This window comes from Cyprinus carpio, chromosome A22 (genome assembly GCF_018340385.1).
Source record: "Cyprinus carpio isolate SPL01 chromosome A22, ASM1834038v1, whole genome shotgun sequence".
In the NCBI taxonomy this organism is placed as follows: domain Eukaryota; kingdom Metazoa; phylum Chordata; class Actinopteri; order Cypriniformes; family Cyprinidae; genus Cyprinus; species Cyprinus carpio.
Window position 1 is genome coordinate 16,377,730 of NC_056593.1, and position 288,358 is coordinate 16,666,087.

General features: G+C 35.4%; 3 protein-coding genes and 1 pseudogene across 7 annotated transcripts; 1 reads left to right on the forward strand and 3 right to left on the reverse strand.

The window, feature by feature from the left end:
- Positions 1 to 46,529: 46,529 nt before the first annotated feature.
- Positions 46,530 to 166,491, forward strand: LOC109060020 (glutamate receptor-interacting protein 2-like). Its single transcript, XM_042712477.1, has 24 exons — positions 46,530 to 46,963; positions 127,348 to 127,428; positions 128,887 to 129,019; positions 130,253 to 130,398; positions 132,079 to 132,165; positions 132,300 to 132,375; positions 133,771 to 133,916; positions 135,332 to 135,479; positions 136,577 to 136,746; positions 143,757 to 143,897; positions 144,795 to 144,947; positions 145,885 to 146,074; positions 148,110 to 148,255; positions 148,420 to 148,500; positions 154,174 to 154,199; positions 155,665 to 155,854; positions 156,919 to 157,063; positions 157,290 to 157,429; positions 157,616 to 157,798; positions 157,877 to 158,030; positions 159,738 to 159,855; positions 162,011 to 162,238; positions 163,773 to 163,919; positions 164,896 to 166,491. Exons 1-24 carry the CDS (start codon positions 46,828 to 46,830, stop codon positions 165,091 to 165,093), a joined length of 3,363 nt encoding a protein of 1,120 aa, XP_042568411.1. The 5' UTR covers positions 46,530 to 46,827; the 3' UTR covers positions 165,094 to 166,491.
- A 5,923-nt stretch (positions 166,492 to 172,414) lies between these two features.
- On the reverse strand, positions 172,415 to 194,257 carry LOC109060022 (sodium- and chloride-dependent taurine transporter-like). Of its 2 annotated transcripts, XM_042712103.1 has the most exons (15): positions 193,923 to 194,257; positions 190,097 to 190,224; positions 188,064 to 188,293; positions 187,047 to 187,181; positions 185,412 to 185,646; positions 184,101 to 184,233; positions 183,229 to 183,363; positions 182,447 to 182,550; positions 182,207 to 182,331; positions 180,178 to 180,290; positions 178,979 to 179,116; positions 178,137 to 178,239; positions 175,386 to 175,486; positions 173,864 to 174,034; positions 172,415 to 173,785 (listed from the first exon to the last, which is right to left on the reverse strand). In XM_042712103.1, exons 2-15 carry the CDS (start codon positions 190,105 to 190,107, stop codon positions 173,630 to 173,632), a joined length of 1,890 nt encoding a protein of 629 aa, XP_042568037.1. In that variant the 5' UTR covers positions 190,108 to 190,224; positions 193,923 to 194,257; the 3' UTR covers positions 172,415 to 173,629. The 2 variants fall into 2 exon arrangements, with proteins under 2 accessions (XP_042568037.1, XP_042568038.1); XM_042712104.1 differs by lacking the exon at positions 190,097 to 190,224 and having other exon boundaries at positions 193,923 to 194,254.
- Positions 194,258 to 236,281: 42,024 nt separating this feature from the next.
- Positions 236,282 to 238,937, reverse strand: LOC109092074 (annotated as a pseudogene).
- Positions 238,938 to 245,843: 6,906 nt separating this feature from the next.
- Positions 245,844 to 268,803, reverse strand: LOC109092420 (CD276 antigen homolog). Of its 4 annotated transcripts, none has more exons than XM_019106226.2 (8): positions 268,732 to 268,803; positions 249,868 to 249,908; positions 249,441 to 249,767; positions 247,494 to 249,303; positions 247,089 to 247,421; positions 246,853 to 246,957; positions 246,577 to 246,671; positions 245,844 to 246,000 (listed from the first exon to the last, which is right to left on the reverse strand). In XM_019106226.2, exons 4-8 carry the CDS (start codon positions 247,516 to 247,518, stop codon positions 245,902 to 245,904), a joined length of 657 nt encoding a protein of 218 aa, XP_018961771.1. In that variant the 5' UTR covers positions 247,519 to 249,303; positions 249,441 to 249,767; positions 249,868 to 249,908; positions 268,732 to 268,803; the 3' UTR covers positions 245,844 to 245,901. The 4 variants fall into 4 exon arrangements, with proteins under 4 accessions (XP_018961771.1, XP_018961772.1, XP_018961770.1 ...); XM_019106227.2 differs by lacking the exon at positions 268,732 to 268,803 and adding an exon at positions 265,877 to 266,016; XM_019106225.2 differs by lacking the exon at positions 268,732 to 268,803 and adding an exon at positions 258,764 to 258,917.
- Positions 268,804 to 288,358: the final 19,555 nt, after the last annotated feature.

The following is a 288,358-nucleotide window of genomic DNA, read 5'->3' on the forward strand; positions in this document are numbered from 1 at the left end:
ACCACAGTTTCTTGTACTGGCTGGTTGTGATTATGAGGGCAGTCATATAATGTTGTATTTATAATAATGAAATAAATAATAATGATAAATACAATAATATATAATAATAAATATAATAATAATAATATGTATTTATCAGAGAATGCAATAATATGTTTTTGCAAGCCACGTGGATGAAACAGAACAATATTTATGTTAAGCATTCATGAATCCAATGCATTAAACTGCATTATATAAAAATCCAACAATTTACATAAGGATAAATTAATTTACTCTCCAATGCATTAAACTGCATTATATAAAAATCAAAAATTTTAATAAGGATAAATTAATTTACTCTCGGTCCACACCGTACAAATCGATATTTTTACTTGGAGTTGTGTGAATTCAAATACTATCCATGTAACATTTTCTTTTGTATGTTTTATTTATGAATTTGTTATTGAGAAATTAGTTTTGCCCAATGACCACAAATGAAAGAATCTTAATTATCTTAACAAATAAGAGTATCCATGTTAAAGAATCCTTTAAAAATCTAGTCTACAACAGGTGTCAAGTTCTTAGAAATGTTCTCTTATTCATGTTGGTTTAGGTTTTCAAAACTTTTATACAATTTTAAAGAAAAGTTTAAATTTAATGTAAAATGTTATAAATTTTTAAAGAAAAGTTTAAATTTAATGTAAAATGTTGTGTTGTAACATTATTATTATTATTATACTTGTTTATTCTATTCATTTAATCTTTTCATTGTTTGCATGATGATTTGGTTCATTTTTTTTTTTTTTTTTTTTTTTTTTTTTATTATTACACTTGCTTATCATTTTACAGTGGCCTATGTGGACCATCATAGTCATATCACTAAACCCCTATACAGTATATCTGCAAAACTGTTGAGTCGTGTCTAAATCTGGCTCCAGGTAAATCACAAGACCATCTGAGGTCATTTGAGGTCAAATACACATTAACTTATTTGTTAAAGTATGAAAAAGACTGAAGCCTTCAACCCACTACATACCCCAAACTCCACTCAAGTTAATTTTTTCAGTTTCCCATCTATTTTCAGAACCGATCAAGATAACGTCCAATTTGCATAATCTATTTTGATGAAACATTTTACAAATCCCTCTGTCTAACATTCTATCAATTCACCAGTTTTACAAACGACACTAGCAGCTGAAGGTCTTCATCACATTACTGTCCACACTCAACCCAAAAATGCACGGGTCTTTAGCAGCATAAATCTGCCCTTGCGACCCAGCACGGCAAACCCACGACACCTCTTCAACTCCCATCCTCAGAAGCGCTTGATATTTCATCATAAACATATTGAGAGCTTCGGGAACGTTAAGGACTCTTTTAACTGAAAATGACTTAATGCAATATGCTTATAAAACATTCTCCAAAAACGTTTAAATCACGTTCTGAATAGTTTTTGACACATCTTCTACAATATCTATAATGAAGTGGTTAGTACAAGCAGAAAGAACTCTGCAACCCTATCTTAACCCTGATTCTTGATCTTGTTTGTCTTGTATTAAATCTAAGGATGCTGGTTATTCTCATTAGACATGCTCATCTCTCAAATCTATTATGCAGTTCACATAATCAGTTTGGCTGAACTAATAAACTGTAATGAGGATGTTTATGGTTCATTTTCTTTCCACGGGTGAAATATCTTATATTCATTTGGATGGAATGTAATCACATCATGCATGTAATCAATGGAAACAAAACATATTTTTATGACTTTTACCCCGACTAGGATGCCAATTTTTTCTAGAGTTTGATGTGGTGTCACATATGTACAGTATTCCTCGCATTAAGTCACTAATATTAATATGTTTATTAGTTTAGAACAATGTGTCTTCACCTTTTTGGGGCAGGTGCAGCTTTATCATTCAAAATGTAATTTTTAAAGAATATTCATGTGATATGTATGACTCCAGCCTCCAAACAGAATTGTTGTGTTGAATGCGGTTATTGCCGTGTCAAGTGACGTGTGCAAGGAGCATTAGCTAATATTTATCTAGGTCACTCATTGGAATTGTGTGTAATGTGATTTGATGATTCACCCAAGCAGGAAAAAAAACAGTTTTGTTTTCAATTCGTTCTGAAGCATAACATACAATGTTGTGAATGTGTATTTCCTGTCCTGTTTCCCATGAGTGGTTTGGCGCAGTACTGACAGTGAATGTGGCTCACCGTGACTCACACCGCTCAGACTTGACATTGTGATGAGCGACACCGATGGCTGATCTACAGTGCCTTCATACGCACACTATCGGACTTGCTCCATTTTGCGCAGTAAAGCCTACTGAGGCCTGATTGCTCTGAGAGGCAGTGGCCTGTAAACGCAGACGACCACGAGGAGGGCAGCTCCCATGAAAGACAGTCTGCCGTTCATCACTTAGTCAGAGATGTGGGGTTCATCTAGTTCACAAACTGTGACATCTGCAGCCGTTTATGATGAGTTGCAGCATTTAACCTTTAAAACGTTCTCACTGACAATTTGTTGCTTGTATACTCTTCAGAAACATATTGGTCCTTGATTTACAGTTAAACTTTTTTTTTTTTTTATAAAAAAAAAAATAAAAAACTCCATGGGACCTCACTGCCATAAAAACACCATTTTATAACCAGAGCTGATATTAGCATAGCCATGTTAGCAGCTGCTGGTTAGATGCAGGCATAGATATATACCCATTGATGCTTCATTAGCGGCTGTTTCTATGGGCCACTATATGTACATTGTCCATCAAATTGTGATATTCAAAGGTGGCCAAATCCATATCTGCAGAAGACTTGAGAAGATGATTTTTCTTAACTAACACAATAAAACAAGACAAAACCGTTTTTATTAAATTTTTTAATTAATTGTAAAAATGTCCTGATAATTTAATCCCCCATCCAAGATGTTCATGTCTTTCTTTCTTCAGTCTTTCTTCATGATTTTTCTCCATGTGATGGACTTCAATGGTGACCAACAGGTTGAAGGTCCAAATTGCATTTTCAATGCAACTTCAAAGAGCTCTACACAATCCCAGCTGAGGAATAAGTGTCTTATCTATCGAAATAAATCTTATTCCTTGGCTTGGATCGTGTAGAGCCCTTTGAAGCTGCACTGAAACTGCAATTTGGACCTTCAGCCCATTGGCCACCACTGAAGTCCATCTTACGGAGAATAATCCTGGAATGTTTTCCTCAAAAACCTTAATTTCTTTGCGACTGAAGACAGATTTTATTCTGGAAGTGAACTAATCCTTTAAGCATTAAGTTAATTTTCTATGACTTAAAAACACCACAACCAATTTCAGTGATATCCATCAGGTAAGCTATATTAGTACATAACAGTACTTTATACTGGACCACTTATTTTTTTAGTCATATTTCTGTGGACTTATGTTATAGATGCTTTAGATGCTTTCTTAAAATCTCAGTGGATACAAGACATCCTGAAATATAATTAGTTTGACTTTTATTGCATTAGTTTAAGTTTCATCTCATCCCCATTTCCTTGAAAACAAAAGTAAAAGAAGCAAAGTTCACAACACTCTTTCTCTCTTCCAAAAACCCCACTCTCACAAAAAAACAAACAACAAAAAAAAAAAAATCACTTTCACAATCTTTAATTACTAGAAGCTGTCTTATAGATTATACACAAGATACTAAAGCTTGACACTTCCTACAGCTCAATACATTTGCCTCGGTTAATTTATCTGGGGAGATCAATAAAATAACTGGGCGAGTTTCTGCAATGACCAAAACCAATGTCAGGCTCAGACAATACATGTCTACAAAACTAAATTTATGGACAGGCTATCTCCTCTAACTACCACTGGCTGTATCTCCCTCTTTATCTTTCCTGCATTGATCTGAGTCTATACTTACAACGGTAAGTTATTACCAACAAACTACATTTTTGGAAAACTTAAGCTTTAGTGTAACTATTTGATTTAAAGTTTTGCTGTGCAAAAAAAAAAATATTTCTTGTGTCTTGTGATGAGTTAACTTTTTTTTAGAGGTTACATCTTTATGCTAGTAGGTGGTGACAAATGACTGTCTAATAAATCATTGAATCGTTCTCTAACTGATTTGTTCAGAAAGCACTGATTCATTCAGGTGACTGATTGGAGAGAATCATTCACATAACTAATTGATTCGTTCAAAAAGGCAGAAGACTTCATGTCTGCCAACATTGCGCTCATCTTACAATCTCGATCCAAGCTTTACAGTGCTATTTTTATTTTGTTCAAGTTATTAATGAATTAAGTTGAAAGCTATTGTTCACAGAGGGGTTGCCATGGCATTTATGAGGGTTTAAGTAAAGGATGAAGATAAAGAGGATGCTATAAATGTACACACTCTATCAGGAAGCAAAGTGTGTTATTAGTGTTAACTACAGCAGATGCAAATAGGACAGACTGGACTGAAGGTTTCCAGTGCTATACTGCATTGTTAATGGCAGAGAATATTTTGGTCCTTTATATTGTCATTTCATAGAACATAGCATATGTAAAAAGGCATAATAAATGACATTTTGAATGTGCTGGTCTTTATTAGTGGTTTAGTGAATTAATGCTAAAAATTGTTTTCTATCTTTATCAACATTATATTGACTATCAGCTCTATGCAATATGTTATGGAAAGTGGACTTGTCCAAAACTCTTTAAAAAGAGTGCATGAAATTTAACTGTGTCAGCACACACTGTTTGTCCATGTTAAGCATGCTGCAATTTTAAATTTTGTTCTCTTGTATGTGTAGACAAGAACATTCTGGCCATGTTAAAGGGGTAATTCACCCAAAAATGAAAATTACCCCATGGATTACTCACCCTCAAGCCATCCTAGGTGTATATGACTTTCTTCTTTCAGATGAATGCAATCGCATTTATATTAAATAATGTCCTGGCTCTTCCAAGCTTTATAATGGCAGTGAATGGAGGTTAATATTTTAAAGCCCCCCCAAAAAGTGCATCCATCATAAAAAGTGGTCCACATGACTCCAGGGGGTTATTAAAGGCCTTCAGAAGTGAAGTGATGCGTTTGTGTAAGAAAAAATATATACGTATTTAAATCTTTATAAACAGTAATTTCTAGCTAACGGTCATATGCATGTTCACAAGAGAGTGGCGTTCCAGTGGATGATGTAGGACGTAGGTGTAGCATAAGCTCCGGTGAGAAGTTACAAACGCATAAGCGCAGAGGAGGGAGCATAGTAAAACACATGTCATGAATTAGAAGTACTAAATGAGGATCTGTAAAGAAAAATGTTGGAGGATTTCAATAAAAGCCAAATGGAGAAAAACAAAAAAACTAAACTTAGTTCTCGCGAGACTAGCATATAGCCACGCTTTCCCTTTAAAAACTTTTGGCCCCATCCACCTTCCATAATATGTAAGCATATATTTCCCTTTAAAAACTTTTGGCCCCATCCACCTTTTTTATATTTCTGGTTTATATGCAGTTTTTATAGACTGAAAAATTTCCAGATTTTGGTAATTTTGAGATTCTAACGCACTGCTGCTTGGTCACTTGACAAAAATGTTTTAGCTCTGCCTAGTGTTCATGTACCAACAGCCTAATTATACATTTTATTTTTCATGTATGCTAGTGAATTTCTAGTGAATATTGTATTTAAAAAAATCTTGAAATAAAAACTTTTCATTTGTAATTTTACAAAAGCCTATATATGCGTCTCACTTTCTTTTGTTTTTTTAAATATTGATATATATGCTTTTCATTTTTAATTTTAGTGTATTCTATATATGCGTCTCACATCTTCTTTGGAAAAATATGATAGTCTACTTTTGTTATTAGCATTTTGTTGGGTAACACATTCTGTCCACAATATTAGCCCTTTTGAAATTTTGTGCCCTCATCAGGTTTGTTTTCACCTGTGAAATGTTTTGCGGTTTTTGAATGAAAATGCATGAAACCATGTGTAGTGTATTCTGCAAAAATGAGGCAGATGGCCAGTAAGCAGTACAGAATTGCAATGAGCGTCAGCAGTTCTTATCATTTTTATTGGTCTTGTTTTCAGTGGTTGTGTATTAGGTGTTTTAGTATTTGTTAAGTTTTAGTTTTTGTAAAGATTGTGGGTAATTTGTGATTTTTTTTGTCATCATATTTATTTCAATGATTTTTTTTTTTGTGAGATTTGTCTGTTAGCTTAAACAGCCTTTTTAATAAACTGATTTGCAATTCTGTTTACGTGAATCAAATTTGAAACGGTAAGTGGTTTCAATAATTAAAAAAAACAAAACAAAAACAACAACAACAACAACAACAAAAACCAACAACAACAACAACTTTAGGATTACACTAGTATACAGCCTAAATTCTAACAGAAATGGACTAAAACCCACAAAACTTTGATTTAATTGGGTCTTCAGGAGGCATATTTCAGTGAATCTGATTTAAATAGCTTTTATTGAGATGTTAACCTCGGCTCTCAGCGCAGTAATTTGCGTTCAGCAGTCTCTAGTTCTCATTTTTGTGCCTTTGTGCTGTTTACTTCCTGGATAATGGCCATTATTCAGCGTAATTCTGCCTTTCTAGATGACTTGCTTTGTGGCTCCAAGATAAAAGATCAGGAAGGGGAACGATGTGTTCTGTCATTCTGGCTGCAGGGGCCTGTCGCTTTGAGTTTGAGGTCTGCATATCATTTAAAAGAACATCCAACCTATTCTCATCTCTTCAGCATAAACCTTCGGTTTTTATACAGTCATAGTCTTACACCTGACCCTCAAAGACTTTTCTGTGTGCAACGTCATATTTTATTTTATATTGTTTAAAATTACCATCCAAAAACCTCCACAGTATTACCATGTGTCACATGTATGGTCTGTTTTGGTTTAGTTTGTGTCTGTTATCCTGCCTAGTTAGTTTCCATGGTTTTTAATTAATTAGCTTCACACCTGTTTCTGTTCTTCTTGATTTATGTTCTCAGTATTTAAAGCCTGTGTACTCCATTATTCCTTTGTCTGCTATCGTTTGCATTTGTGTTTGGTTGTGCCCATTCTCTCCTGTGGAATATTAAAAGTACTTTTTTGTTATACTCCTTCGTCGTGAGCTTTGTTTTACACACCCTCCACACGTAATAGAATAGCAGACCCTCAAAGTGAGGATGATTAGCTGCGTTTTTTTTTCTTTCTTGTTTTGTTTTTACCCTCTCCCGGAATGGCAATCCCAGCAGTCCTACTCCTGTGCCTGGAGCAACAGGACCGTTCACTGGAGGACCATACCAGGGACTTTTTCGATCTGGCGTGCCTTATGGACTTCCCGGACCGCTTGCTCTGTGCATTCTCCGCCTCCAACCTTCGAGACCCAGACTCCACCTCGGCCCTCCGACCCATCAACTCCACCTTGGCTCCTGGCTCCCTCGTCTCAATCATGGCTCGTCATCCAACCAGCTCCACCGGGCTCCCTCTTCCCTCCAGCTCCGCTTTGGTCAGTCGTCGACCATCCGCAGCCTCGGTACTCCACTCCTCTGGCTTCACCTAGTCACTCCATCCCTCTGGCTCTGTCATGCTCCTCCTTTCCTCCGGCTCTGCCTCCATCCTCAGTCGCTCCGGCTCTGCCACGGTCCTCTGGAGCCCCGCCTCCGCCTCAGTTGCCTGAGCCTTCAGCTCCCCCTTGGCCCTCCGGATCCTCAGTGTCACCCTGGCTCTCCGTCTGCTCGGCTCCATCCTGGGCTCCTCATCCATCGGCTCAGTCTCCATCAGTCAGCCCCCTGGTGTTGTCGGCCCCTTCTCCACCATGGCTCCTACCGCCATTGACTCCACCATGGGCCGCTATCCTGGCTGGCCTCTGGCTCCTCCTGGCTGGCCTTCCATCTGGCTCCTCCTGCTCCGGGCTCCTCCCTTTCTCCTCCCTCTATCCACTCCGCCCTGGCCCTATGAACTATGCCCCTTTCTGATTGCCTGCCCTTCACCTGCCCCACGACCACCACCTGAACCCCCACCCTCCCTCCGAGGTTGGACTGTTCCGGGAGGGGGAGAACTGTCACATGTATGATCTGTTTTTGTTTAGTTTGTATCTGTTATCCTGCCTAGTTAGTTTTCATGGTTTTTGATTAATTAGCTCCAAACCTGTTTCTGTTCTTCTTGATTTACATTCTCAGTATTTAAAGCCTGTGTTCTCCATTATTCCCTTGTCTTCTATTGTTTGGATTTATGTTTGGTTTTTGCGTTTTTCTCATTTTGTATTTTGGAATTTTATATTTTGTTTTTTTTTTTAATCCTTCATGCGCTTTGTTTTGCACACCCTACACGTAACACCATGGTACATGTATGAAAATCAGTGCTAATACCATGGCAGATGTGCAAAAAAGCCATCCTTTATTGTAAAAAATAAATAAAGTACCATAGATGGTAATACTAGGCTGCTTTAAAGGGAAACACCAGACCAAAATGAAAATTTTGTCATTAATCACTTACCCCCATGTCGTTCCAAACCCTTAAAAGCTTTGTTCGTCTTCGGAACACAATTTAAGATATTTTGGATGAAAACCGGGAGGCTTGTGACTGTCCCATAGACTGCCAAGTAAATTACACTGTCAAGGTCCAGAACAGTATGAAAGACATCATCAGAATAGTCCAACTAATTCAACCATAACGTTATGAAGCAATGACAATACTTTTTGTATGCGAAGAAAACAAAAATAACAACTTTATTCAACAATTCGTCTCCTCTGTGTCACTCCACATCACCGTAGCGCCTTTTTGGAGAATATCCGCTGAACACAAGCAGCATACGCTCTTCTGTGTCAGAACGCAAAATCCATCCAAAATATCTTAAATTGTGTTCCAAAGATGAACAAAGCTTTTACGAGTTGGAAACAACATAGGGGTCAGTAATTAATGACTAAATTTTCATTGTGGGGTGGAGTATCACTTTAAAATATACTGAAATTGTACTGAAATGAATGTACCATGGTTTGCATGTGATACTTCCAAATATACCATGATGGCACATATTCAAAATAATGTGGTAGTAGTAGTAGTACAATGGTGCAATGTCCAAAAAGTTAATTGTTGTACAATGGTGCTTTATTGTGATGTGAAGTAATGATATTGTCCAAAAAACACCATGGTATTAACATAGTAACCATGGTATTATCATGGTACATTTTGTGATTGTCTGAATTGGCAAGATGTAGTAGATTTTGGATCTAACACAAATATCTATATTCGGCATGATTCCACTATGACTGAATGATTACTGTATCCATATACAGTAACCAATGGTATTTATATGATATTTCAAGATACTTTAAGGAAACAATCAAATTACTATGCTACTACCATGGTAGATAGATATATATAAAAAACAAGAAACAACAACAACAACACAGTATTAGCATGGTACATGTCCAAAAATCATTGTAATACCATGGTATGAGGAAACAATCAAATTACTATGCCATGGTACATTTACAAAACATTAATGTGCACAAAAAAAAAAAAAAAAAAGGAAAATAAAATAAAAAATACAGTGGTATTGAAATTCACATACCATGGTTTTCATATGCTACAATAATATTAGTTGCAAAATGAGGTTGTGTGGTGATTTCTGATGAGATTCTGAGGCAGAGCAGGTGTGTTTCCAGAGGACTACAGTAATACATCGCAGCACTCGTGATTTTAAGCATTGGTGATGGGTGCAAAGCTTCCCAGTGGAGTGCAAAAGAATCTTTTCCCTCTCAATCTTTGACTCGAACTGGCAGATCTGTCTCATGTGAGCACTCACGCTTTCCTGATCTGCCCCTACACCACATAAGTGGAACATGAATCTGAATTATCGGTGTAATGATGTTCAAGAGAGATGTCTTTGGGAAGCTTTTCTCTATTTTTTTTTTTTTTGTGCGATGGTGGGCGGACACTAAAGAGAGCTCTAGGGCAGGAGTAGCAGACTCTCCACTCGCCCAGATGAAGAATATAATCCAAGATGAAAGATTGTGTTGAGATGGCAAGCATCTAACCCCATTCACTGTGCTAGAAAGATTGTGTTGAGATGGCAAGCATCTAACCCCATTCACTGTGCTATGTAGCTTTGTTAGCTTAGCTGAAATACACTGGTAGGTTTTAGCATACTTTTGTGAAAGATGCAAGAGCATTTAGGGACTGAAAAACCTGAGTTTTTAGCCTGATTAAATGGATTTTTGTTTGCCAGAGGCTGAAATGAACACTCACAATGAGCAGATGCTAGTAAATTAGCTTTCAGCAAGTACAAAACAGTTAGCATACTCGTTGCAAGTACATACATTGCTACATTGCTACACGAGCTAATTTTCATACATCGTTGCTCTCGGAAATGTCAAACTGCATTTCATAACAATGCAAGTATGCGCTGCTTTCTCAATGTTGTATCATTATCATTAGCATGTTTAGTTTTTCTTTCTTTCATCTTCCAGCATTTTCTTTAAAGTAAATTATTCTAATGGCTAATAGCATTCATTCCAGTTAAGAAGTTGCTTACCTGCACAAGATTTAGATTGCAAGTATTCATACACCAATTAGCAAAATATAAAATAGTTTTTGTATTTGATTATTTTCTGTTGGGTTTTTATTCCAATTAAGAATTTTTTAATTATTTTTGAGTTTTCATTAATTTCTGTTGGGAGTTTATGTTATTATAGGATTTTTTGTTTGTATTTGTTAAGACTCGTCCACGCCCTCCTAAAACGGCTCATTTAAACACGCCCCAACATGTCTATGTCACGATGTGGGAAGATTTGCATAACGCCACGCAAATGTTCACGCAAAGAAAGGAGACGTAACTTTTATTCTCGCTGTTGCTACCTTCGCCATGTTGTGGAAACCCTGTCTCATTGTGAAAGCAAAACTACTTTGTTTGGCCTTCCAAAAGAGGACACAACTAGAAATCAGTGGTTAAGCTGTATTTACAACACTGTTGTAGTCAACCCAAATATTCAGATGTGTGCAGCACATTTTATGGAGGATAAGGACTGTTTGCTGTGAGAGTAGCCTACAATGCTGATTGTGGGGCAGTTCCAACTTTGCAAGGACAGTCTGGGTTTCTGACTCACAGTCTGTAAGTACTTTTTCATATTTAAAGTATTTGCCACTGTTGATTCAAATGTGAGTTTTGAGCAGTGTAGAGTAGCGCTTGTTGTCGTTTCTCTGATCACAAATGCAGACATGGTTTTATGTTTACACAGCGCGATATGCAATGCAACGCATAAAAAGACAGTATAAGTCATTATAATCAGTAATTATGTCCCCATTGGATGCAACAAATGCCTTGTTTATGATGGGTTTTATTGTTTTTGTCTTGTCGCTTCGGGACTCGGCATCACAGTATGGTGAGTGGCGTAACATTTGAGCCAGCTTGAGGTATTCAGCCAATCACAACACACTGGATAGCTGGCGAATCAGAGCACACCTCGCTTTTCAGATCGATGAGCTTTGTAAAAATTGACATAGTTTAGAAAGGTGGGGCATAGAGGAGAAACAATAATGTACAGTATTTGGAAAATAAAATGTTTTTTTGAACCTCAAACCGCATAAACACATTGCATTACGTCAAATACACAAAATAATGTTATTTTTTAGCAACGTCATATGACCCCTTTAAATAAAAACATTTGAAGGGAACTTCATCAGCCCCTTGAGGCTGTTTGCTGCCACAACAGTACAAAAAAAGTGTTGTTTTAAAATTATTTATATACTATTATAGTATTTATTTAAATTTTGAATGAGCTTTTTAGCATTTTTACATACTATTTATATGTGGCTTTTAAAGGGGTCATATGATGTGATTTCAATTTTTCCTTTCTCTTTGGAGTGTTACAAGCTCTTGGTGCATAAAGAAGATCAGTAAAGTTGCAAAGACTAAAGTCTCAAATCCAAAGAAATATTCTTTATAAAAGTTAAGACTCTGCCACACCCCCAGTAAACAGCTCATTCAAACATGCCCCCACATCGCTGTGTGTGAGAGAGATAGAGAGAGAGAGAGAGAGATAGAGAGAGAGAGAGAGAGAGAGAGAGAGAGAGAGAGAGAGACAGGGTCATACAGTGGAGTCAGCTGTCTTAACCATCCGTGGCTTGTGTACTGTAAACACATACAAGCTTCATCACTGTGTCTCTCACGCGACTCTGTTCCCCTTTCAGGCTTGAACTGATGGTAAAACTAAGGACATTATTAACTGTCTTTTCATTTATTTTGAAAGATTAAGCTCGCGATTATGGAAAGGGTCATTACATTTCCGATGAGTGCTTGCGGTGTTCGGCCAATCACAATGCACTGGGTCAGTTGGCCAATCAGAGCAGACTGCACTTGTCAGAAGGAGGGATTTTGTAGAAAATGAGCATTTGAGAGAGGCGGGGCATAGAGGACTTACAATAATGTATAGTATTTCAATAATATTGTGTTTTTTGAACATTATAGCATGTCGACATATTCTGTTACTCCAAATACACAAAATAATGATCTTTAAAAAAAAGCATCATATGACCCCTTTAATATATCTTTCAGTATTCGTTTTAGAAATGTTAGTATTTCAACCTAAATTCATTTTGCTTATTTCTATTTTTATTTCTAAATATTTTATCAAATATTTTTTTATTTCATAAAATTTCAGTTAAAAGCCATTATAGTTCATATTTTTCTTTTGATTTAAATATATATTTTATTTCAGATTTAGTAATTTCAATACTTTATTTCAGTTTTAGTAATTTCAGTACTTACTTTATTTCAGTTTAATTCAATTTTTTATTTTTTAACCTAGTATGTATTTAGTTTCAGCTTTATTTCAGTTTTAGTTAACAGTACTTACACTAGTAATAATTCAAACTGAAACTGTTCGTCGTATCTGAGAAGTAAAAAAGGCTTGTGGATGGTTTCATGTTGACTTTCAGCTTCCAGAATGAAAATATATAATACTTGACACAGTAATGTAATGTAATGACACAGTATTTTCATTGATTACAGAGCCATCTCTCACCACGCCATATTAGACCTACAGAAAATGACAGATGATTGCTGTGAAGCATTCAGCTCTTTATGTGATCAATAGTGCTTGACTGAAGAATATCTTTACCGTTACATCGATCACACTCAATTTATGCTCTCATTGGTTTCCTCACTCGTGGAAGTTTTTCCCAGAAGCAGTTTTCACCCTGGACTGAGACTAACTGCAAGACAGAAAGAACTGGATTTTACTTGAGCCTTTCATGAATGATATTCTTTTCACCTTTTTTTATACACTTTCTTTTTTTTTTTCAACCAACGAAAGCTGCTTGACTGTCTCCTCAGGGTTAGCTGTGAGGGATTTGCCCTTCATGTCTTTTGTTGCTTTTGTCTCCCATCATATATATATATATATATATATTGTAAATACAAAAGTTCTAAGAGTATAATGTAACAACATATTTTAGTATATTTTCTCAGCTTATAAATTACAGATATAAAATATGTATCAATATTGTAAATCATTATAAATTTATTATAAATTGCTATAAATAGTAAATATATTTTTCATAATTATTATAGACTATAACTATTGTAAATATAATATTATAAATCATATAAATGCAATTATGATATAATATAATATACATTATAGTATAATGTTACAATATTTTATTATATATTTTTATCAATATAACATATTTCATTTTTTATTTAAATATTAAAAATGAAAATTTAAATTAATCATTTAATACATTTAAATAAAAATATATCATCTATAAAATGTATTTTAAAACGTAATCTAAGTATAATTATAAGTATAATTAACATTTTCAAAAGAAAAGACAGCTTTTGGGTGCTCATGGCTGGTTTCTAAGGTGTTGCTATGCAGCAAACATACCATAGACCAGAGAGCTCATATTTGCTCCGTCAGTAAACTGAGGTTGTAAGTGCAGTGGTTCCCAGCCTCCTGCGTTTGGGTTCTGACCTGATTGGCATTATTGTCAGTCGTCCCTGTGGTACCTTCAGCTCCAGTGGTGCCCGTGTGAACCCCGCTGGCGAGCAGCTGCGCAAACACGCATGACTGACACTCACAGATCTTCAGAGATCCGCTTTCCAGCCACTGCTTCATGTGGAAACCAGGAGGCTGCAGAAGAAATAATGACGGATCTGTCAGCTTAAATATTGAAAGTGCATGAGTGTGTTTAACAAGTGCACTGACGTTATTTTTACACAGTGATGATGAGTTTTCCATATTAGTACTAGATTTACTAGATTAGTACTAGAGCATTTCTAGGCTGTTATTTAAATGTGTATTAAATGGGGTCTCCACTAAATGAGGTTCCTGATGTACTTGTGGATGAGCTGAATCTGGACTGGACTTGTTCCAGCACAAATGAAGGCCTGCCTGCAGCTCTGATGGGCAGCTTGATGTGTTTCTTTTTTAGTGGCTTTTTCGGTTGCTTAGACACACAAGCTTCGTGTTTGAAACTAGCAGCATGTTTCAGATGTTTCGCATTGTTTTCTTGTCAAGAAATTATTCTGTCAACACTTCTGACTGGTGTTTAACTGACTGCGTAGAGTATTCATGTGATATCAGTCAGTGATATTATTTCATTATTTATTTACAGTATCTGTCAGTTTATATATGGCTTTATCCGTGTGCTAACAGTAGGATGTGTCTGGGTTTAAACCGTGTTCAAAGCATGTTTGACCTTTTAAAAGGCAGCGTTCAGACTCAATTACAGACTTTCTCTCTGCTATGGTTTCTGTGTAAAACTGAAGCTTCAGGCAAGTCTGTCTTGCCTGGCTGATTTTCTCTCATCGTTTTTTACGGTTGCTAAAACAAGCTGATTATTCGCCGGCTCATTGTGAGATCAGATGAATCCTATCATTCGCCAAGTGTGAAATTTACCTTCCACCTTTATACATCTAATTTTCTCAGTCAGTGCTGGTTTTCTTGCACACCCTGTGGCATTTCAATTCATATTGTTAGACTCCATTAACATGTCTGTATAGTTTTAGTTTTTTGTTTTAGTTTATTTAGTTAAGTATCTCAAGTTAAAATAAACAGAGTTTAGAAATGTTACAATAAGCTGAAATAAAATGAGTTTACGTTTTTTTTATATTTAATTTTATTTCAGTTGATGTTTATTTTTATTTTTATTGCAAGTTATGCTTGGTAACGTAATATACATGAATATGAAATGTAGTTAGTTTTTGTAAATATTTTGAATTTGTTATTTTACATTTAGGTTATTTTTATATTTTATATTTTGAATTTAATTAAAGTTTTTTTTGTCATTTTGTTTTTTTTTTGTTTTTTTTTTTTTTTTATTTTTTTTTTTTTTATTTTTTATATTTTGAGTTTTGTTTTTGATTTGGCAACTAGCTAAAAAGAAAATGTTTGTTATTTTTAACTTATTTCATGTAATTTATTTCAAAGTAATGATTTTTTCTATGGTTTAAGTTTTAGTTAATTATAATTACTCTTTCATTTTAATAATATTTATGATAACAACCACTGTATTATATACATAATTGTATGTATGAATATAAAATATAATTAGTTTTTGTAATTATTTTGAATTTGTTATTTTATCTTGTTATTTTTTTATATTTTTCTGTTTTCATTTTAAATTTAAATAACGTTTTTGCCATTTTGTTGTTATTTTTTTAAAAATATATCTATATAGTTTTTTTGTTTGTTTTAGTTTGAGTTTGCTTTGGCAACAAGCTGAAATACATTTATTTTATTTTATTTTATTTTATTTTATTTTATTTTATTTTATTTTATTTTATTTTATTTTATTTTATTTTATTTTTAACTTTAAAAGGTCATGAACTGCCTTCTTTTTTATTCTGTACTGTTCTCTGAGGTTCACTAACAGTATAATGTTATCAAGATGTTTACATAAAAAAAAAAACAATCATTTAGGCTATTTTCTGTCCTGATATAAATCTATTTAATAATTTTATGTAAAAATGTAAAGAATTATTTTTTATATATAAAATGCATACTTTAAGCATCTTTCCTGTTTTATCTATATTAGTCAGTTGAAATCATGTGATCAGATCATCATATTTTGGTCTTTTTTTCTCACAGTCAGCTTTATATTCTAGTATTATTTCACCTCGCGTTTACCTCCTGATGTTATTTCCTCAGCTGAGCGACAGCCAACTATCTGTTTGCCAGTTCGCTGGGCCTCACAATTATTTTATTCAACTAATCGTTTGCATAATTTGGAAAGGCAATAAAAGCAATTTTCTCTCTCCCACTCCAGCTGTGATTTACAGACTGCAGTCAGGATCAGCGCTATCTGCCTTTGGCCTCAGCTGAGACATGAACATATCTAAAGGAGCATGGTTTAGTTTGTATGAAATTTATTTATTATATTTTATATATAAAATATATAATTTCACTCACACTCACACACACTTAATGAAAAATATACTTAAGCATAATACTAATATGTTTCTTTTACACTTGTTAAAATATGTCGTTAAAAATGTTTAATATTTTTGTCGTGCATCCAGCGAAAATGTCAGGAAAAGTAAAGCTTGTAGAAAAATAAATAGATTAAGCATACATTATTATGTGTTATAATCACAGTTTCTGAATGGCTGGTTCTCATTTAAATGCAGTGTCTCATTTCTCAGGTTTTGCATTCGTAAAATCAGTTAATTAGCATAAACATTAGCCATGTTCTCAGATCAAGCAGAAGGAAACAGCTGTGGAAGATCTACTGTATGCTTTGGGCAGGCTGTATTCATGCCCTGTGAGTGCTGCTCAGGATCACTGTCCTGTTGCTCAACTTTCCTTGTTCACTGTCCTGCCAGCAGCAGAGCTTACAGTCAGAGCGTCACTGACCCTGCGGTGAAGCAGCGCAGGACGACTGTGTGGACTTAACATTAACATACATGTAGCATGTTCCGCAGCTTAAAAGATTTTTTTCCCTCATATTTTTTCAGTTTCCAAATTCTTATGAGTTGATCAAGGTTTAAATGATTACTTTTATTTTATTTATGATTACATTATTATCATTATACAATTTATATTATTTATTTAGTAAAAATTGTCTAAAAACTTATAAAAAAAGAAATTTAAATGGGACCTTTTTTATTTTTCTTCATTATGATATTAGGACAGTTGTATCACATTTCTGACATTATGCCCAATGAAAATCAAACAATTTTTATTCATTCATTCATTCATTCATTCATTCATTTAGTGATTTGAGTAAACATAGTGCAAACTATTATGTTATATGTTATATATTATTATTATATAAAAAAGAAAGAAATAAAATAAAGAAGACCATTCATGCATTATGGGAATTGAGTAAACGTGTAAAATAAAAAAAAGTTAATTTTTTATTATTATTATTATTTTTATTTTTCAAAAAGAAATGCGGAATGACCATTTAATTATTGATTGACTAATTGATTGATCCAAAAAAAAAAAAATGGAATAGCCTTGTATTTATTTATTTATTTTATTTTCATTTATTTACTTGAGTTATCATTGTGTAAAATACTAAGCTCATCAAAATAAAATAAAATAAAACTTGATACCTTAAAAATGCTATCTAGGTAGGCGACTAACTATGTTTTGGAAGATTTTGTGTTCCAAATATAAGACATTGATTGATTTGCACGCTTAATAAATAATTTGAAGCAGTGAGGCCTAAAATGTGTGATTAGAAATGAAGGCGTGTTTGATGAATTGAAAGATTCAATTTACTGCTAATGAACTGCTGATGGTCTTTTTCCCAGCAGGCACTGCAGAATTAAATCAATTTCCGTTCCACTTTCACACATGTTATGGAGTGTAATGAAACTTTTATATATACACTTTTATATTTGAGACGTTCTTTCTCAAATTGTCAGATGGACTTGGTTCTTTCACACAGATGAGCTCGGGTGTCTCTGATTGTGGACACTGATGTCCTCTAGTAGATTTCTGTCCCCTTGAGGATGCTATGAGTATAGATTGAATTTCCCATCAGCCTTAAATCTGTCAGACCAGTCTTAAAACCCTTTACACTCTTGTTCTCCTGTCTCTTGTTTCATGAATGGTTTAATCAATAAAGCTGCCCAACACAATGCCACATGGACTGTGTTATATTGTAGTAGTTAGTTCAGTCTGCATTTGTCCTGAATAAGGTGAAGTGTTGAAATTATAGGGTCAGGAATGTCCCATTTACCATTTTTGGAGAAATGCAGGACCTAGCAAGTCTGGACTCTAGCAATTAAAATATTGTAGTGTAACCATCAAATAAAAAGTTTTTTAAAAATAAAACATAATAGGAAAAATATGATTTTAAATCTAAATCTAAGCTATTTATATACAAGATATTTTAGAAATATTTGACATATTGTAGATATATATATATGTAAAGTATTATATAAATATCATAAAGTACTACTTGCTAAATATTTACAAGCTATTTGTATTCAAAAATATTTTTAAAATATATATTTTCATATATCCACAATATGTAGTTTTTTATATAAAAAAATCCTGAACTATTATTTACAAAAAATACAAGCTATTTATAGAGAAATATATTTTCAAATGTTAAACATATATTTTACCAAATAATTACAAGTTATTTATATACAAATATGCATAGTATTATACTGTATATATATACATACTATATCTATATCTATATATATATATATATATATATATATATATATAAATAAACAAATTCTGAACTTTCTACAAAAATGTTTTATTTTGAAATATAAAGCTATTTATATACAAATATGTTATATATCTACAATATGTGAAGTATTTTATTAAAAATATAATTAACTATTATTTACAAAATAATTACAAGCTATTTATAAAGAAATATATTTTCAAATATTTCATATATATATATATTTAAATCAACAATATGTAAAGTATTTTATAAAACATTCCATGAACTATTAATTGATAAGTATCATTGGTTTTTGGGACCACATACTATTTTACAACCTGAAACAATCTTGGCTTGTTATAAAAAGGTAAAATTGATATGATATTATGATTTAATTTCTTATTTTAGTTCTTTTTTCCCTCCATGTTTCTTCACAGTGGCTGCATCACCTCAATTAACAAAACTTTACTGCTTTTTTCTAAGAAATATTAATAATAATAAAGATTGTGCCATCCTATTTAATCCTTTTATTCTTTTTACAATTTCTTTAACTGATTTTTTTTTTCATTCTAATATCAGCTGTAGCACCCTGACACATTACTTTTATTTATTACCCAATACATTTTAATTCACATAATATGCATCTTCAAGTGACTGTTTGAACTGCATTTTGAATGTATTTTCAAATGAATAGATACGGACAAATCGTCATTGACCCAGTCACTTTTATCTACATCAACCAACTGTATAGTCCATTACACATACCTTTATCAATATCTGCCCCCTAGGAATTGAACCCATGACTTTGGTGTTGCGAGCTTGGTGTGGCCATCATCCGGTTTAGCCCAGCTCTTCACATTTTGCTGGACTCTCCTCAATCTTTGGCTGCTTGCAGATTTAGACTGCTATTTCTGCCCGCTGAGAGGATGTCTGGGTAATCCCTGTGTGCAAATACACACTTTGCGCTTACAGTTTGTGAAATTAAATGCTGCTATTTGTAGAATTGTTCAGTAGGGGACAAACACACTCGGTCTGCCGTATATTGAATGTTATTGTACAACAGAGCCTGTCATTTAACTTAAAATGACATTTGCCCTCCAGAAGAATTCACAACAAACACAGGAAAAAGGGACCAGAATGAATACTACAAGACTGCACTGAGTTCAAGGTGTTGTTTCATTTTATATGCATCTACTGCAATTTATTTTCCCAAACATTAGTGTTCCCTGAGGTTTGCTTACCGCTGCTTGTCAGGATCCAGCTCGTCGCAGCAGATATGAAAGCGTTTGGACAGCAGCCGTGTCAGATCTGCTGAGGAAGGAAGACATCAGCCTGGGTTTCCACACTCTCCTCAGCAGAGTCACTGGAGCGTTTCTGTGCCATATCGATCAACATGACAGATTCGCCCTCCAGCTATTGTTTCATGCAGTGTTGGTTTAGTATTGTGTGTGTGTGTGTATATATATATACACACACACACACACACACACACTGCAAATACATGAGTATAATTTTCTTGATGTTAATTGTGACATAACACTGCTGGAGTAAATCAGTTCTATTTTATCGTAGCTGTTTTTTGGTTGTTTTGTTTGATTATTATTTGTTAATTTTATTTTTTTTAGTAGATGTTGTTTGTGTGTTGTGTTTTATTTTCGTTTTTTTTTGTTTTTTTTTTTTAGAAACTATATTTTTTAGGTTGTTGTGTAAGTTTAGTTGTTATGATTTTTTGTAAAGCTTTCTACAGTTGGAAACTAAGTTGGAAGTGGAATACTTTTCTACATTTTATTTCTGTTATTTCAATTCTTCTGTCTCTTTTTTTGACAGAAATCTGACATACGCTTTTTCTTTTTTGTTTCTATAGCAACCGGGACTTCTAACGGCAGCTGCAGTGATGCGCTGACTTTACAGATTAGCGATTGGCTCTTTAACTCAGAAGGCGGGGCTTCCTTCGATAGCGCGGCCATATTGAGCGTAGCATTTTTCCTCCAATCAAAACGATATGAGTGACACATCTTGGGTATTCTGTTGTCTTTGGAAAGTAAACAGTTGAGAGGAAAACAGATACGTGTATTTTAGGGCCTGTTTACTCCTGGTCACATGTGTTTTCTCTAATCGGATATCTATCTGATTTGTTAAAACGGTTCCATTTACTCTTGGCCACATAAATGTGTCTCCGCAAAGCAGATATTTAAATCCGATCTTCAATTCCCACGCTATATGAACATTTAATGGAGTTCACGTCAATGAAAGCAACAGACAGTAGGTAACAGAGACAGTCTTACTACTTTTAATTATGTGTTGAGCATCTGCAACTTAATTTCAGTTTCATTTGCGGCAGTTGCTGTGCCGTGCCTCTTTCTCTGGGTGCGTCTCAATCAGCTCCCTAGTTTAGTAGTCAGGGCTCTGATTAGACAATCGGCCATTTTAAGGGCTGTCTGAATTGTGAAATCCTTCCAGTGCATTGAAATTTGCACAATCACCGCAAAAACTAGGTAGCATCGGCGCTCACTACTTGACATCATTGAATTTCAGACAGAGTTGTGCGACAGTCATTAGCCATTTACGGATACCATAGGAATGAATGAGAAATGCCGTAAGCTGAATCCCACCCGTCACAAAAAGTCAGTGACTTTTTCAGTGTAAACTCTTAAAATAGTTCAATCCAAAACTATTGTTTAGTTTAAAACATGTTGGAGATTAGCCTATACAGTAGGTTGTTGATTCATTAAATGATAAGCTGTTTCCTCTAAAAAAGCTGTTTATTCAGCGTAGTGAAGCCTGTCCTCTGTTGACATCCATTAAAAAAAAGGCCTCTGGTCTCCTTTCCCATGTACTGCCAAACCGGAAGTGTTAGCATTTTTACACTTTTTTTGGCTAAAGGTTGCAGGTTTGCCTTTTAGTGGCTTTGGATAACTATGCAAGCTTACTGGAAATTACGTCACATTTCTGAAGCGCAAAACATAAACCACACGAGCCAACTCGATAAATATAATCACACACGATAGAAGATTTTAAAAGACAAACCGTTAGCATATTTTGGCATAAACACACATCGCTAGACAGGTATTGAACACATTTAGTTAAAATTTATTATTAATGTTCAGCTGAAATGTTGTAAGAACATGTAACAGAACGATGTGTTTAAAGAGAATAAATAATAGAGATTGGTCCTGCCCTGTTGTTGGTTAATACCAGCAGTGAGAATGCTAGCCACGCCGCTTTCTCCTACTTTCCAAAACGCTTAGGAGCTTGTGATCCCATGGCGTCTGCGCTCTTAATGATGACGCGGGAGTTTCAGCAAAGGATGAATGGATTTCCAGAACTGAAAATCACTTGCAGTAGCTCTGCTACTAAATTTACACTAAATTTATTTAAAAATCAGCTGTTCCTCCATCTTGGCTGAGCTTTCAGTGTTGTTATGGAAAGGGTCGAGCTGATTGGTTGGTTCTTGTACCATGACCTGTGTTGTGCTTGCGGCATTCTGAATGTGGAGATGTCTTTTATGTACAAAAGAAGAAAGGACCCCATTCAGGTTTAAAACAACTTGAGAGTGAGTAAACGTTGACAAAATTTTAATTTTTTTGGTGAACTATCGCTTTAATGTTAATAAAACAACAAAACACAGAGAAAAATCCCTCACTGCTCTTGACTGAACAACTTTAATATGATTGCTTTAATAATAATCACTGTATAATATTATATGTTTATTTAATGTATTATATATAATGTACATATTTTTGTAGAGTGCGTGACAGCAGAGCACTTGCAGAGAGAGCAGCAAGCTTATGATTGATTGATTTTGTCATGTCTGACATGGACCGACAAATTATCACTGAAATCTTGTTTAGTTACGACATGTTTTTACGCATTTGAGTGTAAGAAGCCATTCGCAATGAGTTTTTTGGATTTCGTATGCTCTGATTTTCAGTCGTTTTTCTATGTAAACATGCTAGGCCTATTTTCTTTTTAGTCTGCTATCCTGCATCTTGCGTTTTATACACAAAAAAATGCATTGTGTGTCAATGGCCCATAAATCTGTTTAAAAGGTGATCTTAGATGACTTCTCCTTTCTTTCTCTCCGCAGGAATCCACCTAGCTGCTGGATTCCTCTCTTCAGACCGAAATAACCAAAATTGCATGTATTTCTAATGTGAAATGTCACTTTTGTAGGTCTGCTAATACCCTTAACCGTGCAGCCAGGCTTCTATTGCTATATTTTAGCTTGTGTCTTTGAGGTGGCGAGCGCTTATCACACACACTCGCTGCTTCCCACCAAGCGTAATGGATTCTGCCTTCAGGATTAGACACGGAAATATCTCAACAATACCTCGTAGGAGGCTGGCGCTCTTTTTTTTTTTTTTTTTTTTGTTGGACTCATTTAGCATGATGCGGAAGTGTAAGAGAGTGGGATATTTTCAGTAGTGATTATAGTGTGGATTTAGCACGTATGGTTTTGCAGGGTGGTTATTTGCGAGAGTGTCAGTGTCGCATTGCTCAGGTCACCAGCACTATTTACTGTTGTCAGTTTTTGCAGTCTGGTTTGCTGCCACTAATGGTGCAAAATTACAGCTTTAAGCTGACCTGTTTGAACCGTTCTAGCAATTTGGAACATTTTAAAATGATTACAGTGGTTCACATACAATCAAATATATTGTATTGCTCATATTCTTGAGCTCTGGTCCATTGTGAGTTCAGGTCAACCCTGGAGGCTGTATGTGTTGTGAGAAAACCTGTCAGTCAACAGAAGCACCTCCCCTACTGACCAACAGAGGGAGCTCTTAAGTTACGTATGACATTGATGTTTGTGATTTTAAATCATATGCATAAGCTATTGTTAAGGTTACAGAGAAGGTTAGATTAATCTGTTTAGAGGCACAGAGGGAAAAAGCAATTCAGAAATGGCAGCATTCACCCTCTGTGAGCGAATCAATGAGACTCAATATAATGAGATGTGCATCTGAGCGCCGAGATTAATGCCACCTTTGAACAGTAACTTTACAGCACCCGAAATAATCAAGGCTGCATGGCTAATCTCCATAGCGGGAGAGAGAGAGAGAAACACAGATTACTGCACACTTCACTACTCAGACACTCACTGAGGAGTGTACCAGCTGCTCAGCATCTTTGTTTTGCTTTCTTTTTTGTTTTTTTTTTTTTTTGTTGTTTTATTTTTTTTTGGTTTTGCTTTGTGTTTTTTTTTTTGTTGCTATTTATAACCTAATCACTTTACAGCTTCAAATGAGTGGACTTTTATCGCATGCTTTGGATCTCCATTTGAGCTTTTTAAGTTAAAGTCTGTGGTTGGATTCTTGGAAAGCACACAATAAGGTGCCAAGAAGCTTCTGCATTAGATCAAATCATTTACCAATTTGTTTGCACAGTGTCCTTGGCAGTTTAATGAATCATCGAGCATGTCTGTGTGCGGGACACATGTTTTTCTCGTTTAAAGAGCCCGGAATTTTTTTGTTTTTTTTTGATGTTATAATATGAGAAAAAGATATTTGATTTCATACAGCTGATGGGTTCCATGGCCTTTTGGGCCTCTGTGACAGCTATACATGTTTAAATGCTTGTTTTGCTGTACATTGTGTTTCCATTTTTGTACAAATGAAATGATTAAAAGTTCTGGAAAATAGAAATTAAATAAAAAATATTCATGTCATGTGAGGATAAAGTTAGAGGATGAAGTTAGGTTCATATTTATATCACGTACACATGGTTGTCAGTCATCTTTGTTCTGTACACACAGTTTTAATATGCAAAACCTGTGTTTATCATATTCAGTCCTGAAAAAAATTAAGTGATACCACTCGAATTTCGAGTAAGTTCTAGATACATTTACTAGTAAATATAGATTCTATAAAAGCAGGGAACAATAATTAAAGGGAATTCACATTTGCATTTTGCAGGGAACAATAATTAAAGGGAATTCACATTTGCATTTTCAAATCTGTCGTCATTCCAAAACGTTGCTGTTTTGTACTTGGCTGTATATAAAGTGTGGATTCCTAGTCACATGCCCAAGTGGTTTGTGTGTGGTGTGTGTGTATGTTGCGAATGTTCCAGTGTCAGTGTCAGTGCATTGAGTCAGGTCACCAGCTGGGGCGCATATAAAAAGTACTGTTGTTGTTTTGCATTTTTTCTGACATTTGCTGCCATTACTGTATGTGTGTGCTGTAAAAATGCTTCACTGGCTTCTGGGACTGACCTGCGCATATAAAAAGTAGCGTCTAGCAATTGGATGTATGCATTTTAACGTATGTTGATTACATGAAGGTTCCATACATTTGTATGCACACATTGTACGTTATATTGATATAAGTCTTATGAGCTTTGGTCATTTTGTAGATGTTCAGTTTTCAACGTTCTTTGGAGGTGATTTGTGTTGTAAGAATTGCCTGTCAGTCAGAAAAGAAATCACTGACCACGTCATTTTTAGATGTTTATTTTAAGCTTGTTTTTTATGAGTTTGTTTAATTTTTAATTTTTTTTTGCGATGTCTACAGAAAATGAAATCACTTGACGCCAAGTAATGCAAGACAAGTCTCAAATAAGGTTACAGAAGAAGGCTTCCCTCACGATTACGTCGAAGTCCTGGCTTCCCTCACGTACAGGGAACGTCAATGTCCTTCAATATATTGTTTTATGTTTGTATCTTTGCTGTCTGTTGTACAGCTTTCTTTGCCATTATTTGAATAATCTACCGCTTTGCTACATGCTAGTCTGTTATCACATGTCTGTGAGTGCTTGGCTATAGAATATTATAGTAAATGCACCAGACTTTATGTAGATAATCATAAATCTGTCGACTTACAGCACACCCTGGGAAATCACTATCAAATGCTGCATGGCTAATCTCCACTTTGTCGTCTGTTCCTTCCTTAGCGGTCAGGAAAAGCTCTTAGAGAGAGCACGGATCTATACAAAGGACAGCTGACTGGAATCACATTTTCAGACACTCACTGGATAGAGTGTTCCAGCTGCTCAGGATCTTTGTTTTCCTGTTCTCTTTATTATTTGATTTTTTTATGCTTGGTTGCAGATTGGCTGCTCCTGTTGGCTCTTTTTATTTTATTTTTTTCTTGGTTGCGCTTGGAATGGATTTCTGATTATTAATGAAGCAGTGTATGCATTTACATTTACATTATGTTTAATACAAGTGATTCATCATAAAAAGGCAATAAAACGAGCATGCTAGCAATACATTTTTTTAAACATTGTTCAGAATAGTACAGATAGAACAGGGATGAAAAACTGAAACCATAGAATATATGATTTTTATATATAATATATATATATATATATATATTATTTTTTTTATATTACGAGATATATGTAAAAGGTTGTCATGTGACCTTGCCATAGAAATACAATTATTTTATTTTACTATTTTTTTTCCACATTATTTTATTATAGAAAATAATTCCTATTAAAAATATGTTTGATATACTGTTGTAGAAATGGCAGCGAAAGTTAATTTAATTTAGTTATTTTCTTTTAAGAATAAAATGGCTCATTTTAATTTCATAACTAGAGAATTTGATATATCCAAAAAGTCTAAATTATGACAAAGAGTCAAACTTTATGAAATACAAAATGTCTAATAATGATTTTTAAAGTCAAAATTATGAAATAAAAGTTCATTATGAGATAAAAAAAGATGCTATTATGAGATACAAAGTCATAGTTATGACATAAGTCGAAAAAATGAGATAAAAAAAGATGAATTTTGTGAACGTTTCTTGATTATTAAAAAAAAAAAAAAATGAACTTTTTATATATTGGCCCAAAATTGTTGATTGTCTGAAATACGCCCACAACTGAGGAGCAGCTGCAATTTTGATGTTGCAAATTTTCATTCCTTGAATAAAAATGTCAATTTAGATCATGAAATGTCATTAATTTGGTATTTTTGTTTGAATGTCTGGGATGAAGGTAAAACAACAATCTAGACGTGAAAAGTATTAAAAATAAATGAAGGCATATCAAAAAAATTTAAATATGACCTTCCTATAACAAATAAAAAGATTTAATCGGTTTGAAATAATCAGCCACTGTACATAAACATAACTGTTATTAAAAAGCATACATGTTTGTCATCAATCAGGTTAGAGTTTGTCAGTATTTTCCACAATAGCCTGAGCGATGATATCACTGAAGATGTCGTTTCAGCCGTGTCTCCTCATCGCAGTGACTCTGTAGGGAATAGAGTGTGGTTGAAGTCTTTTTGATTTAATGACAGTGCAACACTTGTGCAGTTCATAAACAGCTTTTTTTTTTCTCTCCATATGTCTGTTTATGAGTGTGTTGTCTGAGAGGTTAATTAAAATTTACTCAGCCTACAGTTTCATCTCCAGGGTTTTACTCTTTAGCACAAAAACAAGACCCCTCTCAATAATTATGAGCACCATCAAACCAGGATCTAACACGGAAGAGGTTTGCTAGGGTTTCTGAGCTCTCCATTAAAATTTGTATTTTTAGTTTGTTTTTTAAAAACCCTTTCATATTCATACGCTCCATAATTGCTGCTGAGGAAATTGAGATCAGTAGCTTGTCTTAAAATTTCTGATATCTTTATTTTCTTTTATTTATGGGTCAGTAAGTCTAAATGTATTACTTTATTCACTCATACATTATTCATACATTAAAAATAGAAGACATAAACTTTAACATGTCTCTTGAAGGATGAACATGTTTTTAATTTCTGATGAAGAGCAAATTTTGATATTATTTATATATATATATATATATATATATATATATATTAGATTATTTAATATAAATATACATTAGATTAAATATTTTATTGAAAATTGCAGGCTATAATGGTTTAAAAATAATTATGAGGCCATTTCAAATTTCCCAAAATTAATAAATTAATAAAATAAATAAATACAATATTAATTAATAGTTACAACACTTTGTTTCAAAATATTTTGCTGTTTATTCCAAAACAGAAAAAAAATACATTTTAAGCAAATATTACAAATAAAAAGCCAATATTACGTTTCCAAGATCTTTGCAAATGCACTTATGAATGACATTATTATATTTATTATTATTACTGTGTATCTTTGGCCTCTATATTACAGTTCAAGCTGAATATCTGTGGTTCTGATCTAAGTGTTGTGCTTCCTGACAGATTGTTCAGCTGTGTGTGGCTTACAGAAGATTAACTCTCCTCACTGGCTCAAATCAATGTGTTTGCACCCAAGTGGGTAATCTGTTAAACGCTATCATTCATATGGTGTGTGACAGTGTTTTTTGTCAGGTCGATTTAACTCTCTGCAGGGTTCAGGATCTGACACGATAGTTCCTCACATGGCACGTATCACAAAAAGCCAAATGACTTAAATTAACATGACGTGAAATCGATTTTGTCATCTATTTATGAAATGCTAGATGTTCTGCACTGTTTGTTTGAGATATGACTTGGGTTTGTGAGGGTATGGGAAGAATATATGGATTAAACTGCTGCAGTAGCAGTTGTCTGGAGTAATAGGTGTTTTTTTTCTTCTTCTTCTTCAAGACATTTTAAAGCACAGAAACACTGGGCCTGTTTCCCAGAACAGATTAAAATGTTTCCACTGGAGGTTTGCTTTAGTTCAGTCTAGGTCTAGGCTTAATCTCTGTCATGGAAAATAGTGTTAATTAAATCTGTTTCCTGGCTGAATAATTTTAGACAAATAAATCATATAAAACCTCATCCGATTTTCAGGAGGGTTTTTTTTGTGTGTGTGTTTTCAGCCTTATCTTGGCAGCAGCATTCCTTGCGTGGTATTTGGGACTCGGAAATTAAATCTTTATCATCATTTACTCATTTTTATGTTGTTATAAATCTGCATGACTCAGTTATTCTGTTGAAGACAAAACTAGATATTTAGCAGATTGTCAAAGCTGCTCTTTTCCATACAATAAAAGTGTCTGTCAAGTTCCAAAAAGGACAAAAGCTCATCAAAATTTGGCATGATAGGTTGAGTTACATTTATTTGATATTTCTCCTTGTTTTCCACACAGGAATGATTGGGTAACTATAGCAACCAGAATTTGTTTCCCCTCACAAGTGGGCAGGGACTCCTTGCCATTTTTCAAAAACTCTCTTTTTGTGTTACACATAAGAAAGAAAGTCATAAAGGTTTGGAAAGACACAAGGGTATGAAAAGCCCCTTAAAAAAAAAAAATCATAATTATAACATAAACCCATCAAATTTTGAGATCATGAGATAAAACCCATAAATTATGAGATAAGCCCCCAAAATTATGATAAAAAACTTGAAATTATGAGATAAAACCCAGAAATTATTAGATACAGTAAAACCCCGAAATTATGAGATACAAATTTGAAATTATAAAAGAAAAAAACCTTGAATTTATGAGATATCTTGAAATTGAAAATAATTCATAGCTGTGAGTCAAAACACAAATGTTGATTATGTAATTGACTTTTAAATAAAAAAATCCTTCTTTTTATGATATAAACAAAATTCATAAGATATAAAGTATTAATTATGACAGTTGAAATTGACACATTTTGACTTTTTATGTAATAATTATGGCTTTTGATCTCAAAAATTAGACTTTTTATTGCATACAAAGACAAAATTCTGAGATAAAAAGTCTGTTATTACAAAGTTGAAACTGTAACAAAATTGTGACAAAATATATTGTATTTTATACAATATTTTAACCCAAAATTAAAACTTGGTATCTCATAATTTCTCAACTTTTAATGTCGTAATTTCGACTTTTTATCTCATAATACTGACTTGTGAGATAGATAAAACTTTTTATTTTCCACTTTATATGATCACATATGCTGGGGCGAATTTGTCAAAATGTTCAGTTTCGATAGTATTGATACAAGATTTGAACAATATATGTTTTACAATAAACATGATTTTACTGTGAAACAAATGCTCCTGTACAAATTCATATCCAATTTTACAACTTTGTCATCATGAAAACAGAACACCTCAAACTCTAAAACGAATAAAAATGATCATTTTGCAGCATTACAGCTCAAATAATACACCAGTTTAACAGAAGAATTAATCTGAAAGCTTTTATAAATAAATTTATACGTTTTACATTTCTACTTTTAAATACTCAAAAAATTAGCCCCATTTACTTCCAGTATAAGCCTCTCACTTTAAATTTTTGCTTATGGAAAATAAAGAATAAGTTAAATTGTTTTTAGTATTTCTATAATTAACATTATAAAACAATTGCTGCAAATTGAACTTAACTTTTACTGAACCTGGGATATTCCTTAAAGCCCATCACGGACATTTGTATTTCTACATATTTTCCCCCACAATGTCCGTCATCTATCTCTGATCACAGAAACTTCCCGCTTCACTGATTACAGCTTCACTTTTAACTCTACCCATGTCCCGTGCCAGCACAAGTGGCCCGTGTCTCCGCAGTGAAACTGTTTAAAGTGACGCCCAGCTCCACAGCGAGGACACGGGCAAAGATGAGCGGCCCTTTCTGCAATTACCAAAGGAGGCTAACAGGAGCCAGCTGGAGGAACATCAAAGAGCGCTGGATCAGAGAAACCGAGCCGCATCGAGGTACAGAGGCCCTCAGCAGCCTTCACACTGTGCTAACATGACTGGAGCAAGTACTCATGGCCTCAAATATCTAGTCCCCTCCCTCCCCCCCACCAAGTGCACTAAATCAAAGTATACACTCGTTCGTTCACTGTAGGATATGAGAGATTCAAGAGAACAGGAAAGTGAGTGCTGAGGGTGCGATGGTTTTAAACAGGAATATTTTAGTCTCGAAGTCAGTGGAGTCATTGTAGCCTCTGGCTTAGCTTAAGTTAGCATAGTGGAAACATGATGCTAATGATCGTTTTTTCTTGTTGGTGCTGAATTTTTTTTGGATGTTAAAACACTTTCTCCTAGGCTAGCTTAATCTACAGAGGTAACTATAAATAAGACTTGTGTAATACGAATGATACGAGGCATCAGTATCAGTACTGGAATCTATGATACTTGTCTTCATTCATAGTACTTAGTAAAAGCATGCCATTAAACAAATATGAAAAATGCACAATTGTTGTTCCTACATAAATCTGGAGGTTCAATCTAACAATATGTTTATTATTCCAAATTGTGATGTTAGGTCGTGATTAATTACAGAAAAATATGTGATTAAATGTGTTATTTTTTATCAATTGACAGCACTAAAATATCAAGGATTATAAAAAAAAAAAATTAAATTGGGCAGGGCATCTTAGTCAGCTGTTATTATAGAAAATAGCATCTTGAACATTTTTCAAAAATTCTGCTTTTGTGTTCCACAGAAGAAGATAAGGTTTGGAAAGACAGAAGGGTATTTTTGCTACATAAGGGGATGAGATAAAGTCAAAATTATGACATAAAAACACAAAATAATGAGATAAAAACAAATCATGAAATTATGAGATTATTGATAGTTTATGCTTAATTAATAGTTAATAAACTTAATAGATTTGACTTAGTTCAGTCAAAATTGTGACAAAATTATTAGGTAAAAACTGACTTTTAAACTCATCATTTTGTTTTATGATGACATTAAACAATCAAAATTATGACAGTCTTTTTGACTTTTTATGTAATAATTATGCCTTTTATTGTCATAAGACGTTTTATGACATACAAAAATGAAAAAATTGAAAATGAAAAAAAATGAAAAAATTTCAGTTATGACAAAGTCGAAATTGTGACGAAGTATGTCATACGACTTACGACTAAGTATAATTATGTAGTATGTCATAATCTCAACTTTCTACCTCATAATGACTTAGTTTCTCAGTTTAGATAGGTGTGATTAATCCTGATCAATTACACAAAAATTTAATTAATTACTTTTTTTTTACATTTCTATGATAATTTTTAATATATACAGTATAGCTCATAAATAATCTGATATGTCTTTTTATTTATTTATTTACTTTTGCATGTTTATGGTTAACATGCGTTCACATCATGTCAGAATTTCAAAATTATGAGTTACCAACTAAAAACCGTACAGCTTGTAATTACCACTTGTAAACTCAGAATTTGATTATTCTGATTACACAGATTTGTTTTCCCATTAATAGTGTTTAGAAGTTATTGGAAACGCATAATTCTGAGTAGACATCTGCGTTGTCATATAGTAATACTGTTACATGGTGTGAACATATTAGACCACAAGACTTGATTCACAGACAAAATTTTTTTTAATAAGCAGTAAAGGAGTTTTGTTAAAATATATTTTATTTTCTAATAAATAATGTTATAAAAAAACATTAGGCCAAACTACTTGTTTTTTATTTACTACAATTTCTTTTTCTTTTTTCTTCATTGTGATAGCAGGACATACCACCCTGTAATCTTTCCCCAAAAAATATCAAAATTGATTTATTATATAATACTATAATTTTGAAATGAATATATCTGGATAAAAACAGTGTTACTGTATATAATGGAAACTTTCTACTGTAAAAAGCTGTTGAAATTTACTGCCACCATTTGCAGACCATACTCGCCCAGCATGGTCGTTAATTGTTGCATTCGTAATTATGTCAGTGCCTTAGAGGTATTACTGACCTTTAATCATTTTCATAATCAAATGTTTGCTATAATTACCTCATTATCTCCTTCACACCTTCATATGTATTTGGATACATAAGCACTTATGCATGTGAGTAACATAATGTCGACACAAAAGTCATCAATAATCCTAACACAAAATGCAACACGGTCTTAATTCTTTGACATCCTACACAAGAGGCACAGCAAATTAAAGCTTCCTCGTCTACGTGGATTAATTATTAATCCACCGGCATTATACTTGTAGCTGTACAAGAGGAAAATTGGGAGAGATTCTTAGCCAATACTGTGTGCATGTAGAAAAGTTGCTTTTGACTTTTTTGAGTTTTTCTCCCTGACCTTAAAAAGAGTGTTTTTTTTTTTTTTTTTTTTTTTTTGGTTCTGACGTGGGAAGAGAGAGTTTATACATACTAAGTGTACTAAACCATATGAATCATTCACAACAGACTTCAAACAACATCTCCTCTCGCACAAAATTCAACAAACTTTCAAGTGTACGTTGACAGACCGAGCTGAATTTTCTACAGCTCCTAAAAACCATGATTCTGATTTCACAACCCAGTGCTTCATTTATTTATTTTGGTTTAAAACTTGGAGAGACAGCATTGCTAAAATATTGTGCCACATTTACAGAAGTGTGACTCCTATAGTGATTATGAGTTGTGTGTACTTGTGGTTTTCCTTCTTCCTTCTAGTGTGGGTTTTCCCATTAGCTAAGTACTTTAGCATTACCCTGTTCTTGACTGATATATCAGTCAATCAGAAGACAATGTTTCACCTCAGCACACAACAAACTGTTGCCAGAAAATCAATTAGACAAACACAATGGTAATACATGGGACCTTGAATGTGCGCTAAGTAGTTATTTATAAAGTTTCCCATCTAAAGTAATAAATAGTAATTTATAGTAGTTTAATAAATTCTTTAAAAACTTTTTATGAACATTTTAGAAATAACATTTTACATTATTTTGTAGTGCATTGCTATGTTGTTGCTTGTGTAACCCCTTCCGGTTCTACTGTTCTCACTTGCTCTGAGCAGGATCAAACCAACTCTTTCTGCATGGGAGTTAGGTGTGCTAACAGGGATGCTAAAAAGACCGCAGCCTCTAGCGTCAGTCGCTAGTGCCCCTTTTGAGATCAGGGGAGTGAGGTTTACCTGCACAGCTCTTACCAGCTGGCCTCTGTTACACAAGGGATTCTGGTTGGTTGCTAACCAATTAACAGGAACCATTCTCAGTACTTTGACATTCTGGCAAAGTTACAAACAAATGTTCTTCCAATAACGTTAATACAATGTTCATTATATTGTACATTGTTCATGGAAAGTTGTATTTTTTTAAATGTTAGTTTTACGTTCGTCTATTTTTTTATTGTAACCACTTGTTTCAGAATGTTTAGAGAACACTGAAAAGTAACGGTCCCATAATGTTCACAAAATTATTTGCATTAACATTTAAATAGTCAAAAAAAAGAAAAAAAAGAAAAAAGGTTTTAAAACTGGACGTTTTGAACATTTAGAGATCTTGCAGTAATAATGTTTTCATACCTTAATGGGAGCATTATCAAAATGTTCTTAGAACATATTTTTGTTAGCCAGGTTGGTGGTTTTATCGTCCACCAGGTGCACTGTATAGTAGTAGTGCATGAATTAAAGGGGTCATATGATGTTGCTAAAAATAATATTATTTTGTGTATTTGGCATAATGAAATGTGTTTATGTGGTTTAAGGTTAAAAAACACATTATTTTCCACATACTGTACATTGTTGTTTCTCCTCTATGCCCTGCCTTTCTGAAAAGAGTCGATTTTTACAAAGCTCATTGGTCTGAAAAGCAAGGTGTGCTCTGATTGGCCAGTTATCCAGTGCTTTACTGAATGCCTCAAGCGTGTGATGCAAATGGTACACCCCTTAACATACTGTCATGCCATGTCCCGGTCAGAAGACCGGCGCTATAAGACAAAAACATTAAAACCTATTACAAACAAGCCATTGCTCAAAACTCGTGTTTGAATCGTCAGTGGCAAATCCTTTATATATCAAAACGTACTTACAGACTGTGAGTCAGAACAGCCAGCATTGTAGTCTTCTCTTTAGGAGGGCGTGGACGAGTCTTAACTTCTATGAAGAATATCTCTTTGGGTTTGAGACTTTAGTCTTTGCAACTTTAGGGATCGTATCTATTCACGAACAGCTTGTAACACTCCAAAGAGATAGGAAAACTTGAAATCGCATAATATGACCCCTTTAATGCATCAAACATTAATATAATTGTGAAAAGAACAAAATAGTGTCAATAAAAACAAAATGCAAGGGGATCGTAATATTTGAGGGTCCATGACATCAAAAATGGTAACCCACTAGAATAAGATGAGATGAGTTACATCCCAAAGTTTAATGCAATTCGTCTTCCTATAAGTAAAAGCATCAGTTATGTTTGCCCCACAGTGGGCGCCACATTGAGACTCATGACCAGCCATCCGACAGGTGACCTTACATGTTTTCATAAATGCATAAACAGCTTTATAGTCATATTTACTGTAATTGGAGCTCTTTCTTGGTTGCTCAACAGGCATATTTTGGTGTACCAGGACAGGAGTACCTGTAAAGTAGTGCATTATTTTTAATCAGCATTGTGAAGATCTGTATGGAAATGTAACTTGCCTGGCTTAATCAGAGGTTAGTATTTACATATAAATGGAATATGTAAAAGTAAATGTGGCTTGACATCATGCAGAGGCGCAGATTTAATAGCATAATAAACAACTCGCACAATGGAGGAACAAAAACAGGCCTCAAGCACTGGAGTGCTACTGGACTGCAGATTAAAGGCTATTTGTCCTTGCAAAACCTTGTTTCCAGAGTGTTTGATACCATCTTTATCTCATAGATTGAACTGTCTGTGACCGATAATGTAGCTACATCAACTGGTAAAATAAGTTTGTTTGCCCTGTGAAGTGTCTCTGCGTAAATATCATAATTTTCATTCAAGCTACTGTGTTGTGTGCAAATGAAGCAAACTTTTCTAGCTACGCAGGCTTGATTTCATGTGTTGTTCATTCCAAAATTTCAGACCACATGCAGATTTTGCATTGGGTCACACAATGTCACCCAAATATGCCGCATTGACCAACAGAAAGCTGGTTTGAAAGTGACTTCTGTGTGAGTGGAGTTTCATGCATTGCTACAGTTGACAATGGACAATTGTACTTTTTGCCACAGAAATTTGCTAACTACACCTTAACACAACACGAGCAATTCCACTTTTGACTCTTATTTGCCATTTTTGTGTGTAATATGCATCAAACGGTCAGTAAACTGACTGTGGGTGGGACCACTGTTTGTATATTCTTCTCTATTTATTTAATAGCCTGTTTAACGGTTTATTATGTACAGTTCTTGCATTCTTGCTACCCAGCAGCCTCATTAAATCTGTCCTTCTGTGAAATTATCTGCAACACGTATCATAGAGCGGTCAAAGCAGGACATGACGCTTATGTTAAAAGGGGTTCATTTGCAACCCTTGATGATTAATTTGGATTTAGTACACTAGCTAGTCACGTAAAAGGCCTTTAACATCAGGTTATAAAGGAAGAAGACACTACATGAGATCCTCATGGGAACTTCGCCCTAATTCCTGCTGTGCAGTGAGAAAGAAATGAAGCATAGGGGAAAACGCTCTTTGCCATGGTGAATGACTTCTAGTGGATTAGTGCAACTTCAGCACTGAATAAGTCAGCAAGTTTATAGAGCTGGTGGCAACAAGAAACACATTTGATATTAAAAATTAACTTTCATTTGAATTGCATAGAAGCACTGTGGCAATTTTATGTAGCATTTATTTCCATGAATTTATCTACACAGATAAAACCCTATGAGCATTTTTGTCCGATTAATTATGTTAACTTCATCCAAAAACAGAGACTGGAAACATCTCCACTGGAACAATGACTCCACATTTCAAAACACAGAGCGGCGGTTAAATTATCTGGAAATTGATTTGATTTTTAAGCTATTGCTTGTTATTTTAATTCAGCGTAATTTTAGAAATTAACTTGATCTGATCTTGGAACCTACTGCTCTTTTCCAGTTGATTGATTCCAGTAGACTCTGACATTAGCATGTTAGCTAATAAAGTAAATTTAATTTGACAGAGCCAATATTAAGACCAGGGCTGCTGCTGGCCAAATGGGTGCCCTGAGCAGAATTGTATTGTTGTGCTCCCTCCCCCAAATATTATGGGAGTTAAAAAAAAGAAAAAAAAAAAAGAAAAACACCTATAAGGGTCTAAATAGAATGTTAATAAAATATAAAAGTACATAAATAAATAAATTGTAATTAAACTTTATTATTTACAAAGTACAATTGTAGTTCTATAGCAAAAAAAATAAAAAAATAATAATAAATACAAACTAAAATTACACATTAAATAAAACATTTTAAAAGATTAAATATTATCAAAATAAACAATAATAAATTAAATCAAAAATCAAAAACTTCATTCTCTTTTGTAACAAATTTCAGTATTAACCTCGATTTCTCTGAAGAATTACTGAGTGCACTTCTAAACAAACAATTATTAGTTTGCAGGCATTTGTAAATTGTTTATTTATTTTGTATTATACTATGCATTTTAACAGTGTTATTCAATGAAACCATATGATTATTATTAATTAACCAATCATTATTGGCTCATTGTTTTTATATAATGCATTTTAAGTAATTTTAAAGGCTGTTGTTAGCTTAGGTCTGTTTTTATTACCACAAGAAAAGACAAAAAAAGGAATACAAATAGACTATCCAAATAATTCTTTGTTAATTATTATTTGAATTAACAAAACCATGGTTAATTTGTGGTTACCATGGCTAAAAGAACCATGATTTCATTTTTGGTTTTATAAGTAAAATCACGGTTAGTTTTCGTAAGGGAACATGGAAAAACTTTTTATTTTCTCAGCGCCGGACTGCTGGTGTCTTTTTTTCTGGGCATGGTGGTCCAACAATTATGGTAATTTGCAATCAGCCACAAACATGAGGTGAGGGTGGGCGCGTGCGTGCGTGGATGCAGGAATGTTTTTTTTTTTTAATTGAATGTATATGTTCATGTTTATATTTTTATTCATGTAGCTATATTTATATGTATATGTTACAGTTATATGTATATGTTCTTGTACTGAAGCGAAGCTAAAGATATAGTCAAAATTAGATCTATCTGTCTGATCTTTAAACCATATGAAACAGAAATCCTGATTTGAACAATAACATTACCTATCCTTTGGAAAAGCCTTTGAGCCTTAAGCACACCTTTCATGCATTGAAAATGGTTGGGAACGGAGCCTATCAGTGTTGATTCTGTGCCAAAATCAATGTTAGGTTAACACAAAGATGATGTATTATAAAGATTAAGAATCTCTGAGAAAGACAAATATACCACAAGTTGTACTTTTTATTACAAGTTTCAAGTTTTTCATGACTGAAAAGATCTCTCTCTCTCTCTCTCAACTCCAGTGAATTGCCCACCTAGGCAACATTTTAGGCACCATGGGCGTAGTGTTCTCCATCACAAAGGCTGTTCCAAACAACAAAGAGCCCAATTATATTGCCACATTTTACACAAAATCAAAGACATAATTGCATGTTTTCTTTGTGGAAAAGACAATCCCAGAATGCATTGGAGCAAGTTTACTGAAAAGTCCAAGATGATGGATGGATTGAAGCGTATGAATAAAATGAATTTGATGTAATTAAAAGTGAATTATTTCACACAATATGTATGTTTTTTTGTGCTTTTTTGCAAATTCAGCTATTAGCATAGCAATATGCTAACATTAGATTCTACTGTAAATGTGAGTTAATTGTGTGGTTGGTTGAAAAGCACAATTTATGTATGCACATTACTGCATGAAGCTGTAATAGGGTGACCATACGGGCCATTTTTATGGGTCGCACCCTTGCCAGGATTTCTATATTGCCTACAATATCCAGGTTTTGGCTGTTTGCACTGTGCAGATCGATCGTTGTATGAAATTCACGAGAGCTATAGAGAGCATAGCAGATGACCCCTTATTATTTCGAATCGATCTCGCTGTACTTAGGTGTCATTGATCGGTGCGCAGCTACGCTTCAAGCTGAACGAACAAACAAACACGTGCGCATATTTGCATCGCTTTGATCGTTCTCTGTAGATCTCACCTTCTCACATGCCACGATTGGTCGATTATATACAATACCTGCATGTTATTGGTCAAACTACTTCAGATGTTTTAGGCAATATAAAAATCCTGGCCAGGATGTTTCCCGTATGAACGGCACATATGGCCAACCTAAACTGTAAACATTAGTACTGAGTACTGAGCTGCATGGTAGCTTAGTGATTGCAAACATTATTCGATCATGTGGTTGCATAAGGAGTGCCACTTATGGATGCATGACAGTGACTGTTAACATTGCTTAATGGTGCAGTATTGGGATGTTAGCTTAGCAACATGCTAACTTCAAATTTTGTTGGAAACAATTATCAACGCTTTCTATTGCATGGCTGGGTTTTGAGTGAGTGTTGTTTGTTTATGAATAAGAATGATCGTTAAGTTTGCTTGATGTTTTAATGTTACACGTTTTTAATGCTAATAGTGTTGCATGAGAAGCGCCGCTTATATGTGTGTGTGAGAATGATACTCAAGATTACTTAACATTAGCTTAGTTCAGCAATATGCTAACATGCAATTCTATTGGAATCCACTTCGTCTGTTAGTCAATTGTGAGAACACCATTTATGTGCGGATGCCAGTGACTGTTTATTTTGTTAGATGCTAGAGTATTGAATCGTAAGCTTAGCAAAATGCTAATATCAGATCTACCAGAAACAGCTGTGAACTTTATCTGGTCACACTCACTGTTACATTGCTTAACTTTGAAGTGTTGAGCTAATAGCTTAGCATCATGCTAAAATCAGGTTCTGTTGGAATCACTTCTGAATGTGAGTCGATTGTGTGCTTGTGTGAAGAGTGTCATGTATGTGTGAAAATGACTGTCAGCATTGCCTAATATTTAAGTACTGAGCTGTTAGCTTAGCAACATGCTAAAATCAGACTATTGAAGTCAATTGTGAATGTTAGTCAATGTGCGAGAGAATAGCTGTTAAAATTGTTTCCTATAGAGAGCTTTTTAAATCAGTTGCTTATTAGGTTGCATTAGTCTTCCAATGCAGACAGTAGACCAATGCAGTTTACTAGGGTTTGGAACAGACATGTTGTGTGTTTTGCATTTTAGAGAAGCTTGTGCGTAGACGCACACACACACACACACACACACACACACACACACACACACAAACACACACACACTTCCACAACTCGACATCATACTCTTCTAATATGCTACAGGGAATCATTTTGACTGGTCTTCTTTAGTTTATGTGTGTGTGTGTGTGTGTGTGTGTGTGTGTGTGTGTGTGTGTGTGTGTGTGTGTGTGTGTGTGCGAGCTGACTGAGTGAACCCATTTTTACCCAGCTCAGATGCTCCCTCTCTCTTTCTCTCTTCCACTTTTTTTTCCATCTCTCTCTGTCAGGGATGAAAAGGAACCACATTATCTTTCCTCAGCACACAGTTGACCCAGTTAAAACTCTGAAAGTATAACAATTTAAGAAAACTGGCTAACTTCATTCCTCTCCTCACTTTAGCAAGCATATGGGAACTCCACAGGAACATAGCAACTATTTAAAGATGGTTTGTGACTGACATGACACATATCAGAAGATATTTTCAAGGACTGGTTGACTGTGTTGTACCTGGGTGTACTGTTTGCATTGAGCAACTCTTTAGAGAAAAGTTTACCCAGAAATACATTCGGTCAAAAATACCAAAAATATGTGGTCTTCATTTATTCACATTCATGTCGTTCCAAACCCATATGATTTACTTATTTCTGAATAGCATAATAGGAGGTTGTAACAAACGTTGTAATCACGGGAAGGAGGAGGCTGGAACCAGCGAATATTCAAATTAAACTTTAATAATAAAATAAACACAAAAGAGCGTGACAGCCCCTCGCGGATGTCGTGCACAAACAGAAACAAAACAGAAAAAAAAAAAAAATCCAGACCTGGTCCTATCTCGTCTTGCACTCCTGTAACTTCTCCTTTTATCCTTTTGGAGCTTCTCCGTGGGACTCGAGACCGGTGAGTGGTGCAGGCGTCGCTCATTATCACTCTCACTCCTCCGGCCTCACTCCGTTCCCACGGCTCTCAGCCCCGCCCCACTCGTCACAGAGGTGTTTAGGAGAATGTCCATGCTGTTCTTTTTTTTACATTCTGTATAATGAAAGTGAATAGGGATGGGTGTTGTAAAAGTCTGAAACCATTAAAATTGTAAAGGGAGCATTTAAAATTTAGTTGAAAACATCCCAAGTTCTTAGAAACATAGTTCCCCTTCAGGAACTCGAGCTGTGTCCGAAAACACTATGGGAATGCCCCCAGCGTGACCACACTCTGAATCACATGTGTAATCAGTCCAATGGAAGGGCAAGACATCATGGGCAGGCGGACCGACTGCTTGTGTGCTATGGTCCCCCCAAGAGAGGTCTTCTTGCTACAAAGCATTACCATTACCTACAAGTCCTTTGATCTCCCCTTGTTGATGGGAGTCAAGGCTCATTCTACGAGAAGTATGGCAGCCTCAAAGGCCTTTCTGGCAAGTGTGTCTATGCAGGACATCTGCAACGCTGCGGGATGGTCCACGTCACTAACATCGTGAGGTTCTATGGCCTTGATATGCGAGCCACTCTGGGCTCTTCTGTTCTCTCTTCCTAGTACACACTAGGCAGGGATTTGTCAGTCTGGCGACATGGGCATCTCATTTCCATAGCGTTTTCAGATGCAGCTCGAGTTCCTGAAGGGGAATGTCCCAGGTTATGTATGTAACCATGGTTCCCCGAAGGGAACGAGACATTGCATCTCAAAGCCACACTTCCGGCATCCCTGCCAGCGCTTGCTTCATTCCTAGAAGCTAACACCGGCTCCACCACACATGCTTTTAAGCTTCCTGGTCGATGACGTCACCCGCCCGTGATGTCTCACCCTTCCATTGGACTGATTACATGTGATTTAGAGTGTGGTCACGCTTGGGGCATTCTGGGGGACGCAGCATACGCTGGGGATGCAACATCTCATTCCCTTCGGGGAACCATGCTTACATTCATAACCTGGGATGTTTTTGTATTCATTTTTTTGTACCCCGCATGTCTGTAAAACGGTGTGGGAAAAAATAATAATAGAGTAATGACTCTAAAATTGTCATGTTGTTTTAGCCATAAAGTAAAAGTAATTTTCCCTACATTTTGAATATATGTGGGTTTTCAAATTTTATTACCTACATATACTTTTTTAAAAGTATGTTTTTCAGGGATTTTTTGGGAATTATTTATTTGTCATATATCATTTGTAAATACAATTTTGTGGAGTTGCACCAGATGACATTTTACAGCCAGAGCTAAGCTCACCTTAAAAATAATAAAAATATCAAATCATATCACATTTTAAGAGATTTTCTATTATGTATGTCCTATTTTATATATTTTTTCCCCTGCACATTTGTTGGACCACATGACTTGATTATGAGTACAAACAAACAAACAAACAAACAAACAATAAATAAGTAAATAAATAAATATAAAGTGGTGAAGCAGTTTTGTTAAGAATTTCCATTTCAGGAATTACATTTTTATCTTGTAATGTGGCTTTTGTCTTCATTATGATATTATTACACTTTTATCATCCTGACATTTTTGACGATCCCACTTTATATTGTGGCCCTAATACCTGTGTACTTACATAGTAACTACATGTGTACGTAGTATGTAACCACACTGTAAGTACACATTGGTACATAGTATCTACAGCTGTAATATTTCTGTAACTATACACATGCAACAACCATGGTTTAGTTTGTGTAAGTACAAATGTGTAACAGGACATTGGTAACAAAACATTTTTTTCACTTCATTAAGCACATGTGTAATAGGAATTATATAACTACATTTTTTACCTACATGTATAAGAGTAACTGGAACCATTTGATCCAGAGGGTGGAGATGGGTAGGTTTAGAAGTGGAAATGGTATCCAGGGGGTGGAGATGGGTAGGTTTAGAAGTGGAAATGGTATCCAGGGGGTGGAGATGGGTAGGTTTAGAAGTGGAAATGGTATCCAGGGGGTGGAGATGGGTAGGTTTAGGGAGTTGGCTCTTGAGTTGGAGTTGGTGCACCACTGTAATACCAGTGTACTTACATGGTAACTCCTCAGGAACTGTCCCCTTAATATAAAGTGTAACATTCTGGACACCAACCACTATTTATATGTAAAGCCTAACTTACTGGCCGCTGCTGTGTAACATCAGAGTAATTACATGATGAATCTAATATAAAGTGTAACAGTTTCTTTACCAAAAAGTGCTGTTAGTCCTTTTACACATTTGTACTTTCATTACCAAAAAGTGTTGCTACCAATGTCCTGTTAAACATTTGTACTTACACATATCATTCAGTGGGTTGTTACATATGTGTAGTTACACAAACATTAGAGCTGTAGATACTATGTACTAATGTGTACTTACACTGTGGTTACATACTATGTACACATCTAGTTACTATGTAAGTACACTACATGAGTACATAAGTACGTAAGTACAGGTATTAGGGACACTCAATATACAGTGGGACCCTTTTGACTTTATGCAAAATGTCTTAAAATTATTAAAAACTTGGGTGCTTGTATCTCTCCTTAATATATATATATATATATATATATATATATATATATATATATATATATATATCCCTTTCAAATGTCAGTAAACCCAATGAACTCCCATTTTCCATGCATACAACCCGATGAACACGGCTGCTCATGTCCTAGATTTCCAGATCAGTCCTTCTTGCCGAGGAAGAACTTTATGAGACAGGTAAAGTCAAAGGAAACAGTTGCTCAGCAAAATGGAGTTTTGAAAGTGATTTTCAAGCATTTAATCCATGTTCCACTTTTTAAACCGATTTCAGCTGCCACACTTAGCAGTCATGTTAAAATGTTCACAGTTTCCGGTGTCTGAGCCGAAGTCTGGGTTAGCGCTGCAGTAATTAGCCTAAGGACACTAAGGCACTTCAAGGACAAAAATAATGATAATGTCATCATCTTTTCAGCCTCTTGTCACTTTGAGCGATACTTTTTTCCCTTTTCTGTGGAACACAACGGAGAAGGCAGCATATGAAAGAAACTATTACAATAAAAATGGATGGAAATTCTGGCAGTCAAGCTCAAACAGGAACAAAAAAAGTACCAGAAAAGTTGTCCGTATATGACTCATGCACACTATAATTTGTAAGGGTGTATAGCAGTGCTGAGGAAGATAAGTTTGACAAGCTACTCATTTAAAGCAGCTAAACTGTGTCATGCAGCTAAAATGGTTTGCTAGAAGCTAACAAAAAGTAGATAAATGAGATATTTAATGGGACAATGTCTCTTTAAATGTCATGTTTTATTATTCATATCATAGCAGTATTTCTGGTTCAAAAAGGTTTTTGAATGAATCTTGATTATGGTGACAAGTAATCTAAAATGAACAAGAATGTAACTGATTCTAAAAAATAGTGGTGAACAGTAGCATTTAGCTAAATATTTTGCTAAAAAAAAAGCCACAAAATGCCCTGTTGAAAAAAACAGCATATGCTAGTTAGGTATGTTTTGACACTGGGATGCTGGTTTATGCTGGTCCTTTGCTGGTTTGAGCTGGTCCTTTGCTGGTTTATGCTGGTCCTTTGCTGGTCTATGCTGGTCTTTTGCTGGCATAAACCATGCTGGTCAGTGTGCTTGCAAAAGGACAGGATAAACCAGCAAAGGACCAGCTCAAACCAGTGGTTTATGCTGGTCCTTTGCTGGTTTATGCTGGTCATGTGCTTGCAAAGGACAGCAGCAGAGTGGCAACAAAAGCTCAAATTGATGAATGTTTTTTTTTTTTTTTTCTCAAACTGAATTAAATGAACCGATTCACTAAAAAGAAGAAGAATGTCAGATAGAACATTTTAGGAAGATAAACTTAATTATTGTGTCTTGTAAAGATGTGTTTATAATACAATGTAGTACTGATGTAGCACTGCATTGCTAGGCACAAGCTACTGTTAGTAGACTGTTCTGTCACGCTACCAAAAAAAGTATACTTTGCGTTGCTACCTTCTGTTGGTTACTTTCCAACACCACTCTCTATGCATTAGGGTACGTGAGACTTCATAATCGAGCTTGTTGATCTTTCGCCTCATGCTAGCAGTTTGAAATGCTGTTTGCTAGCTGTGTCATCCCTTCATTAAGTGCAGAGGGAAATGTTATTCTCTATGAAGTTATAATTCCTCAACAAAAATTCGTCTTTGTGAATAATTTATCAAAAACTTGAGTCTAAGCTAACAGTTCTAAAAAAAGATTTAACTATTTTATGTAAGGCAGAGAAGGTAACAAAATGTATGATAGAAACCTCTACAATATATAATTTGGTGTGTTTTTTCTTTCAGGTAATCATGTGATAGGACACCTACAGAGTACACTTTGGATGTGCTTGTTAGGGTGGTCTAATGGAAGTAATAATCCTTATTAATGTAGTACTTTATATCTTCAGAAAGTTCAAGTGTCTTCCCAAGGTCATTCAAACTCTCACACTGATAAACTGTATGAACAGACATCAACAAGTTTTAGTAAGATTCCTTTTTCTATGTATAAACTGTTACCAAACAGTTGCTGGTAGCCATTAACTTATATAGTATTTTTCCATACTACAGAAGTCAGTGGCAACTGTTAGTTTACCAGCATTCTTCAACATATCTTCTTCTGTGTTCAACAGAAGAAAGAAACTTATACAGGTTTGAAACAACTTGAGGGTGAGTAAATGGTGACAAAATTTTACATTTCTTTACATTTTAAATGGTACGTTTCCATACGGATTACATCATACAAATTCATAAGCAATTAGCACTTTAGAAAATAGTTAAGTTTTCTCACGAAATTGGGTTGGAAGACCAGGTGTAAGGCTAAGTATTCCTTACACATTTCGATAGCTTTTGTAGCCCGAATGGGTCTCAGAAGATATTTTTTGATTACCTTTGATAATCATAATTCCGAATCAAGTGGATAACGACATATCAACCTCGAGTTAATCCATTTTATAAGCATCTATTTGGTTTTCAGCTACTCAACAGGATGGAAATTTCCTGACTGATTTGATTTCAGTTCCCCGCTATGTTTTATCTTTGAAGGAGAGTAGGTAATAAACTCTTCACGTACATGTGCAGCCACTTTGTCGGATTAGCGCAATGTCCTGTGGGTGTTTCCATGGCCTCTGGAGAACATAATGATGTTAATACTTATTTAAAGAGCTTTCTTCTCTCTGCTACTCTCCTCAGCATTCCCCTTCCCTTCTTCTACAGTGTGGGAGGGATGCAAAGCAAACAGCTGTGTAGAGACTCGTGATGTGGCATTTTCTTGAGAGAAGATTTTCCCATAATGCCTTAAAGGGAATTACGAGGAGATTAACGCCTTCTCGGGCAACATCAACATACATTTCTTTGTTAGGGCAGCTGCCAAAATCATTGCATTTGTAGGTGATTAGCAACGTAATTTTGTGGGCAGTTATTTCACACCCAATGGCATGAGTTTGAAGAAGGGACTTCCTATTTGGCCAAACAATAGGAGACATGGATGTCATTAATCCAGAAAGTTTTTGTCTGTTTGATAAACCTTAATGGAATTCCTTGATTGAGTTTCCTGATAAAACAAGAAGTTTGGGGTGGAGTTTAGGTGCATCTGACATCGTATAAATCACTGTAGGCATTACTACATTTGATGACCACAACTTTGCAAAAATGTAAAAATGCATTCTGTATAGTATGAATGACATCTAGACATAATACATTTGCAATATTAGCTTTTTCATGTGACCTATGGTGTGAGTTGCTTTAGTTGCAGCACTGCTATTCACATCTTCCCTCTCATGGCCTCATGGGAAAGTGCTCTTTCAATGCGCACTTTGAAATAGTAACTCATCTGTGTATTTTTCATCTACTCTTAACACAGATAGCATAAAAGCTAACAGACAGTCTAAAATATACCAAAAGTCCAATTAGATCTCTTCAAATCATCAAGGTGGTTCTTCTTTTCTGTGTGGTCACTTCACAGCTGTCAGTCCGTCCTCTATCCTAAGGTTAACCCTCCCCAATTTCTCCCAGTTCTAACGAGGTATTATTAGCTGATTATAGAGGACCCTCGTGAAAAAGATGAAAGCTAGAGTGAGCGAGTCAGAGAGAGCAAGCTGGATAGAGGGAGGGAGGTAAAAAAAGATCAACTCACTGCTAGTTGTGCTGTGGATGCAGTGGGATAAAGCTTCACAGTGTGAGAGAGAGGCAAACTGGGATATATTTCTATTTATTTCCCCCTCTGTTCCAGTTACTTGGATTGTTGCAAAGAAGCAAGAAAAAAAAAAAAAATCTAACGAAAACAGACGTAAATTTAGCATTCTAGCTGCCAGAGTGTCTCCTCAACGCGCTCGTTCAGAAGACTCTCCGTGTCTAATGTGACAGATTGGGGTGGAATCGTGGGACATTCGGTCACGCAGAGCTAAGGGAAGGATGGATAGAGTGAACCGGGTTTTAAACATCGTAAGACAGATGTCCCCCAGGAAAAGGGAAAGAGGGTCTCATTGGGAGGCAGAGAGCCCGGAGACCTGCGAGGAGAGTCTGTGCTCTCTCAGCCTTTGCATCAGCGGTAAGACCACCCCTGGCAAACTTTCTCTCTCGCTCTGTCTCTCGCTCCGTCTCCCCCTCCTCCCACTCTAATCCTTTTTTCATTACTGCTTTGTGGGTTTGATATTAACTTTGACCTGTGGTGTTCGCCACATACACTGAGGAGAAGAAGAAGAAGAAAAAAAACACTATCTCTTCTTTCAGTCTGGCTTCAATTATTATCTTGTTTCCTCTGAAGGGAAGAGTGATTGAATTAATGGTGAAACTCTTGAACTTAATGTGGAGGACGTGGTTTCTCGTTCCTTATATTTTTCTTGAAGAATTGATTTTGAATTAGGCTTTTAAATATTTGATGAAATGGATGTTGCCATGAGGCGTGTTCATAATTCTCAACTTGATTTTTTTGTTTTGGTTTGTTGTGTTTTTATTGTTGTATTGTTTTTTCAGATATCAGTGAAGCTTCACCGAATGAGGCGTGTTCATAATTCTCAACTTGATTTTTTTGGTGACTCGCTTGAATAATGGCTGTTTTAACAAGAGGGCTCACTCTTTATTATCTACAGGAAGTTTGTAGATACTTAAGATTGTATGGTTTATTTTGTGTTAGGAATGGATCGGACAAGTGATTGTTTCCTTGAATCTTTTTTCATGAGGGTTTCGGTTTCAGTTCCTAGACATGATTGTACCAACTCTCCAGTTGCTGTTGTGTTTTTTACATAAAATTTTTAACATCTGGTTAAAAGTATATTCCACCAAAAAATGAAAATTCCATCATATACTCATGTTGTTCCAAAACCTGTATGACTTACTTTTCTTTTTCTGTAGAACATAAGCATATATATTTTGAAAAGTATTTTTTTCTTTGTGCATACAATGAAACTTAATGGGGTCCAATCACTGTTGACTTTTATTACACAGACAAAAACAGCAAAAACATTATTTGTGCTACACAGAAGAAAGAAAGTCAGAAAGGTTTAGAACGACATGAGAGTGGTCAAATGATGGTGGAAATTTCATTTTTAGGTAAACAATCCCTTTAACTTGCACTGCCGAAGCTTTGCAAATAAATCTATGCGGAATTCACTAACAGTGAGTTAATTTGCATAATCTGTCTGTGTAGTATTAGCACCCTATTAATTTAAACTATTTCAAAATTATACAAAAGTTATATATTAGGGTTATTGAATCAAAATAAGGTAACAGCAAATAATTCACCCACAAAAAATTGAGATATGAACAGAGTTGTGTGATGTAAACTCAGAAAACTCAGAATTGAAAAAAAGTCAGAATTGAGATATAAAATCAGAATTACGAGATATAAACTTCTAATTATGAAATGTCAACTCACAACTGTGATAAAGTAGAATTATAAGGTGTAAAATTACATGAAAAAAGTCAGAATTGCAAGAATTACAGGATGTAAACTCGGAATTACTAGATATAAACAGATGTAAACTCAGAATTGATCAGATGTAAAATAAGATATCAATTTAGAATTGTGAGAAAAAAGTCAGAATTGCGAGATAGAATTGCGAGATGTAAACTTAATTACAAGAAAAAAGTCAGAATTGCGAGATAGAATTGTGAGATGTAAACTTAAATACAAGAAAAAAGTCAGAATTGCGAGATAGAATTGTGAGATGTAAACTTAAATACAAGAAAAAAGTCAGAATTGTGAGAGATAAACTCAGAATTACGAGATATAAACTCAGAATAGCGAGAAAGTAGAATTATGAGATGTAAACTCAAAATTCCATGAAAATAAAATAAAATTGTGAGATATACTGTAAACTCAGAATTGCAAAATATAAAGTGAGAATGGGAAGAAAGTAGAATTGCAAGATGTAATCTCAGAATTGCATGAAAAAGTAAGAATTGCAAGATTTAAACTGAATTGCGAGAAAAAGAGTCAGAATTGCTATAAACTCAGAATTGTGAGAAATAAACTTTTTATCTTGCAATTCTGATTTTTTTTCAAAGCCTGAATTGTGAAATAAAAAGTTGCAGCTACCTTTGTATTTTGTTATTCTGTGGTAGAAATAGGCTTCTGTGCTTTTGTGTATAAGGCGCAGTCTATTATAGGCCTAACTGCCATTAAAAATAAGTTGTTTGTATAGTTTTTGTTTTTAACTCTCGTTACATATTCCAACTCAATTCCAAGAACTACAAGTGCTTCAGATGATGCAATCTCTCTTGCGTTCCTTCAGACAACATCAGATATGTTACATCTCAAGCAGTTTTTAAATATTTCATCTTCCATTCACCCCAGGAAGATTACATTGCTTTACATGTGATATATTATTTAAAACCTGGCAGAATATACTCTTAGATGCATTCGCGAGATGCCCTGCGTCTTTAATGAGGCATCTCACTTTTACACACAGCGGAGGCTGTCTCGTGCCCTGTGACACTCTGTAATTACAAGCAGAACTGTATTATTTGGTATCACTATTATATTGTTGCTGAATGTGACACTGTGTCTGTTCCAGAGTTCACAGTGTCCTGAAATAGCAGTGAATTATTCCGATGGGAATTACGCCTCAAACTGGAACACATTTTAATGCCTTGTATACAAGTTTCCAGTCAGGCCTGCTTTGATTCAATGGCGATTATGTTGTTGGCATTCTGCGCTATAGCTGTAAAGTTTCCTCCAACGTGCCAGTCAATGTGCCGATCGGCTCAGACTGTTAAAATAGATTGTGTTACAGCAAAGTGAAGTCTAAATATGGCAGCTGAAGTGACTCAGTTTCTTGTAACTTGGATGAAGTCAGTGTGACAAGAAAGAAAGAACGATCGGCTCCAGCTCGATTGCTGGGTGCTAAATATACTCCATCTCTCTGAACACACACCGAGTGCACCTGTGAACTGTTCTCTAACCTTACAGAAGGAAAGCCGTAAGAGGGAGAGAGAGACTCACAAAAAAAGCCTTCATTCTGCTTTGTGTTCTGTGATTTTTGGATTTACATTTATTTTATTTTTTTATGCTTGCTGATACCTTAAGCCGCTTGTTGATCCATTAAGCCCGACTGTAAGTTAATGTTACTAACTTGACATTTATATTGATTCAAGTTATTATACTGTTGACTGTAACTAAAACGTTCACAGCACCATGATGGCGCTTCTCTTTTCAGTTGACTTTGAGGAGCGTCTGGTTCAAATTTTTTAGCCTGCACAGTTTTTACTCGTTACTTTAATATTTCATATAGAGAAAACTGGAGATAAAAACGCTTTGGCAGTATCACACATTTTTTTTCCTCAAGATGGCGGCGCGTCCACACACAGCGGCTTCTCTCACTCCCGTCAGAACGGTGTTTTCATGTTTTTTGTCTTGTGAGTCGCAGTGTTTTTGTACATCTTCATCGCGTCTACCTTCTTTCAGCGTGCATACAGTCGTGAGTTTCTGCTCGATGTCGGCAGAACCACTTTTTTAGAGTTAAACTCCACGCACGCTGAAGAGCTGTTTGCTCCGGAGGCCTTCAACCTCACCGACCCCCACTGCTGCGTCTCGCCCGCGGCGGAGGCGCCACAAGCGGCGTGAGAGGAAGCAGAAGAGGGGTAAGCATGGCGGTATCTGGGCTAGGCTAATGGCTAACCCACACAAGCCAGCTATCCCCACCATCGTACTGGCTAACGTACGCTCTTTGGACAATAAACTGGACTACATCTGATTACTACACTGTAAGAGACTGTTGTGTTTTTATGTTCACGGAAACATGGCTAAGCAACAGCGTTCCAGACTGTATGGCTGTATATTCCCTCAATAGATAGAACGGCCGGCACTTAATAATCATAAACTCCACCATCTCTGCACCACACATCATTGATGTAAACACAAAGCCTGCCAACGATATTGCATTATACATTTAATTATAGTCATTGTCACATGACCAGCATTTACGCTGCGTCTCGTCTCGTTTTCGTCACATGATAGAGGTTCGTTGACGACGATATTTAGTCATAATTTTCATTGACGAAAGCAACACTACTTGACACTTCATTCCAGCCAATGACTATGGCTATCATTTTATTAACATTTTATTAGTTTATCTTAATAGAAAATATGTTCTCAGAAATCTCCAGTTCAATGATCTGTAAAGACACACACACACACACACACACACACACAGTATTTTATGCTTGATGATGTATGGTACTTACATAATGTATTTTCATGTTACAACAAAGCATTCAAACATTTTATATTAGTTAACTATTATTATTACAAATATTATTATTAAAAGATTATTCCAGTGTTCTAAAGGCAAACAATGTTTTCTTGCACTGCAGAGGATTTGTGTTCCTTTTGTTCACTGTCTCAGTTGTACATTTTACTACAGTAGTTCTTCAGGTCAATGATCTTGTGAATTCATGCAGCAAAGAAAACAATATGAGACCAGGGACTCTTGAGAAGCCAGAGGCTCATATGACACGAATCCAGTGTTGTCTTCTGACCTTTGAAGTTTTCAAATTTGTGTCAGTGTGGCTTTGTTCCCTAGTAGTGGATGACCATATGCACCCCCCCTGCCCCCCAGAAGCCTCAAAAACTCAATATATATTAATATAATCCACCCAACACTGTATCCTAACTATTTTGTGAGTCTACGCATTGAGAAAAGACAACATTCTTTCTGTCGCCTCACCTTCTCAGACATATCACCATTTCCATATCACAGAACATCCACATTCTGCAAAGAAGAAAATCAACCAAACAAAAAACCTGCAGGATTCTGATGCATCATGGGAACGGCGAAGGCGTCTGAAAGACTTGTGGGAAGAAATCAGAACAATATTTTGATTTCACAGAAAATATAGAATATGATGAATGCTAGCTGCAATTTGGAGCTGCAGGAAATAAGTAATCCTGTTTTATACAGCTGTGTATTATAATATTATATTATATTATATTTGATTTATTTCACAGGTAGGAAGGTTTTGATCAGGTTTAAGATGAGGCAAGATGTTTTTTTATTGTTCGGAGGTTGCTCTTTCATACCTCTGGAGACTTTGAACTCCCAGTTACTGAAATATCATCTTCAACTCAGGACTTTCTCCTGAAATGCATGTCTTGGAGAAGCTACAATAGAACATGAATAAGAAATATTTGTGTTTATATGGAAATCTGAGGTGTTTAATTCCAGACTTAGGAATTTTAGCACAGTTTGAGAGGTTAGTGAGATCTCTTGGTGAAAAAAGCCTCATGAATTGTGCCACCTCAGATGCCGTTGTGCCAAAAATGGAGCCAAAAATGGTAGATAAATGTTAAGAATGTGTCATCTCTTACCAAACGTGAATACAGCTTCATTTGCAAATACTTGACTTCATTCAGTCCTAACCAGTCATATCCAGCTTGTCGAGTGAAATTAGGTCACAGTACTTTTTTTTCACTCTTCTTTTCTCTGTAGCTTTGATTAACTTATTTTAACCATTATTTTGTATATTTGTGGCCTTGAGTTCCTTATTTTAGAAAGTGAACGCATCAGCTGCTAGATGAAACCCGCAGAATTGTGATAATGGAATGCTCGTTGTATTTAATTGTCACTTTTGAATATTCATAGCATTCAGAATTATTCTTCTATTCCCCTGCACTTTTCATGTTGCCTGTCCATGAAACTTAAAGAACTTAAAATCAATTAACTTTTTTCTTTTAGACTTTTTTCTTTTTGGTTTGTAGGGCATCTATAAATCACAAATATATAAAAATGTAGAGTTAGTCATTGATTATTAATATAAACACAACACATCATTTCACGCACAACCATCTCTAGGGTTTAGAGAGAATGGTCCGAAAAAGAGAAAATATCCAGTGAGCGGCAGTTGTGTGGACGAAAATGCCTTGTTGATGTCAGAGGTCAGAGGAGAATGGGGAGACTGGGTTAGAGATGATAGAAAGGCAACAGTAACTCAACTAACCACTCGTTACAACCAAGGTATGCAGAATACCATCTCTGAACACACAACAAGGTCGAACCCTGAAGCAGATGGGCTAGAGCATCAGAAGAGTACACTGGGTGCCGCTCCTGTCAGCTAAGAACAGGAAACAAAGGCTACAGTTCACACAGGCTCACCAAAATTGGACAATAGAAGATTGGAAAAACGTTGCCTGGTCTGATGAGTCTCGATTTCTGCTGCGACATTCAGATGGTAGAGTCAGAATTTGGCGTAAAGAGCATGAAAGCAGTTCAGGCTAGTGGTGGTGGTGTAATGGTGTGGGGGATAATTTCTTGGCACACTTTGGGCCCCTTAGTACCAACTGAGCATTGTTTAAATGCCACAGCCTACCATATATATATATATATATATATGAATATATATATATATATACATATATATATATATATATATATTGCCACAAAAAGAAAATAGTGTATGAACAAATGTCACTCAGAAATTGCTTGTAAAATTCACAATTATTTACAAATAAATGGCTATTAGGCTGTAACATGTTGAATTAAATGTAAAATTTTGAAGTAGGCTATAACTTCTTCATGTTTAGATGTCACTGTTTCTGCAAGGTAACCTACAGGTGGCCAATAGGTGGTGCCAAGCACTTCATGTTTAGATGTCACTGTTTATTTAGCCGATTCATTCAGGTGGTTTTAAACAAGTGTTTAGGAGTGATTCACTGAATCATTTACTTAATCGATTTGTTCAAAACACTGATTCATTCAGGATTTAAACATATGTGACTTTATATGAGTTTTGTTTTATCTGTTTATGACTGTTCACTCAACTGTTTAACCCCTGTTGAAAAAACCATCATATGCTGGTTAGGTATGTTTTGAAGCATGGCAGCTGGTTTGAGCTGGTTTAAGCTGGTCCTGAGCTGGGGTGCATTTCCTGTACAAAGACGTCGCTCAGAAATAACAAAACGTGGTGGGGTGGGTTGTTGTGTGAGATATATGGGAGGTTACGGGTGTATACTGAACCCGGTCGCATCTCCGTCATTTGAACCACATTAGTTCATCTATTTTTAATGACGTTAGTTATTTGTGTTGTTGTTGTAGTTTCTGATATTTAATTGATTTGATATCTTTTGGTTTTTTCATTTGTTGAACATGGCACCTGAATTGATTCGAGATCTCTGAGATTCTGCTTTTATTGAACATGGCACCTGAACGACGCTGTTTGCGAATGCTCGTTTGAACTATGGTCCAGGGTTCCCTCAGGGATTTCTGCACATGCACACATAATTTAAGTCCATATGTTTGCTAACAAGAAACTATGCTACTAACCACAGGTCGAGAGCTGTAGTTCCTACCACGTAAATTTACGACACTGTTTGCGAATGTTCGTTTAAACTATGGTTTCGGGAAACACCGAATGCTGTTTTTTTAACAGGGACAACATTGATTCATTCAGGAATGCCATTACCATTGAGACACGCAATGGATGTGTTGTGACTTTGTTTGGAAAATATTTTCGGCAGTGGAGTGAAAATAATACTCTGTATAAAATGTAAGTCACTCACCAATAAATTCTTGTGGTGTTTACGGAAGCATCCTTAGTATTGTCTTGAAAGGTTTATGTTTTCGCCCAAACAATTTGTTTGTGGAGAGATTAAAATGGTGTGTATAAAATGTAAGTCATTTATTCATGTTGACTTCAGAAACTCTAACGCTGCTCTATAAATTGAGAGACCTAAACACGCTGAATAAATATGACTATAAATATAACTATTATTTATTCATATGTTTATTTGTGATATTGTGTTAGTTGGTTGTGTTTAAATGTTATTTTTATTATTTTAATATTTTTATTTTATTTATTGTGTATTTAGATAAATTTCGGCGATGATTAATGCGCATACTCTCGTCAGTAAAGCCGGTTCTCTAATAAGCGGTAAATTGTTTTTTCAGGTGCGTGATTTCACATAGAGCAGCTGTTACTACACAGAGCCGTTGTTAACTGACAAGCTGCGCAAATCCAAGCTTATAATGAACGTGGGTTTGCGCAGCTTGTCTGTGAACAACGGCTCTGTGTAGTAACAGCTGCTCTATGTGAAATCACGCACCTGATGGAATTTACCGCTTATTAGAGAACCGGCTTTACTGACGAGATGCGCATTAATCATCGGCCGATATTTATCGTGCACCCCTATTTTATAGATTACTTGCCTAAATTTGCTTAGCATGCCATGTTTATTCCACTCCTATTTTAATTTTATAGATTACTTGCCTAAATTTGGATATAATTAATGAATAAAAAGTGGGTTTTTTCCTCCACTCACAGCTTGAGCGATAAGTGTGAGCCGCTGGAAGTACGAGACGTCACACTGTAGACAGGATTACAGGATCCTGCTAGTAAAAGAAGCCTCCTGTCATCTCTCCTTTCATTCTTGAATAAAATGTCACAAAGCTGCATGGACTCTATGAAAATGCAGCTTGAGAAGCTTGAAAACGAATGTCCTTTTTCGTTTGGAATGTTGCGTAGCAGTTCTTTTTAATCACTTTTGATTTCTTTTGGTTTTGAGGTTTGAGGCTTTGAAAAGAACGTTTTCAGTCTGGTTCTTGCAGCTACTCTCTGGCCTTATTTGTCTCTTGCACTGCAGTACAAGAAGATCAGTGCCTTTAAATCTAGAGTTCAGCGCCTTTATATACAGAGATAAGATCTCGGAAGTGATATTAAAAAAAAAAAATATCGTAGCTCTGAAATGAACCCTATTCATGTGTCATGGATCGTTTCCAGCAATCTTGTGTGTTGACTTTAATATAAAATGATATTTTTTTTTTATGTCAATTTATGTCATTCTGAGTCATTTTACAGTGCAGTGGCTTAACCAGTGGCTTGCAAAATATTTCAAATGTCTTATTCAACCTTGAACACTTATGTTCCAAGGGATGTTTGTTAAATTAAATGTATTTTTTATTATTATTATTAAATTCCCATAAAAATTATAAAACCCATTCTCCAAAGCCTGATTAAAATCAGGTTCTTGTGCAATATTTACCTGTATTTTACTTCACTGTAGGCATGTTGGTTGTTTGTTGAGATGTGGGCAGTGTTGGAGTTGTGCCACACTTATTGATTTGAATTTTGACTTTAACCATATGTTTTCATAAGAAATGGCTTCTTTTGTATCATTATTCCATGTAAGTGCAGAGCTGCTGATAAGGTCGACTAATGCAGATTTATTCAGTTCTAATCTACTGAACTTCATAGCTCCTTTAAAGTGATCATCAAATCCTCTTAAAGGGATACTCCAGCCCAAAATGAAAATTTTTGTCATTAATCACTTACCCCCATGTCGTTCCAAACCCGTAAAAGCTCTGTTCGTCTTTGGAACACAATTTAAGATAATTTGGATGAAAAAACCGGGAGGCCTTGTGACTGTCCCATAGACTGCCAAATAAATTACAGTGTTAAGGTCCATAAAAGGTATGAAAAAGCATCATCAGAATACTCCATCTGCCATCAGATATGCAATCTGGGTTATATGAAGTGACGGGAAACACTTTTGTAAGTGAAGAAAGAAAAAACAAAAATAACGACTGTGGTCTCTATTATCAACGTTATGCTCCTTATGTCAACAGTATCATCTGTGCTCACAAGGATCCCGTGTTTTCTTTAAAATCTTAAGCTATCATACACGCCAGAAGGATGCGCATTTTTGGTGCAGATGATATATCATACGCGCCACAAGGATGCGCTGTTTTCTTTCAAATCTCATTGACAGTTGAATAAAGTTGTTATTTTAGTTTTCACTTACAAAAAGTGTTCCTGTCGCTTCATATAACCCAGATTGCACGTCTGATGGCAGATGGAGTATTCTGAAGACGACTTTCATACCTTTTATTTACTTGGCAGTCTATGGGACAGTCACAGGCCTCCTGGTTTTCATCCAAAATATCTTATATTGTGTTCGTAAGACGAACAAAGCTTTTATGGGTTTGGAACGACATGGGGGTAAGAGATTAATGACAAAATTTTCATTTTGGGGTTGAGTATCCCTTTAAGTACATTCATTGTGGTTAGCTACTTTTTGTTATCAGCTTCAGTGTATCTAACTACTTTTTAGCTTGACTATAGTTTAATTGACACCTTTATCTGCCTACATGAATGAATTTTCTTTCAGTTTGATATTAGCAGTTACACAATATGCCCACCAGCCTCTAAAACATACCCAAAAAGATGAAGATGCGGCTTGCACTTCTTCTAGTTGTCAAATTCCTTGTGATCCAGACTCAAAGTGGTGTTTTTATAAAATACGTTTTGACACTTTGAAAGCTTCAAAGTCTTCATCAATGTAGCTTTGTTGCACAATCTAAAAAAGTGCCAAAACAGTTTCTCATAATCATTCCTGTCATAAATATTGTAGCATCTTGGCGCTCTGTTGGACAGACAGACGTTGACTTCATTCCCCATTCATTCTTTTATGCTTTTTCTTCTCGATCTTTTGAATTCTGTTCACAAAAATGATCACTTTTCAAAGAAGCGCCTGTACAAAACACTGGGATCTTCCTCAAGGCTCCAGATCTTTCTTTGTCTTTCTGTGGTGTGAAGTACAGAATCCCACATGTATCTTTTGTCGTGGTGGCCAGAAGCTCGGCTCAAAGAGCCCTGATTCACCCACTGCGAGACCAATCCAGCTCTTGTACATGACTGATCTCTGCTCTGATGTTCAACCTTTGTCAAGGGAAATATATAAACCAGCCGACAGCGTGAACAAACAGAGTCTGAATGGGCTGCAATGTGTTGTTCGGTTGGGGGCGATTGAGGTCTCGCTTTTTTCTGATGTTCCTCATGATTCCTCACATCCAGTTGTGAATGACGGCAGTTCGGAGTGTATCGATAATTCTCACATTTCTAGAATGTGTTATAGAGGCAACAGATCGGCGTCTAAATGCTGTTGCATGGAGTTGCGTCAGAGCCTTTAGCTCAGGGATGAATGAAGATGGGAAACATGAACGAATGAGTGGAGAACCTGAATGTGAATCAAGTGAAGAGAACAATGAAGCTTCCCAGTTGACACATTTCAACTTTACAGAAAAAAAGAAGAAAAAAAAACCAAATAAACAAAAAGACATAAAGCGCCATAATACAGCTTATTTTAGTTCAAGTTCAAATCAGCTTTGGCCAATCATAGATCAATATCAGGGAGACGCAGTGACATTCACCTTTGTTCCTCCATATCATTACTGAACAGACTTTCTACATTAGCCTTGATAGCTGATAGTCTCTGCGTTGAAACAGGACCTGTAGCAGCATGATGATCCTCCTACCAATATGTCCTTGTTGCAGAGACCTGGACTGAAATGCCATCCCCATTAGCCAAATGATGCTGCATCTGTTTCAGAACCTGGAGTAAACTATTGTTTCTTGTTTTCTTATTGTTTACTGTGTGACAGTGTGATCTTATACAAGGCAGTGCCTCATGAAAAGAGGAAGAGATAAAGCAAGTGTAAAAATTGGAAAGCACACAGAGAGAAAGATACACCAAAGGACTGTCAACACTGATTATCACACTTTTTTAAACACTTTTTCTTTTTTAGTCATTAAGTTCCTAAATACATGATCTTTTCTTGCCTGGCGATGCACATGTTTTAATAGAACCATTTAAGCGAACTCAAATATAGTAGTTTTAGAGTTTGAAACAAGTCCATATAAATGATTCTTGTGAATCAGTTCAAACTGTCAATTTAACAGAATCAGAATCTTCCTAAAGTAAAACATTGAAAAATCAAAAATATTTAAATGTTAGCAGCAATCTGGTTACCTTAAAAATGCTAATATGCCAGGAAAGGATGCTTTATTAGTGGTTGAATCCTTTTCCATTTGGCAACTTATGTAGCACAAAATAGGCCTGAATGCTGCTATTCTAGAAATGGCCTAGATTTTTTTTTCTTAGGGTGGGCGGCAAGCGTGCATTTTAATCAGAGTTTAAGAGTAAATTACAAAGTAAGCCCAGAGATCAAAGTGCATCTGTATATCCTTCGCATTTCTTTGAGTAAAAAGAAGAAAAAGCAGATAGCTTTTAATTTTAGAGGCAAGCTGGTAAGCTCAGAATTGTGGAAACCTTGTGAAATCTGTTAAGCGGGTGGGGTATGGTTTAGATATATATATATATATATAATATATATATATATATATATATATATATATATATATATATATATATATATATATATGAATCTTTCTAGTGGAACCAATGAATAAATAAACAAAAATCTGTAGTGTGGAAAGGTAGAAGTTGAGATGCTTTTAACGGGGAAAAAAGGAAACGAAAAGAAAGCCATTCATCCCCTCATTAGCAGTTAACAACGGATGCAAATGTGATGCATTACCTTACAGTGAAAACATAAAACACGATTATTAATGTTTCACAGCTTGTGTGAAATACCTCTTTGTGGAGTGATAATGAAAAGAATTTACATGGTTTACATTTTATACAAGTGATTAATTTACTTTTGTTTCATTTCTGTTGTTTGTCAAGTGTTACACTCGGGGGAGAGGTAGAATTAATTATGAACTAAAGGACTGTGTTATATAAGTTTATTTTTTAATAAAGTGAAATGAAACATGGCCATCAGTTTCATAAAATAATGAGAGAAATGGGCGTACTGACAGCAGAATCTTTCAAAAACGATTTTCTTTCATAACTGACGTACAACACTTCTTTTTCTCATTCAATTCCACTTTCTAAAGAACAACTTTAGGAATAGTCTGCTGCTCCATCTGCCTTAAATTCATCGTTTGGTTTGCTATTGTGAATTGTTGCTCTACAAGATTTGATTATTTTATTTTATTTTATTTTTTTAGCATTTGAGATCTCATTTGGGTCACTCCTCCAGGTCTGAGGGAATGATAATGTTTAAAACATACTCTAAATAAATTTAATCTAAATGTCTTTGCATATTATGCTTAGATAATAGAAAGTGTTTTAACGTCAGCTTTATATAAAAGGGCTCTACATGCATTATATTTCAACTCATTGGCCAAGCATTTGCATCTCCATTTAAGTACTTGTGTAAAATACTATGTTTATGTATGGCCTGAAGCTTTTAAATGACTGGAGATGCATCATAGGCAATGATGTTTTTAACTCTTTGCAGCATCTAGAAGCAGATCCAGTGTTCCTTAATGATGAGGCGCAATAGAAGTCTAAGCATCTAAGCAAGTCTTTGCTCAGAACATCACATCGCAAATAATGGCCATGGTCAAGTTGATTGATCGACCGCTGTTTGTAAAGAAGTACAATGGGTTAACTGTGTTAGTCTGTGAACTTTAGCTTTTTCATAAATTAGATTTCTTTTTTAGTCAATGAAATCAAAAAAAAAAAAAAAAAAAAAAAATACAATATTTGGCCAGTTGTGTTTAGATAATGGTATTAAGTGTGCTGTCTTAAGATGATAGAAAATATCTACTGACATCCACCATTTAGTTCTCATTTCTCACATGGTGTACTGTAGATTTAAACCAACATTACATTACAAAGCAGTTGTCATATCATTAAAAATGAATGTTTGAGCTTGATGCGATAAAATATCAATTAATCATTATATTTAATGTCTCGTGAGCCATGACTTTATTGCTTTTCATTATCCATGGGTATGAAATTGAAATGCATTTGATATACTTCATGACAATGTGTTCCATATGCAGCTCATTAATGTTGTAAAATGCACCAAAAATGTACATATGTTCATTAAATATGAAGAACTGTGTGGTTTACGTGAATTTGTCTTAAAATAAGGAAATAATAAAAGAAAATTCTGGAAATTGAATGTGAGAAACTTTAGAAATAAGCACTAGTATCACAATATGTAGTTAATGCTTGTGGGTCAATGTGTCACTGAATACATCATGCTACATGAACTCATGTTATTTGATTAGATTATTTTGCCAGTTAATCAGGATGATTATTGTCTTTCCTAAATTTGAAGTATGTCCTGTGTGAAATCTATGTACTGTAAATCCCAAATCATACCTTTCATGCTCCAGAATTTAATTGGGCCAAGTACAGAGCCCAGGGGAACTCCTTAAATCATAATTAAAAGTCATGTATCTCTGGGTAGCGTTTTATTTTAGAAGCTATCAGTATTCAGAAATCACTCACTGATGAAGTGAAATTCCTAAGCTGTTTTGGTTTACAACAATTGTACTTAGCAACTTGTATGCCATAATTATATTTAGCACAATTCAATCAAGGGTATTTGTATCCACAATGTGCAGTTGCGTTCTGCCCTACACTATACATCTACACCGCACTCCTTCTCTAATTTGGAGTGTTATGAAGTTGATGCATTGTGTGGAGTATTGCGCACTGTATTACATGGAGCGATAAACTCAGTGCTGCTGTGATTAATTATAGCCGAATTCCAATATGGGAAAAGAGAGGAGTAATTGTATTCAATTCCCAAAAGCTTTTCTGCCTTACCAGCTGAGCTAGAAAAAGAAATTGATAGAGACGGATAAAGAATGATCAAGAGTGCGGAAAAGACGAAGGACAAGAAGCGCACTGAAGGAATCGAGTGGAAAAAAAAGAGAAGAATATTGCAAAAGGAGGGAGTGATGTTGAGAAAGATGAGGAGTTATAAATATTGATTACCATTCTTGTACCGATCCAAAGACATGACACTGAAGCACTCAGATGCTGAGGTGTTCTTTGGCAAGAGTGTGAAAAACTCGTTTGTTCCCAGGCTTGTTTTTTTGTTTTTTTTTACTCCCTCACTCGCTCTGTCATTCTGACAGATGCCGCCTTGCCTGAAAGCACCACAACTTTCCTCAGCTAGGATGGGGATGTAACGTGTATAGAGGTAGAGAATAAGAAATTGCCTTTTCTTGTTTCGTCTCCCAGCCTTTGTGGAGTGGCGAACTGCTCCTGTGAGTGCCATGTGACTTCTTCCACAGTGCTTTGGAGCTATTTTCCTCCTCTCCCTCTCTTTTTTTCATTTCCAACGATGAGTCGCTGAAGAGGAGAGGAGGCGGTAAGAGGAGGATATGTTTTCCGTTTCGCTCAAATGCCGGATGGGGGTCATCAGACGCAGAATCAAGGGTATTGTGCAATGCACCACTTTCACACAAGCTTTTGAGATGGAGATCTGAACCTATCCAAGTGTTGGGAGGGGGGTGAGTCTCGGGATTAGTGTGTAATTTAGGATGTGTGATTAACTCTGTGCTGTGTGTATTTAATCTTGCCTTGTCCACTTATTTTTGAAACTTGATATAAGGAAAGTTCAAGCTTGTCTAGGATGCTTTGTTTTTGAGATCCTGGAAAGCCAAACTGTTTGCTGAAGTCGTATATGATCATCCTTTTAAAATTTAAGGACGGGTGATACTTCAGGTCTGCTTCTGAGTTGTGTTTGCCTTATTGATAAACCTCTCCAAGGTTGTTTTTGTTTTATAATGGAGTAGCTTATTTTGTATTATGTCTTTGAATTATTCATAAATTCTTAACATCAAGTGTACCCAAATGTTTATCATTGCTTTTCATTAACGTTTCATTACACCAAGTGATATTTTTAGACTAGAATTTAAAGGCCTTCACACTTCTTTATAGTGATGTTAGAGGCACAGTTTTGCAGATGGGTGTGATTTACTGCATGCTTTTCACTGCAAAACTTGAAAGTGTATTAGTGTTGTGAAATCGCTCTCTTTTTTGTTTTGTTGTACTCATTATCCACATTCTTTGGCTTGCACTGCAACAAATACATAGCATTTAAATACACTTGCCTATATCTGTACAGGTCACTTGCATGATTCTGAAATGCATAAACAATTATTGATTGTGATCTTGAATTTACCAGGCCTGTTAAAAACTTGAAAGCATATTAGTTTTGTGATAAAATTCTCTCTTTTTTTAGTTTTGTTGTACTCAATAACCACTTTATTTTACCAGTACTGTAACAAATACATAGTACTTACATATAGTTGGCTATATAACTATACAGTTCTTCAAAATGCATAAATCACTCTTATTTGTGATCTTAAATTTACCAGGCCTGCTAAAAACTTGAAAGCATCTTAATATTGAGGTTTTAAAAAGGATAAATTTTTGTTTTCTTGTACTCATTAACTTTTTTTTCAGTGTTGCCAAGTGCGAGGTTTTCCTGCCTAATTGGGCTACTTTAACACTGTTGTCGTGGGTTGCTTTTCATGTCCGCGGGTTGAAGCGACCCCAATAACGTGATATTTAACTCCTGGAATGCGAAATTTTACTGGAGGATCCCCAGTGAAGTTATTTTGCCAGCGCTGCAAAAAAAGCATACTATTCATTTACAGTTGGCTATATAGCTGTGTACAGTTTACTTATAGTACTCAAAAATCCATAAACAACTCTTGGTTGTGATTTTAAATTTAATAGGCCCAAGCAGAAATCAAGCCGATATGTCTGACACTTCTTCTGAACCAGCCGTTTAGAAGAGCTTGTTTTTATGCATCTCGGGATCTCTAGCCTCAAGCTATTGTAGTTTGCAAGAAATCAATACAGCATTGCCTACAAAAGTTCAAGACTGTAGAAGCAACATCAGCTGTTGATGGCAAGCTTGTGTGTGGGGGTGCAGATAGTTTCAGTGCTTGGTCCTTGGCGGAAGTTCAAGTTTACATGTTCATGTATCAGTGCTGGGTGATACACACAAGGTTTCCTATTCTTTACTTTGGCCTTAAGCATTTTTTTTTTCTTTTTTTTTCAGATTTTCTGCTTTGAATAATCCATTGTTTCTTCGAAAACGTGTCTGAGAGACATTTTATTCTCAAGTTGTTCATTTCTTTATGGTCATTCCTCAAACTGACACATTATATCTACTTACAAAAGAAGCAGTTGGCCACATACACTGAATCCCACTTGGGCATCTAGTCATATAGAGGGAAACAGATTTGGGAAGCTGGGAACAATACACCACCTTGAATATACAATCATAATGAAATTAATGATGTTATGGCAAGAAAAGGGTGGTAAATACTTTAGATTGAACCAATAAAGCCATTCTGTTTCCAAGGATTTAGGTGGACGAATGATTGATGAAAGAAATTTCATGTATTGGAACAAATTGTGCCTATAGTCCTCATGTGATTTGTCGTGATAACATCTCTTTCCTAGTACACAAGCTTTATAGAAGCACATTTTGAAAGCTATTGGAAACTGAAAACTTTGCAGTTGAATATTCCAGGTTTATGTGCCAATGGATGTGTGCTAGCTTCATGAAGACTCTATCTAGAGAAGACTGGAAGTTTAATCTGAGAAGGTTGATCAGTGGTTGAAGTTTTTTTTTGTTTTTATATGTGGAGGTGTGATCTGAGGACAAGCTTGATAAATGTTGTGAGTATAGTGTGTGCACTGGAGATTTCAAGCTGAAAATCAACTTCTCACTCAGTTTAACTATGCAACCAAGATAGTAACTGAAACCAACAGGCCATAGACTTGCAATTATATTAGAGTGGCTTTTTTTTTTTTTTAGCTTTGTGTTACTTCTCAAAGAATGTGAAAAGGATATCATATCACATTGATTTTATTATGGCTTTATATTTCACTAGGGATATAGAAACCATTTTAACTGTTTAGACACTTCAACATTTTGTGTAAATCCTATGACTTTATGACCACAGAAACCTACTTTACCTGCCTTTCAGGAAATCAGCTAGGACTACTGAGCGAATGCTGTGCACTTTTCTGTACACTTTTTGTATTTTCCATTTAAAATATTAAAAGGTCTTAAAAGTTTACTTGAAGCAAAATTGTGCATGATTAATACATATTTTCAGATATGTTATTTTAACATTTCTTTCTTGTTTTCAGTATGAATTTAAATAATTTTTTAGATCAATGCTTTAATAAACATTTTGCTAGTGGGGTAATAAAAACCTACTGAAGATTCACAATATATGATTCAATATTATGTTCTCTGAGAATTAGAAATTAAATGTCTGCTAAATGTTCAATTTTCAAATGAATGTGTCTTATTTTAAACCTTTGTGCTGTTCAGAAAAATCCTATACCGGATTTGGTGTTCTTGGTGAGAAATGACCAGCCTTTTTAAAAAATTGCACGTTAATATCTCATTAGCATTTTATTATCATCAAATATTTTATTTAGAGTTTTTGTCAACTTGTGTTTCAATTAGGACAGGTTTTGTTTTTCTTTTTGTAACTGGTTGATCTTTGATTTGGTCTCATTGATCTGAGATTATGCAAATGTAAATTTTCCCTCATTATTTTTCCTAGCATTATGTGTGGAAAATTTTGGAATATTCACTCGAAAATTGGGGTCTGCAAGCTTAAATCATTGAAGCCTATAATTAATAAGTTCCAGATAGATAGATAGATAGATAGATAGATAGATGGGTAGATTGGAATTTTTATATTTGTAAACTAAGACAGTATGTTTTAGTCCAATGCTATAACATTAACAAACGTTTTCGGGGAAAATAAAATCCTCTCTGGGTCAAAATAAAGGGAACGCAACATGAGCGAAAAATACTAATAAAGAATTTATGACTATATAGATTTGTTTCTGCGCCACTGTTTTTCACGTCTTTAAAATGTTTGCCTTAATTAGCAAAAGTTATGTGAAGCAAAGAAGAACAGATCAAAGAACAGCATTACTGGGAAAACTACTGAAGATGTTCTCCGGCCTGACTGACTGACCTCTCATCCCAACAATATGAGTGTGGAGGATGAAAGTACATTTAAAGATTTACATGGCTATGCTGTTAATACTAGAATTCTGAACAGTGACTGATTGAAGAAGATGGAATAAGAGGCAGATTAAAGCAAGAAGATGAAAGATGGGCATGACGTTGTATCTGGCTGTTCATTTCTAAGTGGTTCACAAGAGACCTTACATCTATTCCCTGGTATTTTCCAACAAAAGGACGTGTTTAGGGTGTTTGCATGGTGCAGTGCTTTTCGAGAAAATGAAAGCTACAAGGCCATGGCTAATGAGAACAAACAAAAGCTCTTCCTTTTGATCCATGTCACAAGTCACTAACATAGAGGATGTTGCCAGATGGGGGTGATTTATTGTTTTCTCACAGATGCATTATTTGACTACCTGGAATGCTTTAGGGGCCTCGCTCACTTTTATGCACTCACCACTGTGCAAGTTTTTCTGCTAAGGGAGTGTATGCAAGGCAAAAAGATTGCATAGCATTGTTTGAAGATGTTATTGGTTATATTCATCACAAGGTGCATTTGCCTTTGAAATTGGCTTGTTGTGTCTACCTAAAGTTTGTGGATGGAAAAGTTTGAAAACTAAGTCTTGACCTGTGAAAGAGCTCAAAAGATTTTGCTTTTTGTTTTGTCTCTAGTGTAAGTCATAAGCGTAACAAATCCTTTGACTGCAAGGTTAGTTTTTTTTTTTCAGTCACAAAGAGTCAATATTCAAAGGATCTTTTGTATTTTTTAGTTCTATATGAAAAAATTTCATTGAATTAAATCATGACCCCGACATTTTTCTTTCTTTTTTTTTATTGAGTAAAGAGTGAGATGGTGTTTTCATTAAATTGCAAATGGGAGTTGTAAATATGTTTTCCTTATGGCTAGAGGCCAACAGCTGGGCTCTTTTATGTCTTTATCAAAGTAAATGATTTTAGCAAAGAAAAAAGTATTTAGCACAGAGAAGGACTGTTTGCTGTCGCAATTATTTTTTAATGATATTGTTGTCAGCGTGGCAATGGTGTTGGCCCAGGGCAAGGCTTAACAAGAGAAAGAAAACCGCTATTTTTGGTGGCAATATGTTTCGCTGCACATACATCACGCTAGCTAATTTTTATACAGTGTAAAAAGCTCACATGCTAGCAAGCGCTTTCCAGAGTAGATCTTTTCACATTTTTAACCCAATAAAATGGTAACACGAAATGAAAGATGTGATGCATAAAATCTTGTAGAAAGTGAACCAGACCATAAAAAATCCCATATTTCAGTTAGAAGCAAATCTCCTTACATGTCTCAATATAGTGGCAAGCAACAGGACATTTTATCTTGTCCATGTACGTCTATGTTTTGGTCGCCGTGATTTTGCCAAGTAAGACATGTTCCTGGATCAACATTCCTGTCCAAAAATATAGATTTACCCAATCCTTATCCCTAAACCTAACACTACCCATAATTTATTCCTAAAATCAATGTGAAATGATAGGTGATTAACAAGGGTGTAGAAGCACCTTAACCTGATTGTAAGCCTAAAACAGTTATTTCCTGAAAAATTCTCAAATCTCAATTCTGATTGGTTGATTGGAATGTTGTTCCAGGATCAACAAGTATGTTGATCCATCACGCTCACCATTTATTAGCCTGATTTTAGCTAAAGAAGCAGTCAAGGTGCCATTTTTGTCTGTTTATTACTGTGATTTAAAGTGAATTATGAATGAAAGTGATTTGAATGGTTTCTGAAAACGTGTGCTTAATTGTATTTAATGTGAACTTGTAGTGTATTTCAAATCTTAAAGGATATATATATATATATATATATATATATATATATATATATATATAGAAACTAGACTAAAAAATATATAAGTAAGTATACTAAAAGAGAGTACACTTTCATAACTGTTTCAATATTAAATTAGGTACTTTTTCTAATAATGTCAAAAGTTTTTCTTTTAATGTACATTTTAAATCATGTTTTATTAATATTTTCTTGTGTTCTTTTACCTGTAGTGGTGTATTCAATATAAATTGAATAAGATTTTAGATAAATTTCAACTTTAACAAATTACACACATATGTAAATGTGACATTCAAGTTTCAACAGAATTACATTATATTTTAGTTTACATAAATACTTGTCAGTGCACTTTAGTACACTTTAGCCATATTTAAAAGAACAGAATTATGAAATTTGCACTTTGTTAGTCAAAAAGCACTTAAATTTAAAGGGTTACTCCTCCCCAAAATGAAAATTTTGTCATTATTCACTTACCCCCATGTCGTTCCAAACCTGTAAAAGCTTTGTTCATCTTCGGAACACAATTTAAGATATTTTGGATGAAAACCGGGAGGCTTGTGACTGTCCCATAGACTGTCAAATAAATAACAGTGTCAAGGTCCAGGAAAGTATGAAAAGCATCATCAGAATACTCCATCTGACATCAGTGATTCAACCGTAACATTATGAACCGAAAAGAATACTTTTTGTACGCGAAGAAAACAAAAATAATGACTTTATTCAACAATGTGTCTCCTCTGTGTCACTCAACATCAGCGTAGCTGTAGGAGAATATGAGCTGAACGCAGGCAGAGTGCAATCTTCTGTGTCAGCCGCGCTGCACGGATGCGCTGTTTTCATTCAAATCAAAGCGTAAATACACATAGAAAATGTATCCTTGTGTCACAGCTGACTCAGAATAGAGTACACAGTTTACGTTCAGCATATATTCTCCAAAATAGTGCTTCGATGATGCCGAGAGACACAGAGGAGACAAACTGTTGAGTAAAGTGGTTATTTTTGTTTTCTTCGCATACAAATAGTATTCCTGTTGCTTCATAACGTAACGGTTGAATCAAAGATGGCAGATGGACTATTCTGACAATGCTTTTCATACTTTTGTCATGACATTTTTGGGCCTTAACAGTGTAATTTACTTGGCAGTCAATGGGACAGATATATCTTAAATTATATCCAAAATATCTTAAATTGTGTTCCGAAGCTGAACAAAGCTTTTACGGGGTTTGAACGACATGGGGGTAAGTGATTAATGACGACATTTTAATTTTGGGGGAGTAACCCTTTTAACTGTAATACATTTTATAACACATTTAATTACAATTAACATGCAATTAAGAGTCTGAAAATATTACATTCAGTTTGTACTTGAAGGGATAGTTCACTCCAAAATTTAAACTCTGTCATGTATAGTTCCAAACCTGTATGACGTTTTCTACAGTGTAACACAACAGAAGATGTTCAGAAAAAAAAGTACAATTTGGCACTTATTACAGAAATAATTTCTTTTGGTGAACTCTTGAAGTATATATTTTTTAATATATTATTTCCATAAAAGTGCTAAATAAAATAATGTATTCACCCTCATGTTATTCCAAATCTCTATCATTTTTTTATTTATTTATTTCTTTTGTAAAAGACAAGGATAAATTCTCACGACAGATCTTGTCATTGAATGTCTTGATCCAGTTCACTACGGATCCAATTCTCAAGTTTAAATCACAGACCCAGTGATTTGTTTGCAGTGTTGCAGCACAGTCATCTGATCTTCTCCTTTTTGTGTTCCACAGTAGAAAGAAAGTTTTGGAATTATATGAGGGTGCCAAAAGTTTTATTTCATGGTGAATTATACTTTAGTTCTTTTCTAACTTTTCCTACGTCTTTGATTTGTGATCTGAGATGATAAGGTTGGTGGTCATTATGGAATCAAGACTTCATAATTAGGAATATTAATTGGTTTTTAATGAAGATAATGAAATTGCCTTCCTTACAGGATGATAATTCTTTCCTCTGCGGACAACAACCTGAGCTGCCTCACTGTTGTCCCTCTCGGCTTTTAAATTATGCCACTACTTGGCAGTCTTTCAGACAAGTCTCCCTATTTTGCTTCCCTCATTTTAAAAGGCCCCTTTAAGCAATAAAATTCTTCATGCTCATTTTCTACATCCATCCCTTTTCTGGTGGGGCCCACTTGTCCGCTCTCAAGAGGCCGTGATGGTGCATTCAGTTAATCAGCGCTGTGTCTGGGCTGCTCGCTGGCGCTGAATACTGAGAGGATGGTGGCATGTGTCCCGTGTGCTGATATGAGCTCCAGTGTTCGAGAGATGTGAAGGGAGAGAATGCCATATCTCAGCGTGCTGCGATGGCTATCAGATCTCCTCTGTATCGAGGTTTGTTTGAAGCTCTGCGGAGAACACAGTTGGCATCCTGAGGCGGATCTGTATTCATCTGGCTTTGTTTGGCTCCGTTTGAGAGGCAGGAAAGCGAATGAGGTTTGGCAGAGTAGCAGAGTCTGCCAATATGATAGATTGTGAGGAAACTGATGAGATTTGCAAATTGAAAAATCAGGAACCAGGGGGAAGGACTGTAAACCCTTAACATGTTTTACAATCTTCCACATTTGGAAACGTTTCCATCAGCCTAGGCCATAGGTGTCTAGCCCTGTTCCTTAAGGGTCACTGTCCTGCAAAGTTTCACTCTAACCCCAATTAAACACATGCAAACCAATGTAATCAAGGTTTTCAGGGTTATTAAAATCTTCCAGGCAGGTATTTTGGGACAAACTGGAGCTAAACTCTGCAGGACGCTGGGCCTCCAGGACCAGGATTGGACACCCCTGGCCTAGACCAAGCTGTTACTAAAAGCAACGTGCCTTGGGGACTCAGATCTACCTCAGACCGATTGAGAAACTTGATTACAAAATGGATAGCTGTGGACTGTAGCCTAGTCATTGCCTTATGTTCAGTGATATGGAAAGTAACAATATACAGACTTCTAAAGCCACTTTTGTAGCCATATGCTTTTTTAATTCTGTACTTGTCTCAGCAATTTACAACAATATTCAAGCACTGCAAAAGGTTTTGCCACAAACCCAACTGACTGGCTTCTCTCCTGTATGATTTCGCATGAGTCTCTTCAGAATTTTGGAACTCTACATGAATTACAAGCTTCTTGAACTTTTAATTGAAACTGTGTGTGACCTCCTAACTGAACTCCTTTCCACAAATTGAACACAGAAATAAAAACAGTATAGATAACAAAACTAAATAAAACACAGTTTTTTCTTAGTCTTGTTAAGTGCAAACAATAAGTGCAACCATAATCAAAGTCCTCTCTTATCTTCAAGTGCAAACAGAGACCAACTTTTTTTAAGCATGATATAGAGATTGCTACAACTAAACAGCCCAGTCTACGATAGGTTTGATATTGGGAGACAATGCATGTAGACTAATATGCAAGCATCAGGGAGCTGCTCTCAAAATGCAGGGTATTGAAATCGCATTTTTTCTTTTTTTTTACTTTCATTTTTGAATTAGCGATTACTCTGTCACTACACTGCATTCTTTGTTGGGATTTTGTTTATTTACAGTATGCACCAAAAATTTTGGCAAACAACAATATTCTGCCCGAATTTTCAGTTTTGGACTAAATAGTTTTGGAGCACCGAAAACACTCACCAAAGTGGTAACACTTAATTAGGTTTTGTCTCGTTTTGACTTTTTCAGTGTCTTATACACAGAGAATGTGGATAAGCTACGTTAAACAGGTAAATGTGCCAGCAGTGTGGACACACTACATCATGGCCAAAAATTATGCTGTAAAATTTGTACAGCTGAAATATTGTTCTGAAAAATCTTACTACTACTTACAACTAGTATAATTTATCACCTGAGAACACAACATCCTGAATTGCAGACCACAACAACAATGTACAAAAAATAAATGAATAAAAATGGAAAAGCTTTTTCTTTGCGTTTTTGAAAAGTTTTGTGTACAGATGACAAAGTTGTCAAAAAGATCCCTATTCACACAGATCGTTGAAAGCAACTAAAAATGCTGCAATATGCATGACAGGCCAGTAGTTGGTGATGGCACTTGTGAAGAAATGCAATAATGGTATTGTTTTCAAAAACGTGCACTTTGAAATCAATTTTCAGAACTTTGTGTTTTCAGGCCCCCCAAAATGTTGTTGTTGTGTCAATGAATGGCCAGATGCATAAGTTTTTAGTTAAATGGCCACTTTTTCAGAACTGTTTTGTTGTTGTGTGGATGGATGGATAGGTTTTTATTTTTTTAGTTAAATGGTGTCTTTTTGTGAATTTTAGAGTTTAATGCTGTCACATTAATAAAGCTGCTTATTTGTAGGCCACACCAGAAGTCTAATTGAACATATGTTCCCTTGGGTATTTGCTAATGGCTTTTTATAAAAACAAAGTTTCCTATTTATGAATAAAAAAGGTCTAGAGCTCCCACAGGGGTTTGAGTTTACATGCTTGACAAATTGGACAACATTTAGCAACTCATTATGTAGCAACTTGTTACCATCTTAAAGGCTTGGCCACTTCAAAATTCAGTATAATTTATGTTCTAGAACAAAATTTGAAAGTCTCTTCAAGTAAAATTAACCACAGACCTAGTTTTACTTCAAAACTGCTGTTCCAGAAATTCCTGAGGGGAAACTATAGCTAAAAATGCTAATTAGCTAATTACGTTGTAGGACTACAAACTGAACAGTTGTATTAAGATCCTTATTGTTTTAGGATCACACTTTCATTCGTGTTTGATATTATTTATATATTTTCAAAAACATTGTGCTTATACATAGCATTAAATGTAATATTGGTTTGTAGCTTGAAGTGTAGCTAAGATGAACTACTGGAAACTTTGTCACTCAACTTTCAGTCATGTTTAATGTGGTGAAAATGAATACTCTGGATAAAAAGTATTTGGGTGTACTTCCTCCAGCGACTTTTCCCTTCTTCTGCTCGTGCAGTCAATCACCTGAATCAATTGGTATTCAAATTAGCCTAGCTTATCATGTTTAAAGACAGGTTTATGCCTTTTCATTACGGCCATGATTGTCATTTCAAATATATGGCTGGAGTAAAATTAACCCCTAGTTTTAGAGATGGGATCTCAAATATACTAATTTTTATTATTATCTCATTTTTATTATTCATAATCCAGCTAGTGCTGCTGGGTTTCTCCTGACATGTGTGCACTCTTACTGCCCTCTACTGATTAATACCTGTCATACAATATTTATGGCTGTTCCTCAAAGACTTATTTCTGGGAAAACTGGAAAAATCTAATTTGGATCAAAATAGTCTCAAAATGAATATGCTGACAAAATATGATTCACAAATGCAAAATGGCATTAATAAATGCTTATTTGTGTGTTGCTTTGATGTTTTCTGGCAGGTTTTTTGACATATAGTGCCGATAGCATTTAGACAGCATTTAATCTCATTGTTGTCTAAAACTGAGATATTTAATATCTCTTTTTCAGGTTAAGACACTGCAGCTGCTTTTTTATTCAGACACTATAAAACACAATGGTCCTCCTGCACTATTTAGAGGCTAAATGAAAGCTCTTTAGTCTGTTAGTCTGTTATGGTTGTTGAACCATAGATATGTCAGTGACAGACGCAGGAAGTTAAGAGCGTCTCAGATCACTGAACAAACAATATCTAAGTGGCTGAAGTTCAAGGCAAATTGAGTGTAAATTAAAATGGGTTATAAAAACACTGTGCTGTCAGAGATCCAAAATACATCAGTTTTTATGAATGTCCTCTCCTCTATCTGAAACACTAATGCCATTATACATGGCCGATGATAATACACATCAGCACATTACTGCGGCTTCCAGGTCCGGATGACCAAAGTGGCTTTTTATGGGCTTGACAGACCTGAATTTGTTCACTCTTGCAGTGCCATTACAAGTTATTACCACAGATTTACCTTCCCCCTTGGCCAACATTTCCATGTGGGCCCCATGTGGGATTTTGATGGGCGGTCACTTGGGCCCTGCATGGGCAAGCTTAGTGGGGCCCAGACAATTTGTTCAACAGCTCCAGCTCCATTTGTCCATGTATGTTAGCCCATGGGGCACATGATGGGTCCATAGTGGGCTCTAAGTGGGGCCCATGTAGATTTTCATTATATGGACCCATATGGGTCCCAAATGGGTTCTAATAATTGGGGCCAAGGTGGGCCACATGCAGAACCCTTATGGGGCCCAAATGGGTGACCACACTGAACCCACAAATGGTCCATATATGGGTTTTTTTGTGGGACCACTGTGGGTCAGAACTGGGCCCCATTTATATTTCTATATTAATTTCTCTGGATAAAGTTAATGTGCTAATATGCAATAAAACTCTAAATTACAATGATTTTTTTTTTTTTTTAGACCTAATATCAGTTGATTTTATTTGGTGCTCAATACATTTTAAATTACATGTTAAAATATTTCAAATGTGAAGAAAATGACTTCAACTCAGAATCTCTAAATCACATTTTTCATTGGGTAAAACAAAATAAAACAAAACAGGATGAAAACTGTATAAAAATACTTGAACAGAACAGGATGAAATGGTATTATTCCTGGGCCTTTGTAGACTTCTCAGCTTCATACCTAAAAAAAAAAAAAAAAAAAAAAAAACAGTAAAGAAAGAAAAACAGAAAAGGCAATTATTTTAAAATACTTCTAAAACATTCACAAAAGCATTAAAAAAGACGCATGGTTATAATTCAGTCGTGCTGACTAAAAATGTCACTTAAAGAGAGTTACTGTATACTACTAAAGGTAATATGAACAGTTGAAAGTGACAATTTTTAGTTTTGGAATTTTATTTTTAGTTTTATTTTTTTTTTTTTTTTTTTTTTTTTTTTTATTTTCAATAGTTATTGTTTTTGACCAACAGCTTTATTCATGATTCATCTTTTATTTTTCACATCTGAACTTCAATAACACAGAATTACCAGCATGTTAACCATATTTCATCAATAAACATGCATACTGTATAGCCTACAGTACATGTAAAATCAAAGATAACACATTGTGCCAGTGGAAAATAAATGGTGTAAATATAAAAATAAAAGTTTGAAGATTTAATGTACTTAATTAGTAAGACTGCAATAATCAAGAGAACACATATCATCTCAAAACATTTAAAAGAAGACCAGTTTTCTTTATGGCGACGACTCTTCCCGCCTTCTTTATGGAGATGATTGTTAGCGCGTCTTAACTAAATAAAAATAAAACGAGACGTCTTCAGGTGTTTTAAGGTTCACCTGCCTCACCTACCTGTAATGACTTTTCGTCTTCATGAGTCTCCCTATTGGCCTTCTAGTGCCGCTGCGGGAGGAAAATACTAGTTTGAGCAAGTAAAAGGACTATACGACGAGTCTCCCCTCTGGTCTGACAGCCGTGCTGTGGGAGGAAAAGGCCAGTTAGCACAGCGTGACTGAGCGTTCACTCACATATTCTTATAAAAATTAATGTAGCTTTATATCTTGCAAACATCATCAGAATAAAAGGTATAAAGAGATAAAAAGTATATTATCTTCACAATAAATCCGTCATGGTGCCATGTCATCGCATCGGGAGATGTTTGTTAACACCTAAAAATTAATAACACCTAAAATGCAACTCATTAGACTCTCTGTGCTGTCTGTTTTGGGGGATGGACATTAATAAATCAGACAATATTTTATTTTATCTCAATTTGTTGATACTGTACTACATGTTAGGTGTGGATAAATTTATTATTCATGCAACAATGCTTATTACTGTAATAACTTTCATTAAAAAGTATTGCTATATGGATGATAACAAGAACTTTGTCTGATGCTCTTATGAATGTTTTAGCATGATTTTTGTAAAAGGTTAACTACCAAACTTAATGAAATAGCATAGCATTCTTCATGACCAGAGTTTGCATATTTCATTCTGTAACCTATAAGTTATGCTCCCCACAAAGATGCTTATAATAGCTGGATCTGGCAACACGGCGGAGGCTGCGCCCGCACCCTATACCAACTCTCTCTCAAGGCCGCTCGGTAACCAAATAGCTGTCTGAATTACACATCAGACACGTTTGCCCACAAAGATAGCATTTTTAATCTATTATGAAGCAGGCGTGCCTGTATGCGCTCACATTAAAAGCTTTTTTATTGAAGTGCCTTTTGCAACATTGCCTTTTTAGCTTAGCAAAATGGTAAAATTAGTCTTTATTGAAATTAAAGTTGTTTCATAATATGCATTCTTGTGGACTTGTGAAACGTAATCAGTCATTGCTGAAGTACTGTTCCAATTTAAAGTTCACATCTAGCAAGTGCAGTTTAAATCCCCCTTTTAAAGGTTACTTCTGCAAATTTGAGGCAGCCAGGTATCCCAGAATGCATTTTGCACCCACCGTGGCGGAGAAGAAAACCTGCATAATTTTCAAAATACTACTGTTATTATGTCATGGAATGAGTTTTAAGAGTTTTTCAGATGAGAATGTAGTTTAAAACAATTCTGTGGTTTATTTATAAAGATAATCCCTATTTGAAAATTTGCTTTCCCGAATTTGGAGGCGTAAGCTCCAGGTGATCACTGGGTGCGCAGTGCTCATGTATCCCGCAGAGAGCAGCCTTACCTCAGCTAGTCATTTTTGATATTTGTTTTTAAATTTGATGATTATTTTGTTGTTTATGTTGTGATTTAATTTGTTTTGTGTTTTATTTTTGTTACTGTATATATTTGGTTTAATGTTTGTTTTGTTTGATTTTTTTGTTTGTTTTTATATTTCATTTTATTTATACAGTGAAGATAATCAGAGTTGGCTATATATGCACATGTTGCCTGAACCACATGTTAATGTGTTAACATCAAACTTTGAAATTGCTTTTTTAGTATTTTGCATTGTTAGCTTTAGCAGCTGACATTAAACTTTGTTAATCACCTTTAAAGTCTGTGCATTTTTCATTGTAGCTTAGCATAATGCTAACATCCTATTTTAACATCTGACATCAGTCTTTATTAAAATCGGTTTTGAACTGTCTTCTGTGCACTTCACGTTATAGGTTAGACAAAATGTTATCTTTTTAAATCACTTTCAAATCAAGTCTTCTGTGAATTTGGCATTTTTAGCTTTTTTTTTAGCAACATGCTACCATCCAACTTTAAGGTTTTAACATCAAGTCTTTTCACTTTGCGTTGTTAGGTTAGCATCATGCTAACATTAAACTTAAAAATGTAAGTTCTAACATCAAATGTCATTGAAATCACTGTCTTCCGTGCACTTTGTGTTAAAGGCTTAGTATTTTCTTCTTTTTGTTGGCTACATGCATTAGTGACAAGTTAAAATTAAACTTGATTAAAATATGTGAATTCTGTATTAACTTAGCATCATGCTTTAACATCTAAACTTCTAACATCAAACTTTACTGATCGTATTATAGGCTTAGCAACATGCTAACATCAGCCTTTTAATCACTTTTGAGTTGAATCTGTGCGTTTTGTTGTTAGCTTAGCAACATGTTAATGGTGTCCTATAATGTCCTCTTAAAAGGTCTTGATTTAGTTTTTGGAGTGTAATAGAATAGGTTTTCATGTTTGATTGTTATATACGGAAAAGTCACACCCGTAACTATAACCGCAACATGGTGACAACACACTGCTAAAGCAGCTGTTATTCTCCATCTTCTCTAGTGTAGCTCAATCAGACTCATGGGTGGGAATTATTTAAATGAGTGACATTGTGACATCACATTATCTGGAAGAAGCTGGTGCTTTAGCTTTTAAAGTGTTTTCTGTTAAAGAGAAAATCTCCCTTTGGAGTTGAGTTTACTTAGATTTTTGGAATTTTGGATATTTTTTTTGTTCTAAAAGAGAAATTTTACACACTAACTAAAGTTAGAAAAAGTGAAAAAGCGTATATGGGGACCCATTTAAAAATCAAACTTTATTGAATGTCCTTTTTAATGGAGTGTTCTGTGCATTTTGCATTGTTAACTTAGCAACATGAATGCCACCCTGCTGAAAGGTTTTCCAGTGGAACTGGGCTGCTTGTAAACTGTTGATGCTTTTGTGAGTGATGGGCCTTTAAGCTCCTTGGAAGCAGATGATTTATGATAACCACTAGTAATTTTCAAGCTGAAATTGTGTATAACTCATAACAGTGATGGTAAAATATGTATTTTAGGTATTTTAGTGGCATTTGTTGAGGTTTGATATTTGAATAGGGTCATTTGGCTTGTTTTGGGATATTTTTGATTGACTTTTGGACAGACCTGGCAACCCAGTAAGCGTATTGGACCATGTTTCATCAGGATTTAGTGGTTTTAACATGAGACCAATGAAAGACAATCAAATTATCAGTAAAGACCCACAGGTGATCTATAATGTGGCCTCTGGTCCCTATGTAGGGTTCTATGTTAGTATGTACCTCCTTAAGTAGGCAGCTCATTTGATTTTAGAACAAAGCCTAAACGGCATCTTTTTCTGACCGACTGTAATGAAAATGCAAGCATTGTTGCCAGTTGTATTTTAGCATTCACACTATAGGTTTCCTAGCTAGAAAACCTCCTGGGGTGCCTTTGAAGTAAGATGAATCACAAACCTTGCAAAGTTTGGGAAATTTGGGAAGTTCTCATTGTAGCAAACTACAGATTAAACAGATATTTTTTTCCTACTAAAACCTGTGCACGATGACTCAAAGACCAATCAGACTAGCCTTTTTGAGAAAGCACTTGAAACTTTTGTCTGCACTGTGCATCAGGTGGTCCTTGGGCGGCTTGCCAAGCCGGTTCTGAAGTCTAGACTACAATAGATCAGAAACTTTTTGTTCAGTTTTTCCTTGCTGGAAAGGTGACACAAAATATAAGACAATTCCACCTTGAGCGTGCGGCCATGTGATGTGTGAAGCTCAACACAGCCCAGGTTTTTGTCTCTGTGAAAGCGATATGCTTGAGTCCCGGTGGATGGGAGCAATCAGGATGTTGCAGGAACAAGGGAGTGCTCCAGAGAGGAGCTGATCAAAGCGGCTTCTCTTTCCCCGCCGCCGTCTTGTTGACTCACAATGACACAAGCACAGACTGATGAATATTTGATCCCATCCGCGGTTGCACTTGACACAACTAGCGCAAACCCAAAGAGCAGCAGCACAACAATTTTGAACAGTGTGTGAAAATATATGCTTGCGTCTGGCGCCCACCACATTATTTTTTTCTTGGTTAAAGGAGGACGCGGTGAGGGAAAGTGGGGGAATAGGAAAATGTCCTATTTATTTATTGATGCCGTCTGCACCATTTTCAGACTTTACAAAGGCATTAAGCTTATAAGGCACAATGTTGTGTGCTAACGATGCTGCATTAGAAAAAAAAATGATGAGTGTTGTGTAGTTTTGGAATTAAATGCTTGTAATGTAGAGTTTTGTGTTTTATCGATGCTGCATTAGAAAAAAAAGCGTCTCTCCAGTTTTTTGCAATTTTGCAGTATTTTTCCGCTCATCTCGGGTCTGTTCGTAACGAACAGCTTTGCTTAACATCATACACCGACGGGAGCTTTTGGATATCGGTGAGGACTTTTCCAACCAGTTTTATCACCAATCTTCGACTCATCCCTGAGATCGCCAGAACAACGTAACGAGGCTGCGCACTCTACCCGGCCCGGGCGGAAAGTGCTCGCAGGCGGCGTCGAGATCGGTAAAACAAAGGCGGGGGAAGCGCGGAGGTCTAAAGAGCTAAGCTAAAGCTAACACCGCTACGGCTCTCTTACCGAGCATTTTCCTCGCTAATGTCGCGGTACTGGTGAACAAAATGGATGAGTTAGATCCTTCGCATCACCCACAGTAAGAGACTTTTGGACTGCAATGTCATGGTTTTCACAGAAACATGGCTACACAACGACGTACCCGATAATGCTATTGAGCTAACCGGACGCTACACGCTCCGGGCAGATTAGAACAGCAGGATGACTCCGGCAAGACAAGAGGTGGTGGATTGTGCAATTTATGTTTACAAAGCTTGGTGTACGGACACTGTCATTGTTGGGAAAGTGCCTGCTCAGCTAACCTAGAGTTTCTCATGGTTAAATGTAGCACCTTTTTTCTGCCGCGGGAGTTCATTCCACCATACATAACTGCAGTCTATATTCCACGAGGATGCTAATGCCAAGCTTGCTTTGAACGAAACCTTCACGCAGCCATAGTCACAAACCACAGACTGCTCACCCGGAGGCTGCTTTTATTGTCGGGGTGATGTTTAATCACTGCAAAATTAAAGACAGTGTCCCCAAAATTCCATCAGCATGTTTCCTGCCACACCAGAGGAGACCAAAACTTTTGGATCATGTTACACAAACATTGATGGAGCTTACACCGCGGGCCCCCCCCCCACCACCTCGGACAGTCTGATCAACTTTCTTTGTTTCTCACCCCTAAGTATTCACCCCTCATCAACCGTGTGAAGCCATCAGTGAGAACCATCAAAGTGTGGCCAACTGGAGCAGGACTCTCTTAACTTAGGACAGGTTTCAAACACACGGACTGAGTATGTTTGCTTTCTCAGGCTTGCCTGTGGCTCTCACACGGACATTGATATCTATACCTCCTCTGTACTGACTTACATCAACACCACCATTGACAGTGTTACATCAGCACAAAAACAGCTCACAACATACCCCTATCAGAAGCCATGGAAATGAACAAGGAGGTGCGAATTCTGCTGAAAGCCCGCAACACTGCCTTCAGGTCCAGATGGACGCTCATGGCTACAGTAAAATCCAGGGCTAACCTGAAAAGGGGCATCAAAAAGGCCAAGTAGCATGCTACAAGCTGAAGGTAGAGGAACCACTTTTCAACTCTGACCCCCGACGCATGTGGCAGGGCATCCAGGGGCCATCAGTGACTACACGCCAAGCAACTCCACTCCAACGGTCACGGACGTCTACTTCATAACGAGCTAAATGACTTTATGCTCTCGTCTTTTTTCAACAGCGACAGCAAGGAGACGGCCACCCAAAACACACACTCAGCAGATCACCAACCCCTCAAACTCACCTCCACAGATGTCCACACTGCATTGAGCCGGATCAATGCACACAAGGCCTGCCGGCCCGGACGGCATTCTGGACGTGTGTGCTTAGAGGCATGTTGCAGAGCAGCTTTGCAGGGGGTCTGTCAACAGACATTTTCAACACTGTCCCTCCCCCAGCAACTGTGCCAACTGTTTACAAAAAAAGTCCACATCCATTGTGCCCAGTAACGAAACACTCCTCACCCGATGTGCTTTAAATGACTACCGCCCCCATGAGCACTCACACCCATCATTATGAAGTGCTTTGAGCGATTGGTCCTAGCACACCTCAAAAGACTGCCTCCCACCCACACTGGACCCCTCATCAATGTGCCTACCGCAGAAACAGGAGCACAGAGGATGCAGTATGCACAGTGCTGCACTCTGCACTCACACACCTGGACAATAATCAACACATATGTACGGATGTTGTTTGTTGACTTCAGTTCAGTATTTAACACCGTCCTCCCTCCAAGCTGACCACAAACCTTGGAGACCTGGACATTAACACCGCCCTCTGCAACTGGATCAGGACTTTCTGACCAACAGGCCTCAAGCATGTTCGGTCAGGCCACACCCACTCCACCACCATCACACTTAACCACCGGCGTACCACAGGGCTGTGTTGCTGAGCCCATTCCTCTTACTCCCTCTACACCCACGACTGCAAGCCTGTGCATGGATCAAACTCCATCATTAAGTTTGCAGCGGGACACAACGGTGATTGGCCTATTCAGTGACACCGATGAGACTGCCTACAGGGAGGAGGTTCAGCACCTGGCCACATGGTGCGCTGACATAACCTGCTTCTAACACCAGTAAAACAAAGGAGCTCATTGTGGACTTCAGGAAGAAGAAAGGAAGCATGCATGACCCCATCCACATTAACGGGTGGTTGCTGAACGTGTCTCCAGCTTCAAGTTCCTGGGGCACCACCCTCACGGAGGACCTGTCCTGGACCACAAACACCTCCAGCCTGGTCAAGAAGGCTCACCAACGCTCTTCTTCCTCAGAACACTGACGAAGAACCAGCTGTCTTCAGCCATAGTGGTGAACTTTTACCGGTGTGCGATCGAGAGCATCCTGACCAGTCTGCATCACAGTCGGGTATGGGAACTGCACGGTGGCTGACCGCAAAGCACTGCAGAGGGTGGTGAATACTGCCCAACGCATCACAGGAACACCATTCCTGCTATTGAGGACATCCAGAGGAAACGCTGTGTACGTCGAGCTCGCAGCCATTCTTAAGGACTCCTCTCACCCTGACAATAGACTGTTTAAACCTCCTGCCTTCCGGGAGGCGCTTCAGGACCTCCGGACAAGGACCAGCAGATCCAGGAACAGCTTTTCCCCTACAGCCGTCTCCCTGCTGAACTCTGCCCTTGACACCCCCACACCATACACACAGACTCCTCCCCCACTTCATCACTACATCTGGGACTGATCTTATTTATTTATTTATTTACAAACAAGCAAAAAACAAGAAAAACCGATATTACTTGCACTACTGTCTGTTCATCCAGGAAACACTGAATTAACCCATTTGCACACTGAAATATTTCTATGCACTTTACTTTCATTGCAATAGTGTAATTGTCTCATATGGTTCATAGTTCTGATATATGTGTACATACACTTTCAACATATTTCATTCTGTATAATATGTTCATAGTACACCTATCTGTATATCATGCTGATAGGTATTTAAAATCTGTAAATTTTGTCCATAATACTTATCTGTAATAGTTATTGTACATTATTGTAGACCTTGTATATTCTGTACTTACTGCTATTGCACTTCTGGTTAGATGCTAACTGCATTTCGTTGCCTTGTACCTTACATGTGCAGTGACAATTAAAGTTGAATCGTAATCTAAATCTAATCTAATCTAATCCTTAAGCATATGCAGAATTAATATGTGAAATTTTTTTTTTTTTAATCTTTTTTTTTTCTTTCCAGTGTGGTGCGTATGTTATGAAAAAAAGTGTTTTGGTACTTGTGTGTGGGTGACACAATTTTGAATCCAGATCACGTTTTATCTTACTGAGCCCCACACATAACATGCAGAAGAAGAGAGAGAGAGAAAAAAAAGATATTGTGGACATGAATTAAGAATTAGCACCCGCAACTTAATTAATTCCCTAGTTTTAGCTAAATTATAGTCATGTTGTACTAATTTGTTTCCTTGTTTTAGTGAATTAGATCATATAACTAAAGTAAAATTAGACAATGAATTTGTACAGCATGTCCACAATGTGATTAAACAAGGGAACAAATCAGTACAACGTGGCCACAAATTACTAAACCAGTGGGATGAAGTTTTACAACGTGTCCAGGATTTACTAAAAAAGTCAACTAATCAGTACAATGTGACCATGATTTACTAAAAAGAGGGAATTAATCAGTACAACTTGGCCACAGTTTACTAAAACAAGGGAACGAATCAGTACCATGTGACTATGATTTACAAAAACAAGGGAACGACTAATAAGTTCTTTGTGAATATGTTTTACTAAAAGATCATTGGAACATTGTCAGTTTTATTTAAAAAAATGAGCAATTGATTTTAAAAATGATTGCCACGATTTACTAAAAAAGGAGCAAATCAGTACAACATGACTGTACAATTTGGCCAAAGTTCACTAAAAAGAGACCACAATTTACAAAAAACAAGGGGGGAAGGAAAATAAGATCAAGCACAATGTGACTACCAATTTTACAAGAATGAGGAAATGTAATCATATACACTCTGACTACTATTTACAAAACAGAGGTCAGGGGCATGAATTCAGTATACTGTAGCCGACGATTTAACTTTGTAACGAGGGCATGAATCCGCGACAATGGTTTTGCCATTATTTACTAAATATTAGGGAAGGACTCAGTACAATGTGATTATAATTTACGAAAAACCGAGGTGGGAACGAATCAGTTAAAACATGCCACAATTTACTAACGAGGGAGCGAATCGTACAACATGATGATGATTTGCTAAAAAAGAGGGAATGAATCAGTACAACGTGTTCAACAATTTATACTAAAACGAGGAAACTAATAATTCATGTGACCATGGTTTCTAACATGTGGAAACAAAATCAGTACCATTCCTGGCCACGTTTACTAAAAAAACAGGGAACAAATCCGTATAATGTGAAACAATTTACAAAAAACAGGGAACGGAATCAGTTATAATGTGACTACAAGTTTTACAAAACACGAGGGAACAGTCAGTACAACATTGCCTGATTTACTAAATGCTGGGAATGATCAGTACAACGTGTCCATGATTTACTAAAAAGGAGGAACAAATCAATATAATGTAACTATGATTTACAAAAAACAGGGAATGAATCATTACAGTGTGACCACTATTTACTAAGCGAGGTGCTTGATCAGAGATACCCTGAACAGCATGAATTTTCAATTTCTTTATATAATATCACAAAATTTGTGCATAATAATACATGGATGGAAAGTTGGCTGCTGTGATCATCTATTAGTATAACCATTTGCCAGTGATTTGCACAGTACAGAAATTTTACAGCACATCCATTACATATAGTAGAAAGACAGTAGCCCTTCAATGGACCTCTATCACTCTCAAATATTAGGGCTCATTTCAGTCTCTCAACAATCTCCTCTCAGCAGTGCAGGGTTAATGCCTCTAGTGCTGTATATCCTCAGGGTGGATCAGACAAATTTAATTCCTCCGTACTGTTCCCTAAGAAAGCTTTCGGCTCGGCCAGAGGAAGCAATTTAGCCACGGGTTATGGAAGTCCAGTAAGTTTGCTAGAATTGACAGAGTTGTTAAAAAACAAGAACAAATGCGTTCTCGAACTGTAAGTAATGAGCAACAGTGCCCGAAATACTCACTTTAGCACCCACTAATTGATCTGACCACGGTTGATCTGATTTTTACAAAATCAAGTTATTTTGGCCAGACAATCATTTATTTGACAAAAATAGTCAGAAGGTGAACTTCTGCCAAATAAAGCGTCTATAATAAAGAATTTTTTTTTTTTTCTGTTAACAACATAGAGTAGAGAACATTTCCCCAAGGCATTTGATGTATGAAATTGCATTTTTAATGAGTTTATGAGATCACTTTTATCGAGTGCCTCACACTATTCTGTCGACTCCTTGCAGACAAATTTGTAATGTTTTGAGGAATTTCATGATCTGCTTGCTTCAGTGTTCTAGACTTCAGTACGGGAGGTTAAGATCTGGACTTAACTGGGGCTTTTCCACAATTTCAAGGTTGACTTAAGGCTCAGCCATCATAAACAAATGGTCTCTGATTCAAAGTTGGGCCAGGACTTTGATAGGCAAAAAAAAAAAAAAAACAGCCCCAACTCAAAAATGAGCTTCCCTTTTGTTCACACACAAATCCCATACAGGATTAACAATAACAAGAGCGTTAGCTAAACCATCGTGACTTCGACCAGTTATGCCGCCACTCATATGCCATTCAGAAAACCCAGTGATTATATTTAAACTGATACGCGACCTGATTACTCTTCAATCAACCAATTCCAAACAGAGCAGGGGCTGTAGGCCGACCACCCCGGCGAGAGCAGTGAGAGAGAGTGATGTGTTAGTGAGGAACACCATGCAGTAATGCTATATTTCACAAACACTGGTCGCACCCTGTGGCTTCTCGTATTGGCTGTGAGCTGAATTAATAGGTTATGTCATCTTAATTTTCCATGGCACAATAATAGCTCTTGAAGAGCTCACACACACAAAACGTGCCCGCTTCCCGCTGCTTCATGGAGTCCTGAGGCTGCTGTTGAAATGGACGCTGTGCTGTAATCACGGTCATTATTGGCTGTTTATGAAGTCTTGGATCACCATGACACTTAGATGTTTTCGAAATATCTCGCACTACAGGGCTCCCACAGGAAATCCTTTGGATATGATGCATATGCACTTTTCTGCTTACTACTAACTTTTTACTACCATCTGTTTAATAACATAGAGCCCCTGATGTTCTTTCTATAATGTGTCTGATATTGTCTGAAACATACTGGAACGTTTGAAACCTGATTGAAGTTAGAAGAAATGTAGCAAAAAGGCTTGCTTTTTGTCTGTTTCTTATGTTTTATATCTTAAGTAAATGTAAATATCACCACTATTCCTAAATTTGGTTTGTCTGTGTAAGATGTCTTGTTGTTCACAAAATTGTGTTTTGAAAGGTCTTTTATACGGTGAATTATGTAATCCAGATACTTTTTTTCATTAAAGTTACTTTGTTTTCCCATTTATTTATATTTATATAATATTACAATTTAAAATAGATTTTTTTCATTTGAATATGTTCTAAAATATATTTTCAGCATCATTTTTTTTTCAGGAATCTTTAACTAATAAAAAGTTCAAAAGAATTTGAAAGTTCAAAAGCATTTATTTAAAATGTTGGTAACATTATATTTCAAATGTCCAAATGTCATAACCAATTACCTAAAAAAAAAAATAAAATAAAAATAAAAAATAAAAAATAAAATAATAATGCAAGCAGCTGACTCAAGTATTCATTCAAAAAAAAAAAAAAAAAAAAAAAAAAAAAAACCTTTGAATAGTGTGTAGTAAAATAATAAAATAAATTGATAAATGTACTTTGTAAAATAAATAATTAAAAATAAATTATATTACAAATTATATTATAAATATATTATACACACCATTCAAAACCCTTATATATAGTGGTGTGTATATATTGTTGTTATATATTTTGTTTCATTCATACATTTGTATCATAATTTAGTTTAGTGTACATTTATTTTTTATAGTTTTATATACATTATTTCATCACTAGTAAAACATTTCGATTCAGAGCATAGGTCTGATCCTCCTAAATATTAGCCTGTGTGTCCCATGAATACAGCAGTGTGCAACAGATCCGACACTATTTGTCTAAATAGAGTGCCTCTCTCAGTCTCGAGCTGTACAGATGCACTCATACTGTGTTACTGCACTACTGAAACTGGAGGTCTATTGCCATCTCCTGCTCTCAGATTTACGATGACTTGTTTTAACCGCAGGGAAACGAGAAGATTGACATGTGATAGAGAACATGCTGATGTACGGTAGCATGTTATTATCCATTTTAGAGTATGCACATTTTGATGCTTGTGATACTCAAAATTAGCATTGAATTGTAGAATCAATTAAGTTAAGGTTACCTGCACTAAACTATGTGACCATTTTCTAGTCTCTTTCTGCCCCTACAATGAATAAATCCTGTAACTCTCAAGTTCTAACTGAAGTGCAGTGAATGGCTCTTCTCCCTAGAGTCAAACATTTGCCCCGACTTAAAGCTGCTTCTCAAACCACTTACTTCTGAGATCACATTTGGACAGTTGATGGAAATTAAAGTCATCGCATCAGAGCCTACAGCTCGCAGCTCACAGTAAAAGCTTACAGTCTACCCATGATCCTCTTGTTTCATGTGATAAAGAGACTGGTAGCTGCAAGTTAAAGCGCTGACACAGTAACTTAGGTAATGATTCTTAGCTTCTCTGGGAATATTTTTTTTCTGCACAAGATCCTGATTTCAAGGGGGAAAATAGCAGGCCTATTGTATTTTAACCAACAGTATATTATAGTAATATTGAAAAATACTAAACTTTGTTACTTGTGATCCAATATGTCATAATAATAGTAGAGAAAAATATATTAAACTTTTAAAAAAATATATTTTAAAGACTTCCATTTATTATTATTATTATTATGTATATTTTATACATTCTACTATTATGTTAGATATAATCTTTAAATATAATAAATATTATTCTGTGAATAAATGAATGTATATATATATTTACACTTATTTATAATAATAATAATAATGAATGTATAATAATAATTATTATTATTATTAATAATAAATGATTATTTTTATACATATTTATTCTTATACATATATTCTAATATTATATTCATTAATATAATCTGTAATTATAATACTTATTGGTTATATATACCAATATATATAATAAATTATGTAATATTATAAAGAATATTAATACAAAAAGAAAAACTAGGTCACTACTAATATTATCATCGTCATTATCATCATTATTATTAATGGTTTAACACAAGTAATACGTGGTTTGGAGAGTGTGAAAAGCATGACTTTTGTATAGTATAACATCATCCCACTGTATAAGTCATTATAAGGGTGCTTGTGTGGCGTGAATTATAATAAACTGCTGAGGTGCTTTCCCCTTGGGGTGCTTAAACCTTAGTTGGATTTTTTTCACAGGAATCTGAAATTTTTTACCATTTCCCAAATAGCAAAAATTTCCCCCTCAGGGGTCTAAATGCACAGCACTGGTTTTCTGAAAGCAAAGACTGCAAAATGACATAGCTGCTAAAATCACCCTGAAACCAAAACACAAAACCCAACCACCCTTCGGGCTGGTAGGACCAGTGGGGTTTTTTCTCTAAAATAAACTGTCTGAGTGTCATAAAATTTACAAGACTAACAAAAACCCCAAATTGGAAAATTTGTATATTAATTGTAAAGCTAGGGGCCCTTTTTTTGTCCTTTCCATTTTTTGTGAAATAAACATGTGTGTTCAGCAAAAAAAAAGTTTTGAATTTTCTTTTTTTGGGGGTTATAATTATTTTTATTTTGTGTGTTGTTGTTGTTTTTTTGTGTGTGTGTGTTTTTTGAGCATTACCCCCATGAAACAGTATTCCCCAAAGGGTGTAAAGAAAAATAAAAAAAAAATTATTTTCATTCCAAATTACCACTTAAGTAAAAGTTTTCACGGCCATTTACACAAAACTGTTTTTCAACTAAAAGGGAAAAACTTTTATTTTTTTTTGGCTGTTCTTTTACATGACTATGGCGTTTGGGAAAGGCTTTGAAAAGGGCAAACTTTTAAAAATGGGGGTTTTTCCCAGTGTCCCATAAAATTGTTTTTTTTTAAAAGGTTTGTATGTAAAATTACTTTCCCAAAGTCCCATCGCCAACCCCTGGCTTGGCTGAATAATTCACTTTTTTCCTTTTCTTTTTTCCCGAAAGATTCACTTTGAACAGGGATGGTTTTGAAAATGTGTTTGCCTGTCCGAAAATTTTTAGTATTAAACTTGTTTAGCGAAAAAATAGAATAAAAAATTGGGTTAAAAAAACAATTAACAATATTACTGTTTTTACTGAATTTGACCAAAAAAAATCCCCCTTGGTGGGCAGAAGACACTTTATTAAAATATTTAAACATCTTTTATATTTTTCCCAAAACTTTGCAAGTCATTTTGTGAAATGTTTTAAATTTTCAGTAAAATATATAGGGAAAAAATAAAATAATAAATAAAATTAAAACCAAAACTGGTCTTCCCAAAAATGCATGCTTTTTAAATCAATTGGGGAATGGTGTAAAAAATAGAGCTCTGTCCAAAAAACTTTTGGTTTTGTATTTTCTTCCTTTCTGAGAAATTTTTTTTTTCTTTTTTTTCCCCAACCTCACAAAACCTATTTAAAAAACACCCAAAAGGGAAAACACCCATATAAATTCGTTTTAGCAAAAAGCCAACCAGAACTTTTTGAACAAAGTGTACAATTCACTTGTTTTCAAAAATACCTCTCTTCGCAATTCATTTTTATTTTTCAGATTTGCTAAAATTAACTCATTTTTCTCACCCGATTTAACGCTGGTAAAAAATTTTTCCAACGTTTGCAGTCGAGCACGTTTTTTTGTGTAGGTGCTAAAAAGGGTCAAAAACCCCAAAAAAACCCGACCTTGTGAAACCCCTTATTTTCAATTTTCGGCAGCAGTTTGAGGCAAAGGAAAAAGGGAAAAAAACAGGAAATCAAAAGTCCCAAGGCTTTGACTCATTTTGCATTTTTTATCACCGAGCGTCCGGGGAAAGAGAGAAGAAAAAGGGGTGATGGTGATTTTCGCATAAAATACGTTAAAAAATACACTGATTACGCTCAAGAGTAATTTAAGAGAAAAAGGGCCGAAAGGGCCCTCGCATATTTTCACGCCCCCCTAGATAAGGGTCTTTTTTATCCCAGATCTTTGTTTTTTGACATTGATTGAAGCAAAAAGTCCTCGTTGGCTCCGACGACTTACTGGGAAGCGTACAGAACGAGAAAAGCACTCGGGAATTTTTCCGAGCCAAAGGGAAAGGAAAAAGACAGCTCTTTTTACGGGGTTCCGGGGAAAAGGATACTCAAAGGAAAATTTTTTTAAAAGTGTTAATTCGATCAAAGACTTTTTTTCATCCCATCTAATTTCGTCGGCATTGCATGGTGACAAAACCTATCCTTCTCAAAATAAAGCTTTAAGCGGAAGTTTGTGTTTTGGTATTTTAAAATTTTAGAAGTTTTAGTCTGTCCATTCCACCTTTTTTTGTTTGTTTTTAATCTGATTCAATTTATATAAACAATCTTGGGGGAACCGCATTAAAGGTATCCCTCTCTGGGGATGGGGTTTCGGGTTTTATCTTGATCACCTTGGTTTGGAAATTTTTTAGATGATTTTACATAAATAGCTAGTTAAAACCTGATGTATTTGTATGCTACTCTTATATTATTATGTAAAATGTTAAATTTTATTTGTCCCTTTGGAGAATGTGTGTTCATTTTGTTTTTTTGGTCTTTTTTGGGGAAAGGGGTTTTTTTTCTTCTTTTTCCCACTCAGCCCATTCTTTTTTATTGTCACATTCCCGGCTGTTAGTTACGATGAAAAGATAGAATTTTTTGAATGTTCACAGCTTTTAAATCCTGAAGGGTTCAGTCAAAAGGAGGAATCTGCCACCCGTTGGCGAGAAATAAATGGCAAGCCGTTTAAAACCCAGGGCCCTTTCCCGACCCCTCAGACTTGATTTCCTTTAAAGTGAAGGTTTATCTTTTTTTTTTTTTTTTTTTGTTTGTGTTTTTTCTGATTTTTTTGTTGTTTTCTGTTGTTTTAAATTTTTTTTGCAAATGGAAATGTTTTTGTGAAGTTTTTTTTTTTGTTTTTTTATTTTTTTTTTTTTTATTTTAAAACCAAACAAAATATTTTTTTAAAAGGGAGTTTTTTTTAAAAAAAACCCCCGGCACTTTTAATTGTATTTGTTGTATATAAAGTTCATGGGGTTGATGAAAAGTACACATGGAAAAATCCCTAAAAATAATAAATAATAAAAAAATAATAATAATAATATAAAAAAAAAATTTTTGTAACATATTTTCAGTTTCTTTTATTTATTTGTTTGTTGTTAAGTTTGTGTGTGTGTGTGGGGGGGGGGTATTTTGTTTTATTGTTTTAGTAATTTATTTAGTTTTTCACTTTGGTCTTGGGAATTGCTTGAGAACAAAACCGTGGAAACAAATATATATATTTTTAAATGTAAAAATTTTTTTTTTTTTTTTTTTATAACACTAGGCTTTTTAATGACATGTATACTATATTATTTGTCCATAGTAATATTATTTTATGTGGAGCAACACTTAAATTAAAACTTATACAGTAAAATATGGAACCAAAAAAAATATTTTGGCGTTAATGCTTCATTTTGTTTTTGTTTTTATGTATTTATTTATTTATTTTTCTAGTTTTTTTGTTTTTTGTTTTTGTGTTTTTGTGTGCTTTCTGTTTTACAGTATGTTGTTTTTTCTTTTTTTTCTTTTCTTTTTTCTTTTACAGTTTCCTGAGAGAGCAAACACACATTTTATTTTTATAAAAGGTTGTTTTTTAATGGCTCTTGCCACTTTTTATTGGCATTATAATGTATATATAATATATTGTTCATAGATTGAATTACTTACGTACATATTGGAATATTTTGTAAGGCACTTTTCAGAACAGTATTCCCGGAGAATATGGCTTACTAGGAGCACTTTCAGTAAAATATTTTTGACATTTAATGCTTTGTTTGAATTATCACCTGCATTCCAGGCGGTTGATGATGACAGCCAGCCGACTGCAGCAGACAAGTTGGCCTGTTTTTGAAGACAATTTTCTGTCGTAATTAGTATTGTTTTGACCTTCATTTACAGTACAGAACAAAGCATATTTTTTTCTGCAACCTTTAACACATTGTCAATCATTTGCTTAAGTTTATGGAATATGATTAGCAATATTGTTCATTTTGTTATATTTTTAAGTAATTTTAGATTCATTGATGATTCACAAGAGAGAAGCTGCACTTGGACTCAGCATTATATAGAAAGGCAGAAAGATTTTAGATCTTTATCTTCCACATTCACAAGCTCTAGGTGCCTCGTGTTCTCCACACACACACATTTGCTCTTTGTTACAGTGAGGCTGTGACTGCATCCTGCTTTATTTTGCACGGATATGTGACGGCACCTGCTATTGTCACGTAGCTGCAAGAGGCCAGCGTATTTGTCTTTGTTCATGGTAGATGTTCACATTCTTTTCCTAAGAGCAATAATGAACTCCCCATTTGTGAGTCAGGTGTCATGCGTTTGCTTCAGAAGTGCAAGAACTGTCAAAAGCAGCATGGTTATGATTAATTAGAAAATGCATTGGTTTGCACTCTGTAGATGTACTGCTGCCTCAGAGTATAAATCTCTTGTCATGAGTATTTCATATGGGATACAGTGCGATATAGTTAATGCCCATCAGCTACAGTATATGCATATATCTTTCCTTTTCATCCAAGATGCTGAAGCAGCATCTCTCATTTTTTTCTCTCTTTCTTGCTTTGACACCACTTTTGAAATGAAAACAGCGGATGATTTGTGGAAAGTACATGGAAAATAGATTTGTTTCCCCTGGTTTTGTTTGTTTAAAAACAGCCAGTGGGGCGTTCGTTTTTATTTATCCATTTTTAATTGTTTGAGCTTTTCTTTGCCCGTCCTGAGATGTGGTTTATACACACAGTTCTTTATAGTTTTAACATCTGTACTATCATTGGTCGGCTTGGTAGTATCACGTTTCCTCCTACGCATTTCCGGAATGATCTTCTGCACTCTGGACCGCCCGCCCTTTTTAAATTCCGAAATTCAGTGAAGAGCCAACATGGAAATGGACCAAGTGACCGAGCGATTAATTGAAGAAGTGAGGAAATACAGCCATCTGTATGACTCCTCTTCGGGAGATTACAAAGACTGCCAGATGGCAGCGAATTCGTGGAGGGATATTTCCTCTAATGTCGGTTAAAATGTAGCGGAGTGCATGAAGAGATGGAAGAACTCTCAAGACAAGTACGTTCGTCTCCGTAAAAACTCGCCACAAGGAGCGGGGATCCAGGAGGAAAAAAATCCCAGTGTTTTATTTATTCCTATCTTGGCTGTCAACTAGCGTTTCGGTGGTGTAACTGCAGAACAAAACAGACATACGCAGAAGTATAAATGCTCACGACGGCGTCGCCTACGGAGCGTAGCCTACGACGTACACTACGGCGTACACTCGACGCAGAAGTATAAATTGGCCTGTTTGGTGCCCCAATATATTTGGTCGTGTTGTGAGTATTTGCAGCACTTTACTGTATTTGGTCGCGTTGTGAGTATTTGCAGCACTTTTCTGCATTTGGTTGTGTTGTGAGTTTTAGCGTGTTTCTGTATTTGGCCACATTGTGAGTATTTGCAGAACTTTTCTATATTTGGTCATGTTGTGAGTATTTGCAGCACATGTGTTGTCAAACCTGATTAAGATGTTTTCTTATAATTTTTTTTCTTTAATTTTTATCACATTTTTGAGCTTCCTCGGCCACCATAGTTCCTCTTCCATGTAAAACTATGAAAGTATGAAATTGTGAAACAGTGATGTTATGTGTATGCATATTACATGTTAAGTCCCAGGTATGCGCGCAGACATGTAGTGTTTCTTTATAAAGAGACATCGCCAACTCCTGGCCTGGCATTGATAATACACCATTTTTAGTTCTTTTCTTGGATCCATGGGAACGGTGTTCGACAGTGTTTTCGTCTGGATGCAAAACTTTTAAAAAACACAAAGGAAAAACTGTTCAGTTTTTAGTAAACATACCCTGAGTATAGTAGTACAGACGTCTGAACGGAACTTTACCGCCCCCTTGTTTGTTGGCACCACAGTAACACAAAAAACAGTAACACACCGAAAGTGTGCTGGCCAGACATTTGTTTTAATTTGCATATAGCTAGTTTTAATCCTGTCAAAGATAAAACAAACAGGCTAAATAACTTTCACACAGCCTGTGGCGTGAATTAACCTGATACAGTCATTGTGTTTTGTTCTATTTGTTAGGATTATTTAAGTAATTAATTTATAGTAGTCACATTTAGCTCTTAAAAGGAGCAAATCAGTACAACATGACTATAATTTACTAAAAAGAGGGAATTAATCAGTACAATTTGGCCAAAGTTCACTAAAAAGAGACCACAATTTACAAAAAACAAGGGGGAAAAAATCAGTACAATGTGACTACAATTTACAAGAATGAGGAAATTAATTAATACAACATGGCCACGATTTACTAAAAGGAGGGAATGAATCAATACAATCTGACTACTATTTACAAAAACGAGGGCATGAATCAGTACAGTGTAGCCACGATTTACTAAAGCGAGGGCATGAATCAGTACAATGTTTTGTCCATTATTTACTAAAATTAGGGAATGAATCAGTACAATGTCATTATAATTTACGAAAAAACGAGGGAACGAATCAGTAAAACATTGACACGATTTACTAAACGAGGGAGCGAATCAGTACAACATGACGATGATTTGCTAAAAAGAGGGAATGAATCAGTACAACGTGTTCACAATTTACTAAAACGAGGAAACTAATAAGTTCAATGTGACCATGGTTTACTAAAATGTTGGAACAAATCAGTACAACTTGGCCACAGTTTACTAAAAACAAGGGAACAAATCAGTATAATGTGACTACAATTTACAAAAACAAGGGAACGAATCAGTATAATGTGACTACAATTTACAAAAACGAGGGGAACAAGTCAGTACAACATTGCCATGATTTACTAAAATGCGGGAATGAATCAGTACAACGTGTCCATGATTTACTAAAAGGAGGGAACAAATCAATATAATGTAACTATGATTTACAAAAACAAGGGAATGAATCATTACAGTGTGACCACTATTTACTAAACGAGGTAACGAATCAGATACCCTGAACAGCATGAATTTTCAATTTCTTTATATAATATCACAAAATTTGTGCATAATAATACATGGATGGAAAGTTGGCTGCTGTGATCATCTATTAGTATAACCATTTGCCAGGATTTGCACAGTACAGAAAATTTTACAGGCACATCATAATTACATATAGTAGAAAGACAGTAGCCCTTCAATGGACCTCTATCACTCTCTTCCTCTCAAATATTAGGGCTCATTTCAGTCTCTCAACAATCTCCTCTCAGCAGTGCAGGGTTAATGCCTCTAGTGCTGTATATCCTCAGGGTGGATCAGACAAATTTAATTCCTCCGTACTGTTCCCATAAGAAAGCTTTCGGCTCTGGCCAGAGGAAGACCAATTTAGCACGGGTATGAGAGTTCAGATGTAATGTTTGCTAGAATGGACAGAGTTGTTAAAAAGCAAGAACAAATGCGTTCTTGAACTGTAAGTATGAGAAACAGTGTCAGTAATACTCACTTTAGCACCACTAATGATCTGACCACGGTGATCTGATTTTACAAATCAAGTTATTTTTTGCAATCATTTATTTGACAAAAATAGTCAGAAATGACTTATGCAAATAAGCGTCTATAATAAAGAAAATGACAAATCTAGTTTTAAAAAATTAATTGTTAAATGCACAAGTTTTTTAAATACAGTGTTCATGTTGGTTTTGTTATAATGTTGTTCATACTTTTTTTGTAAAATGTGATACATTTTTCTCAGGATTTAAAACCATAACATTTTTTTAACTTTAAAACTTTGCTAAAACTTTAACAAAACTTAAAATAAAACCAGAAATACAAAAATAAGAACTAATTCTAACTATTAATATATATATATATATATATATATATATATAAAAATTACATTGACATCTGACTTTTTTTTTAATGTTCAACATAGAAGAGACATTTCCAAGGCATTTAATGTATGAATTGCATTTTTAATGAGTTTATGAATCACTTTTATCAGTGCCTCACACTATCTGTCGACTCCTTGCAGACATTTGTCTGTTTGAGGAATTTCATGATCTGCTTGCTTCAGTGTTCTAGACTTCAGTACGAGGTTAAGATCTGGAATTAACTGGGCTTTTCCACAATTTCAAGGTTGACTTAAGGCTCAGCCATCATAACAAATGGTCTCTGATTCAAGTTGGCCAGACTTTGAGGCAAAAAAAAAAAAAAACATATAAAAAAAAAAAACACCCCAAACTCAAAATGAGCTTCTTTTGGCCACAAAATCCCAAAGATTTACAATAAAAAGGTAAACCTTTGACTTCGACCAGTATGCAGCCACTCATATTCCCTCAGAAACCCAGTTTTCTATATTCTAAAGATGTTTTGACACTGATACTCTGTCATTACAATCCAAACAGAGCAGGCTGAGGCAGACAGAGCGAGTTAGAGTGATGTGTTAGTGATGAACACATGCAGTAATGCTATAATTCACAAACACGTCCACCCTGTGGCTTCTCTCTTTGGCTGTGAGCTGAATTAATAGTTATGTCATCTAATTTTCCATGCACATAATAGCTCTCTGAAGATCTCACACACACAAACGTGCCGCTTCCCGCTGCTTCAGGAGTCCTGAGGCTGTGAAATGACGCTGTGCTGTATCACGGTCATTATTGGCTGTGTATGAAGTCTCTGTATCACACTGACACTTTGATGTTTTCTAAATATCTCGCACTACAGGTCTCCCACAGGAAATCCTTCTGGATATGATGCATATGCACTTTCTGCTTAATACAAACTTTTTTACTACCATCTGTTTAATAACATAGAGCACGTGTTCTTTTATAATGTGTCTGATATTGTCTGAAAAATACTGGAACGTTTGAACCTGATTGAAGTTAGAAATGTAGCAAAAAAAGGCTTGCTTGATACTTTTGTCTGTTTCTTATGTTTTATATCTTAGTAATGTAATATATACACCAATATTCCTAAATTTGGTGTCTGTAAGATGTCTTGTTGTCAAAATTTTGTTTTGAAAGGTCTTTTATAACGTGAAATATGTAATCAGATTACTTTTTTTCATTAAAGTTACTTTGTTTTCCCATTTATTTATATTTATATAATATTACAATTTAAAATAGATTTTTTTCATTTGAATATGTTCTAAAATATATTTTCAGCATCATTTTTTTTTCAGGAATCTTTAAACTAAAAAAAGTTCAAAAGAATTTGAAAGTTCAAAAGCATTTATTTAAAATGTTGGTAACATTATATTTCAAATGTCCAAATGTCATAACCAGTACCTAAAAAAAATAAAATAAAAAATAAAAAATAAAAAATAATAATGCAGCGCTGACTCAAGTATTCATTCAAAAAAAAAAAAAAAAAAAAAAAAAAAAAACCTTTGAATAGTGTGTAGTAAAATAATAAAATAAATTGATAAATGTACTTTGTAAAATAAATAATTAAAAATAAATTATATTACAAATTATATTATAAATATATTATACACACCATTCAAAAACCTTTATATGGTGGTGTGTATAAATTGTTGTTATATATTTTGTTTCATTCATACATTTGTATCATAATTTAGTTTAGTGTACATTTATTTTTTAAAGTTTTTATATACATTATTTCATCACTAGTAAAACATTTCGATTCAGAGCATAGGTCTGATCCTCCTAAATATTAGCTGTGTGTCCCATGAATACAGCAGTGTTAAACAGATCCGACACTATTTGTCTAAATAGAGTGCCTCTCTCAGTCTCGAGCTGTACAGATGCACTCATACTGTGTTACTGCACTACTGAAACTGGAGGTCTATTGCCATCTCCTGCTCTCAGATTTACGATGACTTGTTTCTTTAAAAAACCGCAGGGAAACGAGAAGATTGACATGTGATAGAGAACATGCTGATGTACGGTAGCATGTTATTATCCATTTTAGAGTATGCACATTTTGATGCTTGTGATACTCAAAATTAGCATTGAATATAGAATCAGTTAAGTTGAGGTTTCCTGCATTAAACTATGTAACCATTTTCTAGTCTCTTTCTGCCCCTAAAATGAATAAATCCTGTAACTTTCAGTTCTAACTGAAGTGCAGTGAATGGCTCTTCTCCCTAGAGTCAAACATTTGCCCGGCTTAAAGCTGCTTCTCAAACCACTTACTTCTGAATCACATTTGGACTATTGATGAAATTAAAGTCATCGCATCAGAGCCTACAGCTCGCAGCATAAAAGCCACAGTCTACCCATGATCCTCTTGTTTCATGTGATAAAGAGACTGGCGCTGCAAGTTAAAGCGCTGACACAGTAACTTGTAATGATTCTTGGCTTCTCTGGGAATATTTTTTTCTGCACAAGATCCTGATTCAGGGAAAAATAACAGGCCTATTGTATTTAAAACAGTATATTATAGTAATATTTTAAATCTAAACTTTGTTACTTGTGATCCAATAATAATAATAATAATAGAAAAAATATATAAACTTAAAAAAATATATATTTTAAATAATTCATTTATTATTATTATTATTATGTATATTTTATACATTCTAATATTATGTTAATATAATCTGTAAATATAATAAATATTATATTATTAAAAAATGAATGTATGAAATATTTACACTTATTTATAATAATAATAATAATAATAATAATAATAATTATTATTATTATTAATATTAAATTGATTATTTTTATACATATTTATTCTTATACATATATTCTAATATTATATTCATTAATATAATCTGTAATTATAATACTTATTGGTATATATACCAATATATATAATAAATTATGTAATATATAAAGAATATTAATAAAAGAAAAATAGGTCATTACTATTATTATCATCATCATTATCATCATTATTAATGGTTTACAAGTAATAAGTGGTTTGGAGTTTGAAAAGCATGACTTTTGTATAGTATACATCATCCACTGTATAGTTCGTATAAGGGTTGTGTGGGGGATTCATTAAACTGCTGAGGTGCTTTCTCTTGGGTGCTTGAACTTAGATTGGATTGTTCACAGGAATCTGTACAGTTTTACCATTTCATAACAGCAGAAATCCCCTCATGTGTCTGAATAGCACAGCACAGTTTCTGCAGCGAGACTGCAAAATGATATAGCTGCTAAAATACAGTCTGTACATCTACACACATATCAGACCACAACTGTCAGGCATGGTAGACGCAGTGTGTCTTTCTCTGAATGACTGTCTGAGTGTCATGAAACTTACAAGACTAACTTAACACCATTGGCAATTTGATATTAATTGTAAAGCTGATGTGGCCAGTTTTGTCCGTGCCACTTTTTGAAATGAGCATGTGTGTATCAGCAAAAAAAAAAGTTTTGAATTCTTCATTTGTGTGGTTATAATTAGTTTTTATTTGTGTGTGTGTGTTGTTGTTGTTGTTGTTGTTTGTGTGTGTGTGTTTCTTGAGCATTACTCCATGTACAGTGTTCCAAGGGTGTAAAGTTAAAAAAGTAAAAGTAGAAAAAAAATTACTTCATTCAAAATGACCACTTAAGTAAAAGTCTCAGCGGCCATTTACACAACACTGTTTTCAACTAAAAATGGAAAGCATTTTATGAGTTTTGGCTGTTCATTTACATGACTATGGCGATTTGGAGGCATGAAAATGCAAACTTTTGAAAATGGCGGTTTTCATGTGTACGCATATAATGTGTTCATTTTAAAGTTGTATGTAGTATTACTTTACAAAGTAACATCGCCAACTACTGGCTTGGCATGAATAATGCAACGTTTTCAGTCGTTTTCGCAGATTCACGTGAACAGGGATCATTTTGACAATGTAGTTGCCTGTACGCAATATTTTTAGTACATTAAAACATTGTTGTAGCGTAAATGTACCCAGGGATAAATTACAGTTTAAAAAAAAAATTTCAAATAGAAAATTGTTAACAATTAACAATATTACTGTTTTTACTGAATTTTGACCAAATAAATCCAGCCTTGGTGAGCAGAAGACACTTTATTAAAAATATTTAAACATCTTGATATTTCCAAATCTTTGACAAGTGCTATTCATAAAACGGTTTAATTTGCATGTAAAAATATATATGTAAACAATAATACATGAATAAATAAAATTAACAACACTGGGTCTTCATAATGCATGACTTTAAAGTCTATAATGGTGGAATGGTGTAAATATAGATGCATCTCTATCAAAATCTTTTGGTTTATATTTTCTTGCCTTTTCTGAGAACTTTTTTTCTTTTCTTTTTTCACATCCTCACAAAACCTATTAAAACACCCAAAACATCACCATACAATTCAGTTTAGCTAAAAGCCACCATGAATCATTTTTAGAACAAAGTGTATCAATATCACTTGCTTTCATAAATACCATCTTCATTCTGCTAATTCAGTTTATTTGCAGATTTGCTCAAATTAACTCATTTTTCATCAGCCCTGATGTAACGCTGGTCCAAAAATCTATCAGACGTTTGCAGTCGAGTCACTGTTTTTGTGTGTAGGTGCTAAAGAGGAGTCAGAAACCCAAAACCGACACTTGTGTAAACCCCTTATCTTCAAGTTTATTCAGGAAGGCAGCAGTTTGAGGGCAGAGAGAAAAAAGGGAGAAAAAACTAGGGCATCAAAAGTCCCGAAGGCTTTGAGCATACATTTTGCATTTATTAATCACAGCGAGCGTGCCGAGGAGAGAGAGAGAGAGATGGAGTGATGGTGACTTCGCATAAAATTACGGTTAATAACTACTACTGATTACTGCTCAGATGAGTAATTTAAAGAGACAAAGGCCGAAACGTCTCGCAGTATCGTCACGCATCCCGCTCTAGGATATAGGGTCGTTTTTATCCCAGATCTTTGATTTTGACATTGATTGACAGCAAAAAGTACCTCGTTGGCTCACAGACGAGACGTAGCTAAGAAGACGTACTAGATACGGAGCAAAGCAGCAATCAGGGAATATTTTCCGAGCCGAAGGAAAGGAGAAGGACTATGCTCTTCTTACAGGCTATCCTGAGGAAAAGGATACTCAAAGGTACTCAGATTCTTTTAAAGTGTTAATTGCGATCAAAGACTTTCTTTCATCACCATCTAATGTTCGATACAGGCATTGCATGGTGACTAAACAGTACTAGCCTTCTCAAAATAAAGCAGTTTAAGCCGTGAAGTTGATGGTTTTGGTCATTTTAATAATTTTATGGATAGGTTTTCAAGTGCATGTCCATTCCACCTGTTTGTGTTTGTTGTAAATCTGATTACGAATTTATGATAATACAATCTGGCAACCGCATATAAGGCATATCCCTCTCATGGAGGGATGGGGTTTCTCTGGAGTTGGATGGACATCGGATGCACCTTGGATTTGGATATTTTGAGATGAGTTTACATAAATAGCTAGTTAAAATCCTGATGTAATTAGTATGCATACTCTGTATATATATATGTATGTACAAATGTTAAGATTGTATTTGTCTTGGAGAATGTGTGTTCATTTGTTTGTTTGGTCTTTGTGGGAAGGGTTGTTTTTCTTCTTAGTCACTCAGCCCAGATCTGTGTTTATTGTCACATTCACGCTGCTGTTAGTCTTACAGATGAAATATGATGAGATATTTATGAGATGCTGATCACAGCTTTGAAATGCCTGAGAGGTTCAGTCAATAGGAGGAATCTGCCACCTGTTGGCGAGACAAATAAATGGACAAGCCGCATGAAGACCTCATGTGTTCTGTCCTGAGCCGTCAGACTTGATATTCTTGAAGAGTGAAGGTTCATCTTTTTTTTTTTTTTTTTTTAGTTGTTATGTGTTGTTTTCTGATTTATTTTGTTGTTTTCTGTTGTTTGAATTTCTTTTGCAAATGTGAAGTGTTTTTGTGAAAGTTATTTTTTATTTTGTTTTTACTTTTTTTTTTTTTTATTGTAAAGCCAAACAAAATATTTTTGTTAAAGGTAGTTTTTTAATACCAACTGACACTTTTAATTGTATTATGTGTGTAGTATAATGTTCATGGTTAGTATGAATATGTACACATTGGAACATCACCTAAATAATAATAATAATAATAATAATAATAATAATAATAATAATAATAATAATAAAAACATTTTAGTAACATATTTTGACAGTAGTGCTTTATTTATTTGTTTGTTGTTAAGTTTGTGTGTGTGTGTGGGGGGGAGGTATTTTGTTTTATTGTTTTGTGTTATGTAGTTTTTACTTTGGTCTTAGAATTGCGAAACAAAACAAACAAACAAACAAATATATTTTTGTTAAAAGTTCTTTTTTTTTTATACCACTGGGCACTTTTAATGGCATGTATACTATATTATTTGTCCATGGTATGTGTACATATTGGAACGACACTTAAATTAAAACCCTTTTAGTAAAATATGGAACCAAAAATATTTTGACATTAATGCTTCATTTTGTTTTATTTTATGTATTTATTTATTTATTTTCTAGTTTTTTGTTTTGTTTTGTGTTTGTGCTTTGTTTTACAGTATGTTGTTTTTTTTTTTCTTTTCTTTTTTTCTTTTACAATTCTGAAACCAAACACATTTATTTTATAAAAGGTTGTTTTTAATGGCTCTTGCCTCTTTTATTGGCATTATATGTATATATAATATATTGTTCATGGTTAGTGCACACGTACATATTGGAATGACACATAAAACCTTTTCAGTGAAATATTCAGAGAAATATGGCTACTAGAACACTTTCAGTAAAATATTTTGACATTAATGCTTTGTTTGAATTATCACCTGCATTCAGGCGGTTGATGATGACAGCCAGCCGACTGCAGCAGACAAGTTGGCCTGTTTTTGAAGACAATGTCTGTCGTAATTAGTATTGTTTTACCTTCATTTACAGTACAGAACAAAGCATATTTTTTTCTGCAACCTTTAACACATTGTCAATCATTTGCTTAAGTTTATGGAATATGATTAGCAATATGTGTTCATTTTGTTATATTGTAAGTAAATTTTAGATTCATTGATGATTCACAAGAGAGAAGCTGCACTTGGACTCAGCATTATATAGAAAGGCAGAAAGATCTTCCACATTCACAAGCTCTAGGTGCCTCGTGTTCTCCACACACACACATTTGCTCTTTGTTACAGTGAGGCTGTGACTGCATCCTGCTTTATTTTGCACGGATATGTGACGGCACCTGCTATTGTCACGTAGCTGCAAGAGGCCAGCGTATTTGTCTTTGTTCATGGTAGATGTTCACATTCTTTTCCTAAGAGCAATAATGAACTCCCATTTGTGAGTCAGGTGTGCATGCGTTTGCTTCAGAAGTGCAAGAACTGTCAAAAGCAGCATGGTTATGATTAATTAGAAAATGCATTGGTTTGCACTACTGTAGATGTACTGCTGCCTCAGAGTATAAATCTCTTGTCATGAGTATTTCATATGGGATACAGTGCGATATAGTTAATGCCCATCAGCTACAGTATATGCATATATCTTTCCTTTTCATCCAAGATGCTGAAGCAGCATCTCTCATTTTTTTCTCTCTTTCTTGCTTTGACACCACTTTTGAAATGAAAACAGCGGATGATTTGTGGAAAGTACATGGAAAATAGATTTGTTTCCCTGGTTTTGTTGTTAAAAGCAGCCAGTGGGGCGTTCGTTTTTATTTAGTCCATTTTTAATTGTTTGAGCTTTTCTTTGCCCGTCCTGAGATGTGGTTTATACACACAGTTCTTTATAGTTTTAACATCTGTACTATCATTGGTCGGCTTGGTAGTATCACGTTTCCTCCTACGCATTTCCGGAATGATCTTCTGCACTCTGGACCGCCCGCCATTTTTAAATTCCGAAATTCAGTGAAGAGCCAACATGGAAATGGACCAAGTGACCGAGCGATTAATTGAAGAAGTGATGAAATACAGCCATCTGTATGACTCCTCTTCAGGAGATTACAAAGACTGCCAGATGGCAGCGAATTCGTGGAGGGAGATTTCCTCCAACGTCGGTTTAGATGTAGCGGAGTGCATGAAGAGATGGAAGAACTCTCGAGACAAGTACGTTCGTCTCCGTAAAAAACTCGCCACAAGGAGCGGGGATCCAGGAGGAAAAAAAATCCCAGTGTTTTATTTATTCCTATCTTGGCTGTCAACTAGCGTTTCGGTGGTGTAACTGCAGAACAAAACAGACATACGCAGAAGTATAAATGCTCACGACGGCGTCGCCTACGTGCGTAGCCTACGACGTACACTACGGCGTACACTCGACGCAGAAGTATAAATTGGCCTTTATGTGGATTTGGTCGTGTTGTGAGTTTTTGCAGCACTTTCTATATTTGGTCGTGTTGTGAGTATTTGCAGCACTTTACTGTATTTGGTCGCGTTGTGAGTATTTGCAGCACTTTTCTGCATTTGGTTGTGTTGTGAGTATTTGAAGCGTGTTTCTGTATTTGGCCACATTGTGAGTATTTGCAGAACTTTTCTATATTTGGTCATGTTGTGAGTATTTGCAGCACATGTGTTGTCAAACTGATTAAGATGTTTTCTTATAATTTTTTTTCTTTAATTTCATCACATTTTTGAGCTTCCTCGGCCACCATAGTTCCTCTTCCATGTAAAACTATGAAAGTATGAACTTGTGAAAGCAGTGATGTTATGTGTATGCATATTACATGTTAAGTCCCCAGGTATGCGCGCAGACATGTAGTGTTTCTTTATAAAGAGACATCGCCAACTCCTGGCCTGACATTTATAATGCACCATTTTTAGTTCTTTTCTTGGATCCATGGGAACGGTGTTCGACAGTGTTTTCGTCTGGATGCAAAACTTTTAAAAAACACAAAGGAAAAACTGTTCAGTTTTTAGTAAACATACCCTGAGTATAGTAGTACAGACGTCTGAACGGAACTTTACCGCCCCCTTGTTTGTTGGCACCACAGTAACACAAAAAACAGTAACACACCGAAAGTGTGCTGGCCAGACATTTGTTTTAATTTGCATATAGCTAGTTTTAATCCTGTCAAAGATAAAAACAAACAGGCTAAATAACTTTTCACACAGCCTGTGGCGTGAATTAACCTGATACAGTCATTGTGTTTTGTTCTATTTGTTAGGATTATTTAAGTAATTAATTTATAGTAGTCACATTTAGCTCTTTGGTGAAATAAGAGTGTTTGCAGAGTGGCAGGTTTGCTAACACAGTGAATTTGTCTGTAGTAAGCACTGCCTTTGATCCTGAGAGCTGTAGGTTGTTGCTCTAGTTATTTAAAACCACTATTATTGTAGAAAAGAGACACGCTCAGGGTTGAAATTGCCCGTCAGACACCTTGAATTGGAGGAAAAAAGTTATTGATCTTTGAAATGCAGACAAGACCAAATGTCTGATACAGTATACTTTATCATTAAAGTGTCCTCGGGTGTTTTAGGAACTGAGCGACCTAGATTGATGAATCTTTACGTTTTAGATACTGTTTTGTACTTTTCATATTTAAGGCTTGGGGTGTTGTGTAATACTGAAAGACTTCTAAACTAGCATGACATTTACAAGACTTTTACAAGCCTTACATTGCAGTCATGGCATATATTTTATTATACACTTTTGGAAAGTGAAATTGTATGTACTGTAATGTAACAGGCTACCAAGTGGCTAACCATGTCCCTTTAGTGGCTCCATAAAACAAAATATACGTTTTTCAATCCCTTTCTGAATACGGATTCACTAATTGGGCACATCCCTAGTCCCCACCCTATTATTTTGTTTCGTCTTTTGTTTGGTTTGCTTTGTTCTGTTTTATTATTATTATTATTCGGTCCAACTACTCATTTCCCAGGTGGTGTCACAGCAGGCTTCATCTGGCAAACTTCAGTTGCAGATTTCATGAGCTCGCATCTGAAGACTTTCCTTTTCATGAGCTCGCATCTGAAGACCACTCCAAAAGGAATAGCAAATGTCTGGAAGCAGTGACTTTCCTTTTAACTGACAGTGAGATCAGGATCTTTAAAACACAAAGTTTAGTTAAGGTTTCATAGTAGCAGAATACACAGATACTTCGCTTAGCTTTGTCCTCTTTCAGTATTATTAGGGCTGTTGATCAATTAAAACATTTTTTTAATCAGTTTAATTACGTGATCAAACTATAAAACAGTTGCAGATTTCATGAGCTCGCATCTGAAGACTTTCCTTCCAAATAAGGGAATTGATTACATAATTTGTAAACAAACTGACCAGTTAAAGATTCAGATTCAATTCTATGTATTTTTGCTGAACAGAATTCTATAGATTGAAGATCCTATAGATGAAACAAATTCCCTATTACTAGTATTACTGGAGTTTAGAGTTTGCATCATGGTACTAAACGTACTTAATGTCTGAGGGCAGCATCTATTATTTTTACCGAATGAATACAGCTGGCAATGGACCAAACAAGTGTCACTCATGTCAAACCTGAAGGGATTCTCACAGTCAAGAGACCGAAATACCAATTACACAGTATACTGCCTGGAGCCAAACTAAATTAGCTCACATTAGTGAAATTAGTGTTTCATTTTGTTTCTGAACATGAAGCGTGGCACAAACGCAAGAGTTAGAAAACTATAAGACAATTGTTCGAAAAATTTATAATCAGTTCATGCGTCATTAACTGATAATAATTAAACTTACTCCTTTTGGCCACAGTATTAAATCATGTAATTAACATCTGTTCTGTATAGCAGTTGTAGCTCTTCCCTGTACTGGTTGCAGTGCTAATTATTTTTTTGCCTGATTCCACAGGAGATTAATTAAAATTTTATTGGTGATCATTATTGCATGCTGGAAGAGTCGCATCGATGTGAGAATAGTTTATGAACACCAAGAGTTTCAGGAAGTGAATGTGAGTTTCAGTATAACTGTGATACACAGCTGCTTGAAAGAAGCTTGGACTTCTTGGACTTCTAAAAGGGTTTGCCCAAAAACTAATAGTCTGTCATCATTTACTCACCCAAACATGTTTGACCTGCTTTCTTCTGTGGAACACAAAAGGATTGTTTTTCTTTTTTTCTTCTTAATACACTGAAAGTGGGTTGTTACTAAAACTGTTTTTAAGCAAAACATCATTCTTTGAAAAAAATCTTCTTTTAATTTTAAAACAAATTTAAAAGAATTTAGGAAGAAACATCTCAGATAAGTTAACTTAAAAATAAGTAATCGCAACTTCTTAAGATTTTAACTTTGTTCAGCTAAAGATAAGTTAAAGTACTGTGTTATTATGCTAATTATTTTAAAAATTATTTTTTTTGACTTTTTAAAATTTAGTTTTTGTATATTTAAAGATTATTTTTATAATTTTAGAAGATTTGTTTATAAGTTTAACAACAGTTGGGTTTAACTTATCTTTAAATTAAGCTAAAGCTAACTAAACTAAAGTTAAGTTAAACGCAACTTCAAGCTAATATTAAGTTCTTAAGCTAAACATAAGTTAAATGCAACTTAAATAAGCTAAAGACATGTTAAATGCAGCTTCTTAGATAAGTTAACGGTGAGGTAACGTAACTTCTTAGCTAAGTTAAAGTGGTCATATGATGTGATTTCAAGTTTTACTTCTTAGCTAAGTTAGTTACAAGCTGACTTGTAACTGACTTGAAAGTCTCAAAGACTCCGCCCAAAGAGATATTCTTTATCAAAGTTAAGACTCTGCCACACCCCCATTAAACAGCTCATTCAAACACGCCCCCACATCTCTACATCACGATGTGGAAATATTTGCGTAATACCGCCCAAATGTTCACGCAAAGAAAGAAGGCGTGGTTTCAGTAACCGCAATAAGTGTTGAAGGTCAGGGAGATTCTGACTCTTGCTACGACAAAAGAACTTTATTGGCACTTCCGTGAAATGAAATGCATTCAGAATCTACTGTACAAAGAACAGCATGTTTTTGATTTGTTGCGTTTCGTATTGGTTAGAATTATTCTGACTACTGATTGTTCTGAAATGTAAGGAGTTTTTGCGCATCTACTGTGTGTTCAAATGTGTGTGGGTGTTGTGAGGAGCGAGAGAGAGAGAGAGAGACGGGGTCATAGTGGAGTCAGCTGTCTTAACCGTCCGTGGCTTGTGTACTGCAAACACATATGAGCATCATCACTATGTCTGTCACGCGATTCTGTTCCCCTTTCTGGCTTGAACTGATGGTAAAACTAAGGTTATTATTAACTGTCTTTACATTTATTTTGAAAGATGGGGCTTGCAATAATGGAAAGGGTTTCCGATGGGTGGTTGAGGGGTTCGGCCAATCACAATGCACTGGGTCAGTTGGCCAATCAGAGCAGACTGCGCCTGTCAGAAGGAGGGACTTTGTAGAAAACTACGCGTTTGAGAGAGGCGGGGCATAGAGGACCTACAATAATGTACAGTATTTGAAAAATCGTGTTTTTTGAACATTAAAGCATGTCAACATATTCTGTTAAAAACAAATACACAAAATAATGATCTTTAAAAAAGCATCATATGACCCCTTTAAAGATAAGTTAAATGCAACTTCTTAGATAAGTTAAACTCAAATTCAAAAAAAAAGAAGTTAAACTCAACTTCTGAACAGCCAAATCCTCTGGGGTTGGAGCTAACTTATTTATTTAACTCAATATCCAAAATTGTTTGTTATTGGCAGGTTTAACCTACCTGCCGCAGGTAGATTCTCACTGTGGCACATTACTGCAATCGTTGAGTTCCAGCAGGCTTGAGGGACCTAATATCTGGAAGAGCTTTCAAGCTAATGCCTTAATACAGGTTAGCGGCTATGTGTAGCATTGGCAGAAATTTGGCGTTGGCTCTAAGTTTTCTGAAAATTATTTTGTTACCTCCTGTTGGCCTTTTGAACAGCTTTGCCCTACATGTACCGCAGTTTGCGGATGTGAAGCTCATTTTTCCAAAGAGCAAAGATATTAAAGCCCTTTAGCTGTTTTCTAGCTAGAACTGCTAAGCAACAAGGTTTTAGTCGTTGCCTAATTTTTGATTGCTTTTTCTGTTTTCTAGCTAGAACTGCGATTACCCCAGAAGGTTTTTTTTTTTTTTTTTTCAGGGAGAGCCGTACAAAACAACATGGAGAAGGAAAGCGAAAATGTTTAAAGCTGTGGAGACGCGTGTGCTGCCTGCCCTCATTGTGTCAGGTTGTTGTATGTTATAGGCGCAGAGGCAAGAGATTCAACAACAGCTTTAATTTCAGGGAATATGATGGAAACATGGGACAATAAGCGAAGCGGCTTTGAGGATCCATTTGCATTTCAAGTGTGGGTTTGAAAATGTAGTAACATGCTTCATGTCTTAATGGCTAATTCTTTAAATTTTTTTCAGATTCTTTTTTAAATTTTGCTAATCACTGTATATCTCTCTGTTTGATAGACTATGTGGCCTTGACTTCTAACTTTTAAAATGACTTCAAATTGAGAAGTATTTTAATCTTAAAACCCTTTAAAATGATTAAAAAACAGTTTAATAAAATGTATGATTTTTTATTTGCAGAGCAAGTAATTATAACATTGAATTATTTAATATATATTTTATTTTTTGTTTATTTTTTTTTTTTTATTACTATATGCTGTTTATGGGTTTTCATTAATATATTTGTTTGTTTATTTTTTAAATAACTTCTAGAAAAGTCCTTTGTAATTGCATCATTAACATGCAACAGGTCCCTTTTTTTTTCCAACCAAAAACTTCAGAAAGTCCTTTGTAATTGACGCAACATTATTTTGCGAGTTTTTAAACTTCTAGAAAAGTCCTTTGTAATTGCATCATTAACATGCAACATGTAATTTTTTTCCGTCTTTATTAAGTGAGGTTTAATTATCGTTTGCATCATCAGAGAGCCTCAAATAGCAGTCATTATCAAATATGTAATATACTAGTTCATTTAATATTCTCTAAGTAACAGCAGCTACTTCATTTATGAAAAAAAAGCCTAATAGCAAACACATACTCATGTCCCTGATGTAACGTTCTTCAAATGCCTTGAATGTCACCTCAAAAAGACTGTCAGAAAGTTAGATAATACACTATGACTAATTAAACAACACAGCCATTGAGAAATTTTACAGTACATTATGTAACAAATGTTCTCTATTACAAATCATTTTAAGAGGTTATTTAAAAATCTTAAGTGCCTTGACACTTTAATGAGCTTTATATAAGCGATATGCGACGAAGAAGTGTATCTGTATCTCCCACCTCTGGATTATCTTGTATTCTGCCCCACTTCTCTATATCCTGTATGTTTTTCTCCTATTCTTTAATGGATGGCAGACCATCTGATGAATAATCCTCAGCTGCATCAAACACTTGCATCGAGGTAATGGGAGAGATATCCATCGCATTAGATCTAAAAACTAGATTCGGTGCACCAATAAATCAAAATAAAATCTCAACTTCCCTGATAACATAGTATTTCAGGAGAGTTGTGTAACAGATTGGAGAACCTAGATTATTTTAGACTATAAATCATTAATAATTGATAACCGGGATGCAAGAGGAATTTAATGATACTCTACTGATGAAGAAGTTTGTTTGTATGGTTGTAGTGTGTGCAAATTTATGGATTACAGCCATTTCATAGACCCATTAAATCATTTGACAAACTAATTTTCTTTATAAAAAGAATATTAATAATAATCTGCCTGATTGCTGTAAACCGAATTTACAATTAATTTTATGTTCATGTTACAGAAAATAACCAATTAATGTTTCCTTTAAAAAACAAAAATAAAATAATATTTTAATAAACCATGAGTAAAATTGATGTTTAATTGTTTTCTTTTTCTTCTTTGCTTTTAGATTTTTATTTCCATTCGTCATTGACTAGTTATATTAAATAAGCTTCATGTGTCAATTAGCCATATACTCTACAAATTACATATATATATATATATATATATATATATAGTTGGTGATGAATGGTAATACAAATCTAAAACCAAAATAGTGTTTCTAAAATATGCCGTCCAAATTGTTATTACGACCATTAAAGGGTTAGTTCACCCAGACATGAAAATTCTGTCATTAATTCCTTACGAAAAAGAAGTTTATTCAAGTATGCTATTAGTATACTTCTTTTAAACTAAAAATAGGAAAGTATGCTTTTAGTTTACTTTTTATATACTTCTCAGAAATGGGCTTTATGTACACCTCAGAAATATACTTAAAATGACATTTAAGTATACTTGACTTATACTTAGAAAAAGTCTAAATATATTTGAGCTAGAGGGCGCTAGTACACATCTTCTCTACAGAATTTCCCCAAAAACACAAGTGAAGAAGAAAAAGAAACAATAGATACTAACACATGTAATCTTACATGATCATCTGACATGAAATAGCATCAAAACTGTAACGTTATGGAATAAAAACGTTTACAAGCAGATACCCAGTTCTTTCTTTGGATGTTTTTGTATGTTCAGGTATTCATAAAACAAAATATATACAAATTAAATCCTAAATAGGGACAAAGTAGTATACTTAAAGTATGATGTAAAGTTCACTTAAAGAAAACTTATGAGTGTACTTGCAGTATAAATCTACTAAACTAGTAGTTTACTGAGACTATACTTCAAAGTGTACAAAGTATTTAATTAGTAAACTATCAGTATACCTATAAGTTCACTTTTAGTATAACTGCAGTACAAACTACAAACACAGAGGTTAACTAGCTGTGTACTCAAAGTTTGCTAGTGTTATACTTAAAAGTATACCAATTTAGTCCCAAGGAGTATTGAAACTAGAACACTGATATTTGTATACTTGCTACATAACGTATACTTAAAATATACTTGAACTTTGCATAAGTATACTTAATAAAAGCTTTCTGACCCTATACTTAATAAATATACTTAATAAAATAAACATGAAGTATACTAAAACAGAAATTGTTGAATAAGTTAAGTAAGTTTAAGTCCGCTTGCAAGCATGCATACTGCTAGCATGGGATTCTAGCTTAGCATGTTTCAAACTAAGAACTTTATTTGATCTGACTGTTTCAAATCCAGTGTCTACTGTAAGCCAACCATTTGATATACTAGCTTAGCATAGTGTTAGCACAGCATTCTAGCTTAGCCTCTATCACACTTTTGATGAGGTCTTTAAAAGATTCATGCATCCTGTTTTGGAGTCATTATCAATGTACTCTGAGGCATCATGGGATTGTGAGTGCCAGTCTATAACAGAAGTAGCCTGAAATATTTAGACATTCACCAACCCGAAGCCAGAACATGAACCAGGGCCACCTGGAACAAAAAACCCATTCACATTCTGATCTGGTTTTGATGTTCCCCATGGAGCGAGTTTGAGCACAATGCAATTTTGATTTGGTATTAAATTTTAAGCAGACATTATTATACCCTGATTACTTAGAGTAAGATCTATAGTTTTAGTATTTTAGTATTGTTGATATAATATCTCATTTCCAACCATCCTTTGTTGTCAGAGAATTTGAAAACTCTGAATTAGTTTGAAAAATGGCTTCAAAGGGCTTTCATTTTATATTCTGCCAGTATGTTAATATTTTACGATTCTGCTTTTCTAATTACTCAAAAATATAGATGGCTGATATACAGGGGCAGATGGAGAGGAAGGGGCTTTATTAGTCACTGGTGTCAGAGGGGCATGATGGGTTGTGGGGGACACAGAGGAAAGAGAAGCAGGGCGCTGATTCAGAGTCGCTCAGGGAAGCGGCTGAAGAGGACGGAGGAATGGTTTGTAGCTGGAGCTTCTTGCTGTCATTGTTGGTATCCGTCTGAAAAGGGGCCCGGGGGAGATGAAGAGGGAAATAATGGCCACTTCTTCTACTTTTTTTTTTTTTTTAAGTTGTTTTCAGTCACAGAACTGTTGAGTGTCCCCAGCAGTTGTTTTATACAGTGTGTGCTACTGTTTGAAACCACATAGACTAATTTAAAAGGTCTTTTTGTTTGCAAAGACATAAATATGTCTTTTCTTGAGTTTAAATTTGGTCATTTAATCATGGCAGGTGGAATCACATTCATTGGATTTGATGATTAATACTGGAAGGCGGTTCTGTGGAAACGGTGTTATATTTGTTTTGTCATGATTTATAATGAGAAATTTTTTTACAGCGCTTTGCAAGACGAGAACTACATTTTAAGATTGTAAAACCATCAAGTAACCGTTCCCTGATACTCTGAGCCTGAGGTGGGCAAACTCTCATGACAAAAGTAATCTTTTCATCTGAAATTAAAAGAATTGACATTCGAATCTGCACTTTTTTTTTTAAATGACCCTGAGACAATAGCCTGAAGATAACAGAGAAGATGTCCGCTCATTTCTCTTTCAAGCCGAGTGTTTTTAGCTGTCTTTCACATCCAGCAGAATCAATTGCTCTCATTCTGCTCAGAGATTTACATCTGTGTGAAGCAAATCAAAGGAGAAACCAAAAATCTGTTGGGGAGGAGGAACCGTACAGCCTCATATGGCAAAAAAGGCAGCTTGCATAGAGTTCGAGGAGAGAGAGAGAGTGGACACACACACACACACACACACACACACACAAAGCCGAAGCGTGAGACCAGACAGGGGGACGCTTGCTTCTGCTGCTCTCAGAGCTGTGCTTCTGTCTCTCGGTTGGTGTGTGTGTGTATATGTGTGTGTGTTTGAATCAAGCAAGCCAACATGCTCTGTGGGCTACGGAGAGAAGTGAAGACCAGTTTTGGTGAGAATTGCTCTTTATTGGATTCAGGATTGGTTGACTAAAATTGGATCCTTTCGTTTTATAAGGGAGAGCTGTGTGTGTTTCTCAGCATAGGGAAATCTGACAGACGTGAGGTGAAGTTCAGCCAAAGTTTGCTTGTCAAGATGGTCTGTTTGATCTTGTTATTTGGACAGGATTGGTTTATTCTACAGTGTCTTAAAGCTTAATGGCTGTTTGTGTTTTAAAGACTAATGAATGACATTCAGGACTTGTGAGGCGGAAGCTGAATATATGTTGTCTTGAATAGTGTGTTGTCAAAGTTTATACATGCTGATAGTTTTTCCATTTGCTGTAATGGTATAAATGACATATTTTATTTTTTATGTATGTGTGCTTTTTTTTTTTTGGGTTTTTTTTTTTTGTGATATTTTTGATTTGTGTTTATTGTTTTATATGTTTAAACATTTCCCAAAATCGAATGAAAGAAATGAAACACATTTCCCCTCTCAGCAAATTAGCATTACTAATGCAGAAAAATGTAACTGTAATACAACAAAAATATGTAGATATATATTTTTGAATGATGAATTATGGTAAACATTGAAGTAATTATTTAAAGGACTCTTTTAGATTATGTCTTCTGAAAAGAATTATACAGATTATACAGATATATATATATATATATATATATATCTATAGTGTATATATAGTGTATCTTATTATTAATATTATTGTAGCATTTGTTGTAGTCTATACCTTTTATGCAGATTTAAAAATACATATTTTTATAAATTAAAAAACATAATAATTAAAACAAAATATTATTATTATATTCCCACCACCATCATCATCATTGTGGTAGTATTAATTGTAATTTATGCATTTAATATAATTTTTAATTATAAAAGAATAATATAAAATAATATATAAAAACTAAAATTTATATTATTATTATTAAAGCATCAAAGGAGTAAAATATCAAAATAATGCCCCAAATTTGAAATCAATTTCTTTTTGCAAAATATAATTTTTTATATAAATCTTTATATTATTAGTTTTAGAGTGAAATACAGCTTGAACAGGTTCTTGACAGATAATTACTCGCCATTTTTTCTTTGAAGAAGCCTACCTTGGAGTACCATGTAAATTCCCTGGTATTTAAATACGGTAATCTTCCAGTACCATGGTATTTCCATCTGAAACATCACTGTACCACCAAAGCACTTTGTGTAAAGAGTCTATAATGTGTATGGTTTCTTTCCTGAAGCCACCGTTACTATGGCAATGAAGGGTCATAAATATTGAATGCATAAAGCGGTCTTTATACGTTATAATTGCTGTGTCATGCATTTAAATCGACGTACAGTAACATGTATGTAGAATCCCACTGTGTGATCTTTTTTGCTGCTTATGAATGACACAGTGTTTGGAGATGAAAACCATATTTATGGGCTCCGTTGAGCGAGTCAGGGGATGCTGATCTAATGAAGAGGAGCAGAGGAAGCCGTCATGCAACAGAGCTCAGTTTAATGTTCTCCCAGCGGGGGCCACAGACGCAAAGACTGTGTGTGAGAGTGTTTGTGTGTGTAATGATGCTCAGACACTAGCGTAGATTGAGAGATCTTATCATCCATAAGTACGCTTTGCCTTTCTTGTTGCCTGAGCTTGTTCAACTATTTTTCAGTTCTACACGCACTACAGCCAGATTACATTCTCACATAATCCTGTCAACAATTACATTCCTGTAAAACATCTCAACATCCTACAATCTGATACCATCTGTGTGTTTTATGGGCTTAAGCTATTCAGCTTCGCACCCTCGTGCATATTTTTTCTTTGAGCCGAGAGTTTCTGAATGTATTGATGGTGAATTTGTTGAAATGAATGTTACTGATACTAATGTTACTAATTAATGTTAATGAAATCCCATCCTATTTTTTTATTTTTTTGTCAAATATTGAAGTAATATGGGTTGTGATATAACCGCTGTCTTAGATTATACTGACACCTAGTGGTGTGGATACTGCAAAATGGCAGCCTCCATGAGGAGACCCACTACATGTAAAATAAAACTGTTGTTAAGCTTTTTCTGCTAAAACTTGAATCTGTATCTCATATGAATATTTATGATTGAGCCATGATTCATTTAATTCCATGATCAAAAGTGTCATAACAACGGGTGTTAGCAAGATAAAGCAATTAATTTTTGGCATTTCAGGTGATCTCAAAATGACATTTTCATTTTGCAAAAGTGCGTCTTAACAGCAAGCAAGCTTTTTCAAACTTATAAAGGCCAGCATTTGATTGAGCCCAATAACACTGAATATAAATGATAATTGCAATTAAATAATCCATCTTGAAGCATCTCAGTCCACTCGAACAAACAATTATTACGCCAACAGCCACCTTTCTCCGCCGCCCACACAATGGTTTGACACAAGTTCTAATGTAGAGGTGCACAGCGTCCTCCTTCGCTGTCTTTCCTGTGACTAATCTCCCATTTACATAGCTGGCATTTTCAAACCGCTCATTATACTAATTGTGCCTTGTTTGTCCAGATGCTGCTTTGCTTGTTGTCTGAGTTATTCAGGGGAAAGTGAGTTATGGCGATTGAAGGTGGACTAGGTGTAATTATATGTTTTTGAAGTATAACTCTTTAAATAATAATGGCCATAATCATCACATATTTGTAGCACTGTGGCAAGTAATGACAAGTTTGATGTGAAAAGACGAAGCAAGTGTTAAACGTGCCTTGAATTAGAGCGCTTTGTTTCACTCAAAACCTCAGGGAGAATGATCCATAATTCTTTGCTCAATTAATATTCTGTCTTAAGAATAAGAAACTCCTGGTGAATATGAAACAAGCTTTGTGACAAGGATACAGTGTTCCTGGATAATAAAAGCTATCTAATTTTCAATGAATACATTTGTTTCTAGGAATGTGTCATTGTAATTTGTTTTGATTAAATTTGTTTATTTTTATGTGTATTTGTTTTTTTTTTTGAATGTGTTGTTTTTTTTTGTTTTATTTTTGGTGTTTATTTATATATGTTTACAGTACACGTAGCAAGGTTATATATATATATATATACATACAGTGATTCCCACAGGCTTACACTCTGTATGTGGCGGCATATATATGCAAATTCATTCTCTGCCAGCACGAGGCGCTTGTAGATTGGGAGAGATCGAGGTTTCCCCAGTAACTGCTGTACACAAAGCAGCGCTCTGCTCACAAACGCTGCTTTTATCAGGCATTACATGCAAGATGAAATGAAAATGACATCCAAAATTTCCAAAAGACAGTCGGATTCCTTCAGAAATATAGTGATATAAAAACACCCGTACCAGGTTTCGATTTTGAGTGGTGTGGTGATGTTTTTTATTTGATGTCAGTGAATTTTTTAAAATTTATTTGTGGCGGTCAGTTTTGATATTGCGGAGGATGCCACAAATCAATCAATGTATTGGAAACACTGTATCTATCTATCTATCTATCTATCTATCTATCTATCTATCTATCTATCTATCTATCTATCTATCTATCTATCTATCTATCTACAAAACGGGGGCTTTTTATGCAAAAACCAACTAATGCTATACAACCAGGGTTTTGCTTGTACCTCCAGGCCAACATCTATGTTAGACAGGTTGTTCTCTGCTGTGGAGATTTGTCATGTCTCGAGGGTGATAGCATTACATCATCCTGTGGTCACAGCCAAATCCAGAAGGCAGGTTCAGGGGTTAACATGCTGAAATTTGTTCCCTGTTAAACCTCCTACACCCCTGTTGTCAGCCGAATAGCGCGAGCTGTCTGACATGACATCCTACAGGAAGGGGAAAAACATGCATTTTACCTGCCAGGACAATATAGGGACTGTTTCTTGGAGATTTACGATAGCATTACAGTCACATCACTTGGTCTCCAGCGATTCTTAAAGACAAGAAAAACAATTCTGCCATTTTACTGCCTAATTTGGAAAGCAGTTTTTGTTCCAGAACACTAGATAACAATACTTCCATGTTTCAACAATGGTTTTCCACTTGATCTCCAGAACGTTAATTTGTATTTTATTTGTTTTTTTTTAGTGTGTTTATCACTCTTTGTAGGTCCTTTTAGTGTTTGATTTTTGCATGTTTAATGGCTAATTGCTCTGTTATGTAATGTGCAAACATATATTGGGCAAATTTATTCAAATGGGATCTGGTCTGATGTTAGCATGATGCCAAGCTACCAGTATGATAGTCCTATTATACCCCTTATGAAAATTAACCATGGTTTCATTATAGTGATAGTTTAGTAACCATGGTATTTAGTGGATTAATTTCTGTTTGTATAAGATTAGATTTTAGATTAGATTCAACTTTAAATAACCACAGTTTTACTAATACCATGGTTAAACTATGGTTAGTGTAGCAAAACCATGGTTAATTTGTGGTTCCCATGTTTTAACTTGAACAGTTAATTTTGTAAAGGTTGGCATACACAAATATCGGGTAAAGATACATGAAACATACAGGAGTCTCAGTTTCTAAATTGACTCCAAAAGAGATTGATGTTCACAATTTGCTAAGAAAAAGACTCCCTGATAATAAATAAAATTTATTTTGTTAGGGCACATGGGGTCTGATGTTATGACTCCAAAAGAGATTGATGTTTGCTGTAGCACAATTTTGATAATATTGAGACTGCCTCTGATAATTCAGCTTTCTATTGATTCTTCTAAAAAGGAGATTCAGCTTTCTATTGATTCTTCTAGTATGGTTTGATGTTAGAGTAGATTTTGATTTTTGTTTGTTTTTTTGGTCACAGAAATATTACTACACAGTAGCAAGTAAATCATGAAGCATAAGCGTAGTATGGATTTGATGTAGCGCTAATATACAACTAAAATATTGCACACACAAATATTGAGCAAATTCATTCAAGTTGGGTCTGATGTTAGCATGTTGCTAAGATATTAACACAATACTCTAAAATGATTGATGTTTAGCCCACACATATATCAGGTAAATATTAAAAGTGTTCCTCTCATTAATCTGGTTTTTAGATTTAATTATATTTTAGGTTTATTCATGTTGGGATTGACTATGATAAAAACAAGCAATGTTGCTTTGAATAGCAAAAACTAGGGTGACCATATGTGCCATTTTCCCCACCTTCTTACGCACCACGATTGGTCGATTATGTACAATGCCTGCATGCTATTGGTCAAGTGACTTTTCGATCATTACCTTTAGCAAGTACGAAAACAGGAAAACGAAGCCAAAACCTGAATATTTTAGGCAATATAGGATATGTCCGGGAAAAATGGCATGTATGGTCTTTTAAAACAGGGCGCTGTAAAATGTTGTCTTGGTAGGCAGAACACTAGGTTTTGTAACAAATCTAAAATCTTCCCTTTTTCCTCACACTAATGCTAATTAGCAAGCTTGCTTTAAAAGCCATCATATTTGTTTAGTCCAAAGCACATCAAGTGCATATTTAAAAAGAACAGCTGTGCACACATGAAAGGATATGATTGGCAGCTGTGAGCCTTAATGGTGTACTTTAAAGTACCGGTTTGGGTTAATGTACCTGTAAATAATGCTAAGCGTTATTGCATTACATTAAACAAATGGATATTTAAAACAAAACGGTAGTGTGTTGAGTGCTTTCAAAGGAAATGAACACTTTTACCAAGTACCCTTCCATCAAGATTTTGGCTTTCAGAAAGCTTCAAGAACATAATAATGACAAGATTTGGATCATTGCCCAATTGTAACTGAGTAAGTTTACTAGAAGTACACTTATTCAAGGAATATCTCTCAGGAATGCTAAACTTAAATTGACCCAACTCCCTAAACCCAAATCGGTCCGGAAGACTTCCAGTACCAGTACATTCATGCCCGGAAACCATGCAAAATTCCTCTAATGCATCGTCCCACGGTGTCAGCATGCATAATGACAACGACCCGTGGTGCCGCTCGCAGGGCAACCTGCATCAGTGCTTGCACAGACGTGCTTGGATCTAAAATGCTGGTTTCTACTCACCTCCACAATGTTTCATAGAACATTAATTTCGGAGGCTGAGACATAAGGGTGGTGAAACCTCACTGTCGTGATGTTCCAGAACACACTCGCCCCTGCCGGTATGATTTCTGCTTATGGTTTGTGTTTCTGGAGGGGGTCTTGGATAATTACGGTGATTAGCGGTGACAGTATTTTAAAAGCCTTTTCCAGTAGGTTTAAACAACGAGTGCTGCTATTTCATAGTCATGACATATATGGATGTTAGCAGTCAGATTTTTTCTCTTCTTTTTTTAAATTATATCCCTGGCTTTTAAGTGTTGTCAATCATAATGTGAGCTTTATGCTTATGTCCGGTGTAGATATGGTGGAACTGTCTTGAAACATATTTATACACGGTATAAAGGATCTAAAGCAACACTGAATATAAATATTGTGCTTTCAAGAAAAAGAGATTAACACTGATCTTGCATCTCATGTCAGTGCATCATGCACATGACATGGCATTTTTTATTAATTTTTTCATTCCATTAAGAGCAAAAATGCATTCTGTGTAAATGGCTCCTTGTGTTTGTTTTGTACAGTTGCCTTACATCTTTGATGATGCATTTATATGTGATTCAAAGGATAAAGCAATGTGAATATCAATGTCAAAATTATGAGAAAATGTTTAACACTTTAATGCATCCAAAAATGAAAATTTGCGGTTAAATTATTCACCCTCAGGCCATCCAAGATATAGGTGACTTTTTTTTTCTTCTTCAGGAAAACATTAAATAAGATTTTTAGTTGAAACTGTGAAATAAAATGCAAGTCAACAGCTACCACTACTACTATGAGAGTCAAAAAAAGCAACACAAATAACACAAAGTGAATATCCATGGCTCCTGGAGATATATTGATAACTTATAAAGTGAAACAATTGGTCTGTGCAAAAAACTGAACATTATTTACAACATTATCACCTGTAGTTCAGAGCCTCAGGCAAACGGAGGAATCTGATTCTTTATTGCGATCCGATTATGTTAAGTGAACTGATTCAAATAACTGATTCACCAGCTTACATAATCACGCAATGATGTCAGGTATGCACAATAATAATAAGGCACCCAATAATAATATGAAACATGGATGTTTTACATGTTTAAAGCATATAAAGTAAATCAACTAGTCTTAATCAACTCACCTTTTTACATAAACAATAAGAAACCATAAAACGTGAAGTTCACCCCTTCAATCAAGTGCTCTGTTCGCACAAACATATATAACCGGATTATTGGTCTTTGGTCTTTGGTGAAATGTTTACTGTTTTCTGTGTTTGTTTATAAGAACTGTAATGATTTGGCAAAAACTGGCATCATTTGATCATATATGCCGGTATTTTGGCTAATTTCGAGTCAGAGTGACTCGAAAGTGAGTTTTGGTTGATTGAGTAACTTCTGTACTGAGATCTGTGCAGCTTGAGCTGTGAACAGATGGTTCAGACTGATTTGATGAATTGGTTCAACTAGTTCACCAAATGAACTGGTTCAAAAGAATGATTCGTTTATGAACCAGACATCACTCCAGACTGTTTGTTTGAGGCTCTGGATTACAGGTAATAATGTTCAGTTTCTTGCACAGACCGATCGTTTCGCTTCATAAGACCTCAATATATCATCAAGAGCCATTGGTATGTATTTTGTGTAATTTGTGTTGCTTTTTTTGTGTTTTTTTTTTTTTTTATGTTCAAAGTGACAGTAGTTGACTAACTTGTATTTTATGAATAACCAAGGACCACGGTTTCAGCTAAAAATCTTCTATATTGTTCTACTGAAGAAAAAAAGTCACCTACATCTTGGATGGCCTGAGGGTAAATAAATAAAATTTTCATTTTTGGGTGAAGGTACTCTGTAAACATGCACCTGACTAGATGGACATGTTTGACCATCAACGTTCTAAAAAAAGCAGAGCTCAAATTAAAATAAGTTTAACTTAAAAAAAGCAAAACAAAACAACAACAACAAAAAAAAACATCCTAGACCTTGCATTTTTTATTTCACATTTTCATCACAAAAATGTGTTCCCAAATGGCCCCTTCTGTTTGTTTTGCACTATATAGTTGCTTTGCATCATTGATCAGCCAAGAACATAAGATAATGTGATCGATTGTACCCTGTACAAGAGAAGCCTTTGTATGTAAATGTGTTTGTGGATGTGCATTGAGTTTGCAAGATAAGTTATTATAGTGCGTGTGCATTTTGTTGGTGTTTCTTGGGAAGTTTGAATGGGTGTGTGTGTGTCTAATCAGTGTGTGTAGCTCATATCACCCAAGTTGCAGGTTCCTTTCCTGGTAAAGCTTCTGGCTGTTTGGTGCTGATAATGAGGAGTAATTACCGGAGGACATGTGGAGTTTAAACAAAGAGAGACTCAAGCTCTCTCAGATTATAGCTACCATATCCTCATCTTAATTAGAGCTATTCATATGAGCAGTTTACCTTTAAAAAAGAGTTGCTGAACGGTGTTCATGCTGAATAGCGTGCATTCACAATAGTCTTTGAATACAAACGTTCTGGTGTATAATGATCTGCATATTGTTAAAGTAATTTAGTATTGTGTTCTATAATGTGCATTTATTAGTAGTGCTTGTAGAGTGACTGTTATCATTATTATATTAGTATATTTTCTGTAACTCAAATAGTTGAATTTATTTATTTATTCTTCATGCTTATAGCTTCAGTTTCCTTTTAGGCCCTTGAGGTGAAGCTAGGATTATTTTTTATTTTATTTACCTATTTTTGTGCAGTGGCTTTTCAGTGCATGACAAAAACAGATGATTCTGTGCTTTGCGAGTTAGGTACCCGTCACAGCTAAATCTCTTCCTTTGATAGGTGACTCGTGAAGGTTTCCAAAACCCTTGAGGAAGCGGATTAGACGAATGCTGCTCATCACAGGGAATGCCGATATACTAGAGTTTTTAGCCGGCTAGCTGGGAGGGAGTTCCGTTGGTTTGGTCTTGTGCTAAAGCTAGAGGCTAATCCCACCGTTGAGCCGCCAGTAATAGCTTTCACAAATACAACAATAAACACTTTAGATTGCTCCCCACAGACTGTCCTCACATTCTCACGAAGGCATGTACATTTTTTAACACTTGTTTGGTCTCATTCTGTCCTCCTTTGGCGAGTGGCACAAGGTATTTTATCCCTTTTTTATTTGGTTTGGTCACACAACATGTCACATAAGGGAATTTACGACTGAAGGAGCTTGAATGTATTACTGCATCGTGTCCTAATGAGGTTGTGTTTTGAGGCGTGCAGTTCAACGAACAAACAAAGTCAAAACAGAACAGACTTTAGTTTGAATTATGAGATTTAGTGGCGTTTGCTCAAACAGATATCCTAAGTGCTAAACTTTGCAACAGAACCTATTTGTGAAAAATATACAATAGACTGACATTAATGGAGGGAATAAAACAATCTTTGTGAAAAATATACAATAGACTGACATTAATGGAGGGAATAAAACAATCTAGAGACCTGAATATAATTGAGATTTGATGATCACGTTGTATTGCATGTACACTGATATGCTGAAATTAAACGCTAAGCCTAATTGCTAATGGCTAATTGACGTTACTGTGCGAATCATGCTATGGTCCCACAATATGCTAAACCTGCTAAAGCCAGTCAGAACCCCTTAACAGGAGCATGCTATCCCCCTTCATAAACACTACAGCCTGATTTAGTGTGTGCGTTTACATGCTGGAAGATGTATTTTTTTAGAGTGTTTGCACAATCAGCAAAATGTGAACGTGTATGAAACATCAGTCAATTAAGATTTTTTTATTTATTTTTTTTTTATTTTCTGAAGAGTTTCTGAATGTGTGTGGAGCAAAATGTCACTGCCACATGCAAAAGTGTGGTTTTAAGCAAGTCACATGCGTGGTTGTTCAAAGTTTAGCACACTGGTTTTCTGTGACTATTGTGTTCTGAGAGACTTTAGTATGTTTAGCGTGTCGTTATGCGGTTGTTTCCCAGATAGTACATATACATCTGCAAGATGTCTGTTAAAGAGTTGTGTACAAACAGAAACACATTATAAAAGCAGTATTTGTGCTACAAACTCCTATGAAAACGATAAATGCATTAATGTGCTAATCGTGCTAAATACCCCTCAGAAACACATACCCCCCCCCCCTTTTAGGAAAAATATGCTGGTTAGGTATGTTTTGATGCTGGTTTATGCTGGTCCTTTGCTGGTTTATGCTGGTCATGTGCTGGTTTATGCTGGTCCTTTGCTGGTTTATGCTGGTCCTTGTGCTGGTTTTTGCTGGTCCTTTGCTGGTTTATGCTGGTCCTTTTGCTGGTTTATGCCGGTCCTTTGCTGGTTTATGCTGGTTATGTGCTGGCAAAGGACCAGCATAAACCAGCATCTCAGCGTAAAAATCAGTTTTACTAACCCTATTTAACAAGCTAAGATTGCATAAAGGATTTACTAAATATGTTGCTTTTCTTTTTAATAATGTTTCATTCCCTATTTAGAGTCCTTGAGTGTTTACATCAGTATCATGAGCAGTTGAAAAGTAGACAGGATGTTTATTGCCTTCATATCACTTGTGTAGTATTAATGGACAAGCACATGTCTGCTATCAAGTAATAAGAAAATATCCTTCTAGCTGCTGCTGGAAGACTCTTATCTTCTGATAACAAGCCCTTACTGCCTCAGCACGCAGCGCATAACCTCAGTCAGATGATGGGATCAGAGCCATCACTTGTTCATGTAGTCAGTTTCCCTTTATCGTAATGTACCCATGAAGTTTATTTTGTGTCCAATATTAAATATTTCACTCCAAATTTAAGTTTTATCATCACTTGCTCACTTCTTGTCATTATTCTAACCCAGTGACCGACTTCTGTGGAACACGAATGGAAATTGTTAGTAGAAGGTTAGAGCTGCACTTTTTGCATATATACAGGTGCTGGTCATATAATTAGAATATCATCCAAAAGTTTATTTATTTCAATAATTCCAATTAAAAGTGAAACTTGTATATAATATTCAATTATTACACAGAGACTGATATATTTTCAAATGTTTATTTCTTTAATTTTGATGTTTATAACTGGAAACTAAGGAAAATCCCAAATTCAGGTATCTCAGAAAATTAGAATATTGTGAAAAGGTTCAATATTGAAGACACCTGGTGCCACACTCTGAATCAGCTAATTAACTGAAAAACACCTGCAACGCCTTTAAATGGTCTCTCAGTCTAGTTCTGTAGACTACACAGTCATGGGGAAGACTGCTGACTTGACAGTTGTCCAAAAGACGACCATTGACACCTTGCACAATGAGGGCAGACACAAAAGGTAATTGCAAAAGAGGATGGCTGTTCACAGAGCTCTGTGTCCAAGCACATTAATAGAGAGGCGTAAGGGAAGGAAAAGATGTGGTAGAAAAAAGTGTACAAGCATAGGGATAACTGCTTCCTGGAGAAGGATTGTGAAACCAAACCCAGTCAAAAAGTGGGGGAGATTCACAAAGAGTGGACTGCAGCTTGGATCAGTGCTTCAAGAACACTACGCACAGACGTATACAAGACATGGGTTTCAGCTCGTCGCATTCCTTGTGTCAAGCCACTCTTGAACAACAACAGCGTCAGAAGCCATCTCGCTTCAAAAAGGACTGGACTGCTGCTGAGTGGTCCAAAGTTATTTTCTCTGATGAAAGTAAAGTTTGCATTTCCTTTGGATATCAGGGTCCTAGAGTCTGGAGGAATAGACAGGAGAGGCACACAATCCACATTGCTTGAGGTCCAGTGTAAAGTTCCACAGTCAGTGATGGTTTGAGGTGCCATGTCATCTGCTGGTGTTGGTCCACTGTGTTTCCTGAGGTCCAAGGTCAATGCAGCCGTATACCAGGAAGTTTTAGAGCACTTCATGCTTCCTGCTGCTGACCAACTTTATGGAGATGCAGATTTCATTTTCGCCTGCACACAGTGCCAAAGCTTCCAGTACCTGGTTTAAGGACCATGGTATCCCTGTTCTTAATTGGCCAGCAAACTCGCCTGACCTTAACCCCATAGAAAATCTATGGGAACTGTGAAGAGGAAGATGGAAATATGCCAGACCCAAAAATGCAGAAGAGCTGAAGGCCACTATCAAGCAACCTGGGATTGTCATAACACCTGAGCAGTACCACAAGACTGATCGACTCCATGCCACGCCGCATTGCTGCAGTAATTCAGCAAAAGGAGCCCCAACTACGTATTGAGTACTGAATGAGTGCTGTACTTTTCATTTTTATACTTTTTAGTTGGCCAAGATTTCTAAAAATCCTTTCTTTGTATTGGTCTTAAGTTATATTCTAATTTTCTGAGATACTGAATTTGGAATTTTCCTTAGTTGGCAGTTGTAATCATCAAAATTAAAAGAAATAAACATTGGAAATATATCAGTCTGTGTGTAATGAATGAATATAATGTACAAGTTTCACTTTCTGAATGGAATTAGTAAAATAAATCAACTTTTTTATGATATTCTAAATATATGACCAGCACCTGTATATATGCAAAAGAACAAAAGAGCAGCTCTAACATTCTACTAAACATTTTATATAATATATATTATAACATATATATATAAAAAGTCCCAAGTTCTTAATCTAGTGACTTGTGCAATACTTTAAGTCTTCTTAAGCCTTACGATACGATACTACATTTATCTATAATAATACATTTTGTCCTTTTTAGAGCTTTGGAGCTTGACATTCCCAGTCATTATTTACTTTATTTGGAAAAAAGCAGCTTGGATATTTTGCTAAAAATGTTTTATATTTTTTTGTTTATTTGTATTTTTGTGTGTGTGTCTGTGTTTTATTTTATTTAGGTTTTGTTTCGTTTAATTTTTGTTGTTGTTGTGTTGTTTTATTTGTTTGTATTTTTTTGTTCCATTTTGTGTTTTATTTATTTTTGGTTTGTGTTGTTTTTTTTTTTGTTGTTTTTTTTTTTGTTGTTTTATTTTAAAAGAACTACTAAACTATTATGTCCCCCGTTTATAAATAATTGTCAGTGGATTGACATTTGAGGTAGAGTAAACAGCAGACATTTCTTTGATTTAAAGGAAATACAAGTGAACGTTTATGAGCTTATTATTATCTAACAATGATGGCAACAGGTGTTACCTTCTTTCGGCTGAATACATTAATAGTGTTTATCCTGCTGGCATGAAAATATGAAGTGAATTGTACCAAGCGTAAGGAAGCTCCAGAGACGTGTAGTACTGATGAGCCTGGTGCACAAGGGGAAAATCCTAATTTGGAAACTTTGAAGGGATTAAAACTATGCTGCTCATGAATATTTTATCCGCTCCAAATGAAGCAAGTGCACTCAGGCATTCGGCTTGACAGAAAACAATCCGAAAGACATTTGTCACACAATTGTTCTCTATAAAGAATGATTGTGTTTCTGTCATTATTACTGTCAATGGATCACAAATCCTCATTAGCATGTCTCTGGGTGCTAATACTCTCTGCAGTCAAAGAGACACAGTTCATCAGTCTATGAATACAGAGGTGATAATACAATCCCATTCTATTTAATATGAATAAATGTGTTTTTGTACTATATCTATATATATATATAATATATATATATATATATATATATATATATATATATATATAGTATTGTATTGTATTATCACCTCTGTATTGTATATTGTTAATTAATGCTAGATTTGTTTTAAAAATACATCTATCTATCTATCTATCTATCTATCTATCTATCTATATAATATATTGCCATGTTACACTATATATTGTAATTTTTTATTAAATTGTATATTAGTTTATTTATAGTTTATATATTATTTTATTTTCATAATAATAAAAGTAATAATGGAATATATGAGAACATTCTCTATATTCATTTCTATTGAACTATATTAGTATAAAAGTAAAATTAATATTTCTAATAATAATATTTTAGTAATATATATATATATAGTATTATGGCACAAGTTTTATTAAAATTACCACAAATTAAAGCCAGTTCATCATATACTAACATGATGTATACACAATTTACATTTTAAGCTATATTTTACAATGGCAATTTATTTATTTTTTTTTTTTTTTTTTTTTTTTTTTTTTACATATTTATTAAAATATAATTATGTGTTTTTCTATTAATGTAGTTTAAAAAAATAGGATGTAAATGTTATTATATTAATTTTTCACAGTACATTTACAGTGAACTGTTTTCTCATGTCTCTCACCCTGCAGATGATGGGCCATACTCTAAGGGGAACAAGGACTCGACGGGGCCAGACAACTCGCTCACATCGAGAAGACAAAGCATCTCAGGTATGCCTGATTCCCTTTTAATGCCGTCTGTTTGTGCCCACACAAATCCTCCCAATGAGAGGCAGCCTCTCGCTCCTTCAGCGTCTCTTGATCTCAGAGATCGTGTCTGTCTTTCCCCATTAGGGATGTTTGAGTTATTCTAGCCACATTGGTTTGGATGGCTGTTCGAGATGGACAACACTGTGGGTTTGTGGGTGTTGTTACAGCTTTATCCAGATGTTTCTTGTGGTTCTTGAAAAGTGTCTGTCTGAGTCATTCTGCTATAGCTGGAAGCGTTTGCTGATCCAAGACTTCTTTCTTCTTTAAAACTAATTAGATTAGCTAAGTCAACTCAATGTGTGACTTTGGATATCATTAATTTTTTTTTTTTTTTTTTTTTTTTTTTTAATGAAACCTACTGTAACTTTACATACGTCTTCCTACAAAACAAATGCTAGAGGAAATTTTATTTTTGCATTTCTATGTATATTTTTAACTTTATATCAGCATTTTGATATGTGTATGTATATATAAATATTGTAATATATATAGAGTATCATTTATATACTAAATGAGTATATTTTATACATATACTATATACATACATACATACAGTACATACATACATTACTTTATATTACTTATATATTACTTTATAAATGCAGAGTTTAAAATAGCAGCATTTATTTGAAATATAAATCTTTTGTAACATTATTATTAATGTCTTTATTTACTTTTTGGTCAATTAAATGTATCCTTTCTAAATAAATATATTCATTAAAAAATACAAAATAATTAAATACATACATACATACATACATATATCTTATTGACCCCAAACTTAAATTTAATAAAAATGCTAACTGCATGCAAACATTATTAAATTAAATTAGCCGAAGCTAGTCTTTGATAGAAAATGTTACAGAAATATATATAATGGCTGATTATGGCTTTTTCAGGAATTATTATTATAGTTTTAAAAAGATGGAGCTGATTGAATGCGATCGGTCAGTTACATTTTTACTTTGGGAATAACCACATTTCATCACATTCATCACATTTAAGCCCACACGGTCATTGGCGTGATTAGATTAGACTCTGTGAGAGATTTCATGATGCAGCTGGATTCCAGAGGAAAGTGTAGCATTACAATTTCTGCTGCACTACTGGTGTGTGATAGATGTTTTCTTTCATGTGCCTCTTGGTTTGGTTTTTCTGTTTAAGAATTCATATAGTCGCAGCATGAATTGAAGATTAGTGTAAGTTAGCTGTGGTGTAACATTTAAAAAACAAACTCAAGCATTCCTAATATTGAGAATTTGTCAAATTTCTCGTCTTTAGTTAAATGGGAGTAAAAGCAGCTCGTTTGCACATCCAGTACAATATCTGAGACCATCTGAGTGATAGTGTCATAATAACATGCTGCCGACTCTTGTCTCTTATGTGTGTGTATGTGTATGTTGTGTTTCTGGCCTAAAGAACTGCGTGGGGTTACACTGGTTGAGCTGATTAAGAAGGAGGGAAGCACTTTAGGTCTCACCATCTCAGGAGGAACAGACAAAGAAGGCAAACCTCGCGTCTCCAACCTGCGGCCGGGTGGACTAGCGGCTAGGTGAGGACTACAGCTGAAGTCATCAATGCAATCTCACAAATTCATGCAGAAAATAACTCATTAACTGTATCAGCCAATCGCAGAATGACAAAGTGGTCACCTGACATCTCAGAAAAACACCAAGCCAATCAAAATAGGTTATGTGGAAGTTTGTACCTACAATTTAAGTATGTTAATCCTTGCTAATCTGGTTCACGTACTTGTTGCTTTTTAAGTGGAAGTACAACTTAAAAATGCTTATTTAACTTAAATTATTGTTTCAAACGTCTATATTTGAGTATTGTTTTCATTAGATAACATGAACTGACTGTTGAAGCAGCTTATTCATGCTAATGCTCACTAATGTCGCAAAACATACCGTGTTGCATTAGGACTTGCGTTTTGACACATTTTTAGAACATGACTCTGCAATTTTGAGTAGTATGTGCCGCATCTTAAAATTGCATCTTATTGTTACTGTTAGCTAATATGCACACAACTTTCAAAAGCACTTTCACAAGCACTTAATTTATGCTTATGCTCGTGAATGTAAACACATAAATTTTGTGTTACATTGTTAAGTTGTGAGCTTTGGAAATAAAGAAGGGAATTTGATAAATTGTTGTTAAATTAATTTTTTCTCATACTTCATTTTGATTAAACTCATTTCAGTGAATTTTTCCCATCTTCAGTCGTTTCTTCTTTCCTTGTGGCTGGTATGACGATGTTATGGAGCGCATCTGGGCTGATGTCATTTTTTTGTCAGGCATCATTGTGCTAGCTCATGTACGCTCAGAGGACAAAAGAGAATGAATAGCATTCATTTGACTAATTAGCATCTAAATTAGCATATTTATACTCCCTGTGGTGTGTTCAACAACAGATAAGGAGTTCTCACTTTGCATTTACTTTTCATTCAAAATATAATTGTTTTCGATGTTTCTGACCATTGACGGAAATCTTCTCTAGGCTGTCATATGTTATCTTGTTAATTTCTCTACATTAAATGTTGAATGCTAACAAAGCTAATTTCATCAAATGTTGGAAAAGCCAACTTTTACATTGTTCAACAAAAAATGGTGTGCCGGATTTCAGCTAAACTGTTTAATTACTCTATTTTCAGTTATTACAATATAAAAATGTTTTATTTGCCAAAGCAAGTCTCACTGTTGCTAATATTAGGGATAGGGATTTGAACAAACCCATTATCGTAAGTTTTATTATGTGAATGAGTAACATTTTGATTTGTTTCAGGAGCGATCAGCTCAATGTGGGCGACTACATCAAGTCAGTCAACGGCATCAACCTGACCAAGCTGCGTCACGACGAGATCATCAGTCTGCTGAAGAACGTCGGGGAGCGTGTCTTGCTGGAAGTGGAGTATGAACTGCCATCACCTGGTAGGAAGTTGAGTATTCTGACTTTTGCCTGTCTTGTGGCATGATCCTATCAGTGTACTCCGGTCTGAGCCAATCTCAGACCACATGAGTGGATATCATTGTGAAAATGTCATTTTGTGTCAGTAAGTCCACTTCGGGTTGTGTATATATAATTATACACAGTAATGCAGAATGCATGGCTGCATGTTGAAAACTGCTGTGTGTCATTTTTGAATGTTAAAATACTTTTATCCTATTTCAACTTAATAAGAAGAGACAAGTAAGCCAGTCGGTTATTTTGAAAAGCTATTAAAACATTACTCTTTTGGTTTGAGTGGCGGACATTGCAACATTAGCTTTACAATTGATTGAATATATTATTTTTTGCCATTCTGTTGCTAGGGGCCCAGAAATAACACACTTCACCCCCATCTACTATTGGTCAGATGAATAGATAGTTATGTCCCAAATTCACGCCATTGATCGAACCATTGTTGCTTGCTCAGGTTGCGATGCTCAGTCAAACAAAGTTGAGAATCATCTTAACGTACCAGATTGTGCCCTTTTTGATGATATTAGCCCATAAATGGCTTACTTATCTCTCTCTCACACACACACACACACACAAAAACCTTTGATCTTTAAAGACCTCATGTGATGGTTTTAACAAATGCGACAGCGTGATATTGGTGATGGACTAATAATCACCCAGTGCAGTGTTTCCCATACAACAACATAATTTGCTGCTTAACTACTCTTGTATGATGCATAGTTGAAGCAATTAAATGGCTAGTCACATCTGTTTTCCAAAATCATAGTATGTTTGTGGCACATTTGTCCACATGTTGTGCTATCAAGAAACATGCTTCTAGAACCTTCTGGAACCTTCTGGAGCTGATGCTTCTGGAACCTGTTGTTCCAATTGCACAGCTTTTCAAGTGTTTGTGAATGTTCACTGGAACTGTGGGAACCACCAAATCTTTAAACTATGTTGGTAATGACGGAACTTGCAACCCATGGTTGGCTATTACTAACAAGAAACTATGCTTCTAACCATAGGTCGAGAATTGTAGTTCATCTAAACAACTTTGTGAATGTTCGTTGAAGCTGTAATTTTAGGAACCAGTGAATTGTTGAACTATGTTGGCATTTGCAACAAGAAACAATGCTTCTAGCCACAGGTCAAGAGCTGTAGTTCCAACCACAGAAGGTTTGATACTGATGTGAATGTTGGAACTATGATTTTGGAAAATATCAAATTGTAGAACTATGTTGGTAACGACCAAATTTGCGATTGTAGTTGGCTAATACTAACAATGAACTATGCTTCTAATAACAGGACAAAAGCTGCATATATATATATATATATATATATATATATATATATATATATATATATATATATATATGAAATTTGCACATCCACACACTCTCATTATAATGGATCGAGGTGATTGTCTCTCATTGGCTCAGTTTGGCATGTGTGGTGATACATTGTGATCGTTAGCCAGTCTGTCTTGTGCATGACAGATAAATTGCCTGGTTTATAAGCTCAGTGTTTCTAGCTGACCTTCTGCTGAACGTCAGTTGGCATCTGGGTTTATTTTTCTTGATTTTCTGCCAGATATGGCCATTTGCCCAATAAAAGGTGCTGATTTAGAGATGCTATTGCCTCTCTACTGTCTTTGTTGTCCCTCTTAGCACCAGACAGTACCTCAGGTGTTATTTCCAAGACAATCGACATCTGTTTGCAGAAAGAGGGCAACAGTTTCGGGTTTGTTATGCGAGGTGAGATTGGGTTTGTTGCCACTCATTTTATTTTATTTATTTATTTTAATATTTTTTGTAATATTCCTAAAATCAATAGTTGCAGATATAACTACAGGTTAAAGATTTATATGTGTGTGTGTGTTATAAAACAGGTGGATCCCATGAGGACTGGCACAGATCTCGTCCTTTGGTGATCACACATGTCCGACCAGGTGGTCCTGCTGACAGGTAATGCACAACCCAAAATGAGGCATTTGAAATTTCTGCAAAAACATTTTTTTTTCTTCTTTCACTGATGCTATTTTGTACAATGATTCATTGTCTACAATTTATTTAATCATCAAAGGTGTCCGGTAAAGGTGTTTGGAGCTTCATGTCTCAACATACTATATGCATTATATCTAAATCCAGAAAGTAGGCCAGAGACTTCCCTCTCAGCTTAGACGGCTAGTTATTATTCTTAGTTTTAGGATTTTTCCATGCCTCTCTTACCAACCACTTTTCCCTACTTATATCAGCATCACGCAACCTGCCAAAAGAGAAAAATAAATAAACATATGTGTCTACAGAGAGAACATCTTCAATAAGACCGCTTTGATGTTAGAGACAAAGACTGCCTTGATTGATGGGTGGAAATTGTATGCATTGTCTTTCCTGAAGGCCCCCAGACGTTCATGAAGAAAATTAGTGCTCTCAAACAGGTCCTCTTCACATGTAGCATTAATCATTATTGTGGAATATCAATAATATTTTAAAGAAGCTGGCTATTTAGGCAGCGTATTAAGGCATCAACCTTATGTTGCCTTCAAAAATACCAAATATTCATCCGGTACGATGGATGAAGCAATGTAGTGGACTAAGTGCAAAAAAAAAATATATATATATTTTTTGAAAGCTTAAATATATTCATTTAAAATTATTAATAAACTTACTCTAAAAGTTTAATTTGCATAAGTTAACATGAACTATCAATGAAAAATAATATAAAAATAAAGCATTTATTATTAATATTAGTTAAAAGATAAAACAGTTGTACTTTTAACATAAGTTAATGCAATGTGAACTAGCTTTACCATTTTTATTAACTTACATTAACCAAGGATAATACTGTAAAAATCAATTGTTAGTTGATGTCAGTTAATGCATTAACTAATGGTAACAAATAAAATCCTATTGTAAAGTGTTACTGAAATAATATAAATTATGAAATTATGCCATGATAAAATGTGGTTTTCCAATTCATACATACAGTTTTTATTTATGTTTTTATTATGCTCACCAAGGCTGCATTTATTTGATCAAAAATACAGTAAAAAAGAGTAAAATTACAATTTAACTAGTTTAAATATGACAATAACTGTTTTCGCTTTTATTATATTTTAAAATGTAATTTATTCCTGTGATGTGATTTATTCAGAAACTATTATTTAAGAGTCATTTCTTGTTTTTTTTTATCACAGTATGAAACAGTTTGATCGATTTAATGAATCATTTCTTAATAAAGGTATTAAGTTTTTAAAATAAAAACATTGCCGATGCCAAACCTTTAAACAGGAGTGTGTGTGTTATACATTTAGTTGATAATAAAATTTGACTGTTCCGCATATGTTGTCTCTTGTGCAGAGAAGGGACTCTAAAAGCAGGGGACCGGATCTTAAGTGTGGATGGTGTGGTTTTACACAGTGCCACTCTCAGTGATGCTCTTACTGTTCTGACTCAGTGTGGCCAGGAGGCTCTGCTCCAGATCGAGTACGATGTCTCCATCATGGGTGAGTTACTTTAGTTGCGCTGGTTTTATATGTTGACAGAATGAACATTCCACATGTCCCAGTGGATTAACGTGCCATTTGTTTTGTATGTTGCACTTTGAAAGTAAATAAATTAACCCTTGTAATGCTTTCCAAATCTGTGAACTATTTTCACATTGCGGGCCAGTTCGGACCCGAAGAATCATAATTTTATAAAATAGTCCTAACTTAATGTCTGATCAACAACTTCACATTAATGAATGAAAGTGAAAAAAAAAAGAAGAAAAAATCAGTTTTGACTTACCATCTTATTGCCATGTTATTAGTATGTTATTACCATAACTGCATTCACCCTTTTTTATTATTTTTAAAAAGAGAAATTATTTAACTACACATGAAGCACACACACACAAAGCAAAATATGCAAAATACATATGTTTTCAGTTTTGATGAGAAATTGTATTTGAATATATCCTTGTATGTAATTTATAAGAACATTAACTCTGAAAATTACCAGTATTAATCCCATTGGAATTAATATAATTCAGTTCCTTTGAATTTATAACTCATGATTGCTTGAAAACAGTCCCAATTTGTGAAGCCTACATATTTATTTTTAAAAACAAAACATAAATATTACTCTGAAAATCTTTTAGACAAAATAAATTTACTTGACTTGCATAAACTTTTACTGTCCAATTAAATTAAATGATCAATTATTCATGCTGCAATAGTTCATCAGTAGGCCTTTATAGTCATGTTTATCAACAAGGCTAGATAAGTTTTACAAAAAAAAACAAACAAACAAAAAAAAAAACTGACATTGATTTAAGGTCATAGATAATTTTACAAAAAGTATTTTTGACACTAATGGTATTCCATACCTACCGGTATATTACCTTAGAAAAAAATAAAAATAAATAATTGTATTTTGAGGGTCTTAAAGCAAGTTTGGTTTCCTTACTGAAAACCTTTTTTTTTTTTTTTTTTTTTTTTTTTTTTTTTTCATGTATCTCTTCTGGGTCAAAATGGACCCGAATGCATAATGAGGGGTAATCAAACTACTTTAGAGTGCTTGTCCTTTTGTACAAAATTTTCCAGAAGCACATCACTTTTCTTCTGTAGTCTCTGCTATTTTTAACCATCTTCATTGTTTCATCTGGATGAACAGCAGGTTGTTGACCTTCAGGAGTGGAGAAACAACCCTCACGCCTTCACTAGTGCTGTTAAGCTAATTTATGCTAGCTACAATTAGCATAACACCCACTGTTGTTCTCCTTGTAGAGTGAAATGGGTCATATCCTAGAACATGGAGGTCTGAAATAAACTTTCACCGCTCAAAACTTCCAAAAAGACTGTAAGCTGTAGGAAATGATCCGTTTAGAAATCACAGCATAACAGAGCTGTCCTTGTCTGTCCTTATCACCTGCCCTCAGACTCGGTGACAAACGCTTCAGGTCCCCTGCTGGTAGAGATTGCTAAGGCGCCCGGAGCCAGTCTAGGAATCACTCTGACCACTGCCATGCACTTGAACAAACAGGCCATCGTCATCGACAAGATCAAACCCGCCAGTGTGGTGGACAGGTACACACTCAATGAGCCTCATTCATCAAACACCAGCACAACAGACTACTGTGTAAACCACTTTTAAGCAATTTTCTTATTCAAATTGCTTGGAAAAACAACTAAAATTTTATATTTTCATGAAAAAAAAAGTTTTGTCACTGATGGCAGTTACTTAAATTGGGTAAATTGTATGATAAAAGGTGAATAGTGTGTAAAAAAAAAAAAAAAAAAAAAAAAAAAAAAAAAAAATATATATATATATATATATATATATATATATATATATATATATATATATATATATATATATATATATATATTTACATAATGTTGTTTCTTAAGTTAAATCAGAACTCATGTAAATGGTTTTACTACTTACCGAAAATTTTATGTACATTTTAGTAAAACCATGCTGTAAATGATTTTCTTTCTTCTCACAAAAATACAAATACTACTAATAATAATAATTGTAAAACCCTTTTACACAGAAATTATTTCATTTTTATGCAATTTATTCATACTATTTCTACATTATAACATACATTTTTACATTTCTTTTCACATAAATTGTTTGTAAAACCATTACTAAACCATCAGAAAATTGTTCACAAAGCTAACGTTATGTCAATGTTTTTAAATCACCCAACACAAATTGTTCATAAACCATTCTTACAATAGATTTTATTTCTGTATTTATTTATTTTTTTGTACAACTGATTTTATATTTGTGAATTTATCTTTAACTATTTTTTATATAATTGCATTTTTTAATGTGTTGAAAATAGTCTCTTACACTATTCTTCTGCAAATTATTTTCTTTTTTAATTATTATTATTATTTTAAATCTGTCATAGATATTAAGATTATGTTTGTTTTTTTTGTTCGATTTATTTTTGGTGAATAAGCATGTTATATATTCTTGTTTTTATTACATTTTTTATTACATGAAACATCATTCACCATCCTTTACTTCCTTTTTTCCATATATTTCACACATTTCTGAGGGAAATAGAGCATTCAGATTGATTATTCTAGTAATTTGGGTGAGTTTTGATGTTGTTTTTGACAGGTCCCACATTTGTGACAGTTCTAGCAGTTCTCTGTTTGCGTCTCAGGTCAGGAGCGTTACACGTAGGTGATCACATCCTGTCTATAGACGGCACCAGCACAGAGCACTGCTCCGTCCTGGAGGCCACACAGCTGCTGGCCAGCACTACTGAACAGACCAAACTAGAGATCCTCCCCGCACACCAAACACGCCTGCCCGGGAAACCCCAGGACACTGGTGAGAGACGGGAACATGTAGAAACTGCTGCGGTTTTCCAGACATGGATTAAGCTTAATATAAGACGTCTTTAACAGATGGTTGAATCTGATCTTGGAATGGACCTAAACTATGTCTGGAAAACTGTTTGTGAATTTAAACATGAATACAACAATTTAATTTCTAAGAACTTGGTGCATGTATTTTAAACTAAATTTTATACCTTTTTTTTTTCATTTTATCTTGGACAGACTTGGATAGTCTTATTTGTCATCGACCAAATCGATTTTATTATGGTCTTGGAGAACCATATAAATGCATCATTCAAAACCATAATACTGAACCACAGTACTTTTTTCGAAGTCTATGGCAACCCTTTGTTTCCCTGTTTATTCCAAAGGAGGTCATAATAATCTCTCTAATTATAGTGATATAAACCTCACATGTATCCTCTTTGGATGCGCAAATGAGGACGAGAAAACATGGATGGCAAGACTGCTCTGCCATCTCATCTGCTGTCATCTCATTTAATTAGCTTCTCGTTCTGCTTGATGTCGCCCCACGAGCTTTAGACTGCAGGGCAGATTTAATCAGGGAGACCTGCTCATCCTAGAAAACCAACAGACAGCGGCTCGACATCAAACTAAGACATGGTGGATGAAGAACCAGACTGGATATTTTCATCCCCGTTTATATGCAAATGCAGGAGATGAACAGATGTCCGACTGTGCAGAGCGCATTGCACTAAAAGCCTGAATTAGACACCCGCATGTCATCTTGGACTGTTTGCAGCGCCGTTGTAAGAAAATCTAATCAATAGCTTATTATCACTGAGCGCATAAACATTTTCTAATTGTGCAGCTTTATGGATGCACTCGATGATTGGACGACTTCAATTATAGAAGATGTTGAAACTTAAGATGCTTTGACATTAAAGTTTTTACATGAGTGTAATTCATTTTTATTTTACAAATATGATGATTTATTAAATCATAAATATACAATTGAGGACATTTTGACACATGACAACATTTTACAATATGATGTACTATATGATATTGTAATATTTACTCACTCTCGGACCATTCAAGATGTAGATGAGTTTGTTTCTTCATAACAGATTTGGAGAAATTTAGCATTACAACACTTGAATGGGTGCCGTCAGAATGAGAGTCCAAACTGATAAAAACATCACAATAATCCACAGCACTCCAGTCCCTCAATTAATGTCTTGTGAAGTGAAAAGCTGCGTGTTTGTAAGAAACAAATTTATTATTAAGACGTTTTTAACTTTAAACCATCACTTTTGAACGAAATATGAGTCCATAATCCATAATAACACTTCCTGCATTAAAAAACGTCCATTACCTACTGTCCTCTCACATTAAAATCCACTGAAATATTTGTGTACAACTGTTTTGTTTTTACTGTTTTTGCTTGTATACAGTGCTTTATATGTGCATATTTTTCTCCTGATTCAGACCAAACGACTTTGTCTCTGGAGAAAGCATATTACATATTACAGACTCATATTTTAGCCAGAAGCAACAGTTTGATGTTACGTAAAATATCTTAATGATAAATTTGTTTCTTACAAACACGCAGCTTTTCACTTCACAAGACATTAACTGATGGACTGGAGTGGTGTGGGTTAGTGGGATCATTGTGATGTTTTTATCAGCTGTTTGGACTCTCATTCTGACGGCACCCATTCACTGCAGAGCATCCATTGCTGAGCAAGTGCAAATCTAATGCAACATTTCTCCAAATCTGTTTTGATGAAACTTTAATATTGCACATTCCACTTTGAATGGAACACAGATTCTAATCAATAGCATATTAACACTGAGCATATGAATATTTTCTATAGTTGCATGACTTCATGGATGCAACAAAAGACTGTGCAACTCCAATTATAGAAGACATTAAACTTCAGATGGTCGTTTTTACTTTGACTTTGAAGTTCTTGGTATTTCTGTTTCAATCATCCAGAGCCATAGATGCCCATCAGTCTCAATCTAGTCCAATTCTTGCCCCATTTCTGCCACCATGATTGTGCCTCTGGCCAGACTCTTATTTTGAAGTTTGATTGTTTATATGGACATTAGCTTTAAATCTGACAAGATGACCTCATGAATTCCATGCATTGCTCTCATACATTGTACATTGTACATCATACATTGTTTATGATGCCAGGACATCCTTGATGCCCAGATTTTTGGGCACAGGAACAAAGTCCCTAATGGATACGGACAAGTAAAGTGGTTTAGTTTTTCAGCATCTGATCTGTCCTGTTGAAATATCACATGGCACTATATAGGTCATTCCCTGCCGTGCTGAGAACCCGAGAGAGGAGGTGGAAGGCTGTAATGATGGAAAAACATATTTGTGAGTGTGAACTATCAGCCACGGCAAGACTTCAATCAAGAATTGACGCCCACTCACAGAGTCTGTGTCAGTAATACATAGAAACTTCACCCAGCAAATAAATGGAGTTTGATATTTTGCCATATGACTCCTATATTTTTGATTCAGATTTTATATATGCAAATATTGTAGCCGACCTTGTTAGAGGATAAAAATAAAATATGTCTGCTAACAACCTCATTTGGGATTGCCATCTTTGAGATCTTGGGATTTAAAGTGAGGAAGAATAGAATATGTACATTTTAATACATTTACATATTTGGTAGACACTTTTATCCAAAGCAACACTGATATTACATTACACAGCTTTGAAGTTGGCAGATTTACGCTTGCCATTTATATTGTGCATTATGACCTGAAATTTTTTTTAGTTTAAAAAGTGCAATTTCTTAGAAATGTAATATATTTATTCACATTGGTTTTATATGGTTTTGTGCACATCTTATTATTATTTTTTTTAAATGTATTTTTCAAGGACGTTTTTTTTTTTTTTTTATTATTTTTTAATTTTTGTACCACAAACATGTATGACTTTGCCTTTTCATACAGAAGTCAATTATAATAGATTTTTACAAAAATTATTTTAATAGATTTATTGACCTCTCTGTGACATAATTTATTTTTTATAGAAATTATGGAAAATAATAAAGTGTTTGTTAGTGAGTAATGTTTTTGGTTATTATTAGTGGTTAAGCCACAGTTACAAGATACTAAGTGTCAGTTATGACAGATATATTAAATTTGCAGTTTATGAGAGTCAAATATAATGCCACAGTTTACAAGTTATTGTAATACTGTAATGTTGCAGTTATGAAATAGTCGCAGTTACGAGAAATAGTTGCACATTTGAGAAATTTAACAAGTTACAATATAATTCGCAATTACAATACATTATTTCTAAGCCACAGTTACAAGATACTGTATTCGCAATTACAATACATTTATTTACAGTTGTTATAATAATTGCAACATTATTTCTATTTCCTGTTCAATTTTTTTTTTTACAATATATTGGCAAACTTTCATTGCATACATTTTTTATCTAAAAAATATTTGTAATATTTCATTAGAATTTCTATAGCTCAATCGTTGGAATGTACATATTTTTAAATAAAAGTAATATAAAATAAATATTTGTAATATTTCATTAGAATTTCTATAGCTCAATCGTTGGAATGTACATATTTTTAAATAATATATCAAATGAATTTTACTTTTAAGTCATTATATTATAGAAATAGCATGTATTTTCTAAATAATTAATAGCTTTATGTCATTGACTCATGTTGCACATCCCACTTTGGACAGAACGCAGCAAACATTGAGATGGTATTCCATATTTTTTTCATCTTTTAATTGTACATTATATCTGTATTTTGCAATACAGAATGAAACCACACACAATGTAATAACAAATTAGCCCAAACCATTGCTAATAACCTTAGCGTCAGTCACCTGCTGGTTTAATTCGTGTTTTAGATAAATGACGTGATCTTAAAAAGCAGTATTGTAATCTCCTTACTCGAATTAAGCTCCCGTCACATCAGACTGTGTGGGAGACTTTACCGTCATCATTCCTGGTGTTCTCAATTCCTACATCAAGAGACGGAGTTGTGTTTCTTTGAGACATAGCAGACAAGCTTAGCATAAGCCACAAGGAAGAGGGATTTAGCACTCAAACGTTAGAAGATGCCTCATTGGTGCTCAGACGAACAGATAGTAGTATTTAACCTTGCTTGTGAAAATCTGTATGAAAGTGGCATTTCTTAACGTCTCATCACAATCTGTATGGCAAAAATATACAAACACAATGCTAATAGCTAATAGGCTGCTAATAGGTGCAGGAGTTTAAAAATTTGTTTAGTAATCTACCAAAAATGTAAAAAGTAGTGAGTAGACTTCATTAAAACCTTAAAGTGTATCCACACACATAAATACACACATCTCTCCGAGTGTTTTAAAGCTTCTTATGGTTTTCCAGAGATGGAAGTTATTGAATGTCATATTACTTAGTTAGGGCGTTTCACATATTTAATACCCTGTTGGAAAATCCATCTCAAGTTGAAACATGGCAGCTGGTTTGTTGATAGTCTAAACTGGTAAACCACTTTTTCCATCAATAGATATGAAACCGCAATTACAATAAATTAAGTTTTTGTTACAAGATGGTTGCAATTCTGCAAAAATAATGTCACAATTATGATATAGTCGCAACTGAAAAATAAAGTCGCAATTATGAGAAATAACATGCAACTCTCAGAAATAATGTCACAGTAGTCGCAATGAGATAGTTGCAATTATGTGAAATAATGTCATGTTTTCAACTGCAGTCATGTTGCAGTTATGAGATATAGTTGCAATTATGAGAGTAACAATTATGAGAGCTGCAAGATACTATAGTTACAATAAATGTATACACAGTTATAATAAAGTCGCAATTACGAGAAATAATGTTGGAATAATGCGATATAGTCATAATTACAAGAAATAATGTTGCAATTATGATATAGTCGCAGTTTTGAGAAACACTCTAAATTTTGAGAAACAGTTGCAATTATGAGAATAAAGTCGCAGTTACAAGATACCGTAGTCACAATTACTAGAAAAAAAAAAAAATCACAGTTTTAATAGTCGCAATTCAGAGAAATATAGGAGCAAGTACAAGAAATTAAGTCACCTTCTCAAAATAGTCGCAATTACAAAAAATTTTTTTCTCAATTATGAGAAATAATGTTGCAATAATGAGATAGTCGCAGTAATAAGAAATAGTCTCTTAATTGAAAATGAAAATGAAGCCACACTTACAAGATACTGTACAATTACAAGAAATGAATTCAGTTATAATAAAGTCACAATTAAGAGAAATAAAGTTTCAATTATGAGAAATAAAGATGTAATTATGAGAAATGAAGTCAGTTTCAAGATAGTCACAGTTAAAAATTTGTTAGTCTCAGCCTCAGACGTCACGCCCACGGACTGTTTGCTCAACGTCTGATGCATATGGGACACAAAAGTGGAAACACTTCAGGAGTGTCGAAGTCGTCATCGGATTGGTCGAATTCTACAGGATTTCCGGGAGACGAGTGTGTCTGGAAACAAAAATACCATGACGCCAAACCCCCTCATGAAAGAAGAAAGCAGTAGTGTTTACAACTGTGACGACAATCGCTTATCAGGATCACCTAAACACTGGAGTTTCAAAACTATGTGAAATATTTAAAGTGTGCGACATAGAATCTTTCAAATACGTCCGAGAGTTTTAAACACCAGTCTGTTATTGTGGTGACATTTCCATGCCTCGGAACATGACGCTGAACGAAAGGAACTGTGATTGGTTGTTGGACATGTCAGTCAAACGGCCTCATGGGCGGGCCTTGTCCAATGAAAGCTGCCATGAATTTCAGACCTTGAGCCGTCAGTCTGAAGGTCTGGCTACGCGAGACTACAAATTTGTCAATTTATGAGATATAAAATTACAGGTATGAGAAATTGATCGCATTTGTGAGACAAAAGTCATAAATAAGCTTTGCGATAACAACCATAGTGATGTACAGTATCCTGCTTATTACATGAGTAAATAATTAGACACAAAATATTGATTTGAGTGAACATTTAAGGGAAACAGTGCAGTCATACCACTTATTACACAACATTTCACCACATAAATAATTATCACGATAAAGTATATTCATTTAAGACAAAACTGTGTTCAAATCTTATGAGAGACGAGAAAGCTTTTTCAACATTTTATTAGATATGAGAATATTATGTTTTAGTTTATTAATTTAATGTGTTCAAATATTTGAGCTGTGTTGTCAGCATTTATTGGTTGGTATCAAGGGATAACATACCTGGGATGTTGCGACTGACCAATCAGAATCAAGTATTCCACATAGCCGTGTAATAATTATATTCATTATATTAAATCTGTGTTTGTTAATAATTTTGCGTGGTAATTTATATTTGTTTTTCTATTACTTTTGTATGACAAACAATTTTGACCTTGCATTGGGTCATCACTGGATGTCCAGAATCTGGTTCCTGAAACAAAACCAGTTGCAAACCACTGCCCTATAACAAATGACTTGTTTCGTGGGTGCTTGTTTAATTTATTAAATTTATTTTTCTTTTAACTTAAGTCTTCTGCTCCTGCCAGACCTACTGCTTTATGAGTGCTTGGAGATACTGCAGAACAAATGAGAACAAACACATACACGCCACTGAGGCACTCAATTATACGGCCTGCCCCTAGCAGCAGGACTTCATTAGCCTTTTTGTTGATGAGCTTCCCCAGTGTTTTGCATGCACATTCATTTTCCACAGACCAGTATTAGAGATGGATATTATCACTCAAATGCAACTTCAACAGCCCCTCAAGAATCCAAATGATGGATTTTTAGTGTTTAAATGAGGATTTATGAAAACAATATAGAGAGAGCACCACTTACAGTATGTGCCGTGCATGTGTTTTATACATAAAAATGTATATATATATATATATATATATATATATATATATATGTATGTATATATAATATTTTGTTGTTTATTTTGAGAATCATGTGATTAATACCTCAATTTAGTAATTAATTTTGTGTGTTTAGTGAAAGTTCAGAAAAGTGACCACCCACACTGCTGGGACCCCTGTGTGAACTACTGCCATTCTCAACATCCTGGTCACTGTAAGACATCGACATGGACCTCTGCTTCCAGTAACCCATCCAGCTCTCAGGATTACTGCAAATGTAATTGCATCATATCATTTTTACACAATTAACATCCTTTATAAAGATGATTTGACTAGTTTCCCGTAAAGCAATTAAACTACTGCAAACACACTTACCATTGTTTGGCAAAATTCTGCAGTCATGTCTGGTCATTTAAATATATTATGAGTTCACATCAAGGCAAAAAAAAAAAGTTCCCCATGCAGATGTTGCTTTAAGTTGGTCAATCAAAATTGCATGGACAATATGCAGTCATTCAGATGTCACAATTATGTCACAATTATGAGATTTAAAGTTCTAATTATGAAATCTAAAGTCCCACTTAGTCCACACTATTGAAGTTTTGCATGAGGTTGGAAAAGTTCCCTTCTCAGATTTCTCACATGTTCAGGATGTCCAGCGAATTTTCCACATCAGCCAATAGAAAGCTGCTTTGTTTGAATGTGACTTCTTTGTGACCTGTACTTCACATTGACAATAGTATTGATGTTTTTTGGGTTTGCCTTGAAATTTCAATTAAACATTGCTAGTATGACCCCACTTTTATTATATGCTTCTTTAGCATTGTTTTTTAAAGTTCCCCATGCAGATGTTGCTTTAAGTTGGTCAATCAAAATTGAATTGTAAATATGTAGTTGTTGTATTGCATCTTCATTTACGGAATATGGAATATTGTTCTTAACCCAGACATCCACCTCCCAGCGGTTACCTCCAAATCGAATATAGCATACCTTAAATAACAAATGCTTAGTGCATAGATTTGCAAAAACTAGCAAGGGACCAATAGAATATGGATCATTAAGCTGCAGTGAGCCGCTCAGTCTCTTGGACCATTGCCATCTCTCTGATTTACAATTTTTAAAATGCAGTTACACCGCCTGACTTTCTTTCTCCTTTCCTCTCTCTTCTCTCTAGCGGTAGTCTGCACTAACTTCTCTCCTGGGTCCACTACCACATCAGGCATGACAAGCCAGGGTTCCAACACGCTGCCCCGGGCCGCTCCTCCCATGAGCCCACGGAACTCTTTGCTAAAGAGACGACAAAGGAAAAAAGAGCACAAGAGCTCCTGTAGGTGACTGGATCAGTTTTCTTGTGATATTTCCTGTTTTGACACAGTCTAAGGCTACGTCCACACGAAGCCAGAGCTTTCCCTATCCAATCTTTTTTTTCCCTCATTTTAAGAATTATCTGCTTCCACACGAAACCACAAAACCGACACAAAACGATGTAGTATACATGCCAGACCAGCATGCGGCGCTATAATTCTGCCACAGAGATACACTAAAAATGGAGAAGAAGACTTGGACTATGCGCATAAACCCTGCGTGTGGTATACAAACAAACATGGAACAATACATTTATTAATCTGTGTTAATATTATTTAATAAAAAGACAATCGTTCAGTGTTTGTTCATGTTTTTGTTGCTGTTACGTAATGTAGCGCTGTCTGACTAGGGGCGAGATGTGGGCTGATGACGTCATCGTTTCAGAAAATATACGGATTCACTGTCCACACGAAAACGCAAGGGCGGCATTTTCAAATTTGTCCACTCTGGAACCTGGTTTCAAAAAATATCGGTTTTAACTCTCCCAAAACGCCAGATCCGTGTGGACGAAATGCCTATACGATACAAAATGTATGCGTTTACAGCGAAACGCGTCTCCGCGTGGACGGGGCCTAAAACACCGTCTTAATGCACTTCATGATATCTCATAAGTGACTGATTTGTGAGCTGTTTTTAAATGGCTTATAGGTTTTGGAATGGAGTTTTACTTTTATGGGCCGTTCACACAGAATGTATCTGACCGTTGCCCTCACGTCTGCTGTCTTTTGTAGCATCTCACATGATGTGTGTTCTAAAAACACACATCATGTTTCTCATTCCATTGGCCTTCGTCTCACGTTTTTAAACATAAAACCACATTGTGAGTGAACAGCCCCTGAATGGATGAAAGCCAATTGTACATTTACGCTATTTCTGTGGTGACGTTTCTCTCTGTTTAGCTGTGTCTTTAGCCTCAAGTTCTGTGGGTCCTGGTGGTCAGATAGTCCACACCGAGTCCAGTGAGGTCACTCTGAGAGGAGATCCTCTAAACGGGTTTGGGGTTCAGCTGCAAGGTGGAATATTTGCAACGGAGACCCTCTCTGCACCCCCTCTTATCCGCTTTATAGAGCCGGACAGCTCGGCTGAAAGGTACGTCCCAGACTTTAACTCAAACATGTACACTAAACACAGCCATCCATTCTTACTCAAGCACATATAAACACACTATTAGGTGCCACAACAAACTGAAAATCTGTTAAAAACGCAAGTTGTTACTCAAGCACATATAAACACACTATTAGGTGACGAAACGAAATAAAAACCTTATAATGACTCAGAGAGAGGTGCTTGAAAATGATCAAGCTCTATGAGATACTGCCTCTGAATCTGGGTCAACACTCAGCAGGAAAGTCACATCGGCGAAGTTTAAGATAGTTGGAATGTGTCTTTGTTATACTCTGTGCACTTAAAAGGAAGGGAGATATTTAAGAAAGGTCTCCAAAATGAAATTCAATCCATTGGAAAGGCAAATGACAAGAGAATCTCTTTAACATCTCAAATGCTTTTGCCTAGACAACAGTGAGATTAACTGGGAGAGCTAACGGATCCTAACTTGGGTATCATGCACTCAAGACCCCAGCAATCTCACGTCATATCTAGAGTTTTACAAGACATCTCAATAATGTTTCAAACCACTCTTGGATTTGTCAAGATACTAAAGATTTAAATCAGAAGTCGATAATCTCAATAATGAACTCTGAGACCAAATGATCTGCTCTATGCTAGTATCCACATTGATTTTATAGCACTAAACTTGTACTGTATGTCAACAGCTGTCTCAGCTGGGACTCTTTATTTGACCAAAGGACTATAGTTTATACTAACATTTAGCTAACTATAGCTTTAAACTCTTATCTCAAAAATGGTTTTGTTTGTGTCGCTTTTTTTATTTGTTCCAGAGAATTTCAGAAGAGATATCTGAAACTAAGTTGTCACATCAGTTGCTTTGCTAACTTTTGCTAACATTTGGCTAAGCTGAGATACAAAAGTGCTAAATCCTCTGTTAATTAGCTCTAAACTCTTATGTCAACAATTGTCTCATGGCTCTCTTTGTATTTGTCCGAAGAAATTGTAGGAACATGTGGCACTAAATTGCTACAAAGGTGCTATTTCAGCTGTTTTGCTAACATTTGGCTAGCATTTTGCTAACTATAGCTCTTCTTACTGTATGCCAACTGTCTCACAGGTCTCTTTTTATTTGAGATTCTTTTTTATTTAATTTTAAATGTCTGAGACTAAGTTGATACAATCACACACTCTTTCCAAAGACATGCCTGCAAATTCAACAAATACAAAGGCCTCAGTGGAGCCAAGCTCAACATTTTACTATATTTGCCGTCACTGGATGAGGCCCTAAATAAGCTCTCTGTAATTATATTCAGCTTTGTAAATGTGTCCGTTTCTGTTTGTTTTGTAGCTCAGTGCGTGAGTCATTCCTGGTGTGAGATTGTTGAAGCATGAAGAGAGTGATCTGATGTGTGTTGAGCTGTGTTGTACTGTGGCAGTGTGTGACATTTGTAGTGTTTGGGCTGGAAGTCATGGCATGTCAGGTCAGTTGTTCTCTTCCATGCACACATGGTTTCCCACAGTGACACTGGGCTTACATATAAACACCTGATAAAGCAAGACACTTATTGTAAATCATGCATTTTTGTTGACATAGTTTGTTAGTCAGACTTTTGACTTTTGGCATGAAGCCTGGTCCACTTTGCACATTATTTTGGCCAGGAACTGCCCATTTAAAGGGATAGTTCACCCGAAAATTAAAATTCTGTCATCATTTATGAATGTTGGTAACCAAACAATTCATGGAAGCCATTGACTTCCATAGTATGAAAATACTAGATAGTTCCATCTAGTATTTTCAATAGTAGCCATTGACTTCCATAGCTTGGAAAAAATACAGTGGAAGTCAATGGCAACCAGCAACTGTTTGGTTTCCAACATTTTTCAAAATACCTTCTTTTGTGTTCAACAGAAGAAAGAAACTCATACAGGTTTGGAAACAACTTGAAAATGATTACAGAATTTTCATTTTTGACAGTGATTCAGTCGCTGGAGGAAGGGAACATAAAATGACCATTTCTAGAGCTTTTAAGTCCTTCTATCTTATTTTGATTGGCAGGTGTGGGCTTCTCCAGGTTGGAGACAGAGTCTTATCCATCAACGGAATTCCTACAGAAGATGGAACGCTGGAAGAGGCCAATCAGCTGCTCCGGGATGCTGCTCTGGCCAATAAGGTTGCGCTAGAAATTGAGTTTGATGTGGCAGGTTAGTGAGGTTTCCAGTTTCTTAAAACATTAATTTCTACCTTTTCCACAACGAGCTCTTAAGACATGAATTTCTTGCTTTGTTTTCAGTTTTTATTGCTATTTAATTGAAAATCACACTTGAATTTGTACTTCATCATAATGCTGTTTTTGTTGTACGGCCAGAATCTGTTGTGCCTAGCAGTGGAACATTTCATGTGAAGCTGCAGAAGAAAAGAGGAGTGGAACTGGGCATCACAATCAGTGGTATGACCTCACTATAAAGTTTTCAGTGGTTTAGTTTTGACGTCAAGGGTATGGGAATCTTCTTCATTTAGCTTGGTCAACATTGCAGCATATTTTGGTAAGAACTGCCCACTTAGAAAAAAACAACTTGTCTACTCAGGCATCATAACTTTTGGTTATCTATGCTTTTTTTTTTGTGTTTTTTGTTTAGTTTGTTGATTTTTGGGGCCTGGAGAAGTTTTGTCATGCCCTGACATTTGTGCTTTTTTTTCAGTTTCTTATAAATATCTAAATGGCTAAAGTCTAATCTCACTGTAATCAGCACAAACTAGGCTATAATAATATGTGAGCAGCATGTATGTACATGATTGTGTTTTTGAGAAAAAAAATGTTATGCGTGGTTAGTGAAAAACTAAAAAATGTTAAATCACTTGAATAAGGCAATAAAACACATACAGAAAATTGGTTCCCAGATATTTTGAGAACTGGAGCTTGTAGCCTAGAATTTTTTTTTTTCTAAATGATGTGAAAATCATCTTGTTTACTCACTTACAGAAAACAATATATTGATTTAAATTTTCTAAGACACTTTTTGTTGGTAAAAGTCATATGCGAGTAGGCGTCAACTATCATGAATTCACACCTGAGAAGACAAAGGCCTGCATAATGAGCTGCATAATGAGCCATTCAGTCACCTGTGTCACTGAGAGGGATGAGTTACAAGAAAGAATGTGAGGACAAAATAAATCTATATAATTTTATGTTTGTAGTTTATTTAGAATATATTTAATTATCCCACAACATAATTTAATATTCACTTGTGAGTGCAGTTAAACAGTTTATTAGGAAAAATCAAAGCTGACTTTCAAACTGAATTTTTTTGCATCATTACTCCAGTCACACAATCCTTCAGAAATCCTTTTAACAATCTTATTTTCTACAAAAAACATTTGTTATTATTATTATAATTATTATTATTATTATTTTATTAATGTTGAAAAGAGCTGAGAATATTTTTTTTAGGTTTTTTAGGGGGGATAAATTGAAAGAACAGCAATGATTGTTACATTTGTTACAGTTACATTTATTGTTACAATTTATATTATTTACATCAAGCTTTTGAATGGTATAGTAGTGTATATTGTTATTGAAACTTCATAATATTTCACTTGATTATACATTTAGTCAGGAATTATAGTTTGGGAAAAAGTCTTTGGAAAAAGTCTAACTAGTAAAATGTTTACACGTTATGTGAAAACTAGTACAAGTATATAAATATAAATAAAAAGAGACTTACTCATGTTTATGATCTCTGCTGGATAAAGTGCTTCATTCTTTTTTTCTGAGGAAATCCCAAATCTCAAATCCTCAACCACATCACATCTTTTTGGGGGAATTATGTCTTATTCCTCTCATCGCGAAGCAAACAGTAAAATAATAAAAACTTGAAGAACAGTCTCGCTGCGTTGTCTTCTGTTGTGTGGGCGTATTCAAAAGCCGCGCGCTTCAGTGAAACATTTGAATCTCAAAAGCGAGCTCGGCGCGGGGGCGTGTGTCGCATTAGAAGATAATGAAGAGAGACGTGAAAAACGGACATCGCGTTGTTTTCATATGGATTACTTTATCACAGAATATTTGTTTTCAGCAGCACTTGTTTAGTTTAAAAGTAGACATGTCAGGCTTTCTATAGATATCTCTCTCATGTCTCTTCGTTGAGTATTCACTGAGTTACAGTTCATTTTAATGACGCATTTGTATCTGAAGATCAGCGCAGACAAAGGCTGCAGACAGCACTCCTTGTTTGTTATCTTTATTTTATAAGTGCACAAAGTTTTGTTGTTATTATGTCTGTATACAAAAAAAGTAGACCCTTTACAGATTCGATTGATGTATTGCACTTATCTGTACGATCAAAACTGAAAGTGTAATTTAAGTTCTTTTCGGGGTTATCAGGAGAAAATACCCCAAAACGCGTATACGCGTTAATCGACTCCAGAGGGTTAAGGATGATTGTTTTATGGGTTTTTCTGATACATGGGTTTAGGGATTGATCGTGTTAATTCTTTGATTATTGATGGTTTTGGCCTCCCTTTTCGTACCGATCGTTGCCCTGGAGTTACGGGGAAAAAGGAGGTGGTGTTTGCCTATATTTTAACCACAACTGGTGCAGTTTTGTTACTGTGAGAGAGAGTGTGTGTACTAAAGACATTGAACTACTCTCCGTATCTCTCCGACCACAGTACCTTCCTCTACAGTTGGATCAATTAAAGCTAAATTTAAAATGAGCTGTGGTGGTGACTATAATCATTTTTTGGATGAATCATCTGTAATTAAGGTTTTTAAGGGTTGTAATATGACAAAAAAAATAATAATACCTGGCCCAGACAACATTGGAGAGCGTTTTAATTAAGGTTTGCATTTTGTAATATTTTTCAGAGGTCTTTTGCTCTCCAGAGAGTCCCTAAATTGTGAAAACAGGCTACTGTGGTGCCTGTGCCAAAAGCTACAAATGTTGTAACGCTAAATGATTTTAGGCCAATAGTACTAACATCTCTTATAATGAAATGTTTTGAGAAATTAGTAAAAGAAGAGTTGTTGGCTAAAACTAAAAGTCTTTTAGGTGTCGAAGATGCAACGGCAACTCTATTAAATTTGGTATTAAAGTGCCCCTGTTATGGGTAATGAAAGGTTTATATTTTGGTTTTGGGAGTCTCTAACAGGTTGACATGCATGCAAGATCAAAAAACCCTTTCATTGTCTTATAATATGCATTTATTTTACCTTACTTGCTCAACGACTCCCAAACAACTGGTTTAACGATTAATTTTTCCAAACCCTTAGCGAGACGCTAATCTGCAGTGATTGATCTGATTTTCATGTCATCTGTAATGCCTGATAAAATAGGGTTTGTGAGCACAGTGCTGCTTTGTGTACAGTGTTACCGTGGAAACCGCTATTTTTCCACTCCAGAAGCAGCACCTAGTGGCAAAGAATGACTTTGCAGTTTCATTCAGACCAGTGCAAAAGACCACCAAGTGGGCGGGCAATATGCTAATGTTTCATGAATCTTGGGATTCGTTTTAAAAATGACTCGTTTAAATGATTCAGAGCCGGTGCACTTTCAGATTTAAAACTTTCCATCATTTTCAAAAATCCATAACAGGGGCACTTTAATTCTTTACAACCTCATATCTTAGCAGATAAGTTAATTACTAATTTTGGTCTTGATTTTAATTTAGTGGGTTGGGTTTTAGACAGAACTCCAAGAGTTAGAGTCAGTGGTAGTTGAATGGTAGTTTGGGAAAATAATAGTTTTAATTTTTTTGAAAGTCTCTTCTGCTCACCAGTAAAAACACTAATATGGTGAAATATTATTACAATTTAAAATAACTGTTTCTTGTTTTAATATTTTTATAAAATCAGTGTCATGTGATCCTTCAGAAATCACTCTAATATGCTGATTACAATCAAAGTAACTTTTTATATATTTTACAATTTAGAAAATTCGATTTTATTTTACTGTATTTTAATCTATTTGTGTAATTTTTTTTTATTTTTTTTTTATTTTTTATTTTTTTGGCAAAGATGTTCAAAAGACTTTGATATGGTTTGTTTTCAATAACAAATGTTACAATGACTGCCAAAAAATGACTATATGAAAAAAAAATTTATACAAATATACAAAACATTTATAAAAACTATATTTTAATTTGCAAAAACTGCTATATGTAAATGAGTAAGAAAAAGTAATAGCAGTAATATAAGCAGTATTGGTGGCTTGTGTCATTTAAGGTAAATTAAAATAAGTTTACTTTAGGATTGCTAATTTGCTAAGATAACAAAAATTTTTGTTAAGATAACACTCATATCAAGTCATATCATGTATTGGAAAGACCGCAATATTTTTGCTTTTTGCTTTCCTGTTCTGATTTCATCCCCAGAAACATTTAAGCCATTCCCCCTGAATCTTTTTTGGAGGAGATTTTAAGATCCCTCTCTCCATGGCCTATTTCTCCATTCTCCGTTTCGCTTTTCAAACTCGCCACGACGCAGTTAAACTTTATATCTCCGAACACAAGGGAAATAAACCCACACAAATATTTTGACATCCACTTCAGTCTTCATGCTCTGTGTCATTAAATACGTCTGCATATCGCTTTTCCTCACGGAGCATGTTCGTATCCAGACCACCCGATCTGGGGCGTCCCGTCTCATCCTTGTCATAGAGTCATATTAGCCCTGATCAGCAGAGCCTCCTTTCTGAGGAAGTGTTTATATGGCTCTCACAGGCTTTCCGTGGGCTTGTTTACTAGAGCTCTTGAGTCTGTCTGGGTTCTTTCCATTTGATGTTCATCTAAAGCTTCTGTAAGGCGTAAACCCTGAGGGACCATGGGCCATTAAACTTGTATTATACTTGCATGCGGGCTGATATGAATCACAGGCTTTGCATTTGTACCACATGCACAAAGAACTCTATCCATCAGTGAAAAGACTCTGACCACTTCTGTCAGATTCACAGCCTGAATGTTTAAGTGCAGTTCTTTTCTTATCTTTCAGACGTCTGAAACTTCTTAAAAATATCGTGAAATGTGTGTTTGTGAGGCACTTTGGGCGTAAGAAAAGAGTCTAAATCAGATTTGAACCTGAATCTCCTGCACAACCACCAAGGCTCAACTTGATTTTATCGTGAATTTTGTGCACAACCACCAAGGCTCAACTGTTCTGACATATATATATATATAGTTATGTCAATTAATCAGATCTATAATGTACATGACATGGAATATCCCACTTTAAATATATTATATTGTATAGTGGTTATACTGTTCAAAATTTTCTTCTTTTCCAGAAAATAATTGCTAAGATTTTTTTTTTCCAGAGTGTTTTGCAGTGTATTTAATGTTTTTTTTTTTTGCATGTGTGTTCCCAGAAAATATTGCATTTTAATTATTTTTTTTATTTTTTTTTATATTATATTTTTAATGTTTTCTTTTTTTTTGTTATTTTATATTATTGATTTTTTTTATTTTAAAGGACTCATTTTATCTGTACAGTTCCCAAGAAGTCTAATTCATTGGAATAAAATAAGTACATTATTATTATTATCATCATCATTGTTGTTGTTATTATTTAATTGTATATTATTCTTGTGTGATATATATATATAATTTTTTTTTTTTGTTTTTTTTTTATTTTTGTTTGTTTTATATTTGTGATTTTTTTTTGTTTTTGTTTTTTTTTGATTTAATTTAAATGTTTAGTCATTTAGTCATGTACATGTTTATTTTGTGTAGTCATTTTGTGTACTTTTTGTTTTATTCAAAATATACATCTTTTCATTCAAATTATTCATTTTTTAATCACAATTTATTTTATTTCTACAATTAAATACAATTATTATTTTACATTAATATTTGAAATTGTTAATTTTATTTTTTAGTGTTTAGTTTTTACATTGAATACATGTAATTTTGTTATGTGTTATGTTTATATAATTATATAGCAGTTCTAAGATTCAGTTTCTCTAAACCCCTCCTTTCCGTTAGCCTGCTCTGCTCTGATTGTTATTGTTGTGTTTTGTGTTTTGTGTTTGGTGTACAGCGTGTGTCAGAAACGATACGCCTGTTTCAATAGTTCTGTATTCTGAACACTCAATAGAAAATATAAACATCTGTTATCATACTTGTGATTCAGTGGAGCAGCTGGTCCAGATAAAGAGGGTACTGAGCTCATCTTTCAGAAGCAAGCGGTTAGTGGATCCCTTGTTGAACTCCCTGCAATTTTTGAATTTTTCTTTTTTAACTCCTCGAGATTAGAGAAGCAGTCGTCAGTAAAATGATGTGTTTGTAGGCGGGGTCAAGTTGTTCTCTGCCGGCCAATGTAGAAAATAGGTGGGAATTATATATATATATATATATATATACATGTAGAAAATAGGTGGGAATTATATATATATATATATTCCATATCATATTATATATATTTATGGGGGTGTGTTTTAGTGTGGGGTGTCTTTCACACTGTGATGCGCATTTGTAGTTTTAAGAAAACTGAAACACACAGTAATGGGTTTTCTCATCTTTCTAGCCACGAAACCAGGAGATTCTATCACTCTGACAAAAAAGGCAGCATGGCATCTGCACAAAATATTACAATCTGCAAAAACACTCTGGTTTGTTTTTTTTTTTTGTTTTGCCTTTTAGGATCCGAAAAGAGTTTTCCACTTTGGAGTTTTATTCCTTGAAACTGTGTTTTTTGTCTAAGGGTATGTTTCAGTGTAGTGTGTGTGTGTGTATTGTGTGTTTGTGTGTGTGTTGTGTGTGTTATATGTGTGTGTGTGTGCGATGCATATTATAGCGTAATTTGAGATATACTGAATTATAAATCTTTTATGTATGTATAATGTGTTTTCCTCATATCTCTTTCTACAGCCTTAGTAGAAACCAGAGAATCCTCTTATACCTTTGACATTTTAGTATCTGACAGTTAAAATAGGCAGCATGATATATACAAAGGTACGAACAAACATAATAAAATACTGGAACAAACACTATATAAAATATGCTTTTTTTTTTTTTTTTTTTTTGCCTTTTAGAAATACAAATCTTTTAATAACACTTTAGTTTTATTCATTTATTGATTTATTTGATATGAAATGTTTTTACTCTAAAAATATAAATCATTATATTTATTTGATACAATTATTTTTTGCCCCTTTGAAACATTTATTTGATTTTATTATTTTATTGTTTTTGCTCATATAAATCTAATATCCTGATATATATATATAAATATTTATCATATATTTTTATTTTTTTGTTTTTTGTTTTATATTATAAAATTATACTATTAGAATTATAAATCCTTTTATTGTATTTATATTTATTATTTTATTATATTTATATCTCTGTACTGTAATTGTTTTGCCTATTAGAAACAAAAATCCTATTTTATACCCTTTTTATTTTAGTTTTTTTTTAATATCAAAATGATATATACAATTTTATAATAAAAAAGATAATAAAATAAAAAAAAAATATTAAAATATATAAAATATTTTTATATTGTTTTTGTCTCCTGTCTCATCTTGTTTGGTGAAAAAGCTCTTTCAACTTTGTGTTGCAGAAAAAACAAATCCAAACATAGTTGTTGATTTTTAAATCAGATTTAACCAGATTGGTTTAGTTTGTTTGTGAGACTGAAGCTCGTTTCATGGTTTCTTCCTGCAGAACAGGAACTCTGGAGCCCGGAGACAAGCTGCTGGCCATAGATAACATCCGTCTGGAGAACTGCTCCATGGAAGACGCCGTCCAGATCCTCCAGCAGAGCGAAGACCTGGTCAAACTCAAAATCCGCAAGGACGAGGACAACTCAGGTGTGTGTGACCTGCAGTCCAGCTTACTTTCAGTCTGTTCAGAACGAGAGAGTCAATCCCTTGAAACCTGTCAAGAACGTGTGAAGGTTGTATTTCATATTTAAAAAGAAATTGCGTTTAACTCAGGGTCGATAATTTTGCATTTTGACATTATTTTCCTCTCATTATATGCTAAATTCTCTTTACTGTAATGCATTTGTATGTTTTGGAGTTTTGAGTTTCTTTCGATTTCTCAGTATTCTCTAATGATGTCCATTAGAGATTCATGTTGTTATGATTCATTATTCAAATTAATTTCAGCATAAATTAAAGATGGTACAACAAATATTATCATAAGTTAGAGTTTAGTATTTAAATAATATAGTGCATTATTGTCCTCATTATGTACATTGCATACAAATGTTCATGGCCCTATAAATAAGCTTTCTTTATGTAAAATACTATATTTTATGTAGTCAGAAATATATTTTATATGTTATGTTTGTTTTTATTTTATTTGTACATGTAAACTTTTTTATTTTAAATTGTAATATTTATCATTTATTAATTTTTTTTATTATTATTCATGATGATAAATATAAAATACAATAAAATAAAATACATATAAAGGAAATGTAAATAAATATTTATTTTATTTTATTTTATTTTATTTTATTTTATTTATTTTATTTTATTTTATTTTATTTTTGGCTGTTAGAAATATATGATGAAATATGAAGTATGACCCAGTTATATAACCCAAGTTATTCCAAAATCAATCAATCCAAAAAAAAATATCCAACACTGTTTTGATATTGAACATCTACAGTAATTTGAATGGAAAGCATGTCAGTGTGTAATTCAACATTTGACCGCCAGGTGTCAGTATATTACAGCAAAACTTATTCAAATGCGAATCAGTTCAAGGACGAGACTGTAAATCCTGCCAATCAAATACTAGCCACACCCACTTATTTATTTATTCATTTATTATTACTATTTTCCACATTTTAGAGCAACAGTAAAGTCATTTAAACTATAAAAAAGACACAAATGGGACTTACGTAGTAGTGTTTGTGGTCCAGACGAGCAGGAGTCGTCCGGCTCCATCATCTACACGGTGGAGCTGAAGCGCTACGGCGGCCCGCTGGGCATCACCATCTCCGGCACCGAGGAGCCCTTTGACCCCATCATCATCTCAGGCCTGACCAAGAGGGGTCTCGCTGAGAGGTGAGCCACAGGTCACACAGACTGACCCTAAACCTCCCCAACACACCACACACACAAGTGTTGGTCATTTAAGCTCCAAATATGCAGTTCTTCAACGTCCTCTTCACAGAAATGCACAGTTGTTTTTCTTTGCGTCTCTGGTGTTGATTCTTGAAGTCTGTTCTAAGAAGGTTTATTGTCCTCAGCATAAGAAGGATCATTGTGTGCTTGTTGTCTGTTCTCACAGGACTGGAGCCATTCACGTCGGCGATCGTATTCTGGCCATCAACAGCGTCAGTCTGAAGGGGAAGCCGCTCAGTGAAGCCATACACCTGCTGCAGGTGGCAGGAGAAACCGTCACCCTCAAGATCAAGAAACAGACCGACAGTGCGTCTCAAACGATACACCACTGCATGCAATCAATGCTCCTAAAATAGAGATTATACAAAGTGTTTGCTTTTTTAATTTAAATCTCATTTACATACACGCATTTAAAATCTGTCTACACATAAACCGGTTGTTATTCTGTTCACATAATATTTGATAATCTGATAATTCTCATTCCCCCTTCAGCACCAGATGAGAAAAATATAGAGAACGATCTGGATAACGAGCTCAGTGATAACGAGGATGAGATGACCGACTCGCAGAAGACCAATAAACTGTCCGACATTTATTCCACCACCATCCCCAGCGTGGATTCGGCTATGGAGTCATGGGACGGCTCGGGAATGGACGCCGGATACAGCAGCCAAGGTGAGCGGTACTCATCTCACCATAAATCTCTGTGTCTATTGACAGCCTCAGTGAAAACATGACCTGATCCTCCTCCGGGTGCCAACATCCATCAGGCTGCTGGGATTGCGCTACACCCTCACGAATGGCGTTACACCAAGCAGAGGAACAGCACGTCTCCTCCAACCCGCCACAAAAACTACCCCTTCAGTGACGGGGGATTCAGTGAGGACGACTGGGATAAAGCTGCAGGGTAAGACAGGAGCCCGGAAACAAGCCTAAAATAGGAAGAGAATATAGTGTGTCATATGATATTCTTTCAGTGTTGCTATTGTTAATTAAAACTTTGAAAAAATGTGAACGTTTTTGGTTTTTAAAATAAAGCTGAAAAATAGTTCAGTAATTGTAGGTTGTTCTCTAACTTTGATCTCCACTGTATGTATATATATATATATATACAGTACAGACCAAAAGTTTGGAAACAATACTATTTTTAATGTTTGCAGGAAAGAATTTCTTCTGCTCATTAATCCTGCATTTATTTGATCAAAAAAATACAGAAAAAAAAATGTAATATTGTGATATATTTATTACTATTTAAAATAATTGTTTTTAAATTTATTATACTTTAAATTATCATTTATTTCTGTGATGCAAAGCTGAATTTTTAGGATCATTATCACATGATCCTTTAGAAATCATTCTAATATGATGATTCATTATCAAAGTTGGAAACAGTTCTGCTGCTTAATATTTTTTTCAGAACATGTGTGATACTTTTTTAGGATACTTTGATGAAATAAAAAAGTAAAAAAAAAAAAAAAAAGAAGAAGAAGAAGCAGCTATGTTTTTAAAATATAAATATTTTGTAATAACAATATACACTACTGGTCAGTAATTTGGGGTCAGTGATTTTTTTTTTTCTTTCTTATTTTTTTTAATAAAATCAATACTTTTATTCAGCAAGGATGTGTTAAATTGATAAAAAGTGATAGTAAGAAAATATATTATTAGAATATATATTATTAGAATTTTTTATTTATTTTGAATAAATGCAGTTCTTTTTAACCTTTTATTCATCAAAATATATTTAGGACAGCAGAAACTGTTTCCAACACTCATAATAAATCAAGAATATTTAGAATGATTTCTAAATGATCATGTGATAGACTGGATGTTACATGTGACACTGAAGGCTGGAGTAATGATGCTGAAAATTCAGCTTTGCATCACAGGAATAATTTTTTTTTTTTTTAATTATATTTCAAATAGAAAACTATATTTTAAGTTGTAATAATATGTTCACAATATTACTGTTTTTTCTGTATTTTTGTTCAAATAAATGCAGGCTTGATGAGCAGAAGAGACTTCTTTCAAAAACATTAAAAATAGTAATGTTTCCAAACTTTTGGTCTGTACTGTACAGTATATGTATATATATATGTGTGTGTGTGTGTGTGAACTGAAGGACAAAAGCACAAACTGGTTATTGTGTCTTTAAATTATGGTTAAGGTAAAAATATAAAATTATGAGTTAATTTAAAATATGAATAAATACTATAAGAGTATATAAATAATACTAAATTAACACAAATTGTTATATATAAATTAGTGTGGTAACTGCTTGCAACTTTTACAGTTTCACTCTCAAATTATCTGTCTGGATGTCTAGCTTTCAGCAGCCTAGCAGTCTTTCAAATCATCTAAGCGACCATTTATCAAAGCCTTAGCAATAAAATGTTTCTTAAAGTTTTTGATTTTTGAATTTATACTTGATGGATCACCACTCATGAGGGGAAGTTTTACGAACAGCAGTTCTTCAGGCTCACAGTTTCTCTCACAGGATGCTCCTCTCCACCGAGCCTTGCGGTCCTTCTGAACGTGCCAAGACTGGTGCCAGAGTGCTGGATGTGGCTGCCAGCATAAGTCTTATTGGCTCTAATGTGTGTGTCTGCCGCAGATACAGCAGCCAGACGCATGCCGACGGCCTCATGATGGAGCAGGAGGACAGTTTCTGGTGCCAGGCCCTGGAGGACCTGGAGACCTGCGGTCAGTCTGAGCTCCTGCGCGAGATCGAGGTAAACTGCTCACGGATAAGACAGAAATGAACAAGAGGAATGATGGCGTTTCTCTGAAGAAAAAGTTTATAGCTTGCACTTGCGGTGTAATGATGTCAATATCAATAATGTAAGTCATTTGATGCATTAAACACAATCACAAATTAATTAAATATTATGTAATTAATATGTTAAAAGACCCTTTTCACATTTCAAGGGTTCTCAGAAGTGGAAGTCGTCAAAGTTGGGCAAACTTCTATAGTTTGGAATGGAAAGGGTACAAAAAAAAAATATTAAGTAAAAATAATAATAATAATAAAAAGGAAAATAAAAAATTATGAAATAAAGTTGAAATAAAATAATATATAAATATCAAATGAAAATCTTTAAAATGTTTTATATTTTTAAGTTGAAGTAAATTCCAGAAGAAAAAATAATTTCAGTTAAAATATTTCAGTTAAAATATTTCAGTTAAAACTAATAAAAATGGCAAAGCACATAACCGAATTGCTAAAACTTAAATTAAAATCATAATGAAAACTAAAAATATTTTAATTAAGAAAATAGACATTATTCTTTTTTTTGTACTTATTTATCTCAAAATAATAGTTTCATTATAAAAGACGAGAATGAAGAGAAAGTGATAGATAATAATAATAATAATAATTATTATTATTATTATTATTATTATTTATTAATTTAACTTGAAATGATCTATTATTTGTCTTTTAATGTGTTAAATAAAATAACAATAATTAAAAAGGCACATGCACATGTTTCATAGACAGACTCAGAAGCTCTCTTTGTACAGTCCCAGTGAATTATGCCAGACTGTGGTAATCTGCCGCGTCCTCCACAGCCAAGCCTTTAAATCTTGCCTTCAAGATGAGGAATTGTGCCGTAAAAGTTGTGAATTCTTTTGGCCTGTGTTTGCATCATTACCTTATTTAAATAACTCCTGTAGTGAGTCGAGTGCTAAAACACCACAGACGCTGCATGCACATACACACCACCATCAGCAGGCGCAGATCATTCTTGTGAGTTCCCTTTTTTAAAGTTGGAAATCCCAAATCACCAATCACTACAATCCTGCTCCCACAAAATCGGGCTCTGAATGGTGACTGAGGGCTCATTTCACACCTGATGGTTCAAAACAATGAGCTTTGTTCTTACACAAGCAATTGAGGAGAGTTACGAAAGTATATTGGGAAGTGTTTTTATCAGATGTTTGATGACACTTGCAAGCAAGGTCAGCCATGGATGACATGTTTCTTCATCGATACTTCACTTTCTGTGCTGCCACTGTTTTCAGTGTAATAGCAGTAAATGGGTTGCTGTCATCTCTTCTGAAGTCACACGGTAGCTTTGTGTGTGGAACATACTGAAATTGAAATATAATTCACATTCGTCGTTCCAGGTTTCATGTCAGTGACATCAAATGCATTTGCCTCAACAGTCATTAAAGGAATTTCTGTGGAAAAGAGCAGCCAGCACATTCTTCACAATGTTTATTTTTGTGTTGTGCAGAATAATAGAATGTAGGCTAATGGGCGCCTTACAAGCTATTTTTAAAAGCACAAGCATTTCTGAACAACAAACTAGTTAAAGGATATTCATCACAAGGTTAAGAGAGGTGCTTTGTGGTTTCTGAGGGACTTTACAGAAGAATCTGTTGTAGTTGCCTTCTCAAAATCATGTATTACTGTATGTTCAAGCCAGCAATAATCTGAAGTTATGTCATAAAGGCATAATGGACTGCAGCTTTCCAAGTAATCGGCGATTTCTTGTACGCTAACTGTGTTTTAAAAGTGATTTCATGAGCGTAGATCCATGCTGATCCTTATGTGTCTTGGTTTGAGTTAAATACTATTGAATTACAGCTTGAAAGAGTCACAAATATCTGAACTCACAATTAACACACATTTCAGTCGCAGCTCATTGGAAATAAATGGATCTGGAGATCATTAAAGGCAAATGTGGATGGGCTTCACATCCTCTGGTTAATAGGGTTTGATTAGATGAGAAAACTGCTTAATGAGAGCCCAATCAGAGGCTTCCTATTGAAACAATGTGGCCTAAAGGCCCTTTCACATGACAAGAGTTGAACGCACTGGGGAACGTTGGCATGTAAAAAAGCCAATAATTATTAATGTCTGTGGTTGTTTTCCACTCGTAGGCATCAATAATGACCGGCAGTGCCCTGAGTTTGGGTGTAGAGGGTGGAAAGGCCCACGGCGAGACGGTCAGCCAGCCTCACCTCAGCCCTCTGAGAAAAGCCCCGCATCTCCTCAACGAGACCAAGAACAAGAGCACGCTCCGCATGTCCGAGAAGACCTGGGAGTCACGGAGGATCAAAGAAGAGATCCAGGACATCCTGTCACCCACACCTTTAGAGCTGCACAAGGTGGGCGGACTCCACTATATGAGTTAAACAAATGTTTGAAAATAAAACAAGTTTCACTTCCTTCTGAGGTTTTGGTCAGTTTGGTTGGTATTAGTAACCACTGGGACTGTAAGAACAGCATTCATCTCAGAAAACGTCCCTGGCAAAGGGCAGGGAGATACATCAGGTCCCATCAACATAACCGTGGTTTATTTCCAAGGAAGATTGACATGTCCTGGGAGTTGCTTTGATGATTTGTTTGCTTGTTGTTTTTTTTTTTTTTTTTTTTTTTTTTTTTTTTACTTTGCTTTGTTTTTTTGCTATGCTTTGCTTTGCTTTTTTTATTTCAGAGGCAAACTGACATGTCCTAGGAGTTGCTTTAAAGATTTTTTGTAGTTTTGTTTGTAGTTTAGTTTGTTTTTGTTTGGCTTCATTTGTTGTTGTTGCTTTGGTTATTATGTTTGTTTGTTTTGTTTAGGAGATGTAAATAACTACAGTTTTGGAAAATCATCTTTAAAATGGCATTAATTTACTTGAAAATATGTTGCAGATATTAAAAATACATTATTATGCAGATTTGTTTCTCTGGAATTTTTTACTGGGCAACATTACAAAAAAAAAAAAATAAATTAAATGTAATCAGATCATTGATAGATTGACTTGATTGATTGATTTTCAGATAATTTCATGCAGATTTGTTTCTCTGGAATTTTTTACTGGGCAACATTACAAAAAAAAAAAGAAATCATTTTATCTGCTGTTTCCAGAATAAATGCATTTTCCAAAAGAAATGAACACTAGAGGCAGTAAAACTCAGACACCTTTTATTCCTTTTCACACAAATTGGAAGTTTCGATTAATAAAGCGTAATTTTCGCACAATTACTTGAAGAATATCATGTTATGAGTTCAAAACAATATTAATATGTTGGGATATTTGAAAACTGATGCTTTTGAATGTTAACATCGCACATATCCAGCTTCATATCTATGGGTTTTCATAGACAGTAGGATTGTTCGGTAGCTCAAGGAGTACGGAGATGTACTTGAGAGGCGAGGAGCTCTGGTTTGAATCCCATGTAACCACAGTTTGACAAAGCAGTTCAAATCTGCATATAAGGAAGTTCAAATGACACGGTTGCATCAACAAATGCAGTTTTATATTAGTTTTCAATTAACTTTTAGCGACAGTCCCCGGATATTTGAATTCTGATCCGCCGCAATACGTACCAGAAGCAACATAATAAAAACACAGCAATACATACTATTTCAACATAATAGAAATGTACCAGGGTTCACGAATTGAACCAGTGTTTTAGTGCCACTCAGTGGACATTTCTCTTTGAAACTGCGGCAAAACGTGCAGTAAGGTACGTAAAAATGGTGTTGCACAAAAAGTGCACAGAGGTATGTATTTTATTTTATTTTATTTTATTTTACAGCCCAAGGACTTGTTTTTGTGACCTATTCCTTTAAGATTTCAACATATTCTGCTGAACATGTTTCGAAGAAATTAGCTCATGGTTAAATTGTTAAAATAGTTTTGTGCTCAACAGGTGACTGTGATGAAAGACCCAGAAAGCGATGACTTTGGATTCAGCGTATCGGACGGTTTCTTGGAAAAGGGTGTTTATGTGAACATGATCAGACCTGAGGGTCCAGCGGACCGCGCTGGACTCAAACCGTACGACAGGATCCTTCAGGTGCCTCTTCTCAGATCACCACACGCTGGTTTCCCAGCACCCCTCCCTTTCCCCAGCTATACGATCTGCCCAGCTCGGTTAAATATAAACTCACTCTGAGAGGGCCAGAATGAGGTATGAGAGTGTCAATAGGCCTTTGACTCTGGGAGGACATGTTGAGTTAAAAAGTGATTTGACTGGATCTTCTGCGTGGTTACACAGCACTTGTGGTCAAATCTTAAAGAAACGTCCCCCTATCGCTAATCTACCACACTTCACTGGCTGTGGAAATGATTAAATCTGTTTTAAGATTATACTTAACAGCTGTGGTGTGTCAACCACAGATAACACACAGCAAGCAGAGTTTGTTTGCCTGTAGAGGTTGAAAAAAGATGCTATAGTTTAGTTTAGTTGTAGGTGCTTGCTTTATGGTGTCTGGTTTTGTATGCTTGTTTTCATATTTAATAATGGGTTGAAATTTTCAGAACAAACTTAACTTGAAGTTGCATTAACATTAGTATGATGAAAAGTTATTTTAAAGACTATAACAAAATACAATTCTGTAGAACATTTAAACCATTAAGTCTGTTAATTAATTAAGTCTATTAAGTATTTTAGAAAAAAAAACAGTTTGATAAAAAAAATATATTTTATAAATATATATAAAAAAAAGATATTTATTAACCATAAAAAAAAAATATTTATATATATATATATATAATTAATAGATATTATATATAATAAAAATATATATTAGTTTTAGTTATTGTGTTAAAACTTTTTTTTTTCACTTAGTTGCCAACATTTCTTATTTAGTTATTTATTTACTTAATGGTTTTAATCTAATATTTTTACTTTATTTCAACTTTATTGCAATTAACAATAAAATACTTTTTAAGTTAACAATATCAACATGCTACTGCTAAGCTGAAGATACTAAACATAATTTTTCTTACTTGAATTCTTCTGAATTTGATGTCTAAATGTTTTTCTCCAGGTGAACCACGTGCGGACACGAGATTTCGACTGCTGCTTAGCTGTTCCTCTCATCACAGAGGCCGGAGACAGACTTGAGTTGGTGATTAGCAGAAACCCATTAGCACAGCCGGGTGTCACCCAACCCCACGACAGCCATCCACACTTCAACCCCGTAGGCCATTCCCGCGAGCACCAGACCAGCACGCTGGACCTGTGACCACTGGGTAACTCAGACTATGACCACACCAGACCATTTGTTGCAACAGACTATCAGAGGGAGCCATGTTTCAATGCTTTCATTACAAAGCTCAAATGAACTCAAATATCCAGATTATAAGGAGCGATCGTGGAAATGAAACAATAAAAGATTTGAGCCAGTTTTCAGTACAAAATTCAAAAGGATCTGAGCCACTTAAAAAAAAAATAATAATAATAATTTTTGACTACTGCAATGCACACACCATACATCTACTTCACGTCATCAAAACTCATTTTTCTTTTCTTTACAGTGGAGCCTCGCACGTGATATGGGGGCAGAAATGTATATAATGGCCACAAAAAAAATATTAATTTATTCTCTTGATTTAATTAGTCTCCTAGTTTTAGTAAATCATGGCCACATTGTTTTGATTCATTCCCTCATTTTTTTTTTTAAACCGTGGTCACAAAGTACTGATTTGTTTCCTCGTTTTAGTAAATTGTGGCCACCGTGTACTGATTCGTTCCCTTGTTTTAGCTAACCGTGATTGCGTAATACTAATTCGTTCCCTTTATTTTTTGTTTTATTTAATCCGTGGTAACATAGTACTGATTTGTTGCCTTGTTTTGGTAAACTGTTGGTCAAAACAAAGGAATGAAATAATTTAACATGACAACGATTCAACTAAAATGAGGAAACAAATTCTTAATTTTTTCTTTTCTTTTCATTTCTTTTTTCTTTTCTTTTTATTTAAATTTTTGTTTACATTTTTTGTTTGTTTTGTTTTCAGATACAAACATACTGTCCAAATGTTTACAAAACAGAAAGAAAAGAAAAAGAATTCGCTTTTGAAGTTGATCGCCATTAGACATAAGCAGTTTTTAAATGTGTCTTATGTTTCCATTTTTAGTAACAAGTGTTTTTCCTTCCACAGAAAACCACTAATTAAGTTTTATTTTTGTTTTAGTCCTGGATGAGTCACTGCGGGAATACCTTCAGGCACACATTGTCCTTTCTCACATACACTATTACTATAAACAGACCAAACACAGCCATTCTTTGTCCCCTGCATGCATAAATACTATAGACTCCCTACAAATAAACTTAAATTTGCCTCTGTGTCAGACACAAACATACACACAAACGCTTCAGGCCATGAGTGCCACAACATCAGTGCACATGGTGACTGCCTGCTGCTTTAAAAAGGAAGTTGCTGTTTGAAATATTGCCAACAAAGACTTCATAACCTCTCTGTAAACAGCACATTTCTTATTTCATGGGAGTATAATGCATTTTCCATGAATAGGATATATTTTAATGTGGCATTACTTTTTTAATGCAATTGACACAAAATCCTATGTTTTTATCATGAGGTCGATTAGATATGCTAAAATATTACATAATATAACAAAATTCCAAATTTTACATAATATAAAATGTTAAAATACCTATTTTTTATATTTATTACTCATTTAATGTTATTTTGACATAATCTGTTAAATATTTTCCACAGTTTTGACTTCAAATAATTGTAGTCAAAATAATTTTTTAATCTTAACACGTTTTATCCACCAGAAACAAGATTTTGCTTCGTACTGTATGTATTCCCACATTACAAAAAAAAAAAAAAAGGTACATTTCCTAGGAAGTGACATTATTTGGACACTTTCAACATGGCAGAAAAATAATATAATAAATAATATAATTATTTTTTTTCTAAATATTTACATAAATATTAGTGTTGACTATATTGATCAAGCTTAAATGTTCAACTGTGTTATTATAAGAAAAAATTATCAAACAATTGTAGTATTTTTTTTTGACAAATATAGATATCAATAACTACAAACCAACATCTGATTCCAAACTAGCTAGCTTCAACTGAGTGGTGGCTTAACTTTGGCAAAATTTTAAAAACAGTGTTACAACAATTTCAAACCTTATATAAATTAGATAGAAATTAAAACATGTAATTTGACCGAAATTAACAATCATCATTTTCTGCAGGAAAGTGATTTATTTTTATTAAATGATCCATTACCTGTTTTGTACCCTATTTGTTTGCATTTGCTTAAGATACTTTCATGAGAAACAAGACGGCGTGATAATAAAATGCAAACACTTAATTTGTTGACACTTTTTTAGTTAGCACATGTACACACATAATTCTATTACTTACATCCTCAAACGGCCACATATACAGCACTCTCATGCAGCAATAAAACCGAGGTCTGACATGTCCTGACTTCATTGACATGTCAATGATTTCTTGAAAAGCTTCTCGTAGTAAGTACAGTGGTAACCCTACCTTCTCTCTCCACATACCTCTCTTTATCTTTTAACACCAAACTGATGCCGCAATGTAGCATTCGCTCCAGTCCCCACAAACATCCTGGCCTCAAGGGCACGTTCTTTCATGGTAGACTGCCGCCAAGCTGCCATTTGCCACCACTGGCCAAATATTACAAATGTTTCCACCACAGGCTATTTCAGACACATCAGTTCAGGAGCGTTTGTAAAGCCATCACATCGTTAACTCGTGTTCCGCACTTGTAGGGCACCCAGGTTTTACAAAGATCACATCTCTGTGGACATGCAGCCCCACAGTCTATTAACCTCCATTAAACATTTATCTAGTGTTTCACAAATATGATTTATGGTCTCCATTGGGCCATGGTGGAATACTTCTTGACATCTGAAAGGGGAACTGAGGACGTTTAGTGTCTTCTGTTGTGTTGTGTGTTTGGATCATGGAATATTCCGCTGCTATGAGAACCGTTTCACAGGACAATTCTTTTGTAGAACATTTGACGTGAACAACTGGTAAAAGTAAACTTGTTTGAGGGTGTGTCTGATCCCTTTGTGTAGGTGTAGGTTTGTGGGTTTGAGACGTATGGAATCTGATGTCTTTGAAGTTCCTCGAAAACCACCGTTAGCACGCCTAATCTAGGAATCAAGAACCGGTTTTATTCTGGGAACTGGTTCTATTTTTTTTATATGCAAAGGGGACACTGTGTTCTAAATACTCTAAAGAAAAAAAAACAAACAAAAACAATGTCTTTAATTGGTTTACGATTCTAATATACATAGTTGGGACAGACCCTACACAGTATTTTTATCCTGGATGAAGAAATATATCATTTTTACTAATCCAACTTAGTTAACTGAAGGAATAGTTTAATCATGTTTTATTTTACCAAATTTATTACCGAAATTTTAGCGCAAAGCTATCGTATGTGCTTTTTGCAACTTGATGGACATGGTCACTATGAACTGTTGTTGTATAAAAATGAGCTGCATGAACATTTTTATTTATTTTTTCCTACACATAATAAATTATACCGTATGTTCTTAAAAATAAAGGTTACAAAAGGGGGTTGCCATAGAAGAGTGATGCCATAGAAGAATCATTTTTGGTTCCCCAAAAGAACCTTTCAGTGATCAGTTCTTAAAAGAACCATTTTTTTTTCTTAGTCTTAAGAACATTTAAAAAATCTAAAGAGCATTTTTACTTCTATAAAGAACCTTTTATGGAATGGAATGTTTCCATGGATGTTAAAGTCTTCTTATGGAGCCATCAATGTTGATTAAGAACCTTTATTTTTTAGAGTGTACAGGTTTGAACTAACATAAAGGTGAGTAAATAATGTCAGAATTTTCATTGTGGGGTAAAGTACTCCTTAAAACTCTAAAAAGTTACCCACCGATGAAAGCTACTGTATTTTTTGTCTCTGTATAGGTTGCAGATTTAAAGAGGTTTCCTCAGTTCACCTCATAACCAAAAGCAAATGCTCAGCTCTGATTTTTGAGGTTATTTCTCCTTAAGTGTGGTCGTGTCCGCACCAAAACACTTATGCTCTGTAATTATTTGTGGATTAGGTGAATTTATTTCCTCACCCTGCAGTCTTTACTACCATGTTGAAAAGCACAAGCAAAATCTATTTGCAGTAAGGTAGAAAGCACTCATTGTTCTACAAGATTTTGTTGAACAATCAGAGTCTCTGTTTAGGCCCATCGCATTAGGAGTCTACCCAGGGCTCGCTCCTAGGCCCCTTTTAAGTTTTCTCTCTTTTTTTTTTTTTTCCCACAACCTTCCTGTCAGTTGTGTAATTCAACCAACTGCCTCCAAAAGCTGACTGCAAAAAATAAGACCTTTATTTTATTTTTTTTTGAGTCTACTTTGTGGTAGACCACATTTTGTCTGCAGGTCATCACATTGCAGGCCAGTAAATGAAGTGTCATAGGAGGGGCTGTTTTCATTTCACAGACATTTAACCATGGTATTGTTCAGAGTAAGTATTTTAACATGTTGTATGTACTATTCCAGGAGGAAAGACAATGTGGTTCCTTTTATATGTGCAATATTGAGACCAGAGAAGGCTTTTACATAAGCTTTATAAAGCTCCAAACATGTTCATCCCTATGCATTTTGAATTCCTGATAAATGTGTGCATTGATATTACTGTGTATTTTTGAATGTGTAATATGAAAGTTCTATTCTCTGTACAGTATTTTTGTATGAACTCTAAACCTTGCTGTTTCCACAGCGTATTTGAAGCACAATGGCGAAAGAGAACTGATAATCAAATATATTCTGGTTTGGTGTGAAGACCCATTCTTAATCGATATGGGAATGTGCTAATGATATCCTTTTTTAAAAACAACTAAATAAAAGAGGTAAAATGCACCACTCTTAAGTCGTATTCAATGTGTTTGATCACATTAAATGGAAATTTGTGCGAGGCCACTGATTCTTGATATATATCCTTTAGATCAAGACTCTGTGCCTCAAATTTTTACCTACAGTATAAGTTATGTTTATCTGCGCTTAACATAAATGCACCATTTTATTAGATCTTCTAGTTTTATAGTAATTTATATATATATATATATATATATATATATATATATATATATAATGTATGTGCTGAATCAACACTCTGCCCTTGCAAAAGTTGCTCTGCGAGGCTCTAAATCGAGTAAATAAGTCTTTGAAAGACTTCCAATACGAAGGCAAAGGTTTCACCTGTCACATAATGCAGGCGTCACACTTCATGGTGAAGTCATCAGGTCCAAGTAGAGCAGAGGTAAGCTGGGCTGAAATGTACTGTGCTCTCTCCCACAGGACCTGATTTAACCCCTGAGTCTCTGTGAGTGATTGGCTGGTCACGTTATTCTACTGGTGAGTTGTCAAGCAGCCAGTGCCTTTGAGATGCAGTTCTGTTTTAGACCTTTCTTTTCTAAACGTGCTTTTCAACACCTGAGAAATGGAGAGGGTTATTTTTGAAAGTGAATTGTGGGCGTTAAGCTGTACAACACAAGCACAAAGGATCACTTTTGCTCACTATGTGAATTATACAACCACTTTCTATGAGGTCTAAAGGTAATTTTGTGGCACTTGTGTTGCATAACCGAAACTGTTTTTCAGTGCTCCTTTAGCAAATTGTCAAATATCCAGTATCCTGACTTGTACATGTGAATATATGAGAAAAATGCTTATATGTGAGACATAATGACAGCACTTATGTTGATGTTTTACCTGATAATGAACTGAACAGACTGTACTTGAGCAGCATGCTGTTGCTATGGTTACGTCCTCAGGCCAACATGACTCCAGTTCCGGAGTTGTCTCTGTGATGCCGGGTAAAAATAAGCATTCTGACTTTTGCATTGACTTTCGTGGATGATCTACATTTGTAGATATGTAGATATTGATACAGTTGATATTTAAATGGATAGATAGTCAGATGTGAAGATGTACAGTGGAGGGATGGATGAATGGATAGATAATATTCAGATGGATAGATAGATCCATTCACCAGCAGTATGGCTTTGTAGTAAAGTGTTTCTTTTTTGTTTGTAGGTCCTAGTAAGTAGCCAAAAATTCAATATTTACGTGTCAAAGATGCTGAGGTCAGGAAAAAAACACACACAGAGATTGTATACTCAACATTTAAGCCAAACAAAACATTACGTCAGTTTATATAACTAAACGGAACCAAACACTGAAGAAATAGTATTATGGTAAAATTATATTTTACATATTCTGAATGTTAAATGTTCACCACAAACAGAAGGGTTTTAAAAGATAAATGTTTATTAAGAGATAAAAACTTTTTTTCAATTTTTTTTTTTTTTTTTTTGGGAGGGGTATACAGCAAAATCTTTATCTATACACTTGATTTTTTTTTACTTACAGATATCCTCGAAATAAAAAAATAAAACATTTCTGATCATTACTTTAAAAAGGTTCTCTCTCGCATTTATAAACACTGCCCCCTTTAGCTGTTCTTTAAAAATGGAAGGGTTTCAAAAACGTGCAACAGCGGGAAACCAGTCTCTGTTATTAAAACACACCCTGAGACTGCACATTAATCTCTGTATTACTAAAAAAAAATTGTGCCTCTCTCAACATTTATATTTACATTTCTGTAATGAAGCATCCCAAAGGTAGCAAGGCAGAAGCTGTTGAGATCAATTGAGCATCTCCCTTTGCGATTGGCTACAGTTTTAACTTGGCCAAGTCAAAAAAAATCATATTTAATTCGATAAATTTAATCCATAACATTGGCATAATCCTTAGAATTAAGCTTTACTTTCTAATTTAAAAAAAGTATAAATTATCACAGTAAGTAGATCTGCATTGAGTTTTTGGTGTTAATTCAGCACACCATGGACGGCAGCTTAAATTGGCCCCTGTTCATTGTTTCTGACATATTACAACAGCTTAAAAATCATACGCAATTCCACACTTCCATGCACCAACTTTCTGAAAGACAGGTGAAGACAGAAACGATACATATCGTTCTACAAAGTATTGCACATTACAGTTCGCATCAAGCTTTTTTTTTTTTCATTTTGTTTGTCGATTAACAGTTGTGGATGAGATCTATTGGTAATTGACACGACAGTCAAATACAGTGATGTTTCTGAATACAAAAGGCAAATGTGATTGGAAATAAAAACAGATTTGATACAAAACATATGAAACTACCCTTAATCTATGTGGCTTTTAAATATTGCCAGGCAACTTCACATTCCGAAATTTCAAAATAAGAGTGTATTTGGTGACTTACGAATAGCACAGTGAATATACTTACAAATCAAGCCCCCTGATTTAGCGCAAACTCTAAATTTGTGTGGGGGGTTCATTAACTGCGCAAATAGAATGGACATGCCTGTTGTGTTTGCTACAAAAGTCACTCAAAAGTCACTCAAAATTTAAGTTCTGTTTTTTAACTCTCTCTATGTTTGTTTCTTTTTGTTGAGATGTATGTAGACTGTTTGAGAGACATTTCAATACGTTTTTTTTTTCTTTTTGTTTTTCATACAATGATGGTACGTTTACACAAAAACAATTTATTAAAAACTGAAGAGTTTTTCCTTTGCGTTTTTCATGAAGAAATGACAACTTTGTCAAACCAATCCCCATTCACATGGATCCGTAAAAACTACTAAAAATGCTATATTATGCATGCCAGGCCAGTAGTTGGCGATGTCACTCTGTAAAGAAACACTATGTGCTTACAGACAGAAACCATAATATGCATGCGCATAATCTCACAAATTCGTGTTTTTAATAGTTTACGTGGAGGTGATAATGGTATTATCATCAAAAACTTGAACTTTGAAACCCGTTTTCTAAAGTTTGTATTTTCAAGCCCCCAAAATGCCATTGTCGTGTCAGTGAATGTCAAAACGCATAAAAAGATTTTCATTTTTAGTGTGTTGTAAACGGCCCCTGAAAGTCAATGTTTTGTATCCCATTGACTTTCATTTTATGGACAAAAACTGTTGAATCATTCTATGTTCCATAGAAAAAAATGAAAGTCATACAGGTTTGGAACGAATTGAGGGTGAGTAAATGATGACTTTTTTTTTTGTAAACTATCCATTTAAATGGTGCAACAATATGGAGAATGTAGTGTCCTTAGTTGTATAGTGCATTGAAAACAAGCAGTGCTAACGGCTCGATTCTTCCGGACAGCACAATCTCCAGTCTAAACAGTTTGTCTGGACACACTTAAAGCTCTACAATAATGCATAATGACTTCTGTCTCTAAAAAGTTGAGCCTTTCATGTTGGCGAGGATGAGGGTGGTATTTTTTTTTTTTTTAGATCTTTGTACACCAGCGTTACTTTTCGCAATTCACGTTTACGGAGCCCTTTGTGTTTTTTTTCCCCATGATTCTCGATTCTCTATAAAATAAACACAGTATGATTTCAATATGTACAAGATAGAAGTTACAAAAATAGAACGGTCATGGTTCTACGTTCGGGATACTGCTGTTAACATCTGTTCTCATTCTAATTAACAGTGACAATAATAGTAATATAATAGTATTATGTTAAAAATATTAAAAATACAGACAGAAAAATGAAACTTTCTCTGTAGAAAAACAAAACAAGGACTCCTAGTGCAGCTGCGTAGCAATGTAAACCTGGTCCTACGACTATGTCAAAAGTTACAGAGTATATTTTTAATACATGTATTATATAGAATCATATATATATAATGGAAAAGCAGGTAATTGAATCCTCTCACAGAGAGCGTTCACATCATAGTTTCTACGATGGTGTGGGTGGGCTTCATCAAGCCTCCGTTCCAGTTGGGGTCCAGCGGCTGCGCCAGCTCGTTGCATTTGGGCTGGTACTCCTGAGGGCAGGAACTGGCTCCTCCCCTCACAGGTGCCGCCACCGCTTTGATCCTCTGGAGGGAAACATATAGCGACATTATAGGCTTGTTCATTGATGAAAAACCTTTTTGTCGTTGGCACGACTGACTCACCTCTATGAGGGGTCCATCTGATTGAATGATTTTGATCACAACCACCATTGGTATGCAGATCATGGACGTGAGGGCGAGGGTCCAGCCGACTCCAATGGACCAATCCGGATACTCGTAGACTTTGTTGTATCTCAGGGGTGTGTACTTGACCAATGAGAAGACAAAGCATCCCTGCAGCAGAAGACAAAGCAGGGGTCACAACAGCACACTCAATCCAATCTCCAATAAATGAGTGCCGTCGCCCATTACTGTGCCTGAGTTGCTCACAGACTAATCAAAATGACATGTAAATGAAAAACTCTGAACTATGAAGGGGTGAGTCTCACTGAAAAATTGTATCTATCTATCTATCTATCTATCTATCTATCTATCTATCTATCTTTATATAACAAATATAAAACAAATATAAAACAAATCAATGGCATTGTTTATTATTGTTATTTAATTGTTTATTACTTAATACTACATTTGGCTATTTATTTATTTATTTTATTTAATACATGACTAAAAAAAGATGTATTTGCTATTTAATAATAATAATAATAAAAGTTATTATTGTTGTTGTTGTATTTATTATTGAATAAATAAATAGCATATATTTACTTTGGCTATTTATAATTTATTCAAAACAATATTATTGTCTATTTATTTGTTTAATGATACATGATTAAAAACATTAATAGATTAATTTCCTATTTAATGACATTTACATTGCATTACTGATAATGTAAATAACGTTTATCATTAATGTAGTTATTTATACATTAATCCATAATGCGTACTATTTAATAATAATATTTGATAATAACAATTATTTGCTATTTAATAATAATAATAATAATAAATATCTTAAAATATGCTACTCTTTCTTTCTTTCTGTAGGTAGGTAGGTAGGTACGTAGCTAGGTAGGCAGGTTGGTTGGTTGGTTGTTAGGTAAGTGGGTGAATTATGACCTAGGCTTCTCTTTGTGTGATTCACCCTTTATAGAGCTAAAACCAAGTTTCCAAAATGACTAAACATGTTAATCCACTGCAAAAGAGCCAATAAATGAAAATAAAAGTCTCCTCAGACTTTAAATGCTATATGGTTGTACTGTACATAAGGATCTTCACAGAAAAATCTTAACAGAAAAACGACACTCATGATCTAAACTAATCCTGCATTCGTCCTCAGATCCTTCCATTCATTCTGTTGGCCAGGCAGATGGTCACCCCATCTGGAGCTCTGTTACAGTGAGATGGGAGCTGGATTTTTGCGGCAAATCCAAAGCGTAAAAGCAGTATTTACGTGTGAAGCCATGGGGGAGGGTAGAAGAACACACAATCTCAAACTGCACTGAGTAAAATACTTTCATAGGACCTCCTCAGTGTGTCATTTTAGGAAACATACTGTGTAGTGGGCCTAACAAGATCTGTGGACAAGCACTTCTCACTGTTTTTATAAACACAATGCATCTATAAATAAGCAAACTACTAATTTAACCTGTTTTGAGGACTCTTTCTTCACCTAAAAAGAACTTACCACACACAGAAAAGGTGTGATTACAGTCCAACTCCACTTCATCCAGGGATTTGGTCTGTAACCAATCATCTCTTCAATCGCATCATAGAAATTATCAGCGCCTGTGAAGAGGAAGAGTGTTTTTAGGTATCACATTCAAACACATTATAATCCTAGAGTCCACATAGACTGGTATATAGTTATTGCTTTAAGATGCAATAACTATTGCAATGCATTAGATATCAGGAAAATCCCCCATATTAAAAACTATCAATGTTTTAACCTGAATCTACCTGCATGCAGGGTTTAAGCCACCTCAGCAGCAGCTCTGTTAACAAGAGAAGTTGGCATGCACTAACATATTCATGACACATTTAAATTTAGAAATCAAGGTCAAGACAGTAGGGAACAAAGATGTTATGCACGCTTTCAGAACCATGCTAAATTGTATAGTAGAAACCCTGATTTTGGCACTGAATCATTCTAATTGACCCACACTGTGTTCAAACAAAGAACCACACCCGAGAATATTTCACAATCATGCCTTTCACAACAAGTAATTTGTCAGAAATAAGGGCTTTGTTTCATTTCCCAAGAAAAGAGAACTCATTTGCTGGATGGCTGGCACTTTTCATCAATAGGTTAAGAAATTAGTGCTTAAAAGTCCAAAAAAACAAGTTTTTGTCAGTGAGTGGAGGTGCTTAACCATAATAATTAAATGAAATTCTAAGTAAAAAGTTATAATAACAAACTATAGGTAACAGGGTTGCAGATTTAGCCTATATTTGCTTGCTAGTCAAATACTGAATATTAAAGTCTAATATTCAAATACTGAATATAAAAATATTAAAGGTCAAATATTGAAATACATTAATTTGTTTTATCTTTTCTTTTTAAATAGCTGTAACAGGGCTGAATGGCTTAAAAGTCAACATTCAATTTGTGTTGGTGAAAAAAACTGAGAAAGTGGCATGTGATCATGCTGTAAAAGGGTCCAATTTTGTTTTACTACTATTGTACAAAAAGTTTAAAGATCATTATTAGTAAATGTGGAAAATTAGAAAATGGAAAATTATGCAGTAACAGGGTTACAGATTTAGGCTAAATTACTCTGTTACTCAGCAGGGCGATCTACTTAGGGGTTTTTGATTTTGAGTTGTTTATTTTGTAATTAAGGACAAACTCATATTTCTAACAAACAAAAGATGCATTGTTGTTTGATGTCTTTTTTTCTTACACCAACTTCAGTAACAGTGTTGAATGGCTAACTTATTCAGTCAACACACTCTGAGAAAACACACCTTTTTAATTTTCAATGCAGTCTTTTCAAGATTGGATTTTTTTAGGTGTGTTTTATTAGAGATGGAGCTAAACTCTGCAGTACAGTGACTATCTCTGCTCAAGGGTATTATAGTTACAAGAATTATAATTTGATATGACAGGGAAATAATGCAGTAACAGGGTTGAACTCAAAATTCTTAATTGTATGTTTTTACAGTTGAAAACATAACAGTAATAGGGTTTATTATTTTAACCTGTTAACCAGACCCCCCATTATGGGACTCACAGCTGAAAGTGCCCTACCTAACTTAAAATTGCAACAATTCCTTACTTCAGTGTGTTACACACATAATTTTGGTGTCTTTGGAAAGAACACCCTTTGGGCTTTACTTTTCATCAACCAGAGTTGATAATGCTCAAAAAGATTAAAAGTTATAGACACTTAAGTGCCTTGAAAAAATTACTTCAGTGTGTTATTTTTTAATTTTTTTTTTTTTTTTTTTTTTTTTTAGTCCTGGAGCAATCTAGAAAAGTAATGGGTTGAAAGTCACATGTCTCATGAGTTTCTATTTCAAATCTGAAGAAGATACCATTAAAAACAAGATTCCTGCAACCATCTTTCTGAGACTAAATATAAAAAAAATATTTACCAAATGTATTTATGGGTTCTACAAACTATTTTAGTCATTAAACCTACCCCTGCATAGTTAAGAAGATACCATTAAAAAGACAGGATCTTAGACATCAAGTGATTTGTTTGAGCACTAGAAAAATACAATAAGAATAATTTGAGAAATAAAAGGAAATAAGAAGAAAAAAAAAGAATTAACTTTGCATGCAAAATTACAGAACATCCTGAGATTGCTAGAAATATTGAGTTTTGTTAATTTTCTGCTCATATTGTCAATTATCACGTGTTGACGTGCTGATGGCCAGTTATAGAGATGAATAATCATACAAATGCACCAAAGGCGCCATAGGCGCCATTAAAGTCAATAATCACACTCTATTCATATAGATGGCGTTCCACAGTAATAGCGTGCTGATTTGCGCTCAAACATATGGTAATCATGCAGATACAGCCACATTCTCCATAAAAGACACTATTATGGAGCCTATTACTACGAATCTGGTACTTACTGCATTTTGATTCTTCATGTTTCGATATGTACTGCTTACACAAATTTAGCAAATACATTCTTTATAAGCTTTCCATTGAAAAACAGCAATCTGTCGTCAATGCTTGAGGCTTAGATCTTTATAATGATATATAGTTTGTCAAGATTAATTTTGTCCCATTTAATTAAATCTAATCGTAAACACTGACATGTGCAAAAAAAGAGAGTTCAGTGCGTGGGCGTCCAGGTGCGGGTTAACAGGTTAAAGTACTGGCCAATTTCACGTCAATTTGTACCCTATTCATGGAAAGTGCCTGCTCCAGTAAACCATTATGAACAGAAGTCACATTTTCTGTTTACTACTTACACTTACCATAAACCCAGGCTACAGCAATACATTCAAAGAATGCTACCCATAAAAGGCACACGCCACTGGCTGCATAGTAGTCAAAGAGTTGAAACACATACATGCCACCCTGAAAATCAGACATACAACAAAAATAAATTAATTATTGAAAAAGAGAGTAGGAATGGGGTACATGCTATAATTGCAAGACAGACACAATGGAGTCCTGTTATGAGAAAGGGCTGGCTAAACACTTGACTAGTTTTCTTTTGGCATTTGTTGCACAATGCATTCAGGGGTGACATAAGACATTATGTCACGGAAACAAATGGGACACTGTGTGGCTCAAACCACATAATAGCATTCCCAGTTTATCACTGTTCCAAGGCTTAGCAATCAGGGGCCGAGATTTGAAGGGGCCCAAAAGAATCTTAGATGTGCATTGTTGGACCAGTCCGGATCTCCTATTATAGCAGTGTGATTACTCTGTGGAATTCTCACTGCTCAAAGCAGGTCAGGATGTCCATAAAAAGACATGGAACTAAGAGCGATAAGGCACTGCAGGGAGAGGAGGCCTCTTCCTTATGGGAGAGAGCATGGGCAGTAGATTTGGCATGAGTCTGGCGTTCTTGATTACAGGAACCGAGGGTTTGGTTGAGGGCCACATACTATCAAATGACAATGTTACTAAAATCCTAAGAGGAAAACATATGGTGCCTGACCATTCAACTAAGCTGCATTTGATACGGTCTTTATTTAGCCAGGAGAAACCAGCTGGTCCATTTTGTTGGCAAAGTGGTAAAGACCAGAATTAGTATGGATTTGGAGGGGAAATGCTTCATAAATAAGTATTCGACTGTCGTACTTACCTCGGTGACCATGGTAAGTCCCAGCAGGTAGCTCACAAAACAGACTATAGCTATGAAGATTTCACGCCGATAACCCTTCCTTAGGAAGGATGGATACAGATCCACTAGGGAGGTGATCTGCCCTTCCACTTCAACAAACTGGGAAAAGAAAAGAAACACTGTCAGCACAAACTGGTTTCTTGTTTACTGACTCAGGCTGAAAGGGCAAAGATTTCATATTTTGAGTGGATATTATACAGTACAAAATGACAAAGGAAGAAGGAAGCTCATGGGATACTTGTGCCATGTTTTATAATAATAAATCTACTATGAGTATGAGGCTTTTTGTTCATTACTTTTGGCTTTGAGGCTAGTGCACAACAAATACAATCTTAGGAGATACATATTACAAATGTAAAATTTTGTACAATAAAAATTCTGTCTAGAATGAGCATGCCCTTCCCCAATACCAATCATTGTCATCATAGCCTAAAAGGCTACTGGCTATTTAAAAAAATTTGATGTTCCAGCCCATGTTCCTGTTTCAATAAGAAATAGGTCAGTGCAGGAAATAAAGTTCAGCATCAGTTTGATTGGATTATAAGGTTGTGACATACTGTAGTGAAATGTATCTATTACTGTAAGTAGTACTGTACATAGATCCCCCTTTAATGTTATCCAGCACAGCTGCATGAATATTATTTTAGATACTTAATTTAACAGTCCAAGTACCACACCCTAGTTTAGTGTACCTCCTGGATGTGGATGGACACTGATTTAGCAGTGTTCAATTTCACTGGGACTGAGAAATATGAGAGTACAAGACTGCTGTATGGCCAATTAGCTGCCAACAAAGTTTTTTTTTCCTTGTTTGTTACCATGTTTTCTTGTGTACTGTGGATTAAGTTGCTATACTCATCTGTTGTTGGATTTACAGAGCTTTTTAATTCTTTCAGAATTTTTTTTTTATTATTTAAACTCTGTTTGATCTTCAAATTATGCAAAAAGTGTGAACATATAATTTAATTGTATTAAACCTATTGCACTTTAATTGTTAGCTAAGACATTCGCGTTAGCCGTCAGCCATTTAATTCCAAAAATGTTTTCTAAAAGGTCCACAGACTGGGTTGAACATCAACATCTGGTTGTATGTCATTACTACTCTGTAAACTAGTGGTACTCAAGTTGTTTAGCATCATAGTTTTTCATTTGATACTCACCTGACTGTCGAGGCCCAACAGCAGAAGCATGATGAAGAAAAGAATTGCCCAAAATGTTGGAAGTGGCATCATGCTCACAGCTTTAGGGTAAGCAATGAAGGCCAAGCCAGGACCTATTGGGAAGAGAACAGAGAGGGGTGGGGAAGTGGAGAGTGTACAGTTAGCAAGGCTAGCAATTTGCGCACTTTGATCTATGCCGGTGTGGCGCGTTTCGTTGTCGGCACAGACCAAAACATGAAAGAAAAAAGGAGTGAGTATCTACATGACAATGTGATCAAGCCAGGCAAATTTACTGCCAGTGGTTCATTGCAAGTCCAATGAATGTTTCAGTTCATCTTCTTGCAAAATTAGCATCTTAATGTTAGCTTCGGCTGTTTCGAAATCTAGAAAATGTTTCATGAGCGGTGTGATATTTCCCATGTGTAATAATACAGGTTACATATTCAACACTACTTAGCTCAACTTAAAAGGTAACATACAAACACCTCCATTTACTACTGCAACATAAAATGTAGAATTCAATCTGTTCAACAGAGGTTAAATGCAAAACCAAGCACAATGCATATATAATAAAACCACGAAACAATGAAAAAAATTAAACAATGACCAACAAAGCATAATGTCAAAGTACAATAAAATGCACTTTCCACAGAGTCAGGTTGATGCATCTATGACTGACCACCCCCAAAATTGACTTCTCTTTTGCAAAAAGCTTATTTTAGCTGCTTGACATTTGTAATGTTTAGAAATGTATCCAACCAAATCATCCTGAAAGGCTCCCTGATAAGGATCCTGTGGCTCCATACAACTGAAACTGTGCAGATATGCACGGAAGTTCAAGTAAAATTTAAGTTTGTGTGTCTTATAAACAAAGTGATAAAGATGTATGTTTTGTGCACCTCGCTTGAGCCAGACATACCAAAGTCTCCACAGAAGGCCAAACGCATGAACAACCGCAGAAGACTAGACATTTGGAAAAACTTGAGATTAAAAAGCAGTCGTTACATCAACTGATCTCTTTCGCTATGAGACTTAATGAAGATGATCCTGAACCACAGACAGCATGAAAGATGAAGAGCCATTTTGAGAAACATCTGACATGAACTAGATGGTCAAAAGTATATAGACACCAGAACATCTTGCTTATATGCACTTGTTGAACATTTACTTTCAAAACCATGAGCTTCCACTCTTTTGGGGAAGGTGTTCCAGTAGATACTGGAACAAGGATTTGCTCCCATTCAGACACAATTAATGGGTGACTGAGGTCTGGCTCACAGTCAATGTTTCAGTACATCCAAAAGGTGCTCAATGGTGTTCAGGTCTGAGCTTCTTCCACAACAGTCTCAGTAAACCAATCTGTCTTAAGGAGACTGCATGGCTGTATACTTCACTGTAGGCACCTGCTTGTAAGCAAAGGGTGTAGCTGAAATAGCCAAGCACATTAAAATAGATGAAGGTGTCAACATACTCTTGGCCAAGTATTGTCTAGGGTAGAAAAAAGAAACAATAGGAACTGACTTGACGACCTTAGTCAAATTGCATAGAGTTCTCGAGGACTTTAATCCAAACTCTCCATAAGCATGTTGTAAATTGCCTCTATCCTGAACTTGGCACAAGATGCTTCTTGATTGGGGTCACCATTGGAAACTCTCTTGAACAGCAGGCAATGCTGTTTCACACAACAGCTGATTCTTCGCCATTAGTGGACTAGGACTTAATGTTCCCAGTGGCTCCAAGAACACGCTCTTCTCACAGTTCTACAGTTGACTCCAAGCCAATTCCGCCTTCCACCGAGAGAACTTCTACATTTTGCTAATTCATTTTGGTTTTTATCTGATGAATGACGAAGAAGAATCCAAATTTTAGGCTTTCTTTTAAGTCCTAGGACCTGGAACTAGTTTTATTGGCTCCGAATTGTTTATAGTCGTCGATTTTTCCCGCCGTTTTCACTACAGGGTTGACCAAACTTTTCGTGTTGTTATTTGCAGCAGCAGTGCCCACCATCACTGCTACTTGACCCTCGTACCTGACTCTGCCACATCGGCTATGTCCACCCCTTGCTCTTGTGCCATGAAGCCCAGGACGGAAAATATTGCGAAGCCAGACACAAAACTTGTAGCGCTGTTCAGGCCTCCCAGCAGCAAACAGTCCCTATGTCACACATATGTCATGGAGTTTGTTAATTAACACAAAGGAACCTTACGTTCCCACTTTGCCCGTTCACTGGACTAAGCCCCCCTCCCACCCCCGGGGTGTTGACACCCACCTGTAGCAGTTGTATTTGTACTTGTTGTAGCTTCCCAGTGACGTCATGGCTCCAAGACAGATGGCATAAGAGAAGAAAATCTGTGTCCCTGCATCGATCCATACCTAGACACAAGACGCCAAACCATTTGCTAACTGACAACATGTATTGAGCAAACCCAAATATTTGCATGCGTTCAGCCTCTCATAGGTCCTCCAGAAATGTATACATCATGAAGGACTAATATAATTTTTTCAACAACTACATGTCATGTTTAGATTTCTAGCTTTCTGACTGAGGCCATCATGAGCTTTATTTATGTCGACTCTTTTGCATATCTTGGGTTTCTCTCTGTAAACTGTACATCTGAAGTTTATTCTGGTTTTATGTTGCAGAGGGTCACTAATGTGTACATTTATGTTGACAAGTGTAAACAGCACTTTTCCTGCTGAAAAGTCCATCTTAGGTGGCTGATTTATATTGGTTAGTACTGATTTAGTAGCTAGAGAGCTGGTGGACTAGCATAGTCATGTTGTTCACCAGCAAAACCTATCTTTGAAAGTTGGTCGACCTAGAGTTGGTCTTTCTGTTGCAGCTAGTTGACCAAGGAAGTCTTGCTGGTTAAGCTAGTTAAGCCTGATGGGGTCCAGCCCCCAAAACAACATATGCTAGGAACCAACTATGTTGGTCTTTTCAGCAATGTAGATAGCCATAGAAACTATCTATGTGGTTTGGAATCAAGTTTTGGTGGGTAGGTCATAGTGTAAAGCCTTTTGATGTACAGTAAATAGCTGAGATCTTACCTCTGGGTCTCCAAGGCGAGTCACATTTGGGTACAGATAAAATTTGATGCCCTCAGCTGCCCCAGGAAGAGTGACACCCCGTACAAGCAGGACAATTAACATGACAAATGGGAATGTTGCCGTGACGTACACAACCTAAGCAGAAAAGCCAAGAACACTGAGGTTAAATGTAATGCTATGGTTGTATGAAAACCCACAAACTTGGTTGGTGATTTGACAATTTAGAAATCTAAAGCAGAGCTTTTTCACAGGACTTTAAAAGACTTGTCACACTTTCCAACATTCTGAGATGACATTTTGTCAAAACCACTTCCAAGGCTAACATGTAATTTACAGCTTAACTTCACTGACAGTTTTATATTGTCTTTAGTGGATATGCTTTTTGGTCAGCTGTTTTCCTGCCATCATGTAATGCTTGGCTTGGCTAGACATATTATGTTGACCACAATTCCGAAAACTACATCAAAACATTAATTACCGGCAAGTAAATTTAAAATTGCATGACAAATATGCAGACTGTCACCAAAAAAAAAGTAGCTATTGCTAGCATTGCTATACAGCAGTCTACTGTGACAGTGTCTTGGCAGAAGCCTTGATAAGATTCACAAATGCATTCTTGGGGGAATGTGTGCCCAAGTCAAGAGGTGGTGTCTGCTGATTGACTTTACAGTCTCTATTAGGAAGTAGGCGTGCTATTACTATTGCTGCTAATAACCAGGGAATGCCTGCTATGTTTATGTTGACAATACTGGCTAAGGTAGCATTCAAATTTCCCTAGCTACTTATAACTCCACTGACACTGTAAAAACTATTATTAGTAGTTCTTAAATTGACTGAAGTTGAAAGAATTTGTGTTATGCGACTAAGCTCACCTTCCCAGTGGACTTAACACCTTTCCAGATGCAGAAGAAACAGATGACCCACACAGCGAGCAGACACAGAGCCAGGTCCCATTTAATATGACCCACCTGCTCGATACCATCTGAGATGCTGAGGACATTTCGCCTGTGGTGGAAAGAATGTTTGTTGGTGAGACATTCTTCAGCTATGACAGATGAGTTCACTACTCACTACTAGTGTGTATGTACAAATCAGAACAAGAAGCCAAGTCATCACAGAGCAGGTATAGCCAACTCTGCTCCTGGAGGGATACATTCCTGCAGACTTCAGTTCCAACTCTGTGCCACACCTGCCTGTAATTTCAAGTAATGGCTCAGGTATGTTTGATTAGGTTTGAAGATAAAGTCTGCAGGATACCTCCAGAAGCATAGTTAGATGGTTAATCATCTGAAAGTTCAGGATGTGTGTGATGGTATGTTAACCTAGCTTTCTGGAATACACCCCTGCCATAGAGTTATAATACCACCACTAGCCTTCTGCGAGATCAGGTGTATGCAGTCCTGCTTCTAGAGGGCCTCTTTCCTGAATAATTTGGCTTTAACCTTCTTGATCACACCTTCTTTAAACTTTCTTGAAGACCTTAAGGTGTGTTTAATTAGGGGTGGAGCTAAACTCCATAAATATTGGTCTTCAGAAGGCAGTATGGAGATCTAAACCAGGGATGGGCAACTCCGGTCCTGGAGGGCTACTGTCCTGCAAAATTTGGCTCCATCTCTAATCAAACACACCTGTAAAATCTAACCTTTGTCTTCAGGATTGGTTGAATATTACCAGGAGGTGGATAGAGCTAAACTCTGCAGGACAGTGGCCTTTCAGGGCCGAAGTTGCCCATCCTTGCTCTAGTCCCTTTGGTCTATGTTTAAAGCATTAGCACTATTGGGACTGCTCCTCGGGACCCACTGTTCTGTGGGGTTTAGTTAAAATAGGCCTGAACCTGCAAACCCAAGTCTGCAGGATTTCTTTGGGTTGAGATTACAGCCAGTAGTGTTGGAGCAGGATTGTTTCTAAACTCTGCAGGATAGCGGATCTTCTTATTACCCCTAATCTATAGCATCTATAGCAAGTATGTTGAGGGCCCCATTAGATATTTACAATGAGAACATTACTAAGAGGGTAAAGGAGCTCCAAAATCTTTGGGAGTGATTTAGGACAACTGTACCGATAAATGTGGCAATGTCTTTGGTTCATAACCCCACAACAACTTCTCAACTAAATGCTGATAGCTGGATTTGAATGGCTTTCAAAGTACACAACACAATAGAACTAAAGTAATGAGTACTTACTCCCAGAACTCAGTGACGGGGGAAGTGAAGTTAGCGGTGTTCGCAGCCACCCAGAGTGTCTTGTTCTTGCGGAGGGTATCCTCCACACAATTTTCTGTGTTCCATTTGTTGTTGCAGCTTGCCCAGGGAAGCTCTGGCTGAAAGCACTGGAACAGGTAGTACAAGCCCCAAGCCAGAATCACAATGTAGTAGATGTTCAGCAGAGAAACAATCACTATGGACGCATAGCCGATACCTGTATAAAGAAAGGAATGGTGACATTAAGCCAATGGCACACTAGACTGACTCAGCACATGGTAGTTGTGCCAAGTGTTTGCAATTTGTTATTATAACCTTAATGAATGCAATGAAAGAAGTTGTGCTCCAGTGGAGCATGAGAATGGATAAATAAATGATAAACTTCTATGAGACATTCTTGTGCTTGCTGTATAAACATCGAATAAACTGCCCAGAGTGGGAGGAAAGTGATGTAAGACATTGGTTTAGAGATTTAACTGTGTAAATCAATGTTGGCCATGCTGAGTGGAAAGCAAATCAGACCAAAACTATCACCTCATTCGCTGGCAGAGGGATATGGGTAATTCAGCAGTTGCATGTAATGATTGCTCACTAGTAATCTCTGTTTAAATAAGTAATGAATCTGTTGTCAGAGGACATTTTTGTAAGGTTTGATATACTCTTTGTTACATAAGAGATATTTCCGTGGAAATCTATTGTTTTTTTTTATTTTATTTTTTCCTAGCAAGTAGTCATTTAGTCTGGGTTTTGATTCCTTTTTTGAAGGTATAGTGGGTTGCTCTTTGTGGGGCTCGAACCCACACCTTCAGATCGCTAAATCCAGCTTTAGCCACTACACCACACAAGATGAAGAGATGTCAAATTATACAAGCTACTGGTCATGAGCAGCTGCCCTTCTTAGCCAATACATTAATTGAGCTGCTAATGTGACTTTGTCTCTGCTACCAGCCAGGATGAAAATTAAACTACTACAATTCCCTAGAGTAGTAAGAAGACAGGCTGCAATTAACAGATTGGTGAGATTATAAAAGACCAATGGTGAATGCTTTAGGACTATTCAACATGTGGCAAAGACAAGTTTATCTCCATAGGAATTAGCAGATGCTGCCAGCTTATATGGGAGCCCATAATGAATGATGTATTAGACAATGGGAATTTATAAATTGTATTTATATATATTTAGATATTTAATCAAAATGTACAAGTATTTTTGAAAAAATAAATATGTGCTCTATTCATAACTGCCAGTAGATTGCCTTGTCTTAACCTAATAAAAAAATGGTTCTTGTCATTTGCTCTGAGAGTTGACCCTCATTGCTATTTTTGTAAACATGCATTTTTTCTTCTCTGGCATTAAAAGGGATATGTATTTCAAATCAGACACCCAACATGAAAGCTGTATGCCTCGCACAGCCTATCTTCAGATACAGCTGGTGGTATCTGTGACACAGCTCCCACTCTGTCCTTACCAAGGGGTCAGAGTGGTTGGCATGACCCCATTTGCCCCTGCTGGTAGATACGGTAACTACACCAACTGGCAGCAAAAAGCATCTTTCTCCAGTGACGTCCATTTAAATATACTGACAAAAGATCAAGTTACTTGATCAAGAAACTGACCTGTAAAAATGGGGCAAAGTTTCTCCCAGCAGGTGATTCCTCCCTCAGAGGTGAACTGACCGAGCGCCACCTCCAGGAAGAATACAGGCAGTCCTCCGCCAAACAGGAAAATGAAGTATGGGATGAGAAAAGCACCTAAATGGAGCCAAGAGAAGATTCACTTAATTCTGTCAATTATTATATCCTATTAACTGCTGGATTAGTGTTTAACTCATTTCTCACAAAGTTCATCCAGTACAGTGTAAGGCTTTGACACTTGCTCTCATTCTCTTTTTGTACCTCTGTTGTTGTGAAGAAAGTGAGTGTTATGACAATTATATGCTGGTGACTGTTGCACATTTGGAAATGTAAGGGGAAATCTAAGGGTACTTTTTCAGAAGATACTGTAAATGGAATATCTTTACTGTGTATCTCATTTCCAAAGTTAGCACTTGATTGCTGTTGATCTGAGGCTGTATTAATTATTAAGCCTTAAAGAGACAGTTCACCGAAAAAAAAAAAATGTTGTTCCAAATGTTTTACATCATTCTGTGAAACAGAAAAGATTTTTCGTAATGTACAATCTTCTCTCTTCCATGTATCACAAGAGGATAGTGATGCATGCTGTCAGACTTGACAAACAGACCAAAATAAGTTATTCGCTCTCAAATCATATTTGTGTGCATTTAATTGAAAATGCATTGTGATCGGGACACAAGAAAACTCATGACATATGACTTGATGATTTTTCATATGTCTTTGAAAAACTTTATGGTGCTTTTTTATACATTTATGAAGTTTGACAGTTTAATCATTCTCTTGCGCTCTATGGAAAAAGAGCATCTTCTAAACATCTCTGTGTGTATCCTACAGAACAAGATTATAATTTGGGTTTGAAACAACATGATGGTGAGTAAATGATGAAAGAATTTTTATTTTTGACTTGTTTTATCCAATTGATATCCTCTGGGGCAGATTCAAGAAATGATGTTGAGAAATTAAGTTTTTACGAACAAAAGTATCAACAAATATGCTCACCTCCGCCATTCTTGTAGCAGAGGTACGGGAACCGCCAAACATTGCCTAAACCAACAAAGCCCCCGGCGACTGACAGAAGAAAGTCAAGCTTGCTAGCCCACTTTTCCCTTTGGGGATGTTTTCCCTCGGCTTCATCCTCTGGCCTTGTGCCTGGGCTCTTTCCTGGGGAGGGTTTCAGAATGTCCTTGTGGAAGTCCTTTAGACACTGAAGTTTCTCCTTCTGGGCCATGCTATAAAGAAAACAAAGGGTCAGAACTCATGACTGAACCCCGGCGGCCTTAGGTTCAGATGTCAGAAAGATCACATTTGGTTTTCTAAAACATTTTGAATTAGTCTGAACATAAACTGTTAATTTAGAACAGGAGCTTTTCTATGCATGAAAAATGTTTACATGAGAAGATATCGTGATGGTTAACGTGATTAAAATAATGACACCTTTGTGTGGTTTCAACACAGGAAATCTTCATGCACGACACAACTGTGTCATGACTTGGTACAATAACCTATCTATGACCAATAGTACAACAAACCTAGTCATAAAAAAGTGATAAGATTCATAGCTTTTTTTGTTGTTTTTGTTGCTAGTGAAGTGTGTCTGTAGTCAGCACAAAACCACATAGCCAATGAGTAAGAAAACACATCAGCATTTTACACCAACGACTGTAGTTTAAAGTCAGCATAAAAGCAAAATGGGACACTCTCTTAATTCATGGCCTGGTCTTATTTTAAATGATTGGTGGACTATAAACCTATCAGCACACAGCAGTGAACACACACCCGGAGCAGTGGGCAGCCATTTATGCTGCGGCACCCGGGGAGCAGTTAGGGGTTCGGTGCCTTGCTCAAGGGCACCTCAGTCGTGGTATTGCCGGCCCGAGACTTAAACCCACAACCTTAGGGTTAGGAGTCAAACTCTCTAACCACTAGGCCACGACTTCCCCTAGGAAGAAAAGGAAACCCAAATGCAATCACGCACATTAATGAATCCGATATATTAAAAATTCCTCTATTCATTCACTGCGGTTTTGCTGCAGAACTGGTATGTGTTTATCTTGCCCAAGTTCTTTTAATTAACACGGTGTTTACGCTGTCAGGATTCTATTCAAGGATGGAGAAATTATGTCAGGCTTGGCGTCTTCTGTTTCAAAGCACGAGCCAAACTTGCCATGGAGCCCCTAAGATGAATCCCAGAGAGTAAGATACCAAAGTCAACTCCAACATCCCTACCCGCACCAGACAAGACTTACAGCTTGGCAATGCTTGAACAAACTATAGCCCCACTGTGAAGCTGGTTTCTTCAACACAAACCTGCTTTTTTCCCTGCTCTCAAAGAGACAGAAGAAGAGGAGGGAAAAAATCTGCGGTGTGTTTGACAATCGATAAATACACATATATTCTCCTTTCTGTAGCTTTACTAAACATACGACTTCATAAACATGCTAACTAGTGTGGCAGCATCCAGCGGATCTCTGGATACCAGTTTGATGATGTTTGTACAACACTACATGATGTTTGTTATACAACACTAAATAGTTCCGATTTAGCTGATGATTCTCTGTTATATTTTTGAATTTTGCACAGAATCATTCAGTTGGAAACATAAGAGACAGGAAATTACATTCATCTGCTTTAGGTAGGTTAAATCTGTGTATTTCAAAGGCTTAGGAGCTTGGTACAACTCAAACACGTTCTGTTACATAACTAGAGTGAAATCCTCCAGATACTTTCCATTTCCATTCAAAACACTGTGGTGACAAATTTTACTGGCTGACAGTCGAAGAAAGCAAACAACTGGCTTGAAAAAATCCAAGTGGTAGGTGCCTTGTTGAACGTATTCAAATTGCAATGCCATTTTTGACCATAAGTTGGCAATAATTTAAACGTCAATAAAAGAAATTCCGTTTTAAAGACATTTCTAATCTAAGTTTCTAATATCCAGCATCACCATCAAAGTCTCATCTTTAACTTTAATCCTCGAATTTGACCCTTTTCCCATTATCCACAAACACAAACATTCCCTCAAATTAACTTACATTTCCTTCATGGCTGAATCCAACTGGTCTGTGTTGTTCTCTCAGCAGACACCATACCTCTGACCGCACGGCCCCAATCTCTCCAGGGCTCAGTGTAAGCCGAGGTGACACCACGGCCTGCCCACAGACTAAGACAATTAAAAGCAATCAGTAGATTGGTCGCAGCTTCGGAGCAGCGGATAACCCAAGCGTCAGTCAGCTCGATGGTAAATTTCCACTTCCCAGAAGCATCAGAGGTCTATCTGAAACTATTTATCTTAGTGGTGTCCACTTGTGGCAACCCGAGCTGTGACAAACAAGAGCATGTGGATGGCAATCCACACTTCTGTTGCATTTCACTTGAACAGCTGATGGTTTCCAGGCTGTTGTCATGCCTCCTGCCGTGAATAGCTTTTCTTTTCAAGACAAGTAGCTTAGCTTAACATACTTTGACATGTAGTCAAAGAACAATTATATACTTTTTGTTAAGTGGTTTGAAGACGGAGCAAAATATTTGACTGACTGACAAGTCTGACTTAGATTCTGGATCAGTAGCGAAGCAAAGACAAGGCCCAGCGCATTTAAATGTGGCGAGTAACAAAAGGCTATTGTATGACTTGTTTCCCTCAGCCTTTTGCATTTGGCAGCACAGCCATGATAAAGGGACAATGGCGATTTGTGCTCATAGGACCATTTCTATGAATTTTGGATGGGGCAATTTGTTCAAAAATACAGAACAAAGGATCTGCTGGCATTTTCTTTTGCCCTCTTAGCGCACAGTTGTTGGAATGATGTGAAAACTGTGACACGTGGCAGCCTACTTTGGGACACTGACTAAATCTATTTGATTCCCAAGCAGAAACAATAGACTTATATTTCACCGAGCTAGTCAAAACTTTCAAGTATTCTTCAATGGAAGCTGGAGCAGCTTCACTCCGGAATCCACAATCAGTCGCCTCCAAGAAGCTCCTAATTGGAAGTGATTTGTTCTTCCGCATCTACAGGTCACATAGCCTGTGACCGCAAGGGATTTGTTGGGCCATCAACTTTGTCATCTCAGCTAAGTGGCAGGAATGAACGGATTGCTCCACTCTCTCGACTGTTGAGGGAGACTTCAGGTCTGAAGTCGGTGTGAGGCACTTGGCTCATTACATAACGATTCTTATTTTAGAGCCATGTACATTTCCTGAGTACTCTCACATTAAATTCCTTCCTTTCCGCACTCGTTCCACCACATAAACGGAGATTGGAGCATTAGAAGCACACTCTTAGCCATTTATGTAAACCTCACAATGTAGCAATGATGCATGAAACTGAAGTCATGAACATTAAAGTCAAGTGTTGGCAGCAGAGTTTGATCCACTTGTACATACAATCTATGACGTGACGCATTGTGCTCTCACACACTGCCTAGGCTTAGTGAACCAAACTGAATCACTGGAAGTCAAGATGCTTGAATTGCATCATGTTGCAGAGCTATAGTCATGGTGGGACGATGAGGTCCCACTGTGGTCCTCAAAAAGTTTGCCATGGCCTCCTTGCAATGCTCCTTACAAAAATATAATGGCTGCTATGTATTTTGATATATAAAGACTTTTATATAATTAGAGATACACCTTCAACAACATTTTATTAATATTAAAATTGTAATATTAATGCAGTAAATAGAATAAATGTGATCTCCTTTGGTAAATATTTAAAAATTTAATATATCTCCAGGCACTCACTTGTGGTCTCATAGGGGTCCTTTGACCCAGTTTGAAAACCCTTGGCTCATTATAACTTATTATATCTTTTGAAGTCATTATAACTTTTGATTTCTTCTGTATTCAAAACCCATAATTTTTCAGCTGGAGGTTTATGCCATAAATCAAGTCAGTTGGTCTGACTTATCAGTATACAGTACAGACTAAGTCAGATTTCTGTCATACGTCTCCAGTGTCCACCAAGAACCTTTACCCTTGTGTATTTACGACTCCACAAATGGACTGCTTGTTCAAGTGGAATATTTGTTGCCTGACCAAAAACAAGAAGTGAAGACACTATAAGACTCTGAAAAAAAGCCCCAATACATGTAAGATGCATTTTTATAGATGGAAAATGGAGGGTACAGGGACTGTTCCATGTCTATAAAAAATTAAATTGGTGCAAATTATATTTAAAAGTGAACCGGGTCAGAAAGTGTGCTGTTCTGCTATCGGTCCTCTTTTTCATATCATTGACTTTTTAGGAAACTGTACTGAATACAAATTTTGCATTATTCAGTCTGCTTAATGTGAAATTTGCCTAGATGAAGAAAAAAAAAAAAAAAAAAAAACATGCCGGAAGAGTCCAAAGTCTAAAGTGGTAACCTCAATTTTGGCTAGAGCTGTTTGTTGGCAGTCATGACACAGTATCAGCTTTGTTAGCAGATCTTACTTTTTTATTGACATCGATTAAAAAGTAGCTCATATTTGCAGTTCTCTTTTATGACACTAGGATGTAGACAACACACTGAATAATCGTTTAGCTGTTTTCGTCCTCGCTGAAAAAAATAATAAAATTTGTATCCGTCCCAAATGCATTGTGGCTCTGTCCCTTATCAGTGTGCTAGGTATGCAAGCTGGCATTTGCACAGAAACCTAAACTCTGTATCCTGAATTGTGTTTGTTTGAGCAGGGACCGCTAGCGAGCCGCTTGACTTCCGCATATCCCTAAGTAGTCTACTAGATAAGGTGAACCTGTTTGCGAGAGACGACTTCACAGTTGCACTGCCAGTTTATTTGTATGCGGATGCTGGTGCTTCGTAGCATCTCGTTGCTTAGCATCGCGTATTTAATACGAAAAGAATCTTGTGAGGAGCAAGTGTCTCGAGAAGGGGTTTTTAAACTGGGAACGGCATTTTTAGAACCGAGGAACTTCTATAAAGACGCTGAAAACACTTTCTATCTAGCGCGTGTTTACATGGAAAAAAATAACTCCTCAGAGACGGACGCAAGAACGTGTTCTATGCAAACGCCGCCTTAGAAGCGTTTTAAACGCCATTCACGCTGCTTTCAGTTCCATTTCGCCTCGCTGTTGAACGCAAGAACGCGTCCTCGTGTGAACCGTCGCCAAAGACGCGTACAAGACCAACGTTACCAACCAACATTTGATTACATTGCGGAGGCGCGTCCGTGTCACTAACTTTCGCAGGATGTTACCTTTTTTTCTTCAGAATGCATTAACAGGTTGTTGACGCACCGTTCAAGCTGCATCTACAATCGCATCTTTGTGTAGCCTACTAAATAAATAAATAATAATAATAAATAAATGATCAGTTTGTGCTTTAGTTTGTCCGTGCTGAGGTGAACCTGTCAAGGGTTTTTAAAAGCCTCAATGATGCAGGTTTTCATCGACGGACGTCTATTCTTAACTCTATGCAATCAGTAGAAGTTATATTTGTCTGGAGTGGGAGTGTAAGAAACTCAATGACAAGTGACAGCATCAACACAAACCGCGGTATTTATGCTCCTTATGGACCACCAGTAAAAGGCTATCAAATCATAATAAACCATAAAAAAAGTAATGATTATATTATTAGGTTATATAATATGGCAATATTACTATATAGTCATATTATAGGCAAATTTATAAAATAAGCTTTAAAATAATAACATTAAACAAAATCTTCTTAATAAACTCTACTTCCTGCATCCCTTAACAAACTATTTTCGGCATGTATGACAACTAAGACAAGCTATTGAATTTGAAGTAACGATGGGGGTAATGACTTAAAAAGATTCGGAAAACATTGAAAGAAGGTAAAAAAATAAAGCATTAGAGCATGATACTAAATCCAAAGAACAAACATGCGAAATAGCGTTACCTTTTCTGTTTATTTCCTTTAATTCCTTTGAAACGCTCTTGTCCCTTCTGTATTGTGCGGCTGCTCGGTGCTGAATAACAGCGCCAGCGGTAAATTTAGTTTATGAGCTTTTTTTTCTGACCTTTGTCTCTCAACATGGGTGACCATTAGACATCAGTTGTGGAAAAACACCGGCCTGCCTCCCGTCCGCGGCAGCAGCGCGTCTTCTTAAAGCGCCCGCTTCCTGTGTTCAGAAAAGCGCGCCTCCAACGCGCATCACTGCTGCAGCTCCTCGTCTCGCTCCTCAACTGCGCCGCCACTGGTCAGTGTCTCTCAGCACTGCTGGGTCCATGTTTCTGCTTCAGAACATTAGTCTTAGTCTGAATAGAAAAGAAGCAAACAACAGTTTGATGAAATGTGTTACTGTACTTTTTCTATGTAGATGGCAGATGATTCCTGTGATTTATGCCTACAGAGTGATTCCTGCTCATCTGGTAGATCACTTCTGTTGCAACTTTTGCAGTGTGAGTTCTGCCAAATACATGAGTGTCATTGATAGGTAATAGATACCATCACAGCACCTCAGGCCCTTCGAGCTGGACAGCCTTTATCTGAACCTCATACGAGAACATCTCTACTTTAATATCGGCTGTCTGAATAAGTGGCCCATTGGTAACTGTAGCTCCAGAGAGGAATTGTTCACCCTAAAATGAAAATCTGCTTAAAATTTACTCACCCTCGGGTCATCCAAGATGTAGATGAGTTTATTCCTTCATTGAAGGAGATTTGGAGAAATGTAGCATTACATCACTTTCTCAGCAATGGATGCTCTGCAGTGAATGGGTGCCGTCAGAATGAGAGTCCAAACAGCTGATAAAAACATCACAATAATCCACATGGCTTTTTAACTTCAAAAAGGTTTCAGACTAAAAAAAGTAATCTCACCTGAATCAGGAGAGAAATATGTACAGATCAAGCACCATTTATAAGCAAAAACAATTATAAACACGTGTTGGTGGATTTTTTTTATGTTATTAAAATAAAATAACGGGATAGATTTTTTTTTCACTGGAGGAAACGTTATAATAGATTATGTACTGGAGTTGTGTAGATTATTTGTGTATTATTGTGATGTTTTTATCATCTTTTTGGACTCTCATTCTGACGGCACCCATTCACTCCAAATGATCCACTGGTGAGCAAGTGATATAATGTGAAATTTCTCCAAATCTTTTCAGATGAATAAATACACTCATGTATGTCTTGGTTGAACTGAGTGTGAGTAAACTGTTAGCAACTTACATTTTTTTGGGTGAACATCTCATATTCTTCTACCCACAATTAGAATGACATTAAATATATAAATCTGAAGAAAAAGAAAATAATTTTGAAATAAAATCAAATAAAGAAAAAGAAAAGGATCTTGAACTAACCAGTTTCTCATACTATGGCATGCAGGATCACCACATGTTGTCTAAAGTAAAATCTGGATCCTGAAGAAAAGCCATTTGAGAACCATTAATTTCTCATTATCTGAGATGATTGAGGATGGAATTGAAATACAGTTTTACAGTCTATAAAATCTGTAAATCTAAAATTTCACACGGTAAATCCCAATTTCGCTAAAATGCACAGCTATGCCAAGTTGTTTAAATATTGTTTGTGTACATCTGCTTTTCAGGGGAAAAAAACACTTAATACAACCCCAAATTGACAGTAAACAACTCAGTGGTTGACTTGGTGTTCTGCCTCTGCATGTGCAGCGAGTCCTGCTGTGGTTGTAGTGTTTAAGGCCCTTGTTTTGGGCCATGTTTACCTCGGCTTGACTGAATTAAGATGCTACCCACCCCGATACGAAGCATTACATTCGCTGTGTATCAAAACAGCATCTAGCCTCCGACTAAAGTTTCTGTAATTTTCCACCACTCCTCGCTTGCACTTCACTTCTCCTATTTGATCACTTCTTTCCTTTCACAACAGTGTCACAACAGCAGTCTTGCACAGCACATTGCTTCAGGTGATCAAAATCATGCATCAGCTGTAGGTCACCTCTAGTGCATCTGCTTGCAATGCAAACATGCTGTCTGAATGTTTTTGCATGATTTTAGTGCACTGCAGTACATCAAGTCAGGATCCCTTTAACTCAGTTCACTCAGATGTTTTGAGGCCATCAGATAATAGGAAAAAAAACCCTCATAATCTACAAAACCAGACATTACAAAACAAATTCTGACAGCAATTGTATCACAAATGTTGCTTCTTTTGCTAAAATCATGCAAACAACAACAACAACAGCAAAAAAGTCATTTAAAAGTATATATGATTGTGACTTTGTCAACTATGTTACGGATAAACTTTATGGGATGACAGGTAACATAGTTGACAATTTCAACTCAGTTATACTCAAATATAGTTGACAGGCAGTTAATATTCACTGACAAAATGTCAATGAAGACTAATATATATATTTTTTTTTTTTTTTTGTGTGTGTGGAGAGAGAGAGAGAGAGAGAGAGAGAGAGAGATAGATAGATAGAAATAAAATATCCACCAAAGAAGAAAATGACATCACATGATGCTGGTCACATGGTTTCATGATAAAATGAAACATTTTCTTATTTAAAAGAAAATTAAATTAAACTCAATCTCAGGTTTTCTAAGGCATTTAGATTGGCGAAATAAATTGAATATAGGACATTTTTTATTCATTATTTTGAACCCAATACTCAATTTGGAAAGCAGACATTGTAAAAACTGAAATTTAAGGAACATAAAGGCTATTTCAAGAAAAATTAAAAACAGTGTGCTCAAAATATTCATGTAAAATTATAGTATGTATTCTCTTAATGGGTAAAATATAGTATTTCTGATCACCAATGGACATGAAACGTACCCTAAATTATAGAATGAGCCATGTACTGTATACTTCATAACTTTAATAATTGATATATAATGTTAATATACCACCCTACCTAACCTACTTAAATTGGCTTTGCACCAGAAAATGTACCAATAAAATGTACCCATTAAATCTACTATAATTTCTCACAATTTATGGCATGATAAATGACAGATTACAGCTAATTGGCATACTTGGCAACCTGTAGCATTTTTACATTCTTTTCCCATTCAATTACAAACTTTTACAGTGAAAATCGAACAGACTTCTTGTGCCTTTAGTTGTGTGAAGTGAAACGTCCTGCAGCAGTCATGTGGAAAGAGGATCTCCCCAGAGATACGATGTCTGAAACATGTGAACGCTTGTCTGTTTGGCCAAACTGCTCAGTAGTTTTCCACTGTCTGCAGAGGAAGTTGAAAAGAGGAAGTCAAACGCTTGTCATCAGACATGTTTACATGATAGTCCTTTAACAGTTTCACTTTTTTTTTTTTTTTTTTTTAAAGTGGGCTTTCACACGTTCACACTCCGAAAAATAACCTTTTAGTGTTTTGACGGCTTTTCAGCAGAACGTGAAACAATTCCTCACGTCCGCAGCCAAACAATGACAACAACGAAAACATGAACTTTTCTGAAAAAATTTTGATTTCCTCTCTGACTGCTTTGTAGAAAGATGAAAGTGTTATACGATAGCAGTAAGTGAAAACAGTCAAGCCCACTGTTTCCTTACAAGTTGCTGCAACAGTAAAACCATCAGAGTTTTCAAGGCCTGTTAATAACTCGATACTGAGAAAAAAGCAGGTATGTCTCACATTTGGTCTTGTTTAGAGTGGTGAACAGCGTTTACACTAACCACAGTCATTTTTACACACAAACTAATTTTATGTTGCAATGGCTTTATGAATGATTCAATACGAAAACATATGAAATAATGGTTTTATGAAGGATTCAATGCAATACTTTACGTAAGCATGGTTTTTACCAAAACAAAAAAACAATCACAATGTAATTACAATGGTTTTATGAAAGATTCAGTACAATAACTTAAAGAGTGGTTTTTAAGAACAATTCCGTAATTAAAAAGTTACATAATATTAATTTTATGAAAACTGCAATGCAGCTATTTACACAAAATGGATTTACGAGGGATTCAATGCAATTCATGCAAGTATGATTTTTACAAATTATAATAATATTAATAAAATAATAATTTTGCATTACAATGGTTTTGTGAAAATTTCTGAAATTTAGTGTAACTATTTACGCAAAAATGGTTTTATGAAGAATTTAATGTGACATTAAAAAAAAAAAAGGCATGATTTTTACAAAAAAATAAATAAAAAATATCATGTTACATTACATCGTTTTTAAATGTAATTCAATGCAACAGTTTATGTTTTTAACAAGCAACTCTATCTCATTATGCATTTTGGAGACACCATTATCCAAAATGTACACCCAAGGTTGCATCAAAATCATAACCTCAACATTTCTGGTGCCATACTATACCAAAATATAGTACCATTTGAGAAATTGAATGTAAACCAGATTAAACATACATTTAAACATTTCACTGGAGTGAACGAACAGGATATAGGCGGTCCTGTTATTTTGTGTTATGACTAACAAATTAATGTTTTATTTAGTAATTTATGGATGTCATTGGCTTAGATAGGACACAAGAGAGAAAGTCAACATGAACTGATATGACTCTTAAAATAAGGAAGTTGGAGAAGAACTACAATACAAACAGTGCTGTTTAAAGCACACTTAGGTCAGTTTGTTCTGTTTTTCTGATGACCATAAACTATAAGTAACACTTTTTGACTTGTCGACAACTTTATCCTTGACCCGAGTGCGACAGCCACAGACAAATATTTTATTTACCACAGAGATGCTTGACTTGAGTGAGTGTCCACAGCTACGGCTTATTACACTTTTTTTTTTCGTACATTATGTTGCATCAATGACCTTGAATTAACCTTGAATGACTAAATTGTTTATGCTGATCATGACCACTGAGCTTTTGTCTGTTATTGCCTGTTTAGTTAGTAAAACATGGACTACAAAAAGCAGCTTGAACATTCTGTGAAACATTTCTTTTTGTGTTCTACAGAAAAAATCATATAGGTTTGGAATGACATAAAGGTGAGTGAATGATGACCGAATGTTTATTTTGGGGTGAACTAACCCTATAGCTTTCCGTTGATACAACAGAACGCTGTTTAGAGAAAATACAAAATGATAGAGGTAAAGTAGAGTTAAACACCTGCAGCGGCTTGAGTTTTTTTTAATACAATGGAGTGCAACATTCAATGCTCCCAGTCCCACATGCAAATGATCACAGAGTCTATGACCTTGAGCCTTACATCAGGCCTGAAAAGGCACTCGGGCTTTTGGATGTAATCCTCTTTGCTGCTCACATGCAAACATTGTCAGACTGTCTCCTCTATGCTCTGGTTCGTCCCTCTGCAGAATGACAAATGTCAATCCAAACCGCATTCCCACAACAAATTTGTTTATTCACCGTTGGACACAGTTTGTGGACATATTAAATAAACTATAGAGTGTTAAAGTGTATTTTCACAGGACCAAAAGCTCCCACAGTTTAAAAAATAAAAATAAAAAGTAAAAATAACTATGCTAAGTTTCTGTACGTGCTTATCAAAATTAAACATGCTGTTTCACAATTAAACAAACAGCTCAGCTGATAATGAACCGTCACTTTCCAAAACAACATGTGCGCGTATGAAATGTCTCCAGTTACCTAAGGCAATCCTTCATAGACAGAAAAGGACAGAAATGGCAGCCAACCAAATCCTTAAGGATTTTCCATGTTTCCAAGGTCAGTTAATACCACAGCAGAGATAGGAAACATTATGAAACCCTAATTTGGTGATGTAGCACCTAAACACCTTCAGGTGGAGTTAGCATGCTTGCTAATGTCACATGCTTCATTATACTGCTCAATAATGTTCTTTATGACTTGAGGAATGGACTTGTTTGTTATTAACTTACTCTTCTGACCCAATCTGTTTGAAAGTGCTCAGTTTAATCCTATATAACTGAGTCAAAGTCTGTCATGTGAGTTCTTAGCATCTGGCTCAGACTCAGACTATAGCAAATTAAAACAGAAGTAAAACTTCCTAGGGATTGGCTTTGAAAACAATACATGATTAGCACTATGATTAGAACTGTGGTTTTGTCAAATTAGCTGTTTAGACCATGTAAGGTCCACGCAATTGGCCCAAGGAAGGTATCCAATGGTGGCTTGCATGTTTGTTCTTTTCAGCGCGCAAAGTTATTTAATTTAAGTTCAACTCTAATCTGACTCCATTTTATTTCGAACTCAGATTTAAGGCTGAAATGCCAGTCGGTTGTTTGTTCATCTCTAATTATTATTATTATTTAGACATTTGATTATTCTATTTCGCTCTCTAATCCTATTGTATCTGATTAATCTTATTCCTATAACACTCAACTCAACACAAACTCATCAGTCTTGGTCATTAGACAGAGGCGATTGGCTAATACTCTGGACGGCTTGTGCAATACTAAGCTCATTCTAAAATACTTTTATTAGTCCCAAGGGATGTAACGATTCACTCAACTCATGAGTCGATTCACGATTTTGATTTCACGGTTCGATTCACAATTTTTATTTTTTTTACAAAATGAGATTTAAGACAAATTATAAATTAAATGTGTCCTTTTATTATTGCTTGGACAAAATGCTGCACATTTCTTTGTGAAATTGAAATATAACACTATAGTAATATACTAATATAGCCCTTATATATTATTGCTGTTTTGTTGGTTTCGATTGCTTCTATTGTCCTAATTTGTAAGTTGCTTTGGATAAAAGCGTCTGCTAAATGACAACATTTAAATATAATGTAAATAACAAAACTAAATTTACATTTTAAAACAAGCCCCAAATTAAATAATTAAGTAACACAAATAAAATAAATCTCTTCATATAAACAAAATAAGGCTTTGCCTGTGCTCTTTCCATTTAAAATGAGAGGCAGCATTTTAATCATGATCCAAACAAAGATGCTGCATACATGCAACAAGAGCAGTTTTTAATCTAAATTAGATTGAATAATTAAAAAATTTGAAGCAAAAACAGAATGGTTTGACTTCAGTTTTGTGAAACTATACATAAAAAAAATCTACATGAAACAGAAACAGCAGACGAGCTGAACGAGATGCAGATTCACTCTCTGCCAGCAGGTGGCGCTTAAAGCTTTTCCTTGGTTTCTGCTGTAAATGAAGCAGAGCTGCACTTATGAACTTTAATATGTATTATACAGAGGCAAGATGAAAAGAAAAAATACCATCTAAACTTTTCTAAAGACAGTAAGTTCCCCTCAGACATACTTTCATATAATATCCCTTATTGTCTCGTGATTTATTTAGCATCTCAACCGATTTGAATCATCACATATTTTAATTAATTTTCAACCGGCTCGCGGTTAATCGTTACATCCCTATTAGTCTCCATAGATCTGTGCACACTTAGGTAGTTGCGGTGTTATAGACTTAACATAATTAATTAGAGTCAATCAATAATCTCAGAGTAAAGCCCCGTTCACACCAAGAACAATAACTACAAAGATAAGTATAAAGATAACAATATTAGCATCCACACCAGCGAACGATATCGTCTGTTTATTCTAAGCGTACGTGCGTCTGTCACTTTAACATCCTGCTATAATTCTTGAGCTCGTTATAGCAGGATGGATTCTGATTGGCTGTCAATGTTTGTATCGTTCATCACTTGGAAAAAAATCGTTCTGAAAATGATTCCAAAGTTATTGTTTCTCTGTGCCTTTATTGTTATAGCTGTGGTCTGGACTGAAAGATTTTTAGAACTATATCTTTATCGTTATCTTTATAGTTATTGTGCTTGGTGTGAACGGGCCTTAAGTCAGAATAAATTCAAATGTAACAATTTATTATCAGTCAGGCAAATATGTATTTTGCCAATTACATAGTCAATTCAGAATATCAAATCAATTCAAATCAATACAAAACATCAAATTCTCAAAGATAAATCTAAGAGTAAAGGATGCATACCTGACTTGACCTGAGTGTATGGACATATTCCATACTATGGGCTCATCTGGCTACAGAAGCGCCCTGATCTTCTTGCAAGAAGTACTCTGACCAAGATAAACATCCCCCGAAATGGAGACAGGGACTAACAATAAGAATTTGCATCGATCAAGTAGAGTTATAACCTTTTGGGGCAGAAGGTAATTTGCGTGAAAGACACTGGGAGTGGTCTGTTTTCAGTATGTTTGAATCTTGATGGCTGTCTGTCCTATTGTTAAGAGAATGAGACCTTTTACAAGACACACAGAGACCTTTCAGAGGACATCAACACATGAACGGTTGCATTGTTAGAAACTCTGATTAAGAATAGTGGTTTCGGTGATCTCTGTAGTGTAATCATTCACAAGGTGTGAAAACTTTTGTCTCTCTCAGTTGGGTGTGTTGTCTTGAATGAGAATGTGAGGATTGTTAGACAGTGTTCAGATGTTGGTTCTCGCAAAAAGTTCTTTGTTTTTTCACACTGTGGCCCTCCTCTGGTCCAGACAAATGGCATCAGCTTTACAGTTTATCAAAGTGTATCTCAGATGATCAACGTGTCTGAGGTGTTTGGTCAGAGTGTCTGAGATCTGTAAATCTTACAACCGCTTGACTGAATAACATTTGTCCAGGGCTGTAAAATCATCCCCATACCGTTAGTGCAGTTGTATTAGTGTACGAAACCATGGCACTTTTTTGGTCCCATAATGCACTTTAATAACAAGTGTACTACAAACTAAAGGCTGGCATTTTTTTTTCTGGGATTTATTTATTTATTTATTTTTTTTATTTAATCCACTCTCTTGTCACCCTACAAATGTTCACTCAGATGTCAACCACAGCACTTCTGTCACAGTCAGTGTCCAAATTCGCTGAATCGTTGTAATATTTATGGAGCAATGTAGGAAATAGTGAAGCTATAGGAGGATGTTTCAGATGTCTACATGAATACTAGTCTGCAACTTACAAAATGCTACAGTTGAATGCTTTGTTTGCACTATATACTGAGCACTGTTATTACTAAATAGTATGGTGAAAAGTAGGCATTGTGCAATGCAAAAAAAAAAGTAAAAGTAAAATAATTGTAAGCCATATTTCACATAAACTTATCAATAGGGATGGATCACAATGGATAACTAGTTGAATAGTTAATTAATTACTTTTTATAGTTTTTTTATATCACTCTTATAACATTAGTAGTAGTATAATTATTATTATTCAATATATTTATTTATTATAATTAATTATTACTCAGTTTAAATTATAACTGTAATTACATTTAAATTACTACATTTTTAAAATGTAATTATTATGCTGGCAGTGTACTGTCCTTTAGCTGCATGCATGGTAAAATTATTTCAGATAAGCTGAGTATTTTAAAATTAATTTCATGTAAATATTTTTATTTTTTTTAAAGATACTGCCGCAAAAACACACTCAACAAAATTGTGTCTAATTTTGTCTAATAATCACCCACATTTTACAAAATCAATAAATACAAATAAATATTGACATATCATTTTTGGTCAATATCACACACCCCTAAACTAGAAATTTTACATTTGTACTAAGTAGTTTAATTTTGATTCAAAATTGACAATATTGTGACTTTGAGAATCAAACTGTAAGAATCCAAATGGTTCCCATCTGTATTTTGCACATCACTACTCAATACATTGCTTGTATGTCCCATTTATTCCAGCTGACCACATTTTGTAAAAAAAAAAAAAAAAAAAAAAAAAAAAAATTAAGTATTAGCCTTTGTTTTTCAATTTTGTATTTTGTATGGGGAAAAGACATATTTATACTTAAACTCCAAGTTTGATGGGTCAAGATAAATTCAAACACATCTCATTCACATCACATGTGCAATTAAACACATGGCAATTTTTGTTTCCCAAGTTTCAACAATTAGTTTTTGACTGACTAATCAGGTGTCGCCCTGATAATGTGTTTGATGCATGGGAAAGCACCTGCTTTTTATTCTTGCTGCTTCTAGAAGAACAAAAAGTTCAAAGTTCACTGACTGAGTCGTCGTCTGAGAGAGTGCTATGTTTGGCTCATGAATCCACTTAAGGGTTTCCTCTCCTCCACTGCCGTACATAGACAATCACATTATTATGTGTCTCCAGTGATCTCATACAGAGCAAAACTTGATCCCTCTTAAACGAACAGTTCACCCATGAACAAAAGTTTGGTCACCATTTTCTTCTGTAGTTATTTTGTTTCTGTTGAGAAATAAATAAATAAATAAATAAACACCAAAAGCGAAGTAATATAATCCATAATAATCCAATCTATATTCCAAGTTTACTAATATTCCATGTAATATAGAATACTATTATTTTTTTAAAGCCTTGTAGTGAGCAAAATGTTATTAATAAAAAAAAATAATAATAAAAAAAATCTTGACTTTGTTGCAAACAGATAATTATACAGAAATATCTTTCACACACACAAAAATGTTACAGTGAGTAACTTAAAAATAAATACAGATGCAGGTGATTTTTTATTTATTTTATTTTTTTTTTTAACATTTTGCTGACTACAAGGCTTATTGGATGTCAGTACAACAGGAAAAACATTTAACTACAAGTCGACAATCTATGCTAACCTAAATGTAACAAAATGGTTGTGGCATTGTAATGGTTAAAAAAATAAATTAAAAACGAGCTGTGACTGTAAAGGTTGAAGGTTTTGTCCTGGTAGAGAACTAATACATCAATGACCTCATAGTCCTGTTGTGTCACAATGGTGCACTTGATCAAAGCCTGTCACTTTAAGAACAACCCAGGAGTCTCTATAAGTAGTGTACTGTATTATTATAGTCTGCTGAATTACACCTCAGAGTTCCCATCAAACTCATTTCTGTCATGGTTTTAGCATTATCCAATGTCAATCTCTATGTCACACTGGAAAATGAATGACATTTATGACAGTTTCAAACATGTAGCTTTAGACTGTTGGAGATTTCAAGAGAATTGCTAATACATTATGGTTTCATGTTACCAATATTGCCAAACATAAATCCCTATTTAGTTTCAGATTACAATGGTCATAGTTTAACCTCTTAGTATTCCATTGTACTAAATATGTCACACTTCTGTGGAAAACTGAGATTCTTGTGATTCAAATGATGCATTTTAAGATACAATCAACAGCAGGTACAATCAGTGTCTTTGTTAGAATGCCAACAAGGCTTCATGCTGTGTTCCTAATGTGTTTTCAGCTAATAGCTCCCAGCTATAATCATCTGCAGACATGTGTTTATATATATATATATATATATATATATATATATATATATATATATATATATATATTTCATATTTCATTTTTTATTTTTCTTCAATCATCAGTATAATACGTAGGAGTGGACTGAAGGATTATGATGCAATCTATCATGGCACTTCACCAAAAGGCAGGTAAACCAGTGGAATAACCAGCATGTGTTTCACTGCATGATGCATTATGGTTTTAAACTCTTAAAATGAGCATATGTTTGTCTTTTGAGGACATTTTTTTCCTAAAATCACAGTAGAATGACCAAATGAAATGTCTGTGAACACCTATGGACACCTATTTAAGGTTTGAAAAGGTAAGTTGGAGCTTTCTGAAGTAGGATTGTGACGTTAGAAGAAGCTAGAAACAGAAAATGTACTAAAGCTACCAAATCAAAGCCTCTGTGAAGTCATTACTGGAGTGGGGTTTACAAACGACAGAGTTTGCATTGGTAATTGAATTGTAACCAGTATGAAAATGTTCTACCGCAGTTTACAAGCTCACCTCAAATGAATTTGTATCTCAGAGACAGATAATTTGCTTTATAATTGGATGCATTCAGCTTGTTTTTCTAACAATCCTGCAGCAACACTGGTTTTTATCGTAGATTATTCTCATTTAAAAATAAAAGGATGCAGAAATTGTCTTCCCAATCAGGATTAAAGAATTTATATGACATCATTTAAAAGACTGAAAATGCTGTTAAAAATAAAGACATCCTAAGCTGTTGGTCAGATAGCACTACATACAGTAATGTAATACTGCACTAGTAATGTATTACTGCACATATAATCAAATGCAACTGTAATGATGGTTTTCTCCAACTGAAAGTATAGAGCATTCATGCATGTATGACCTGTGACCTGTTTTGACTGTTTTGGCTCGTGCACATGTTGGCCAGTTAATTTCAATGGCGTTTTTCATGATTAATGGATAAGGATTTAAAATATTACTTTATTTTATATGAATATACAGTAGGGTCCAAAAGTTGGAAACCACTAATGAAAATGCTTTTTGTTGTTGCTGTTTTGGTATTTTCTAATTTAATAACAATAATACATGCATACAGTACATACATACAATACAATATAATATTAATAAATAAATAAAAAAATGGTAACACTTTACTTTAGGGACCAGTTCTCACTAATAACTAGTTGCTTACTAGTATATTGGCTGTTTATTAGTATGTATAAAGCACACATGAATGTCTTATTCTGCATGGCCATATTTTAGATCCCTTAACCCTACCCCATACCTAAACTTAACAACTACCTTACTCACTATTAATAAGCAGCAGATCAAAGAAGTTAAAATTTTAACTGAAAGAAAGTATGAATTTATTCATTTCTGGATATTTGGCCCAGGTCTGCAGCACTTAAGACAAACTCTACAAATGCAAATCCTGATGATCATGTCCAAGAAGAGCATTTTGTGTTTGAGAGGAGCATCTGACATTGCACTGGTCAGTCACAAATTTTGTTTACATTTGAAAATAAGTAGCAAAACGCATATTCAGTGTAGAAATTTCCTAAGTTTTCCCATGACATTTCCATTTATGGATCTTTTTGAAGTTTCCTTATATGTTTTAAGGTTTTCCATGAACATAGGTTGTCTTTAGAGTGGACTTGATGATGGATATGAAGGATAAAGAATCAAAACATGACTGCTGAAATGTCCACTCAGTATGACGGTCATGTTTAGGGCCTGATGTATGTGCAGTATGTGATCTGGCTGTAAGTTGACAGGGCTTGACAGGTGACGGGACGGCCTGCCATCATTTAGGGTAACATAGCTGACATACTGTTGCGTGTGTGGAGCAGTAAATAAAGTTGAGAATGTCATCAGATGCCACTGCCGTCTTCAAACTAGTGGAATCCTGTCCATAGAACACCACAGAAAGCCAGTGCGGACACACTGGATGTGATTTCAGTTTAGAATGAATGTACAAGATTGTAGTTAGATGTAACAGATGGACAGATGGATGGGTGAATACACAGAAATATATAGGTAATCATACTTTAGATTAGTATAATTAATGTATCTTAAATATAAATAAATAAGAGATCAGTCCATCCAACCATTCCATCCATCCTTCTGTCCATCTGTCTGTCTATCCATCTGTCTCTCCAACAGTCTGTCCATCCATTCATCCATCTATTCATCAGCCAGTCTGTCAGTCCATCCATCCATCCATCTATACTTTCATCCGTCCATCTATCTATACATCCATCCATCCATTCTTCTGTCCATCTGTTTCTCCAACCATCCGTCCATCCATCCATCTGTCCGTCCATCTATCTATGCATCCATCAGTCCATCCATCCGTCCGTCTGACTATCTGTCTATCAGTCCATCTATCAGTCTGTGTGTGTCTGTCCGTCCATCCATCCTTCTGTCCATCTGTCTCTCCAACCATCCTTCCATCCATCCATCAGTTAGTCCATCAGCCTAGCCATTCATCCATCCATCCATACATCCATCAGTCCATCCATCCATCCATCAGTCTGCCCATCCATCCATCCATCCATCCATCTGTCTGTCCATCTATATCCATCAGTTCATCCATCAGTGTGTCCATCCATCCATCCATCCATCCATCCATCCATCTGTCCGTCTGTCCGTCCATACCTCTATATCCATCAGTTCATCCATTCATCCATCCATCAGGGTGTCCATACATCCATCTGTCCATCTACCCTTGCTTCCATCCATTCTTCTGTCCATCTTTCTGTCATTGGATCCATCTGTCCATCCATCCATCCAGCCATCTAGCCATCCATCCATCCATCTCTCCATCTGTCCATCCATCAGTCTATTTTTCTGTTTAACCTTTCATCGTTCTATATTTCTATCCATCTGTCTTATCTGTCTATGCATCCATCTATATCTGTCTATCATTTATTTTTAAGGTATATTCATCATTTTTATTGAAGGCATGTGGCATTGCTCCAATACTCAGTCAAAAGAAGCTCACAGTTTTTTTTTTTTTCAGAAATAAATCTGTCACAGGGCGTCATCATGTGCTAATCCTCTCCGCTATCAAATTCATTTTCATGTAACATTTCCTTTTTTTTTCTTTTTTTTTTTGTGTATTTTTAGACTCCAGTGGATTATGATTCAGCAGAGTAAAAGAAAAGCCGGAATTGTTGTATAGAGGCCAGAGAGGAGAAAGCACAATTTAACAGAAGACTGGTGAACAGGCTGACAGCAGCACACGTGCCCCTGCATAACCAGTTACATAATGCAGTGACCCACTGCAGCTCGTGGGCAAACCTCCAACAGATGATACACGCCTCAACATGCTTCAACACATTTGCGGGATCTGCCTGCCAATGCATCTCATGATATTGGATTTCTATACTGAATGATCAGTGAGAAAAGGTTGAGCAGGTCAAACAGGGTCAAGTACAAAAACATTGATCATTTCCATTTAAGGGGTAAATTGTGACATGCTGGTTGTGTTTAATGCTTCTGCTGTCCGATATTGTTCCTGGTGTCTCTTCCTGGTGGCTAGCAAATCAGCAACTCTCCATGCAAATGAATGCAAATTGTGCAGTAGTGTGTCTTGGTAGGGCCTCTGAAGTTATGTATTCATTTAGCTGGTCTGGATTGTTAAAATGTTCATTGATTCTGTTTGTTTATACTTTTTATTTATACAGTACTTCTAGATGGTGTGAGAGCTGCTATTGAAAAATGATTTGAAGAGCACATATTTTCAATGCCACAGTTAATGAAGTTGTGATCTCAAGCTTTTTGTTTGGTTTTCTTCAAGGCTGTGTTCATTTTAAATCATGCACAGTTCCTGTTTAGCAGTGCTAAAATGTGGCCTACAAATATATGTCATCCTTGCAGCACTCTATGTGCAACCAATTTTGTATATAAGAGCTGAATGACACATAACTTTATTTTTGTAATACCCTTAATCAGCCACTAGGGGAATTTTACTCTCCAATATAAATGCAAGACAAATTTGGTTAAAGGACATAACCTAATCAGTTTAATGAATCGAAATTCCTCTTATGCCTCATCAGAGGACTAATTGACTTTAAAAACCACTCTGGAACATTCTGAACCCAATCAAACAAGCCACTGGGCACTTGTCCCAGCCGTCTGTCCAATTATCTGCTCAAATTAGTCCTAAACAGGTCACTGGAATGTTTAACAAGTGTCCCGCTGCTTGTTATAAGTAAATTTCCCCTGCGGAATTAATAAAGGACAGAAAGGTTCATAGTTAGTACAAAATCAGGACTATGTTGAATAACTTCAATAAAAATCCTCTTTGTGGAAAACATTTAGACCATATTTGAAAGTTCTGGAACAAAGATATTAGTTCAACAGTTAAATTTAATCTTGTTTAACTGTATAAACCAAATAGATAGCAGCACGTTTGAGAATTTCTTTGCACAGAAATAAAATCACTTTAGATAACAACATCTGTCAAACATGTAAATATAAATGCTTCTCACAGCGACAACTGCAAGTTTGTGTGTGACATTTTAATGAGTTCGGTTTACATCGCTCGTAAGACTCAGTTTGTTATTTTTAGTGCGTTATTTTTAGTCCAGATCTTTATAGATCTGAAGAGCGTGTTTAAAAGAGTTATTTCGACAGTAGCGTTTTTATAATCCTGTTTTCATTTGCTGCTAATTGCAGGCATGTCTTTCATGTAAGGGCCTGATCTTTCATACAAAAACTGAAGGATTTGCATCAATTCCTCTTGGAGCGTCCATTATCCTAGACGGACTGCTGCCTAGAGTCAACATTTGTTCAATCAAATAGTTGTTTTTTGGAACAGCACCGCTAGTGGTTTTCGCACAATACATTCCAGGCATTATTGTGGACGGAGCGTATGAACTGGAGAAGACTAAAACTTCTGCTGACAGATACTGGCTCCGTCGCTTGGCCAGCGGCCTCACATTCAGAATCTGTTGATAGCTGAATGGAATTTCCAGGTTGTTTGTTTTTTCTTTGATGCTAAATTTAAATGTTCTTCTTGGTAAAACTACCTTGTGGACAGGCCATATTTTAGGGCCAGTAAATGCAAGGGAACATAATAGGCCTATTTGTGCCTTTATTTCTCGTCAGCGTGAAATTAAACTTTGCATGCATGCCTACCATAAAATGAAATTATTAGACTTGGCGCAGCTTCTCTTCTCTGTGGGAGAGTATTTGAGAAATAAAACATGCTCTTGTTCTTCTCTGCTCTGTAGAATGGGATCTGGAGGCCTGTTTTTGTAGGCCTTCTTACATTTCTGTCAAGTGAAGGTTTCCTTGCGTCTCTTTAATACAATTCTTATTTTATGTATGTCTCTTTTAATTTCTTCTGCATCATCTGAAGCCAAAAACTCCCCTAAAGTAACCAAAGTAATTTGCTTATTTATTGATTGATTGAATGATTTACTCTTAATGCATCAGGTTTCCTTCTGAAAATTTTTGTGGGCCAAATCAGTCATGTGGTACAAACAAACAACATCCATACATAATCAATCAATATTAAGTGTTAAACAAAATTGATGCACTTATTAATTTTTCAAAGATTTTTGTGGGCCAAATCAATGTCATGTGGTGCAACCGACATTCAGAAACATGCAAAAATAAATAAATAAATAATAAACAATAAAAAACAGGAAATGCCATCACAGTGATGATATCTAATAATTTGACCTTCTTGAAATGTTTTTCTCTTTGCGTTCCTCGAAGGTCATACAGGTTTGTAACAACATGAGGGTGGGAAAATAATGACTGCCAATCAGCAGTCAGTCAAAAATGGCTTGTTTGCTTTCAGAAAACATCCCACAGTTACCTCAACATTACACATTCAAGTCGAAGCACCACTAACCCACATCTGTAATCTGCACTGATAAATGTTATTAAGTAGCGTCTGTAATGTTCTGACACAGTCATTTTTCTTATTGACCGCTTCTGTTGTTTGATTTGAGCCAAACCAATGGACAACTTGAAGTTTAGGCCACAATATACTTTGAGTTTTGGACTTTTTTTAAACCACAAGCACAAAAATTGGTCATTTGCTTTATTAGCAAAAGCAGAATCAGTGAAAACATTTCCATTTTTATATCCCCGCTATCATGTGACCTATTTTGTGTGCACTTCCCTCAGATAAGGGCCCTTATTTAAGTGTGTTCTTATCGGCTGTGTAAAGCTCGCAGTCCTCAATTGTGTGACGTTTCACAAGCCCCTGTGAGCTCACGCTGGTCACGTATGTCTGGACGGAGAGCGTGACCTCCGGTCGTGCCACGGGACACTTATAAGCTAAGACTGTGTGACAGCTAGTGTTACCTGCTGCTGGTCTCTGTAGTGAAGTAGGGGAGTAATCTCTGCTGGCCAACACGAAGGGAACTTAAAGAAAGTATTAGGAAAAATCCCAAATGAGTCACTTCAGAAAGGATCTGTGATGCGCTGCATGATTTGGACATTACAAGACACGTGGAAAATCTCTTTACTGGTTTTAAGAAGGTTCACACTACCAACATACTACACAGACACAGATATACATTATGCTAAAAGGATTTGTATTGTGTGTGTGTGTGTGTGTGTGTGTGTGTGTGTGTGTGTACTGTATGTATATATAATGTATCACAAACACACATACACAAAGCAACATTTTAAGTATTTAAAAACTTAAAACATTTTAAATACTGAAATACCCATCATTTTAATTAAACGTGTGTGTGTGTGTGTGTGTGTGTAAATTCATAAAGAACTATCCTTTACTGTCCAAATGTTTTATTTATAAATGTTAATAATTAACAACAACAACAACAACAAGTTTCCTATTAAATTATTACCATATGATATTATTATCTTAACATTAATTTAAAATGTAAAAATATTTAAACCAATTTTTAGATACCCTTTCAGTTTAGACTTTATTGTGCCTTAGTTTCCACAGTTACTGATGTATAAAATTTATTAAATTAAAATATTAATAATTTAACAACCATAATAATAATAATAATACAGATTTTCTTTAAAAAAATGTTCTTAATACATTTTAATAAATGTTATTTTACAAGTACACATATTTAATAAATAATTTATTCAATTAAAAACAAATGATATTAAATTATGAATATTATTAAATTGTAATAATAATAATAATTTCATCAAGAACATTTGTCCTACCTTAATATTTCTACTTCTTTTTTAAATTAACAATTAAACAATGAATCGTTATTTATTCAATTATAAATAAACTCTATTAAATTATAAATAGTATTATTAAAACTAATAACATAATAAAAATTTGTATTGTAATAATATATTTAATGAGGGACATTCGTACCACCTCAATAAATGTAATTAAGTAAATAAAAATAATTATAAAATGATTAAAACAAAGCCACAAACAATAATTTCATGGTTAATTGTGAGCTACAAACCTTTTTTTTCTATGATATTTATTTGGCCCTAATGAATGGCACGTGCTTGAATTCAGCGCTCTTACATAATCATTCGCACTCACAGGCCAAGACACATTTAGAAAGTCATTATCTGCACATTGTTATAATCACAGGCTCTTTACCAGCACACTCCTTCTGAAATCACTTCACGAAACACATGCATCTGTTAGTCTTCAGCCTGAGGAGACACACGACAGATTCTCTGTGTTTTATACTTCAGTGGAGTCTTTGCTGTTCCTCTGAGGATAATGCTGCTTCAACAGATTAAGGCTGGAAATAGATGAGGATTCTGAAAGGCTGCCCACCCTCATATTGTTGTTTCTTATCAGCTGCTGAGAGTCACTATATCTCCCCTCTGGATCCACTTCAAGTTTCCATTTCAGTTCAGAAATCAGTCTCCCAGTCTCTACTAGCTGAAACCTCTACATTTTCTCTAAAAACTCTGCCTGAAATAGAAATGAAGAGACAATAACAATGAAGAGCTGTCAGAAAAAAATGGCTGTTGCATGCCAAGCGTAGAGCACAAGGGAGAGAGATCGGCTTCAAATGCCAGCTGAGACCCGTCAAAACAAACTCATGCTGCCTGCAAAGCCATGCTGATATTACACAGGATATTAACAGAAACCTTGACACAGAACAAAGTTATTTGATTGTGGTTTCATGTTGTTGCACTGAAAATGTTATACTTCACTCCAGTGTTGGGGACTTACTAGCTACATGTATTATTAAAACCATTATATATATATATACATATAAGGAACATTTTTAAAAACATTTAAGGAACAAAAAAAAAAAGAATAGTTATAAATAAATATATATTATTATTATTTAAATATTTGTTTTAATATTACTTTAATATTATCCTGCTCTTCATTAAGGCTCTTTGATGGTGTTTTAATTGTTCTCGTTCAGTCTCTCGGACATAATGACTGCAACAGTTTACCACCGTTTCTCTGAATGTGTGCAAGGTTGCGGTTAATAGGATACTTTTTGTCCCAGGTTCTCCTCGGACTTATTAAAGGGAACAGTTTCGGTATGAGCACTTCAAACAGGCTGGAACGCTCTGAATCCTGGGAAATGAAGAAAACCCTCATCACACCCCAGAGGTTTGGATGGGTCATTTGATCCGTCTCCTCCGCTTTATACAGAACAGAAAGACATGGTTGTTATTGAAGCAAAGTAAAAAAATTTAATAAAAATAATAATGGTTATAATTCCAGGCACCATATATTTTACTATTTTTCCTTGTAATTCAAAGTGATGGACTTGCCATGCCATTAATAATAAAAGTGAAAGAGCCCGGCGCATTTCAACATGAGAGCTCTTGAATATCTCCTTCAGGTTTCCTAGAAAAACCTTTGTGGAGTCTGCAGCGAGAGACGCACTAATTGTCTCATCAGCGGGAGGCAAGCTATTGGTTTTGGCAGGCAGCGTTTTGGTTTTGTATTGTGCAAGAGCAGGCGAGCGCTGGGCCTAAAGTCAAAGCTGCTAATAGAAAGAAAAGAGTTTAGGCAGTGACTGCGGCCAAAACAGGAAGGAATGTTAGTTTCAGATTCCAGAACTGGGTGTTGGATGCAAAGGCCTTGAAACCAGGGCATGAATTGTTTAAGCACCGTTAACGCTAATACTATCATCACTGGTTTCAGTAAATGTGTAAACACTGTTTTGAATTTGATTAAAAAGATAAAAAAAAAGTCCACATTAACTCTCAAGCTGTTCCAAATCCACATGACTCACTTTTTTCTGTGGAGCACAAAATGAGATGTTTAGCAGAATGTTTATGCTGCTCTTTTCCACATAATGAAAGTCAATGGGGATTAAAGGTGATCAATGAAGTAATAAGAGCAAGGTAAACAGTTAAAACAGTTTCATGTTATGGTTTTGAAAAATATTTATAACGCTTTCATGAAAACTTCAGTTAACTTTAATTAAAAATGCCATTTGGTGTAACCATTAAATAAAAGTGATAGCACATTTTCTTTACACCCTGAAAAGGTGAATATAACATTTTAATTAATTTCGAAATGTTTTTAAATATATATTTTTTTAAGGTAAAATGTTTTTACTATTGTTTCTTTCTCTCAATTTTTTTTTACAAATATCATAAATTATTAATTAATTATTTAGAGGGTTGCACCATGTGACACTGTGTAATCTGTCCTGAACTAATTTTGCCATCACTATAAAGATTTATTAGGTACATTGACCTTCACAAACAGTCATGAAGGCCTGCAGGTCTCTTTTCTTTCCAATATCATTCTCTCTCTCTCTCTCTCTCTCTCTCTCTCTCTCTCTCTCTCTCTCTCTCTCTCTCTGTATTATAGTTTATGTATTATATTTTAAATTTATATTAAATATATTATCTAAATCTGAACTTTAGAGTGCAAGTGCAGGTTTATTTTTGTAATCTTTTAGGATTTGAAGTACACTACAAGTGCAAATTTAATACAATCAAGCAGACTTCTTATTAAGGGTAAGATGCCTGAATGTCATACAAATGAAAAAAATGTACAAGAATAAAGCTTGTTGTCTTCTATGCTGACCATTAGGAACAGTACAAACAGAAACAGCCTTCCTAGAGCAACCTGGTTTCGGGTAACCTTCCTCAAGCACACATAGATGAAGGCAGGATTGCTATCTACCTTGGAATTGGACCTGCAACCTTTGTGTTAGCAGGCCAGAGCCTTCACCCTCACCCTGCCTCCACCTTAGCGTCTCAGCCTGTCATTCATAAGGTTCAAAGAGTCTTCATGGATCATATCTGCTAAGCTGACATTTATGTGTCAGTGGGCCAATATAGGGAGGAGGTGGTCAAAGGCTGCACACACTATTAGGTCATCAACAGATTTAAATAAAACATATTTTACAGCTGAAAATCTTACATTATAATTTCTATTACTAGCAGGAACACATGCTAGTATGAGAAAAGTGTGGAACAGTATATAGCTGTAAATAAAATTGATAGTTTGCAGTCATAATTTCTGTAAATGTAATTACTTTTGCATTGATGTTTGTTGGTTCACATGATTTATTTAAGCTTGCATTCCATTCTTCTCACAGAAACATGCTCACACTATGCTTGTGACTATCAGTAAGCCCGTTGTAAAGGTGAATTAGAGTATTGGTGGTGACAGGAGTGGTGAATCATGTCTAGTGTCCTGTAATCTCCCTGAGAGGATCTCCTCATTAAGACAAGGTCGCTCCGCCGACACCCGGCAGAGGCACGGTCAACATGTGCAAGGTGCCTTATCAGCTGTGGAGATTTACCCTTAGCATGCCTGTTGCCAAACAAACAGAGCAAAAATGCTAAGCCCATTTGTAGTGGGTGTCAAAACAAACCGGAGCATGTTAAATCATGGACACAAGTTCACATCTGTGCTTGTTCAATTTATTCTTGATTCATAACAATAAGGGAATGTGTGCTGATATTTACGTAACCCCAGTATGTGTCTATTTGGAATGAGAACTGAGAGTACTGTGAATTTATAGACTTAGTCTAGTCTCAAGATAATGTTTAAAAGTATTTCTTTATTCAAATACAATGTTCTCTTCATGAGTGAAAAGTTAAGCTAATCTAAAGATAGTGTAGTTTAATGTTAGTCTAGTCTCAAGATAATGTTTAAAAGTATTTCTTTATTCAAATACAATGATCTCTTCATGAGTTAAAAGTTAAGCTAATCTAAAGATAGTGTAGTCTAATGTTAGTCCAGTCTCAAGGTAATGTTTAAATATATTTTTAATCAACCACAACAGCTCCCCTAAGGAGTGAAATGTTAAGCTAGTCTATAGTTAGTCTAGTTTCATAGTACCATCTAATATGAACTAGTAAAATCAACCACAATTCTCTTTTTTAATGTAAAATTACACTACTCTTAAATTAGTCTAGTCTTGAGATAACTATGTCGAAGGTGAACTTAAAATCAACCACAAAAAATATCTTTATGAATGAATAGTTTAGCTAGTTTAATCTAAAGTTTGTCTAGTCTCAAGCTAATGTAGAAATTCAACTTTTTAAATCAGTCAGAATTCTCTGAGTTACATGTTAATCTAGTCTAAAGTTAGGCTAAATCTAGTCTCAACGTAGCATATATTGTAATCCATAAAATCAACTTCAACTCTCTTCTTCAGTGTATAGTCTAGTCTCAAGATAATGCTGAAATTAGATTAGATCCAATTAGATCCGATCTTTTCATAAGTGAAATTTTAAGTTTGTCTAAAGTTAGTCTAGTCTCAAACTAACATCTAATGTAAACTAGTAAAAATCAACCACAACAACTTTTTTTTTCTCAATGTAAAGTTATGCTACTCTGAAGTTAGTTTAGTCTCAAGATAATGTTAAAGTTAAATGTAAAACCAACCACAACACTTATATTTATGAGTGTAAAGCTAGTCTAGTCTTAAATTAGTGTCTAATGTAAACTATTAAAACAACCACAACAACCTTTTCGGTGTAAAGAACAGTCTAAAGTAAGTCTCAAATCAACGACTAAGCAATGCTATTAGTTGCCTGGAATAGTAAATTAGATTTAAAATTTAAAAATTAAGTGTATAATTTTGTACCACTACCAAAACAATCAGAATTGCATAATATAATGAAACACTGGCTCAACCAATAGCATGAGTTGTGTTTCTCTGAACAAGTGCAGATAAAAACATATATAACTTAAATATAGTCATTTTTGCATCTATAATTACACACTTTAGCTTCAGTCTAAATCTCCATGTTCAGCAAAGAAGAACAGCATCTTCAGCCTTTGCAGGCCTGGTATTACCTTGGGCCACTTGCTCAACAGCAGAGCTTGGTGGAGAGACAGAGACATGGCTAGCGACTTCTCATCTGGCAGCGTACCTTACTGCAAGAGTGCAGAATTAAAATATACTTTTATAATACATATCAGTTTCATATGAACTTAATGTTTTGAATGAAACCACAACAGAAGTAACAACAGAAGATGTCGTCAATGGAGACAACTAGAGGGCAAAAATATAGTATTGCATTATGTAATCAAAGTACCGAACCATGTTGCATCTTTGAAGGGCCACATTAACATAGAAGCATTAATATATTTATTTTATCATTTATTTCTTCATAATGTTTTTTTTTCTTTTTTCGCCTATAATTTTTGCCTTTTCTATTATTATGTTTTTTTTTTTTTTAATACTGTACTTGATTATGCTAATAAACACATACTCATTTGGTATAACATGTGATTTGGTAATCCAAAAATAATGAATTTATTCTATGCTCTTGTGTTTTACAACTTTATCTATAGCGGTGGTTTTCTCCCATGTTCCTGGAGGCCTTCCAACAGCACATTTTGGATGTATCACTAATCAAATACACTTCATTCAAGTCATCTGCTCATTAGTACCTTGAGACCCTAAATACGCGTATCAGATAAATAAACACTTAAAACATGTTCTGCTTGGGGGGTATCCAGGAACAGGTTTGGGAACCACTTAAAGCCTCAGGTGGTTCCTTTATTTCTGAGAACATCTACTGAGGCTCTGGTGTAAGTTTGTCCATTGTAAACTTGTTGTTACAGACACATATCTTCATCTAAATAGCCAGCGCAAGAGACAAACACTTTAGATTTAATGCCACAAACTGTAAAAAAACAACCCACAAAACATCTTGTCTTCCATGGATGATTGCAACGTTTACAAAAGAAATATCATCCCACAATGTAACCAAAACCTCAACATCCACAGCAGCTGCTTGAGATTCATTCCACTGCATTCAGACCATTTTTCACTTTTCAGAGAATAAAGAGGACTGGATCTGTGTATAGTCTACAAAGCAAAGGGAGGTTTAAGGATTATTTAAATAGCAATACCAGGTTTTGTACCTCTAGTCCTCTAGGGTTTGAAATTAAATCAACAGTGTGTGAAGTTTATATAAATAGGTTTAATATTTCAATAGCTTCACAATAGGTGAATTATTATTATCATCATCATTATTTTAATGTAATATGAGCTAAAAATTAAAGAGAACAAAAATATAATTATCTACATTTTGCATTAAATATTAAACTTTTATATATTATTTAATTCTGTGTGCGGTTTTTCTATAATGCTATATGCATATTTATTTTTTTTTTTTTTTTTTTAAGTTTGTTCAACCCTGTTGTGCCTTGACACACTCTTTAAAATAACAGTTCTGACATCAGACATTTTTTGACTACAAGGTTCATACAAGTAATGTATGACACTTTACACAGTTCATCTCTGTTATAGGGGAAAGACATTCAAAAGCACATTACAATTTACATTATTTTCAAATAAATAAATAAAAATGGGTCAGTTCTCTGGAAATTACTACCTTAATAATACTGAATTTTATCACATTTTATAGACTAACCATTGTTAAGGCTGTAATAAAAATAATTAATAATAGTAATAAAGTAGTAGTAAAATAGTAGTAAAAAAATTATAGAATTATCTACATTTTGCTTTGCATATTTAACATTTAAATATTATTTTAATCTGTAAACAGTTTTTCTATAACGCTATATACATTTCTTAAGAAAATTCTTTAAAAAAAGCTTGTTTTTGTACTTTGTTCAACCCTGTTGTGCAGTGACGCGCTCTTTAAAAATATCAGTTCTAACATTAGATTTTACAGAAGACGATATTGTTCTTTAAGAATAGCAAGAAAAAACAGCAAATGATATGGTGTGGTGTGATGAAATTTGCTATTAGACATTTATCGTAAACACAGTAATTCAACAGGGTTGAATGTAACGGTCAATAAATACCAAATATACTGTGACAGGGTTGAAATAGGCTTAGTAATGATAAATATTTGACACATTGCATAACTATAACTACATTTTGAAGATCAAGGTAATAGTTTAAAAAACAGCCACTGAAAAAAAAAAATAATAATAAATTTGTTGATTTCTATTTATGGGAGGGGAGTTGTATATGGTGGTCCCTAAAGGTGTAGAGCAGGTACAGACCTGCACAAATGAACAAAATACAAACACATAAAAAGTTTCTGTGGTAGAAGAATCGAATTGGAAAACGTCCATGTTGACGATTGGTCATTCTAGTCCTGCCAAACAGGATGTGAATTCATTTACAGGCCGACAGAAATCTGCTGTATCTCAGCAACAGATATCAAAAGTACTTTCTAAAAACGGAGATGTAATCATTGATAACAGATGGTTTGCACAAAAGTTCAATGACAGAAATATGCCATGGAGCTTCTTCAGAGTTAAATAAAAATAAAATCAAACTTCACTTCAAACACCAGCAGGATATCACGAGTAAATCTGTGCAGGGCAAAACGTCTTTAGGTTTTGCCTCTTGGAAAGCTGTTATTTTGGAAACATTTTCATAACAACAATCCCATGATCAAGTCAGATGAGGGCTTATCAGAAACTAAATAGTGGATATCTTGTAAATCTGATCACATGCAGGTCCTGATACAAGTCCATTCTTACAAAACTCAACATTTTCAAACAGTTTGAGCCTAGTTGGCGCATATGGTACATCAAGCCATGGTGCTCATGTGGGAAAAGCAAGTTCAAATCTGCATTGTTATATTCTAAACCAGATTTCATTTTGGTGTGAACTATCCCTTTAAACTCCACACTGGCAAATTAACCCATGTCCACTGTGCAGTCAGAATATATTTATTGCATATGTCTCTGACTCAGCGCTTTCCCTCCAAGCTATTAGCTGATGTTCAGGATTCTGACTTCAGTTCACCCCCTCCTCAGATTTTCATGGTTAGCTGTTTATTCATGCAGTTTATTCCTTTAGATGTCACAGTATTGCACATGAAATGAATGTAAACCAAAGGTTTTGTATAGCAAATGTGTAACTGCCTTTTATTGCTTTGGCACAAGCTATTGTGATAGGTATTATGTTGAACAGGTTATCTGATTCATCTCATGCAGCTGCATTATATAATGAAATAGCTCATGCTGTGTTACATGTCTGAATTGGGCAATCTTTTTTTTTTCTGTATAAAAGGGGTGAGTCAGTGCTACAGATAAGATGGAAAAAAACAAGTCGTAATACTTAGGAAATTTCCACTCGCAAGCTAAATGCCTATTTCAGCTAAATTTATTTTGTGATAGTAAGATATAAAATTAAAGTCACTTTAACATTTACATGACAAGATTTTAAAAGCAATGCATTGATCAATTTATAAATTCGAAAATGTTATATATGCATGTATAATTATAAAATAGAATAAGATGAGATATAATCTCTAAATTTTTAAAAATATATTTAATACAAAATAATATAATATATATTTTTAAAAAATATATTATATAAAATTAAAAAAAAAATTGTATTCTTATATTGTTAGTTATTTTTTTGTTGATTTTTTTTTTGTAGTTTTATTAAATGTATTTATTTTGAATGAATTAATTACTATATTCTGTGTGTGTTTGTTTTTGTAATTTTATATTTATTTTTACACTTTTTTATATATTTGTTTTTTTGTATATTTATTTATATTGTGTGTTTTTATATTATATTTTTATTGTTATTTTCAAATTTTCTTCGTTGTTACCCCCACACAAAAGGTAAAATGTCCTTAAAAATTAAACACTGAGATACTACCAATTACATAGGCAGCCAAAACAAAAAATAATAAAACATACCAAAACATAGATAATAAAATAAAATAAACATTGCAGTCAGTGTTTTGTTTTTAATACACTTAGCAAGTAGTTTTATGACTAAAAATATTATTAAGACAATTTTACAATTTAAATAAGACAGTTTTTGCATACAAAAGTTTCATTCCACATTGCATTTAATTGGATAAAAACCATTATTTATTTATTATCTATCTTTCTTTCTTTCTCTCCTTTATTGTACAGCAGGGGTGTCATACTCAGTTCCTGGAGGGCCGGAGCCCTGCAGAGTTTTGTTCCAACCCTGCTCCAGCACACATACCATGTAGTTTTCAAATAAGCCTGACGGACTTGATTACTTGGATCAGGTGTGTTTAATTAGGGTTGAATCTAAAATCTGCAGGGCTCCGACCCTCCAAGAATTGAATTTGACACCCCTGTTCTACGGGAAAATGTATATTTTGGTTAGAATGAATTTAGCAGTAGACTTTATACATCTTCAAAGCACAGGCTATGAGACAACATAAATAAAGAAATAAATCTAAAAATAATAAATAAATCTAACATTCTGAATTTATAGGGTCTTTAAATATATCCAGGTCATCAGAAGACAATGCAAGAACAAAAAAATATATTGGTTTTAACTATAGTGTACACATAGCCATGCTAGTCATAAAATATTTCAAGACTTTGTTTCTTACATTTATGGGACAAATAAAAAGAGGTTTATTTCAAACTGTAACTTTATGCAGACTCTTGGATGAAACGAGCACAGTGAAACTGATAAACGTGGGACCCGTATATAACCATGACTCAGGTTTTGAATGCCATGATAAATTTATTACTCAAGGTCAGTAATAAAGATCTGTCTAATGTTTGCATTCCTGAACCCAGGAGGCTATGATATAATACTGCAACACTAGACTATACTGGGACTTAAAATGTATCAATAAGTCAGCAAAAGAACAGTAAATTTGATAGCTTCAGTTGGCAACCAATTTGTAATTCTACCTTACACTGCAGTTAATGTAATTATTTGTTGAAATGTCCACCTCACAGCTCACAGAATCCCCTCCTGTTATTTTAGGTGTGATTTCTTAAGCAATTTTTCACCCTTTTAAAACAAGTTTAACAAAAAAAGTGAGTAGCATTCTATCTGCAAGCAGCAATTGTGGGCCAAACACAACAGAAGCAAGCAAGGCAGCAAGCGCCAGAACAACTGCAGCAATTAGTAAATGAATCCATTTTAAGGTGATTAATTTTGTCTATTGACACAAAATCAATAATTTGTTGCTGGCATGGTCTGAAAAGTCAAATTTGGTGAAAATCGGTCTAGGAGGAATTTGAAAAAGTAGGTTTTAAAAAGAAAATCAAAATGGCTAACAGGAAGTTTGGTCGATTATGGATTAATTGGTATTGATGTTCTTGGCATGACCCAAGGAATCTATCAAGACCAGTCAAGACCAGGCAAAATTAATCGAAAGCTATTAGCATTTTTTTTTTTTTATTTAATTACATTTTTAATCACAAAGTGGCAATGCCCCAAAACCTTTTGAGTACCTTAGTGGCATAGAGTCTAAGACACATACCAAGTTTCGTAACGATACACGAAACAGTATCACCACCACAACATCGCCGCTTAAAAAATGGCTGACATGGGAAAGTTGGATATGGTTCGACTCAATATGTAAATATCAAATATCAAATTTTAAGATACTAACTGATTTTGGTTAATTCATTTACAAATTATAAGCAAAAATAGCCATTTTTCATATCTCATGACCACTAGGTGGCACTGTGCCAAAACTGCGCAGTTACCCTCATGTCATGGTAATTATATCACACACCAAGTTTGGCCTCAATACAGTAAAGCATATATTAAAGTGTAAAGATATAGCCTCACGTCCATGTTTATGGTCTCTTCGTCAAATTTGTTTGTGCATTATTCGAGAACATTTTGACTGATCGACTTGAATTCCATAACTTTTTGGCAACATGCTCTAGTGATGATCTGAGCCAATTTTGGTGAAAATCAGACAAATCGGTTGGCGCTGATAGCCTCGTGGTTACTGCGCCAACATACTGTATAGCGCAAATGCGCTTGTGGCGACCTGAGTTCAATTCCCGTCTCATGGTCCTTTGTCAATCCTGTTCCCCTCTCTCCGCCCAATGCTTTCCTGTCACCCCTCTACTGTACTATCACATTAAAGGAATTAAAAAGCCCATGAATATAACTTAAAAAAAAAAAAAAAAAAAAAAAGAAACAAGCAAAATGTCTAGGATGAGTTCAAAAAAGTAGGTTTTTCAAATAATACAAAATTGCAAAAAAATCTTGACTCACAGAAATTAAAATTTTGGTATGAGTTTGACTCGGCATGAGCTAATAAATCAGATGTAAAAAGAATTTTGCTTCAAAAGTTCAAAAGTCTCTCCACATCAGCGTAGCGCCATTTTGGAGAATATGAGCTATAGCTTAAGCTCTTCTTTGTCAGCCACGCCATAAGGATATGTTTTCTACATGTATTTATGCTGTGATCTGAAAGAAAACAGCGCATCCTTGTGGCGCGGCAGACACAGAAAAACGTAAAAAAATAATTTGCTTCATAACGTAAGGGCTGAATCACTGATGGCTGATGGATTATTCTGACGATGCTTTTCATACTTTTCTGGACCTTGACAGTGTAACTTATTTGGCAGTCTATGGGACAGCCAAAAGCCGCCTGGTTTTCTTCCAAAATATCTTATATTGTGTTCTGAAGATGAACAGAGCTTTTACGGGTTTGGAACGACATGGGGGTAAGTGATTAATGAATAAATTTTCATTTTGGGGTGGAGTATCCCTTTAAACACAGTGAGAATATCTTAGCAACCACATAACAATGTGCTAAAACATTGACTACAACTTAGCACCTACCTACAGTACACTAGCAACCACCCACAAAAACTTAGTGCTGGCAAGTTCGACACAGGCAATCACCAAAAACTCAACAAATGTTAATACTTTTTATTTATAAAATAGAAACAATAATTCAAATTGGTATCTAGTCACAGTTTAGTTGATTTTAACTTGGAAAGAAGTCTAGAAATGAAGGATATGAGCTGATAACACAAAGGTTGTCTGTCACCATTGTGCTCCTGAACAAGTCACTGAGCCCCGGGGGACTGTCTCTCTGATTACTGCGCTGCATGCTGGATAAAGAGCATCTGCTAAATGCCAAATAACCAACACAAACTCCATGAGAATGCATTTTGAGTTCCCAAATTTGGACCATATTTCATGACATACAATCCTGAGGGCATACACTGTTTCCATCCCTGTGAACCCAGTGACTCCTGCACACAAAAACAGCTCAAGTTCAAGCACAGTGGATGTAAGGCAGCTAAACGCCCCAGTCTAGCGTTAGCATGCCCCTAACCGAAAGCAATACAGAGAACATGTGCTCAAGAGCCGACGGAAAAATAACATGTCATGTGCTTAACTACAACAATTATTTCTCTACTTCAGTACATTAAGCCACAGAGCCAGAAATTCACTGCCACTAATGATATTAGTATCAATGCTGGGAAAGATGAGAAGATTATGCACCCAAAAAATGTGCCTAGTTGCTGCCATTTTTGCCCATGGACTCCCAGTTCCAATTTTTGGAGATTTTTTTATGGGGAAAAATAGAAGTGTGAACATTACTCAAATAGTTTTCAAATAAAATATAATCAAAACACCCTGGCAATGCGATGTAAACCACTCCTGAACACCCTAGCAACTAGCAACACATTAAAAACTTTCTGAACATTAGCAATGCCCTTATACAACACTTGTAAAACCATAGCAACTACCTACAACACCCTAGCAACCTCCTAGAAATGGTCTAGCAAGCACTAAAAATACCATGTCAATAACATAGCAGTGCACTGACAACCAGCAAAAAATAAAAATAAATAAATAAATAAAAATAAAATATGCCAACCACACAGTTACACACTTAAAACATTCACTACACCCTAGAAACTGCCTAGCAGTGCCTGGAACATCTTGTCAACCACATTGCAATGCTTTGTCAACCACCCCTGAAAACCATAGTAACTGCATAGCAACCAGTTTTAAAACAGAACCAATGCCCTAAAAGAACACTCTTGAAACCACCTAACAACGCCCTGGCAACCAACCAGGACAAAAATATCATGTTCTATAAATGTAAAAGCATCATGAACATTCTTCAAGTCTTCTTTTAGTGTTCTACAAAATTATTTATTATCTAAATATGTTATGCAAGCCAGACCAACTGAGCCATTATGGTATTCAGTCAAAGTTTCAACTTCTGCAGCAAGTAAATTGGGCATCATTAGTCAACATAGCAATCCTATTGGCAAGAATAGGATAAATCCCCCCAAAAAATAAACACGTGAGACAAGATCAATGACAAAGCAAAGTGAATTTGTTCCCACATGTGTTTTTGGTAAAGACATCCATCAAAATCAAATAAGAAAAAAACTGGCCACAATGGGGTTCCCAGGCATATCAAATTTCAGCTTTTCCAAAAAATACTTTATAGATGTTTAGAGATGATGCATCTAGCTGAACGATTGTAAAGAGTGGACCCCTGTGTCAATGCATTTGACAAGACAGCTGAATTCGTCACAAAAAATAAAGAAATGCAGACCCAATTTAGACACTTTTTTAATGCATTTTCAGAAAATAAGCCTTAAAGGCATAGTTTACCCAAAAATGTTAATTCTGTCATCATTCACTCACCCTCCACTTGTTCCAAATCTGTATGAGTTTCTTTCTTCTGTTCAGCACAAAAGAACATATGTTGAAGAATATAACCATAAGTTGACAGTAGCCATTGACTTCCATAGTATTTTGTATTTATTTTTTCCATCCTATGGAAGTCAATGGCTACCGTAGACTATTTGGTTACCAATATTCTATGCCTTTAGGGCACATTTAATAATATTTGAACATATATTGTCCCATTTATCTTTTCAGTCTTGTCATTTTTAAGTATCAGAACACTCATAAAATCTTTAATAGCAGATAATGAAAATTAGTTTTTAGGTAGTAGATTCTAGTAATACCTCACTCTCTTCCTGTTTTTCTGGTACTAGTGCCTGAGCCGAACCCTTTACACTAACCATAAACACAATAACAGGTCCTGGTCCTTAAGTCAAACCACAGACCGGCACCAACAAACGTGCAACCCGTCTGGTGCCATGGCATGTTAACGTTTTTACCCGTTTATTTTGGGACGACACAATGCTCTAAACACAAAAATGCAATGAGGTTGCTATAACAATGCCACTACTGTCTACAGACCATACGGAACCCATCTAGTGGAAAGGTTTTGGAGAAGGTCTGCATGCCCTGCGAGTACCATTTCCCGTACTTGCTAAGGAGTTCATGCCATTGCCCTCACTAGCTCGAAAGATGCCTGCAAGTGTTTGCATGCCATCCCCCAACAAAACCTGTTTTGCCTCATGCACAGGGCAGTTCTGGACCCATTAGGAGTTCTCTTCCGCTGCTTGTTGACATGCACTGAAAGTACTTCCTTTCCCGTTATTAAGTGGGCCCTGTCTCAGTTTCTCTCTGTGGACTGCATTTGCTTTCTCAAGGCTCTAATTCAATATAAGAAAGCTTGCTTTCCTTTATCTATTGGTGCTCACAGCAACTATATTGTTTAATCTTTTCTTAAAGCTCAGATTTATTGGTTTTGGTTTGGGGCCAGATGGGTTTCTAAAGGAGGAAAATTTGGGTGGCTCAGTTTGCATCCTTAGAAACCTGTTTTAGTTATCGTGAGAAATGCCACGGAGAACATTTATATGAGACAATTAAATGTATAGAGTTATTGCTTCAAAAAAAAACTACCATCATGAACTTCCAAAAATTGTTCCACTTTTGCATAGTAGTTTACTCAAAACATTTCAGACTTAACTCTTATGCAGAAGAAATCATTGTGAAAGTATTATATTCAAATTCAATACAAGAGACCATAAACGTGGGCATTTCTTTCCAGTAAATGCTAATTCTATAGTGACACTGGTGTGAAAACCCCGTTATTTGCCTTCATCTAGAGACTGTGTAAACTCACTCCTAGAGACTGTTTGCCAGCTTGTGAGTTAATATTTGAATAAATCTGTCACCATACAGCGAGCTTCGCTCTAGGATCTGGGATTTATACCAGTATCCTGAAAGCAACTCTGTCCAAGCCAAATAAAAGGCATTTGACTGAGTGTCGGCTGATGCATGCATTTGTTTACAAGCGGTGGTGTTTGCATTGTGCATATAGAAAACAACAAGCCACAGACGTGGTTCAGAGTTTTCGTGATTTACCATATAAACTGCTGTGCTGGATAGTTTTGAACTTGGGCTTTGCATGTTAAATGAATGTGGTCTGTGGCATTTTGGTACTTTCCCCATTGTCTCTTTCTACTTCAAGTCACAGTCAAGTGTTGCATGATTGACGCAGCATGCAGAGAGCTCTGCTTGAAATGTATGTTTACTGCATGTGAAAGGCCAGTCAAGACAATACTGTTTTTTTTTTTTTTTTTTTACTTGCTGTAATTATTTGCCAAATTTACTATATAAATTTATATATATATATATATATATATATATAGTTTTTTTTTTCTCTCTAGTTTGGAAACAATATATTGACTGTAAATAATGCTGGGTGTTGTAATTCTATCTGCTAGTCAAGTAAATAAGCCATTATTTAAGTTTTTTGCACATTGTATGTTTTATCAGAGAAATCAGACCATTTGCAGAGATATCTATTCATATTATAAGCTAATTTACATTAATTCCAAACTGTTACAGTTGAAATAATGTTGAATTCAGTTTCTGTTGGCCCTTTTATTTTGGTCCCTTAAAGTATATATAAAAAAAAAAAAGCTTAGCTTTCATGTTCTTCTGTAACCTTCTCAAATGAAATGAAAAAATGAAAAAAAAATTTAAAGTCTAAGATTATTCTTCGACAGGTGATGCAGGAATTGTCTGAGCGAGCCCTGACCTGTGGGGGAATAATAATTCTCTGCTTAACACAGTTATGAATGACTCATGGTTTAGAGCTTCTCATGAAGCAACACAATCCACTCACAGCACGGTGTCAAGTTAGGATTTGCAGCCAGCGAAACAAGTCAAAGCTCCTTTGTCCCACATACGAAGCAGCACAACTGGCTCTCATTGTTTGGATTTCCCACCTTGCTGAAATCCTGCCCTAGGCCAACCCAAAAGTTTGCATAATCCTGGTTCTCTTGCCAAAAACCCAATAGGATTTTTCCATTGGGTTTGGATTACTGCAGAAAATAAGCACTGTGGCCAGCGTCCTCTAGATTTCAGTTCCAACACACTTTTTCTAGAAGTTTCTAGTGAGTCTGAAGACCTTGATTAGCTGGTTCAGGTGTGTTTAATTAACTCTGCAGAGCAACAGGTCATGCCTGTTGCACTCTATTTTGCCTGCAACTTTATAACCTTAATCATAATGAGCAACAGGTCATGCCTGTTGCACTCTATTTTGCCTGCAACTTTATAACCTTAATCATAATTAAGAAACTATACAGAATTATTGTATGGTCTGTGAATAAACCGTGGAGAGGAGAAAAGTTATGTTTTAACTGTGGTTGTGTTGATTTGATTTTTTTCTTTGCCTTGCATTGCTTGGATTAGCAAGGAGTTATTGAAAGTTGTTTGAATATGTGTGTTCTTGACCTTTCCACAAACACAGTTCAACTGACGAGCGGAGAAGCTTATAGTATCTCTGAATATTTCAGCAGCCACTGATAAAGGACCTCTTGAATCACTCCTCTGGCTGTCCTCCAGTGCAGGATCATGTGGGAAAAATCTTGGCACCGCAAACCTGTGGAAAGCATGCCTGCCATTCTTCACAAAGTTTGATTGCCTCTCCGGGTTCCATTGCATCAAAATAAAAGTCTGACAGAAGAATTGAGGTGTTGCTGGATGGCCACATGCCACAAATCGATTCTGTGAATCTGCTATATTTAAATATGCAAATAAATAAATAAATAAATTATATTATTTAACTGTGTGCTTCTAGGATACATAAAACTGTAACTAACTTAAAATTACTTTATATTCTTCCTTCTTAGGACCAAAGGTTCTTATTGTTAGAAACACCTTCTCATGTGCAGTAAATGTTCTTACAGTTTTTTAAACAATATTATGCAAAAGTAAAGTTCTATTCAAAATGTGTTACATTAAATACATTTAGAAGCTAAAAGTCCTTACATTACAGTCCAGTTCATTGATTGGCTGGTGTCACTCTCTTTTCCTCTCCCTTTTTAATATCATTAACCACCGTTTACAGAGACTCTTACATAAACCGAACTTGGCACATCTTAACTGTCTGGCCCTACATCCAAGACTTCTTCCTGTCATAGAGAGGCTGTTATCTAACATCAGCCTAAATGATCGCATAGTCATTTGTTCTAGGCTACTTTGCAGAAGCCATTTGACCTATTTTCCTCAGGCAGATCCCATAAAGATAATCCTCTCGGTCACAAAACATATGTGCCGACATAAATGATAATCAATCTGTATATAAGCTGGGATGGGGGCTGGGTACTACTTGTGCAGTTAAGGTAAGATGGGCTTTGACAGTTAAATATGGCACAACAGAGCTCTGCTCCAAAACCTAGTAAGCTGCCTGCAGTGTTTGTGTTTTGATTGGTTTGTTGTTTTTTTTGTTGTTTGGTTGTTTTAGTTTTTGTTGTTGGTTGGAGTATAGTGTTTGATTTTTGGGTTTTGTTTTTTTTTTAACAAGGGCAAAGTGTGGTTATCCTAAGCTGTGAGCAATAACAAAACTTGATGAGTGGTGCTTACCCATGCACTACTTGAAGCCACTATGCAAATGTGCCAAGATGCTTCTGTGTGGTTGCTGATATGTTCTGAGTGGTTTTTGTTTGTAGTAGTGGCTCGCGAGGGGTTTTATACACTTTATTTTGCAACACAAGCTTTTTTTTTTTTTTTTAATGTGCGAGACACGATAGGTAAATACCTGTAAGAATTAGAAAGTGCTAAACAGTGTGTTTATGACTGTGATAATGAATTAAACTAATATGATCACAATATCAAGTGCAATATCAAGCAGCATAACAAAATAAATGGAAGCCTGTTTCAGAGCCCCATTGCTTCTACTTACCAGAGTAAAGGAGTTCCTTAACTGTGACTTTTATAAATGGTCATGTCATTTGTCACTTGTTGTGAAGTCTCTTCACCTGTTATCTCATCAACAAGTAGGTTTAGCGACATGTGATACTGGAAGCTGATTGGCCTGAGTGGTTGCTCCTCACAGATGATTGGTTATGGCAGATGTGAACTCTTTAGACAACATTTTGGATGGAAGCAAAGGACGTTGTGTTGGTCAGTTTAACTTAAAGGTTCAGTCTTTGATTGCATTTGTGCAACAGTTGGGACAAAGCCACTAGAAATACATTCAGTGAATTAGTCCAGCGTGCTCTCAATAGACTGCGCAATGTGTCGCGTTGGCGTTTCGAACGGGATCTGTGACACATGCATCTGTTCAAGGTCACCAGGGCCATTTATTACCTCCTTCTGCAGTCAGTCAGCATGACTTTTAAAGGGAAGCGCAGCTGTCCAGTAGTCAGGCGAGAATTCACAGGTGCTCTGTGGAGATGGGTCTATTTCATCCATTGTGCCGTCACTAAACTCTCCTGACATATCAGTACGATGGGAAATATCTGATGTATTTGTAACGGAGCTCATTTCACCATGCCACCTGTGACCGAAATAGGAAATTATATGTGACGTTCACATTAACCGTGGTCAGAGTTAGTCAGTCTACTCAAAACAACATACAGTGGACAAAAACAAAACAAAAGAGTCTTAATTGTGGTCGGTTTATAAGCAGGCCGGACACTTCAAAGTCATCGGAAACAAAAATTTACCGTAATATTCTCTGAGCAATTTAAATTGCTCTGTTTACTCCGAGCGTGGCCTCCAAATGACACTGTTGAACCCAAAACTCTCCGTAGAATGTCTAGGAAAGTCATCAAATAAGGAATCCCTGGCAAATGTCCGCAGTCTTTCCAGACCCTTCTGGCAGTTGTGTGTAATAAAGTTGTGGAAAGGAGCTGTTTTCAGATTGTAAATTCCTTTCTGGTATTAGCTCAAATATGTCCATTTGAGGGTCAACAAAAATGCTGCTGGTGAACTTCTGAGCACAGAAAATAACAATTCAGTTTTCCACACAAAATAAGAAATTTATCATTATTATTATTATTATTGCCAAAGACATGAACAAATAAAGGTTTTAAAATGAATTCGTATTTGTAAGCTTCTGTTTTTATCCACCACTAGGTTGTATAAACTATAGTAAATGAAAGTATTATTAAACATGAGTAATGTTTTCCCATTAAAGGGATACTCCACCCCGAAATGAAAATGTTGTCATTAATCACTTACCCCCATGTCGTTCCAAACCCGTAAACGCTTAGTTCGTCTTCGGGACACAATTTAAGATATTTTGGATGAAAACCGGGAGGCTTGTGACTGTCCCATAGACTGCCAAATAAATAACAGTCAAGGTCCATAAAAGGTATGAAAGTCGTCGTCAGAATACTCCATCTGCCATCAGACGTGCAATCTGGGTTATATGATGACACTGTAGAGCACACACAGCATACAGCGATATGGTTGTGGAAAGGGTGGAATGTTGGAGAATGAGTTGTTGATTGAGGTAGTTATTTTTGACTGTTGACAAAGAAACTGTTACATAAAGTCGTTTCATATAACCAGATTGCACGTCTGATGGCAGATGGAGTATTCTGACGATGACTTTCATACGTTTTATCAACCTTGACTGTTATTTATTTGGCAGTCTATGGGACAGTCACAAGCCTCCCGGTTTTCATCCAAAATATCTTAAATTGTGTTCCGAAGACGAACGAAGCTTTTACGGGTTTGGAACGACATGGGGGTAAGTGATTAATGACAACATTTTCATTTTGGGGTTGAGTATCCCTTTAATTCACTGCCATGATGCTAAGGTTGATACTGGTTGCTATGATGTTGCTATGGTGTTCTTTTTGATTTTTAGTGTGTTGCTACACAGTTTGCAAGTTCTGAGTGGCGATATATGTGTTTGTGTGTGTGTGTGTGTGTACTGTTATATTATTTAATATTTATTAATATTTTACATTTTAATTTTAGTTTAAATTTAAGTAATTTTGTTGTTTTTTATTTATTTCATTTTTAGTTTTACTAATTTTAGTACTTCATCATAAGCTAATCAAAAACTGATTTATTATAATTATATTTCAGTTAATGTAGTTTAAATTAACATAAATGTTTCACTTAAAAAAATGTTTTTACTTAGCAATAACAACCCTGCTGCATGGTTGCTAGGGTATTCTGGATGGTTCTTAGGTGGTGTGTGTGTGTGTGTGTGTGTGTGTGTGTGTGTGTGTGTGTGTGTGTGTGTGTGTGTGTGTGTGTGTGTGTGTAATCTTACAAAAACTGAGATGTGCATGTTTTCTTTATGCTTTAAATCACATGTCATATATGTATAAAGTTCTTTTGTGTGTGAGGTATGAGAGACATTCATCTCCATCAACAGTTATTGTATTGGACTGTTTCTTGTTTGTAACACCACCTCATCTCACTCAACTCAAAGCTGCTTTGCTTCAGGACCTTGTCTGAATACTGGCCAAGATGATAAATCTGATTGTGTCTATTCAAGGAAAATTATAAGATACAGAGCAGCAAAAGAAACATTCAAATAACAGCATGCCATTGTTTATCATTTTGCCTGACAAACATTTTCAATAACAGCAGGATTTTTATTTTATGTCTGCTGTTTAAGAAAAAAAAAGGCTAGGAAATTCAAAACAATTATATGTTGAGGAATCAATTGAAATAAGTTTTTATAGCATTTTAATTTTTTACTTGTGTGTGTGTGTGTGTGTGTGTGTGTGTGTGTGTGTGTGTGTGTGTGTGTGTGTGTGAGGAAAAAAACAAGCAGAGCACAGAAGCTTCTGCTGTTTGACAGAACAGAGATTGAAATCTCTAATGTTATGAGAAAATAATTTGTTTACTACATTTCTTTGCTTTAGATACTGATACAAACTGTCCGGATGCTTTAATGGTTCCACGCTGACATTGTATGGACATATTCACATTCAAAAGATTTTGACAAAATCTTATATTTGCATTACACACTTAACAGCATTAATGTGACTTCATTCAGTTCAGAATCATTTAAATAATGTCAATAATAATACACGGACACACTAGAATACAAATGAATGACCCGCCTATATCCATTTACTAGTAATAAAACACTTAATTTCACTCTGTTCATGCACAGATGAGTAATAATCTAAACTGACCCACCTGTGCAAATATGCTCCTGAGATCATTAAATCACTTTTATACTAAAACAAATGGACTTTGCACTGACTTGCCAACATCTTTCCTTGCACATTTGTATAACAACTTACAGTCCACGTGTCTATGTTTAGCGCTGCTATTTCCAGCTTAGGAGGATTTCTGGACACTCGGCCAATCTAAGATTAGAGCCGCAGGTCTCTGATGTCATGTCCCTCACGGCCGTAATACATTTTTAATAACAGCCCGAGACATGCTTTTCACATTAGTTAGCAGGAAACACAGATTCAAACCAGTTCTCAGCCAAAGAGAAAGCTCTGTATTTCAGGTTCAATCAGCAACACTTATAAAGCTGATTAATGTTTTCACACATGACAATCTTCGTGATGTAACAATAACACTGTTTTGAGTTACGGACAGGGTTTGGTACATTGGTCAGCTGTTCAGAACTGTGTTCCCTCTGGTCCGGTCCCAAAACTAGCTATATTTGGTTATCAACCACCTCCGGGAGTCTATTTTAGGCTGTGGGAAAAGTTAGGCCATCTTCATTGAGAACTGTCTCGCTAATGGGAAAGACCTCCACACAAATAATGGGAACGCGTTATTTGGGTGTTCTTCTCTAAACAACTGCTCTGTTTTTGGAGTGGCATTGAGTTTTGACCCAAGAGGCCATTTAACACACCGTTGAAATGGTAAGTGAAACGTGAATTTGATGTTAATTGTGGTGAACGTAATCACCGGGGATGAAGCAGTCCCACGCCGCACGGAACAACAGCGCCTCCCGCTGTCGGCGGACAGTAGCACTGGCTCCATCTGCTGGACAAACCTGAGTATAGCACAATTAATAACAGACCTCCACGAAGAGAACCTTCTGCGTCAGTTTAAGATCAGTTACTCAGAGGACAAAAAACTGTTGTAATCACATTATATATTAAGATCTCCCCCCATGTTTATTGACAAAAATCTTTTTTAACTGAAAAAATATCATTTATTCATTCACCCACACACACACACACATTTATCATTACACATTCAAACCACACTCCATACCAGTACACCCATTACAAAACTAATTACATAATTTCAATTCAGTTGGCTTTTTTTTTTTTTTCAGCAGATGCAGAAAACAGGAAAAAGTGAGTATTTGCTCAATAGACCAAAGCTGACAAAATGGTGTTATCAGGTGGGTAAAATAAAAATAAATAAAATCATATACAGTAGTACATGTTTTGAAGCCTATTAACAAAGGCTATGTTGGCCCCTGCTTATGACGGTGAAAAATTATTTTTAGATTTTATTTGATTTTTGGATTATGCATTTGATAATGATTCTTTTAAATAAAATAATAAAAGGGTTATTTTATGAAACTCATATGGACCATGTTTATGATCAAAAAAAAAAAAGAGGAAATTAAATGAGACGAAAAGATGGTTTTCTGGTATTTTCCAATAAAAAATAAAATAACAATAAATAAATATGTTTAATATGACATGAAGGTGGGAAAAATAGTGACTAATTTTTCATTTTCAGGTGATGTTATGATGCACCTTTAAACTGGCTTTAAAATAAAATAAAATAAAATAAAATAAAATAAATAAAATAAAATAAATAAAATAAATAAAATAAAATAAAATAAAATAAAATAAAATAAAATAAAATAATAAAATAAAATAAAATAAAATAAAATAAAATAAAATAAAATAAAATATTGATCTGACAAGAGTAAGTGAAGTAAACGTTTTTCTAATTTCTATAACATCTAAGAGACATCCAAAGAGGTAAAAATGTGAATTTGCTTCCATGGCTGTCTGCTAAGAATTGTGGGTAATGATAAAAGTGCCACACAGATCAAGAGAGGCACTTCAAAAATTGTTATAAAATATTTACTTTTTGTAGGTTTACTTTGAACAGGTCTTTCCGTGGCTGCTCTTTCATTCATCACGGCATATTTTGGGTAAATTTTAGATTTAAGGAAAAAGCTTTAAAAACCTATTGTAATGTGAAGGTTAAATGACCTGGTCCATTCCCTGCTTTAACTGCTAATATTTGCTGCTCAAGAAACATTATTATCAGTGTTGAAAACAGTTGTGCTGCTTAATATTTTTGTGGATATCACGATACACTACCAATCATACGTTTGGATTAATACATTTATTCAGCAAGGATGCATTAAACTGATCAAAGGGGAGTAAAACAGTTTATAATGTTACTGAAGATTTCTATTTCAGATAATTACTTTTCATTTAACTTTCTTTTCATCAAAAGAATCACGAAAAAAACCCATGTTCAGAATTTACAAGAGCCATTTTACATAATTGAGCACTATAATAATAACTGGAAATAAAGCAGAACATTAGAATGATTTCTGAAGGATTTCTGATCAGTAATGATGCTGAAAATGCAATAAATTACATTTTTAAAAACAAAACAGAAATGTCTGTAATAGTATTTAACAATATTACTGTTCTTGCTGTATTTTTGATAAAAAAAAATGTTGGTGAGTAGAAGAGACTTAAAAACATTTAAAACAAATCTTAATTCCAAACTTTATATAGTATTTAAAAAATAATAATACATGCCTTTTTTTAAAAAAACAAAAGTATTTACTCCCATCATAACATCGATCATAAAAAGTGTCTCAATTAATGTCTCAGTGTTGAGTTAATGATGCACTTGTTGTGTATAACATTAGATGTTTTGTAGAAAAATGTCTCCATGACAAACCATAACACAGATTTTATTATATTAGTGAAAGCCATTTGAAAACGTTTGATCTTCAATCATGATGAACTGCCGTTAAGTGTTTCCAAAACATAAACCAAAGGTCGGCTTTGCAAAATAAACAGATTTACGGCTCTGTGGTTCCAAAAACAAAAAACATCCTCCACTTCAAAAAATCCACTTGAAGAATTTAGAGTCCAAATCATAACTGTGTGCAACTGAAGTTGTTTATCCGACCCTCAGCGGCGGAGCCACCAGCACGACTCCATCTCCTCGAACAAACAGCATGGGGATGTTACGCTTCGTCGACTGCAAGACAAACGTGACGCGCGTCAACAACACCTGATGGCTTCGATACAATATGTCAAATATAAATAAATAAATAAAGAAGTGTCGTTAATTTGGATTTGAACGTTTATATTTGTTGTACTTGCTATTTATCAGCAATATTAAACTGATGATGATTCAAATTGTCTAAACAGACTCAAACAGACTGACGCAAAACTAATTGGGATTTATCGCTTGCGTTAGGATTTCAATCACAACTGCTGTTACCTTATAAATCTCCTCGTACGTCTCTTCATCGATTTCCACAGTGGTCACGGTCTCTTCAACATCTCCCAGGATCATGTTTAAGTGCTGGTCATAGGCCTAATGTGGAAATAATAATAATAATAATAATAAACCAGCAATCAAATATACACCGCTGTTCAGAAGTTTGGCATCAGTGAGATTTAAAGAAGTGTCTTCTGTTCTTCATGGCTGCATTTATTTGATCAGAAATACTGAAAAAACTGTAATATTGTACAATATTATTACCATTTAAAATACTGTTTTTTTGTATTTGAATATATTTCAAAATGTAATTTATTTCTGTGATCAAAGCTGAATTTTCAGCATCATTACTACAGTCTTCAGTGTCACACAATCTTCAGAAATCATTCTAGTATGATGATTTATTAACAATGTTGGAAACAGTTGTGCTGCTTAATATTTATTTTATAAACTGATATATTTTTCTTCATTATCTTTTTTTTTAATCAATTTAACATCTTTGCTGAATTAAAGCATTTATTTCTTTAAAAGAATAATAATAATAAATAAATAAATGCTGAGCCCAAACTTTTGATCAGTAGTGTATAGTATTATAAAAGATTTCAATTTTGAATAAATGCTGTTCTTTTAATCTTTTTATTCATCAAAGAATCCTGAAAAAAGTATCACAGGTTCTGAATAAATATTAAGCAGCACAACAGTTTCCAACATTGATAATAAATCAGCTTATTATTATGATTTCTGAAGATCATGTGACACTGAAGACTGGAGAAATGATGCTGAAAACACAGCTTTGATCATAGAAATAAATTACATTTTAAAGTATATTAAAATTGAAAACCATTATTTTAAATTGTAATAATATTTTACAATATTACTCTTTTTCTGTATTTTTGGTCAAAAAAAAAATGCACCAAAATCCTTGGTGGGAATTAAAAATCTTACTGATCCCAAACTTTTTAACAGTGTGTGTGTGTGTGTGTGTGTGTGTGTGTGTGTGTGTGTTTTTGTGTGTGTATATATATATATATATATATATATATATATATATATATATATATATAAAGCCTTAAAAAATAATTATAGAGTAATTATATAGAGTTTTAAAATAAGTTTGATTGTTTGAGTCCACATAATCATGCTAAATTATCTATATAATGAAAAATTAAACATGTTGAGCAAGTAATTTAGGTTGATTTTTAGTTTAATAAACAAAACTAAAACTGGAATAAAAATACATACAGACATATTTAAAAAAAAAATACTAAATAACTTTTACTGAAATTAAAATGAACTAAATATGATACTATAATAGTATCACATTGTTATTAAAAAAGCCCAATGTCATTAAATCAGAAGAGTAGCTTTCGTTAACGCTGTGTTGTTCTGAATGAGATCTGATCATCAGTACAGAGGGACTGCTGAATGAATCAGTGAGTGAGAGAATGAATGAATGAGACAGAGAGAGAGAGAGAGAGAGAGAGAGAGAGAAAGAGAGAGAGAGTGTGTGTGTGTGTGTGTGTGTGTGTGTGTGTGTGTGTGTGTTGCTGAATGAATCAGGACACAACTTTGATGGAGATGAGAGATTACAAGGAGAGCGTGACTTATGAGGACATAACCCATGTCCCCATTTTTCAAAACGCTTATAAACCATAGTGAGTGAGAAGTGAGTGTCCTGTGTGTGTGTGTGTAGGGTGTGTGGGTGTGTGTGTTTGGTGTCATTCTCACGTGCAGTCTGCCGCGCAGCTCTCTGTGTCGTTCCTCATCTGCCGACGACGTAGATCTCATCTCATCCAGACTCCAGACTCAGCCGGATCAGATCCAGAGGCTCTTCTACAGTGTTGGTGGTTTGTTGCTGCAGATTAAGTTTCAGTATTATAAACTGATGAAGTGATCATCTGAACAACCGTCTGAGAGCAGCTGGTTATAATCTGCCTCCACATTCATGTGTTCAGTGAAACACCCGATATAACTGAGCTCCGCGATCATCAAACCAATAAAGATACACACTTGCTTATATAAAACAAAACAGCATACCTGCTCAGCGTCGTCCGCCATGTTTCAAACTTACCCAAAATGCTTTTCGTTTGTCTCCGGTCGGGAAATGTTTCCTGTCAGACCGAGATGTTCCTCCAGGGGGCGCCTGATGGCCCACAAACACGGATCCGCACTGAGAGCCGTTTAGACTTCAGGACGGATTCTCTCTTACAGGACACATCTAAACACACTAAGTTCTGATATTTTACATCTACAGATTCCAACGACTGTATAACTGATATATAAATGAAAATCAATCTTTCTAAAAACATATCCTCAAACATCCTTGTTCAGTATCACAAACGTCGTTGATTGGTCCATTCCGACCAGCGGTGAGAAAAGTAACGCTATGACGCCATACTTCAGCGATAAATACTGATTACAGTGACTGACGTCTCCGTGTCTAAGCATATATATTTATTTATTTATTTATTTATTTATACAAAAGGACAATACATAGTAAATATGCTATCCATAAATCTTACTGTTCTCAATGCATAAAACAGTTTTAACAATTTAACACCTATTGAGATTAAGAAATGAAGTGATTTACAATAACATCAAATGGAAAATCTTTACACTGTCTTGCAAAGGTGAGACCTTGTGGTTCATTGCTCGTAACACAAGCAAGACCAGTGGAACAATTATCACAAGCATCTCTAAACACTTTACATGAGGTAAATGTACTTATAGAGGTGTTAGCCACAGGTGAGCAAAGCTGCGCAGATGTAGCTTAACTAGAGAGACCTGATTATATTGTTGTAGGCTAACTGGAGAAGGTTTGCCCTGATTTGAAATTAATAAACATTTTTAAAAAGGAGCTAGAAAGTATAAATTACCATTCACTTTTGCCTTCAACGTTTTGTCTACAAGTTTTGTCCGATTTTATAACAACATGACTGTATGTGTGCATGTGTGTTTACTTTATCACTGAAAATATATTACATAAGGAATAAAACACAGTCGGACTGACTGGTTATTATTCCAATATAACACAACCACTTACCAAATAAACATGAAATACTGATTTGGATTTAAATTAGTATATTATGCGAGAAGAAAGACAGCAGAGAAACTATCACATCAGTTTAAACAAACAAATCTGACCATAGAATGCAAATAAAAACAACTGTAGCAGGTTATATGGAGAGAGAGAGAGCGAGAGAGAGAGAGAGAGAGAGAGAGAGAGAGAGAGAGAGCTACAGTATCAAACTAAACCTTCAGCCCAGCTATACATAAAACATCTGTCTGAAAAAAAAATAAAAAATTCAGTCAGAAATTAAAAATGTATTCAATGCACAATAATAGCAGCAGTCATTTCTGTCATGTACCTGTAACTTGCCTGTTAACTTGTGGCTCTGAAAGCTTTGCTACATGTGTGAAGGTGCAAGCTCAACCAATATTGCACTGTAATAAAAAAGTATCCATTGCTCTTACAATACCCCTTTTTAAATTGTCTGTTGGACACAAAAGAAGATTTTTTCTAGTCCATATCCAGTGAAAGTCAGTGTGTTCCGATGTTGTTTTTGGACCCTATGAATTGTCTTTCTTTATATGGACAAAAGTAGTTGAAATTTTATTTGATATTATTTTGTGTTTGTGTTAAGCAGAGAGACAGTTTGGAATGGCAAATTCAAAATGATCTTCTTTTGTGTTCAGCAGAAGAGTGCACTATCCAAACTTAAATTGTGGACTGAAAGCTTTGATATATAGACCTACGGTGTTGGTCCACCGCAGCAATTACTGCAAAAAGTGGAATTTTTTCAACAGAAAGTATCAAAAAGTTATAGAAGTTTAATACCGTAAATACTGCGCTATTAAATTTTTTTTTTATGCAATTTTACATAACAGGTTTTACTCTCTGGTATAAAATGAGCCCTGTGTCCTTCCAAATTTGTGAAGTTTAATTTGTTTCTGTGAGATTTTATTTAGGCCGTCATACCACAAACAGCCACTGGGCGCCAGCAAAAGAACCTCCTTTGAATTTTTGTTCTATGAATTTTTTTTTTTTCCCTAGATTTCTCTCCAATTTTACTCCAATACTCCAAAATAACCACCAAATATGGAATCCTGAGACTCAGTGTGTTTGTTGCCCAGATTATTTTTTGGACCCTAATGAACCGTTGCATTTTCTTTATAGACACTTGACACTGCCCACTAAGAGGGGGGAGGAGACCGCCATAAGTAGTTTCTATGGTAAACATGTCCGATTTCAAAATGATTTTTCACGGGATGAATCTTTGTGTTCAGCTTTCAGAAGAAATGATGATTACTAAAAGATTTTATAGAGAAAATGGACCACAAAAAAAGAGTGCCAAATGTTACAGTTAAGGGGTTTAAAGGGAAACTCCACCCTCAAAATGAAATGTTGTCATTAATCACTTACCCCCATGTCATTCCAAACCCTTAAAAGCTTTGTTCGTCTTCAGAACACAATTTAAGATATTTTGGATGAAAACCGGGAGGTTTGTGACTGTCCCATAGACTGCCAAATAAATAACAGTCCAAGGTCCAGGAAGGTATGAAAGTCATCGTCAGAATACTCCATCTGCCATCAGACGTGCAAGCTGGGTTATATGAAGCGATGGGAACACTTTCTGTAAGAGAAGAAAACAAAAATAACGACTTCATTCAACAATTCCTTTGTCAGCAGTCTCCTCTGTGTCTCTCCATATCACCATATGCTGCTTATCAAGGTTATTATAGTTTTGCTTTTTTAAATTAGTTTTTATTTTAATATCGTTTTCAATTTTGCTTTAAATTTAAGTTTAGTTTTAGTTAGTTTCATGAATGGTTTTGTTAGTTTTAGTTTAGTTTTTATTTTGCAAACACATTTCTATTTAGTTTTTATTTTATTTAGTTTCAGTTATAGTTTTAGTAATTATAGTTTAGCAGCTAACAGAACACTTCCAGTGTAGACCAAAGAAAGCAAAGCAAGACATTTATTTTCAGCAAAATGTAATGTTTGCCCAGTTTACAAGGGTTTGAGGTGCAAAAAAGAACCAAACAAATGCACCTTAAATTTACATAATACATGATGAACATGCATATGAACAAACATACATATTAAAGATTAAATCTTTTTGAGTTTGTGTGTATGTGTTGGACATGCCAGTCTCAACAAACAAATCTTCTTTTGGAAGCATAATGTCAGAGTCTGCTGCTGCAATTGAGTTTGAGAACTACTAGCACCCTCGCTGACTTTATCATTACCGATGGTAGTCTTCCTTTCCGAATCTTTCGCCATGAAGGATTTGTATTCTTCACAATGGTTGGTTTGCAAATGTACTTTAAGGTTTGTGGGATTTTTCCCCTTAATTTCAACACCACAAAGTGTATTATTCAGCGTGACGATGCATTTGCTTTTTCCTGTTTCGGAATTAAATTGGAAATAGTCCCAAACAGGGCTCTGTCGTTTCCTACCCCCTGCCATGTTGCTGTCAGCCTCAGCTAACCTCACATGCATAAAGCGCCATCTACAGGTAAATGTATTATACTGCCTGTTTGGTTTTAAACTAAACCACGTCAGTAACCTCACATGCATAAAGCGCCATCTACAGGTAAATGTTTTTTTTTTATTTTTTTTAGTTTTTCAATAACTGTTGTTTTTTTGTTTTAGTTTTTCATTTATTATGAATTTTACATTTTCAGTTAACGAAAATGCTTTTTAACTGATAGTTTTAGTCTTAGTTTCAGTTTTCGTTTACGAAAATAACCTTGCTGTGTATGCTCTTCTGTATCAGCCGCGCCACAAGGATGCGCATACAGTGATATAGAGATACAGACAGTGATATGGAGACTGCTGACAAAGGAATTATTGAATTAAGTTGTTATTTTTTGTTTTCTTCGCTTACAAAAAGTGTTCCCATCACTTCATATAACCCAGATTGCACGTCTGATGGCAGATGGAGTATTCTGACGACAACTTTCATACCTTTAATGGACCTTGACACTGTTATTTACTTAGCAGTCAATGGGACAGTAACAGGCCTCCTGGTTTTCATCCAAAATATTTTAAATTGTGTTCCGAAGACGAACAGAGCTTTTACAGTTTGGAACGACATGGGGGTAAGTGATTAATGACAAAATTTTCATTTTTGGGAGGAGTATCCCTTTAATTATGCTTTCTCTTGATTTACCTGCACTAGGCTTATAACTTGAAGTTGTTTGAGTCACAATGATCAGAAGACCATTCAACAGAGCAGATATGAGGGTAAACGTCTGACAATGTGTGTGATTTGTCTCAATTAACTTCACCACTGTATGATTCAGGATCTTCATATTCAGCCCTGTGCAACTGATTTTTACCTTTTCTCTTATCTAAAAAGATGTAATGTAAAGCATCAGTGACAATTCAAGTCAAGTCACTCACAACTGATGTGTAGTCTGGTCCCATCACTGTATTTTAGAGGCAGAACTCTGGTCACACATTAATAATCTCCTTACTCCTCAATAGTGACATTATTTATTCAACAGACAATGTTTATCTTGCACTGAATATTTGTCTAAATCCATTTTTTTTTTTTTTTTAAATAAAGGATCTGTAGAGGAGAAAGTGTGTAATATCAGAACTGGAGAATCTGCTGGTTTCAATAAAAACCAATGAATCACCTTTACATTACAGTTTATGGTCACATTTTGACCCAGATCTGTTAGTTGATCTGTTTAAATCTCTGCGGCTCAACACCATATTAGCATATCTATGCTATAATAAACTCATATTAAAAAATTAGGTAACACACACACACACACACACACACACACACAAAGCAATTTGCATTATAACTGTGTCATAAAACATCATGTATTAATTAACAAAGCACACTGAATACAATTTTAATGAAGTACTCAGAAAAGAAGCTGCATGGACTTCAGGATGTTAAAAAACTCTAGCATGACTTAAGAGTTGAAACTCTCAAACTAGGGTGATTCCCACAAGAGGAAGTTACGGGAGGTTTGCTCTGACCACATGTATATTTGTACAAAGCTCAACCGTTGACATATATATATATAATCTTCAGAAATTAATAGTAGTAATGTCACATTTCATACCTGTACAGCAATGTAGCCCAAGATATCAAACTAATTTGATATTCAACTGTAGCCTAATGCCATTATATAAAAATAGTCTTGGCAGTCAGTCATTTCCACACAAAACTAATTGTGCTCAACACAAACCATTTTTCAGCGAAGCAAATGAGTATAATTAGCATGTATTGCATTTCTACTACATTGTGTAGTTTTGTTCATGTTATTTCCCTTTTTGGAGTCAAACGGTGTAGTTACAACAAATAGCAGCAGGTGCTAACAGGCCATGCTAACCATGCTAACAGTTTCTTGTTTCCTCCTGAAATATTTGTTTGGGTTGAGGAGATTTTTAGAATAAGACAGCACAGAAAGGATGAAACTCAGGTGTATTTCAAGTACATTTGTTTAAGTTGTTTCCTGTCATGATAACTAGGTTAGTTTAACCACTTGATTCTTGGTGTTTATGATGTCCGGTGTAACGTTTTGTTGCCTGCAGAGGCAAAGACACAAATGCAGAGTTAGATTGGCTTTATTGAAGTCCAAAAAGGAAATCCTACCACACAGAGGTGAGCGCAGTCACATGCAATATAGAGCTGATTTAATCTCTGCCAGAACTGAAAACAAAGCTATGAAGGATAGAAGTGTTCAAAGAATTGTTTAGCTGGTGAAACATCTTTGCAAAAACTTTCAGTAGACAAAATGTTTTTTTTTTTTTTTAATTGCATGTGATCTAGGACCTTTACAGTGCATGCCATTAAAAAGACTATGTCTCGCAGCTTCGCTTTCATATGCATAAAAGTAAACATCTACCTTGATCTATGACTAGAAATAAACTCATCGATAGTGCTGTCAATCAAATGAACAAAATGTGGAACAATTTGCAAAAAAAAAAAAAAAAAAAAAAAAACATTCTGTGCAGAAGATATTAAAATGATTAAAAACTATTAATAGTAAAATAATAATAATAATAATCTTTTTAGTACATATTCTACATTCAAAGTTGTTTATGTGATTTCCAGCTGTACATTAAGACTTTATGAAACAAAATATTAGCAGAAAACTCTATATCAACTGAATTGTGAAAGTCAATGTTATCTTCAGAACTGCTAGCAGATGGTTCAGGATTATTCATTGCATGATGTTTCATCAAACTTGTTGAGAAGCTGCTTCAGCTCCAAGAAACCTCATAACCCTGTGGTTTACATGCAACTCACTGCTAGTTTGAAGCAAGAGCTGTGAAAGTAAGATCTCCATTCAAAACAGGAACATTTCATAACAGACAGGAGCATCATATCACCACACTGATGATATCTGCTTATTTAAAAACAAAACAATTCATATAGCAGCAAACATACAGTATATATGGTAACAAACAACATGCAAAATACTCTTGTCACGAGAGCACAACTCAACCTTACAGTTAAACCACACGTCAAAAAAACAAACAAACAAACAAACAAACAAAAAAACCCCCACACATTTAAACTTTATAATTGATGAGATACTCTTGTGATTATTTCATCTTGTTGCAAAAGGAACCTGTTTCAACTTGATGTTTTGAGTTTTGTTTAAAGCGTGTATGTTTATTAGTTATATTTTTAACATGGAACATTAAAAGTTTAAGTAATGTGACAAATCATCTCAGAACTGATCCTTCCTGTGAACTACATGCATTCATACAAACACAAGTTTAAACTGCACTGAATGTTTGTATGTGAAGCTTTTAAGGTCTGTAATCTTGTCAACAGATTTAATTGTTTCTGTTTCAAATCTCATCTCAATTCATCTTTCTGTTAAGTGCTCTGCAACTTGATATGAATATTAAACAACAGCAGTAAAAAATTTAGACACATTCACTTTTTTTTTTTTATTTTTTTTTAATTTTTTTTTTTTTTTACTGTTTTAAAGTTTTTATATTAAAACGTCAAAACTGTATGTAAGGAAATGTTTGGAAAACTTTAATATATATTTGTATATGTACATTATATTTATAATGCATGTTACGTCATACTTTTAACTGGCTGGAGAAGATAGTAGATGGCCTGTTCCTGGCAAGGCGTGTTTTCACTGGGGTGCATGGACAAATCAACCGCAGCATGCTGAAAGATCAAGATATTAGCAGTGAATGTAAGGAATAATGTACAGTCAGCCGGTCATTATCAGAAAAATAATTTTATTAACTTTAAAATACTATTGTAGCTTGTATTAATCGTTTGAATTCATTTTTTTTTTATATTTTAATTTATTTTTAGTTAATGTTTTGTAATTTTGTTGTGTATGTCATTTGTATTCTTTTTTTATATATTTCTATATAGTTTTTATTCATTTTTATTTTAGTTTTAGTTATTACATCAGGTTAAATAAAAGAAAATTGCATTTCTTGACATATATTTATTTCAGTTAATGTTTATTTTATTTCAAATAACACAAAATGGTTTTATGTTTTAATTTTTTTTTTCTGTAATAACTCTGAACAGTGCAATGTCGTCATTACATTCAATTATTATTTGACTACAGAATTTCACAACCGACCAATCAGTATTGCAGAAAGACTCATAAGACATGTCATGTGCTAATGTTATTTTAGAGCAACACAACTCAGATAATTCAAATATTGGATCTTGAATATGTTATTTGAAAACACTATTAAGCTCATTAAAAACTATTGGTCTTACCTGTGAATCGTTTGAGTAATGAGCTGTTGTGGTACTTTGAGGGTTCTCTGAGCTATTTTTAAATCTTCTTGCCTGAAGATAGCTCGTTCCCAAACCTGAAATGAAAGTAAATTCAGCATTACTGGATCATAACAACATGTGACCATTAAAAAAACACAAAAACAAAAAATAAGGAAGGATATTGTTCAAATGTGCACATTTGTATAGATCTAGAGTTTGTCTACTTGTATAGCAAGTTTAAAGAGACCCTGACTTAAACAATTAAAAAAGACAAACCTATTAATGCAACGATCAGAAGCACATTCAGGACAGATGTGATGATGGTCAGGTTTCTCCATGGTGTCTCCTGTTGTGATTCTGTCTGATTCTCGTGGACTGAGTCTGAAAAATGAATAGATTTTTTGTGATTCTGTCTGATTCTCGTGGAATGATTTTTTTAAATGAGTAGTATTTAATATAGAGCACAAATCCATCTATGGATTTCAAATACATGAAATGAGAAAATTACTCACCAGTGATGTAGATTCTGGTGCCGTTGCTGAATTTAAGTGGTTCACTAGTTTTGACACAATAATAAACTCCTAATTCATCAGCGGTGATATTTCTGATGAACAGACGGCTGTTAGTTTTCACTGAGTATTTGAGTTTGAAGATGCTGTTTTCATATTGTGCTTCTTCATATGTGCTATCAAAAGTGCGTAACATCAACTCTGGAGGATCCGGTGATTTCTGTTTGTACCAGTAAATCTCCTCTATATCAAGATCACAGCTTATAATCACATCAGCTCCTAAAGTTACTGCTGTGTTTGTTAGACTCTCTGTGACTTGAGACCACATCAACAGATCTATGAGAGAAAGAAAACACAGTTATTAATCTTAATAATGTAGCTTAATCAAATGTGATGTGATAAACTCACAGATCTGAAGCTGGATGATCTTCATCGTCTGATCCAGATGAATATCTTCTATACTGTGATCATTCAAACATCTCTTACTGTGAGCGGAAACATTACTGAGCTTTAGATGAAACCTCGACCACACAGACCAGAGGGGAAGTCAGAGCTGAACACATGCTCACACAGCACTTTTATTTATTCATCCTTTTTTCCAGTTAATTTGACATCATACAAGGTCAGACCTGAGCCAGCTGCACTTTAAAGGTAAAATTAAAAGTTAACAAAATACCTTTTGGACAACTATAAATTGTCATTTTTTGAAAAAGACATCCAAAGACAAAAAAAAAAAATTGAAAATAAGAAAGGATTATTAAACATTACACTACTAATTGGGTTTTTCTCAAAAACTTGGGAAGCTTACCATGTTGGTTTTTAGAATGACAAAACCACTGTAGTGTTAAACTACAAGACAAACAACCACACACAGGATGGAATAAGAGCATTTTGTTTTCCATGTATTTTAATGATCGATAACACACAAGCTCATTTTTGAATGGAACAATATTACAGTGAAATCTGCACTTATGTATATAATATAGGCAAAATCACAATATCACTGACCACATATTCAAATCAGGGGCTGTGAGAAAATCTGTATATTTGCTGTTTGGGGAAGCCACCAGCAGGTGCTCTCAAAGAGCATCTCCAAAATGTGTAATTACAGAAGAGTATAAAATGATGATGTACCTTACATACTGTTATATACATGGCAGACATTATTACAAAGAATAATAGATATTGCAAACTTTCATGCTCCACCTCTAAAACAACTTTTCTTGTCAACTATAAATCCTATAAAATTCCTTTAATCTGTCCTCTTCAACAACATGATTTCATTCTGTAACACCCACTTTTTGCAGACCTATTATTTGCCAATGCATACAATTTCACATGGAATGCCATTATGAACATGAATATAACTTTAAGTTGACAATAATGCAGGTGATGGAAATGCAACTCCACAAAACACACTCTACTCAGAACTACCCCCTAAGTTATAACATGTGCTCAAGGTTTCAGTGACTGAAATATCTTCATTCATAAATTCATACAGCTGCCAGTCAAAGTTTCTGCAGGTAATCGGTGAGAAAACCCTCCAAATGAATGTAACAATCACAACTTGTGCAGACCTGAATTAAGAACACATTATGTATTTATTTTTTTAAATACATCATTTAATTTTTAATGGTTTAGCAGAATGTAACAAAAAAATGAACACACTTTGAAGATAAACAGATATAGGCCAATATGACCAAATTACTTCATGATACGATACTTCATGACACTTCAAGATATTAATAAGTTGTTTGACAGTAGCATTCATATACGAAATAATACAGAAATTAAATAATCAAATGTAATCAAATCACTGCATAACCTGTGTTTAAAATATGTTTTATTTTTAAACCTCAAAAAGTTATATAGTGTAGCTGTATGACCATTCAAATGCAAAAAGCTGCGAAAGAGCACTGAATTCTGGATTGTGTCTGAAAGGCTGCTTTCCGTGTATGCGGTTTGTGTGTGTATCAGTCAGCATGGGTACACCGTTTGTAATGTTTCAAAAATGGCACTTTATCTCTGCAATGAATTGCTTGTATTCCTATATTGTAACAGCATTGTAATTGTCAGTTGTGGTATTAATATTAGACATGAAAAAGTGACAGTAGAGCAATTAAGAAAGTCATAATCTTCAGTGACTCTGTTTCCATGCATGAGTTTCTTTGGTTTTGAATTGGTTTCTCAGGCTTTTCTGTTGGCTTTTCAGGCTTTTCTGTAAGAAAGAAGGTACAATGTAGAGAGAAGCAATTGTGTAAATTTATCAGTGTTGTATAGATATAAAATGCTGCTATTAATGTGCTATGCAATTTAAAATTGTAATTTATTAAATGTATTAAATATTGCATGTACCTTTGACAAAAAGCTGTATCTTCTTTTCCTCATTTGTCTTTTGTAAAAAACAAGTGTAGTTTCCTGCATGAGTCAACTTCAGATCTTTAAGCTCAATTGAGTAGTTTCCCTTTGCATACTCTGAAGGGAAACTTTCTGTTCGATTCTTGAACATTTCATCCTGCTTTTCTGTTATGCTATTGCCATTTATAATATTTACCACTTTCTTGCTTACATTGAATCGCCATAATACATTAGTACTTGGATGTTGGTTCTCATATATGCATGGCAAAGTGACGGAGTCTCCAACAACACGAATAAATTTATTTGCAGAGTTCTGCAGAGACACTAGGGGAAAAAAATATTGTTACTTTAGGAAGTAAATGACGACAAAACAAACCACACCAAACATGAAATACATCAACAGAGACCAAATATTTTAACTAACCTTTGCATGTCAGGTGTAGAAGTAAATAAACGACCCAGCATCTGCACAAATGAACAAAAACATAGTTAATATTGGTCTTTGATAAACAGATCCTACTTACACCTATATCCATGAACTAGGAATATAGAGGTCGACCGATGTATCGGATTTGCCGATTAATCGGCACTGTTTGTTGATTTCTGGAACTATCGGCAAAAATCCATGCCGATAGTTTTTCCGGGTTGTGCTCATTGCTGGTGTAGCTGAGAAGCTCCGCTGTCATTATACAGTACGAGAGCGGCCTCTAGAGGTGGAATCACTGACAGCACATACTGTTTGTTTTGACACGTGACACTGTGCGCTATACAGAGCGAGACACGTAATGCTTTTTTAAAACATTGACAGCTAAGTGGTGTGTACACAGTATATCGTAGTGCATGTTTTCATATAATTACCAAGTAATTAATTTGTTGACTAGATGCTGCATTCGTTTTTTTTGTTGAGATCTATTTGTGCCAATTTGTATCATGCTGTTCACATTAATGCATTTGTTAGCCAGTAAAGTAGCAGATTTAAAGCTGTGATGTGAGAAAGCAAACAGATATGTTCATTCAGCATCAGAAATCCTGCAGCGCCACCAGTGTTGGGCAAGTTACTCTGAAAATGTAATTAAATGACTGATTACGGATTACTCCTTTTAGAAGTAATCACGTTACTGTTCTGATTACTTGATTTCAAAAGTAATTAGTAATTAGTTATATTACTAGTTACATTAGTTTTTTCTCCATTAAATTTATGAAATTCCAGCATGCACGCTCCCGATAAATATTTGTTACTAAGGCATCATCATTCACAGAACACTTTTATTTTTAACTAAAGCAAGCGGCTGCTGTGTGCATGGTTTGGCAGAATGCCAGCAAAGAGCGCTGCATTTATAATCTCTAAACGACATCTCAGTTCATCGCAATCTCACAAATCTCTGTTATAACACAATAAATATATTCATAATGAATCTTTCATAATGTCTACAATTTGTGTGTTATAATGAGAGGATTCGTGAGCATGCAAATTTCTAGATTGTAAAACACTGCATTCTGTCAGCAATGTATCGCGGCAGTAATGTATAGAAACCTTGGCTTGTAAGTATACTCTAATTACTATTTTGAAAATAATAACGTGTTCGATTACTTTGTTACTAAAAACTGTTACTGTAACGTGTTACTAAGTAATGCGTTACTAGCCCAACACTGAGCACCAGTCAGGAAAAAGGAGCCCCAACTAAGTATTGAGTGCTGTACATGCTCATACTTTTCATGTTCATACTTTTCAGCTGACCAAGATTTCTAAAAATCCTTTCTTTGTATTGGTCTTAAGTAATATTCTAATTTTCTGAGATACTGAATTTGGAATTTTCCTTAGTTATCAGTTATAATCATCAAAATTAAAAGAAATAAACATTTGAAATATATCTGTCTGTGTGTAATGAATGAATATAATATACAAGTTTCACTTTTTGAATGGAATTAGTGAAATAAATCAACTTTTTGATGATATTCCAATTATATGACCAGCACCTGTACATTTAACTAAAGGATACTGCAAGCACTTAAATTTTTTTCCCCTTTACACAAAAAGTGGTTCAATAGCGTTGAATGTTACAGGGACTGATTTAGGGCTGCACGATTAATCGAATGCGATTGTCATGTGCATTTTGTTAGTAAAGCCGGTTCTGTAATCAGCAGTAAATAATCATCACATGCTTTCAGATGGAGCAGTATTTACTACACAGAGCCGTAGTTCACTGACAAGTTACGCAAAAAAAAAAAAATTCTCAATTTAATTGCACAATTATGAAAACAAAGAAATCGTTCCCGATAATGACATCTGTTTGCGTAGCTTCTCAGTGAACTACGGGTCTGTGTAGTAAATGCTGCTCCATCTGAAAGCATGTGAAAATACCACATTTAATAACATATTTTTACTCCAAACTCACTTCATAACGTCAGTTGAGTGTTTGAAATAAATCCTTCAGTGAGATGATGTGGCTTCTTAAACAGAATAAGGCACGCAATATTTCATAGTATTCTAAGCAGTGATAAAGGCATTGCATTATAAATATACTTTATTTTAATATAAAATAATAAGAAGAACTCAGATAAACGATATATTATCATAGTCCTGTGTTCATAGTCATCTTGAAACAATAAAAGCAGTTAAACATTCTTTTCATCCAGCTACCGCTATAGGCATTTCCTGGGTTTTCTTCTGCGAGGCGTTTTTGGAGTTTCTGCGTGAGAGCGCCCTCTGGGTTTTGGATGGAGATTTACTGCTGATCACAGAACCGTGCTTCACGGAAAGATACGCATGACAATCGCAGCTTCTGTCAAATCGCGATTTCGATTATGTTTATATTAGATTTTGTAAAATAGAGTTTTTGTTTTATATTGAGGTACTACTGTGTTTTTGCTTAAATAATCTTTATTTATTTATTTATTGCTAAAGTTTGCATATGGTGGTGTGTTCTTTATGACAGCTTTCCTAAAAATATATCCTGTTCCAAAAATAAGAAATATACCAATATACCACCTTGCTTACAGTATCGCAATGTATTGCAACATACCGTATCGCAACCCGTGTATCGTGATACTTTTTTGATCATTCTTGAAGTAAATTTTTGCCTGTTTGGTGATTAAATAAACTGTTTTAGGCTGCCGCTTGAATTGAACGCGACACATCCGGTGTGTGTGTCATGTCTGCAAGTTGTCCGCCGCTGCGCTTTTTGCCCAGTCTGCAACTGCCAAGTTTTGTCATTTTGTGTCAAGTGTTATGGAATAAAATCAATTAAAGTGCAAGAGTATACATACAATATCCATATGTATGTAATTTCAATGCTATGGTTTTTGTTTAGATATTTAAAGATGGCCATCTAGTTATTGTGTGTTAATTTCAACATCTACTGACACATTTTTAAATGTTAATGTTGATTCTTTTAACTTTAGTCAATGAAATATGAACTCGCTTTAATGATCAATATATAATTAATATTTAATATTAATATTTATTTATAAAGTATGATTAAGTAGTTTTTTTTTTTAATAGTAAAGCACTATTTTAGTTTTTGTTCAGCTTCCATAAAATAAAAATATCGGTTGATTAATCGGTATCGGCCAGTGTGGTTCAACCTAGCTATCGGTGTCGGTAAAATCCACTATCAGTCGACCTCTACTAAAGACAACATCTATGTTTTAGACAAATATTTCAGCTTTCAATGACAACTGACTAGAGGAGTGCACAACTTCAAAGCCGTAAGACATCTTTGTGGCGAAGATAATATTACACACACACAGTGTCCTCCAGAAATATTGGCACCCTTGGTAAATATAAGCAAAACTGTGGAAAAGGCTGTGAAAAAATATCTTTGCCCATTATCAGAGTTTTAAATTAAAAATGTAACCCTCCGAAAGTCTCTGCTCATGAGGTAGTACTTTTTCAAAGGTCCAGAACTTTCAGGGTGGGACTTGGGCACAGAACATGCTGATTGGTTGACTCTATGCAGCATTGTATTTTTACCACCATTTTTAAAAGTCTGTTGCGGTGTGGTGCTGTGCTGGTGCAGTGCAGTGCAGAGGATAAAATCCAGCGGGAACTGGAAATGGTGACAAAAAAAATTATGATTGTCCGTTGCTTTGTATGATGTTATCGTTGCTCGACATAAATGTCCCCTACTGGACTGGGAGGAGCAGTCGCACGCAATCCTATGTCACCAGACTATTTGCCTAATTTTGATGGTACTTTAAGGTTGCGATGGAAACGTTCCTGGGACAAAAAAAAAAAGTTCCTGGGACAAACTACTTCCACCACTTAATCAAGCCACTCCTCTTTACATCATGATGACTTTTTATTTGACATGTCATTGCGTTTGCACTGGTTCTCGTGTTGAGCTATTTCGTCCGCAACCATTAAAGTATTCGATTTCTACAGCAACTGATTTGGCTATCAGCAATGATCTGCATCAGCCGGTGCTGTGTGCAGGGTTCCCACTCTTTCATGAACACCAGATTCATGGACTTTTTAAAGCACCATTTATTTTATATCAAGCACCTATCAAATTCACACCCCAGCATATGTACTGTCATGAAAGACCTTACATTAATTAACATTTCACTTGTACTTAATATTTACAGTTGAAATTTCAGAGTAATAATGTTTTGAATGTGTAGGTTTCATAAATTTAGACCGTTTTGTGCAGTTGCGTTCAAAGGAATTTAATGAAATCCACTGAAGTCAGTGTTGGTAATATTCAAATACAATTTCTAAAATATTGATAAAATATGCATCAAACTGTTTTTTTTCCCTGTAGTTCTTGTATCAGCAGCGCCACAAGGATGTGCTGTTTGCTTTCAAATCAAAGCTAAATACATGTAGAAACAGTGCATCCTTGTGGCGCGGATGATACAGAAGAGCACACGCAGCATACTGTGATATGGTGAGACACAGAGGAGACTGTTGACAAAGGAACTGTTGAATAAAGGGGTTATTTTTGTTTTCTTCACTTACAAAAAGTGTTCCCGTCGCTTCATATAACCCAGATTGCACGTCTGATGGCAGATGGAGTATTCTGACAACGACTTTCATACCTTTCCTGGACCTTGACTGTTATTTATTTGGCAGTCTATGGGACAGTCACAGGCCTCCAGGTTTTCATCCAAAATGTCTTAAATTGTGTTCCGAAGACAAACAGAGCTTTTACAGGTTTGGAACAACATGGGGGTAAATGATTAATGACAAAATTTTCATTTTGGGGTGGAGTATCCCTTTAAGAAAACTGTCCTGCTCAGGGCTCTAGGCTGTGCACTAACCTACACATTTTTTTTTCTGCGCTACCCCATCTCCACCCCCAATCATTAGTGCTGCTTCGTTCTGTCTTTGCCAGAACATAAAGGAACATTTTTGAAATAGTGCCATAAGCAAAATTTATTTCAAATTTAATTCAAGCACTTTCAAGGACCTATGTTTGTTTTCAAGTACTTTCCAGGTCTTGAATCCATTTGCCTGAAATTCAAGTACTTTTAAGAAGCGTGGGAACCCTGCGTGTGAATTAGCCTTAAAGAACCTGACACACCAAGCCAACAGTCGGCTGTTGCTGAGCGTCGGTTAGCTTAGTTTTCAGGGTATGTTCTGCACCATCAGCACAAGTCAGAGCCAGTCTGTGATTGTTTAGGTTGATTAAGCATATTGAATCTGCATTTGTCAGCATCGTCGGTGAGAGAGAGAACTCTGATAAGCTGTTCAATTTAACTTAAAGGTAAATACATGAGATACATGAGAATAATGAAAGCACCTTTTTGAATGATGAATATAGACTATTGATATTTGTTGATATAGACAGTTATTTCCTCTCACGCAGTCGCCGACCGTACCTGCTAGTTTGCCATTGGCTGTAGCCTTTGCAATGTTCAATAGGGGTTTTTGAATGATGAATATAGACTATGTCTGATCTTTGTTTTTTCTTATGAAGTAGTCGACGGTAGTTGCTGGTATTTTTTGTTGTTGGCTGTTGTATCTTGTTGTGTTGTTTAGTGGTGGTGCAGCGATGATTAGTTTATTCATGAATCGATCTTAAAAGAACCATCTGAGCTTATCGTCTTTTAACAGCAGATGCCACTCTAGGCTAGTTTTTAACCGCACACTCAAATGCTCACGAAGAAGAGCACTTGTGCGTTCGGCTGAGTAATGTAAGTGGTTAGATGTACTTGCACCTCGGCTTTTATGAATTTTTCTCTGAGAGTCACTTCATTAGACTATTTTTTTATTGTAAGTGGTTTGATGTTATTGAAAGTCGGCTTTTATGTTTTGTTGTTCGATTGATTATTTTTAAACTTTGTGAATTGTTTTTTCTTGTAATTCGCTTCAAACTTTTCAAACTTTATGAATGATTTTAGGATGGCCCTATTATTGTTTAAAAAAGGACCCTATACAAAAAAACAACAAAACAAAAAAAAAAAACGGTTAAAATACACCTTAATTACTATGCTCTTAATTTCTTTTTATTCTGTTAATTTTTTTTTAAATTCACTGAATGTAAAAAAAAAAAATCGATTCGAATCGAATCGAGCTTGTGAATCGAAATCGAATGATCGAATCGAGAATCGAAATCGAATTCGATCGGAACAAGTGAATCGATACCCTCATGGCTGTATCTAAAGCAAGCCACTGTTAAAAAATCGATATTCATCGATATTTTCCAGTATTTATTTCATGTATTTGTGTATTTGCGTGTATTTGCATCGATTTGATTGTTCTCACCTTCTCACGTGTGACGCGCCACGATTGGTTGATAATGTACAATACCTGCATGTTATTGGTCAAACTACTTTGGATGTTTTAGGCAATATAAAAATCATGGCCAGGAAGTGTCCCATATAAATGGCACATATGGCCACCCTACCTAGTGTTCAAGAGCAAGTTTTAGCCTAGACGCAGCCAATGTTGTGTGCAATGCCACAGTCAGCTTTTGTCGCCACTAGTTCTCTCCCATCGGCTTGGTGTGTCAAAGCCACTAAATCACTAATTAAGATTAAGAGTTCAAATTTCGATTAGTCATCTCTAAAATTTTCAAGAGCTTTAAATAGCAAAATTTGAACAATGAAAATCCAGCTCATCGCACAAAAAAAAAATTACGTTCACACAGTCATTCACATTAATCAACTTACTCTTAATCAGTGACTAATTGTGGTGTCAGATGCCGTTGTGGCCTCCATCAGTTCATCTCAAATATCATAGTCTGTTATTATTATTATTATTATTATTATTTTTTTGGAAACTGGTTGTGCCGACTTTTTTTTTATTTCTGTTTTCATAGTCATAGCTATCCATTGTTAAAGGAAGAAAGTGAAGTGAAATTCTTATCTCTAAAAACAGACTTTTAGTTATAGATATATTTGGTTTAGAGAACCATGTAGTCCTTTAAATTCTCCTCAACTAATGAAGATACTATATGCATATGTGGAGCAAAAATCATGGCTCAGGTGTTTAAACTTTAGATGGTCTACCATGCATTACAGTACACATTATGTAATAGTTATGAGCACAATATGTACAGTGAGCACTTTGACAAGTCTCAGACTGCCTGGATTAGGGATGGAGCTAAAGCATCTCTCTTTAATTTCACTAGCGTTACTTATTTACAAAGAGTAAGTTTATCATCACTTGATTATAATGATTTCATAGCTTATCATATAACTGTGAACTGATCATTTATATATTTTTCCTTTTTAGCCAATTGCAAACAAGACAAGGAGAGCTGAAGAAAGCCTGTTCTCTGCAGATATATGTAAAAGTTTAACTGGATCCATAAAGGCTTAGCAGTTATATTTGTTATTGTTTGTTGTGGAGTTTATCTGTAGGCTATAGAGTGCTATCAAAATAAAAAACAGACTACCAGTGTTTCACCTTTTGATTTGTATTCGTTGGTTGTATTCAAGCTATTAATCATGACTTCATGAGTGGGAAATGAGAATGATTGCACCTGGGGTGGCCAACCAGATTTCAGTGGGGGAGAATAGTCAGAGAACAGATTTTCATTCATTTTTTTTTTTTTTTTAATCATGGTATGCTGCGTACGGTGATATGGAGAGACACAGAGGAGACTGTTGACAAAGTCATTATTTTTGTTTTCTTCTCTTACAAAAAGTGTTCCCGTCGCTCCATATAACCCTGATTGCACATCTGATGGCAGATGGAGTATTCTGACGACTACTTTAATACCTTTTATGGACCTTGACACTGTTATTTACTTGGCAGTCTATGGGACAGTCTCGAGCCTCCCGGTTTTCATCCAAAATATCTTAAATTGTGTTCCGAAGATGAACATTTTTTGGCTTTTATGGGTTTGGAACGACATGGGGGTAAGTGATTAATGACAAAAGTTTCATTTTGGGGTGGAGTATCCCTTTAAATAAAATGTCAATAATAAAACCAGCTAGCTAGTTTAACTGAACAAACATAGATATCGCTATTATTTATTACAGCTGTTAACACGTTCTATGACAAACAGAAGTGATGAAACCTGTTTGGTTTGGTCAGGAGATGTTCGACATATTATATAACCTATTAATAATTTCTGCTTCTTATTTGGCCTTTGGCTGCATTGTCTTATTCTAAATGTGATGGGGAACTGATGTTAACATGCAAGGTTTTAATTACATTCTGCTGACATGAACAAAGTGACTGTAAAAAAGATTAACTAATTTTGTTGAACCAGATTTAAAGATCGAGTCAGCCTCTAGCGACGAATTATTCAAATTTCTAAATTCAGTTATGACGTAAGGATGCTTCCTGAAATCACAAACGGCTTGATAATGAAACTGAAACAAAAGAGCGATGGAACTTTTATTAAAAATGCACTTTAGAGAAATAAACGGACACTTTAGGGGTTAAAAACATGTAACGTTTCGGCCATCCCCAGAGCCTTAAATTTTATTTTTAGTGGTTTTTAGAGTGTTAAGTTTAGGCTTTAGGGAGAGCCTTCATCAGAAAGCTAAACCTATCCTATCTGTAAACCATGCGACGAATTATTCAAATTCCTAAAGTCAGTTATGACGTAAACAATGTAACGTTTCGGCCATCCCCAGAGCCTTTTTCGTTAAGCTAAACCTATAAAAGGAAAAACGAACCGCAGCCTTTCATTAACGAAGTGTAAATAAAAGGGTCAAAACGTACACTGACGAAACTTTTGTGTGCAAAACGGGTTGAAAAACTTTTGTGTGCAAAACGTGTTGAGAGTGCTTTCGTTTCTCCCTAATGGTTGAGGCCAAAGTAGTAGACACCACAGTTACATTTTATAAACGGAGCACGCGGTTTCCCCATTGGTCACGTGTGGCATTTGTTTACTTGTAAACATACAAACTTGGCCTACCTTGCTATCATCTTCGAGAATCTGCGGTTAATTTTTATTTTTTTTTCTCGTTTCTACGACTTCCTTTTCTCGTTTTTCCAAAATGTATTTATGTTTCGTTCTGTGCCGAGGCTTTGGAGTGTGTGTGTGTGTGTGTGTGTGTGTGTGTGTATAGGGAAATCCCGGCAACTATGGAAGGCCGAAAGGGCCAAAAACACGTGAACTTTAACGTCAACAACACGTTTTAACACGTATTTCTCTTGTATTTAACACGTATTTCACGTTTAATATGTGTTTGCGTTTTAAAAATCAGTGCATTAAATACGTCTATTCAACACGTATATAACATGTTAAATACGCGTTAAATACATGTTAAAAATCAGTTTGAATGGGTCAGTAACATTGGCTGCTATGTTAAACACGCGTATTTCATGCGTAAACAACACATATTTAATGGGTTAGATACGTGTCGTTTACGCGTCAAAAATCAGCGCATCAAAAATCAGCGCGTTAAATACACGTATTCAACGTGTTAAATACGCGTGAAATACACGTGAAATGCATGTGAAATGTGCATTAAATACACGTGAAGTACACGTTAAAAATCAGTTTGAACGGGTCAGTGTCATTGGCTGCTGAGGACTTGGTTCAAACCATTTCTGTGAGTTTAGGGGGGGTTACCATTCATAGACTAGGCAACCACCATTTAACATGCAACAGATCAGCTTATTCAGCCTAATTATTCTTTTTTGTATAGCCTATGGAAATAATATATTTAAATTGCAGTTTTATGAAAAACACATTTTTCACCACTCATGCCTTTTTGTAAATAAAAACATTAGTGGACATTCTAGCTTTAACAGTGATCAAACTTAAAGGATTAGTAACTAAGCAACTAAGCTGTTTTATGGATGGTAACTAAAATTATTACTAAAATATTATTAGTAATTAGTAACACTACTAGTACTGCAAAAGTAATATTAATACAACTAAATTACTAGTAACTAGTTACTGCCCAACTCTGACTTTCAGTGGAAATATATATATATATATATATATATATATATATATATATATATATATATATATATATATATATATATATATATTTCATTTGGACATTCTCCTGCTGAGAAATAAAATGTTGAGTGCTCAAGATAAATTTTTCATATTTGTCTTATTTGACATTCAATATCTCAGGACATAAATAAGGTAAGGTGTATCTGTTTCAGATTTTGGGGTGATAATATAAAGTATCCAAAAGTTACAGTATTTTTAAACAAACAGGCCTTTAGCTCTAGAATAGTAACTACATTACTAGTAACTAGTTACTGCCCAGTTGTATAAAAAATGTGATTAAAATAAAATTGCCCAGTACTCAGTACTCAGGTCAGGAAGTATTCTACTGTTACCACCATTAAAGATCCATCTATTTCCTTTTTTAATGAATGTAATTATTTTGATCAACTCTTACAAGCGCTAAGCAGTCCCTCTAAACCGAAGTGTACCATGTACCAACCCCCCCCCCCACCCCTCAGCAATATTACTAATCATATTTTTCAAACCACTGCCTTAATCAAGAAAAAATTATATCATTTGAAAGCTTAGAGTCCGAGCTTTACAATGTATGTAGCATTTTGATCAACTCCAAAGTAGTGCCAAGTTATTTGCTGATAAATGACAAAAAAAAAATCATAATTTACAAAAAAACTCTAATATGCCAAAAATATCATACAGCTCAGATACTCATGTGTCATATGTCATTTGAAAGGTCTCATGGAGTAGAATAAAACAAGCACAATTGTTTGGGGCTTTGAATAAACTGGAGTGAGTTTTTGTACAAGAAGTCAACTCCAGACCCATATAAAAAAAATATATATATATATATATATATATACACATTTATATCTAAAGGTTTTCCTCATGAATTTATAACACACATAAAACTGCACAGAGAGCATGTAGTTTAGCCAAAAAATCTATGGTAGCTGTCATGTAGCCTTTTCGCTCATAACCTCATGGAACATGCATATATCATAGAAAACAACATGTCACTATTTGCAGAAAATTCTCCCGATTAAAAAGTGTCGCAACTCTACATAATCCATCATTTAGATCTAAAGATATCTTTCATAAAGCTATAACACATAGAAATTAATTAGGTCATGTAGCTTAGCAAAAAAAAAAAAATCAGAGGTTGCAGTCCCGTGCCGTTTTAGCTCTTAACTTCACCAAACATGCATAGATCCTTTGATCAGATTGAAAGATTTCATTCATGGAGCTGTGACACATGAAAACAGACTGCTGCACTGAGACTGCAAAGAAAAACATCTCTATGCTTCACGTTTCGTTTTCATTCATAACGTCAGGAAACATGCATAGATCATTATTTTCAGAAAATTCTCCCAATTAAAATGAGCCCAGAGTTGCCATAATCCGTGGATGAGATCCAAAGATATTGCTCATATTGCTATAACACAAAAAACCAAACAGGTGCACTTCAGGCGCAGCAGGACAAATAACTGTAGTTTCACTTTGTGCTTTTATTCGTAACTTGATGAAGCATCCATAGATCATGCTAAATTGGACATCATTATTTTCAGAAAATTATCTCGATTAAAAGGAGCTCAAACTCATTTGTTCATTTGATCTAAATATATTACTAACGATATTATCACACACATGAAACCATTAAATTGAGAAAAACACATAGGTTACGCTTTCATTCATAACTTCATGAAACATGCATAGATCATGGAAAATTGTGTCATTATTTTCATCACAGATATTCGTCATCGAATTATAACACATGAAACTCCAAATACGCACATGCTGCAATATTCTCATGGTTTTATACCTTTATCCTTTCATGAAACATGCTCTGATCGTGGAAAATTGCATATCATTATTTACAGCAGATTCTCACGATTGAAATTAGTCCAAAATCAAAACAATCCATTACGTACATTTCGTGTGTAAATAATACCTAAACCCATGAATTGAAGAAATCAGTTGGAGAGCTCTATTGAACAAAATGTTCCCTTGACCACACTAAATTTATCTATTTCTCAGCATGAGAATATTCACTTTATAATACATTAAATTTTTATTTTTAGAAATCAGAAATGAATCTGAAACACATACAGCTAAGGGCTTTGACTAGCAAATATTTCTTTCTCGAGATATTGAACGTCAAAAATTCCCATAAAAATTTATATCAGACAATACCTTTTGACCTCGCAACAGTTCTGGAATTATGAGTCAGTTTTTTTTTTTGTTTTTTTTTTGTGTATGCCACTCAGAAATCAACAGTATTTAAAATGCCTTAAGGGAGTCAAGAGCTAAACAAAAAGGCCTGTTTTGTTACAAACTACTGTAACTTTTGGATACTTTATACCATCACCACGAAATTTGAAACAGATACACCTTAACTTACCTTATTTTTGTCCTGAGATATTGAACGTCAAATAAGACAGATATGAAAAATTTCTCTTGAGCACTCAAATTTTTCTTACATTTTTATCAGGTATTTCTCAGCAGGAGAATGTCCAAATAATATATATATATTTGAAAGTCAGAGTTGGGCATTTACAAGTTACTAGTAATTTAGTTATTGTAATAATATTACTTTTGCAGTAACTAGTAGTGTAACTAATTACTAATAATATTTCAGTAATAATTTTACAGTTACCATCCATAAAACAGCTTAGTTGCTTAGTTACTAACCCTTTAAGTTTGATCACTGTTAAAGCTAGAATGTCCGCTAATGTTTTTATTTACAAAAAGGCATGAGTGGTGAAAGATGAGTTTTCATAAAACTGCAAATATTAAATATATTATTTCTATAGGCTATACAAAAAAAAGAAAAGAATAAAGACAGAATAATTAGGCTGAATAAGCTGATCTATAGCATGTTAAATGATGGTTGCCTAGTCTATGAATAGTACACCCCCCTAAGCTCACAGAAGTGGTTTGACCCAAGTCCTCAGTAACCAATGACATTGACCCGTTCAAACAGATTTTTAACGCTTACTTCGTGTATTTAACACGTTGAATACATGTATTTAATGCGCTGAAATGATACATTTAACGTGTTAGATACGTGTTGTTTACATGTGAAATACGCATGTTTAACGTGTTGTTGACATGTTAAAATTCATGTGTTTTTGGCCCCCTTGGCTTTCCATAGCTGAAGACTTGGGTCAAACCCTTCATGCGAGCTTAGGGGGGTGTAACATGCATTGACTAGGTTGCTACCATTTAACATGAAAGAAAGTGAAAGTGAAAGTCGTGACATTTGCCAAGTATGGTAACCTATACTTAGAATTGATGCTCTGCATTTAACCCATCCAAGTGCACACACACAGCAGTGAGAAGTGAACACACACCCGGTGCAGTGGGCAGTTATATCCAGCGCCCCGGTGAGCAACTGGGGGTTCAGTGCCTTGCTCAAGGACACTTCAGCTATGGGTATTAAGGGTGGAAGAGAGTGCTGTTCATTCACTCCTCACCCACCTACAACTCCTGCCAGCACCGAGACTCAAACCTGTGACCTTCGGGTTACAAGTCCAACTCTCTAACCATTAGGCCACAGCTGCCCCTTTTAACATGTTATAGATTAGCTTATTTACCCTTTAGCTTATTTTTGTATAGCCTATAGAAATATATTTACATTGCAGTTTTATGAAAATTGTATAAAAATAAAATTGCCTTGTTTTTTCTACATTAAATGCCCATTACTTATTTAACGTGTTGTTGACGTGTTAAAATTCACGTGTTTTTGGCCCCTTTGGCCTTCCATAGGCAGCTTTCTGTGAAGCGCGTATAGAGGCTTGTATCGCTTTAGAGCAATGACGCCACTGATGACGTCCGAAGCCTCGCTTGGCCAGACTGGTTCTGGATGCGGTTCAAATCTTATAAATTCACAGTTCTCTGCCCTGTGAAACCCAGTCACTTTCCAGTATTAGACTAAAAATATTGCCCTTCCTGCCTGTTATGAGCAAAGACTTGATTTACACACATTTGATATCCCCACTCATTTCAAGCCAATACGTTTATTACACAGTTATGTTATATCATGTTATGCAGTACAATCATTATGAAATAAACATTCATATAAATAGACGTGGAAATGGATTTTTTTTTTTCTTCACCGTTATTTCACTTCAGGTCATCGTGTATCTGCTTGTTTTACACTCTTTGGCCACCAGGTGGTAATGTGACCAAATAAAGCCTCGAGAAATGAACCCTTCTTTCTGTTCAAAAGAACCGGATCGCAAAAATGAATCACTTCCCGTCACCGCCTTTTCACTAACAATAGTAGTTGATGGGATTTATGGCTCTTTGAGGGGATCCGGATCTTCGCGATCCGTTCCTTTTAAAGAGCCGTTCAAAAGAACGGATCTTTTGGCTCTTTTTAAATATTTAGTCAGTTTTAAGAAGCCAGCTTGGGGGGCATCTCAGTTTATCCTGGAAATATCATTGGGAGGAATGATGAGGTGAGATTTGTAGTCAAATAATTAAAACTCAGATATCACACACCAATATCTGAGTTTGAATTATTCTGAAATATTGATTATTACCTCATTTGTCATGTGTGGACTATATTCCATAGGTTTGCACAAATCCCTCTGCTTAGACAGTGACATCACTATTTTGGATTTAGCTTTAGTACAAAGTGTGTGTGTGTGTGTGTGTGTGTGTGTTTGTGTGTGTGTGTGTGTGTGTGTGTGTGTGTGTGTGTGTGTGTGGTGTGTGTAAAGCTACGTTGACTTATGTTATTCATACAATACCTACTCACAAATAAACATCAAAAACAAAAGCCGGCTGCAATGAATTTCTGTGCAAAACAGCTTTTTACTACAAACACTTCCACACAAGAATATTGTCATCACACAAGAACATTTTGATAGAAAACAAAAAATATTTAAAGTAGATAAAATTAGAATAAATAAAATGGAAATGTCTACATACTACATACTATAACTACTGTAAACTTTGCAAATAGGACATCAGCCCCTTCAAGTCAATGAACAATAACAAAGTGGGCTACCCAATGACAGAGGCACGCAGGGTTTTTTTCCACTGGAGTACTCACGTGAAGGATGCGTGCACAACTAATAACTAATATCATCACGCTATAAAGGGTTGGCCTGCGCTGGGTGCGCCCCTCCCCCTGTTCTGTCTCGCGGAGGAGCTCATTTGTGTGCATCTGTGTGAAACACGCATAGGAAAAAAGAACGACAGAAAGAACGGCTCCCCTCCAGCCGCGACTCGGCTCCCATCGTTCATGTTTATGAGCCGTTCAAAAGAATCGGTTCGGTCGCGAACGTCACAACTCTAAACAATAGTGCCTTGTCCAAGTAGTCCATAGTTACAACAAAAAATTATCTTGACTCTATCTAGTGGTTATATCAGGGAAAACAATGTGTTTTATGTTGAGTATGCCCTACTCAATATAAAACACATATGCAAAGTAAAATTCCTTATATATTGCTACTGTACTTGAGTGTTGCAACATTTAAGGATATTTTTGACTCCACCCAGGGGTTGAAGAGTAGCATGATTAGAACAAGCTCAAACGTGTAAAGTTTGGTTGACTGGAATGAAGTGCCCACCTACACCTGAACTTTGTATAGTTTTGTTAAAACTGGGAATAGATTCAATAGAGACAGATTCTCTAATTAAAATGAACCTATCTAACATAAAACTTAAACACAGACTGAAAAATACACAGTTTTGGAATGGCATAAAACAGCAGAAGTGCCGCTTAACACACGGTACACTGGGACAAGTATTATGTTAAATATTATATAGTATTAACTATGAATATGTTATTGTAGTTTAAAACTGTATATGTTTCTAGCAAGGCCAATGCCATGGGTTTGATTCTAAGGGAATGCATAAATGCATACCTTTTAGCTGCATTTTATTATTTGTAAACAAATGAATGATTTTCCCATTTAAACAAAATGTTTTTTCCCCCCCCTCATTTCTTTGGCCGTATCCAATTATATTGCATTTGATTTATATTAATGGTTTTAAGACAGTAACAAAACGTCATTGTAAACTCCAAAACATTCACAACTAAAAGTCTTCCATAATTATCCAATTGTTCAAAAGAAAATCACCTACCGGAATGCAACTGGAATCTGTTCAGCCCTAATTGCCAAGATCACTTAAAACTTAAACAAAACAAGATCGAGTCATTCCACACCCTCTCGGAAGAAGACGAAATCAAACCTACTATTCTCAAAACAACCACTTCCTTATATTCTTACTGTACATGTAGCCCTCCTTCACAAACAATAAAGGACGTCCCATTAGAATTCCAGCTCAGTCAGATGATTTTGTGTGTGTGTGTCCTACTTTCCTCCACAGAGACAAAGACAACAAACTGACTACAAAACATAGCACAGGAAACACTTAAATATAAATGTCCAGAATCAACACAGACATCATTTAACATGCCATGGACAGCCACAAGGCATCACTGTTACTGACATGCAACGGTTTGAAAGGCAAAAGTAAAGATAACCCCCAGATGAAATCATGTACACACGCAAACACTATAATAAACTGATCAATCCAAGGACAATAAATAGACTGGTGTCACGTGTGGTTGTGTACATGAAGGAGACACTGATAAGCTACTACTAAATATTGTAGAAGCTTAATTTTCTGTAAAGTTGCTTTGCAACAATTTGAATCGTAAATAGTGCTATACAAATGAACTTGAATTAAATTGAATTGATTTTGTGACAGTTTGATTAATTTTATGGTGCAGCTTTTTTATAAGGGAGGCACAGATGATCTTGCTACAGTTTGATTAATTTTACGATGCTTTCCTAAAGACGGCGAGAGAGTTTTCGATCTCCTGATGTTGAGTACAAGTCTCTCCACTTCGAACCCGCGCTTAAAGCCCGATAATAAAAAAAACATTAATGTGGTAATGGATGTTAGCTGAATCATATACTTCAAGTGTTTAACATGTTAACTGTCGGTTTCACTTTTTGAGCATAGACCTGAAAATGACAAAATTCCAACTTAAATTGTTTTAAATTGGGAATGCTTTGGAGCACATACTTAAGGTTGGTCTCTTTTTAAAGAAGACACTTTGCAAATTATTGTAGAAGTGAAAGAATGCTAGAAATTATATTACAAAAAAGTTATGAAAGTTTAAGTTTATGAAAATATAAAATGTAAAAATTAAAATATTTATATTTTATATAAAATATATATTTTACAAAACATGTTTTACTCTAAACTGGCTAGAAAATCTAAACATGTTATGTTCCAAATTTGAGGTTGATATCTCAAAAAATGAGCTTTCAGTGAGATTTTGTTTGGACACAGTACCAAGCTTTTCCACTAGATGACCATCAAACCCCACTGGTAACCATATAAGGGCGCCTCTATTTCCATATATGGTTTGAGTGATAATTTGTCCATCAAACACCAGAAGTATTAACGTCTTGCTATGATTCAACCTTAGACCTATGTAATTTCAATTCAACCTCTAAAAACACATAAAAGTCTTGCTATGAGAGCCTTGTTTTTTTTTCTTTATATTCCAAACACTTTTCTTTTTTTTCTTTTTTTTCAAGATTTTTCATGATTTCATACGTGCATCACTATTTCAAAGTAAAGGTCAGAACTTTCTCTCTGATTAACCCTAATCACCAAATATGAAAGCTACTGTAGAGTCTTTAAGCTTTCAAACAATATATCATTTGTCAAGATTACTTTAGGTTCAGACTAAGATATTACTGTTTAAAACATGTAATGACAAGTGGGCCCACCGGTGGTCCAATGACAGTTAATAATAATATTTTTTTTATTTGATTTTGCTAAACCTTTTTATTAATAATAATAATAATAATAATAATAATAATAATAAATCAAGGAGCACAATCAAAACCAGAGAAGATCTTAACTTTAGTGGCTTTGCTTTCTGTTTTTATTCTGCTCTGTTGACCGGAGAATCTTATATAGTTTATAGTATTTAAGTTTATAAGTGATTTTAGAATTGACAGCAGAGCACTAAGATCTGTTTTGTATTTCACCATCAGTTGAACTATGTTCATGAATTCCATATTAACCTTGTCTGCTATTCTCCTTAACTAACACTTTCATTTCCCCATTTACTTCTAGTAAGTAACTTGTTTGCTGTATTAGAATATAAAGGTTATGTATGTAAGTAAAATACTTCAAATGAAATGGGTTGTTGAAGAAAGGTGATGCATTTGAATTAGTAAATCTGATTAAAAAAAAAAAATACATGTATAATTTAAACTGACATATATATACTATAAATACATTGGTACTTGACATTAACTTTCACATATTGATCAGCTGTATTTCATTTGTTATTTCATATATTATTTACAGTCCCTTGTTACAAAACAAACATTTTTATGTGCATGTGTATTTTTATGTTAAATAGTTTTATGTGCATAAAACTGGATAACTATAATAGAACATAAGATAAACAAACAAGAAAAAGAAATAATAAAAGCATCAGCAACACCCTTGTCATCAAATAGACTTTCACTTGGTAACTTATAGTACTGCACACAACCTATCCCCAAGTGCTCCAGGAAAATTGCAATGCGACCATAATCACACACTGAAATTTCACAATAAAATACACTAATGACAAAAATAAACGCCACGCTTAAAAACAAAACCATGTATATGAGAAAGTAAACTGCCAGTATACAATGCATGACATTAATTATATTAACTGAATCGAAACAGCACAACCAAACAAAATAAATAAAATGCCCAAAATGAAAAACTAGACCTATTTCTGACCAGTGTCTTATATACAAGATCAAAGTTAAAGGCAAACATGATTGCACTGCAACACTCAAAAAGACGTGCAGTATATTATCTGTTAATAAAGTGGGATTTATATTACTAATCATTTCAAAATATAGTTAACTATAAATCCGATATTTTTTTCAAAAACAACTAAAGAGAATTACCTTCCGAGCTGCCAGTGGAATCTGTCCCTACATGTCAGATCACATGCAAAAACCATCTAGGGAAGATCATATTCCTACAGCTTTCACTTCCTCGTTTTCTTACAGTACATCTAGTCCCTCCCTTTACAACTGTAAAGGACGGTTTACATTCAGTATCAGTCAAGTGACTTCAGAAGTGACAGAGGGAAGATTATTAGAGTGAACCAAAGAAACACAGTATTCAAAAAGAAAGCAATATTATGCTTAATGAAATTCTAATAATTTCTTATTAACAAATTAACAATCTGGTATTTTGTACTCTCTTTATATTCCTTGTTTTTATATAAATATGGAATATATAGTTTTTAGTATTTTGGGATAGACACACATGGGGACACACTTAACTGTATGAATATCTTTGCATTAGATCAGGGGTGAGGGTTTAGATTCAACCCTAATTAAACACAACTGATCCAACTAATCAAGTCCTTCAGGCTTATTTGAAAACTGCATGGTATGTGTGTTGGAGCAGGGTATGGGTAGGAGTAGGGTGGTTTGTACATATGCATTATAGATACCTCCTGACCCTTGTCTCCCTAGTTTGGTTATGTGGTGGTATACATCATTAATATTGTTTATGTATTTAGATATTTATTGGCATTTGTTTGATTATTTTGTTGTTTATTGTAGTTTAGTAGTTTTGTTTTATTGTTATTATAGGTTGAAACCCAACATGATGGTTTTTTGTGTGTACATGTTTTTCTTGTAGAAATACAGTGTTCCCTATGACTGGATGTAACATTGCCGCCCTCTTCTGGTCTTACCTGAGTATAGCTTAAGGAGACAACATTTGATGAGATGGTCCTCACTGAAGAACACAATATTCAGGGGGCGTGGTTGGATCCAGATCCAACTCCTCCCACCTTACATACACCTAAACCCACCCATCTCCACCCCTAAACCTACCAATCTCCACCACCTAAATGTGGATCCAACCACGCCCCCTAGATCTTGTGTTCTGCAGTGAGGGGCTACTGCATTGGATGCCTAATTTTAGAAACAACTCCAATACTCAGTATTAATCACAGAATTAAACCATCTGTGAACTGCCAGTATTTTTGTTTTCTCAGCCTTAATCTTCAATGCTTGAAATATAGTACAAGGTTTATATGGATAACTTTGGATTGGCAAGAATGATGTCTGATGGAGTTGAGCAGTTGAAAAAATAAGAGGACTAAGAACATGTATTAAGAAAATAAGCTAGGTACAGTTTAGATTTTTAAATGCACATAGGTTTCTACAAAATACACTACCTTATTCAGCTCAAAGTTGATACACACAAGTCCCACAAATGAATGAATTAAGCAGCTGTCATTTTAAAAGTACAAATAGTTTGAAAAAAAAGACAGATTATATAGCTAAATAAACTTATCAACACAAACTGATTAGGGAAATATATTTATTCAAATTTGCAACTGCATAAAAACAGCAGAAGTGCGATTTACCAGCCAAACACATGGCACATTGGGATAAATAAAAACAGAACTAAAAATGCACTTTAAATATAGACTGTGCACAATATTAGAGACACATTATATTCACTGAACACAAGCTGATTAAACCAAAACATAAAGTAACAAAAAGTAAACTCCAAAACATTCACAACAACGTCCAACTGTACAAAAGAAAATCACCTACCGAACTGCCACTGGAATCTGTTCAGCCCAAAATGCCAGAGCACAAAGCAAAAACTTTATACTAAAAACAAAACTGAACCATTCCACACCCTCTTGGGAGAAGACAAAATCAAACCTGCTATTCTAAAGACAACCATTTCCTTATATTCTTACTGTATGTACAGACCCTCCTTCATAAAGATAAAGGACGTACCGTTTACACTCCATCTCAGTCAGATGATGTTGGAAGATATGGGATCTGTATGTCCTTTTTGCAACAGCGTGGTGTTTCTGTGGTTCACTGTGGAAACTACTTCTTTTTTTAGAGCTGTATAACTAGTTTTCCCATTTCATTTTAAATTATTTTAATATTCCCTTGTGGTGCAGTGCCTCCCTTGAGGTATTATGTTAATGAAATTTAGTCATTTAGTTTTAAAGACATAAAATTACTTAGCTGTGATTAATCTTTATTATATTTTACACCAACGCCTTAACTAAATCTCACTATAATTGGAGAATAATATATTATGCCAATTACACAATTAAGTATTTTTTTAAAAATCCTAAAATATCGCATGCATAAACACTATCCAAGCTGTGACATGAACTAACAACTGGATGGTTTCATTTTTTATCGAACAGGATCCTTAACCTGCTGTAGGAGGTTCACACTTGGAGACCTGCCCTTAATTTTACATCGGGCAAATTATCCATGAACTTTCAGATCTTTACTATGTTCTTTACTATAGCACTTGAACAGTGCTATATATTTCATGCAGTTGTGTACTTCGGTTATCCCAGAGAACAAATCCAGAGAAATTCCGATTTTAAATAATGGCTTGACCCGGGGGAGACCAACAAGCAGGCCCTTAACCAGCTATGAGGTCCAAACCTCGGTAAACTTTTCATGTTCAAAAAAAAAAAAATAATTAAGTTCTGCGAATTTAAAATGATTTAAAATCATGTCGATGAATTCATGTATGTCTCTGACTCACAGCTTCTGGAAGACGCAGGCTGACTGAACGAACTCGGAGCTCGTAAGGGCATGTTGGTCATGTTGCCAGATTTTAAGCGTCGCCGGAATTGTTTTAATACTTAATGTGACAGTGTTAATAAAGTAATTAAGGCGTTAATAAAGTGTGGAGATGAAGGTTGGGATTAACGATTATGTATCCTATTTGTAAAATACAAGATTTGAACTCAATTTGGTGCATTTGTCAGGGAATTATTTTTGTTTGTTTGTTTTGTAGCATTATCTGGCAACACTATCGCCTGCACATAAACTGACAGGCAGGCAGCAATCAAAAAATGAGCAGGCGGATAGTTTGTTGCTGAGGACCACAAACGCAATGATCATCATGATATTATCTGTACTTTGTTTTTTTAATGCTATCAAAACAATAGCATAATAACCCTCCCTCATAAAATATCTGCAAAACAACAGTAATGAAAACACTGGCCAGGATGAAGGCTATGCTATTTCATTAAGTTTAGTAGTGAGCCAACCATTTACAAAGTCATGCTAGAAAATCATAAACATTATAGTTAAACATTCATATAGAGCACAAGATCTTATTTATCATTCATACACCAATTCTCATCAATGAAAATTATTACAGCAAAAAGGCTATTAACATATTGATGCATCATGAAACAGAAAGAAAATATACAAATGGCTTCGCTACTGACCTTCTGAGGATTCAGCATATTGTGCTCATTTAAGGCTTTTGTTTTATTGATGAGTGATTAAATAGTTGGAAGAATGCTGTGGGTTGGCAGAAAGAGAGGTTTATTTCTGTTGTATTGTGAAAAAGAAAGGACATTAGTTTAGTTATTAGCCAGAAATATTGTGAAAAGGTAATTCCCATCCGCAACAGTCTTCTGTCTATTATTGACATAATTGTGTGCCTTGGCCAGCGAAATATTGCATTCCGGGGGAGTTAGGAGGGGGACAGTTAGAATGGAAACTTCAACCACTTTGTTAACTAGAAAGCACAATTTGATATGGTCTTAAACCAACACATGCAGAAAGCACAATTTGATATGGTCTTAAACCAACACATGCAAACTGCTCCCCTACAATTCAGAATGAGCTCATTGAATGTTGTGCATAGGAAATCAGAGATATTCTAATCAATAGGATACAGGCAGCTAGGTGCTTCACTGTATTAGCTGATGAGACCATGGATATGAGTGGGACAGAACAGATGTCCATATGTGTCCGTTATGTCAATGAGCAGGAAGAAAATGTAGAGATAAGAGAAGATTTTCTTGGTTTCTGTCCCTTGCTCAAGCAAGATGCTGCAACAATAACCTCAGCCATTCTCAATCAGCTAACAAAGTGGGGTCTTTAGACAACCATGCTGAGAGGTCAGGGCAAAGTGAGTTGGGTGCAAAGGAGAATCAAGGAGCTGTACCCTAGGGCAGTGTACACTCATTGTAGGAGTCATGCACTTAATTTGGTTGTGGTGCATGGTTGTTCTGATCTTCCTTTAGTGAGAAACACAATGTGCATCGTAGAAAAGATTGTGGTGTTTTTCTCAGCCTCTGTGGCCAGGAAAGACACCCTGCAGACAGAAAGTAGAAAAGAAGGACAACGAAGAACAACAGGGATTCTGCTGATGTCAGACACTAGATGGAGTAGCAGAGCAAACACACTAAGTGCTTTTGTGGAGAAGTTCACTGCTATACATTATGTTTTGGAGACCATGGAGGCAGATGTAACTACCATTTCTGGAAAGGCCAGTACTCTCCGGCATAGTATTAGAACATTTGAGACTATCATTACACTTGTAATGGCAAAACAAAGTGCTGGGTTATATGTATCCTCTAACTAAAAAGCTGCAGACTACCAACTTGGACATCATGATGGCATACGAGGAGGCAAGAAATGTACGGGCAGTCATAGCCAACCAAAGAAATGAGCAAGGATTCGGTCAGTGTTTTCAAAAAGCCACAGAACTGGCCAACTTAATTGATGTAGTCCCAGCCAAGCGTAGGATATTGGTGAAACTGAATTACAGACCAAAGATATCAACAGAGTCAGTGGAAAATCATTATCACGTGAATCTCTTCTGTCCCTTCATAGATCACATAAAGAGTGAGCTGGATGAGAGGTTCTCTGAAAGTAATGAACCTACAATACTAGCAGCTTACCTGGTACCAAAATCTTTGAAGAAACTCACAAAAGAAAGAGAGCAAATGATGGTAAAATGGTACCATGAGGACTTACCTTACCCAGACACAGTAGAGCAGGAAATATAATGCTTGAATGAGGTCTTAAATTAAAGAGAGAAAGTGGTGGTGGAATTGTATTGCGGGACTGGGTAGAGCAGGAAATATAATGCCTTACCCAACACCTATTGTTCATCCAGTGTATTCTTAACACTTCCAGTGACGACATGCTCATGTGAAAGGTCATTCTCTGCAATGCGCCGGCTCAAAACATGGCTCAGATCTACCACGACTACTAACTGACTCACAGGACTGGCATTGATGCATGTGCATCAAAAAATTAAAGTGGACAAGAAGAAAGTCCTTAAACGGTGGGATGCCTCTGGCCATAGGATGACACAGCTAGCCTTCAGTGAAAAGGTAATGCATGTTTTAAATGTCTTAGTCATCATCAACATTAATTTCTCTATTGCTTTTGAACTGTTTGAATCTATCTTTTTTATTTTGTCATTCCAGTGAGCCAAGGAATGAAGATAAAGAGTCTACAGATTCAGCACACACACAAACACACACACATGAAGATAAAGAGTCTACAGATTCAGCACACACACAAACACACACACACTAAACCAAACAGCTGTAAATAGTTTGTAACATGTCTGTAAATTGTAAAACATTATCTTAAATTAAGAAAAATCACAAACATCTACCTGACTGTCTCTTTTAAAGTGTAGCCTATGTATAGTGTATAATGTGTTGCATTTGTAGCTATTATTATTGCACAATTCTTAACAACCCTCCCCCGGAACTCACTAGATTTTAAACCCTGGCTACGGCCATGCCAATAAGATGGCAGCCAGGACGGTTGGTGATATTCAAAGCTAAGAAATAATGAACCTTAAACCTTAAATGTTAATTGATAAGTGCAAACACATGGAATTATCTTTTTTGTTGTTGGTTTTAATAAGATAACGATTTCTGACTTTTTGTCAGTGTGACCTGTCAGTGAGAGTTTAAAACTGATTGATCTAATACAGTCATAAAAAAATGACAGACAAAAGACCAAGAGACCAAGGTAAAAAGACAAATAAGATGGTTTCATTCACCACAGAAAACAGAGATTTAACGGAAGACATCATGGAAGTAGAAAGATAAGTTGGATTGATTACAGAGATTTAACGGAAGACATCATGGAAGTTGTCAAAGCAGGTGATATGCTTTCCTACACTTATTCCGCGATAGTAATGTGACATTTGAACCAAATCATCAGCGATTGTGTCAAGAATAAATGGGCGTGCCAGATGAAGCCTCGATTCGAGGCTTGTGTTGTTAACGTAGAAATCATGTGACAAATGAAACCTCACTTATTCTGAGGTCACCGTAGTCACTAGATCCAGTCTGTAACCAGATCAGATGGTGGATCAGCACTTAGAGACGAACTCGACAGCCCTGAATGTCAGCAGAGACCATGTCAACTAGATGAGCTCCAGAGACAGATCCCCTGCGAAGACCTCTTCACCTCGACGACCATCGGCACAAGACCACAGGAACCAGACAAGACCTCTGCACCTGTATTGCTGCGTGGAATGAAACCACGCCATGCTGGTTTCGTCTGGCCAGAGGAGAACTGACCCTCCGACTGAGCCTGGTTCTCCCAAGGTTTTTCCTCTATTTCCGTCACCAATGGAGTTTTGGTTCCTTGCCGCTGTTGCCTTTGGCTTGCAGTTGGGGATGCTTGACTGATTACACAGACACTATTGGAAGAGAGGGATGATGACATCACTGAATCATCAATGAACTGAATTTAGCTACAAAAAATGACTCTATTATTGTCTTGCATTATTGACAAACTATTTTCCTGTTTAACAGTGTAAAGCTTCTTCACAGTATTGTATAAAGCGTTATGCATTAAACTATGGCCACAAATTGAAGAGGCACAAAAGCAAGGAAAAAAAAGCTTTCTTCATTGGAGCCAAAGCCATCACAGTGAAGGTAAAGAAATAAGAATGTAAAGGTGAAAGCCCTGATGTGTCGTTAAGGAAAAGTATGATGGTTAACTTGTGTGCCTTTCGTTAAGAAATTATGTTTTATTCTAAATTACATCTAGTGATGTTATATGTCATAATTAATGTTTGAACTTTAAAAGGTCATAGAGTAAACTCATGTTTGCCTGCTTTATACTTTGAACTTATAAGGTATAGAAAATCATTTTGTTTCTTTGTTCTTCCTCTTTTTTTTTTTTGGTCTACTTTTCACTTTGTCATTATCATTGTATTCACTTGATGTGAGGGGTATACAAGAACAGATTAAGGGGAAAACTGTATTTTTGTTTTGTAAATCCTTCAAGGCAGATTTTTGAAGTGCTTTAGCCTCAGATTTTAATTTCTAAAAAAAATCAATGGGGATACAATATCTGGATGGCTTATGGAAACAGTAAATCAGCTGGCGTTGCCATATTAAAGGGCTCCTTTAAGGGAAAAATCCAAAAAAAATGTAGTTCATGATTCAGGAAGATGGATTATTTTAGTTGTTGAAATTATGGAGAATATTTTCATTTTAGTTAATATATATGGTCATAATAACAGCCAGAGAAACACATTTCTTTTGGCAGAATTTGAAGGAAAAATAAATGCATTATGAAATTATTTCATTAATGTTAAATTGATGATTGAGCGTGATTGGAACTGCATAAATGACCCTATTAAAGATTGTCACCCTCAAAGATCTTTAAGAGGCACTTCTTGAGAATTTAATAATTTATGTCTGCACTTAAACTGTTGTGATGTGTGGAGACTAAAAAATTAAATCCAGTTCACTTGGAATAACAAAGATTTATCTTAGAGGTCCAGGATTTACTTTTGGCTTATTTCAAATGATGTATTAGACAGTGTGGAAGAAACTAAAATAGAACCCTCAGTTTTTTTCTGATCATAATATGATCAATATAAGACTGAATACTCAAGGAAATTATTTCTATTTATTGTATTGATAAGAAAACGCAAGCTGATATCAATATGTTAACTGAATTACAAAATTATTTCTATTTTATCTATCAAAATTTGGCCCAGGGAGCTTTTATTTGTTCTAGATGGAAATGGATAGAATATGGTGAAAGGAATACCAAATACTTTCATAAATTAGAAAAAATAAATGTTTTTGTTAACAATATATATAAACTAAAAATTAATGAACAGATATCCAAAGACCCTAAAACAATATCTGTTTATGTGGAAGAATTCTATAAAAATAAAAAATAAAAAACTATATTCTGAACACAACAGTAATCAGTTCAAATTTTCTTTCTTATATAAAAAAAGATATTAACAAAACACAGAAAGAAGTTTGTGATCAACATATATCCCAGAATAATTACAAAAGAACTTTAGTTAAAAGAATTGTGAATTTTATAAGGTATTCCAAGATTAAATTTCAGAATTTTTATTATTGTTTTTTTAAGGAAGCTATAGAAGCCTGTCATCTATGTGTCAAGGCCTAATTACATTGTTACCTAAACCCAATAAGGATTGCCTGATTCTTGACAACTGGAGGCCTGTAACTTTAATGATGCAAAATTGTTGGCTCACATTTTTGCACAATGAATAAAGTTATGCTTAGACACAGTAATAGATGATAGTCAGTCAGGCTTTATGCAAGGACGACATAATAGCAATAATATTAGATTAATTCTAGATTTAAATAATCTAACTGTAACTGATGACAGTTACATTGCGTGTGTGTGTGTGTGTGTGTGTGTATTTATATATATATATATATATATATATGTATATATATATATATATATATATATATATATATATATATTATATATATATATTATATATATATATATATATGTGTGTGTGTTTTATACATATATATAAAGCCTTTGATACTGCAAAACATACTTTTTTATTTGGTTTATTCGATTTTTTTATTTATTTTTTTTTGGCCAATACTTTAAAGGGGCGATACAAACATTATATAACGACTGTAATAGTTCAGTTAAACTTCAATAGGGAACAACTCGCCGATTTAGCATTTCCCAAGGCATAAAACAGGAAGATCCGGCAGCTCCTTTTCTATTTATTCTAGTTATGCAAACGATGGCTTTACATACAGTATACATAATGACTCTTTTCAAGGCATCAGAATTAGGGGTAGAGAAATTAAATGCTGTCAGCTTGCTATACATCTTTTTGAAAGATGTGAGATTGATTTATGTAAGGTTTATATAATTTAATATATTTTCTGAAGTGTCAGGTTTATCTTTAAATATTAAAAAATGTATGTAAGACATGGTATTCCTTTTACTGAATTTGAAGGTATTCCAATTAGGGAGGAAGTAACTTATCTTGGTATCAATAATTGTAAAGATCAGTCAATCAGAGTACAATCTAATTTCCAACCCCTTATGTTGAAAATTAATTGAAAGATGTAATAAATTTGATATGTGGCTCATGAGGGATTTATCACTTAAAGGTAGGATTCTTTTGTCCAAAACCGAGGGGCTTTCTTGTTTAGTCTATCCTGCGAAAGTATTAGATGTACCAAAATCTTTTCTAAAAAAAAAATGGATTCAACTCTCTTCAATTTCATATGGAAAAACAAGATTCACTATTTAAATAAAAATATTTTATGTAATTCATATAATCAAGACGATTTTTTTTACTTATAATACAATTTTCAAGTTGAACTGGTTTAAACATTATATTAAACATAAAAATTAGATATGGTATATAAATCCAAATCTTATTTTTGAAAAAGTTGAAGGTATAGAACTCCTTTTGAAGTTTGAATCTGAGGTTAACAAAAGCTCCATTAAGTTATCTAGTTTTCATAGACAGGCTCTTCTGGATTGGATTCTTATATACAAACATAATTGTTCCCCCCATAAGCAGAAAACGCGGAATAATAAAAATGTTAGAACATATCAATTTTCTATAATAATTGGGTGGAAAATGATATTTTAATGGTCTCACAGTTAATAAATAATGAAGGATGTTTACTTACATATACTGAATTTTTAGAGAAATTCCAATAACTCCACATGAATATACAAACCCGATTCCAAAAAAGTTGGGACACTGTACAAATTGTGAATAAAAACAGAATGCAATGATGTGGAAGTTTCAAATTTCAATATTTTGTTCAGAATACAGCATAGATGACATATCAAATGTTTAAACTGAGAAAATGTATCATTTTAAGGGAAAAATAAGTTGATTTTAAATTTCATGGCATCAACACATCTCAAAAAAGTGGGGACAAGGCCATGTTTACCACTGTGTGGCATCCCCTCTTCTTTTTATAACAGTCTGCAAACGTCTGGGGACTGAGGAAACAAGTTGCTCAAGTTTAGGAATAGGAATGTTGTCCCATTCTTGTCTAATACAGGCTTCTAGTTGCTCAACTGTCTTAGGTCTTCTTTGTCGCATCTTCCTCTTTATGATGCGCCAAATGTTTTCTATGGGTGAAAGATCTGGACTGCAGGCTGGCCATTTCAGTATCCGGATCCTTCTTCTACACAGCCATGATCTTGTAATTGATGCAGTATGTGATCTGGCATTGTCATGTTGGAAAATGCTAGGTCTTCCCTGAAAGAGATGACGTCTGGATGGGAGCATATGTTGTTCTAGAACTTGGATATACCTTTCAGCATTGATGGTGCCTTTCCAGATGTGTAAGCTGCCCATGCCACACGCACTCATGCAACCCCATACCATCAGAGATGCAGGCTTCTGAACTGAGCGCTGATAACAACTTAGGTTGTCCTTGTCTTCTTTAGTCTGGATGACATAGCGTCCCAGTTTACCAAAAATAACTTAAAATTTTGATTCGTCTGACCACAGAACAGTTTTCCACTTTGCCACAGTCCATTTTAAATGAGCCTTGGCCCAGAGAAAACGCCTGCGCTTCTGGATCATGTTTAGATTTGGCTTCTTTTTTGACCTATAGAGTTTTAGCCGGCGAATGGCACGGTGGATTGTGTTCACCGACAATGTTTTCTGGAAGTATTCCTGAGCCCATGTTGTGATTTCCATTACAGTAGGATTCCTGTATGTGATGCAGTGTTGTCTAAGGGCCCGAAGATCATGGGCATCCAATATGGTTTTCCGGCCTTGACCCTTACGCACAAAGATTGTTCCAGATTCTCTGAATCTTTGACTGATATTATGCACTGTAGATGATGATAACGTCAAACTCTTTGCAATTTTTCTCTGAGAAACTCCTTTCTGATATTGCTCCATTATTTTTCACCACAGCATTGGGGGAATTGGTGATCCTCTTCCCATCTTGACTTCTGAGAGACACTGCCACTCCGAGAGGCTCTTTTTAGACCCAATCATGTTGCCAATTGACCTAATAAGTTGCAAAATGGTCCTCCAGCTGTTCCTTATATGTACAGTTAACTTTTCTGGCCTCTTATTGCTACCTGTCCCAACTTTTTTGGAATGTGTAGCTCTCATGAAATCCAAAATGAGCCAATATTTGGCATGCCATTTCAAAATGTCTCACTTTCAACATTTGATATGTTATCTATATTCTATTGTGAATAAAATATAAGTTTATGAGATTTGTAAATTATTCCATTCCTTTTTTACTCACAATTTGTACAGTGTCCCAACTTTTTTGGAATCGGGTTTGTAGCATATGCAATACCAGCAGGATTTGTGAGGCTTTTGCAGGGCTTTAGTGAATCTAAGCAATCAACATTTAAAAAAAGAGAGATCTTATTAAACAGTATTGTTTAATTATAATTAATTATAAGTAATTATATTAATAATAATAATAATAATAATAATAATTTTTTGATATTTGATTCATGCCCTACAACATTTCGATATAAGTAATTTAGAAATAACCTTTTTGAGAATATCAACTGGAAATTGATTTGGACTTCTAATTCCAAATACTGTGTCTCTAATAAAGTTAGTGAAATTTACTTTAAAATTATTGTGACACGTGTCCTGAGCTCTCATCAGCGTCACCCTGGAAACCGAGCAGTCACACCTGCACCTGCTCGTCACGGGCTGATCGGCCACACCTGCGTCCCATCAAGCACCGGCTTTATAAGCCTGGGAGAACGAGCATAGAAGTGAGAGATGTCTCCAAAGACTCGGCTAACCATACCCTCTGTTATTTCCTGCAGAAAGCAGTGTGTGACCGCCAGCCCCACCACGAAGGGAGATCACGGACCCACACAGCACAGCGCATGGAAGGAGAGGAGAGAGAGAGAGAAGCTGAGCACCGAGCACCAAACCCCCTCACATTGGTCATTTCCCCAGTCACTTTATCAATAAAAATCCACCCTTTGGGGAACTTACCTGCATCCTCGTGTCGTGTGCTTTTTCACCCCTTCACACTGGTGGAGAATGCGGGCATTGCAGTGAAGAAGTCACCGACAACGACCCCTCCACATTGAGTTTACCCTTCCTGGATTGATCCAGACTTTTTTTTTTTCCTCCATTTGGCTCACGTACCCTCTCTGTTCCCCAGGTGGCGCTCCTCCCCCAAGATGGATGAACTGCTGAAGCACCTCACCGAGGTGAGCATCCGCCAGCAGCAAATTATGGAGCACATGGCCTCCTGACAAGGGGAAACCGAACGCGAGTTTGCCGCGCTCCGCACCGCCGCTGCCCAGTGAACTCCGCTACCTGACCCCCGTGTCCAGGCAGCACAGTTGATTCCAAGGATGACAGTGCATGATGACATAGAAATGTACCTCCAAATGTTCAAAACCATCGCTGCCTGGGAGGCATGGCCCAGGGACAAGTGGGTGCGGATCGTGGCGCTGCTTTTGACGGGAGAGGTGCAGTGGGCATATTTTGCACTCACCCCCGAGCGGAGTGCTTCCTATGAGGAACTGAGGAAGGAGATCCTAGGCCGGGTTGGGCTATTGCCGATCAGCGCCGCTCAACTCTTCCACGAAAGGACCTTCGACCCGCGGCAGCCGGCCCGTGCTCAAGCTGCCAACCTCTCTCACCTTGCCCAACACTGGCTACTGGCCGGGGGTCCCACCACACACCAGGTAGCGGAGCGCGTGGTGGTTGACCGCTTCCTCCAAGCCATTCCCCGCTCTCTTCGTCAGGCAGCCGGCATGCGGAACCCAACTAATATCGACGAGCTGGTGGAGGCCATCAAGCTGGCGGAGGCCGCCCAACACTGGGAGGTTGGGGAGCGAGCGCCGCCTTTTCCCCGAAGGGCGGTGCAGGAGCGACGCACGCCGGAGGGCACCCAGCGGCCAGTAAGCAGGCTGGCGGTTCCCGGCCTGCAAGATGAGCCCATGCCCACCGAAGTACCCCGCTCTCCTGGACGAGCTTGGCTGGCAGGCTGCGCCGAACATGCGGAAACCCCCGCGGGCGGAGGTGAGGGTAAATGGCCGTCCATTCCTCGCCCTCCTAGACTCCGGCAGCGCGGTCAGCCTAGTGAAGACAACTGTCCTTCCCCTGCAAGCCAAAACCAAAGCGAGGCTGCCTATCACCTGCGTGCACAGCGACACAAGGGAAGTTCTGGCGTGGCATGTTACCATCACAGCGCCACCCAGCGCCTGGCCAGTAAAAGTCGGGATCGTCAGGGATCTGCCAGATTCGACCGCCTACTCGCCGCAGCCACCCAGCCTGTCAGCCCTGCTGGGAACGGCCCAAAACGGAGGACAGTGAGGAAGTCCCAACGGCGAACTGTGTTGCTGGCCTCGGACAGCCCCAAGGATGGTGAGTCACCCCCCCCCCCCCAAAATCCTAACCTTTATTTTGATCTCTTCCAGCAGGTGACTGGGGCCGGAGCGTTCGCCAAACAGCAACACGAGGAAGACCGGTTGAAACACTACTGGACCCAGGTGAGGGTTGCCGAAGGGAAAGAGCTCCAGCCAGCGCCCCACCCAACTCCTCACTTTGTGGTGAACAATGCCCTGCTTTACTGTGTCGCACAGCATAGGGGGGAGGAAAAAACCCTGCTGGTAGTCCCACAGACCAAGATGGAAGCAGTGATGGAGCTAGCCCATGCGCATCCCATGGCAGGCCACCTAGGGGCCCAGAACACAATCCAGCACATCCTGCTGAAGCCTCTGCTCTTCAGAGCTCCATCTTTGGCCGTAATATGAGTTTGTAGGCTTGTTCTTTTTAAGCCTCACTAACTGCCTCTGGCGTTGAGTGTGGTAGGTCTTTTCTCACTTAGGGAGTCATTATGCTGAGACCTCCACTTTTAAGTGAAGCCTCCGCTCTCCAAAGCTCCGCTTGGGAAGTAATATGAGTTGTAGGCTCTTCCTTTTTGAGCCTCACTAGCTGCCTCTGGTGCTGAGTGTAGCTGGGTATCCTCTCAGTTTAGAGTCATTATGCTGAGACCTCCACTCTTAAGAGCTCCTAAACTAGGAGTGAGTGTTGCTAGGCTTCCTCTCGTTAAAGAGAGTCATTCTACTGAAGCCTCCACTCCCCAGAGCTGATGCTTGGGAAGCTTAAGTACACACGCTAAGCTCTGTGTACTTGATAAGTGTGCATGTTGAACACTTTTTGCACTTTCTAAAATCCACATAAGTGGTCAGTGCACACGCAAGACTCTGTGCACTGCCTGAAATCCTGTACGGTAAGGTTTACAGGTAATAGCTTCGTTCCCTTTCTCTGAGTTGGTTAGAACCCGGCACCTTGGGCTCCACTCAACCAGTGTGTCTCTATTAACACACTTTGAAGCATCGCTCCCCTCAGCATTGAGGGTTATGGTGAGCATGGTGCCCCCTTTCAGGCGCTTGAATTCTCTTCCCTTCTGAGGGGTTGAATTCCTCACTCCATGAGCGGTTTGTGAGCCTCGCTAATTGTCTTTGTCTTTAGTGCTGAGTGTTTTCAGGCCTCCTCTCACTCTAGAGAGTCGTCATGCTGAGGCCTCCACTCTTTAGAGCTTCTCTATTTGGGCTGAGTGTTGTTAGGCTTCCTCTCATTTAAGAGAGTCATCCTGCTGAAGCCTCTTCTCCACTGAGCTCTGCTTAGGCAGTAATGTGAGTTGTAGGCTCTTTCATTTTGAGCCTCACTACCTGCCTCTGGCACTGAGTGTAGCCAGGTCTCCTCTCGCTTTAGGGAGTTGTTATGCTGAGACCTCCACTCTTAAGAGCTCCCCTACCAGGGTTAAGCATTGTTAGGTTTCCTCTCATTTTAGAGAGTCATCCTGCCGAAGCCTCCGCTCCCAGAGCTCCGCTTAGGCAGTAATGTGGGTTGTAGGCTCTTTCTATTTGAGCCTCACTAACGGCCTCTGGTGTTGAGTGTAGCTAGGTCTCCTCTCGCTTAGGAGTCGTTATGCTGAGACCTCTACTCTTAGAGTTCCAGACTCTGGTGGATGAGATAGACTATGATGATTGGAGCTTGAGCCTGCCGTAAAACCTAGCGTTTTCGCTAGCAGGGATGCTGTTCCTTAAGTCCTGACTTGGAGAAACAGTTACCTGGGCACTCATCCCTCTGCATGGCGGCGTTGGTATACTGTTCCCCGTCTCATTCCCTTTGAAAGGGTACGTCTCAGATTATGCATGTAAGCATGGTTCACTGAGAATAGGGAACGAGACGCTGCGTCCCATTGCCATGCTTCGGCCATTCCTGCCTGCGTATCCTACAGGTGCCCTTTTATACCCGCAGTCGCTCATTCGCTTAAGTCATAGACTTCCACCTGCCAATGTAAAGTTTATTGTCATTATTTCATTAATGCTTCTGACACCGGTCACGCTGAAGGCGTTCCCCTAGCACCCTCTAGAGGATGCAGTATCTCGTTTCCTATTCTCAGGGAAACATGGTTACATGCGTAACCTGAGATGTTCTCTTATATTGGTCAGTAATATCACAAACATGTAGAATTTCATCTTTTATTTCCTTCAAAGTATTTCTACAATATGGTTTTCTTGTTTATTATTCGGTTGTCTTGTTTTTGGGGGAAAGTCGTGGCCTAATGGTTAGAGAGTTTCACTCCTAACCCTAAGGTTGTGGGTTCGAATCTCGGGCTGGCAATACCACGACTGAGGTGCCCTTGAGCAAGACACCGAACCCCCAACTGCTCCCCGGGTGCCGCAGCATAAATGGCTGCCCACTGCTCCGGGTGTGTGTTCACTGCTGTGTGTGCACTTTGGGTGGGTTAAATGCAGAGCACGAATTCGGAATATGGGTCACCATACTTGGCTGTATGTCACATCAGTTTTTTTCACTTTCACTTTATTTTGATTTATTTTCAGTTTGGTGTTGGCATTTGAAAAACATTTAAATTTAACAGATACATTCTGCTTCCGGTGTTGTTTTGGTGACTCCTTTTCGGTTTCCTAACTTCGATTTCTTTGTCCCCTTGGAAAGACTTGACACATCCTGAAACACAGAAAACAATATGTCATTGCAATCAGTTGCTAAAATCCTTACAGGTGAAAATAACTATTATTTAAACAAAATATGAAACAAATCATGCATCCATGCTTCCACAAAACATGCTTGTATAATTACGGAAATATGATCCCGAGTTAGTAATGTAGTCTAGTAATGATCTGATTTGGGAAGTATAACAAATCATAAATACTGATATGCAACCTAAAAAAAGGGACACACTTAACGACCAGCTAAAACATTGTAAGACTGAACTGAACACACTTAGGATTTTAAATGCTGACTGTAAACACCGACTGAACGTAGGCTGACTAGATCTGATGCGTTTGGGTGTGAGTTGTAAGTATCAAATTACATTCATAATCACTCTTACAGTCGTAGTGTGTTCCTGGCTGAGTTGGCAAGATGACTGGTTCACATGTACCAGGCTAACATGTGTACCTGGCTAATTTGCTAACATGGGGCCAGGCCACAGTGCATATTGGCATTATAATATCATATCAGCGTATGTGAATAGCAAATAAAGAAACCACTCACCATTGCTCCAGAACAGAACAGCAATTCCATGGTCGAAAGGCTCTGACACAAATGTAAATCACTATAGTGATGTTCAACCCCTGAACGAATTGTTCTTTAAGCCTGTTCTTTCATAGAAAGTAACCGAACTGAACCGAGTTTTAGTTCCAGGCTGATGATGCAAGACGCACAGCCGAAGTTTGATACCCTGCCTAGGCTTTGCTAATTAACTAGTAAGCCAGAACCCCTCCCACCCTAGGTTCAATTTGTCCCCCATCCACCCCCGAAATGCAATCGATTTGAACCTTTTGATAAGTTCTCCTGGCTCCACTTTGCGAGCCTCCACAGTCTGCACGTGCACAAGAAGTAATTTGCCAGTACAAGCAGTGTGATGAATGAGTTGATGAATTAATAATTTCTTTATGTACAAACTTAAAACAATCTTAAACTGCTGGCTGTATTCCACATCAAACACAAGACAATTTTAAGCAAATAGTGTATAATTAATATCTGTAGGTAACAATGAAGTTTACTCTGTTTTCTCCCAGTTCACTGGCCACTTAGTAAGTCACGACTTCAAACCACGACTCATGACTTTGTAGCATTCCAGGCAAGTCACGCCAAATTGCCTGAGCACAAGGAATTGCAGCTAGATTGTTAATTCTATTGCAACGTTATATTGTCCTAAAGTCTATTTCTCACCATGTATCACTTGCATAAACACCGCATCTGTAGGCAATATTATCCGTAGGGGCTGCCATTGTTGTTTCGCGGGCTATGTGACATCAGAGCTCGGAACTGGGAGTACAACGATCTAGTGCGAGTTCACGGGTGGGAAGTCACGGGTTTGACTGCCGTTCCAGTGCACTTTCACGGGTAGAAGGTTGGAAAAACACAGGTTACGAGTTGCCTGGAATGCGGCATTACTTTCATGTATTTCAGGAGAAATGGGTGAATTTAGGTGATGTAAATTCAGGTCCACACGACAGCGTCCAGCATAATTTGAATATTTGGTATTGCTTTTTTTTAATGTACTCTTGGGGGCCCCCTGGTGCCCCCCTGGTGGCCATGGGAGCCCTAAGCAGCTGCTTAGTTCGCTTATTTATTTGGCCGGCTCTGGCCTGATTACTGAACTAAGTTATGTTTTGTGCTAATACTGTCAAAACACACAAGGTTTATGTATAGACTCAGTTGGTTTTATCTAAAATGAAAGTAAACAAATGAGAGAAATGGATGCGTGCTTGTAAATTAGGTGCATGCAGGTCTTAAAGGGACTTAAACTTCTCCTTTTGTTGTGGAGCAAGCAATGGTCTTCTCAAAGTCGTAAAATAAAACTCAAAAAAGGGAGTTCCAGATGTCAAAATAAGACTTTATTGAGCACAGCAATAAAGCAGAGATGACGGCAGCCACATCTGAATCCTCTGTCTTTCCGTGCACTCCTTTTATACTCCTTTCTCTTACCAAAGTTGGTAGTTGGTAGTTTTTCTTTGGCACCGCCTGTCCGGTTGGCCACAATTTATTACTAGTCCACCTAGTTTATTTTTTTACTGGTGTAATTTGGCCAAATCAACCATTTTTTTTTTAAGAAATTGACTCACCCTATTGGTTGGCTGTGGTGTCTGGAAGTCACCCAAAGTTCACAGGGTTACTTTAGTTCACAGGTGTAATTCAATGGAAACTACAGTACCTCCTAGTGGTAGGGCCTTTACACATCCAATCCTCTTCAACACTACCAGTACCGCCCAATGGGAGGGCCTTTGCACATCTAACCCTCTTTAAGACATCCAGTATTTGGGAATAACTCATATTGATCAGTATATTGATTACTTTCATAGTCATGCATAATATCATAAGTAAGATAATACTATATTGAGTAAATAACATAGAATAACACAATACTTTCTATTGTGATATTTTTTATACGCTTCTTATGTTATTTTATTATTTATTTATTTTTCATTTTTTTAAATTTATTTCAGAAAATGTAAATGTCCTGATTATAATATATTGTCATGATATGAAGGTTTAATGTTAAGCATATTAAAAATAATAATAATTAAATAAATAAAATAAATAAATAAATGGCTTGACCTGGTTCATTGTTGGCTATCAATGACCACTCTACAGATTTCTACTTTTAAAAATTATGGCAACACATGTGGACAAAAATGCTGCTGCATAGTTAAACTAAATCCATTACAGCTGTTGCGAAAAAAATGAAAATGAAATTAAAAGTATTGACTGCAGCATTAAATTTAAATCTCCTCAGTGTTGCACCATGATTCTTTTTACATATTTTTACAGTGTTGTGCATTATCACCAATCACACATGAGTCTGTTGAGCATATGAATGCAATGGCCATTAAGAGGCGTTCAGATTAGTCATCGCTGAAACAAAAGAGTATTTTTGTTCAATGCCGTCAAGCTTCACCTTTGTTATTGTTTTGAAAATGTTACCTCTAGTGGCGAAAACATACATATTACATATGCCTTTAAAGGTATTATCACTGATCTGTAAGTTTTACTCCAATGACTAAAACTTCTTATAATTCAACAAAAGTTTTTGTGACCATTTTGTGTGACACCCTTATTGTCTGCAAAAATGAGTAAAAGTTATTACATAAGGTCTGTGGTTTTTCTGATGAATTCAGTTGTCATGGGGTTGTAAAGTATAAAGAGGGTGCCACGAAGGAGTAGGATTTTATTTTATTTATTTATTTATTTATTTTTTGGTCCCCCACATGTCATGGAACTTGGCCCACCACAATCATCAGCATGTCCTGTTTTAGTGGTCCCTAGCCCTATGCTATATGTACCTTCCCATACCAGAGCCATTTCTCAACATAGCTGCTGCACCAGAGTCTGTTCATAACATGAGACCACCTCAGGGTCTCAACCCATCATTTTGAATGCTTATATCTCCTAAATATGAATTTTGTCATT

Excerpts from the sequence above, each read along its gene's own strand:
- LOC109060020 (XM_042712477.1), top strand. The coding sequence starts at position 46,828 with ATGGATAGAGTGAACCGGGTTTTAAACATCGTAAGACAGATGTCCCCC. Across the intron at positions 148,501-154,173 it reads ACTGGGCATCACAATCAGTG|TGGAGCAGCTGGTCCAGATA; the intron begins GTATGACCTCAC and ends CTTGTGATTCAG. Across the intron at positions 159,856-162,010 it reads AGCTCCTGCGCGAGATCGAG|GCATCAATAATGACCGGCAG; the intron begins GTAAACTGCTCA and ends TTCCACTCGTAG.
- LOC109060022 (XM_042712103.1), bottom strand. Across the intron at positions 182,551-183,228 it reads CTCGCCTTGGAGACCCAGAG|GTATGGATCGATGCAGGGAC; the intron begins GTAAGATCTCAG and ends TCTTGTGTCTAG. Across the intron at positions 182,332-182,446 it reads TACAAATACAACTGCTACAG|GGACTGTTTGCTGCTGGGAG; the intron begins GTGGGTGTCAAC and ends TGTGTGACATAG.
- LOC109092420 (XM_019106226.2), bottom strand. The coding sequence starts at position 247,518 with ATGAAGATCATCCAGCTTCAGATCT. Across the intron at positions 246,672-246,852 it reads TCTGATCGTTGCATTAATAG|GTTTGGGAACGAGCTATCTT; the intron begins GTTTGTCTTTTT and ends CTTTCATTTCAG. Across the intron at positions 246,001-246,576 it reads ATTACTCAAACGATTCACAG|CATGCTGCGGTTGATTTGTC; the intron begins GTAAGACCAATA and ends TTGATCTTTCAG.